The following is a 288,358-nucleotide window of genomic DNA, read 5'->3' as shown; positions in this document are numbered from 1 at the left end:
TGACCCTTGGCTCCTGACTAGATTTCAACCCGCAGCCGTGCCAAAATGACAATAGCCCTCGGATCCCTCATGATTCAACACCACTTTCATGGTAATCTTTCTCTAAAACTGCCTTTGAACCACCAATGAACAAAATAAGCACAGCTCCCAGTACTTAATGCAACAAGATGGTGGCATGCAACTTCAGAGGCTGTCATGTGACTTCCAAGGCTCTATCTGGGGCCTCATGGGACACTTGCCCTGAGGGAAGCCAGACACTGTGTAAGAAGTACAACTAGCTCAAGTCCACCATGCTGTCAGGAAGCTCAATCAGCCACAGGAAGAGTACATGTGGCAAGAGAGTCGGCCAACCAGCCTTTGGCTGTTTTAGCCATCCCACTGTGGTGCCAGCCACATGGGCAAGGTGGCCATCTCATATGTCCAGCCCAGGGAGGTCTTCAGATAACTCCAGCACCAGTTGCCATCTGACTGTTTCCCAAGGAGAAGCCTCAAGCCAGAATCACCCCACTAAGTCTTGTCAATCCACAAAGCCAATCTCAAAATCATAACAGTTAATAATAAACCTTTGCTTTAAGTCACTAGATTTTAGAATGGTGTTTTATAAAGCAGTAGGTCACCAGGAAAATTCCCAAAACTTACTATGAGCTCATTCCATCAACTCTGTTTTCATCAATTCAATCAACACTTATGGAAACTAAGTACAAAGTTCAATATCAGTCCCCATGGGGAATTCACACCCAAACAACATTTGAGAATCTGTGGCTGTGGACCAGGCACTGCTCCAGACACTGCCACACAATTTTACACAATCATCTAAAAATAGCTGTGATGGTTTGGACTCTGGTCCAAGTTCAGACTTTAGCCCTCACTAGCTAGTAGCTTTGGACAATTTGCTTAACCTCTGTTTGCTTCAGTTCTTTTATCTATAAAATGTGAAGCATGACCACACCAACCTCACAGGGTTTTGTGAAGATTCAGAGATATCTGTATCCATTGTCATGAGCAGGTTACCAAGGAATCACTCAGCAAATGGAAGCTATGATTGTCAGCAGACTGCTTCTGCTGTTGAGGAACTTTGAGAAGAGAAGGGAAGGGGAGGGGAGGGGAGGGGAGGGGAGGGGAGAGGAAGGGGAAAAGGAAAGGGAAGGGGACGGGAGGGGAGGGGAGGGAAAGGAAGAGGCAGAGACCACTAAACTTGCCAGAAGGGAAGCAAGGCCCCATAAGGGACCTGAATGAATGCCGGACTCACTCATAAGGCAAAACATACCCCAGAACTGAGAAAGAGGGAGAGCACGTGTTGAGGGTGATGGAAAGTAGGGGGATGACTTCTAGCGGAGATGCCCAAGGAAGGGCCCTGGAGGATGTGGCTTTGGAGGGACGGAGATGACTTTGACCTCTGTGATGGGACTGCGCCCCCGCAGGTGGTGGTGGGCACAGAGCATTCAGTGCATATGGGAAGAGGGGAAGAAAGGCAGATGCAGCCGGGTCTTGATTTGGCGATTTCCAGTGGTTTGTACTCACTGGAGCCTCCTGGGAGAGCCAAGTGTGAAGACCGAGGCAGATCCAAGGGGGCTGCTCACGTAGGGAATGAGTGGCAGGAATCTGGACCTGGCCCCAGCCCGGCTCAGCCCTCCAAGGACCACTGAGTCCCCAGCCAGCCAGCGGCTGACTCCTTCCTTCTCCTGGCACTTGAGCCATGGAGAGGGTGTTGCAAAGTCACCTCTGGGTGTCCACTCAGTCCAGCTCCTGGGGACGGGCCCATTCCCAGCTCCTGCCACATATTCCTCAGCCTTCCTCAGTACCCCTACTTCTTTCTGGGAGTCCACGTTCAAAGCCTAGCCACTGCTCCTCCACCCCCAAGCCCTCCTTACACCCCCACATCAGCTAAAACAGGTATGTGACCCTGATTAAAAGGGACCCCAATCCCACCTTCTACCCCAGTTCTGACAGAAATGGAAGACATGGTGCTCTGTCCCTCAGTGAGTTTGTCCAACATCCTTAACTTAGCCCTGCAATTAGATCACAGCTCTGCTCTGTTGCTCTGGGTCTCAGTTTCCTGATCCAGAAAATGGGCGGAACAGTCTCCCTAGTTTTTCCACTAGGATTTTCCACTGGATTTGAGTGAGCACCGAGGACATAATAGCACAATAAACACCAGGGATTATGAACATCAATATGCTTCCCTCTCCCCTGATTTTCTGAGACCCCTGCCACCTCCTGCTTGTCCAGAAGCCCCAGGGTCCCCCCTGGTCTCCTGCCTGGCCACCCCATCACTTCTGGGCTGCCTGGCCAAGAGGCCCACTTCTTGCCTGGTTGCCAGAGAGGCCTTGAGTGTTGAAATCCTTCCATTCTACAAGGCCAGAAATTTGATTATGTTATTAATTAAAGCAAGATGCCGGGCCTGAGAGATTTATTTTCTTTTCCGTATCTGTGGCTGTAAATGCCACTCAGGGAGCTCAAGGGTCCATGTCAGCCTGAATCAGGCTCCTGAACAGTCGTTTTGTTCCCAATCTGGTCTGCTCAGCCCCTCCTTCTCTGTGCCAGGAAGGAAGTGGATGTTGTGACACACGCCCCTCACCCTAATTTCCTCGCTCCATCTGCAGGAGGCAGAAAGGGGGGAAATACCTGGGCAGTGTGGGACTCGGAAGGAATTTTCCAAGAAATTTATTTTAAGTTTCTGCCTCATCATTATAGAACTTTTCATGTTTCTATTTTTAGGTGCACAAACGAGCCAGGCCCTCATTCTCCTCATCTCCCCCTGCTTCAGCCTTTGTTTATACAAAGCACATGCTGAAATCATTATTTTAAAACCTCCAAGCCCATAATTGCTCAGGTAGGTGAAGAATGTGGTCTTTATGGATGTTGCTCAGAGGGAACTATGGCTTATTCATATTTGGATCCCCTTCTACCCAGTCCCTGAACCCCTGGGAGGCCCAGAAGAATCAAGTAACTTAGAGCAAGAAGAGGTGTGGGCGAAAATGTAGCTGAGCACTGTGTTTTAGAAGGGGAAACAGAGCTAGGTCCCAGATGAAATTGGCTCATGGCCTGTGGGATATCAGTATCCTTGCTGGGATTTGAACCCAGAGGTCCCACTTCCAGTGGGGCACTTTTCATTCTACCCTACTATGAAAACAATTCCAAAGCTGGCTGCCGGTTATTAGCTGTGAGATCTTAAGCAGGTTATTAAGCCCCTCTGAGCCTCAGTTTCCTCAACTGTAAAATGGGGATATCAAAAATACCTACCTCATGGCACTGGGTAAGATTTAGAAGAAAGGAAGCTCTATGTCTTAGTTCCGGTTTCCCCAGAAAACAGAGCCAAACCATTCACCCTGCCTCAGAGTGCACCTAACCCCACACCTCTCTGTGCAATGCGGGCCAGGGAGCACATCCCATTTCTGCCTATCCAGAAAGGTTTCCCTCCATCGTCATCTCTTAGGGTTACCCTTGAGTGGGCAGCAACAGCTCGTGCTTGGCCAGTACCAAACAACTGGCCCTTCGTGGTTCTGCACCCACAGATTCAACCAATCACAGATCAAAAATATTGCCCCCCCACAATCTGTGTCTGTGTTGAACAGAATGTGATCATTCTTGTCATGATTCCTAAACCATAGAGAAGAAGAGCTATCTACATGGCATTTATATTGTGTTAGGCATTATAAGAAATCTAGGAATGATTGAAAGTATGCAAGAAGGTTATGTGGGTTTTATGAAAATATTACACCAGTTATATAAGGGACTCGGAGCATCCTGACATTTTGATACCTGGTGGGGTCCCAGTACATATTCCCCATGGGCCCAGAGGAATGACCATGTACTGCGCCAACCTGTTGGTGAACCAGGCCCAGTTTTTTCCCTCAGGTGGACCTAAAGGAGCCCCGGAGGCCACACACTTGTGAGCTGAGCTAGAGGTGTCAGTTCGGAAAGGACAGTTCCATGGGGTTCTGCTCTGTTACATGTTTGTATAATTTACATTATGACTTTAATGGGCATTAGGCATTCTTGCCTTTGTGGTCTCCTTCTTTCATTAACAAACATTAAAAATTACATTTTATGACTGTTTTTAATGGATTCATTATTTTTCTATTTGGTTTTTCTTTTGATTTTAAAATAAGTTAAAAATCTTTTGTGGGTCCCTGAAGTTACTGTGGGCCCTCTGCACTATGCCTCGTAGATATGCAGGAGGCCCTGCTTCACCTCAGCCTGCACCATGGCAAAGCCCTCTCTTGTTCTCTACCACTTTTATCTAGTAAGTAAGTCAGCACAATATTGGTGAGTGGGCTACATGTTGCCTCCAAAATCCACAGAGATCCTTCAGGCATATGTTTATTTCATAGACGTGTAAGAGCCAATAACTTGTCCTTTACTTTAGAGGAGATGTACTAGCATTCCCACGATACAGTATCCCTACAAACTTCACCAGTGTGGCAGGGCCCCAAATCTTTGTGGGGTTTACCTCTCACTTTGTGATATAGGTCTATCTAGGGTACAGTGGCACCTCAGTTCACAAACTTAATTTGTTCTAAAATTTTTTTAAAAGCCATGTTTGCGTTTGTGTGGGGAAAATGGCCACAGTTGTGTTGGCCACCCAATGCAGAGTTTGCAAACAAAAACAAAATTTTGCCAAATGCTTCTGTTTGTGAAAAAGTGTTCATGAACTGAAGCACCACTGTATTTAGGGTACCCATCATTTCCTGTTCACTAGGACCATTGGTATAATATCATTAATATCATGGACAAATGAGATGGTCTGCAGAATGCCTAGATCATCAAGATCCCTATGGATTATATTACATCGGAAAGAAGGAGGGTTGATATGGCCCTGGCACAAGACAGTAAATGTACACTGCTATACCTGCTATGTGAAAGCAAATAGCTTTGACCTTCTCTACTAATGGAACCAGAAAAAATACATTTACCAGATTAAAATCACATACTAAGCTCCAGAGGCTGTTAATCTGCTCCAGCAGATAAATCACATCCAACAAAGCAGTGAGTTCCAGACTCCCCTTTGTAGGTTTATGGCATGTCCACATCCATCCAGGACAGATAACTGCACTGAGTGGGGACATGGTAGCAATACCACCCATGCATCCTTCAAGTCTTTTTTTGGTGGTACTGATCTTTGCAGTTCCTCCTGAAATACATTATTGCTTTTGATTTCTCATCTTGCCAAATGAGGATTCTGCTTGGCACCTCTTACCAAAATGGCTCTTATTTACAGCTCAGGAGGCCATTTGAACGTTCTCCCAGCTGCCAAGTCTGTCTTTCCTGATATACACCCAAGGACCCGGGAAATAACTTCAGAGCAGGTCTACAGACACATTACAACCCCAGTGAGATGTACTTGGGCCCAAACTCCAGTTATTCTCTGACTCCCTTATACCATACTCTAAGTGAAGGATCAATAATGGTATTCCAGGTCCCTGGTGCCAGTGTCAGCTTATCTAATATGACCCAAAGTCTAGATACTCCCCTTTCCTAAGTACAGAGTTACCATGGCAAATGACCACAAGTTTCCCTGGGGAAAAATCAGGGGACTCTCCTCACCATGCTGTGGAGCCCATTCCATGATAGCACCTTCCATAGTCCTCTCCAACCCATGGAGACAGCAACCATGAGCTCCTCATCAGTGCTGACACACCCATCAGCTTATAGCCTTACTCAGGTAGGGTCCTCTGGATCTTCTTGGGAAAGACAGGCAGCTGGTGGATTCTCAGATCTTATATACCAAATCCATTATAACAGTACTACTGCCCTGAGTCTTTGGACCCCTTGATTAATCCTCTACCAAAGAAGTGCTGGCACATACATTCCATTATTCTAGACCATCAATATGCAAATTTGTGTAAAATTTTTTTGGAGTGCTGGTTTGGTATTCATGAAGTTCCTAAGGTGCTCTTTGTCATGAAAGTATCTTATTTCTCCATCAATTTTGAAAGATAGTTTTGCAGGGTACATCAATCTGGGTTGGAGGCTGTTTTCTTTTAGGGCTTGGAATATGTCACTCCAAGCTCTTCTTGCCTTGATGGTTTGGGTTGAGAAGTCTGCTGTGATTCTGATTGGCTTTCCTTTGTATGTGATTTGTTTCTTTTCTCTAACTGCTTGTAGAACTTTGTTCTTCTGTTGAGTTTCTGGAATCTTAACAATTATATGCCCGTGTATAGATTTTTTTTTGATCAAGGCTATTTGGAGTCCTATATGCCTCACTTATCTGTATGTCAAGCTCTTTTCCCCTGCTTGGGAAGTTTTCTGCCATCACTTCTGTGAAGAGTTTTTTTTATGTCATCTGCACTCTCTCCTGTTTCTTCTTTGACTCCAATCAGTCTTATGTTATTCTTCTTTGCATCGTCTAGCAGCTGCTAGATTGATTTCTCATGGTCCCGTACAATTTTGAAGCAATTTTTCTTTTCCTGGTCATTAATTGCAATCTTTTCTTCTATATCTGAAGTTCTGTCCTCACATTGGTTCATTCTGCTGTGTAGACTTTCAATGGAGTTTTTCATCTCCTGGAAATCTATTTTCATCTGTTTTATGGATTCCATTTGTTTCCTATGTTGGGATTCCATCATGTTCCTCAGCTCCTCTCTAGATTTATTAATCATGTCTTGCACTAGGAGCACAATTTCTCCTGTTATCTGAGAAATTATTTCTGATTTCATTTTTTCCAGATCCCCTTTTGTTGCCGGTTCAGTGGGTCCAGGCAGTTGAGTATCAGAGTGTTCCATCTCATTTCCCTTTGGGGTTGCTGTAGGTGATCTGGAAGCCTGGTTTTGAGACTTATTTACATGTCTTCTCATTTTGATGGGGGAGGGGGTGGTGCTGTTGGTGCCCGCGTGGCTCACCTCCTCTGGGCTGGGAGAGGTGGGACAGGGGCCGGGAGCGGTGGGACATACGGTGGCCCACAAGCCCCTTCCTCTGGGCTGGGAGTGGTAGGATGCCAGCATGCAAATTTGAAAGAGACACTTCCTTCTTCTGTCTCCTCCTTTTCCACTGAGAAAGACAGTAGTCTATTTGCCCATACATCTGGCACCCCCAATAGGGCACTTGTGCTATAAAGAAATTACCTTATATACTCCCTCTCAAAGATAGTCTTGTCCCCTTTCTAGGGTTATCCACATGGAGCAGAAAGGAGGACATTTTCTGCCTCATCTGAACTGCATAATTGGACCTCACTCTCACCTCAGCCAATTGGTTTGGGAATGCACACTTAACCCAGGACAATCAGATTCTCTGACCTGGGTATCTCAAACTTAGAAGCAACCTAACAACTGAGTCCCCAGCATGGTCAATGAGAGAACACACACTCCTAACACATCTTGGCAACATTCTGGAATTTCAGTGAGAAAGAGAAAATCCTGAAGGCTTCCCAAGAGAGAAAAGAAATCACCTACAGAGAAACAAGAATCCAGCTGATGGTGGACTTCTCAATGAGCATGCTGGATGCTAGAAGTCAATGGGGTGATGCCATAAAAGCCCTGCAGGAGAATGGCTTCCAGCCTTGAATCTGGTATCCAGCCAAACTGATATTTGACTTTTAAGGAAAAATAAAGACTTTTTTTGATATTGAAGAATATAGAAAATTTATTTCTTGTGTACCCTACTTGAAAGAATTATTAGAGAATATACTTTAGCAACCTGGGGTGGCTGCAACAAGTGACACAATATGCTTTCCTCCCTCCAACATAATCTAAAAAGTCAACGAGTAAAACATCGTATCTCTACCCAGAAGGGTGGACCACCAACAGCTCATCTGGGGATGAGGAGTAGGAAGCATTATTACCTAGATATTGTTAAAATTAAAGGATATATTTTTTAAAAATGTAATGGTGACCACTAAAGCTTGTATAGAAGTTTTTATTTGTTTTGTCTTTTCTTGTTTTGTTTTTACAGAACTGTGAACCTAAGGCTTTCACACTGAGCTACATCTCCAGGCTTTTTATTTTTTATTATATTTTGAGATGGGTCTCACTAAGTTACCCAGGCTGGGCTTGAACTTGCAATCTTCCTGCCTCAGCCCCACAAAGTGCTGGGATTACAAACAGGTGGTAACCATGCCTCACTAGGTGTAAACTTTATACAACTGATTGTATAAATTCCTTTTGAGAGGGCAAAAGGAATCTGTCCACAGGTGGGAAAAGGGGAGAGAAAAGTAGCAGAAGTGGACAGGAAACATGGCAAGATAAGCCAGCATAGGAAAGAGGTAGGAGTTGAATGTGTCAGGCAAAGGACTCTCCTCCAGAGCTGGAGATTGAACCTAGGACCTATGATAATTCTAAGCTACATCCTCAGTCCTTATTTTTATTTTGAGCCAGGGTCTTGTTGAGTTGTCCAGGCTGGGCTTGAACTTATGATCCTCCTGTTTTAGCCTCCTGAGTAGATGGGATCCCAGGCATGCACCACTGTGCCTGGCTCAAGAGGAGAATGTGTTATCATTTGTCACATCGGGAATCTACATTAAAGCATTTTCACTAAAAAAAAAAGAAAGAAAGAAATTAAACTGAGAAAGTTTTAAAACATTTATTTTAAATAATGATAATAAATCCATTATATAGTAACATAACTTTTTTTTAAAACAAAAACATTGGTGAGAAGAGTGTGTTGCTTTATTTGGTAAATCTCTTTAATGTCTAGCTTAATAGAAGACAGGTAGATTTCTATATCTGCTCTGCATTCAATGTTTCAGGGTGTTGTTTTGGTTGAAGTATATGAAGAAAATCTGGCCTTTACAATATGTAGCTGTGAAGAGGAAGAGTGTTTTAATAGCCTGTGGGTAATTGTGCATCTTCTTTGTTACTATACCAAATGCAACAGTGGTGGTTTCTTCAAGGTCACTTACAGTGTGAAACTATATCCATGAACTTTTTGTATTCACTTACATTAAAATGCATTAGTTTGTCTGACCCTTTGAAAGGGCCTTTTAGCCACACAAGATTTGGTAATATCCCATGTTACAGATTGGATTTTGTCCTCCCAAGAATTCGTATGTTGAAGTCCTAAGCCCTAGCACTACAGAGGGTGACTTTTTTGGAAACAGGGTCACTGCAGATGTAATTAGTTTGGTTAAGATAACATTATACCAAAGCAGAGTGGGCCCTTAATCCAAAATGACTGGTGTCATTATAAGAAGGGAAAAGTTAGACACAGACATACACAGGGAGAATGCCATGTAAAGATGAGGGCAGATATCAGGCCATGCATCTACAAGCCAAGAAATGTCAAGCTCAGCAGCAAACTGCCGGCTGCTAGGGAGGAGCCAGAGAACAAATCCTCCCTCACATCCCTTGGGAGGACCAAATGCTGCCAAAACCCTGATCTTGAACTTCCAGCCTCTAGGACTGTGAGAGAATACATTTCCATTGTTTCAGCCTCCAGTTTGTCATACTTTTTCTGGCAGCCTTCTGAAATGAGTACACCGTGCATTAGTCATTTTGAACATAGTGATTCATTGCATTATGCAGATCTTCCAAATATTGATACAGCTCCTTCCATAATACCTGAAACCACATTTATTAATACCATTGCAGATCTTATCAGAAAAGTCTTCAAGTAATGGGAAGCTGTCAAGCTCACAGTGACAGATACAAGTCTTCCAAAATTCTGATTCCCACTTGAAGCTCAAATTTTATCATTGGCAGCAAATAGGATCTGTTATTTTTTTAGAAGCAGCAGCCTCACTTGGTTTATTTTCAAGAAAATAGCTCCCAGACACCTACATTTGAATAACCCATAGTTCATCGAGCATCCTTTCAAATACTAAATCTGGCAATTCATGAAAAAAGTAACTTGTTCAGTGCACTGGTCCCATGGCTGCATCAGCGTTTTTCCTCAAGGCCCCATCAGCTTTCAGTACACAGCAGGGGCTGTGTGTGCATCACCCATTTCCTCCCAGGATACTAAAGAGATGATACTCAAAGTGGAGACTGACTGCCATTATTTACTAGATGATCCTGGCACCTTTGGGAGCACAGTCTTGTTCCAGTTAAGGCACTGGAAGTTTTACACATTGTTGCTTCCACAGTGAAAATGGCAAATCACATCTTGTTGTTATTTTCTGGCACTAGGCATTGAACCCAGGGCCTTCACACTGAGCTACACTTCCAGCTCTTTTGTTATTTGGAAACCTCCTGCCTCAGCCTCCCGGACTGCTGAGAGTACAAGCTCGCACCACCACCCCACCCCTATGTTATTATTAAAAGATTTTCGACGTCACGGGTCTCCTGCAAGGGACTCAGAAACACACCTCACAGGGGTCATAGACCACACTGGGAGAACCACTAACCTCCTCACATAGAGGGGAGAGCTACACAAATTTTTCTTGCATGATCAAATAAATGAAAAAAAGAGTAGAGAAGGAGAAATGGAAGGCCTAGTTTGTTGTGTCCTGAGCTTTCTCTATTATCAGAAAGCCTGGGTCTGTATCAGCTGAACAGAGCTCCGAGAAAACGTGAGCCCTGCAGCCCACTGTGGAGTCTGGACATGCCCAGTGAGCCATGTCTTCAACGCACCCCCAAGAAACTCAGCCCATGGAGCTCTGGAGTCTTGTGCCATTATTCTAACAAAAAGAAGAAAGAAGGGAGGATTGTGTTAGTCACCAATATATGAAGGAGCCTGGCATGTTGATGAATGCCTGTAATCCCAGCACTCAGGAGGCTGAGACAGGAGGATCGCTATGAGTTCAATGCCAGCCTGGGCTACATAGTGAGACCCTGTCTCAAAAAAAAATGCATATATATATATACACATATGAAAAAATATATGTGTATGAAGGAAAATAATCATTATCATACACCCTCTAGGATCAATACGCCAGTTTTAAATATGTTAAGTCCTTTTTTGAAAAATTTATCAAAATAAGAATAAAGAGAGAGTGAAGACCAACTGTATTAAATATTCTAGTAAGAATGTAAGCACACCAAAGTTTTTGTTTCATATTATCCTGGTTTTGAAGGTATATGTATTTGAAATGGCCAACATTCTCTGAATACAACTAAATTCTCATCAACTGTCATAACTGAGCCACAAACATTTGTGTCTTGTAAATATTGGTTTCAGATTCAGAATGCATCTCTGCTGGAGTCTAGTTTCTCATCATTTCTGACTTCCTTCTAGCACTTGCAAATTCAGAATGCAATACTTAAAGATATTTTTGAAACCTTTAATAGCTCATAATTATGTTGAAGACAGGACAGACAGTCACCTCTACTCCATATTTGCAAAAGAACTGTACTTTTAGATTTATAAATGCTCAATAGAATGAACAATCCAGTAATGTTTTCTTCATTTCCAGCTCATATATTTCCTTCCAGTCACCTATAATTGACACCTGTCTTTGCACATATCCATTTATACACTAAATTAAGTAAGTTTTGGTGCACAAGCCTCATAGAAGATGAAAGAATACTGCTGCACATCCTTTGGTAAAACAAAATACCTAGGTTCTCATCCCTAAATATTGCATGATGAAGTCCTTCCTCATGAATGACTGATTAGATGAGAACATCACATTTCCTTTTGTTTCTTAAAAATACTTGTTTACTCATTGATTCTTGAGCTTGAGAAAATTCATCTTGGATATTGTCATCTGAAGACTCATAGTCTGAGATTTCACTTATGTGATCAATTTCCCCATTCTCACTAACTCAAGTCTAGAGTGATGCTATCTGTCTCTCCGCATTCATCTTTTGAATCATCTAATAATTATGAAACATCTTTCTTTGTTAATTGTCTTTTCTTGTCATTGTGGGAGGAAAAGGAAAAAATCTGATTTCTCTTGTGCTTGTCAAAAGCAAAAATCAGATTACAAGATGGTGTCTCCAGTATTTCTTTTTATAACTTCAGACAACACAGTATTTTGGGCAACTGGATTAGTTTCATATTGTTGCTGTAAAAAGTCACCACAAAGTTGGTGACTTTAAACAACACAAGAGTATTACTTCATCGTTCTGGAGGTCAGAAGTCTGAAGTGGGGTCTCAATGGGCCAAAATCAAGCTGTCAGTAGAATGGTGCTCCTGGAGGCTCTAGGACAGGGGCTCCCAATCCCTGGGCCATGGACCAGTATGGTCTGTGGCCTGGTAGGAGCCAAACCTCATAGCAAGAAGTGAGTGATGGGTGAGAAAATAAAGCTTCATCTGTATTTACAGCTGCTCCCCATGCCTCACATGACCACCTGAGCTCTGCCTCCTGTCAGACTAACAGTGAAATTAGATTCTCATAGGAGCTTGAATCCTACTATGAACTGCACATGTGAGGGATCTAAGTTTCACACTCCTTTGAAGCATCCCAAAAATATTACCTCCCAACTCCCTTCCCAACCATTCATCTATGCAAAAATTATCTTCCATGAAACTGGTTCTAGGTGCCAAAAACTTGGGGACCATTGCTGTAGAGGACAATTGTTTCAGTGTCTCTTCTTGCTCTGAGAGGCTACTAACATTGCTTGGCTTATGGTCTTATTTTTTTGTCTTCAAAGCCAGCTATGGTCAGGCAAGTCTTTCTCATGTCACGTCTCTCTGGTCTCTGCTTTCATAGTCACACCTCCTCTTGTGGATTTTTAAGGGCACTTATGATTACACCAAGGCACCCAGATCATCTAGAATAATCTCCCATCTCAAAGTCCTTAACTTAATCACATCTCCAAGGTCTCTTTTGCCACATACAGGAACATAGCCACAGGTTCTAAGGGTGAGGATATGGACATCTTTGAGAGTCCATTATTTTGCCCATCACAACAACATGATCAGAATGTAGGATGAGACAACAGTGGTGATTTATGTCATTATTATTTCTTTCTCCTAGGTGAATCCATTATTGCTTCATTTTCTTCTTACCTTAGGCCTTTAGCATCAACATTGAGAAGCAATGATGAAATAATTTCTAGGAGGAAAAAACAGCAAGGTTTTTCAAGGGAAAGGAAAAATAAAATCAATGAAATCCCATAATTTATCTTGGCTTTATGAAACTATCCAATGAGCCCATGTGACCACTGCAAGAGGAAGTCTTGTTTTTCTATTTTAAAATAACAAGTACAATTTCTCTTTGTTCTTTGGAAGACCTCTGAGGAAGAATAAAAGCTATGAAATATCAGTCCTTACAAACAGAACTGTTCAAACAAGAGACTGAACTAGAGTCAGGTCCAGGGAAGCCTGAGTCTATCCTGAAGCTCAGGCTATGTAAGCAAAATCTTGTCCACTCCCAAACAACGCCAGTGCAGGGGTAGAGGCTTAAAACCAGGACAGGGGTAGAAGGCACCCCTATAATCTACTCATCTTCTGAACACATGAGGCTTTGGGGACCATTTTAGATCTTAAACCATAGCAAATCTGATCCTTTGGTTACTGCTGATGAGGCCATTGCAGCTCCAGAAGGATGAAAAATCACAGAACTACAGTACACAGCAGTAATTCTTAGCAGGTCAGAATGGAGAATCAGAATTACCATGGAAGTTTTTCTAACTTAACCCTACTGAATCAGACACCCTGTGGGGGCTTCCAGGCAAACACTTTTTGAATAAAGTCCCCCGGCGATCACCTTTACTTAGTAGCTACTGGTAATAAAGTGTGAGCAGATAAGCCCAAGTCTAAGGAGTCTGGCTCTGTAGTAGGAGGCCTTTGTAGGGATCTCCCTGCTGTGGTCTGGGTCCCCATGGGCTTCCTGGGGCAGCATCATGCCCAGGTCTGGATCCCCAGGTCTGGCCTTCAACAGGCCCTGAGTCAGTGTTGCTGAATTTATTCTTTTTACTCTCCCTCCCATCAGAAAGGGTAGACTGGGGAGTCCTTTGAAATACCATTAAACCAACATATGAAAACTCCATGTGTCATGTGACTCCATCTGGCTCCAAAAGCAAGCACAAATAACCCACCTCAGAGGAAAAGACTTCTCCAAAGTGTCCCCGCCATGAAGTGAACTGATAGCCAAGACAACAACCAACATCTCAGAGCTGGGTGGTATGAAACCATCCTGCTACTCTTTGTGGACAGCAATGTCCCACCACCCACTCCCCACCAGGCAGGCCCTTGGGCACAGCTTCCAGGCTAAGCTGCAGGTTCTCCTCCACAATGTGTGTGGGCTGCCTGAGGTGCTGCATCCCCAACAAGCTCCCGGGCCTGCCCAGTGCCTCTGGTCCATGAACCAGGCTCTGAGGACTGAAGCTCCAGAGGCCAAAGGAGCAGGCAAAGGCAGAACCTCCTGGAGTAAATGCAGAGACCCCACCCTGGCAGCTGAATCCACAGTCAGCTTCCACTTGGATTCTCTTTGCTCCCTAGTCCCAGCCTCTTGCCCTTTTGGGAGGAGACAGATTCCCCCATTCCAAACTTGAGGGTCTAATGGCACCCAAAGCTGTGACCTGGGTAAAAGGTGAAACCTGGACCTTGGAGTCCCCTTCCCTGCACAGCATGATCTTCAAATATCCTTTAGATAGAGCAGAGACCCGATGAAGGCTTTTCTCCATCATCTGAGGCCCAGCATCTCAGAACAGGAAGGAGATTGCTCTCCTCAGTGTAAAAAAAAGGAACTAGAGCCAAGGGATGGATTTGCTGGGTCCTGTTCATGTGTGGCTTTTAACACACTTTGTCTGGACCATGCATATCCCCAAGTTCATGCTGGATTGCTCAGGTAGGAAGGGCCTTGATGTCCTTGTTCAAGAATCTGTTTTCCCAACTGAAGTAAACGGGCAAAAAATAACCTGCCCAAGGCCACAAAGTCAATACTGCTTCCATGTTTCTGGGCTTCCAGCCTGGGCCTAAAGGTCTCCCAAGAAGTCACACTACCTCCCAGACTTGTAGGACTGGAGGACAATCTGCAGACCCAGCCCAGCAGCCAGGCAAAAAGGACCGCTGGCCACAGGCCATCTTGGGTCACCTGACTTCCCCCCCACCCCAAGCTGCTTGCATTGCAGAATGCCTGTTTAATGTTTTATTCCTCCTACTGTTTCATTATTGATTCAGGCTCTCGCTGCTGGGTCTGACCAAGTAAGCCGTGAGCGTTTGTGTAATGTCAACTTCATCAAAAATGCAGGAGTTCATGTTTTACTCGTCTGCGCACTGCCTAGACAGTTTAAGTCGATGGTTGGTGGTTTCTGTGAGCCAAGGAGGGCACTGGCAGCCACGGGCTGGCTTCTGGCTTCTCTGAAGTGATCCTGTGGCTCTGAGGCTCTGGGGGACCCAGGACCCCTATGTCAGGGAGAAGACAAAGACTGGGAGGGACAGAGTGACCGAGGAGCACAACAGGTGGGGAGCAGCTTGTTAGAACAAGCACCAGCCGCAAAGTTAGGAAGAAACTCACAGTGCGTTATTATGCTGCCGTTGAATATTACAGATGAAAATCTACTGGAGATAAAGGAATGTTTGTTTATTCATCCATATGTTCAAACAACATTTACTAAGCACCTGTAATGTGCTAACAAAATCAACATTTTGGTGCCCATGGAGATGAAATTCTATTTGAGAAATAAAATAAGGCTATAAAATGGAAAAATAATAAATAATAATAGTAAAAGAATCTATTGAGTACTTACTGTGTACTAGGTACTTTTTTTTTCTTTTCTTTTTCTTTCTTTCTTGTTTGTTTGAGGCAGAATTTCACTATGTCACCCAGGCTGACCTCAAACTCCAGGGCTCAAGCGATCCTCCTGCTTCAGCCTCCTGAGTAGCTGGAATTACAAACATGCACCTTTACAGTCAGCTTGTATACTTGGTACTATTCTAAGCATGTCACATAGACAATGTTTCCATTTTGGGGAGTTTATTTTTTCAACCTATGTGTATCTCTGCTCGTAGGAAAAAAGACAGGAAAGAAAAATACATTAGCAGACATCATCCCCAGATTGTAAATTTAGGGAGAGCTTTTATTTTCTTCTTTTTGCTACCCTGGATTATCTATATTTTCTTTCTGTCTAGTGCAACAAGGAATGGAAAATGGCATGTGCTTATGTTCCACTCTCAAAGAAATCAGGCAGAGAGCTGCAAAATGCTTCTCACTTGCAGGCCTGCTCCAGCCACTGTGGCTTCTGTCCCGGCTGGGAGATTCACTGCCTCTTCCTCCCTGGAGAATCAAGTTGCCACAGAAGCCTGAGGCTGTGGCCCAGCACCATTTGGCTTGTGGTCAGGGCTGAGGGAGAGCAGACGAATCTGAAGACTGAAACTTTGGAAAGGAAACCTTGCACGCAGTGTCCCTGATGGCTGTCAGGAGCCACCCTCCTTCTGGCCAGGTGTGCGGACGCCACAGTCCAGCCTTCCCCTGCTATGAAACTCCAGTGTGATGCTGGCCCTGCCCCCAGGGAAATGGAGGGCCACAGCCCATCCATGGAGAGTCTTCATCCCCTGAGGGCCCTCCTGGGCTGTACACTGGCTCTGAGGACCCTCCTGGGGCATAGTAGATGGCCTAGCCAGGGTGCTGACAGTAAAACAACAAGAAATTTACACCTGGGGAGCTTAGATTCTGAGGCCTGACACTGAACACTTCACATTTCTTAATTCATTTAATCTTTACTGTCATCATTATTATTTTATTTGAAAGGAAACAGGCCCAGAAAGGTCAAGTCACTTGCCCAAAGCCACATAGCCAGGGAGTGTCAGGCTGGCAGGCTGATCCCAGATCCCACACCCTAAATACTGCTACACTGTCTCCCACTCTGTAGCTGGGATCTCTGGCAGCACTGCCTTAGAAGATTCACCCAGCTGCCAGGACTAGACTCAGAAGGGTACAGCAGCTCCGGGCACTGGAGAAGCAGCAGCACACTGAACAAAGGGACCAGGCGGGGTCTCAGCCAGTTCTAGCTTTGAGGTCTGGTGGCCACCTACTCACTGTGTGGCTGTGGACCAGTCTTTTGATCTCTCTGGACTCGGTTCTCTCATCTCTGTGGTGGAGATACAATGCCTGACTTCATGGATCACAGAAGTCATTTTTTAAACAATTGGCAGTGTTAATGGAACACTTGCTAAGTGTGCCAGATGGGGCCAAGCATATCACACGCATTGTTCAATCCTTTAACACCCTAGGACAGTGATGGTGAACCTTTTAGAGCTTCCAGTGACACAAACAGCCTGCTTCGGCACGCATACCATAGATTCACCATCAGCTCCCTAGGACATCATGGCCATCACCTTACAGATGGAGAAACGAGGCTTAAATAGTTAAAATGACTTTCTAAAGCTACAAGAAAACAGCAAAGCCAAAATTTGAACCCATGTCCTATAAGTGTCTACCTGCCATATGTGCCACATCTGTATCAAACAATGACGCCTATCAGAGGCTGGCACCGTGCCCTCCTCACACAAGCCCTCAGGTCCCCAGGGCCATCATCACTGTCGCTATGGTGAAGAGAGAAAGAATGTCTGCACCCAGCATGGCCTGGCACACTGGGAGCCTCTGACAGCCACGTGTGTCACTGACTATTACTGTCTCGGGTCACTTGCAGCAGCCAATACCTCCTTCCCGCTCTGCTCAGCCTAGAGAGGCCCCAAGGAAAGTAAGGTCTCTCTTCCCCAGGACTCCACAGCATGCTTGGGAAGTGACTAAGACAGCCAGGCAGTGAGGACAGGCGGAGGCCCGCAGGCTCCCACCGGCCCTCACACACCTCCTGTCCTGCTCGTGACCAGCACAGGGGACCACTTCGCCATTCGGCTCACGTGCAGCTTCACCAGTCTTTCCAGGGCCCAGGCTACCCACAGCAAAGTCACTCTCATACCAGCATTGCCAGCCACTACATCCACCACCCGGGACAGAAGCAGAGCCTTAGCCATCTCTAGATCCAGGGCACCAACTTTGTTAGAAGTGTGAGTCTCTGCTTTCCATCCATCCTAAATTGACCCTAGGTTTGAAGGCCAGTTGCTCCTCTGTGTGCCCCAAGGGCCTCAGTAGCTCCTGTGTGATTCTGGATGGACTAGAGCCACTGTCAAGTTCTCCCAGCCCCCAGGCCTGTGTGAAATACAGACTTGTTACAATTGGAAGGGACCCTACCAAGCTCCCATTGTGATCCACCTACTTTACAGATGAGCAGGGCTCTCAGAGAGGTGACTTGCCCAAGGTCACATAGCCAGTAAAGTACATCAAGGGATGAGAACTCTTATCTCTCGGCACGCTACTCAGTGCTTCTTCTGCTGCCCACCTGCTTCCTAGGCACCCAAGAAATGTCACCTGATAAGTGATGACTCCAGACTCAGGAGTCCAGGTGGTCTTGGCCTTGACCCTGAATCCTGAATCCCTGAATCCTGTCCTACACAGAGGGACTCCTGGGAGATACTATTGCACAAAGCAGATGGGCAGCTTCCCACATCTCTCACCCCCACTGCAGGATAGAGTGAGATGCAATGCATTCAAACATGGCTCAAGTTGTGACCCTGTCATCTTGTGGTGGTCCCATCCCTGCTGTGAGCCCCAGTGCATCTGAACGATGGGGATGATCCCTTCTGTGTAGACTTTGGGGGAAGAACATAGAAGGGAAATAATATGTAAAGTGTCAAGCACAGGGCCAGGCTCAGGAGATGGAAAACAGACGCCATCAAATCTAAGGCAACGTCAATCATTAAACTCACCATGAACTGATATACCACCAAGAATGGAAAATGCCACAGGACACACTATGACTTGAAGTTTCCTGATCACTTAGAATTGTGATTTCATGTTTCGAGAAAGCTTATTCATCTTCAGATTTAATCATCCATCACTCATGTGTGCATAAAAAGTTAAAATAAAGAACAGAAATTGGTTAAAGTCTCCCTAAATCATCTTCACATTCATTCCCTTTAACTTGGAGCCATTGAAATTCACATCTTACCATGACACTGTCATCTTCCCTTCAAGAGTGCTGCGATGGACTACTTCAGCCTAATGGATTGGTTGAGAAGCTTGGAAAGAGGAGGGGAAATGTGGGCTGAGCTGAGCTGCAACCATTCCTTCAGAATTGACACCACAAAGCTCCAGCATAGGTACCAGCAACTACAGCGTCTTGTCCATCCAGATTTCTTCAGCCAGAGGTCTCAGATCGAAAAGGAATTATCAGAGAAGCATTCAACCTTGGTGAATGATGCCTATAAGACTGTTCTGGCCCCCCTGAGCAGGGGACTATACCTACTAAGGCTCCATGGAATAGAGATTCCTGAAGGGACAGATTATGAAATGGACAATCAGTTCCTCATGGAAATAATGGAAATTAATGAAAAACTTGCAGAAGCTCAAAATGAAGCTGCCATAGAAGAGATTGAATCCACTGTCAGAGCTAAGCAGAATGAATTTACTGAACATGTGAGCAAACCTTTTGAACAAGACGACTTTGAAAAAGCCAAGGAAATTTTAACAAAGATGAGATACTTTTCAAATGTAGAAGAAAAGATCAAGTTAAAGAAGACCCCCCTCTAATTAACTGCTAAAGTATTAAAAGTAAAGTGTCCCCCGCAAATACAACAAAAACAAAACAAAAAATAAAAAAGTTCCAAAAAAAAAAAAAAGAGTGCTGTGATGGGGCGTTTTCAAGAGAACACATGGCAGAAGTAAAAGCCAGGGGTGCTGGGAGCTCACCCTGCCTTGTCATCCTGTGGCACCAGCTCACCTGTGGCTCCCGTGTGGGTGATGACACTAAACATATCGGTTTCACCATTCAGATACTAAAGCTCAGAGAGGTAAAAAAAAAATCTGCTCAAGGTCACAGAGCTAGCCAGTGACAAATCCAGGGTCTGAACTAAATCTCTTTGATCTTATCACTGCAGAAAAGATGGACCCTTTCCTGGATACTTCTGGTGAACTGACTTCTGAATCCAACAACAACAACAATAATAGTAGTACTCCATGCAGGGTACTGTTCTAGCCACTACCTATGTCTTAGCACTTACAATATTCCCAACTGTAGGTTCTATCATTTGCCCATTTCACAGATGAGGAAACTGAGCACAGAAAGGTAATGCCACCTTCTCAGGATCACACAGCCAGGAAGAGAGGGCTAGGACTCAAAGGCAGGCAATTTGGCTCCAAACCTCCTTCTTTTTTCTCTAACCCACTCCACCCATCTCAACAAGTGGGCACAGGCAGCCTCAGGCCATTCCAAGTTTCTTATTGACTTTAGAGGTGGCCCAGCTTCTCTCCTGCTGGGAGTGGGATCCAGGCTCTCAGGCTCAGTCAGATGGATGACCTTCCCCTGGCAAGCCTAGCTTCCAGCTTTCTTCAAGCTGGACCCAAACACAACACAATCTAGAGGGCCTGGCTGCTCTTCAGAAAAAAAACAACAACGGAAAAAAAACCAGTAAGGCGGGTGTGGAATGAAATCTAATTAGAATCCCTCTGAGCCCCAGCTCTTCCTCTTATTAAATAGCCCCCTTTGATGTGAAACTCGACTCATTAGAATAATTTGAATGCCAACAAATTGTCTTGGTCCTGATCTCAGAGAAATGGCTTTCACAATTGCATTTACCCCTGTCCTAGTCTCTTCCCACTGGGACAAAGGACATGGCCATGCCAAATTGGGGAAGGTCTCAGGAGCCACTTCCCTGGGGCTGGTGCTGCCGAGATGAAGTAATGGGGAGCCACAGCAGTGTGGGGAGGGGGATGCTCAGGTTTCCTACCATGGCACCCCATGGGCCCAAATCAGAGGCCATACCAGGATGAAGATGTGGTGGAGAAACTCAGCAAGGCCAGGCCAAATGCTACAAATGAATCAAATCGCCCAGAAAAGGGACCCCCAAACACAGACCCTGTGAGCCACTTCAGAGTTACCCGGGTGCGGCTGCGGAGCCCAGGGTCTCACCAGAGTCGGGATTTTCCAGTCTGCCAAGGGTCCTAGAATCTATAGTCTTCAAAGCTCCCGGAGTGATTTTGAGGCATAGTCAAGTTTGAGCCCCTCAGGCCTGGAGAGACTGGGGGCCTTGCTTGGGACCATGATCTCATGTCCACCCCACACCCCCTGAATCTCTGAAGTGGGGCACCAGGCAAAATAATATTGAATTCTGTTGCCAAAGGGGATTCAAGCCCCACAAGGAGAGCAGGATGCTGCAGGGTCAGCTCTGGTGACTGCAGCCCTTTGGTTCCCTGGAGTGGAAGAGATCAGTCTCCTGCCTGCCACTGAGCTGCTTCCACACACCTCTGATCTGGGGTCTGGGGGCAACTTCATGCCCTAGGTACTGAGGACATAAAGGTAACGTTGCCCTGAGAATCTGAAGAGGAAAGTGGTTTGGGGATCATGGCATCTGCCCACCCTTCCTGACCTCATCCCTGAAAAGCCTTTGCCAAGCCTCACAGGTCCCTCAGCCTCCAGGCCCCATTCAAACAGGCTCCTGATCCCCGCTGTCTCTCTCTCCCCAGGTTACTGGTGTGGTGAGGACTCCCGACAGCGATTTAATTCTCTTTTGTACACCAGGTACAGTGAATGGCTTTTGGTTCCCCAGGCCAGGCCAGGCTCATGATCAGAGTCTGACTGTCATCCTCAAAGCCCAGGGCTCAGGGAGATGAAGAGCCCTGAGGCCCAGCCAGGATCATGAAGCCCGAAGTCTCCCCTCCTGACCTCAACATACCCAGAAGGTCAGGCCCTTGACCCACTGACATGTGAGATAACCTTGGGCACCCTTTCTCCGGAACACTGTCTTGCCCCACCCCGACCCTTCCAGAGCCTCCGCTGGCCCTGCTTCTGCAGAGGAAGGAGTTATGGAGCCCAGACAGACCCCGAGAGGGGGCCGGCTGCATCTCTGTGAACTGGTAGGTCTTAAGAGATCTGTGGTCAGAAAACTGCCCTGGTCTCAGTGGTCCTCTTTACTCAGCAGGGCTTCTCTAAGGTGTCTCCAGGTCACATTCCCTGGCCTTCCTGACCAAGGACAAGGCTCATAGCCGGGGGTGGGCTGAGCCACCAGCAGCAATCTTTTTCCAGTGGCTTTTTAATCCCTTACCTCCCCCTTTCCAAGATCCTAAAAAGAAGAACATATCCAAGTACCTGATTCCCAGAACATGTTTCTTACCAATGCCATTAACCTAACTGAAATGGAGTAAGTCTAAGCCTTGCATTAGCTTGCAAAGAAGGCTCCTGCTGCGACATTCCAGATGATTTCAAAGCCTGGCAAACCCAACGGCTTGCAGCACAACAACCACAGGGCGCAACCTCTCAGACTGCTCTGCTTACCTCTTCCAGCTACTCATTCGTACTCAGTCAATATCTATCCATACTGTGCTGTTCTGTGGGACACAGCACTTCAACGCCAGAGATTCAAGATCTGGAACTGCATTTCCAGTCTTCTGTATCCCTTCCATTGGGCTTTTTCTGTAGGGTCCCCAAAACATGCACGTTATTTGTGACCCCCTCATCCTTGCCACAATCCTACAGGCGATATCCTAGGAGATCACCTAGACCTGGGGCCAAGTGCCAGCTCTCCCACTTTGTGACTTTGGCTAAATCCTATCATCCCTAAGCCTCAGTTTCAGAGTCTATAAAATGGGAATGATGATGCCAGCAGATCTTGTCAGCATTCACTGGGATCTGGATATGGGAGGCTTCTGCACTCTGGGCCCTTTTTGTCCAACATCGCTGCAGAGTTCAGCCTGTAGGGTGAGTTTGGAAACAAAGGCTTAGGCTGGGGGCTCAGAGAAGATCACAGCCACTTATCATGGCAAGAAGATGCACAAGGAGCCAGGTGACAGGGAGAATCTGCTGGCTCCTGCCAACCTCCTTATTGACACAAAAACATAAAGGAGCATTAGAAAAGAAAACCCAGGAGTAGAGAGAGAGGAGCCTCCAAATCTGAGGAAGGGGCTGGCATACCATACCCATGGGCCACCTCCCTGTCCCCTAAGTTGGGGAGCACCCAGAGCTGGCCCCATTCAGGACAGAGAAGGCTGGTGACATGGAGCACTTGGCTCTGCTGCCAGTGACAACCAGCCCCAGGGACAGCAGAGGGTTCCAAATTCCTGGCCTCCAATTTTGCTTCGGAACATTCTCTGGCCAAAACAAACGTGGGGACCCCATGGCGGAGTCTTGGCACAGGAAAGAAGTCTGAGATGTCATCCAGTGTGACCTAGGCCTTCCAGGCAAAGCCACTCCAAAGCCATTCCCGACAGATGCTAATTAGATGAGCAGTTTTAAATTAAATAATGGGGATGGGCAGGGCAAAGGATGCCAAGGATAATTGGAACAGAAATGCTGTCCAGAGAAAATAGTGCTAAAGACCAGAATTACTGAAGTGCACACCAAGGAAGCCAGGACACAGATCGAGACTTGTTTCTACCCCAGGATCTGAGAGTGGGAAATAGCTCTGGATCCCCACACAGCTAGGTGAGGTCTGCGGCCTGGTCCCCTCCATCTCCCAGCTGGTGGCTGGTCCCTCTTGCTGTGCAGCCAACTGTAGGCCTGACCCTAGGGGCTACCTCTCCAGCTCCACCTCCCTCCTTACCTACCCTTCCCTCTAATGCATGAAGAGCGGCTCTCCAGTCTTGGGATTCACCGTTTTCCTCTCCCTCCCTTTATAGCTGCTGTTCCCTGCATCCAGAACACTGTTCCCTCATGATTCCCACCCCATCCTGTTACTAATTCCTGCACTTCCAGGAGGTCTGGACTTCAGACACTTACCACTTCAGCCACTTACCACCCCAAAAGGGCCTGGGGGGTTCCCTGTATCCCACTCCAGCTCAGAGCTTGTCAAAGCTGCATGCCGCTTGGCCATCCTGTCTCAGCTGCATCTCCCAGACTGCCCACTGAGCAGTGGACACTTTATACAAACTTGGCAGATAAAAGAGGAGGTGAGCAGTAAACTGTCACAGCATGGCTCCCTGTTTCCATTTTTGAGGCTGAAAATAATGAGAAGTGGGTATCTAATGAGCCCTTAAGGACTTTAAATAGTAATCAAATAGACATTAATGAAGTGAGTCTGAAGTGCTGCCCACTGCACTAAGGGCAGGAGGTTCTGGCGTTAGCCTTTCTCAGGTATAAGGAAACACAGGTCAGAGAGGTTGAGTAACTTGCCTGAGATCACGGAGCCTTAGTTTGAGTGTGGGCCTGGCTGCTCCCCAGTGTCCCAGCAGCAGCCAGTGCCAGTCTGTCTCTAGAAACCCCCTCATGTCTAACTCTAACCCATACCTGTGCCAAGTCAGCTCATTTCTTCTTCTCATATCTCAAACCCACATGGGTCTTAGGGATACTTGTATCAACCCCTGTCACTGAGCTGGAGGTCAGCAGAGCCCTGGGGACACAGAACTCTCCATGGACAGAAGGCAGGAAGAATGGCTGCTGGCCCAAAGGGGGCTTGGGTCCCTGGGTCCGAAGATGCCATCAGGCCTTTGCTGCCACAGGCCTCACATCAGCAAAGCAGAAGTCACAGGGCCAGGGCCAGAGCCAGCAGCAAGCAGACCGTCACCCTAGGTGAGTGTCCTCCTGTCCTTCCTCCTGACTCCACACTGGTGACCTCACATTGCTGGCACCTGTGCAGCAGTCCTTGCGATGCCTCAGGGGCCTCCGGTGTAAAATGTTCACTTTTTCTTTTTTTTTTTTTGTGCCAGGGATCGAACTCAGGACCTTGAGCTTGCGAGGCAGGCGCCAGAACCACTGAGCTAAATCCCCGGGCCTCTCCGGTGTAAAATGAAGATGTGAACAGCAGTCACTGATAGGGCATGGGAGGGACTGTGTGTAACACATTCATGTTCAGAGGAATATGGAGTCTGTGTACGTGTGTGCATGTGTGCCTTTAGAACAGTTTCCAACAAGTAGTAAGTGCTTCACAAATATTGCCTGCTCTGATTACACTCAGTGTGATCATAACAATCTGCAAGGGAGGGGTAGCGAAATGATGAGATAATCAGTACCTTCTACAAAACTAAGTTGAGGTTCCCCCAAACTGCTCCATAAAACAGCCTCCAGGGAAGCTTCCGGGGGTGTTTGTTAGGGTCCCTAGGTCCTACCCAGACCTACAGATTTGGGGCTCTGAGATGGAACTCAATTAATCTTTCAACCTGGCTGCAGGTTGGGCCCCGTGGGCCAGTCCAGAGGTTTCCCCAGCAAATGAGGGTTTGGAATTTGCTGTGATTCCCAAGGGGGAAGCAAATTCAGGGGCTGCTTGGGAAGGACATGCTTCTGGCCTTTTCTGCCTTCCCTTCTTCCTTCCTTCCTTCCCTCTTTCCCTCCTCCTTCCTTCTTCTCTTCCTCCCTTCCTTTTTTCAGCAGCATCTTGAGCTTCCTCTTGCAGCTCCTTCTCCAGGAAGCACCCCCTCCTGCCCCTAAGCACCCTGAATATACTGTCTTATTCTTCACCCATGAAATGTCCTTGACCAGGTAGGTGTCTTATACAAATAAAGGTTTCCTACAGATGTGACTTGCACACATGTGATTGCAGGAGCCATCTCTGATCTACCAGAAATATGCCTTAGAGACCGTGTTTTCCAAGCTATCTCCTTACAGCTGAAGAAACTCTGGCTCAGAAAGGGTAAGGGATTTGTCCAAGATCACACAGCAAATAACCAGAGTGGAGGCTGCAGCTCGAGTCTCTGACTTCTTAGCTGCTGACCTTTCCATTATAGCAGGATCCTGTTCCAAATGCCCTGGAACCACTCATTTATACATCACTTGTATGAGTTACAAAATTATTTATTGGCTACTCTACATGCCAGGCTCAGGGCTAACTGCGTCACATGTGTTCTCCCATTTAAGCTCCTTGAACAGTGCTCCACTGAGGGCATGATTATCCTCATTTCATCTCTGGAAACTTCAGAGAGGCAAAGTGACCTGCTCAAAACCACACAGCTGGAAAGAGCCAGAATTGCATCCAGGCCTCCGAGATTCCAGAGCCTAGAGACTTAGTTGCTGTGTCACCACCGCTGCGCTCTTGTCCCTCATCCCTCCCTTCCCTTCTGTACCTGCCTCTGCCTTGCTCACCACCCTGGACTGGGCCCTGTCTCTTGGGGAGATTTGCAAGTTGCAAGCTCCTTCCTGCTTTCCCCCTGTGTGATGGTTAATCTTGGCTGTCAACTTGACTGGCTTGAGAGATGTCTAGGAGATTAGTGAAGCACGGTTTGGGGTGGGCCTGGATGGCTCATGGCAGTGTGACCCTGGGGACTATATCTGCTCCCCAGCCCCTTCCTCTCTGGCGCTTCCCCTGTGCTGCTCTTCTTCCTGTCTGCAGTGAGGTGAGCAGCTTTCCCCCATCAGGCCCCACACAGAGCCCAGCATGGGCTCCATTACACCTTTCCCCTGAAGGCGTGGGGCCTGCGCCCACAGGGCCTCTCTCTGAGCCCCCAAACACCAACCCCCACAGGGTCTGTGTTCTGGCTCCTCAGGAAAGCCTCGAAATTTCTAAGTCTCAACCATTCCCACCTCTTCCTCTCTGTCCCCCATCTCTGTGACTCCTCAGCCTTCTATTTTTTACCCTTTCAGTGACTCAATGAACAACTTGACACTGAGTTCACAGTTCCTTCTATTAAATTCTGTCTTCTTCACACTGGCAGCAGCAGGGTCTTCTTGGACCAACAAGTGAGTCCAGTTTGCAGATTGTCCAACCATCACAGTACAGACCCATCCCCCCACCTGGCACCCAGCCAGCCAGCACTTCCTCCTCAGAGGTCTGGGTCCCAGTCTCCAGGGGCGCCAGCATCAGCCATGTGCAACTGAGGGACACAACCATTATGTGCATAGCATAGCTTAGGTCACGAGAGAGGTTGCCAATACCAGAAAGAGCTGTGTTAATGGGCAGAGGGTTTGATCCCAAGGCATCAGTCTGACTTAAGCAGGCCGAGAAGAAAGCTCGGCCCTCAGTGTGAGAAGGGAACTAAGTCCAATGGGGTGACCAAGCCTGGGGTAAGACCAGCACCACCCACCAACACCGCCTGGGACTTCACCCAAGGGGACACACAAATACAAATCACACCTGAAAAGCAATGCCTAATACCACTTCAACCATAAGGAAATGTTACCATGTGCCTTTCAGAATGGCTAGCATCAAAAATAGTGACAAGAAATGTGAATACAGAGGATACAGAGAAACAGAATCATTCAGATATTGCTGGTGGGAAGGTAAAATGGTGCATCTGCTGAGGTTTTGTTAAGAATTAAACATGGTCCAGCACTTTGGGAGGATGAGGCAAGAGGATCACCACAAGTTCAAAGCCAGCCTGGGCCACATAGTAAGATCAAGGCCAGCCTGTGATATATAGAGAGACCCTGTCTTAAAAAACAAAAACAAAAACAAAAAAAAAGAACTAAACATAAGACTATCATATGACCCAGTAATTGTATTCCTGGGCATTTATCCCACAGAAGTGAAAATGTATGTTCACACACAAAAAAGATTGTAAAGGATAATTACAGCTATTTTATTTGTAATAGACAAAAAACTGGAAACCATACAGATGTCTATCCATGGGCAAATGGCTTAAAAACCTGTGGTGTATCCATACAATGGAATACAACTTAGCAACTAAAAAAAAGCAAACTATTGAAACACAGAATAGCCTGATTTAATCTCCAAAGAATTACTTATATGGTCAATGAAACAAGTCAATCTCAAAAGTTCAAATACTGCATGATGCAGGACCAGGGACATAGCTCAAGGACAGAGCAGTTGAGTAGCATACAAGAGGCCCACCTTGGGTTCAGTTCCCAGCACTACAAAATAATTACAATGTTGTGTAATATTCTTGCAGTGACAAAACTAGAAATAGAAATGGAGACAGACCCCAGGTTGCCAGGGGTTAAAGAGGGAATGGGGGGCAGGAGAAAATTGGGGTGACTTGAGACCAAGGGACCTTTGTGCACTTGAGATTGCTCTGCATCTTGACTGTGTTGTTGTCAGTTATCCTAGTTGTGATGCTGCACTGTAGTTGTGGAAGAGTTACCATAGGAGAAAATCAGGTTAAAGGGGACATAAGATCTCTGCATTACTTCTTACAACTGCACATGAATCTATAATTATCCCAAAATTAAAATTTTGATTTATAAAAAACAAAAGCCACTGAGAGCCATTTTCAAAACGCTCACCCAGGTAGGGAGACCAAGTCAGTAGGTCTGGGGTGGGATTTGGATATAGTATCTTTTGGAAGTCTCCCCAAGAGTTGAAAACCACACAATTAAATTATTTCTCAAGTTCTTTTGCCTAAACATTAGACTTTTTATGTGAAAATATGTCAAAATCCAGACATCTCATGGATTCAAGCTGGAACTACTCCCCCCACCCCGCACCCCCAAAGGGAGAAGAAACTCTCAAAGATGGAATCAGGACACCAGAGAGGTGGCAGGGAGGTGGCAGCTCTCAGTTGTAGTCCAGGGCCATCAGCCAAGAGACGCAGTGAAGCAGAGCTGAAGGCCAAATTGGCCCCAGGCGGGTCACAATTGGCTCTCTGCTGGCTCTGCCTTCCACAGCAAGTCCCAACTGGGCAGCCCCCTGTGAGATCTGGGCAGCAAGGGTTCCAATTAGGACCAGGAAGCTTTCTAGCATGTGGGTGGAAAGGAACACAATCCATGAATCGGAATTGGCTGCCACAATCACCCCCATCAAGCGTTCTCAGCCTGCTTTTGAGGGTGATAAATGGAGCACACAGCATACAGATAGGACCCCTGATTACATGGGTCGGAAGTCTCTGGAGCACAAACAAGGGTGGCAAATGTATTGGGAAGGCAAGTGGCCAGTGTATCCCTGGGTTCTCTAAGGAACTGCATGTATGTAACTGGATAGTGTGAGGTTCTTTCCCCTTCTCTCCTCTTAATTAGCCCACTAATTAACGTCTTCTCCATGCTAATGAATCACTGCTCCCTCCTCCTGCACCCTCCCTGGGCTCGGGCCTCCAGACAGGCTCCTTTGCCATCTGGAGCAGAGAGCTGTGAACTTGTGATCCAGAGCCAGTTAACTTCACACCTAATGTGCCGTGCAGTGTTCTAGGCAACTTCTGGAGCCAGAGCAGGGAGGTAGGTGGGCCCCAGGAGTTCAAGGTCTGGAAAGCCAAGTGCCAAACTGAGGGAAGGTCCAGTTTCTCCTCCCGGGAGGGATGGCTGCATCACAGCAGCAGCCCGACCACAGGCACTGCCTCAGCTGTGCCTATTTCCTTCATTCTGCCTGTTCAGCAGCAAGCGCCACTGCAGGCCACCATGTAAACACAATCTTCAGGAGGCCTGGGCATAGGCCTCTTCGCATGCCATGGGCTGGCTGTGCCTCTGAGGCTGCCCGAGGTCCTGTCCCTGCAGAACCTCCTCACAGAGCCATGGGAGCCATAGGTGAGGCACCGCATTGGACCTGGGAACACAGCGGGTGCTCCGTGAGTGACAGCCGCAGGGGAGAAGGAGAAGTCCATGCCCAAACCCCAAGAATCCCACAGCCTCTGAATAGGAGCTTGGATTCTTGTGTAGCTCAGTTCTTCTCTGCTCAGACCTCCATCGTTTTGTTTTTTGTTTTTTGTTTTGGTACCGGGGATTGAACTCAGGCCCTTGCTCTTGCGAGGCAGGCGGTGGAACCACTGAGCTAAATCCCTGGCCCTCCATCATTTTGAAACACACCGTGATACCATGTTCTCCCAGAATTATTTAAAGGTATGGGAAGAGCCTCCCCCAAACTCCTGAATGATTAGCACAGAGAAGCCATCTCTGCAGCCATTACTATCACATGCAGAAAAAAGTTTGGGATAAAACCCCTAAAACAACATCAAATCTGCTCCTGGGGTGATCAGGCTGTGGGGGAGAGGGAGGAGTTCTGGTTATCATTACATTTTCCTAACATTTAGGAAACTTCTACCATGAATGTTGTTTTTTTTGGAGGGGGATTGAGGCAGGGTCTTGCTATGTAGTTCAGGCTGGCCTTGAACTGACTATAAAGCCCAGGCTGGCCTCAAACTCATGGCAATCTTCCTGCCTCATCCTCCCAAGTGCTGGGATTGCAGGTGTGTGCTACCAGGTCCAGTTTACCATGAATGTTAAAACCCATAGAAATGCTACTCTATGTGTATATGCTATATAGTATAAAATGTTTTTATATTATACATAGTGTTGTAAAGCTGCTTATTTTTAAATCTTGGCCTTTCAATACTAGTGTTAGTACAAAAGAGCTGGATTTTCTTTTATGGGTGCACTCAACTGGCATTGCTCTGGCAGCTGTGAGAAACATGGGAATGCCAGAGACCCTGACTTGATCCTCAGGAAATTATGGGAAAAGTACAGGCAAAGTATTCTGGGAATGCCGAGGTCAGAGGGCACTGCAAGTCACTACACTGTAGCCTGAAGAGGGCAGGGTGGGGAACAGTCTACCTTGTTCAACCTGAATCCCAGGACCTACAAAAAAGCTCAGCCTTTACCAAAAGCTCAATAAAAGAGAACGGTTGAATGACTGAAGTCCAAAATGAAGATTCAGTGCTATGATTACACCTTACAGTGTCCCCTGTTTGCATATGCAAAAACAAGCTAAGAAGAGAAAAACACACCTAAAAACTGATTTCACAGATTTTTACTAAAGAATTGCTAGCATTGGGGAAGGGGTGACTATGTTTTCAGTAGGATGCTGCACTAAACACTCTTTAGACCCTTCAACCAAAAATAACCAAATATATCAGCTTAAAACCTAAAAATTCCATCAGTTTACTCCCAGGAACGGGAGGCACATTGAGAAGCAAACACTACGTGAAGACCAGAACTCAGAGATGCCCCTGGTTCTCTGGAGCTGCATAGAATGGAGGCTGGAGACCGCCCAAGGCCCACCCAGGGTAAGGACCCTAACAGGAAACTCCTCTGCACAAAACCAAGACCCCCAAAGTCACACACTGGTGGCAAGGTGAGCTAGAACAAAACCACTCTCCTCTCTGCTCCCTGAAGACTACAAGACTACAAATTGCTTAGACCGAGCCTTGGCAAGGAACAGCATGGGGAAAACCCTCCCTTAGAACGTGTGGCTAGAGCCAACCCTAATAAGAGGGTTTGCAGCCTGAATTCATTCCATTTGGGTGGTCGCAAATTACCAAGCCAAGAATTTAGTCTTAAGTGGTCCCCAGTCAGCAACGACCACAAGCTCCTGGCAGAAGTCAGTGCAAATCCCCTCTGTAGGAATCCACCTTCAACCAGTCTCAAAGATTGCCCCAAGGTAAAGCTTTGATACATGACCTCAGTCATGATTACAAAACACAAGGTAGGCAGGCCTCCTGAGCGAGTCAGCAGAAGCTACAGATAATAGATTCAGACCCAGGAAGACCTCAAACACTAGACTCATCAAACAAAGAATTCAAAATACCTCTAACACAGTCAATGATATTTTAAATGCTAGAGTAAGCATCTGTAAAATGACTTCATGGATTAAAAAAAAAGAAAAACTAGCAATGAAACATAATAACTAAAATTTAAAACTTAGTAGATGTAAGGCTGGAGCATGTAGCTCAGTGGTACAGCACTGCCTACCATGCATAAAGCCCTGGATTCAATCCATAGCACTGAAAATAAAAAATGTAAACTCAGTAGTTGAGTTAAATAGTGAATGAAACACAGAAATCATAGAGGTAGAAAATGAAAAAGACATTAAGATACATGAAGAACTGTATAAAAATTATATTATATACCTAATAAGGAGAGAAAGAAGGAGTAAGACAGAGGCAAGGTATGAAGACATAATGGGCACTGAATCAGCCAATATCTCTGAGCAATGTTCATAAATTTCATAAATACTACATAAACAATAAAAATAATCACCATTTGTTTTTGTTTTGGGTGTTTTGTTATTGGTTGGCTCATTTTGTGGTGTTTTGATTTTTTGTTTGTTTGTTTATTTGTTTTGTGATACTGGGGATTGAACACAGAGCCTCATATATACATGTCAGGCAAGTGCTCTACCACTGGGCTATATCCTCACCCTAGTCACAGATTTAAGAAATAAATGAAGCCCAAGCCCCATGCAATATTTGGAGCATACTGATATGAAAATGTATTTGTCATTGATCTGAAATTCAAATTTAACTGCGTATCTGTACTTTTCCCTGGCAATACTAACAACTAGACACATTTAAGTGAAACTATGAAACACTAGAGAGAAGAAAGACATTCACAAAAGCAGTGCTGGAGATAAGACAGATGGCCTCTAAGTCAGTGACATTTAGACTGACAGGTGACTTCTCAAGACAAGAGATGCCAGAGCTCAATGGAATAATGGCTTCAATGTGTTAGAAATAAGCATAACTAGTACTGTGTATCTAGAGAAGTTATCTTTTAAAATAAGAGTAAAACAAAAACATGCTCAAACAAATAAAAATTGAATACATTTACCACAAACTGATCCTCCTTTAAAAAGAAATTGCTAAAAGACTTCTTTAGCAGGAAAAGAGCGATGCCAGATGGAAGTTCGAGAGGAAGGAGTGGGAAATCAAGGAAGAGCATGCTATCATAAAGCACTTGCCTAGCAAGTGTGAGGCTCTAGGTTCCATCCCCAAAACTGGGGTGGGGTGGGGGATACAAGGAAGAATTAAATTCATAACAATAAAATGGAAGCAAAATGATGGAATTTTAGAAGTTTCTTGTATTTGAGAGAAAAGGACAATGGTTAATTTTAGAATTTGAATAAGCATGTGGGCATAGTTACAGTTCTAGAGTACTAACTAAAAGAACAGCAATAACAAAATGGTTAAAAAAGAGAAAAAACAGAAAAAGCACAATAAAAAGCAATAAACAAGGGCCGGTGATTTAGCTCAGTTGTGCCACCGGCTGCCTCACAAGCACAAGGTCCCACGTTTGATCCTCAGTATCAAAAAGAAAAGCAATAAATAAATAAGGAATGCCTAAAATCCCATTTATCAGGGTGGATATTTTTAAACAAGGTGAGTATTATTTATAAGAGTCACAACACAAGCATAAGTACCCAGAAGGGTTAAAAGTAAAAGAATAGAAAATTGTATTCTAGACAAACACTAATAAAACGAAAAAGATAGAGTAATTGTATTAACATCAGAAAAAGAGACTTTAGTATAAATGGTATTAGGATAAAAAGGGTCACTAAATAGTGATAAAGGGTCTATTTCAAGAAAAATATGATAATTTAAATCTATGTGCAAGTAATAACATAACCTAAAAACATTTTCTAAAAAACTGACAGAAATACAAGGAGAAATTGACAAATCCACCATCATCACCAGACATAAGAAAATCAGTTGAAGTGTACAGAAAATTTGACGCAATAAGTTTAATTTGACGGACATTTATAGAATATTGCACTAAACATCTGCTCGAGCACACATGAAATGATTTTCATGAACTTTCAAAGATTTGGTGTCATGTAAATCACATTCTAAAAACACAATGCAAATAAGAAAATCTGTAACAAAAATTTAACTGGAGAAACCCCATACACAATAAAAATTAGAAAATATTTAAAATCAAATATTAATAAAATATTTCATATCAAAACGTGAGATGCAGCTATAGCAGCACCAAGAAAGGAATTCATAGTTTTAAATAGTTATAATGTCAACAATGAAGGACAAAAATTAATGCATTAAATATCTACTTAAGTAACTTCAAAGAAAGTAGGATGCAGGAAACAACATATAGTAGAAATTAATAAAATAAAGAATATATATTAAAGAGAATCAAAATAAAAGCTGATTATTTGAAACAATCAATAAACCTGAATTTAATCATGAAGAAGTAACCAAATCCAAATTTAAAGATATATTAATTTTCTTTTGCTGCTGTAACAAACGACCAACATATTTAGTGACTTAAAACATCACACATTTACAGCTCTGCAGTTCTGTAGTCTCATACAGGTCTGAAAGCAGGGTGTAGGCAGGGCTGTCTTCCTCTCTGTAAACCCTAAGCGCCGCTTTGTCGGGTTGCTGGCAGAACTCAGCTCATTGTGGTTCCCCATTTCCCTGTTGGCTGTCAACTTAGGGCTATTTCTAACCTCAAGAGGTCATTCATAGTCCTTGGCTTATATTCTCTCCCTTCATCTTCAAAGCCAATAACAGCAGGTTGAATCCCTCTCAAACTTTGAATCTCTCCTTCTCCTTCTTCCATCTCATCTCTCTCTGACTCAACCCACAAAGGTTGTCCACTCTTAAGAACTTGTGTGACTAGACGGAGCCCTCCATGGTTAATCAAGAATGCTCTCACCTTCTCAACGTCCCTCAACTGTATCCCTTTTGCCATAGGAAGAAATATATTCACAGGTTCCACAGATTAGGGCATGGGCATCTTTGGAAGCCATTATTTTGCCTACAGAGGCACATTCTGTAACTGTTTTAGACAATTCCAAAATGTCAATGTCATAACAGATTTTTTAAAAGATTAGTGAGCTATTACAAATTAAAGGAAAGTAGAAACATGACAAATAAATGCAATGAAAATTGCTTCATTGAATCCTGGATTAAAAGAGATAAAACAGCTGTACTGTTTCTCATTGTGACAATGGAAACATTTGAATATAGGCTAAGCATTAGATAATGGTATTTTATTGATGTTAAATTTCCAAAGTGTGATCATTGTACTGTGCTTATATAGAAGAACATCATTTCTTTTTATCCTAAAATTGTTCAAATAAAAAAAGAGGGAGAGTATGCACCACAAAAGTGCTTAGATATAGCAAAATATTAAGATTTAGTGAATCTAAATAAATGATGAAGTTTTTGTTGCACTATTTTGCAACTTTTAGTACATTTGAAAGTTTTAAAAATAGGAAGTTGTTGCAAAATTAATGCTGAGAGAGATAAAACTTAAAATTGACATATTCTGGCAAAACATATAAAAAAGAATGTGCAAATAACAAGAAGAATAAAAAGGGGCATTAGTATCGAAGTTGTGGAGATTAAAAACATAATAAGCAAATATCATAAATAATTATATGCCAGGAAACTTGAAAGCTCAGGTGAATTGGACAAATTTCAAGAAAAAAAAGTATAAATTACAAAACCTGATTCAAGAAAGAAGAGAAACTCTGATTAATCCTAAAACTATTAAAGAATTTTTCTTCATAAAAACCTTCCCATGAAGAAAAGATTAACATGGATAATTTTTATCAACAAACTATGGACTATGGGGAATAAATATTTCCAACCTTACACAAACTATTCCAGAGTAACAAACTCTCCAACTGATTTTGACATAACATTAATCTATTAAGGACAATATGAAAAAGAAAAACCACATGCAAATCTCACTCATGATCATAGAGGCAGAAGTCCTAAATAAAATACTACAAAATTAATCTGGCAATCAGTAGTAAAAAGAGTAATAAATCCATCACAACCAAGTTGTATTTGTTTTAGGAATCCAAAGCTGGTTTAATATTAGAAAATCATTTAATGTATTTCACCAAATCTATAGATCTAAGATGAAAAAATAATAGGATCATTTTAGTAAGAAAAATCACTTGGTATAATTCAACACCTATTCATGATAACAAGGGCCAGAGATTTAGCTCAGTGGCCCCCCCACCTGCCTGGCAAGCAAGGTCCTGAGTTTTATCCCTGGTACTAGAAAAAAAAAGTGCTAACAACAAAAAAAACCAAACTAGAAGTACAAAGGGAAGTTCTCAATTTGCTAAAAGGAGGAAGAGGAAATAAATTCATCTTACATCAAACATCATATTCAATTACACAAACATTTTCTTTAAGATCATGAGCTGGGACTGGGGATGTGCTTCAGTGATAGAGCACTTGCTTAGCATTTGTGACACCTGGTTTTGATTCTTAGCATTGCAATAAATAAATACGTAAAATCATGAGATGGATAAGTTCTCATTACTGTCCCTTTATTCATCACACTCTTGGACTCCCAGCCAGTGAATTTACACAATACATGGGAACAAAAGATATCTAAACCAGAAAAGAAGAAAAAGGATGCTAATATTAAATATAGAAACAAATTTGCATATAAATTATTAAATTAACAAAAATATTAAGTATGATTACTGGATCAGAAACATCTACAGTAGTTTACAGCAATCAGTTGCATTCTAAACACCCACAATAAATGTAAGTTTAAAAATACATAATATAATTTGTAATACATCAACAAATAAAATACCAAGATTAAATCAAACAGAAACTGTGCAAGTTTTTTTAGAGAGAAAATAAAAAAGACTTAAGTAAGTGGAGAGAAACTATGGATAGAAAGACATAATAAAATAAGTGTATCAGTTTTCTCTCAATTGATGTACAAATTCAACTTAATTCAATTCAATTCCATCCAAACTAGGACTGGGTCTTTTTTAGCAGGATTCTTTTTGTGAAACATATGCAGAAGTGCAAAATGTGAAAATACTTTAAAAGAAGAACAAAATGGGGATTTGTCTTTAAATATATCAAAGATTATTTAAAAGCCATTCATTAAAACAACAAAGTGCTGGCATGAGCATAGAAAAACTAATCAGAATACAGAGCCCAGAAGTAGACCAAAATAGATGTATATTGACATAAGAGTTATGACAACCTTGGCATCATGGATCAGTAAGAAAAAATGGACTCTTCCCCAGTTGCTACTGGATTACTTGGTTATGCTTATGGGGCAGTCAGTGATGACAGTGGATCCTTACCTCACACCATACACAGAAATCAGTCCCAGATAGATTAAAGGCTTTGGAAGCTCTTCAGCAAAAAAAGGAGAATAATTTTTTATGACCTTGGGACCATGGAAGGACTTCTTAAACAAGACATAAAAGAATTTACCACAAAGGAAAAGAATGATACATTTAATTAAATTAAAATAATAACTTCTTTTGTCAATACACATCATACATAAACAGAGTAGACAAACCATGAACTAGAAAAGAACTTTGCTATCCACGGTCAAAAATAACATGAAAAACTGCTATAAACCAAGAAGTAACAGATAAAAATAATCCAATTTTTAAAAAAGACTTAAAGCAAGCACCTCACAAAAGAAGAAATACAAATGATTGATAAATAAGTAAAGATATCTAACTCCAGTAAAATTCAAGAAACACAAATTAAAGCTGTAATGTATTACATTTGCAAAATTAAAAAGTCTAATCATATCAAGTGTAGCTAAGGATGGTGGAACAGGGCAAAGCTGAACAAAAGGACCAGAGTAGAAACTTTTGCTTGGTTCCTAATCTTAAAGGGAATACCTATACCACTGGCTGAAGTACAAATTGGCACAAGTCTTTTGAAAAGCAAGTTTGCATTGTATGGCTAAACAGTCACTGTGCATTCTCTTTGAAGCAGCAAGTCCCACTACCTACTCTAGAAAAAAAAATCTATACTCACACATCAAAAGACATGGACAAAATGATCATAGCAGCACTTTTGTAACAGCAAAAACTGGAAACAATTAGGAAGTTGACCAACTGTAGAATGCATAAAATAAATGGGGTGTATAAATAAATGCATGTAGAATGTGGGGTATCCATATGGCAGAGAGAATAAATGAATTAGAACTACGTGCAGCACCACAGATGTATCTCAGGAATCTAATGCTGAATACTAAAAGTAAGTCAGAGAAGAATAAATGATTCTATTTTTATAAACTTCAAAATTACAAAACATACAATATTCATTAGAAACACATTCATCTGGTTAAACTACTTCTAGGGGAAAAGTTAGAATGTAGAATTCAAAGAGGACATACAAAGGACTTCAAAGGTAATGATAAAGATGTATTTCTTTAAAAGGGTGGAAGGTAGGGGAGGGGGAAGGGAAGTCAATGCCAACTTATTGAGGGGGGTTTTCCAAGCCAGTCTTCACTGGGAGGAAGAAAGATGGGTCAGGGGTACATTTTACGAGTGTGTCGGGAAGCAGAGATGAGGACATTTGGGAGAGACTAGCAAGCAAAAGAGACAAGAGAGTCCAGGAACAATGGAAAGTCAGGTGACAAGTTTTGGGGGCAGGGGATAGAAAGGTCAACATTATATGAACTGCTTGTCGTAATTTATTTTTTGCTGCCTTAGAGCTTATCACAGACTGTGTAATTTATAATGAACATAAATGCATTAGCTCACAGCTTTGGAGACTCAGAAGTCCATGATCAAGGTGTTGGCGTATGACCAGGACCTTCTTGCTATGTCATCAACATGGAGGAAAGTAAGAGGGTGAGAAAGAGAACAGGGGACAGAATTTTCCTTTTATAATGGCACCCATCCCCCCACAAGAGAGTGGTCCTCATAGAAGAATCACCTCGTTAAGGAACCACCTCTTAATACTGTTACAGTGGCATTGAATCTCAACATGAATTTTGGAGGGGACAAACATTCCAACCATAGCACCTCCCACTAGTGTTTAACATATATCCACTCCTTAATCCTTATGAGCCAATAAGAAAGGTATTACACCTACTTCACAGCTGAGGTATCTGACATCTTCAGGATACTTTGCTGACTCCTCTTTCAACTCTCCAATGTCCCAAGGCTTATCTCTTAGACCTCACCTCTACCTACGCTAACATCTGGGGGATCTCATTCAATTCACAGCTTTAAATGTCATCTGTCCACCAGTGACCCTCAAACTAACATCTCCAACTGGCCCTCTCCCAGGAACTATTGTGCAGTAGCTCCTCAGCCTCCATACTCAGATGCAGAATCAGCAACTCATAACAACCCTGTACACAGAAGGATGCTTGATCATCTCAGGAAGAGGAAGGATTTCTCCGAGTCTCCCCATCCTTCTTTCTTCAGATCTCAGTTCTAAATTTTGGAGCCCTCTTTGATCCTGTCTTCCTTTGTGCTCCACACCCAACCCAGGAACAAATCCTTTAAGCTCTCCTTTTGCTTTACCTCCTTTCTGTCCTTTTCCCACACAGCAGCCAATGATTCCTTAGTTTGTAAACCATCCATATGGATCCATGTGGTGGTTACAAGCATGTATAAAAATTCACTGATCTGCTGCTGAATCATCTGGCCACTGTTCTGTATGAATTTTATGTCACAATGAAAAGTCCACTTCCATTTCACCTTTCTCTTCCTCTACTTCAATAGTCACTAGGTGACATGGGGCCAGGCAAAGGCAGAAGTGGAGAGCCACAATAGCGGTGGCCTGCAGGGAGTGTCAGTGCTGGAGTGGAATGAGCAGGCATCTCTGAGCAAAGTTTTGAAGCCTGTTTAGAGAATCTTTCATACAGAAGAGCAGAGATGTCAAAACATGAATGGGTGAGGAAGGCATTTCTGCAGGGATGTGGCCAGGAGCAGAGCATCAGAATCCAAGCATAGTGAAGAGGACATCAGCCTTGAGTAGGGTGAAATAAATAGGGATGTAATGAGGTACCTGGGAGCAGCCACCACCACCACTACCTGCCCTAGTGCCCAGATCCTGATTTTTAAATGCATTCTCCACTAAAAAGATTCAGAGATCTTTTGAGAAATAAAAAGTGGGTTCCAGGGCTGACACATAGAAAGAACATGATGAGCCTGGAACATCTCATTGTAAGGAAGTGCTGGTGTTTCAAGAGAACCAAAACAGCTGGTGGAGGGCTCTGGTTAAGTCAGGAACAATTTGAATATCAAAATAAACAATGATATTAATGTAATCCATCACATCAATGGCTAAAGAAAAGTCATATAACATCAATAGATGCAAGCAAAACATTTGACAAAATCCAACACCCGTTTGTGATTAAAAACTATCAACAATAAAGAAAGAATGAAGAAGAATTTCCTCAACTTGAAGAGCATCTATTTTTTAACAAAACATAGCTAACATTATACTTAATGGTAAAAAACTGGGAACTTTCCTACTAAGATTAGAAACAAGGCAAGGATGTCCCCTCTCACCACTCCATTCAGTATCAAATATCATACTAGAAGTCCTAGATAATGCAATAAGGTAAGAAAAGGAAATAAAACACAAACAGATTGAGAATGAAGAAATAAAATTGTCTTTATTTATAGATGAAATTATTTTCTATGTAGAAAATCTAAAAGAATCAATTTCTACTCCTAGGATTAATAAGTATTCCTGGAACAATTATAGCAAGGTTGCTGGATACAAGATTAATACACAAAAGTCTAACACTTTAGTATGAACAAGTAGAACTTGGATTAAAAACACAGTACTGTCAGGTGTGGTGGTACACACCTGTAATCCCAGCACTCAGGAGACTGATTCAGGAGGACCAGAGTTTGAGGCCAGCCTGGGCTACATAGTGAATTCAGTGTTAGCTTGAACTACATAGTGAGTCTCTGCCTCAAAAAAATTAATTAATTAACTAAAAACTCAGTACTACTTACATTAGCACACCCCAAAATGAAATAGAGGCTTTGCGTACTATCAGTTTTTAGAGTAAAGTACATTTTCTGAGATAGTCTGTGCATGTGCAAACACATATACATTCTACATGAACGTGTGTGTGTGTGTGTGTGTGTGTGTGTGTGTGTGTTTAAGCAAATGGTAGCAGTCCCAGTCACGATTCTCTTCCTTGTTTTTTTAAATAATTTTTTTCTGCTTTGGAATTCCTGGTCTAGATTTACAGAAGAGGTGCAAAAATAGTATAGAAGGTCCATTCACCCTATTTCCCCATTGTTAACATTTCACAGCAGATTGGTTTATTTTTCACTAATAAGGGACCAACATTGGTACATTACTATGAACTAAACTTCATGACTTATTCTAATTTCACTGGTTTTCCCTAATGTTTATTTTCTGTTCTAGCATCATCAGAACACCGTATCATGTTTGTCATGTTTTCTTATCCTCCTATGGTCTGTGACAGTTTATCTGTGTTTGAAGGACAGAGAAGGAAAAATATTATGTATCCTTTACTACCATTTGAATTTTGACTACCAATGGTATAAAAAGCAGTCTTCAGAAGCAAAGGTAACAAAATGTTAACATCTATTCTGATATAGAAACAGATAATTGTTCTTCAGTTGTCTGTATGTTTAAAAATTTTAAATCTCAGACAAAGGATTATGCATGTGCAAAGGCCCTGGGGGAGGAAAAAGCATTGCCAGGGTGAGCTGGCCAGCAAGGAGTAATGGACAAGGTGGCACAGGATGACAGAAGTGGATGGGACTCAACCCCAAAGCCACAGAATACAACACCCAACCCACACATTCCAGAAGTTCTCATCCTTGCCAGCCTAAAAGCCATTCCTTTCTCAAGAAACTAACAGGACTCTCAAGTCTGTCTCCTAAATCCCCAATGCCAGACCCAGGCTGGGCCCTGTTTCCTCCTAAGTATGACAAGCTCTTTGTTCCCCTTGTCCTGAAGGCTACTTTTTTCCTACAAGGCAGTTTTGAGCCAACAAGTTTCTGTGGGCAGATGCCCCAAGGTGGCTCACAAAGACACAATTGTCTGGCATGTCCTCCTGGGCCAGCAGAGCAGGATCCTCGCCTGATCCTCCAGCCCCCACATCAAAGAGGGGAATCAAAGCTCCTGCCAGCCACCCACTGCACACAGCCAAGCCTGGTGCAAAGGTGGCTCTCATGTGGCACATTTCATCCCTCAGAGATGAGGACAGAGGTAGAGGCAGTGATTAGCTGAAGCTGGTAGGTGCTCCCTGGAAACCCACAGTGGGAAGGCTGCATATGCTCCAGACAGGTAGGGAAACGGAATTCGAGTGTGCCGACCTCACCCAGATCCTCAAGTTCCCTGCACTGTATCCTTCCCAGGAGCATAGGACCCTTCCATGCCCCAACTGCTGTCTGACTAATACAGACCAGGGTTGAGGCCCTACTTAGCAGCTGGATCTTTGAACAATGACCTCCCTGACCATGACCTTCAGCCCAAGGGTGCTGAGTCCAGTGTCTGATATGTGGCAAAACTCAATAAATTCTAGCTCTTCCGACCATGATGACCAAGAAACAACCCACTGAAGAGTTGCTACCAAAGTGCAAACTCACCTGCACCAGGGAGCATGGGCTGAAACACAAGGAGGTGGGGGGTGCAGAGGGCAGAGCACCGCTGGGGAGCCCTGAGAGAGCCAGGCTGCCGGAGCTTCAGAGAAGACCCCCTTGGACAGACACGAAGCTGTCCCTGGGGTCCCCAGCTCTGCTGGGATTGATGCAATTGGAGCCTCAGAACAGGTGGTGGGAGGCAGGAGGTGGATCCAGCCTGTTCTGTCCTTGTGTGAGCCATGTGACCCTGGGTGAATCATTCTGCTTGCTGAGCTTCAGTTCTGTTTCATCAGTAAAATGAAGAGTCTGGACTCTGAAATCAAAAAGCCCTCCAAAACCAAAGCCTGTGAATGTATTTCACATCCAAATTCCTTACAAAAAGAAGATAAATGGGTGGAAAGAATTAGATGGACAGGTAGATGAGTGAGATAGATGATAATAGATAGGTAGATAGGTAGGTATATAGACAGGATATTCTCTTCTTGGAAGGAAGAGAGAAAGGAAGGGAGGAAGGGGAGGGAAGAGAAAGAAGATAAAAAGAAAGAAGGGGGGAAACGCCGAATCAGCCCGCTGCAGACAGGCAGGTCTGTGTACGCCCTACAGAGGTCCTGAGTCACGCAGAAGACACTGAATCACCCCGGTGCAGACAGGCAGCCACCTGATTCCACATTACCAAGGCGCAGAGGACACCAGACCACCAGACCAAGGCACTGAGTCCCACTGTTCCCAGCCCAGAGGTAGGGGCTTCTGAGCCGTTGTCCCACTGCTCCTGGTCCAGAGGAAGGGGCTTCCCGGTCACCATCCCTCCCGCTCCTCCCAGCCCAGAGGAAAGGGCTTTTGGGCCACCTTCTGTCCCTCTGCTCCTGGCCCAGAGGAAGGGGCTTCCGGGCCACCATCCCTCCCACCGCTCCCAGCCCAGAGGGAGGGGTTCTGAGCCACCATCCCACTGCTCCTGGTCCAGAGGAAGGGGTTTCCCGGCCACCATACCCCCGGCTGCTCCCAGCCCACAGGAAAGGGCTTTTGGGTCACCATCCCTACTGCTGCTCCCGGCCCCTGTCCCACCTCTCCCAGCTCAGAGGAGGTAATCCGTGCAGACGCTAACAGCTTCCACCCCAGTCAAAATGAGAAAACACATAAATAAGTCTCAAAACCAGACTTCCAGATCACCTACAGCAACCCCAAAGGGAAATGAGATGGAACACTCTGATACTCAACCACCTGGACCCACTGAACTGGCAACAAAAGGGGATCTGGAAAAAATGAAATCAGAAATAATTTCTCAGATAACAGGAGAAATTGTGCTCTTAGTGCAAGACATGATTAATAAATCTAGAGAGGAGCTGAGGAACATGATGGAAGCCCAACATAAGAAACAAATGGAATCCATAAAACATGCAAATAGATTTCCAGGACATGAAAAACTCCATTGAAAGTCTACACAGCAGAATGAGCCAATGTGAGGACAGAATTTCAGATATAGAAGATAAGATTGCAAGTAGTGACCAGGAAAAGAAAAATTGCTTCAAAATTATAAGGGAACATGAGAAATCAATCCAGCAGCTGCTACATGATGCAAAAAAGAATAACATAAGACTGATTGGGCTCAATGAAGAAACAGGAGAGAGTGCAGATGACATAAGAAAACTCTTCACAGAAGTAATGGCAGAAAACTTCCCAAGCAGGGGAACAGAGCTTGACATACAGATAAGTGAGGCATATAGGACTCCAAATAGCCTTGATCAAAAAAAATCTACACATAGGCAAATAATTGTTAAGATTCCAGAAATACAACAGAAGAACAAAGTTCTACAAGCAGTCAGAGAAAAGAAACAAATCACATACAAAGGAAAGCCCATCAGAATCACAGCAGACTTCTCAACACAAACCATCAAGGCAAGAAGAGCTTGGAGTGACATATTCCAAGCCCTAAAAGAAAACAGCCTCCAACCCAGATTGATGTACCCTGAAAAACTATCTTTCAAAATTGATGGAGAAATAAGATACTTTCATGACAAAGAGCACCTTAGGAACTTTGTGAATACCAAACCAGCACTCCAAAGAATTTTACACAATAGCCTAGGAACAGACATTGAGGATCACAACCCCAGGAAGCAAAGCAGAATGAACCCATCTGGCATGACAAGAAATTAAATGTAAAGGGGGAGAACCCAACAAAAAGAAAAAGTCATGACAATGACAAGTCAATAGGTTTCAGTTATAACCATCAACGTTAATGGTCTCAATTCACCAATCAAAAGAAATAGACTGGCAGAATGGGTCAAGAAGCAAAATCCAACAATATGCTGCATACAAGAAACACACTTAATTCAAAATGAAACTCATAGACTGAAAGTTAAAGGGTGGAAAACAATACTGCATGCGACAGGAACCCGAAAAAAAGCAGGAGTAGCTATCCTCTTGGCAGATCAAGTAGATTTCAAACCAACACTAATTAAGAGAGATGAAGAAGGACACTACATCCTTGTAAAGGGAAGAATCCAAGAGGAAGAGATGACAATCATAAATATCTATGCACCAAACACTAGTGCACCCAACTATATAAAACAAATACTAACAGACATGAAAAGCCATATATGCACTAATACAATTGTAGTGGGGGACCTCAACACCCCACTGTCACAAATAGATAGATCAACTAGACTAAAAATAAGTAATGAAATACTAGAACTCAATCGAACTCTTGAATAAATGAATTTAACAGATGTTTACAGAGTCTTCCACCCCACAAAATCAGAATACACATTCTTCTCAGCTGCACATGGGCCATTCTCTAAAATAGACCACATACTCACACATAGAACATGTTTAAGTAAGTGCAAAGGAATTGAAGTTATCCCCTGTATATTATCAGACCATAGTGTGATGAAATTGGAGATCCATAGCAAAAGAAACTCAAAAAATTTCATAAACACATGGAAATTGAACAACACACTTCTGAATAACCAATGGGTCACAGAGGAAATTAAAGAAGAAATCAGACAGTTCCTTCAATTAAATGACAATGACAATATAACATATCGGAATCTATGGGACACAATGAAAGCAGTCTTACAAGGGAAAGTCATAGCAGTGAATATGCATATTAGGAAAACAGAATGAGCCCAATTAAACAACCTGATGCTGAACCTCAAGCTTCTAGAAAAAGAAGAGCAGGACAACCCCAAAGCTCATACAAGGGAAGAAATTATAAAGATCAGAGGAGAAATCAATGCAGTGGAGACTAAGAGAACAATACAAAAAAATCAATGAAGCCAAGAGTTGGTTCTTTGAAAGAATCAACAAAAGTGATAAACCTTTAGTCAACCTTGTCAGAAAAAGGAAAGAAAAGGCCCAAATCCATGCAATTAGGAATGAAAAGGGTGAAATTACAACAGACCCAGCAGAAATCCAGAGGATCATCAATACCTACTTCCAGAACCTATATGCCAATAAGATGGACAACACAGAAGAAATGGACAGATTCCTAGATACATATGAATTACCAAAGTTGAATGAAGAAGACCTAAAAATTCTGAACAACCCAATATCAACCAATGAAATTGAAAATGTAATTAAAAACTTATCACCTAAGAAAAGCCCGGGCCCTGATGGCTTCACTGCTGAATTCTACAAGACATTTAGAGAGGAACTGCTGCCACTACTGTTTAAACTCTTCAATGAAATTGAAAGGGAAGCAATACTCCCAAATTCATTCCTGGAAGCAAGCATCACCTTGATACCCAAAGCAGAGAAAGACCCAACTGAAAAAGAGAGCTATAGGCCAATCTCACTAATGAACATAGATGCAAAAATCCTTAATAAGATACTGGCAAACAGAATGCAGAAGATCATCAAGAAGATCATACACCCTGATCAAGTGGGATTCATCCCAGGGATGCAGGGATGGTTCAATATATGAAAATCAATTAATGTAATACACTATATCAATAGAGCCAAGGACAAAAACCATATGATTATCTCCATAGACACAGAAAAAGCATTTGACAAAATCAAACACGCATTTATGATAAAAACCCTACAAAAAATTGGAATAGATGGTCTCTACCTCAAACTGATAGAAGCCATCTATGAAAAACCAACAGCCAATATCATACTAAATGGTCAAAAACTGAAATCCTTCACACTAAAATCAGGATCAAGACAAGGATGTCCACTCTCATCACTCTTGTTCAATATAGTTCTGGAAACATTAGCCACAGCAATTAGACAAGAGAAAGAAATAAAAGGAATAAAGATAGGAAATGAAGAAGTCAAATTGTCATTATTTGCAGATGACATGATACTCTATATAGAAGACCCCAAGAACTCTACCAAAAGTCTTCTAGACTTAATAACCAAATTCAGTCAAGTAGCTGGTTACAAGGTCAACACACAAAAATCAATAGCTTTCCTCTACACCAATGACAGACTCACTGAGACAGAAATAGGGCAAATAATTCCTTTCACAATAGCATCCAAAAAACTGAAATACCTAGGAATCATCCTAACAAAAGAAATCAAAGACCTCTTCTCTGAAAACTATGGCACTCTGAAAAGAGAGATTGAAGATGATATGAGAAAATGGACAGACATCCCCTGCTCCTGGGTAGGAAGGATTAATATAGTGAAAATGGCCATACTTCCAAAACTGCTATATAGATTTAATGCAATTCCAATTGAGATCCCAGCAGCACACTTCATAGACCTCGAGAAAAAAATCCAAAAATTCATTTGGAGCAAGAAGAGACCCAGAATAGCAAAAGCAATTCTAGGTAACAGAGACATGGCAGGGGGTATCACAATCCCCAACCTGCAACTATACTACAAAGCTACTGTGATAAAAACAGCATGGTACTGGCAAAGAAACAGTGGAACAGATTAGAAGATGCAGAAACAAGGCCAGACACACTCAGCCATCTCATCTTCAACAAAGGAGCCAAACACCCTCACTGGAGGAAAGATAGCCTCTTTAATAAATGGTGCTGGAAAAATTGGGCTTCAACTTGACAAAGATTAAAACTAGACCTATATCTCTCACCATGCACTAAACTAAAATCAAAATGGATTAAAGATCTAAATATTAAAATAGAAACTCTGAACCAGTTGGAACAGAGGTTAGGTAGAACCCTTGAAGACACTGGTGTAGGAAAAGATTTTATGAACAAAACCTCAGTTGCCCGTGAACTAGCACAAACAATCAACAAATGGGATCTCTTCTTATTAAAAAGCTTCTTCAGGGCAAGAGAAACCACCAGCAGTGTGAAGAGACAATCCACAATGTGGGAAAAAATCTTCACCTGCTCTTCCTCCGACAAAGGTCTACTATCTCGAATCTATAAAGAACTTAAAAAGACCAGACCTCCCAAATTTAAAGACCCAATCCAAAAATGGGCATCTGAAATGAACAGACATTTCTCAGATAAAGAAGTAGAAATAGCAAATAAATACATGAAAAAATGTTCAACGTCACTGGTCATTCGAGAGATGTGAATGAAAACAACGCTGAGATTCCACTTCACTCCAGAAAGAATGGCTGCTATCATGAAATCAACCACTAACAAATGCTGGTGGGGCTGTGGAGAAAGAGGAACCCTGCTCCACTGCTGGTGGGAGTGTAGACTGGTGCAACCACTGTGGAAATCAGTATGGAGATACCTCAAAGAACTAGGACTGGAAATCCCTTTTGACCCCGCTATTCCACTGCTGGGGATCTTCCCCAAAGAATTAAAAGAATCATACCACAGTGATATATGTGCACCCATATTCATAGCAGCACAGTTTGTAATAGCTAAAACTTGGAAACAGCCCAAATGCTCATCACCTGGAGACTGGATAAAGAAAATGTGTTTTTTTTATAAAATGGAGTACTACTCAGCCATAAAAAATGAAAAATTAGAGACATTTATAGATAAGTGGATGCACATTGAGGCAATACTCTTAAGTGAAATAAATAGGACACAGATGTGTAAATACTGAATAGTTTCTCTGGTGTGAGAAACTGAAAGTGTAAATAAGGACTAAATGTATAATAGGTCATGTGAAATAGGAAGAAAAGGGGCAAAGGGGAAGGAAGTGGGAGGGGTAGGGGAAAGGAAAGGAGGGTATGGAATTAATATGAGAAAATGGAAAAATAGGAACAAAATTTTTGTAAATAGGAAGGGCTGGAGGGGTTGAAGGGAGGGCTGGGCAAGGGTGAAAAACAAGAACCAAGAGAGATTATGTAAAGGTGCAAATTTCCAATGATGAATGTCATTATATTGTATACGTAAAATGTACCAATGATTAGAATGAATATTTGATAATGTAAAATAGGAAGAAAAGGTCCAAAGGGGTAGGGGTAGTGGGAGGGGCAGGGGAAAGGAAAGGGAAAGGAAAAAATGCTGAGAAATGGAAAAAATGGAAATAAAGTCTTTGTAAATAGGGGAGGGTGGAGAGGGTGAAGGGAGGGCTAGGAATGGGGAAAAAATAAGAACCAAGATGCATCATGTAAAGGTACAATTCCCAATGAGAAATGTAATTGTGTTATATACCTACAATGTACCAATAAAAGAATTTAATACAAAAAGAAAAGAAAGAAAGAAGGGGGAAGAAGAAAGGAAAACGAAGGAAGGAAGAGAAGGAAAGGAAGAAAGAAAGAGAGACTGTCATCTAGGCCATCCAGGGAGCCACTGCTGAAAAGACATGGAGCTGGTGCTGCAAGAATCAGGATAATCTCAGAGACTCAGCCCTCAGAAAGGCCTGGAAGAGAGGCCCAGAAGGAAACTATATCGCACCCTCCAACAAGGACCAGCCCTCCCTGAGCCTGTGAGAGGGTACCTCTCCTGCTCTTCTACAGGCAGCCAGCCCAGCATCTCTTAGGACATCTTGGCCTGGTCCCGTGTCTGACTAGGCTCTTTTTACCACCAGGCCTAAGGGAGAAAGTGACACAGAGGAAGTAGGTGTTGCCTCACTAAGAGAGGACATAATTTAGAAGGTGAAATGCAAGGCTTGAGATACAACACAGCTCTGGGGACCTCGAGAGCTCACACTTTCAGAGGAGCAAAGTCATGCCTGTCCCCATGTTGCTATTTAACCTCTACTGAGACTCACCAACTGGTCAACCTGCCACCTCTTGGCACCTCCACCTCCACCTAGGTAACAACAGCCATGTCCAACTTGCCTGGAAGTCTCCTCCATGGTGCCACCCTGTGCTTCCAGGTATTAGAGCTAAAACCTCCCTCAGCACCATCCCTGACTCTTTTCCTAGCCCACTTACCATCAGCAAAGGCTGTGGCACAAAGGTCCCCTCCAAAATTCATGCTGAACTTTAAATGCCATTGTAGCAGAATTAAAAAGGACTCTTTTTTTTTTTTTTTTTCAGTACTGGGGATTGAACGCAGGGCCTTCACACTGAGCTACATCCCTGGCCCTTTAAAATTTTTTTATTTGAAAAGAGAGTCATACTAAGTCACTAAGTTGCCTAGGATGGGCACAAATTTGTGACCTTCCTGCCTCAGCCTCCAAGAGTTTTTTTTACTATGGGAGTCAGCTCCTGATTAACAGGATGAGTTCAGCCCAGTTTTCAGCATCTCTTGCCTACACCCGGATAAGTGATGACTTTCACCATGTTTCAAGGCAGCAAGAAGGCCCTCAGCAGATTCGCCCCCTTGATCTTGGACTTCCAGCCTCCAAAGCCATGAGCCAAATAAATGTTCATTCTTTACACATTGCCTGGTGTCAAGTGCACTATTATAGTAGCAGAAAATGGACTGAGACAGCAAAACTTGCAGCTCCACCTCTGCCTAGCAAACCCACATAAGATGCACTGTGCACCAGGCGCTGTGCTAAGCACCTTCCAGGTTGAGTCACCCGATCTTCGAAATGGCTCTGTGAAGTGGGCACTCTTCCGGCATTGCACAGATAAGGAAATTAAGGCACAAAGAGGCTAAGTAGCTATGCCATGATGGGGCAGATCCGAAGACAGTCAAGGACTCCTCGAGGCTCCATCATCTTGGCTGTGGCACCTCCTCCCACCAGTCTCCCTCGCTGCATTCCTTCCAGTTCCTTCTCAGTGGGGCAGCAGAGAGCTGCCTTCAGAGAAAGCCGGGTACACCTGTGCACAAAGCCTCCAGTGGTCCCCACTTTCCCCAGAGCCTGAGCCAAACACTCACCCTAACCTTCCAGGCCACATGTGCTCCATGCTGGCCTCACTGCTCAGCACACCCAGCGGCCTCTGGATCTGCTAGTCCATCACCTCCACCAAAATATCTACCCATGTCTTGGTACATTTTCTGGGCTCAGGTGATACACAAAGAAGAGAAGGTTATTCAGCTCATGGTTCTGGAGCCTGGGAGTCCAAGAGCCTGATGCCAGCAGCTGCTCAACATGGTAGTGAGGGCCTGGTGCTGCTCCCTGGTATGCGAGGGCATCATGCGGTGAACAGAGTGTCTAGATCAGCTCTCCCTTCTTTCTCTTATAAACCACTAATGCTATCGTGGGGGCCCCACTCACATGGCTTCTTGTACTCTTAGTCACCTCCCAGAAGGCCCTACCTCTGACACCATCAACAGAAGAATGTGGCGATTAAGTTTCCAACACACAAAATTTGGGGGGACACATTCAAACCAAAGCACCGCAGTTGTCCTCTGGGCTCACACTATCACTTCTCAGTGAGGGCTTTCCTGGTGGCTTTCTTTAAAATACCAACTGCCCCGGCACCCCACTCTCCCTGGCCCCTTCAGGCTTCTCTTGGCACCATGCTTGCCGTCTGAGTTGTGACATATCTGCTCTCTTTCCCTCCACCAGGAAAAACCTTCCATGCATGCAGCCCAGGTTTGTTCTATTCACTGCTTTGTCCCCTGTGTTTAGGGTTAGTCCTGAACAGGTGCTGAACAAGAAACAAATGAACCCATGATTAAGGATGCTCCTCCATGTACAACCACAGCCCTGGGGAGCTCAGAGGGGCAGATTAGCCCCAGGAGGGGTGGGACGTGCTGTTGCTGGAAGGGACGTCTTGAAGGCTTCCTGGAGAAGTCAGCTTCTGAACTGGGCAGCTGGCTTTGTTGAGAAGGATGAGCAGAGCCTCACAGCACGTCTGCACCCCAAAGAAGGGAGCAAATCTGGGGGGTCAGCAAAGGCTGTGGGTGGTGGGCACTGTCCCTAGCTGACTGACTCTGCAGGTCAGCTCTGCAGAACTGGCTTCGGGTTGTCCTTCAGCCAGATTGCAAATGGTCAAAAGCGTGAGATGAGTATTCTCGGATACCCAGGAAGGGTCCAAACCATGAGGTTGAATCACAAAGCCTCAGCTCTGCTGCCCTGAGCCACGTGAGCAGATTCAGTGATGCTCTAGAAGAGGGGAAAGTGAGGCAGAGATGGTGTAAATGAGACAGCAGGGTGGTGTAAATGAAGACATGATTAACAAGGGCAGCACACAGGCTGCAGGAGGTCAAAGCGGAGGAGTGGCCCAGCTAGCCTGGAGCACTTACGGAAGGCTCCGAGGAAAAGGTGTCACATGACCTAGGTCTGGAAGAACATTATGAATTCTGTATTACAAGGATTTTGGCTTCAAGCTATAGAAAAGCTGACTAAAAGTGGCTTAAGCCACGAGAAGGTTTCTCTTAACAAGCAAAGTAAAAAAAAAAAAAAGAAGAAGAAGAAGAAGAAGCAGTCCCAAGGTTGGTTTAATGGCTCCAAGAAAATTATGCCCCTTTTCCTTTCTTCTCTGCCTTCCTGGGTTGGTCAGTTACGAGCTTTGATGTGTATATTTATTGCTTCAAAGTAACAACGTGGTTGCCACAGCTCCAGGCATTATATCCACCCACAATAGTGTCCAAAGCAGAAAAGAATACCCACATGACCATCAAAAGTAATATGAATAGGGCCGGGGATTTAGCTCAGTGGTGCTGCCACCTGCCTTGCAAGTGCAAGGTCCTGAGTTCAATACCTGGTACCAAAACAAATGAATTCTAAAAAGCAACATGAATAAATACATTGTGGTATATGTATAAAATGGAAAGCCCACCATGATTAAAAAGAAAAGCATGAAGCATTGCTACAAGTAACAACATGGATGAATCCCATAGTCATAATGTTCAACAAAAGAAGTGAGGCATAAAAGATATACTGGGTGATTCCATTCACATGAAGTTCAAAAGCAAGCAAAACAAAACTGTGACAATAAAAGTCAAAAGAATGATGACCTCTGATAGGGGCTGTTGACAAGGAGGGGACATTCAATCTGGGTAACATACGTGCATGGGTACAATGGTTACATGGGTACACATACATGCACTAGGGTCTCAGGTGGTGGAAACGCCATGACTGGTCAAGACCAATGGTGATGCAGTCCCTGGGGCTGGGCAAAAACAGGTTCAACTAGATATGAAGAAGGCAGAGGGCCACAGATGCAGAGAGCTCCAAGGAGAAGCAAGAGTGATTCCAGGCAGGCAGTGTAGACATGGAACTGGCTAATGCTCCCGGGCACTTGCCACATGCTGGGCTTTGAGCAAAGCACTGAGATGGAATTCTGCTGCCTCTTCAAGATGGCAGCAAGTAAAGAAGGTGCTAAGACATGATGAGCGGGGAGGTCGAATAGTTATTGCCAGAAACCAGCTGTTTCAGTCAGGATTCTCCAGAACAAGAGGACCAATAGGAAAAATGGATGGATGGATGGATGGATGGATGGGTGGATGGATAGATGTAAATGATAGATAGATAGATAGATAGATAGATAGATAGATAGATAGATAGATTTTAAGGAATTCACTCTCATGATTATGGGGACTAATACATCTAAAGTCTGCAGGACAGGCCAGCAGCCTAGAAACTCAGGCAGGAGTTGAAGCTACAGTCTTGAGGAAGAATTTCTTCCTCGCTAGAGAACCTCGGTTTTGGCTCTTAAGCTCTTCAATTGATTGAATGAGGCCTACCTGCCTTCTGGAGGGTAAACTCCTTTTCTTACAGTCAACTGCAGATGTGAACCTTGCACAAGACTGTGTTTGCTACAGGCTGTGTCCTATAGCCTAGCTAACCAAGCATCCACACACAGACTGGTCTTCCACATTCTTCCAGCGTGAGCTCTCCCATTGCCCTGACTAACCCACACAAACCCCCTTCCTCAGCTAGGATGACCTCTAAATGGAGACATTTATACCTCCAAGATGTCCTGAGGCTCCACACGTTGGAATGGGAGCTGATGGAGCCAGAAAGTGTTTCTATTAGGAACCTGGGACAAGAGACCTGAACTTGGCCAGATGAGCCACAAAAACCCCAAAAAGCAAAACCTGCTCCCCAGATCACCTGATCTTTCTCTAGGTTCTTGGCTTTTTCTGCTCTGTGAATTCCGTGGTACTCGCTGTCTCTCATAAACATATTTCTGTGATGTATACTGTAAATCTGCTTCATTTGAAATTCATCGTTAATGACCTATTCCCTCGTATTCAGGAAACAGAGTAAGGTTCCGGCTTTTAAAGGCCAGGAGTTTACTAGCCAGAATATGACAAGTATTACAAAGTATAGGCTTGCTCTAAAAGCACTTAAGAAACAGTCTCCATCAGAAATTTCAAGAATACCTTCAAATAACATCATTTATCTGCCAAGTGGCCAAGGGGATGGGGAGAGGTGGTGGGCAGAGAGTAAATGAGTATTTGATCAAATCCATACTTTCAGCTCCTGGGGGAGGGAGATATTTACTAACCCTTCTCATTCTGGAAAGGTTTGTTTGCATGGTTGTTTGGGGCGGGGGGGTGGGACCTGCATTGGCGCAAGTGTGCACAAGCCTATCTCTGTCTACCAGCCCCCGTGGCTAACACATAAACTCTACCAGAATCTGAACTCTGTGATCCAAGGGGTAATTGAATAAACCAGTGTCCCTGATTTCGGGCGGGCCCACTTAACTGAAATCCAAAGCCAGCCCTGGAGTAATTGGGCTGCAAATGAATCGATTAGGCCCATCCGCACTTTCTCGTTTTCAATAGAGTCAGAGCTTAACCAGGTTAAATTTTGTTAAGCACATTCCCCAGGTACACTCTCCTCACCAGCCCAATGATTTTGTGTCGGGCCTGAAGGATTGTAATTGCAATCCAGCAAGACGCCAGCTGAACTGGGTGATTTACTGAGGGCCCCGGAGCCCAGGCCGGCCTCCTACCTGCTGGCTGCAGGATGGGAATTTCTCCCTTGAACCTGTCATGATTAACAGTCAAGGGTCCTGAGCAAGACATCACCTGAGAGGCTGGCTCTGGGGCGAACAGGGTGCTCCTTCTTTTGGGCACCCACTCTGGTTCTTTCCAAGCCCAGGGGAGTGAGGGCCTCTTTCCAAGTTCCGAGGAGCAGAACTCAGGAGGGGCTGGACTTCCAGGCCCCAGGATGGGAGTTCCTGCTCCTTCCCCGGGGCCCTCCTACGTATTGTACAAAGAACATCCCAGCCTTCCTTTCCCAGTCTCCTCCTCACCCCAGCCTCAGGCTCCCCTGGGCTGCCCCAGAGCCCCATCCTCAGACCCACCTCCTGCTCCGCTCTGCTGCCACACTCTGGTTTCCATCCTGCTCAGCAGTCGCCTGGCATCACCTTATCCCAGTCCCCTCATGGGCTGGGTGGGTATGACAAGGTGGTCTACTTGCCAGGATCTGGAAGACAGTAAGAGCTATGGTTTGGGTGTGTCCCTGGGAATTGTGTCAGAAATTTAACCCCAAAGTCATCTGTTAAAGGTATTTGAGAAATGATTAATCCCTTCATGGATTAGTGGGTTGATGGGTTACCAGGGAGTGGCTTTGTCACAAGAGCAGAGCTCTTTGGTGCACTTGCTCAATCTCACCACACAGTCTCCTCTGCCATGTTTCCATGCAGCCAGAAGACCCTCACCAGATGCTAAGCAGATGCCGCCACCATGTTCCTGGACTTTGTAGCCTCCAGAGGCCTGGAAAGACATAAACTTCCATTCTTTATAAATTACTCAGTCTGGAGTATTTTATACAGCAAGAGAAAACAGATGAAGACAGTAAAGGTCAACTATAGCCACAGATCTTCAAAAGAGAATCTGGCAAGGACATAAAATAACCAGTGTTAGTGAGGACAGGGAGAAATTGCAACTCTGATACACTGCTGGTGGGAATGTAAAATGGTGCAGACTCTTTGAAAACAGTTTGGCAGTTTCTGAAAAAGTTAAATATGCATCTACTAAAAACTCAGCAACTTCATTTCTAGATATTTATCCAAGAGAAATGAAGGCATATGTCCACACAAAGACTTGTACACAAATGTTCATAACAGTTTTATTCATAAAACCCCAAAACTGGAAACAACTCAGATGCCTGTCAACAGGTGAGTGGATAAATAAAGTATGGTATGGCCCATAGAATGGAATAGTATGTAGTCATAAAAAGGAATGATCTACTGATTCCGGCTACAACATGACTGAACCTCGAAACGATTACACTAAGTAAAAAAAGCAAGACACAAAAGGCCACATTCATTTGATTCCATGTTTACGAAGTGTTCAGAAAAGACAAATCAATAGACAGAAAGTAAATTGGTGGTTGCCTGGGGCTGAGATTAACCAAGATTAACTATAAATAGGCACAAGGGATCTCATTGATGTGATGAAAATGTCCCCAAACTAGATTGTGGTGATGGTCACATGGCTCACTAAAAAGTGTTGAACTGTACACTTACAGTGGGTAAATCTGATTGAATGCAAATAGTATTTCAATAAAGTTGTTTTGAGAAAACAAGAGAGGATGGACCCAGCCTCCGAGTGTTGGCTGCCTTGGTTGGATCTAAGTCTATTTGTGAGTTTATTTTCTAAAGTAAGGTCACAAGTTTTCAGTGGGACTGAAAAAGTTCACATCTGTGTTATTAAATGAGTCACTAGTGTAAGTAGCACGGGGCCCAGCAAGATGCTGGGGTTTCAGGCAGTGGACACAGCTCATAACCCCTTGGCCCTTCTTCTCTGGGAAAGGTGCCCTGGAGGAGGAAAGATTGAAGGGGGCCTGATGAGCCTTCTGCAATCCCTACCTGCCCCTACCTGTTTGGTGTTCGCATGTGAACCACCAAACAGAAAAATTCGGTATCCTGGGAACCGGTTAAGTGCAGGTTGTTTCTGAACATCTTTCTCGTGTGTGACATTTGCCAGCTGATGAGGGAGATGGAAAGACCTAGAAGACATTGGCTCTGCCCTCAAGGAGCTTTCTGCCTCCAACCCAGGAAGAGACCCAGGCCTCCTGGGAATTCTCCAGTGTGCTCCATCTCTGCCTGTGACAGCCACCCTCTCCTCCTGCCATGATAACTATACTTCTTAGTTTCCCAGATCAGTCTCTGTCTTCTCTGTCACCCAGACACCTTCACTCCCTGGACAGGAACTGGGGCCAGCACTCAGGCTCTCTGTGTTTGCTTCTGAGCTCTGCTATTTGCCAACCATGTGAGCTTGAACGAGTTGCTGAATTTGGGCCTTGGTTTCCTCATCCATAAAATGGGAGTGACATAATCAGTGACCTCATAGGCTGCGTGTAGGGGTAACACAAGTTCATGTATGGAAACTGCTCGGAGCAAGTGTCGGCCTCCATCATTGTGCTGTAAACCAGGGCCTCCTCCCCAGCTAAGCTTCAGAGCAGCCTGGCCGCTGCTGCCCACTTCCAAGCCATGTGCCTTGCAGCTGCAGGAAGTGGAGAGCAGAAGGCCACTCTCACAGGCCCCACTCCTGTCCTGTGCAGCTGCGATGTCACTGTCACTGTGTGATGATCAGAGCCGCAGCCCTCTCCCCCAGGATACAGCCACACTGGGGCAGGGCAGGCCAGCTTCTGCTGACCACTGTGCCCCGGGGCCCAACACAGGGCCTCCCAAAGCTCTTGGTAAATGTTAATGGAAGAAGAGCAGGAGGTAGAAGGGGACAGCCCCGCCCCACTCGCCCAAGATAAACGTCACTGTCACCGAACAAACCTCCAATCCTACTACCAGGCTTCACATCAGTAAGCACTGAGGGAAATGGGAATTTTAGTTATAATGGGGCAAAGGACCCACCTACTGGTACCATACTGGTCTGTATTTCAGCTTTCTCAGAAAGTAGATAAGCTGACATGCGTCACTCTTAAATACTGCCAGACCCTACTCTGAGCACGTCAAACATCTTATTTCATCTCCAGAGGCAGGAACTTTTATTATCCCCACTTCACAGATGGGAAGATGAGGCCCAGTGGGCTTCTTTAACTCCACCAGCCAATAAATGGCAGAGAAGGGTCTGGGCTCACCTAGTTTGAGCCTGTACCCTTCACTCCCATGTGATGTGTCTAGAAGACAGGAAAACGCTTAAGGAATCATAAGCAGCAGATCTTTTCTGACAGTAGGGAGCTGGGGAACTGGCCCTCAGAAAAGAACCACCCCAAACCACTGGCACTGGTATCATAAGGCTGGCAGGTCCCTAGAAGACTATCATTCATCCAACAAATATTATTGATCCCCTAACCTCTGTGCCTCAGTTTCCACATCTGTACTGTGGGAATAATAACAACAGAACATGCCTTGTAGGCTAAGGTGTTTGGGACACAATCTGGCCCACAGCAGAGGCTTAGTAAGTGTTATTGTCAATTGTGGCAGGCCCTGCCTAATTTAAGGAAACAGAAGACACCACTTCCCAGGAAGTTGTTGGCTCACTAGTAGGGGAAATGGACAAATAAACCAACATAACCCAGGAATTCTTAAGAAATTGAAGTAGCAAATAAGGAAAAATTGAGTCATTTGTAGGAAAATGGATGCACCTTGAGACAGTAATATTAAGTGAAATAAATCAGACTCATAAGCTTAAACATTGCATAGTTTCTCTTATATGAAAAACCCAAAGTATGAATCAGTCTAAGAACAAAATAAAAGATGGTAGGAAACAGTGACTTATCTTTTGCAAATGGGAAGAGGAAGCAAGCAATGGAGGGAAGGGAGAAGGAAGGGAGGGCAAGGGGATGTAAAAAGAATTACGCTGTGATATGTCCCTGTACCAACTTCCCACCATGAGCTAATCACTATGTGCCACAAAAACGTACTAATAAACATTAAAGAAAAAGGAAACCACAGCGCAGAGCATGGAGGGGGAGGCCACATGATGGTGGGACAGTGTGCCACTTTCCGGTCACTCCAGCCTATCAAAAGGCTTCGAGAAGGAGCAGAGGAAGAAACAAGCCAAGCGCTGGGTGACGAGAAAGCTGATCTGGGAACATCAGGATGACACTGCCACCTGGAAAGACAGAGAGGACAAAACTTTCCACTAGGGAGAAATGAAAGGCTGTTCATGAAGTGATCAAACCCTTGAAGACACCACAGCTTGTCATTCGGCTCGATGGCTAAATGTCCCAAAGGGCAGTGATCTTCTGTGGCCCGGTGCATAACCTTTCCCTCCGCCTGCTTGAGAACGAAGTCACTTGCTCCATAAAAACTTGTTACTTGCTCTGTAAAAGCAACTTCCAGGGTAAACCATGAGTGTAACCAACAGGCAGACCACAACTGTCTTCCACATGCATCCCATCCGAACTAGGACTAAACAACACTTACAGGTCACCAAGGAGGGAGTTGGTGCTGTTCAGTCCAAGAATTTTAGAAATATCTAGAAACAGTAGAAATAAATTTTAGAAACTATACTCATGTAAGCCAGGAGCAATGCCTGTAATCACACCTGTGATCCTAGAACTCTGAGAGGCTGAGGCAGGAGGATCACAAATTAGAGCCCCGCCTGGGCAGTTCAGTGACTTAGCCCGAACTTGTCTCCAAACAAACAAATAAATAAATGGCTGGGGATGTAGCTCAGTGTGAAGGCCCTGGATTCAATCCCCAGTGCCACCAGAAAGGAAGACAGAGAGGAAGGAAGAAAGAAAGGAAAGAAGGGAAGGAGGAAAGAAAGGGAGAGAAAGAAACTATAATTTTCTAAATTATACTCAGTACATAATACCAAATGTGTCCGTATTACATTCTTGACCCAAAAATCATTTTGGAAGAGAAAGACCCCTCTGTGTCACTCCTGTCCTTTAGCGGCTGTGTGGGACAAAGGCCAGCGACTGTCGCATTAGTGGCATAGGGCCCAGCAGCTCCCAGAAGTGACCTATGACCTTGGTACAAGGAGAGAGGGAGCCCTGGCCCAGAGCCCATAAGGGCCATTGTCAGGGACCAGGTCCTGGTGCTGGACCCAGCCCACCACAACATTCTAGCCTCTCTCCGGGGCTGTTCCTCAGTGGTCTCTGAAATTCTACTGAGATTTTCATCTCCTTCTGTGGCACAAAAGCAGCATTGGGATGAATCATCTTCATGAACCTCGGCACTGTGTCTATTGAAGGAATGTGTGGTTCGTGGAGAGGGCTGGTTAGGAACATTATGAATTTTTAAGTACCGCTGAGATCAGCCCAGGGCCGTTTGGCGTAAGATGCATTCGGCTGCCCACCCTTCCCTCTGCAAGCCGAGCTCACTGGCAGGAGGAAACAGGCCCTCAGGCCCTCACCGCATTTCCGGAAGGCAGTAGAATATGCCATCTAATGAGAAGGTGACAGGAGCAAGATATATGGGCACCTACTCAAGCCAAAGAGCCAATTCCAGCTGATTCTCTATCTCATGCCTTCCTAAAGACAAGAGCCCCTGACAATGGAGGCGAAGAAGCTGGGTGACTGAGCACAGTGGGCAGCCGTGCAGGCCCTGGCCTAGATGGCACTGAGAAAGTTGTCAGTGCCTCAGTTTCCCTGTATGCAAAACATGGATGATGCTAGTTCTACCATTGTCCCTGGGCTGGTGTGATTGATTCCCCAGGCTTGGGGTTCTTCACAGGGCACACAGCAAAGACTCCAGGCACAGGAGGGAAGTAAAAGCCCACCGGCTGCTTCTAGAACCCCAGTCAGACTTGCCAGCACTGTTTCCCTGAGCCCCACCACACCCTGTGAGGTAGGTATTTTATCTTCTTGTTTCAGAGAGGAGAAAACTGAGGTCCAGCAAGGGGCAGCAGCTCTGACCATGGCTACATGGCCTCGAGGCCTTGTGGACCCCTGAGAGCCACCCCCAAGGTGTGCACAGGGCCCTCCTCCCTCTTTCACTTCCCCGCCCAGCACAGCCCTTCTTGACCTGCCTGGCCCCCCAAGACAGGTCTCCATGGAGCTCAACAGGAGATCTGCTCTACTGGAGGTGGCTTCCAGGCAGGGCCCTCCCTAGGGCTCTCTGCATGCAGGGGCTCCCCAGCCCAGCCCCAGGCCTCTGCCCCAACCTCCTCCCAGCTGCAGATAGGCAAGCTCTGTCCTTGACCCTATGTGTGGGGCTCACTTAGGGAGACAGGCCCAGGAATGGGACTCCTCTCCCTAAGCTGCCAAGCAGGCACCAATGTTTCCTGCGGACCAGGAGGGGGCAGGCAGTATGAGTTTGTGTGTGAGTATAGCACATGTGTGTTGTGTGAGTGTGTGCATGTGCATGCATGCACGTGTGTTTGTGCATTTCCTACGGCCTCCTGGGGCTGCACCCAGAGAAGTCTGAGCAGAAGGATGAAGCAGGGTAGCCAGGGCTGCTGCCACACTGCTCTAGGAAGGATCCAGGGCTACATGGGAGGCTGGCAACAGCTCCCTCTCACCCAGCACGCCACAGTGTTTGCTGGAAAAGGGCAGAACGGAGCAGCATCCTCACTTGGTACATGGAGCCCCTGGGAATGGTGTGTGGGTTACCATCCGCCTCTCTCTCTGTACCCACCACTGTTAGGCAACATGCACCAGGCCAGGGCACCTGCCCTCACTGCCTGGACCTGGCCAGGTGCTGCTGTGTTGTGTGGCCTGGAGAGAGGCCTCCCCCTCTCTGCCTCTTACTCTCGGTACCAGGCAACCGCTGATAGTGCCAGGCACTGTCGTCTTCCTGACAACTCTTGGCAGAGGCAGATGGAGAAACAAGCACTCCCACTTTATAGACAAGGAGGCTGAGGCTCGGAGAATTTAAGACAAGGCTTCTTTAGGATAAATTCATGGATTGGGAATGGCTGAGGCAAAGGGCAGCTGAAATGAAGGCTCTGGCACATCTTAGCAGCAGCCATTCAGAACTAGGGGCCACCTTGTGCTCCCAGCAGAAATTTCCCAGTGTGTTTGAAAACTCTCATTCCCACATCCTGAGGCCCTGACTTTCAGCCCAATGTCAGTCCCTTCCCCAATCTGTCCAAGGTCTCAAGGGTTCCTAGAGACCATCTAGTGTCTCTCCAGGTGGCAGCAGGCCACGCCCACCCTATACTACACACACACACACACACACACACACACACACACACACACACACACACAGCAGGTGTGTGAACAGGAGGCCTGCAGGCAAACCCAGCAGGCGTGTGAAAAGGAGGCCTGTTGAGACTGCCCGGCAGGTGAGGGCTGAGGGGAGGGCCAAGGGGGCGTGAAGTAAGTTCAGTAACTTCCGTTCAGGAGGGGAGGGAGGGAGGGAGAGGGGCACCTCTGAAGGATGAGACAGGTGGGGTTTTCCAAGAGAGGGGGGCTAAGGATTCCTTCCCTGTCTCTAAAGCGACTTATCCAAGGGGACAGCTCCCAGGCCCCTCTCCCACGCTTCCAACAGCAGCTCAGCTCCTCCCAGAGAACCCCTGGGCTGGTGGGAAAAGGACTGCAGAACATTTCTCAAACTCACTGGCCCTGCCAAACTCCTGCTTTGCTTTCGAACTTTCCCCTGAGCCTACCAGCGCTCCCTGAAATTGCTCCCCCTTCCATCCCATCCACCCCCCAGGTCCCACCAAGCGTTTACTGCCTACAGCAAGATCTGGAGCTGGAGTTTGGAGCCAGTGTGAGACGGGAAGGAGGAACCAGGCAGAGTTAGCAAAAGCCTAGTCCTGCATCCAGCCTGACTTCGCCGGCTTAGCCAGCTTCTGTTTCCTTTCAGGTCTTGTACCTGGGACAGTGTCCCCATCTACAGCCCAGTGCCAGGACATGCCTGCCTGGCTCTGAGTCTCTCCTAAGTTCCTGGCTCCCAGAGCAGACACTAAGCCAGCAGCAGCCCAGAGCAGCGCCTTGATTTACAGTCAAGTGTAAGAGCTGCAAATTCTATTTGATTACCCCAGAAACACATGAAAAACTTGGCTCTTTCGTTTTGCTGACACGAATCTTTTTCTTTTCTTTTTTCCGTTATTCCTCCCTCCATGGTGACTTCCTTCACCACCCCCTTCCTCCCCAATCACCAGCACATACATGAAACACGGCAGTGGAGGCAGAGAGATGGGACAGACTGACTCATCTAGAAAATAATGTTCCCTCTGAAGCTGCCTCAGCCCAGAACTCACATCTGCCCTCCAGCGCCATGGGCTGGGCGAGGCCTCCTGCTCCCTCCCTCGAGGTCTCTGCTGTGCACCCAGCAAGGCCACCAGCGCTGAGAGGCCTGCAGAGCCGGACAGAAGCCGCAGCCCCTGCCCTCTCCCTACTCCATCTCTGGCCTGTGTCCCCGTTTGGTTCACAATGAGAAAGAAAGTGCCCCTCCTCCTCCCCACAGACTCCCTGAGGCCCCAACCATCAATCTCAGCAGAGAAACCTGGAAAGCAGGAGACCTGCAGGGTCCCCAGAGCAGGAAAGTCCCCACCTTTTGTCCCAACCCCCTGCTGACGAGCTACGTGGTGAAGCCAGTAGTTTAAATATAGGAGTTGATGTGTTGGAGAGATGGATGCCATTTCAGGTCACCTGTGGCCTTTAGGTCTGGGAACAAGGGTCACCAGCTGGCTTTGGGGTACAGAAGCTAGTTAGGCTGCTCTGCACCTCAAAGGACAACTGTCACCTTAACCAGGCTATGTCTACTGGCAGGTGCCCCCAGGGACCCTAAAGGCTGTGGCAGGTATGACAGCAGCAGCACTGTGCAGATGCTGGGGATGGCTGGGAGGTGTAACATCAGGCAAAGCTTTGAAGGCCCCCACCCGACCCCAGCAGCCTCCTCATGCTACCAAATGGAAGAGTTTCAACAGTGTGTTAAGCATGGCTCTTTGGGTCCCTTTCCTCCTGACATCCCGGTACATTTTTATTTTTTTGGTACCGGGGATCAAACTCGGGACCTTGTGCTTTCAAGGCAGGCGGCGGAACCACTGAGCTAAATCCCCAGCCCAGCCCAGTACATTTTTGCAAAGACTGTCTTCTTTGTCCTACAGTTCATGAGGGTTGAATGCGTTTCTTGAGTTCTGTACCAAAATTGAAGTCCAGAGATGTTAAGTCGTTTGTCCAAGGCCACACAGCATAGTTAATATAAAGAAATAAATAAGCTGTCTTCCTGTATCATGGTGCCAAAGTGTACATGATGAGTGGATTTCCCAGAGTCCCCAGCTAACTAGAAAAACTTTTTCTGTATTTTCTACTGGCTGTGAGCCACATTCAAAGAAATAAGTAAGTTGAAATTGGCAGTTTTTCAAAAAGTTAAACATACATCTGACGTGTAACCCAGCCATTTCATTCCTATATGTTTACCCAAGAAAAAAATGAATGCATACATCCAATAAAGACTTGTACCCAAATATTTGTAGCAGTTTTTATTTATAATAGTCCCAATCTGGAAATTAGCCTAGTATCTGTCAATAAATGAATAGCTAAACAAATTGCAGTCTCTCCCCACAAAGGAATATTACCCAGCAATAAAAATAAACAATTTATATATGAGGAATGTCAAAACATTGCAAAGTGAAAGAAGCCAGATTCAAAAAGATTTTTTTAAAGTATCCTACAGATTCTGTTTATACAAAATTCTAGAAAACACAAACTGATTGATAGAAATCAAAAGCAAATCACGGCAGCCTGGGAGTAGGAGGGATGGATTACACAGAGCATGAGAAATTTGGCTGTGGTGATGAATTAACACGTACATATGAGGTGGGATCAAAACTACAGTGAATGTTGAAGGTTTTTGAAATGTATTACAGTAAAAGACACATCACTGGTAAATCCTCCTCAAAGTACTCCCCTCCATTTCAAATGCATTTGTCCCATTGTTTTTGCCACGTTCTGAAGCAGTTCTGGAAGTCTTCTTTCCTGAGTGTCTTTAGTTGCACTCTTATGGCTTCCTTGATGTCCTGAATCGATTCAAAACGTTGACCTTTTATGGTCATTTTCACTTTGAGGAAGAGCCAGACATCACACAGTGCTGGGCCCAGTGAATAAGGTGGATGAAGACGCACTGTCATGTTTTTACATGCCTGCCTCTCTGTTGGATGGCACTCGGTAGCTGTGTTCACCATATTTTTTTTTAACCACACTTCATAGACACTCACAAAAGAGAACTTCCAGAACTGTTTCAGAAAGTGGCAAGGATTATGTGTTCAAAGTAAAAGGAAGAACTTATAGGGAGATTCATAGCAATGTGTCCTTTCCTGTAATACACTTTTGTGATTTCAACATTCACCATATATTTTGATCAGACCCCATACATCTATCAAAACTCATCTAATTATACACTTACACATGTGCAGTTTATTATGTGTTAAATTAGACCTTAGTACATAAAGCTGTACAATTTTTTAAATGTAAAAAGGAAGGAGCAACAAGGCCAAGCCAAAGTCCTAGTAGGAAAAGAAGTGGGAAGTTTTAAATATTCCTTCTCTATTTACATCTAATTATAAGATTAATTTGATTTTTAATGATCTTGGCTCATAGAAATGAATCAGTGTGCAGAGTGTCAGCTCTGCTACTTGCAAGAGACAAACTAATTTCTGAACTTTTCTAGCAGTGAAGGCAAAGAAGATAAAATGATGTTAACACAATTCATAGTATCCAGGAGCTAGAAATGAAATCAGTAGTTTAAGAAAGCCAGAGAGTTCCAGTGCTGAGCACACAAGGGTGCTGGTTTCTTGACTTCTCTGGAATAAAGTTAGGCACATGCAGTGTCAGTATGAACCCTACAAGTGAGGGTGGCAGAAGCTCCAGTGTGCTGGGAAATGTTTAACCATGAGCTCCTGAGTGGGGAGAGTTCTGACTTGAGGAGCCTGCCAATTTCTGTGGTGTAAATACTTTCTGCCACAGCCAATTCCAAGCTACTCGTGTGAAGTCACCAAACACAGAGTTGCCACCACACAGACACAATAAATATAAATACCCCTGAGAGCATAAATAATACAAAATCCAGAGAAATTATTAGGAAGTGGTGAGTTTTGAATACTTATTGTCTTTTTAAATCTAATCTAATTGTAAGCTTATTTGAGTTTTAATGATGCTGGCTCACAAGACTCTAGAAGGTTTAGTAATTGGATCCAGTGACCCACACTAACTGGCCACAGCAGACTGGGCAGAAGCAAGAGATTGTGACTGAAGCCATGTGTGCCAACGTCCTGTGGTTGGATGTGGTGAGCATGGCTGGATGACAGAGGAGAGTGACAGAAGCCACCTGCAGACACAGATGTAGATGGGGCTCTGGGTAGTAGTGAGGTTGGGTCCCTGGCTTTCCGGGAACAAGGAGCTGATAAGCTGTGCCCTGAAGAACTTGGAGAGGGACAGTAGAGCAACCTCTGAGTACCAAGTCAGAGGCTCCTCACTGGATATCACCAGAAATGCCTCGGTCAGGGACTGAGAGAACCCAGGATGACAAGGGACTCCATGAGATAGGCCCAATGGGTCCCTGATACATGAATGCTGTCTTTTTTTTTTCTTTCCAGTACTGAGGATGGAACCCAGGGGCGCTTTACCACTGAGCTACAGACCCAGCCCTTTTTATTTTTTCCATTTTGAGACAGGGTCTCGCTAAGTTACCAAGTTGCCCAGGTTGAGCTCAAACTTGTGATCGCCCTGCCTCAGCTTCCTGAGCACTTTGGATTACGAGTGTGTGGCACCACCTCCAGCCATGTGTGGTATCTTTGAGAGCCCTTCACTGGAAAACTTCCAGCAGCAGGGGGCTCACTACTTCCCCTCACCCTCAGGAGAAGATATTATCATGATGCAAATGAAAAACGAAGCCCCAGAAAGGTTGAGTAACTTCTCAAAGGGACACAACTAGTCTCTAAATGGCAGCCCCCGGACCTATGCAGGGGAAGCACATGCCAGCCCGAGAGCCTCCTCCTGAGATGGTCTCAGGGGCCACAGACTGGTGTCCCTCCACTTCCCACAGCTCCCCAAACAGAAGTCATTGCTTCCAGTGAGGTCCTGACACCCAAGGTGAGAGAACCGGGTTTACTGTCCCTCCCTGAGGCTAGGCTCACCCTGCTGTGGCTCCGACCCTCCACCCCCAGAACCCTTTCCCTGGTCCACCCCAAAAAGAAGTGTTCTAGGGAAGTCACCAACTGTTCTTTCTTAGAAATACTGTTCTCTAACCTGAGATATGTCACTTCCTTTTTTATTAATATCCTTTTAAGGACATACAAGTGCTAGTCATTCTTTGTTCATAAGATTTTAATATCCTCAACTGATAAATCAGCTTATTATACAAAGCAGCCCCAAGATTAAAGATTTTACTAATCCACAAAAGCCCAAAGGCAGTAGGAGAGGGGGTCTCAGCTGCCCCCTTGGCCTGGGACACTTCCTACAAAGCCCTGGGGTTCTGGTGCCACCTGGGTGGAGCACTCTTACAGGGGACACAGCCTCTTCTACTGTGAGGTGCCTCAGACTCACCCCCCGGCTGGAGCCTCAGAGAGAACCCCCGACCCCAGCACCACCCACCCACTTACAGACAAGTTCTGATGGCCTCACCCGCTACCCAGAGATGAGCCCCGTCTCCTCAGGGATGCTTTGAGGGCCCGAGTCTCAGGCTGTGCCTGGCGGGGCAGGAGCACTGTAGTTTCACCAGGGAGTGGTGCGGCAGAGCCCGAGCAGCGGCCAGGGTTCTGGTCCGAGGACCCGCAGGAGTCAGGGATAAGTCCAGAGGGGACAACTCCTGCCCCTGAGAGTCCAACCAGACTCCTCTCTTCTCCTGCCAAGCCCCTCACACCCTCATGTGTGTGCACACAGCACACTCACTCTCCACACCCCTCACCCCCACTCGCACACTCTGATACTTGTTTACACTCATACCCACATACACACGCTCACACTCTACCCACAGGTAATCACTGGGGTCAGTCCCCAGCCAAGCTGTCCCCATATGCCTGACTCCCTCAGCTAAAATGCCCCAGTTCCTCCCTGCCCAAGCCTCGCTTGGAGTAGGGAATTGGCCTCCCTGCACACACCCAGACACAGGGTAATACAGAGATCCTGTACAATTTGGCGTTTCTAATAATTTACCTCACATCAGCTCTGGTAGAGATGAAGGGAAATCAGCACGAGTCAGTCACGACCTCTGCTGTCCCTGTATCACCACATACTGGCCTCTTCATGGGGTACACCACCCTCTTTTTAAAATATAATTTGCTTTATTTATCTTTTTAATTGACAGATATAAGTTCAGTATATTTATGGGGTCCTATGGTAATGTTTTAGTCTATGTATATATTGCAGAAAGATTCAATCAAGATAGTTACCGTTCTGTCACCTTGTGAATTTATCATTTTCTTATTGTGAGGATGTTAAAAATCTGTATGTTTAGCCAGGCCTGTTGGCACGTGCCTATAATCGCAGCTACTTGGGAGACTGAGGCAGGAAGATTGAAAGTTTGAGCCCACCCTGGGCAACTTAGTGAGTGAGGCCCTGTCTCAAAACAAAAAAAAATAAAGTAAAACAGGGCTGAAGATAAAGTTCAGTGCTCCCTGGGTTTAATCTTCAGTACCTCAAAAATAAGAATGAAAAACTATACTTTGAGCCATTTTGAAATATGTAATACATTCTTATTAACTGTGGTCACCAGGTAGTACAACAAATGACTACAACTTGTCCCTCCAGTTTAACTTTGTACCTTTGGCTCAGCAGCTATCCTTTCTCCATCCCCTCTTCTCCCCCCCAGCCTCTGGTCGCCTCCCTTCTGCTGTCTCCATGAATCAGCTCTTTCAGATTTCACTTACAAGGGAGATCATGCAACAGGCACCTTCCTGAACCTGGCTTACTTCATTCAGCATAGCATCCCGGTTGTTGGGCACTGACAGCACCTTCTTGGGCCAGGCTGTGTCATGCCCCTGTGTGCACACACCTCCTCTCCTTGGCCCACTCCTCCACTCAGCACTCAGGAGGTTCTGTATCCTGGCTTGTGTGAATCGTGCTGCCATGAATATGGGAGGGCAGATTCTCTGACCAATTTCATTTCCTCTGGATCCTTTTCAACATCTCCTGCAAGACTCATGTGGAAATTTAATTGCCATCGTGATGGTATTAAGAGGTGGGATCATTAAGAGTCAATAACGAGGGCTCTGGATGGATTAATTAATCTACTGGCTCATTAATCTGAATAAATTAACACCTTATTGTGGATGAGCTGTCACGGAAGCAGGTTCCCGATGGAAAAGGTGCACTCAGAGGCCCCGCTCCTGTCCTCCGCCTGCCGCCTGGGATAACACAGCAAGAAGGCCCTTGCCAGGTGCTGGGCCTTGACCTTGGACTGCCCAGCCTCCAGAACTTGAAAAATAAGTTTCCTTTCTTTATGAACTACCCAGTCTGCAGAATTCTGCTATCGCAGCACAAAATGGACCTAGACAGATATAGACCCAGAAATGGATGGCTAGATCATATGATAATCTTATTTTTAGTTTTTAGGGCACCTGCACACTGCTTTCCAAAGTGGTGGTAGTTGTTTACATGCCCACAGCCATGCACAGGAAGGAGAGGGAGATGCTGAGATCAGTGGGCAAATACCTATGGCCACAGGCCAACTCCTTCTGCGAACAGGGGAAATGCCAAGGCCGGGGTTTCCTTAGGTCTTGGTGCATCAGCAACGCTGAGCAAATGCTGGATTCCACAAGGTGAAAGAGTTAAGCTCTGCAGAAACATGACTTCCATTCTTCAGAATGAGAAACTGAGGTAGGAGCTGTGGCCTCAGCACCTATCTGCTGCTCATCCCTGCCATTGCCCAGAGTCCCGGGCATCTGTCCTCACTCTGCTGTGGCCCCCGCAACAACCTGAGGAAGCGAGTGAACTGAGTCACAGACATGACCCCATCTCCCACTGGACCCTGGCAGCAGCCCCAGGAGTGGGGCTGTGATCACACACATCTTGCACATGAGAAAACTGAGGCTTGGGAAGATCAGGTCACTTGTCCAGTGACCAGAGCCTCAGCGCGGGGGAGCCAAGAGCTGAGCCCACACCAGGCTGCCCTCAACCCCTAGCTGCTGAACAACATGCCTAGAAACAAAATGGTAGCCACTCATTTAAGATTTTTAGGATGAGCCAGGTATGGAAGCACACACCTGTAATCCCAGCACTCTGGGAGCCTGAGGCAGGCGGATCACAAGTACAAACCCAACTTGGGCAATTTAGCCATTTAGTGAGACCTATCTCAAAATAATTTATTTTAAAATAGGGCTGGGGATGTAGCTCAGTGGGAAGGACCTGTGTTCCCTCTCCAGTACCAGCACCATCAAATAGAAATATATATAATATTTATATAAACATATATAATATTTAAATATATATATGGTGTGTATACATATAAAATCTGTGGGATAATTTTATTTTTAGGTTCCCTGGGTGATTCTGAAGAACACTCATGTTTGGAAATCTTCATCCCAGAAAGCAAATACTTCTCCTCAAATTCCCAATAGACACTGGACTTTTGTACCCAAACTCTGACTGGTTCCTGCTCAAACAGCAAACTGGGTCTGCACTGATCTGGGTGCAGGACATGAGAGGACTCACTGGATCCTTCTGACAGCCTGTGGTATAGTAATTGTTATTATCCCCTCATTTGACAGGTGAAGAAACCGAGGCATCACGCACTTAAGTAGCACATCCAGAAAGAGGCACTTCCGGACTTCACGCCAGGCAGAGCTCGCTTCACCCTGGCGACACCATTGGCACCATCCCCTGGCACATCTTTGAAGCTGGCAGTGGCCAGGGCACCAGCACTGTCGAGCAGTGTGATTTTTATCTTGACAAGTGGCCCTTTCACAACTGATATTTTCCCTCCACAGCCCAAAGCGGAAATGAGACGGGGAGAAAAAGGAAGAGAGGGGCCACAGAGCCTGATGGATGTGCTGGGCTGGATCACACCTTGAAACCAAAACCTCATTCTCTTTTGTCTACACAAACAATGTTCGAGAGGGGGCCGGAAACAAAGTCACACCCAAGCCCACCCTGGTTAAGGGGAGTGTGGCAAACCCCCAGGCGCCCGTGAGGCACCTCCTCCCCCAGGGACAGGGAAGGAGAGCCGGAGGGAGGCCCTCCTGACGACCAGACCCACACCCTCCCACCTGTAAACCACCCTGCAAGAGTTTCAGGAAAAATATTTCCTGTGTGGGCTCAAATCTCGAGAAACCCAGAACACAACCCAACACCCAGGCTGTGAGACTTGGGGCTGACACCCTGTCAGTGTGACTCAGGGCCTTATCTGTGCTCCCATGCCCAATGCCTGTCTAGGGAACATGGGGCAGGGGGACAGCCAGACACACATGCCTCCAAACAAGGACAGGCAGGCAGGGTGGGACAACTTGGCACAGTGATGAAGATAATATTCACAGAGGCTCACACTCATCAACCGTTTACTATGGCCAGCCACACGAACAGCATATCCCAAAGCCCTCCCACCTCCCTGTGAATCCCCATTTTTCAGAGGAAATGCTAAGACCCAGGGTAATCAAGCAGTGTGTCCAAGATCACACAGCAGATAAGCCACAGAGCAAGGGTTCATAGGCAGCAGTCTGGCTCCACAAGCTGAATGGATCCTGGCATGGATGGGGATTGGGAAGGCCAGGGATGAGGATCAGCCGGGGAGCCCTGGGAGGCTGTGCAGAGCAGATTGGATCTGTGTGGAGAGGTGGTGCCCCCGGACCTGCCCTTTAGGTGCCCTAGGGACCTAGCTCTCTGGTGATATTAGCAGCCAGAGGTGGTCCTAAGTGACAAAGCCACCCAGGGGGAAATGGAAGCCACCGTGGGAGTGAAGGAGCTGGGGACAGAGGCTGTGGGAGCCTGAAGATTCTCTCCACCCTGCTGGGGAGACGTGGCCAGATTCAGCTGAGACTGTGTCCTGACTTGGGCCACCAACATGGTGCACAGAGACCCCATCGCCCAGCACCCCAATAAATGTGAGCCACCACCGCTTCATAATGGATCATCCGCCCCCTGTCCTGCTGACAAAGCATCACTGCTTGAGCTACCATTTGGCAATTTAACATCCTTTAGAGCCTCCACCAGTAGCCTGTGGCTGCCCCAAAACCCTAGCTCGGACCCTAAATCCTCTCTGGTACCTCTAAGGTGTTGGCCAGCCTGGGAAACCTGCCGGATTTCTGAGCTCCAAAGTCCAGATTCACTCTGAACGCGAAAGAGAGGGACCGTGTGGCCCATCCGGGCCCTGGTGCTCAGAAGCCATAAACCTCGCTGGTGACAGCACCACGGCAGGTCGAGGGTCCTTGGCGGGTCATTTGTGCTCTGGTTAATGGCCATGATGATGAGGCAGCAGCTGCTTGAGAGCCCCTTGTGGGCCACTCCTGAAGCTTTAAATCTGTCACAGCAATGAGGAGGGAGGTGCCTGCTTTCATCTCCTTTTGGGTGCCTAATCCAAGCCTTTTTTCTTTTTCTGTCTGATCTTTTTTGTTTATTTTGCCTTAGCAGGAAAGCTCTGACCGAGGCCTTCTGAACACACATCGAATTCTAACTTGAGATGCAAGGAGTGACAGCCACTGTGTTCCAGGCACACAGCTCCTCCGGGAGGGGACAAGGCAGGAGGAATGGGGAAGGGGAGCAGCAAGGCAGCAGCAGGGAGAAGGCTGTCCAAGTGGTCATCCATCTCAAGATGGCTATAAAAAGTCAGGAGTTTTCATGTCCCTCCAGCCCTGCCAGCCACCACATGGTCTGAGCCACTAGCCCCTGACTCTTTTCTCCCTAGAGCCCAGCCTCAAGCCCATCGAGTGCCCCTCCAAGGGACGAACCTGGACCAATCCTCTGTCTTGTGCTGATGCTGGAACTCTCCGTGTCCTAACCAATGAGTAATCTCCAATTATCCACAGTTAGTGCTCTTATGTGATCCAAGCTTGCAGATGCGTGTGTCTGAGAAATGGACAGAGACAGAGAGGAGAAAGGGCAAAGGGGGCACTTTATGAACCATCCATTGGCACAGAGAAGGAAGACCTAGCAATTCCTGGCAGGTGTGAGTGCCCTTTGACTGAGTGATACATTCGGACCGGGGAAATGGGCCTCAGCAGAGACATGCTCGTCTAATCGGCCATTCATGCACTTGGCTCTGCCAGGCGTGCTGTGCACTCTGCCAAAACACAGCAGCACCAGCACGCGTACCCTTGGGGCCAAGGCCACCCGGCACACATACCCCGCTGCTTCCAGCTCTTTCTGTGTTAAGAGACACGGAGGCAGGGAGCCCGCGACAGCTCGGAGCAACAGCCGTAATTCCATCAAAGGGATCTGGTGACTGTATACCACCAGATGCGGCCAGAGTGGTTTGTCACCAGAGCCCCGGTGGAATTCTCTCAGAGGCATTGTTGCAGATTTTTCCAGTGTAAGGCCAAAATAAAGAGGCTGAGCTGGTTGGAACTGCGGTTCCCCGCTGTCTGGAGCCCAACATTAGGGCTAGGAACACAACCCAGCAAGACTGACCTCGAGTTCCAATGTGAGCCAGGCAGGCTATCTGCCCTTCCAGCAGGGATTCAGAGTCCTGCCAGAAGTAGAACGGGTCCCTGGTTGGAGCAGGCTGGAGATCCAGAGCCAAAGCCCAGAGCATCAGGGTTCTGTTTCTACATTAGCAGCCCAGCTGAAAGACCTGGGCTCTGGGCTTAATTACAGAGCTGGGGCTCCTGGGTCAGCATGGCAGACCAGACCCTTCCAAGGTCAGGAGTGAGGAGGTGAAGAACTCAGGAAGAGCTGAGAGCAAGGACAGACCCTGGTCACCGAATCACAAGCCTCAGGCAGTCAGTGGCTTTGAGCCCTGGAGCATTTCTAGGATTCAAGAAAAAACACAAACCAAAGAGGCTTGGGGGACAAAGGATCTGAAACTAGAAAGGGTCCTCTGTGACACCGAAGAGTCCCAGAGTATCCCCTCACCATGGGGATCCCCAGCCCCTGACACATGTTTCCCAGGCTTCCTGCCTCCTGCACCTGTAAGTAGTCCTCGCTCACCAGTCAACCCAGGGATGTATCGAGAGCTAATGAATCTCAAGCAACAAAGGTCACCTTCAAAATATGCTTGACTTTAAAATAAAGGCAAAGTGGGCGGGGGATTTAGCTCAGTGGTTCCGGCGCCTGCCTCACAAGCACAAGGTCACGAGTTTGATCCCCGGTACCCAAAAAATATATAAATAAATAAATATATATATATATAAAGGCAAAGAAAGCCTTTGGCAAAGGACTTTTCCAGTTTGGCCAAATCCAGGGCTTTGGAAAAATAGCTTTTGACATTTCACCAAATCCAGAGTGAAGTCGGCAGCATGCGGCTCTGGTTATTAGGAGTTATTTGCAGCTTGTTTCTTTCAGAAGCAATTTCCTTCTACCTGCAAACTGAGCCCTTCTGACCCAGCCTGAGTTCTGCAGCTGTTAGGTGCAGCTCCCAGCCTTGCCTTTCCACCTGGCAGGTGTTCAGAGCCAGCTCCGCAGGCAGCAGGAATGTGAGGCCTGGGCTCTAGACCAAGCCCCAAGGACCCTGGCTGGCTCTCAGCATGCTTCTGTGGCATCCAGAGCAGCGCCAAGGGGCAGCATTCAGGACAGAGCGAGGCAACAGTCACCGCAGCAGCCTCTAGTGGAGAAGCCTCTGAGAAGGCCTCAGTGCGGAGGCAAAGCAGATTTGGAAGTGTGACTCAGTGAACCAGCGGCATCCAAATCCCAGCCCCGCTGCTCTCAGCAGTGTGACCTGGGCCAGGAGCACCCCACACCGAGATTCCAGGGAGCTCCGGGTGCACAGCTCTCTCCACATCAGCGAGGGGAGTCGTTAAGCCCCTACTCCCAGGCCATTGCTCTTTAAGTTTCTGATCTGCCCGCCCCACCTCAGCCATCTGCTGTCAGCTCTACCTCTGGATTTGCTGCTACTGTGCATCACCAGGTGTCCCACAGACCTGCCCGCCCACGGACACACTGCCCCTCCCCACCCCACACCAGCTTCCGGTCACTCTTCACCCAGACTGCTGGAAGTCACCTGTTGGGGACAGGCTCTCTGTGGCCTTGCAAAAGATCGATTCAACAGGCAAATAAATCCCTGGGGACTGTGTCCTGTGAACACATGGCCTCCCCCTAGGTAACAACCCCAGAGGACTTGTGACACATTGCTTGTTCTCCAAAGTTGTGGCCGGCCAACTGGAAAGGAGAGAGGAGGAGTTTAGGCAGTCGAAAGGTCTTATCCCACCACTTCACACTATCTAAGCAATGTCCCCTCACCAACAGTGCCTGCTTTCTCTGCAAAGGAAGGTGGGGGACATTGAGACCCTGGGGGAGCCTTTTTCCAGGAGCACCCAGATGCTCTTTCCTCAGTATTTCTGCTTTGGTCGACCCTGCCAACACTTCCCAAGACCACAAACCTGAAACTCCAAGGAATCAGAGAGCAGGTGCCGGGCCCCAGCACCTCTATTTCCAGGTGCCCTGGTATGACTCTCTGATCCGGGAAGGGACCTCTCCCAGCTGCTGAAGCCAGGCAAGGGTGGGATGCACAAGCTCACTCCTGGGCCAGGGGAACCTGCTCCACCACAGGCCAAGCCTAAGCCTGAGATCTAGCACAGGGTCTCCAAGCCCTTGGAGCTTGCTTTTGCCAGTGGCAGCAAGCTGCAGGTACCTCGGTTCCAACTCATGACCTTTGCCTTTGATCCTTCTGTCCCGTGTCTCGAAAACGTTTGGTCAGAGCCCACAGCCTAGAACTGCCATGCCTTGTTCACACCTACCAGCTCCTCTCACTGAACACCTCAGTTAAACTTAATGGACTAACCAGGGAACCATTTCTATATGATTAATTAATTAGGATCTTAGTAGGAAGGATAATAATATAATAACTTAAGTAAGACTGCAAGGCCTAGCTGCCAGGCTATAAAAAGAGTACCAAGAATAGCACAAATAGGAAGAGATTCAAGATGAGGGAACTTGGAGGAGTAGGCGCAGCTCTGACTAGCACCAGGCTTATTTCAGAGGGCTTCAGGTCCAACGTCCAACTGTCAACCTAGAAGAGTTACCTGACTTCTCGGAATTGCTTTCTCCTTCATGTAGGTGGAAGGATTGATGTCTATTTGTCAGACCTTTGTGGAAAGTAACAGGTACAATACATATGAATTGTGCAGGCTTTAGAATAGATGGAAAATACTGCTCAAAAAGTTCCAGTCCAAATGCTGGTATTGAGGAGAGAACCAATGGAAAATGCTTTGTTGAATGGGGCCCATTCTGGTTTTGTTGTTGTTTGTGATACCAGGAATTAAACCCAGGGCCTTCCTACTAGGCTACATCTCCAGCTCTTCTTCAATTTTTTCAATTTAGAGAGAAGGTCATACCAAGTTTCTAAGCTGCCCAGGATGGGCTCAAACTTGCAATCCTCCTGCCTCAGCTACCCAGAGTGCTGGGATTACAGGTGTGCAGCACCAAGCCTGGCTCCCACTCTGTTTCACTGGCAAATGTCTTTTCTCTGCACTTTTAATCTGCACCCTCATCTCAAGTCCTTCAAAAGAAAGTGAATGGGCCGGGGATTTAGCTCAGTGGTTTCACCACCTGCTGAGCAAGCGCAAGGACTTGAGTTGGATCCCCGGTACCAAAAAAAAAAAAAAAAAGTGGATGAAGATTTTAAATAAATGTAGTTGAAGCTCTAGCAAGCATCATCTTAATTGATTATACATAAATGAATAATTATTTGCAGGTGCGTAGAGGTGCTTGTCGATGTGCTGGCTGCTGGTTATGTCTGTAGGCGTGAGCATGTTAATCCATGGGTGTGAACACCTCCATGCCTCTCCCTCTCTCGCCCAGGCCTCTCATCTCCTCCACACTGCTCTTTCTCTCTTCCCTCTCCCGAAAGACTCCAGGCAGCAATGACGGACCTTTTAGAGCTTTCAGTGAGCCTGCTATGGCACCCATGCTGTAGGTTTGCCACCATTACTCTAGGTCATTTCACTGCTCTAGGTCTCCCAACCTGAGTCCTTCAACTGTCCCAAGCCAAGTGATTCAATCCCTCAAGTCCTGGCTAATCATCTCTCCATCTATAGCTACATGTTTTTCTATAAAGGGCCAGGAAATAGCTATACAGCCCCACTTTCTCTGTCAAACTACTCAACTTGCTGGTAATGAGTAATATGAAAATGAGTGTGACTGTGTACCAATAAAACTTTATTTATAATAACATGAGATGATCTAGATTTGGCCCAAGAGCCTGTTCGCTCTCAGTGTTGATGGCTCATAAAGTGAATCTATTTATTGGGTCTAGAGCTCACTTCCTGTTCTGACTATGCCTTCTAGCCCTGATTTGTGATTCATTTTAGATCTGCTGTCTCTTAGTGTCTCTCAATCACAACACATGCCCCTAAAGTCTGCCACACCTTGCTGCCCATAGTGCTGGCATTTTCAGATGGCAGCAAGTCCTTAAGTATTGACTAGCTCAGTATCTCTCAAGCTTGGGATTGCAGCAGAATCACTCACGGGGCTTATAAAAATGAGATGCTAAGCCCCACTCCCAGAGTTTGATTCAGGCCATCTGAAGTGAAGCCAGAAGATTCACATTTCTAACAAATCCCCAGGTGGTACTAAAACTGTGGCTTCAGGACCACACTTTGAGAATCACTGGGCTGCGTGTTAAAAACCTAAAGGTATGTCGCCACCTAGTGGATAGGTTCTGGCAGTACCCCATGCCAAGGATTCCTTTGATTATGTAGTTTTTTCTGGGTTTTTTGTTTGTTTGTTTTGGGTGGGGTTTTTTTAATTACACATCTTTTGTCATGGAGAAGCATCAAATTCACAAAGAAAATTTGTCATCTGTATACTTAGGCTTCCATACCCATATTCTAAGCTTTAAAGCAATGAGGTGTCACATTATTTACAATAACATGGCAGTGATTTTAAGCCAACTTAAACCAGAAACAGATTATTTTCCACCAGGGGGAAAAAACACTTTAAATATCTAAATAGGATAAAACTGCTGCTGGGTGTTCTCTGGCCACTCTCACTGCCAGATGCACATACCTCTTCTGAAAGGCCAGCCACACCCTACCCCTCCAGCCGCCACTGGCCCAGCACCCTGACCAATGCAGTCGATGAGATGCGGCAGGAGACAGGCCAAAATGAGCTCATGTCAGATCCTTCAGTTTGTGATCTTTGCACACATAGCACTGTAGCAGTGGCAAATGACCCTGTTAATAGGCAACTGTGTAAATATTTGCCACTCGTGGTAGGGAAAAAGAAAAGGCTCTTATTAACCTTAAGATCTGGCCACCTCTAGTTTTCATTTCTGTGGCATATTTACATTTACCCAAATTTGTCTCTGGTTTCCACTGTCCATACAAAGTTTCTGCATAAGCATTTCTACTTTCCCCCATGAAAACTGCATTCTGACATGCAGAGAGCCACTGCGCATTCAACCTGCCTAGCCCTAACTCCAATCAGCAGAAAATGAAAGAACAGATAGTCACCAACCGCAGGTGATGGGCTCCATGCGTGGTGAGCTGCTGGATTTTCACCAGCATAGAGAAACACATTAGGACCATGATACAAAGGATGGTGAGGCACCAGGAGAACGGAAATGACAGGGACCAGAACGGCTTTTAATGCCGACAGTTTATATTTGATCTTCAGATGCGATGCAGCTGACAGCTAATTAGTCTGACTTAGATCTGCACAGAACCCTCCTGTCTCCTACACATGCTGTGGGCATGGGAGTGTGAAAATGCATCTCCCTCGGGTTGCGCTTTGATTGAGAATTCTCTGGAATGAACACGCTTGGAGCTCCTGAGAACTTCGGAGCCTGGGCACGTGGGACATCTGGTGAGGCGGTCTCTTCCTTCCTGCTTGACCTCAGAGCAGGTAATGAAGTGGCATTCTGGATTCAAGTGGCTGATTCTCTCCTCCCAAAGCCAGAGTAAATTGTTCGGCCTTGGGTTTCAGCATATGGTGCCACCATTAACTGAAACCTCAGTGGTCAAGAGCTACTGGATGTGAATTCTGTGGCTACTAATGAAAAAGCAATTGTGGTACATTAGCTGGTGGGCTGTTTGTGAGCAACAAGAAAGATGCACAGGGTCGGGTGGGAGTCATCAGGGCACAAGAGGTAAGAGACCCACTGAGGCTGAAGCTTCTGTTTGCTTTCAGAGACAGCAGGAACACCAAGCCCCTTCCCCTGAGGACCCACGAGAATAGTGGCCCTCCTGTGTGCTAGGCAAAGTTAGAAGCACATGCAATACTCATAACATCCCTATGAGGTAGCACTATGGTGACTGGTTTTACACATGAAGAATATTAGGCTTGGGGACATAACATGGTACTAGAAAACCCTTTCCAGATTCCTTGCTCTGAACCACTACACCATGAAAGTCATGAGCCACATCCTACCAACTGAACTAGGGATTGTGCCAGTAACCTTTAGCATGACTTCACAGTGGACTCAGTTGCATTTCCTGCCCTTTGATTTTGGGCTTGGACACTGACTTGCTTTAGCCAATGGGACATTTCACAGGGACTCACACAGGGGTCTGAAATGTGCTTATGTCATTAGTGTACCCTCTTGTGCTACTGGGCTCCAAAATGAGATACATGGATGGGCTCAACCTGGACCTGAAGCCTAGAGCCATGACCAGCTGAGCCCCACCGTCATCAGCTTCCTTACTATGCCTGAGTGCTCCCCATTCAGCACTTGTGCCTTCGAGCCTGTGACCTTGGCTAGCCAAGGAGACACCAGGAAAGAGTTCCAGAATAAATGGAGCTCCGGAGGAGGTACCTGCCTCTCTCCCTCCCTAGGCACCGGTGTGAGGACACTGTGCCTCATGCTGGGCACCATCTGGGTCCTAAGGCTACAGGCGAAAAAGCAAAAGTCAGTACTCTGAGGCTGCCCCAAACAAAAGAGGGACTGTCCTAGATCCTTGATAATCTTGCCTTGCCAAGCCACTGGGCAATCACTTGACCACCTCCACATTTTTGTAAAACAAAAATGATCAATCAATCTCTCTCTCTCTCTCTCCCTCCGTTAGTCGCACTCAAAGCCTTTCCTAATGTTTGTTGACTTTCTTAAGAATGGCAAATACTTTTATAAATACTATACATGCCTCTCTCTTTTTCTTTAAATTGGCTTCTCCCCCAAAATAGCAGGAGGAAAGTTACAGATCCTTGCTAATATCAATCAACACATGTTGCCCCTCACCCTGGACAAAGCAGTTTAGACTTGCTCAGGTGAGAAGCAGCTTCTTCAGTGGACTCTTGAGCTGGGTGTGGTGGTGCACACCTGCAATCCCAGCACTTGGGAGGCTGAGGAAGGAGGATCATTTCTAGTTCAAGGCTAACCTGGGTTACAAAGTGAGTTCAAGGGCACCCTGAACCTGTCTTAAAAAAGAAACCAAGGACAAGGGATTTAGCTCAGTGGTGCCAGCAACTGCCTAGCAAGCACAAGGTCCTGAGTTCAATCCCTGGTACCAAAAAAAAAAAAGAAAGAAAGAAAGAAACCAAAACAAAAAATAAGTAAAATCGACTCTTGAATTCAGTGCCTGTGCATTTCTGCTTGCAGCTCAAGTTCAAAACTCCTTTGTTTTCTCTGCTCATCTGGCTTCACTCCAGCCACACCAGCCTCCTGGCTGCTTCTCACACATGAAATGCACATTCCACCTTTGCGTGCATGTGGACATGCACACACACACCACCATCTTCCCCTTGTCCAATGCTCAGGAAGTAGGACCTGGGGGTGGCCCGAGATCATTAAAGACCCGCCCTCAAAAGGGACTGCTGGACCACAGCCTGTCTGTCTGTCTGTCTCTCTTCCTAGCTGGAGATGTGAGGATTTGCTCTCCCACAAGCTCCGCTCATAATGTGCTGTTCTCACCAAAGGCCCAAACCAACAGAGCCACTTGATCTTAGACTGAAGCCTCCAGAATTGCGAGCCAAAAGAAACCCTTCTTATTTCATAAGTAGCCTGTGCTAGGTATTTTGTTCCAGTTCTGGAAAGGTGACTAGTACAACAACTCCCTGATCGCCAAGATTTTGCTCAGATGTCTCCTTCCCAGGGAAGCCAAGCAGACTTTATTTAAAAATAAAGCTTCCCCAGAACCTTCTAAACCCTTATCTTGTTCTACTTTTTTGACTTGCCATAGCATTTAGAACCTTCTGATGTAGTATATAATTTGCATATTTATAATGTTTATCTTTTGTTTGTCTCCCTCTTATACAAAGTAAGCAAAAGACAGGAGTCTTCATTTTACTGATGTGGCCAGGCCTCTAACACTTCCTACCACAGAACGAGTATTCAATATAACTAGTTAAATGAATAGCTTCACTGATGCTCTTTCTCCAGAGGGACAATTATGTGCATCTCTCAGGGATCTGTTTTGGCTGCTTTGTCCTCTCAAGAGGTCCCCTGGGAAATCACACCAAGTCAATTTTGTAAAGGCCACACAGCCTACATAGCAAACAGACCTTCCAAACTCAAAGGAAGCCTTCCTTTTCTATGGTTACAAACAGAAACCATAGAAGCTTTATTGAGATACCATTCAATGACCATCAAATTACAACCATTAAAGCATATAGTTCAGTGTTTTTTTGGTATTCACAGGGTTGGGCAACCACATCACAATACAACTCTAGAACCTTTTCATCCCCCCAAAAGGAAAAAGTCACTCCCCATCACTCCCTCACCCACATCCCCCAGCCCTTGAAAACATCAAATCTACCTTCTGTCTCTATGAATTCACCTACTCTGGGAATTTCATATAAGTGGGATCAAACAGTATGTGTGGGAGTTGGTGCCTGACTTCTTTCACTTAACAAAATATTTATAGCATGTTTCAGTCTTTTCTTCCTTTTCATGGCTGAATAATATTCCATGGTATGGATATGTCACTTTATTATCCATTCATCAATTGATGGATACATGGACTGTTTACATATTTTGGTGTTATGAATAATGTTGCATATGAACATTCATTTACAAATCTTTGTGAGACCATATTTCTTCAGTTATCTGAGGTGGCTATATAGGAGCTGAATTGCTGAGTCATATGGTAAATATATGTAACCTCCTTTTCAGTCTGAGGAACTGCCAGACTCTTTTCCCAAAACAGCTGTGCCGTGTCACGTTCCCGCCCGTACAGTATGAGTTTCCTGTTTCTCCACATCTTCCCAACACTTATCATCTATCCTTTTTATGACAACCATCCTAATGGGTGTGAAGTGGTGTCTCATTTTAGTATACTTTGCTTTTCCTTAAGAGCAAATGATGTTGAGCATCTTTTCATATGTTCATCGGCCCCTTGTATATCTTTAGAAAAATGTAAATTTAATCTTGATTGCAAGTTAATTTAGCTGAAAAATTTTTATGAGGATTCATTATATCAAAAAAAGCTTGATTAACTTACGTGACACTGATCTAGAAGGATTATATCCATTAACACAGAAAAAATGGTTCTGTTTTCCCAGCCACTAAAGTCGGATTACTGGGTATATCTGGCAGGAAAAAAAAAAACAAAACCCTGTGTCTGATTTATTTCTCTAACATTCTGGTCTCAAAGGGCATCCATTTACCTACAAATGACCCAATTTTATCTTTCTTCATGGCAGAGTAGTACTCCATTATGTGTAAATACCGTATTTTCTTTATCCATTCATCTGTTAATGGACATGCAGGCTGCTTCCAAGATTTAACTATTGTGAGTTGCGCTGCTATAAACATGGGTATGAGTATATTTAAATGACTTTTAAATTTTCTTTTTCTTTTAATAACATGTAGTAACTGATACTACTCTACTCTGTACAGTCACATGCTACACAATGACAATCTGGTCAAAGATAAACCACATATATATAAGACAGGATTCCAATATAATAAGATCGTATCACCTGGAGACTGTGTGGCATCTCACTTTGCATGGGTAGACTCTGATGTTTGCCTACAATGAAACTAACGACGAATTTGTCAGAATGTGTGCCCCACAGCCAGGCGTGGTGGTGCACGTCTATAGTCTCAGCACTTAGTAGGCTGAGGCAGGAGGATTGCTGTGAGTTCAAGGCCAGCCTGGGCTACATAGTAAGTTCAAGGCCAGCCTGAACTGCACAGGGAGACCCTATCTCAAAAAAAAAAGTAGAGCTCCCCACTTTGTTAGTTGGTTTGTTTGTTTAAGCAGGGTTTCATTAAGTGGCTCAATCTGGCTTTGAACTGAGATCCTTCTGCCACAGTCTTCCAAGAGCTAGGATTATAGGTGTGCATCACCACACCCAGCAATTTCCCACTTTACTAATCTTCTTGATGAAAACACTGTTTTTCTTCTCACACCACAAGCACTCAACACAGAAGACTTCACCTCTCTGATCACCAAAATGTGTGGGGATTTCCCCACCAACAACCAATGCGTTCTTCCTGGGAGAACCAGGTGGCTGCCATTGAGCTCCATCCTGACACTCCCCACTTGGAGAGAGTGTCAGATTCCACAGACTGAGGCCCCACAGGTAGTAAGTTGTCACCAACAGTTCTGTCTGACACCCTATAAAACAGGGTGCCCATTACCCTTTCCTTGGGTTCAGTTAATCTGCTAGAGTAGCTCTCAGAGCGGAGGGATGGCTTGTTTACATTCACCACAGCCAGGGGTTGGTGCGCCACGGCTCTCAGGCAGGAAGAGGATTCCGGGCGAGCATGCTGCGGCTCCCGGCACAGAGGAGGTCTCTGGGTCGGCGTGCTGCAGCTACTAGCCCAGAGACTTCCAGGTCAGCGTGCCACCGCTCAAGCCAGGAGGACAATTCCAGGTAGGCATGCCACGCCTCCCAGTTTAGAAGACGCTTCCGGGTGGGCATGCTCCGGCTCCCAGCACAGAGGAGGTGAGCTGCGCGGGCGCCAGGAACACACCCCACTCCCACCCCCAACCCACCCCACCCCACCCCCCATCAAAATGAGAAGACAGGTAAACAAGCCTCAGAACCAGATTTCCAGATCACCTACAGCAACCCCAAAGGGAAACACTCTGATATTCAACCACCTGGACTCCCTGAACTAGCAATGAAAGAGGATCTGGAAAAAATGAAATCAGAAATAATTTCTCACATAACAGCAAAGATTTTGCCCATAGTGCAAGACATGATTAATAAATCTAGAGAGGATACAGATAAAAAAAAAATAGAGAAGCTGAGGAACATGATGGAATCCCAACATAGGAAACAAATTGAATCCATAACAGATGCAAACAGATTTCCAGGAGATTAAAAACTCCATTGAAAGTCTACGCAGCAGAATGAGCCAAAATGAAGACAGAATTTCAGATATAGAAGATAAGATTGCAATTAGTGACCAGGAAAAGAAAAAATTCTTTAAAATTGTAAGGGACCACGAGAAATCAATCCAGGAGCTGCCAGATGATGCAAAGAAAAATAACATAAGACTGGAGTCAATGAAGAAACAGCAGAGAGTGCAGATGACATACATTCACCACAGCCAAACAGAAGAGACTCTCACAGTGAGGTATGGAAGAAGGTTGGCCTTGTTAAAACAGGATACCACAGTCATTCAGGAAGTTACAGAGATATCCTGACTCTTGTGTCAGGAGCCAGGATCAAAGACCAAATATTAGAGCAGAAGATGCCCCTAGAACCCAGCTACAAAAGTATTGGGAGCTCTGTCTCAGAAACTGGGGGCAGAGGACCAAATATACATTTCATAGTATCACTCTACTCGTAAGTAAGTTTGTTCTCTTGAGTTTCTATGTGCTAAGCATTATTCTAACTATAGGCTCCTTAAACTTTGCAAGAACCCTTTTATGTTTGGAACTTGAATACACCCCTAAGGCTCATGTTTTGAAGACTTTGTCCTTGGCCTGTGGCATTATTGAACTGTGGCGACTTTCAGGAGGTGGCACCTAATGGAAAGAAGTTTGGTCATTAGGAGTGTGCCCTTGAAGGGGAGATTATAACCCAGGTTCCCTTTCTCTTTTCCTCTTTGCTTCCCAGCCCCCACAAGGTGAGCAGCTTTGTTCCACCACATGCCTCTCACCATAATGTTCTGCCTCACCATGGGTTCAAAGGTCAAGAACCATGGACTGAAACTTCTGAGACCATAAACCAAAATAAACCTTTCCTCCCTTGAAGTTGTTTTTCTGAAGTATTTTGTCACAGCAACAGAAAGCTCACTAATGCAAACCCTATGAAGTGGGTAATATGTATTAGTTATCTAATGCTGTGTAACAAATGATCCCCAAAACTTAGTGGTTTAAAACAACAACCATATTTTATTATCTCTCATGGTTCCTGTGGGTATGGAATTGGGACAAGACATGAGGGGCAGGTTTGATTGTGGTACACAACCTCTGGTGCCTCAAGAGAAAGACACCAAGGCTGGAGATTAAAATTATTTTGAAAGCTGTTCACTCAGGTATCCATCCATTGATGCCGGCTATCAATTAAGATCTACAGATGGCCATCCCATATGGTCTGGCTTCTTCACAACTTGGTGGCTGAATTCCAAAGCCAAGGGCACCCTGAGAGAGTAAAATGGGAGCCACATTGCCTCTGACGAGCTAGCTGCAGAAGCCACGGCTTCCTGTTAATCACAGTTGTAAGGGCAGGCCCACCCAAGTTCAAGGAGGGAAAGCACAGACCTTACTTGCTGTGAATTATATACCCCAAAATTCATATGCTAAAATCTTCAGAATGTGACCTTTTTAAGAGAGGTTCTTGACAAAGGCAATCAAGTTAAAGTTAAGTCATTCAGGTGGGCCCTAAGCCAGTCTGAGTGGTCTGCTTATTGAAAGGGGAATCTGGGGCCAGGGATTTAACTCAGTGGTTTCGTTGCCTGCTATGCAAGCGCAAGGACCCAAGTTCGATCCCCGGTACCAAAAAAAAAGGGGAACCTGTGGACAGATGTGCACACAAAGAGAATGCATGAGAAGATGAAGGCAGAGAGCAGGAGGACATGGCCACATGCCAAGAAATGCCAAGCACGTCCAGCAAACTACCTGAAGACTGGAGAGAGACATGGAATAGATTTCCCCTTCACAGCTCTCAGAAGGAACCAACCCTATCCACACCTTGATTGGCAGCCTCCCTAACCATGAAACAATAAAATTCAGTTTTCTAATCCACCCCCATTGTGGTACTAGGTTACAGTAGCCCTAGCAAACTAGTATACCACTTCCTGATGGAGGACCATCAACATCATATTGTGATAAGAGAAAACAGAATGGGACATGTAGGGGTGGAGCCATCTTTGAAAATACTAATCTATCATTTCCTATCCTTTAGCCACAAATATTTACAGCCCTCCCACTAGCAAAATATACTCATTCCTTTTCTTCCAAACCTCTCAGCCTCATCCCATTACAGCATGAACTGAGTCCAGAATCTCATCATCTAATCCAGTCCACATGAATTTGGAGCTTTTCAGATACAGCTAAAAAAAAAAAAATATATATATATATATATATATATATATATATATATATATCTCCTCGAAATCTGGAGAGTGGTCAATTAAAAAGACAGGCTGTTGGGTCAGGAATGTAGTTCAGTAGCACAGCACCCACCTGACAAGCATGAGGCCCTGAGTTCGATTCCTGGTACAAAAAGAAAAAAAGAAGAAGACAAGCTGTCAGCCCCCCACAAGCCACACAGTGGTAGAACAAGTCATTGAAGACTTCTCCTTCCAAGGTATTGCAATCATCATGCTCCTAAAGAGCCCTGAACTGTCACTACAACTGCATCAAAGGGCTGGGGATGTAGCTCAGTGGCTCTGTGCCTGTCTGGCAAGTGCAAAGTCCTGAGTTCAGTCCCGGTACTGGAAAAAACAAAACAAAACAAAAAAACCCTGCATCAAAAAGCCAGGTATGGTGGCGCACGCCTGTAATCCCAGGACTGGGGAGACTGAGGCAGGAGGATTACTGCAAGTTCAAGGCCAGCCTGGGCAACATAGCGAGTTCAAGTCCAGCCTGGAGAAATTAGCCAGACTCTGTCTCAAAATAAAAAATAAAAAGCCTGGGAATGTAGCTCATATTTGAAAGTGTGCTTCTCAATTCCCATAAGAGGGCGCTCAAAAGTTTCCCTGATAAGGACGCCATTGACTCATCCCTGGTTTCCTTCCCCAGCTCCCTTTCTGCTTTCAGGTTTTGTCCCCTGAGCATTATGTATATCTTCCACACACCCTGAGCTATGTTTCTAAGATGAGGGCTCTTCATACATCGCTCCTCAGTGGGCTGCTGCCAGCTGAAGAAACACACCACTCTGTCCCACTACAGCCACATACACATCACACCTTCAGCCAGATGAGGTGCCGAGATCTTTACCAGCGAACATTTTTAAAGATAGAGTTGGGGTGGGGATGCTTGTCTGTTTCTAATGATACAGCCTTAAGCACTGGTTCTAACCTAGCCCAAAAGTCAGACAGGACCTCTTGCCCTCAGATCCCTCGCTGCACTAGTAGTTGTCATTTCTCCGAAACTGGATTTTGACTCTAACAGCTTTAGATAGGAGAAGCAGCCCAGGGAGAGTGCAAAGTGAATCCTGCATAAATGATGAGCTTTTAAAGCTACCCCCAGAGGAACATGGCGAGCAGGCTGTGAAGCTTCGATCGGTTACAGCAACCTGGCTGAGGATAGGGCATAAGGGAAGCAGGGGAAGGAAAGTTTAAATGCTCCCAACATTCTTGCCTCTCCAACCTGGTGGGCAAAAAGAGGAAGTCTCTGCCAGCTCTTTAAAAATGACCAAGACTTTCAGGAAGTCCTACCTCCTTGGAAGATTTCTGAAAGTTCAATGTGGCATTATCTTGATTTGGACGTGAGGAAAGGAGAGCAGAGCTAGTGCAGGAAATGGGCATGAAGACGTTATAGTTGTGGATTTTATTAGTGCTATCATCCCTCACATAGAACCCACTATGAGCAAGACTGGCCTACACACTTCACACTCATCTAGTCCTCACAATAGTGCCCTGAGGTATTACGAAAACTTTTTAGAACTGGGGAAACTGAGACACAAAGTGGTTGAGGATGTTCTAGACTGAATTGTGCTTTCTCCTTCAAATTTCTATATGGAGGCCCTAATGCCCAATGTGACTGTATTGGGAAATAGGGACTATAAGGAAGTAATCATTAGCTAAATGAGGTCATAGGGACAGGACCCTAATCCAACAGGACTGCTGTCCTTAAAAGGAGAGGAAGAGACACCAGGAGTGTGACAGTGCAAAGGACAGGCCATGTGAGGACACAGTGAAAAGGCAGCCACTTGCAAGATAGGAAGCCTGCTGATCCCTGACCTTGGCCTTGCAGCCTTAAGAACTGAGGAGATGATGTCTCTTGTTGAAGCTACTCAGTCTGCAGTATTCTGTGATGGCAGCCCTCACAGACCAATGTAGGTGACTGGCCTGAGATCTTTTCCCTGGCAAATGGAGGAGTCAGGGTTTGAATCCAGGCCATTTGGCATTTGGGTTGGTGCTTTTAAGAGTTATTACACAGTGCTTATTGCCTGAGAAAGGAGAAAGTAGGACAGACCTACAGAGAAATGGTGATGGTAGTAGGAACTGCCAGCATTCCTGGCTTTCACTCGCACCAGCCCCTTGCGCCGAGCACTTGGCATGGATTAGCCATGCAGTGCCAACAGCAATCCTGCCAGGCTGGGGTTGTTACCACCCCACCCCACCAAGGCTTTAGTAGAATCCCAGTGGGGCAGTCACTCAGAGCCACCCAGAACCTGGGCTCCCCTCCAAGGCAGTGTAACTGCGATACGTTTTATTATGGCCAGACCCAGCCCTTGCCAACACTGCAACTGGGCGCCTGAGTAAGAGAGCCCTAATTAAGCCCTCACTTCGCTAAGGAGAACTGCATCTTGCAGCCACACCTGAGCCAGTTAGGACCTTTCAGATCCTTCTGTCCTGCTATGTCCAGGAGAAACCTCAGCACAGCACATGGCTTCCATATGCTTCTCATACCTGCTCATACTTCAACAGAAACAGACCTCAGATAGAAATTTCACCTTCTTTGGGCAACAGTGTCAGCCCTCTTGTCTTTGGGGAGCTCCAAATTGCATGTACTGGGTATCACGAGACGGGTGATTTTGTTCAAAGATTTTCATTATTTTTACCTTCTGTTTCATGTTGGTTTCTGTTGCTACATTTCCACATTCCCAAATCTCTTCTTCTGTGCTGTATAATCTGCTATTAGTCTATCCAGTTTATTTTTTATCTCAGACATTGTAGTTTTCATGTCTAGAAGTTCAATGTTGATCATTTTTTCATGATTCTTAGAATTTTGACCATGTGGGGTACAGTTAAAATAGCTTTTAATTTCCTTGTCTCTTAATTCTAATGTATCAGTTCTTGCCTTGATTCACTGGCTTTTCTTCTACTTATGGTTCCTCTTTTCCTGCTTCTATGATTAGATACTGGACATTGTGAATTTGATATTGTTAGCTACTAGATATTTTGGTTTTTTAAAAATAATTCTCTTAATCTTTGTTCTGGAATGCTGCTAAATTATTTGGAAAAGGGCCAGGGGTGTAGCTCAGCAGTGTCACATCTGCCTGGCAAGCATAAGGTCCTGAGTTCAATTCCCGGCACTGGAAAAAAAGATTATTTGGAAATAGTTTGATTCTTTCAGGTCTTGTTAGGTGAGATCCAAGCAATTAGTTATTCTTTACTACTGAGGCAAGAACTTTCTCACTGTTCCACTTAATACCCCATTGCTAGGGTTTGGATAAGTGTCCCCAAAAGGCCTGCAGTGATACTGCAGGTGGTGGAACATTTAAGAGGTGGGGCCAAGTGGCAGGTTGTAGGTCACTGGGGGCATGTCTTCGAAGAGGTTTGTGGTCATAGGAATGGGACCCTAATCCAGCAGGACTGCTGTCGTTATAAGGAGAGGAAGAGATACTCTCTTCCTCTACCTCTCTTTTGCCACTATGAAATAAGCAACTTGCCCTACCACATGCTTCCTGTCATACTGTACTACATCACTACAGGCCTAAAAGCGGTGGATTCATCTAACCATGGACTGGAATCTCCAAAACAACAAAATTAACCTCTTCTGTGATTGTCTCAGGTGTTTTGTTACAGTAACAAGAAGTTGCCTAATAAAGAATTATGAAATTCTCCATTCTGGCTGATGAGAAAAACACTGCTTCTGACCATCTGTGAATGCCAAGTACTAGTCCTTCCAATCCTTTCAGGTGGTTCTCTCTCTACCCTCAAGGCATTTGCTCTCACAGATTTGCTGATCAGTCCACGACCTTACCTAGGGGAACCCCCTGCAGCTCTCCTCACCATCACCCTGTCCCGTGAGCTCTTGCTACTTGGTCTTCCTGGACTTCAGATCTCTCAACTAAGGGGGTCCACTGGGTTCCCATAGGGTTCTCTGTCCAGGCACTACAGCCTTTAGGTTTTCAAGGGCAGCAAGCCGAGGCCATCACAGGACTAACCTTGTTTTCTCTCAAGGATTGCTATCCTTCCTTGTCTGATTTCTGGTATTTTGAAATGTTGTTTCATATATGCCATCTTTTGTTTTAGGCAGTAAAGAAAATCTGTCCCTTGTTACTCAACTTGTTAGAAGTCTCCTATTCACTGTTAGATTTTATAATTTCCTTCATATAAATCCTGTGCTTTCTCATTAAATTTGTGCTTAATGGGCATGGTAGCTCACATCTATAATCCCAGCACTAGAAAGGCTGAGGCAGGATCACCTCAAGTCTAAGGCCAGCCTGAGCTACATCGTGAGTTCAAGCCAGCCTGAACTACATAGTAAGACCCTATCTCAAAATCAAAGGAAAACAACAAAATAATTGTGCTTAAATAGCTTACCATTTCTGTTGCTATTTTAAGTGGACTACATCCTCCCATTTCCAAACTGATTTGGTACGTGTAACATTTAACTTGCTGATATTTGTCCTACAATTGAACCATGCATCAGTCATAAATTTATTCAGTAAAAGGAAGGTGAAAGGCAAGCATTTATGACTTGTGCAGATGCTGAGCAATGTAAACAGGAGCCCAAGCTCTGCTCTGTTCTCCTCTGTATGTTGACTTCTGTCCTCAGGCTTAACAGCTGTTACAACTCCAGGCTCCTGGATGATTCAAACAGGAAGAAAGAAGGGGGAAACATGGAGTAGCAACTCCCATATCAGGAAAGCAGACTTCTCAGAATTTTGCTTGCATCATCTTAGCTAATATTGTAATTTGATCACCAGTATCAGGGTTCTGGTTAGTAATGAAGAATTAATATTGGGCAGGCAACTAACATGGTCTACGAGCTACTTGTACATTTCAGAATCAACCCTACTAACTCTCAGTGAACTATTCTTTTAAATACATTGCCAGATTCTACTTGACAATATTTTGAAGGTTTTTCTTAAATCTACTGCAGTATTCAGGCATGAACTATGGTAGCGGAGATGGAAAGACAGGAACATATCGGTGTATTTTCAGGAGCATCAAGGCTTGTGACAGACTTGAGACCAACCACGTAGAAACACTAGGACAGGAAACAAAGTGTGAACAGAAATAAAAAGAAAGTGCTACTGTACAATAATTCTAAAAGGGGCAATGACCAGTGACACTAAATGTTAAATTGTTTTCAAACACTAAATCTGAAGTCTTTGTGAAATTGAGTTTCAGCTTTACTTGGAATGTCATTAGATATTTAGTACTTTAATCAACACACAAGTCTTTCTCTGTAGACTTGTATGAAAATAAAACTATTGCTAAGTTTAATAGTTTTAATAGTTTATTGGTTTTAATAGGTCCAGGGATTTAGCTCAGTGGTATCGCGCCTGCCTCGCAAACGCAGTCCTGAGTTCAATCCCCAGTACCAAAACCAACCCCCAAAAATAGCGTTTTAATAGGTTTTTTCAGAGTTACATAGTGAAGTAACACCTCAGTGGTGCCACCACCTGCCTTGCAAGTGCAAGGTCCTGAGTTGGATCCCCAGTATGAAAAAAAAAAAAGTAACAGGAGTTATGGATAGCAATAAAGATGAAACAAGATTGACTATGAATTATATAGAACATGGCTATTGGGTATATAGGATTCACTAATTTTTATATATACATATTTATGTATATATATATCTGTACAGGTATATATTCATAATATATATGTATATAAATATATATATATATATATAAATATTTCCCAGTGGTAGGGACTGAACCCAAGGAAAAGCACTCTATCACTGAGTCTTTGTCTTAAATTATAAATAATTAGTACAGATTCTATTCCAAAGCATTTATTGCTCTTTTAAAAAGGAACTATACACGGTAGACAGATACTCAATGATGGCCCTCCAACTGGCCCCACTCGGTCATGCGCAGCACTGACTGTACCAACAACTCCAAGGGCCACTGCCACCTTCAGTCCTCAACCCCAGGGATCCATAGCCCAGCTCTAGATTTTGTCAAATTCACAATATTCAAAGCAATAGCGACTGCATTTGCATGCACTGCCAGCAATTTTAAGCCCAAAAGCTCAAAGACTAAACAGTATACACTTAAAATACATAGAAAAATAATATAATCAGGACTTATACAAAGTAGGTTTTTACAAAACAACTTCACTACAAGAAATACATCTTTTATCCTAGCACAAAACTGTGGAAATATACAAGAAGTATACATTTAAGAAAAAAAATTTATTATTTCAAAATGCTGAGTGGGAAGGCATAGACTATGTTCTGATTTACTGATAAAATATTAAAGAGAACTTCAATTTGCTAGCAGAAATTTTCACTCCATTCTTAAGCTTCTAAAAACAGTTCTGGAAGGGATTAAACAGCTGTTCCTCTTTCCAAATTCTGTTTAATTTCAGCCGTATACTTCCCATAGAACCTTTCAGCTTTCTTATTGAATTTGGCATTCCTTTCATTAATGTAGTCGATGTCTGCATCATCATTGTAAGGACGTCTTCGGCTATATTTGTCTCGTTTTTCAATTCTGAGAGGAAGGAAATAATTTATAAAGTTCAAAACTGCCTTCTTTTTTGATCTTAATAAACCACATACAGATAATTATGATTAGAATCAGTATTTAGAATAGCATATTTTTGGGGAAAAAAGCAAGCTCAGCCTTCATCAATTTCAGGTTGAAACTATTAATTTACTATTACTACTAACTATTAAGCAGCACAATCTCAGGTAAGTACCAAGAAATTAGGTGGGTGTGGTGGCACACAACTGTAATCCCAGCACTCAGGAGGCTGAGGCAGGAGGACTGCCTCAAATTCAGGGCCAGCCTTGGCTACATAATGAATTCAAGGCCATCCTGAACTACATAGCAAGACCCTGACTCAAAAAAAAAAAAAAAGGAAATTAAACACAAACTCATCTTTAGAATGTTTCTGAAAGGGCAATGACACATTGTTAGGAACTGGACAAAAAGAGTATTATTTAAGAGATATTATAAGTAAGATTAATAATAGTAACCATAGTCAATACAATGCACAGTATGTGCCAAACACGTTTTGTTTCATCTTTGTGTGTGGTACTGAAGACTGAACCAACGGAGTGCTAAGCTACACCCCCAGACCTTTTCAATACTTTTGTTTCAAGACAGGGTCTTGCTAAGTTACCCAGGCTAGCCTTGAATTTCCAATTCTGCTGCCTCAGCCTCCTGAGTAGCTGGGATTATCAACATGCACAGCCACACTCAGTTCACTCTTTTTAACATTTTATACACATTAACTCTAAAATATAAAGTCATTCTGGTCTATTCATTCAATCAGTGTTAAGAAACACAAATATAACCAGTGTACATTTATTAGAACACTCTTTCCTCTTCAAATCATATAGGGGAGTGGTCCAAAGTAAAGTCCCTTAAAGAAGAACATTTCTCTTTAGATCTTTCTTCTTCAATCCTAATTACTATAGTCTCAGACTCCCCCTAAAGGGGCAGGTGTTGATATCTCGATTCCCAACCCATGGTGCTACTGGGAGATGGTGGAACCTTTAAGTGGGGGCCAGCAGGAGGAAGTTGGGGGTCACAGGGAGTAAGTCCCTGAAAAATGCCAGGACACCAAACCCTGCTTGCTCTCTTTCCTTTCTGGCCACCATGATGTGAACAGGTCTCCTCAGCCCTATGTTGCCACTCTGACATACTGTGCCACCACAGCCCAAAGCAACAGGCCAAGAGACCATGGACTGAAAGCTTTGAAACCCTGGGCCAAAATGAACTTTTCCTCTTTGTAAGTTGCTTATCTCAGGTATTTTGTCAGTGATGCAAAACTAATTTACTCAATAATAATTCAATTTCCTGGTATATTCCATATCCATTCCAAATCATATAGACTCAAACTATATTTGGTATCTCTAAAACCACTATCCATGCTAGGTCAAAAACTACAAGTATCATTTCCATCTGTTCAATTCATTCAAAGCATATTAGACTTGGATCCATATGGCAAGTCTGTTCTGCTGTTAAATATTTCATTTAACATTTCCACCTGCTGTACTGAGTACTTACTGTTTTTCCAGGTCTATGACCATTCTATCAATTTCCTCTGTGGAAGGCACATGTGTCCCATGAAGAAGACTGTTGGATGTTGGGAAAAACTCTTCTCCACTGAAAAGATAGCAAAATGGATTTATAGTAACACTACAAGTGTTCCATTTTCAAACTACTACTTATGATGAGAGACAAAATACACACATATATAATATATATAAATATATATAATATATGATACATATAAATATATAATATATAAATATATATTTTGTATATATGTGTGTGTATATATATATATGTATATGTGTGTGTGTGTATATATATATATATATATATTTACTGTGGGATCCCACCTTACTTTAAAAAAGAAAAGACAGGATTAGAACAAACCTAAGAAACTATGTATTCCAATATCATCTTCATTCTTCATTCTACTGGGCCAATGCCACAATTTAAAGGAATTATGAAAGGTAACAAAGAATTGAGATTGGGATTCTAAGCTTAATTTATTTCTCTTTCCACTAAAGCAGGAATCTGTATAATACTGCCCACTGCCTACTTTTGAAAATAGTTTTATTGGGACATAGCCACAAGTGATCATTTAGGTACCATATACGACTACTTTCACAATGCAGGAGTACACGTGAGCAGCTATGACTAAGACCTATGGCTCATACAGCCCAAAATATTTACTGTTTGGGCTTTAAAAAAAAAAAAGCTCAGGAGGGCTGGGAGTGTAGCTTAGAGGTAGAGCACTATCCTTGGATGCCCAAGGCCCTGGGTTCAGTCCCCAGCACTGAAAGAAAAAAAAGGAAAAGAAAAAGCTCATCTACCCTAGTACTAAAGTATTCTGCCTATTTACTTATATGATAAACTGCGGGTTAACCATTCAACACTCAGAATGCCAAGCTCAAAAGAAAACCAGGCAGTTTAACTGCTATGAAGTGGTCAATAAACAATGTCAAAACTGAGTCCATTCTTAAGACAGCTGTACCCCAAAATATGTTTGAGATAGGCACAAGGGAGCATGTCTGTAATCCCAGCACTCTGGGAGGCTGAGACAGGAGGGTCACAAGTTCAACCCCAGCCTAAGCAACTTAACAAGACCCTGTCTTAAAATAAAAAATAAAAAGAGTTGGGGCTATAGCTCAGTGTAAAAGCTTTGGGTCCAAACCACAGAGAGTACTGGAGGGAAAAAGTGCATTTGTATTTATGTATGTGTATATGTAGGTATACATCCATACACACACAAATATATCCATATCAGCTCAGTATGACAGAGGATTTGAATTAAACCTGTGGACTTACTATTTTTCTCTCAGGCTCTCATACGTTTCCATGTCAGGTTTGATCTGCTTGGTTAGCCGGTGATACTGGCGTAACTGCGCAGCAGCATAATCTAAAAATAAAATAAGAATTAGAGATGACATATATTCTTGTCTGCCCATTATTATCCAGAGAAAAATCAAAGTAAGTGATATATGCACAGGACAGTAACCTAAGCAGTCACTAACCTGAATATTATGGTTAAAAGAATGATTCATTTTATCAGAAAGAATAAAAGAACCCAGATGACCAAAGTGCAGCCTTTTTAGGTTCTGCCCTCTGAGATGTGTTTGTACAAGGTGCATATACTTGCACTGAACCAGACACACTGAAGGCAATGCTTGCCTAATAAGCCTGTTCAATAAAGAAAAGGTCAATTTTACCTGAAAATCCAAGATCAGGATTTTTTCGCTTCTTTTTCCTCTCCCATCTTTCTGCATCTTCTGCACTGATCTCTAGCAACTTCACCTTCTCATAGTCTTCCCCTCTTGCTGCACATTCCTAAAAGGAAAAACAAAGGTGGTACCATAACCATAATACAAACAATTCTTTTATCTACTTTAAATCAAAAATATCCAATAAAGATATCAAATAATATTTTGTTTGCTTTTGGGTTCTTTGGATTCTGGGCATTGCTACGTAGCAGGCAGACCTTGAACTCATGATGCTCCTGCCTCAGGCTCCCAAATGCTGGGGTTATAGGCATGTACCACTCTGCTCAGCTTCAAGTAATAATTTTTAAAAACTGATGAATATATAAAGGACATTTTGGGAATCTGCTATGGTATATAAGGGAGATGTCAGAACCATTTTAAATGTTTACATGCATTAACTCGTTTAATTTATAATTAAATCTATGAGAAAACAGGGGTGTAAAGGGGCTGAGTAACTCATCAAAAGTGCGGCAGCAGGTAAAGAGCAGAACCAGGATTTCAATTCTAGCCGTTTGGCTCCAGATCTGGGCTATTCAACTACCATGTTCTCCGGTTCAGTACAAGAGAAGGATGGGAGAAATTACTTATGAAGACAGTGGAGTAACTGCTAACCTTTTTCTTTTCTTCTTCTTGTAGTTCCCATTCCAAACGAGCTTTTTTGGCTTCCCAATTTGCAGGTAACTTAAGTCTTTTATCTTCTTCCACAACTTCCTGGTGATTTAATTTACGAGCTTCATTCTAAAATCATAAAACAAAAAATAAATAATTAAAAAAAAAAAAAACCATAAAACAGAAAGTTTTCAGATGAAATATGAAAGGAAATCCAAATACAACTTCCCTTTCTTCAAGGAAGGTCAAGTGAGACACATTAACAAGATGACCCCATTTTATCCTAAAAGCCAAACAGAGCTATCAAATTAATTTAAACAAGGGAGCAGCCTGGTAAGGTCCACACTGGTATACAGTTAAGAAAAAGTCATTGCACTGGTTCGCTGTTCCAGAGCCCTAGGAGTTATTATCAATTTTTGCCTCTGTTTGTGTTGTCCCTTGAGTTGGAACAGAACAAGGTTTTGCAAAGTAGGGGAGCCATACCAAAGTGGCACTGAAAGATAGTCTACTTTTAAAAACTGATTAATTCAAAGAAAAAGCTTCGATTTGGGGTTGAAAGGCTTTAATGCCTATCTTAATATCTCTAACACTTTTCTAGGCTCCCCTCCTTTTTAAATATTTTAAGTTGACCTTGTGACAAATAAAAGGAACTTTCCCATGTGAAGTATTAATGAAGAGTCTATTTTCAAACAAACTTAACTGCATAAAACAAACTGAGTAAATTATCTTAAGAAAAAATTAGGTCAGATATTTCTTAGGTCACAGACTGGTGGCAGCCCAGGAAGCCAACTTCCTAATTTCCAGACATGTTCTTTACACAATCCTTGCTAAGTAAGTATCTAAGTGATAGGTCTCCCACCACCTCAGCAGCTATTAAGTATAGTAGCTGCCCTCTTCCTATGGTGCCTTGCCCCCTCCCCTGTGTGACATCATGCCAAGATGGTTGCTCCCACCAAAGAACAAACCCTTCTTCCCAGCATGCCCCTGTTTCCACCTAGAGAGTAACCTAATACTCACTCACCTCCTACCACCTAGTGACATCACCGGCTCCTCCATTCCCTAGTCACTACCTCACTCAACCCCACCTCAGCCCCTACAAACTCCACCCCAGTCTCTATAAAAGACTCTCCCTGCCCCAGCCATATTGCTTTTGTCTCTCCTTTGTTCAAAGACAGCCCGGCAGATCTATTCCCCTAATAAAGGCTTGCTGTGGCCTGGTCTGGTCTTGGTCTTCGGCCCTTTTACCTGACACTAAGCATGTCTGTTTAATTGTTCATTAACTTTTTCCAGACAAAGAGAAATATCTTCTCAACTACCACCCCTTATATATGCTTGGTTCTGGCAATGCAATACCCTTCAGTCTATAGCCAAAGTTGGATTCATTGAAGGTGAGGCAAATACAGGGAACATTTCAATGACAGTGTTAAACAGAGCTAATTACAGAATTTGGGTTTGCATCAGGTGACTGGTGGTAAGATACAAGGCTCTGAATTGGGCATTCCATAATTAGATAGCTTAAATTCCTACATAGAAAGTAAGACTAAAGGCTGGAATTGGTAGGTTAGTGGTGTCCAGAAGAAAAAAAGGATGTGCGGTCATTTCTGTGATTTGAACAGTCTTGGTTTTGTCTCACTGCAATGGCTGGAGTGATGGGGGTTTGTGGTACCATGTCTGAGCAGTCAGTTAAAAACATTCCAAGCCAAAATAGAGGCTGCTTTTTCCTTAGTTCCAAATGTATCCAATTGCTTGTTGGATTCTTACCTCTATTACAAATTCCCTTCCTTTGTGTTTGTTCCCTCTGCTTCGCTATCTCCTCCTCCCACTCCTTTATTTGATAATTATTCATCTTTCAAAGAATAGCTTAGGTGTCACATCTTGAATGAGACACTCCTTCAAGCCCCCAAAACTGTATTACTCTCTCCATGTCTGCACTCCCTAGGCACTCTATTCCTACCTCTAGCATTGCATTCACCACAGTATAATTTCTGGCTATATGATTTGTCTTTTAGTTCAGAACGGAGGCCTTAATTTTAAACATCTGACCTCCCACCCACCAGTGGGACCACCAACCACACCTTAGACTTTCAGAAGTGTGCTGAGTGTTTTTCTTGTTTTGTTTCGTTTTGTTTGAGGGGGACAGAGTCTTGCTATGTAGTTCTGGCTTTGAACTCATTATGTAGCTCAGTCTGGCCTAGAACTTGCAGCAATCCTCCTGCCTCAGCCTCCTGAGTGCTGGTATCAACGGGGTGCATCACTACGGCCAGGTTTGTGCTTTGTATTTTTAAACTGACACTACACAAGTTTTCTTTCAACTTCTAGCTCTACACATTTCCCTATATAAAATGAGCTTATTAGAATCATAGAGCAGGAAGGCTGCTAATAATGGATTCTTTAATCTAGCCCTATAAATTAAACCAGACTAAGAGGTGGTGAAGACAGCAAATGTATTTTCAAAACTTCTCAAAGTCATCTCGATGTGCTGCCAGGGTTAGAACCACGGAACAGTTTGCATTTTAGGGGATGATCCAGCTCTGTGACCGGTCGGGCTTTCTGATGCGCCTTCCTTGTCTCTGTACAAAGAAAGACGCACGAGCCTGGGCAGGTGACAGAGCTGAACTGGCCTCTGGGTCTACTCACCCGCTTCAGATGCAGCTCCCGGAATTTTCGCAGTCTCTGTTCGCGCTTCTGTGCGGCCAGATTCTCTGCCACCGTGCGAGACCCCTCCTCCGCGATGTCCACCGGAGCCTGTGGCAAAAAGAACCCGCTTCAGGCGGGGCTTGGCTTCCGCCCCGAGTTCCGGTGGGTTCCAACAGGCCAGGCCCGGGCCCACCACCGCCACGGCCGCCCACCGTCTGCGCCGCCGTCTTGGCCGGAGACCCAGGCTCTCGCCACTATCTATCGCCCCTGCTTCTCCCCAGAACTCTCACCATTAAAAACTCAGAGGTAGGCCGATGGGCACTCACCTTCTCCACTTCAGCCGCAGCCGCCATTATACGCGCCCTCTTTCTACTTCCGGCAACAACACCGAACACTTCCGTCGGCCTTCAGGAGGCGTTGCCAAATATACAAATAAGCGGCTACAAGCCCCGCCCCGTCCGGTCAGCCTCAGAAACTTGGGACCAATTTCTGCACCTTCGGCGGTGAGACGTTTTCTTTCGGGCAGGGTTGTGCGCAGCCGCAGAAGGTTGCAGAGGCAAGACCAGGAAGGAGTGAGGTGGGATGAATCGGGTTGGGAGGAGCCCAGAAGAGGACAGCATAGAAAAGATGCTGTTAGGAAGTCACCTATTCGCTTTGAAAGACAGGTCTTCCCGGACTGTCCAGTGTCATGTAGTCCCTTAGTACTACTGACACTGTTTTGATTCCCTTTCGTAGCAGAAGATACTTGTGCTGTCTCTTGATGACTGGAGAGAGTAGTCCAATCTTGTTCCTTCCTACGTGGCCAAGGAGGAAACAGTGCTAAAGTTATTAAGATAAAGCAGTAAAATGCTGGATATAAGAGGACATATGGAAACTAGTGTTTTCTGAGCAACTAATTAGATGTAGAAATGAAAATTAATCTCCCAAATAAAAAGGCTTTCAGATATAAAATTTAAGCAGTAACATGGGCCAGTGAAGGTGTACACTTGTAATCCCATCACTCTTGGAAGCTGAGGCAGGAGGATTGCAAGTTTGGGCCCAGCCTGGGCAATTTAGCCACTTAATGAGACTGTCTCGAAAAACAAAAAGGACTAGGGATGTAGTTCAGTGCAAAGGCTCGGGGTTCAATCCCTAATACCAAAGTAAATAAATGGATACCTAAAAGTACATAAAAATTATATCTTCTGGTTAGAAGACATCATTAAAACATAATATCACCAAATTATTTTCTGAATCACTAACAGTCACTTTTTTTTTTCTCAGTACCAAGGATCAAACTCAGGACCTTGCGCTTGCGAGGCAGGTGCAGTGCCACTGAGTTAAATCCCCGGCCTCACCAAAGTATCTCAAAAGAGTTTATGAATATAATATTGTTCCCATCAGAATCTCAAGGAGTTATTTTTGTTTTTTTGAAAATGGAAAATAATGTGCCAAAAATCCAAAAGTTTGAGGGCCAACAGTATAGTTGAGGTGAAGAGCCCCTGCCTAGTATATGCAAAGCTCTGGATTCAATACCCAGGTCAGCAAAAAAGAAAAAAAAATTAAAAGTCCAATAACACATCGTATTAGTTAAGACTGTAAAGAAAATTGCTGGTAGGACTGAAGATTAGTCCACTAAAATTCCAAAATTATGCTTTGATCCTGTATCACACTTCTGGGAATTCATTCTAAAGATTCAATTGTCCAGATATTAAATGACTCATGTATGAGAGTCTTCATTTCAGCGTTTTTTCCTTTTGGAAATAGCAAAAAAGTTGAAGCAATTCAAATGCAACTTGTGGAAGTGTACCCATACTGTGCTATATTTAGAGAGGTAGTAGGTAGGGTTAGGATACTAGAAATATATTTTTGTTTTGCATAAGGAACTCGGGATAGACACAAAGTGAATAGAAGTGATAATTTATCTGCTGAGGGGAGTGTTTCAGAACTCATAAATTCCCCTATACTAGGGAAGATTTTGAAAGATGTCCTGGGAAGTGACTTCCTATCTTTGGTATAATTGACAGTGCCCAGGGTAAAGCTGGAGAAGGAAATGAAGAGAAGAGAAAAGGAAAATTAAATAGGCTCACAGATATTCAGAGGTGGCACTGATGTTTTTCCTATTCATTTTTATTTTGTTGGTGGTGGTGGTGGACATCAAACCCAGGGCATTTAGCTACTGACCTACATCCCCCTAACCCCGCTCTCATATTTGAATGTGAATCTAGTGTATTTCTCAAACGTCAGATCATCTGACAATACTGTTAAACTATAAATTTAAATTAAATTCAAGAAAGTTCAGTGGACATTTCTCTGTAGAATGCTTTTCTCAAGATACTGCTTTCCATCTTCACTATTAAGACCAAAAAAGAAAGCAAAGAAATTCTGTTTGTGTGTGTGTCCATTACAAAATTGAAAAACAAGATAAAGATAGCTGGTAAAAGCTTTAGAATGATAATGCATAAATTGGCTACATTCATGAGGGAAAAAGCTAAATTTTGAAAAAGACAAAGATTCTGTGGGGCATATACAGCTGAAATTAAAACTTGGAAAGAAGGGCACCTATCTAATCTCCTTTAGGAACTGTTTGGACTGCCAAACTGTACCAGTAAACCAAGGTCTTTCATTGTTTGTGAGGAATGAAGGGTCCTATGAATTTCTGTGTATTTTCATGTTTATATGTTATATTTCTTATTATTCATGTGTCTTAAAGTCTTTTTTTTTTTTTTTTTTGGTACCGGGGATCGAATTCGGGTCCTTGTGCTTGATCAACAGGTGGCAAAACCACTGAGCTAAATCCCGGGCCCAGTCTGTCTTCTATTTATGTATTTAAATTGTGCTTTTAATGCATGATACCTACTGGGCTTAAAAATGCTTAGTTACAAACATGTGAGTCTTTGTTTTCCTGAAGTTTGTCACACATCTGGACTTGACTCAGAGTTGGGAGCTTTAGAGATAGAAGGCTACAATGATACTAATTTTTTTTCAAACTATGGTAAGTGATGAAAAGGTGACAGAGGCTTCTGGGAATTCATCCCAATCTGTCCTCCCCTCTAGAAGCAGGCACGATTACAAGTGCATATCTGTCCCACACTCTACACTACAACCTCAGAAATTTATGGGAGAAAGGAGGTGGATCTTATAATGACATGACATAAAATGCCATCTTTCAAAATGTAAATATCCTTGGAACAAAGTTAAACTATGTAGTCAAATATTATTTTTAAATATATAATGCAATTTGGTAAGAAAAAAGAATTGGAATTTAAATCTTATTTCATCCATAACTAAAAATATTAGAACACATGACTTGAGTAGTAATTGTGGGAAATAGAGGATAAAAAAATCTGAAATTGGGACATTCTATAAAAGTGAAAATAATTATTTGTGCCATTTATATAAATTAAAACATGACTAGGGTTGGAATAAGTCAGACATACCAGTAGGAAGTTCTGATTAGGCAAATGATGAGTTGATAACTGAAGATGGTAATGGAAGTGTTAATAAAGTATGTTCAATGTACTGTGCATAGAGAAATTACATTATGATACAATTATAGAATGAGGCAGATCTATACTAACATGAAAAGATTTTCATCATATGTGTATATTGACAGGCTTGTATAGGCACAGAAAAAAATCTAAGATGTACATAACATAATTTATATTTATTGCCTCCAAGAATTAGAAATAGAGGGGGCAATTTTACTTTAATTTTTAAAAAATGATTTGAGACAATTCCACATCCATATTGCCTAATCCTACCAAAAATAAAATAGTCACTTGCCATACTTAGTTTTGTTCCCTCTAGTATTTTAAAAGAAGCATTTAATGTCCTTGTACTAAAGCAAAAGAGAATGGAGGGAAGGAAAGGTTAATAAGGGTAGACTTCAGAGAGGTCATATTGAGCTGGGAATGATGGGTAAATAGTGTATAATCAGAGCAAAGTCGTCCCACAGCCATGGCAGCTTCAACCAAAAGAAGCAGATGTCATTTTTATTTGGGAACTACTCTGAAAATGAATGGGTGAGTGGTAAAGCCACTAATTCAAACAGGAAACACTGTGACAACTTCCATGTAGCACAGGTTCATTTTGAAGAGCTGGATTCTGCAGCTCAGAAAATGATGAAAATCTCCAATTAGATGGTAAGTAAAAGGAGAGTGGAGAAAACTGACAGAGCTTGGAAAGTAAAGGAAGCCATGGATAGCATCCTCTTGGTGGGCAAAGGACAAAGACCCAGTGTAGAAAATCAAAGACATGAAAGAAAAAAGTCAAATTCATGTAAATCCCTGAATTAAAGAAAATTTCGAGTCAAGACCCCACAAGAGAAAAGTTCGGGCCTTTGCAAAAGTGCACATTCACAGGACAAGTTTTACTTGTTTTATTTTACTGAGTAAGCGTAATGCTGTAGTTGTCACAGAGAAAACCAGAGGATATCACAGTGTGGTGACTTTGGTGAACGTGACTTCTCTAGTTTGAGAAACAGAGCAAAGCATGTCACCTGAACCTATCATCAGTAGCACTGTTTTCCAAAATGGTAGCCAACCTCTGTATGATGATGATCACTTGAAATGTGGGTACTCCAAACTGAGATGCATTCTATGCATAAAACACTGGATTACAAACAGTATAGAGAATGTAAAATATTAGTGTTTCTTCTATTAAATGTTGACATATTTTAGATATACTGATGTAGCCCATCTTTTTACTTTTATTGTGCCTCTTGTTTCTGTTGCACAGCACTGAATCTACTCTCTTGGCAAACTATCTCAGTAACTATCAGCACCACCTTCCTATATGACCAGAGGTTATACAGTAACCGCACATCACACCTATGCAACTGCACCTCAATTATATGCAATGATGGCCAGTTTCGGGGGGCGGTACGTATACATGATCTGTTATCTTCAGTGTTAAAAAACCTAGGAGGATCAACCAAGGTCAGTTTAGACTAGAACTGGCCAGGCATTATGGTGGTACATACCTGTAATCCCAGCACTGGGGAGGCTGAGGTGGGAAGACCTCAAGTTCAAGGCCAGCCTGGGCTACATAGTGAGACTCTGTTTTAGAAAAAGAGGAAGACTAGAATTGATAGGATTTCATAGTATAATTATGGGGGGGAGATCAAGAAAGAATATAAGCTATTTGTTTCAAGATATTCAGTAGTTAAAAAGAAAAGTCAATAGACTAAGAAATGAAAGAGGAAATTGAGAAGTCTCAAACATGTTAATGAGCTAAGGAAAAAGCTAATGGTAAAGAAGTCTGAAGAAAAGTATTAGCTATAAAAGTGAATCTGAGCTGTGCATGGTGGCACTTGCCTATATCCCAGTACTGGGGAGGCTGAAGCAAGAGGACTGCTGTGAGTTCAAGGTCAGCCTGAGCCACATAGTGGGCTCAGGCAGCAGTGGCACATATCCATAGCAACTAGCCAAACACCTCTCTTGCACATGAGGAAAGGGGTTTGACTGAGATAGTTACGTGGCTTGTGTGCTCCTCAGGGCTATTTAAACACAGGTCAGGATCAGAACAGGTGTTCCCATAACCAGCCAAGAGGTGAAAAAGACCCTAGGATTAGGTCATCACTTCAGAGTCTCCCTTAAATAGGAAATTCTTAAACACCAGAACTTTGCAAATGAAAGTATCAACCAATCAGCCTTTAATCACCATCAAATACTGTAATTTTCTGATAATTTTCTGAGCTCCACACCAACCACGTTTTCAGTTATAAATCTTCAACCAATCCTGATATTTTCCTGGATTTGTTCTAGCGCTCTAACAATGGTGGTTTACCATCTTTTCAAGTCTCATTAAAATAAAAATGAACCTACAATGTAAACTTCTTTATTCCTTCAGATGCATATATTACCCTTCCAGTAAAGTCATTCTTAATCTAAACTTGAAACATTACCCGTAGCAGCAATGGAAATTCCCCTTGTTCAAACCATGTGCTGCTACCTTTAGAAAGAATGTGACTAAAGGCTTTAAGAACAAGTTAACAAGCATGTCTAGGAATACATGTCCAAGACATTGCACATTTACATTTTTCAAATGGTCAAATTTCTCTTCACAGCTGCTCTGCCTAATAGAAAGTTTTACGTATAATCAAAATTCTCTTACCTGTACTTTTCAATGATATAGCCATTAGTCACATATGGCCATTGAACTATTGAGAATTGACTAACGTGACCAAGGAAATGAACTTTTTCTTTTTTTTTACTTTCTGGTATTGGGGATTAAACCCAAGGTCTTCACATTGAGCTGTATCTCCAAACCTTTTTTGAGACAGGGTCTCACTAAGTTACTAAGTTACTCAGGCTGTGTTCTTTCAATCCTCCTGTCTCAGCTTCCTAGAGTGTGTTACTACACCTGGCTGAAATTTAACTTTTAAAAAAACACTTGGCTAAATTCTTGGAAAGTGCAAATAACAGAATACTAGAAAGCACATCTTTAGTTAACAGCAATTCACTAAGTTCCACTAGAGGACTGATGATGTATTTGGGACAGGGCCTCACACTGTAGTCCAAGGTGGCCTCAAACCCACTACAATTCTCCTGCCTCAACCTCCCAAGCACTGGGATTACAGGCATGTACCACCATGCCTGGCTAGTCCTAAATTGACCTTGATTGGCTCTGACCAGAACTACCATGTTTAGATCTTCTTAGGTTTTGTAACACTGAAGTAACATACATATACATACCTGCCACAGACTGGCCATCATTACATAATTGGAATGCAACTGGCACCACACCTGGCTATGGGGGATCTGGCCAGAAGTGAATGATTAAACTGTGGTACAAAAGGGCATAGTCTTTATGGACAGTGAATGGTTGAAATATGGGACAAAAGCACAAATAATTAAAACTGCGGGTGAAAAGCACACAGGCTCTGTGAGAGAATGGTTAAACTACAGGGCAAAAGCATACAAGGTGAGAATCAAATGGTTGAATAAGTTTAGATTAAGTAAAGCATGTCCTTCCCTTTCCCCAGGAAAATTGCCCCCGGTCTAGGCTTCCTTTTCTTTAGAAAAGTCCTTTCTTGCAAAAATCCTTTGTTGCAAACTCAACAGCATCTGAAAACAGAAGAAAAGAAAAAAAAAAATCACAGCCCGGAAGTGGGTGACGGCCGGCCAGCCGGCCACCGCAGGACCCGGAGCAAGGCGCAGGCTGAGTCAGGCGACCGCGCCTTAAGGGCCCCACTCCCCGTCAAGGCAGCGGATACCAGGGCAAGCTCGGCCTTCTGGCCCCGCTTCCGGCGCCACCGGCTTTTCCAGGAGCCACTCACAACGGAGAAAATTACGGATCTGTCCTCTCACCAGAACACTCACCGCAGGCTGCTGACACCTCCCTCAGGATGGAGAGAAAGGCCCAACAGACGCTTCCCCCTCGAAACTTATGACGGATGGAAGCTTTGTGTAAGCGCTCGCTAACAAAAAAGTGACACCCTCTCCTTCTGACACCCGGACGCTAACTGAGCGAGTAGTCCTCTGACGCGTCGCGGAAGTACTAGCAGCTGCAGCTTGGTGCATGCGCAGAGGATGGTGCGGTGGGCGTGGCTCCCCTCCCGCCCAATCATCGCCTTGCTCTTTTCACACCCCGCCCTTCTCTGCTTGCGAATACCCGCAGGATGCGCATGCGCAATCCGAATGGATGGTGTGGTTACATCCGGGATTTTCGTGTCTGTTTTATTTTGCCTTCTGAGGGAACGCACGGGGCTTGCTCCTAGCCAGAAAATTTACGCAAGTGCCGGACGCCAGGCTGTGCAACTGGCGGCTGGGGCGGTTTGGCTGTGCCTTGATACTGTGCCCTTCTTGGGCACTTTCTTTTGTTCAGTGTGCGGCAGACAGACTCTGCCAGGCTCAGGACTGGTGAGATCAAGAGGGGACCACGGCCCTCTCCCAGGATATAATAGGGTCCCGGAAAATGCAGGGTTTTTTTCTTTCATGTTTTGACCAGTAAAGGTAATTGAGAGACAGAAAATACAGACGACCATAGTTGGCCCTTAAGGAGTAAGAATGATGCCTCCGGTGTCTATTCTTCGGACTGTACGCTTGGTGTAGGAACTGTTTCCAGGGTCTTAGAGTGCATTGAAAACTTTACTGTAATGTGTTGAAATTGTGGATTTTTAATTGAATGAACTACAATTGAGAGTTAATCATTGTATACACTCCTTTGTAAGTGCATTTTTACAAACAGCACTTATTTTTAGTCTGATAAAAACACTCATCTCTTGTTCATCTCCACCCCATACCCTCAAGCATGAACAGAAACCACGTGAGAGACGTGTGCATCCACCGATGTAATCTGCCTTACTTTCGCACAATCTAGTGTCATCCACGTCTCTTGAGGATGCGTCATGATGAAAAATAGTTAAGTGATGAGGTTTTCTTTCCTCAACTTTCCCCCACCACCTTGCCCTGCACTAGGGATTGAACCCAGAGAGCACTGAGCTACCTCTCCAACATTTATTTTTCTTTTTAAATTTTGAGATGGGGGAAATCTTACTAAGTTGCTCTGGCTGGCCTTGAACTTGCGATCCTCAGTGCCACCCTACCCTACTGAAAAGTTTCTTTTGTAAATCCTGTCTCAGGCTAAAATACAGTGTTCATTCTCCAGGACTTTTTGCTAAAAGTTCTCATGAAGCTGTGTGACTGGAGAGAACAATTAACATGAGTTTCACCTGAGCACTTGAAAAATAATATGTTAGGGGAAGTAAAATGAAACTACATGTTATGGTTTGGCTCCAAAATGTCCCCCAAAAGGCACAGGTGTTCAGAGGTGGGGCTTTTGGAAGGTGACTCAATCATGATGGCTCTAAATCAGTGGAATTAATCCATTGATGGAGTCATAATTTGATGGCATTATTGGGGGCTGATGGACATTTAGGAGGTGTGGCCTAGTGGAAGGGAATCATGAGGGTGACCTTCATGACTATACTGTGTCCCCCAGCTCCTTTGGGCTCTCTCTTTTTCCTGGCTGCTATGAGCTGAGGAGCTTTCCTCTGCCATACTCTCCTGCCATGTTTCTCAGCCATACCACAGGCACAAAAGCAATATGCAGCCAGCTGACGATGGTCTGAAACCACTAAAATGTGAGACAAAATAAATCTTTAAGTTGATTTTCTTAGGTATTTAATCAGAGTGACGGAAAGTTTTGAGATCTTGGTTATGAGTAAGAAAAGGATAGAAGTCTCTCTAGACAATTCATATTTCTTTTGGGGGGGCGGGGTCTCACTATATAGCGAGGCTGGCCTCAAACTGGCAGCGATCCTCCTTCCTCAGCCTCCTAAGTGCTGGGATCACAGGTGTGTGCCACCATGGTTGGCTTAGTTCAGAGTATCAGTCAAATGTGTACCTGAAAAGTGATGACCAGAAAAGTCTAGGATATTAATAGGACATTGGAAACAATAGGAATATTACTTTGTCCTTGTGGAGCATGCTGGTGTGTCACACATTTCTAGAATATATGAAGTCTACCTGAGTTGAAGTTGGCAAGAAATGTTAGGATCCTTTATTTCCGTAAACAGCATAATCTTTTCTGAGCATCTATCTAACTTAGCAGAAGGAAAAATCCAACCAGTTATTGTTAGTACATCTAGGACTGAATTTGTAATTTAGGCAGAAATGACATCTTTACAGTAGGGAATCTTCCTATCTAAAAATGTGATGTTCTTTTCTTAATGTCCTTCAGTGTGGTAGAGACTAATGCCCTGCCCCCCAAAATAATCAGGCCCTAATTCCCCAGAACCACCGAACATGTCACCTTAACATGGCAAAAGGAATTTTGCATAAGTAATTAAGGTTAAGGACTTGGAGATGACATTATCCTAAAGTGCATGGACCAGCCAAACTAATTACCAGTGATATTCAAAGCATAAGAATTCCATGTCCTCTTGCTGCTTCTGAAAGGTACTGAGCTATGTGGAAGAACCAGAGAGAGGCCTTTAAGAGATAAAGGTGACACCTAGCTATCAATCCTCAAGGAAACACAGAACTAACCTCAGAGAACTTAATTCTGCCAATACCTGAGGGCAAGTGTTGGGGCTTCTCTCTTAAAGCCTTTAAAAAGAATGCAGCCCTGCTGGCACTTTGACTTTAGCCCAGTGACACATTTAATCTACAGAACTGTAAGACAGTAAATTTAAATTAAGCCACTAAGATTGTGGTTGTTACCACAGCAATAGGAAAATAATATGTTCAGTAAAATTGTGTAGCTTTTTCATACAGGTTTTATTTTTCTTAAATTCTTTTATTGGTACATTTTAGGTATACAATTCGTTTACATTTATCATTGGGTGTTTGTACCTGTACATGATGAATCTTGGTTCTTATTTTTTCCCCATTACCTGTGCACCCTTCACCCCCTCCACCCTTCCCTATTTACATGGACAACATTTCCATTTTTTTTTAATTTTCTCATACTTTTTCCTTTCCCTCCTTTCCTTTCCCCTTCCCCTCCCTTCACCCCTTCGTCTTTGGACCTTTTTTCCTATTTCAAATTATCAATTATTCATTTTAATCATTTTAACCCTTGTTTACACTATCAGTTTCTCACACTAGTGGAACTATTCGGTATTTACACGTGTGTCCTATTTATTTCACATAAGAGTATGGCCTCGATATGCATCCATTCAGCTATAAATGACTCTAATTTTTCATTCTTAATGGCTGAGTATTACTCCATTTTATTAAAAAAAACCACATCTTCTTGCTCCAGTTTCCAGTTGATGGGCACTTGGGCTGTTTCCAAGCTTTAGCTATTACAAACTGTGCTGCTATGAACATGGGTGCATATATATCGCTGTGATATTCTTTTCATTCTTTTGGGAAGATACCCAGCAGGGGGATAGCTGGGTCAAATGGGACCTCTAGTCCTAGTTCTTTGAGATATCTCCATACTGATTTCCACAGTGGTTGCACCAGTCTACATTCCCACCAGCAATGGAGAAGGGTTCCTTTCTCACAACACCCCTGCCAGCATTTGTTATTGGTTGATTTCTTGATAGCAGCCATGCTTTCTAGGTTGAGGTGGAATCTCAGTGTTGTTTTCATCTGCATCTCTCAAATGACCAGTGATGTTGAACATTTTTTCATATATTTGCTGCTTTTACTTCTTTGTCTGAGAAATGTCTGTTCATTTCAGATGCCCATTTTTGAATTGGATCTTTGAATTTGGGGGGTCTGATTTTTTTCAATTCTTTATATATTCTAGATAGTAGACCTTTGTCTGAGGTACAGCTGCTAAAATTTTTTTCCCATATTGTAGTTTGTCTGTTAGCTCTGTTGGTGGTTTCTTTTGCAGTGCTAAAGCTTTTTAATAAGATGAGATCCCAGTTGTTGATTCTTTCTGCTGGTTCCCATGCTACTGAGGTTTTGTTCATGAAGTCTTTTCCTATGCCAATGTCTTCAAGAGTTCTACCTAACTTATCTTCCAGCAAGTTTAGTGTTTCTGTCTTAATATTTAGATCTTTAATCCACTTTGATCTGAGTTTAGTGCATGGTGATAGGTATGGGTCTAGTTTTAATCTTTGCCAGGTTGAAATCCAGTTTTTCCAACACCATTTATTAAATAGGCTATCTTTCCTCCAATGAGGCTGGTTGGCTCCTTTGTCAAAGATGAGGTGGCTGAGTATGTCTGAAGTTGTTTCTGCATCTTCTAACCTATTCCACTGATCCTCAGGTCTGTTCTTTTGCCAGTACCGTGCTGTTTTTATCACAGTAGCTTTGTAGTATAGTTTCATGTTGGGGATTGTGATACCCCCAGCCATGTCTCTGTTGCTTAGAATTGCTTTTGCTATTCTAGGTCTCTTCTGGTTCCAAATGAATTTTTGGATTGTTTTCTCTAGTTCTGTGAAGTATATTGTTGGAATTTCAATCGGCATTGCATTAAATTTATATAGTAGTTTTGGAAGTATGGCCATTTTCATTATATTGGTTCTTCCTACCCAGGAATAAAGGATGTCTTTCCATTTTCTTATATCCTCCTCGATCTCCTTTTTCAGAGTGCTGTAGTTTTCAGTATAGAGGTCTTGCTTCCTTTGTGAGATTGATTCATAGATATTTCATTTTTATGGATGCTATTGTAAAAGGAATTGTTTCCTGAATTTCTCTCTCAGTGAGTCTGCTATTTGTGCATAAGAAGGCTATTGTTTTTTGACTGTTGACCTTATATCCAGCTACTCTACTGAATCTGTCAATTAAGTCTAGAAGTCTTTTGGCTGAGTTTGGGGGGTCTTCTATGTAAAGTATATCATCAGCAAATAATGACAGTTTAATTTCTTCCTTTCCTATCTTTATTCCTTTATTTCTTTCTCTTTTCTAATGGCTGTGGATAATATTTCCAGAACTATATTGAACAGGAGTGGTGATAGTGGGCATCCTTGTCTTGTTCCTGATTTTAGCATGAAAGTTTTCAGTTTTTGACCATTTAGTATGATGTTGGCTGTTGGTTTTTCATCGATAGCCTTAATCAAATTGAGATGAAGACCTTCTATTCCAATTTTCTGTAGAGTTTTTATCATGAATGGGTGTTGGATTTTGTCAAATGCCTTTTCTGCATCTATTGAGATGATCATATGGTTTTTGTCCTTGACTGTTAATATAGTGTATTACATTTATTGATTTACAAATGTTGAACCATCCTTGCATCCCTGGGATAAATCCAACTTGGTCAGGGTGTATGATCTTGATGACTCTCTGTATTCTGTTTGCCAGAATCTTGTTGAGGATTTTTGCATCTATGTTCATTAGGGAGATTGGCCTGTAGTTCTCTTTTTGGGTTGGGTCTTTCCCTGGTTTTGGAATCAAAGTAATACTTCCTTCCAGGAATGAATGTGGAAGTATTGCTTCCCTTTCAATTTCCTTGATTAGTTTAAAGAGTACTAGCAATAGTTCTTCTTTAAATGTCTTGTAGAATTCAGCAGTGAAGCCATCAGGACCTGGGGTTTTCCTTGTTGGTAAATTTTTCATTACATTTTCAATTTCACTCATTGTAATTGGGGTGTTTAGAATTTCTATACCTTCTTCATTTAACTTTGGCAATTCGTATGTATCTAGGAATCTGCCCATTTCTGTGTTTTCCATTTTATTGGACTACAGGTTCACAAAGTAGGTATTGATAATCCTCTGGATTTCTGTTGGATCTGTTGTGACTTCACCTTTTTCATTCTTAATTCCATGTATTTGAGCCTTTTCTTTCCTTTTTTTGATAAGGTTGGCTAAAGGTTTATTGATTTTATTTATTCTCTCAAAAAACCAACTCTTTGATTCATTGATTTTTTTTTTGTATTGTTCTGTTAGTCTGCATTGCATTGATTTCTGCTCTGATCTTTATAATTTCCTGTCTTGTACGAGCTTTGGATTTGTTATGCTCTTCTTTTTCTAGTAGCTTGAGGTTCTGCATTATGTTATTTATCTGAGTTTTCTCTGTTTTCCTAATATGGGCATTCACTGCTATGAATTGCCCACATAGAACTACTTTCATTGTGTCCCATAGATTCCTGTATGTTGTACTGGCATTGTCATTTACTTGTAGAAACTGTTTAATTTCTTCTTTAATTTCTTCTGTGACCCATTGGTTGTTCAAGAGGGTGTTACTCAGTTTCCATGTGTTTGGGGGGTTTTGTGGTTTCTTACGTTATTGAGCTCCAATTTTATTGCACTATGGTCTGATAATATACAGGGGGTAATTTCAATTCTTTTACATTTATTTAGACATGTCCTATGAGCTAGCATGTGGTCTATTTTGGAGAATGACCCATGTGCAGCTGAAAAGAATGTGTATTCCGATTTTGTGGGGTGGAACACTATAAACATCTATTAAGTCCATTTGTTCAATAACTTGGTTCAGTTCTAGAATTTCCTTGTTAACTTTTTGTCTAGATGATCTATTTGTGATAGTGGGGTATTGAGGTCCTCCACTGCAATTGTGTTAGTGTTTATTTGGTTTTTCATGTCCATTAATATGTTTTGTATAGTTGGGAACATTCATATTTGGTGCATATATATTTAGGACTGTCATCTCTTCCTCTTGGATTGTTCCTTTCACAAGGATATAGTGACCATCTTTGTCTCTCTTAATTTGTTTTGGTTTGAAATCTACTTTGTCTACAAATAAGATTGCTACCCCTGCTTTTTTCTGGGTTCCTGTGGCATGGAGAACTGTTTTCCGTCCTTTTACTTTCAGTCTATGAGTTTCTTTTTGAGTTAAGTGTGTTTCTTGTATACAGCATATTGTTGGATTTTGCTTCTTAATCCATTCTGCCAGTGTATTTCTTTTGATTGGTGAATTGAGGCCATTAACATTGATGGTTATCATTGACAGATATTGATTCTTCCTTGTCATGATGTTTTACATTTGTTGGCTCTTTTATTTCTTATTGTTCCCCTTTTCCCTTTAGTTTCTTACCTTGCCTGGTGGCTTCCCTCTGTTGGACCTCATGGAGTTGTGATCTTCATTGTTTTTTTCTAGGATATTGTTTAGAATTGCTTGGAGTGCTGGTTTGGTGTTCATGAAATTTCTCAGGTGTTCTTTGTCGTGGAAGTATCTAATTTCCCCATCAATTTTGAAAGATAATTTTTCAGGATACAACAGTCTAGGTTGGAAGTTATTTTCTTTTAGGGGTTGAAATACTTCACTCCAGGCTCTCCTTGACTTGAGGGTTTGTGTTGAGAAGTCTGCCATGATTCTGATGGGCTTTCCTTTGTAGGTGATTTGTTTTTCTCTAACTGCTTGTAGGATTTTGTTCTTCTGTTGGGTTTCTGGGATCCTGACTATTATATGTCTAGATGTAGATTTTTTTGATCATGGCTAGTTGGAGTTCTATATGCTTCACTTATCTGTATGTCCGATTCTCTACCTCTGTCTGGGAAGTTTTCTAGTATTACTTCTGTGAACGGTTTTTTTTTTTTTTTAATGTCAATTGTACTTTCTCCTGTTTTTGTGTGGACTCCTAGCAGTTTTATGTTATTCTTCTTTGCATCATCTAGCAGCTGTTGGATTGATTTCTCATGGTCCCTTACTATTGTTAAGAAATCTCTGTTTTCATGGTCTTTAACCTCGATCCTGTCTTCTATATCTGATATTCTATCTTCAGATTCCCTTAATCTGCTCTGGATACTTTCAAGGGAGTTTTTAATCTCCTGAATATCTGTTTGAATCTGTTTCATGGATTCCATTTCTTTCTTATGTTGGGCTATCATGGTTTCCATTTCTTTCTTATGCTGGGTATTCATGGCTTCCAGCATGTTTCTGAGCTCATCTGTTTTTTTATCTGTTTCTGTTCTAGCTCCTGTAATCATGTCTTTCACTCTGCTCACCATCTCTGTAGATATCTGGGAGATTATTTCTGCTTTGAATTTTTCTAGAGCCTCATTCATCTGTTTTGTTACTTCCTGTGCTATCAGTTCAGAATATCCAGATGTTTGGTTATTGGACTTTTCCACCTCATTTCCCCCGGGATTTACCCTTGGTGGGGTGGAAGTCTGAGTTTGTGCCTTGCTTAAATGTCTTCTCATTTTTGTTTTTGATACTGTTCTTGGTTGAACTCCTGGGTTGATACTTTGAAATTGTTTTTGTAAGTATCTTTGTTACTTGTAATTAGAACCCTTATGGAATGATTGCTTCTCACAGGTGTCTTCTAGATATAGCTTGTCTTTCAGTTTTGAGTCTCTAATGACTCTGAGGCTATCTCATTTTCATTATACCAAGAAGGATCACTGACTAGATCAATAACAACACCTTAGCCCAAGTGAAAACAGTCAGCAACACCACTGCATCAAGTACATCTTAGAAAGTGACATTTCGTGTTCGTTATTAATCTATCACCTTTAACTGTGTGAATTAAATCAAGATCTAGGACCAACCCAACATATGTTTATAGTGAATAAACTCTTCAATGTAAGAACTTTACCCTTCGGGATGGGGAGTTAGAAGGAGTTGGGGAGGGAGGGATAGATAGGTAGAAAGATAGGGGAAGGTTAGAGTGAGGCCAGAGGACACAGGCGAGAAGGAAAAAGAGAATAATAGAAAAATAAAGAACTCCAAATGAGGGCCAGAACAGGGACAAAAAGGGAGATGAACAATGTGGGACAGTAAGAGAGTGAGTGTAAGAGAGAGAGAAAGGAAAGAGAAAAGAAAGAATAAAAAACAAAAACAAATATTTGCAAAGAGTAGGGAAAAAAGAGTAGAGGAGAAAAAGAAAAGAAAACAAACAAGCCAATAATACCAATTTTGGAAATAAAAAATAAAAATGAAAATGAAGGGCCTCCTTCCTGGTATGTTTCTGCTGTCACAATAGACAACGTGGGTAACAGTGTGCAGATATAAGTCAATGAGTCTCAGCAAGCCAGTCGCTGACCCATGAGATTCAGGCAGATGTCTATCTGCAAGTGGCAAGTTGAGCTCCCTGTCCTCTTGTAGGATTGAACTCTGAAGGGTTGTACTGCAGATTCCACCTGTCCTTCCCCTAAAGATAGTCCCGGTTTCGATGGGAGGTGATGATCGCTCCAACCTACCCAGTACAGTGGTCTGGTGGTCCGGTGTCTTCTGTGTCTTTGTAGTGTGGAACCAGGTGGCAGTACAGCCAAGAGGCCGGGGGGGGGGGCGGGGGGGGCGTTCCAGTGGATTGCTGCTGGGGCGGGGGCTGGATTAACGTGTTCCCTGGCGGCTGGGGACCCTGCTATGGTATCCACAGAAGTGCCTGTCTGAAATGGGCTGATTTGGCGTGTTACCTGTGGCTGGGGACCCTGTTACGGCATCTGCACACACGCCTGTCTGAAACAGGCGGGATTAGTGTGTTCCCTATGGCTGGGGTGCTGTCACGGCATCCGCAGATGTGCCTGTCTGAAATGGGCTGGATCGGCATGTTCCCCGTGGCTGGGGTGCTGTTACAGCATCCGCAGACGTGCCCGTCTCAAACGGACTGTGTTGGCGTGTTCCCCACGGCTGGGGACGCTGCTACAGCATCCGCAGATGTGCCTGTCTGAAATGGGCTGGATCGGTGTGGTCCCTGTGGCTGGGCACCCTGTCACAGCACCCACAGACGTGCCTGCCTGAAACGGGCTGGATCGATGTGTTCCCCGCGGCTGCAGAGCCTGCTACAGCATCCGCAGACGTGCCTGTCTGAAACAGGCTGCATCAGCGCGTTCCCCGCTGCTGGGGACCCTCTCATATAGGCTTTAATGTTACTGTATAGTGTGACTAGGATCCTTTCTGTTGTTACATGTTAAAATTATTAATGTGTTTCAACAGTTGAACTGTACCTCACTGGGTTAGATCAATAACACCTGGTTTTTACTCTTTGTGTGAAAGGTGTTTTTCTTTTAACAGGTAAATTCAATGCTTTTACACTTATGAAACTGCAAAGTGGCCTTCTCTCTTCCACTGGTGTCAGTTTTTAAAATTGTACTTAGCTTTTTTCACTTTTTCCCATTTTATTTTTCCACCCTGAACAAGTATCTCTTTCTCTCTCCCATTATTCATTTAGAAGTTCTACAGTGCTACATCATGCCATTAAAGTTATCTTTTTTATCTCTACCAAACATAATAAAACCTGTTCCTCATCCCCTCCTGTTCCTACCTTTCTAAAATATTTTTACAATATATATTGTATTGAATGAGTACTATTAGATAGGGTAAAAAAAATTTAGTCATCCTTTACTCAACCAAAATTTATTTATTTATTTTTGGTACTGGGGATTGAACTCAGGACCTCATGCTTGCCAGGCAGGTGCTGTGTTGCTGAGCTACATCCCAGGCCCCAAAGTTAAATTTTAAAATATTGTAATGACAAGTAAAAAAATTTAACAAGTAAAGGAACATGAATACGAATGTTTTTTTCACCAACAATGATGCCTCAGAAACATCCAAAGATATCAAAGCAGTAGCCTGGAGTTTATCTGCAGTTCCTAATCCCATGCTCAACAGAGCTCTATAAAGAACTCAACCTGGAGCTGCTGATTGCAATAAAGACCCAGCACCACTGCAGGAGTTACCTCCAATGGTGGTGGAGTAAGCACACCTCTCTTAGACAGAAAGGATTAGAGGATCTTCCAACTGAGGGGCTTATCACAAGGGTGAGGGTGCAAAGAGGAAAAGAACCATATTACTTTCCAGAAAGGCTGTTACATAGATATATGAGAATACTCTCATGACCCCCAGATAGGACATTTCCCATTTTAGGTTATCTTACTTTCCTGTACCTCGTATTTTGGCACTTATCACAACTGTCATTAAGTCTTAGTTCATTTTGTAACATGTTTTTCCTGCCAAAATATAAGTTATGTAAGGTCAGAAACTCGTCCTTACTTTATCCCAGCATTCTGGACAGAGTATTGCATATAGCAGACACTCATCTGGTGTTTACTGATTGAAGAAATGAAACAGAATCTCAAATAGGTCTTGAGGGACAAGCATAGGGCAGAGAAGAGAATGTTTTAGCAAACAAATAGAAATACCCATTTTAGAATTTGGAGACAGAAAATAAAGAAAGGGTTATGGTGGGAGATTTTGTAAGGTAAATCTAGAGGTGTAGATTTGGAGAAGATTGTGGTTAGCCAGGAATGTGAACATCTGTTTATCAAGCCCACAGGGCCCTTGCCTTTTCAAAAATACTAAATCTACCTATCAAAAATTGACCAATACTCTGAGATAAAACACACTTTACCTAACTGGATGGGAGAAAACACTTGCAGGATCTGAGAGAAGAGGGGGAGGGAATAGAGGAGGAGATGCAAAAAGAATTAAGATGCATTATATATATGTATCAATTCCCCATGATGAGTGTAATCACTACGTAAACATGTACTAATACAAATAAAAATTTAAAAAGATTTGGGAGAAGAGTGATTAAAAGGCTTCAAACCTTAAACTGGGCATGGTGGTGCACATGTATAATTCCAGCACTTAGAAGGCTGACGCAGAAGGCTCTAAGTTCAAGGCTAGCCTAGGCTACATAGTGAGACCTTGTTTCAAAAAAGTAAAACGAAGTTTTTACCTTAACTATACCCAGCTTAAACACCTAACACAACTATACTACAAAATGGGTACTCTCATACTCCATAATCTACTATAAATATGATAAAATACTCCCCATAATACAGTCTGGTGGTTTTTAGTATATTCACAAGATTGTGCAACCATCACCACTAATTGCAGAACATTTTTATCAACCAAAAAGAAACTCCCAGCCCATGAGTAATCATACCTCATTCACCTCACCCTCAGGCCCTTGCAACCACTTATCTACTTTGTGTCTCTATGGATTTGCCTGTCCTGGACATTTCATATAAATGGAATCACATAATAGGTGGGTTTTTTGTGTCTGGCTTCTTTCACTTAGCCAGTGTTCAATCTTCATCTATGTTGCAGCATGTATGAGTACCTCGTTCCTTTGTATAGCAGAATAATCCATCATACAGATACATGTGTATACCATATTACAAATATTTCTGCTGTGAACACCCATACACAAGGGTTTTTGGGGTCTTTGTCTGCAGTAGTAGAGATTGAACCCTGGGCTGAGGATTTAGCTCAGTGGTTCTGCCGCCTGCCTTGCAAGTGCAAGGTCCCGAGTTCAATCCCTGGTACAAAAAAAAAAAGACTGAACCCAGAGTGTTTGTACTGAGCTACATCCTTGTCTCTTTTTATTTGAGACAGGGTCACCCTAAGTCATTAAGTTCCCCAGGCAGGGCTAAAACTCACAATTCTCCTCCTGGCTAACCATTTTAATTTAGTGCCTTTATTTCTCTTAAGGATGATGTTGCTGAACATGCAAATCAGTTTGTTTTTTCTGGTACTGGGGATCGAACTCAGGCCTTGTGCTTGGGAGGCAGGCCAGGTGCCACTGAGCTAAATACATGAAAATCAATTTTTAAAACTCTCCACTGAGGTTTTTTATTTTGTTTTGTTTCAGAGAGGGTGCTATGTAGTTCAGGCTGGCCTTGAACTCACAGCAATCCTCCTCCCAAGTGCTGGAATTCCAGGGCTGCACCACTACATCAGATTTAAATACAAAATCTTTCTGGTAGGGCCTCTGCCTTTTTAACAGGTTAAGAATGTTCATAGAGACTGTCTTGTCACAACGACAATCACATGCTTCATGGAATCTTAATTAGGACATACTGTTAGAGTCTTCAGATGTTTAAGCTTCCCTCTTGGAAGGCTAATCTGGTGCTTTGAAGAATTAACAGCTTTGGAAACCTGGCAGTGCTTGTGATTCAGACTTCTTTTGAGAACACTGTCACCACCCAATTGCAGGATGTACAGATTGTCAGTGTGTTGTGAAAATGCTCTTCTGAAAGCTGATAGTGCAGCACTGAGCATGGATTACAAATGCGCCCCAGGATTACATTTTTCTTTTCTATCGCTGTGTGTCACGCTTTGCCAAACAGGATGTGGAAAATGAATAAGCAGTTTTCTTATGCAATTCTTAATAGACAATTTGTCTCTATTGTGTAAGAAAAGCATAAAGACAGTTCCACTGATAACAATGTAGCTGCATATGTACAATTTGACTGAATTTATTTTTCCAGGACTTTTAAATTATCAGCACTACTTGAATGAAAGAGATCCAATACATAAATTTTAGAGAATTCTATAGATATTTTTCAATACATCACCTAAAACAAGGAATTTGAAGGCACCTCTCCAATACAGGGGAGGGATGTGAGTATATTCTTATTTTCCTTTACATTCTAAGGTGATACCCCTTAGAGTGATTGAAATCCTTAATTCCTGTGTTAGTCTGTGAGGGCTCCCGTAGCAACAACTCAGACTGAGTGGCTTCAATAACAGAAACGTATTTCCTTACAGTTCTGGAGACTGCAAAGTGTCAGCCAGCTTAGTGCCTGGTGAGGCCTCTCTTGTCTATGGTGGCTTTCTTCTAGCTGTTCTTTCATATAACCTTTCCTCTGTGCTTTCTTCCTCTTCTTATAAGGATATCAGTCCTGTTAGATTAGGACCCTACCTTTATGCCTCTTAAATTATTACTTCCTTGATGAGCTCTTTCCCAGTACAATCACATTCAGAGTTAGGGCTTCAAAATACAAATTTGGAGAGACACACTTCAGTCCCTAACAGTAATCATTAACAAAAAAGACACATAATTTGTGATTATTGTTCTTTTTTTTTTTTTTGGTACGGGGGATCGAACTTGGGATGTGATTATTGTTCCTATGTATAAACCTTCTCAGTGTTTCACTGCCTTTTATTCAGATTTACTATCATAAAGACTTCAAGAAAATATGAGTCCTTATTTCCCCCACTGCCAATTCCTTAACAATTAATGATGATACAACCTTTGAGCATTAAGGTATAATGTGGAAATTGTTTCAGATTCTGGGGATATACACATGAATGAACTGAAGCTCCTCTTAAATATTTATACCCTAAATAGAGTATTAGAAATTTTGAGGGCCGGAGATTTAGCTCAGTGGTTCCGGCGCCTACCCCGCAAATCCAAGGTCCCGAGTTTGATCCCCAGTACCAAAAAGAAAAAAAGAAAAAGAAATTCTGAAAACTACAACAAACACAAATAAGGGTTCAAAAATTCCAGATTGTAAACCATATTACATGTCTTTTTTAGAGGTGGTTGGATATAGAGTGTGTGATGCTGGGATTGATTCATGGTGCAATGCTAGATCAAGGGCACTAGGATTAAGGGTGTGAGTGATACCCATCCTACGTAGCCTGGATAAGATATAAGGGATAGAAAAAGCTGTGGTCATCCCTTGTTGCTTTGCTACCTTCTGCCCACCATGAACTATTTCTCCTCTGCATTGTCACCCTGCCTTGGAGCCAGCCAATTATGGACTGAAACCTCTGCAAACCGTAAGCTAAGTAAACCTTTTCTCCTTTAACTTTGGGTGTCAGGTATTTTGTCTCAGCAACAAGAAAAGTAACTAAGACACAGGGCATGGTGGCTTGGTACTGGGAAGCTAGGGTAAGAGGATCACAAGTTCAAGCCCAGCCTGGGCAATTTAGTGACTTAGCAATACCCTGTCTCAAAATGAAAAAGGCTTGGGAATATAGTTCAATGTGAAGGCCTTTATATTGAATATTTAACTTTTTTCTTTTTTGGTGGTACTGGGGATTGAATCCAGGGCCTTTATACTGAACTTCATTTCCAGCCCTTTTTAATTTTTATTTTGAGACAGTGCCTTGCTAAATTGTTTAGGTTGGGCTCAAAGTTGCTATCAGCCTCCCGGAGTGCTGGGACTACAGATATATTAACTTTTTATTTGATTTATTGTTTTTGTTTTTGAGACAGAGTCTGATATGTAGACTGGCCTTGGACTCCCCAGGCCCAGGCTGGCCTAGAACTCACAATTCTACCACAACCTCCAAGTGCTAGGATTGCAGGTGTGTGCCACCATTTCTAGCTTGTGTGTTAATTTTTAGCTCTGGATTCTTATGATGCACAGAGTAAAACATTAAACCATTTAGCAGGTGAGAACTTTTCATTTTCTTTGGTAAAAAGTTTATACACTGGAATTTGCTAAAATGTACATCTGTACTCTCTGAATGTACATCTGAATATGCACGTAGTGAGCAAAGTCTAGTTTGTATTTGGACAAGATAACAATCTTTTGTTTTATGCTTTCTGAGGTTTCATCAAAAAATCTTCATATAAATCAGAAGACAATTTGAAACTCCATTTTTCAAGTCAAAGCACTTAAGAGTTAAGAAGAACACTTTATTGCTGTGATTCAACACATCACTTGATATGCTGTAGAAAACAAGACTGTCGGTTAAGATCTGAGAGAATCAACTCTACAGTGTAAGGCACCAACACATCTGTTATCAAAATTTCTCTTATTCACCCACACAATATATTTTTTTCATTATCATGAGCCACCAGTCATGGACACCAATTCAGGATTCAGCAGAGGCAGACAACTGTCATATTTATTTACACTATGAACAGTATTGTCTTTAGTCTCTTTATTTGGACCACTATATGGTTTTATATTTTCCTCTTCTATACTCAGTGCTGGAAACCAGGACTTTTTTGTACCAAGGAGGGGTTTTCTGGACTATGGAGCTTTCTGGGATGCCCCAGAATAAAAAATAAAGTGCTTTACTCTTCCATTTTCATAGTTGAGAGGCTGTCTAGTATTTTCAGATCTGCTTTTTGACTAAAACAAATTATATTTAGCTAATCTTTCTTAGAAGTGTAGTCTGAGGTAAAGCAAATAAAAATGGCTAATCATATCTTTTTGGCAGTAGTCCTAAATGGTTTGTTTCTCTAGATATACCTGGAATACTTACCTCAAACTTTGCACCATTGCTTGGAATGGCCATTCCATGCCTTGTTTCTTTAGCTATAGGAACAGTTCTGAGACTAACAGACAAGTCAAGGTTGGTTGTTCCTAAAGCATTTGCTGCATTGTCTTTTGCTATTTCTAATAGCTTCACTGTATCTACAAAAAAGATAAGCACATTCATTAATTTTATAGCATATTCCCAAAGACTAAGAATGACAAATCAAGCATGTACTTTATTACAATAGCAATATAAAGATTCCCACTCATGTATATAAAATACTTGACAATCATGTTAAGGCCAGCAAAGGTTAAAAAAAAAAAAGGGTCAGAGGAGATACAAAGAGAAAAAGTTAATACCTTTCTCCAACAGTCATTAGCTTATTAGAAGTTTTAGTCAAGGCTTGATTTAATGCTGCTAAGAGATGGTAAACTAATGTTAGTCATCAGTAGACATTTAAAAAGTTTCACTAAGAACTGCCTAAGGACTGGGGATGTTGGTCAGTGGTAGAGCAATGCTTGCCTAGCATTCACAAGGTCCAAGCACCACATGCACAACAAAACAAACAAGAAAAATTGCCTGCTGGGACTAGGTGTATACCTTAATGCCTAGTGCCTGCTTAACATGTAGGGGGGCTCTGAATTCCATCCCCAGCATACAAAAAAGAAAAGAAAAGAAAAAACTGCCTAGATTCCTCTGCCCTTACACATTAAACAGTCACCATTAACCTTTAATCCTGAGGGGTAAGAATACTATTTAAAAATAGGCTTTGGAGCTGGGGATGTAGTTCAGTGGTAGAGGACCTGCCTGCCACACTTGAGATCCTGAGTTCAATCCTCAGCACCACAAAAAAATAAAGGCTAGGGATTGTATTATATGGTTTTTACCAACTAATCAGCTAGTGCCCCCCCACCCCAAAGATACATAGATTTCATGTATTGAAGGAAACAACATAACCACCCTAGCCAACTCATAGACTTGTCTGAATATACATGTAAGTAACACGATCATACCTGCCTCTCAACGACAAGTGACCCACCTTTTTCACTGAAGGGAATAGGAGTTCTGCTCCAGGACATCATCCCAAATCCCTCCACCTGCAGTGTTCTAGGCACATATATTACAGTGTCAAAGCTATAGTAGCATCTCCCTGGAGTGACCACGTAAGCTCCTTACCTTCTCCCAGAGAGGGACCTGCTCCGGGGTCCGTCTGGAAAAGGAGCCAGTTCATACGTCTCAGACAGCAGCAGGCGCCTCTCCATACCGGGGACGGGGTATCTCGAAGTGTTCTGCGAGTGAGATCCCGAGCAGCACCTGCACTTCCTCGGTGGTGCCTTCAAGCTGCGCCTTCTGAGCCGGCTCCGCCTCCTAGACACCAATTATTTAGAAACGCGGGACCAAAAAGATAGTTTCTGTAAAAAGGGCGTCGTGGCCAGTAGTCCCTCAAGGAGCTAAGACATCACTGCTGATCCTCTCGTTTCCAAAGGGTCACTTCCCGAAAACCCAGGATATCCTCTAAACAGTGGCCTCTTCAACTGGGCGATTTTCCCCGGGAGGGCATAATTTGACAAAACCTGGAAACATTTTTGGTTGTCAAAACTCGGGGAGCTGCTTTGTATCGAGTGGGTAGAAGACAGGTGCAGATAAACATCCTGCCCATATATAGGACAGCTCTCATAAACAGAACCAACCAGCCCCCAAAGTCAGTAGTGCAGAGCATGAGAAACCCCTCTCATACAACAGCGAAGAAAAGTCAAGGCCTGGAAGAAAGTCACCGCGCGGGTTCTGGGCCCCCTGTACCCTCACACAGAACCAGGAAGCCCCGGCTCCGGGCCTGAGCGACCCCTGTCTGGGAGGCGCAGCTGCAATGCTCCTAGAAAAAAGATTACTTAAAAACCCTGAATACGCGGTGCCGCGAGGCTGCACGCTCGGAGCCAATTTTTGCACCACGCAGGACCAGGCTCTACCTGCCACTCACAGCTGAGGATAGCTACGAGATCAAATCCAGCACTAGAAAACTCGCCACTTCACCCAAAACAGATTCTGAGAGCCGACGGACCTCTGTTTCGAGAGCTTAGGAAAAACCTACTCCTCTTATCTACCCTTACAAAGCGTGCGCACTAGCACTTCCCACCTCCAGAGTCTCAGGTGGGAAATAGCTACGCCCTCCAGGGCATGCGCAGACTCCTCCACGCAGTGGGCGTAGCTGGCCTCCGCCCCAACCCGTTTCTTTTCCCACGCCCCGCCCTCCGCCCAGTCTCCGCATGCGCAACTGGCCCAGGGGCGGAGCTGCTACATCCGGGGTCTGGCAGCTTGCGGTTGTTTTGTTTTCTAGGCTGAGTTCAGCGGCTAGTGAGGCGACCCCGCGCGGCGCAGCACCGGCTACCGGAGCTACTGCACCGTCAGGGCTGGACGTAAGTACTGGGTGAATAAGGGTGAGGGGGGGTGGCTGCAGGTTGAACCGGGCGCGGACCCCGGCTGATGCCTACTGGTCTTTGCCTCCACCCTGTGGGAAGCTGCGCCTCGCTGGACCATCCCGGCCACTTCCTGCTGTCTTGTGACCGGCGGCAGGCAGAGCGCGACCGCGGCCAGACCCATCAGGCTCGGGTGGGAGGGAGGGAGATCGGGAGGGGACTGCAGCCCTGCCTGGGACATTACAGTGTCCCTGAAAGTCATCTTGTCCCTCTGCTTTGGAGCTGGGCACAGACCCCAAGAGCGACTGTAACTGGCTGGTTCCGCCTCGAGAGAGGTGGCGGAACTAGAACTAGTTTCCAGATCTTCAAGTCCCCAGCCCACTCTCTGGACCTGCCATTCTCAGAGTCTGGAGGGCGGAGTTTGGGTTCAAGTGTGTCAGTAGACATGCAAAGAAAAATGGATTCAAGGTGAGGTCATTGTTGTAAACCGAAAATAAAAACATAATAGGTTGCTGTTCTTAGGGAAGAACGAAATGAGTGAATTTTCAGAATTGAACTCATCCCAAAGGCATATTAGCACTGGTTATAATCATAGCTTTTAATATTTAATTTTCGAAACGGAAGGTAAAAAATTGAAGTCGTTGCACTTTTAGGGTATTATGGTTCTGGATAGTCGTCGCTGCTGGCTACAAGAGTAGCTGTGGGAGTTTGGGTGTTTCTTGACTATTATTAGCAAGTTATACGTAATTCAGGTTTTTTTCATACTCTGAAATAGAGATAATATGGATGTGTCTCAGGCCAGATCTGCACAACGAGCTTGTAGGAGTGTTTTATGTAATTTGTTAAGACAATTTAGGCCAGTTATGGTAATTTAAGTAGCAATGAGTTATTTATTTATTTTTGGTCTACGCTTTTGCGGAGATAAAATAAAATGGATGTTTACATAGAAATGATACCAAAGACAGACTTGAAGAAGGAACAACTAACGAGGTGAAAGGAAATGATGTTGGTAGAGGTAAAACCTGCAATGCAGTGTTCTTAATCTGGATGGGAAAAAACACAGGTTCTGTGAAAAAAATACATAAGTTCCCAAGAAAAATATTTTTCATTTGTGCTTTAACTCAGCCCAAGTGTGTCACCTCCTGACTGTATTAGTGCTCCGAGACTATAATATGAAAATTAAATGATTATACTTGGTTATTTAAGGGATCACTTAATTTGGTAATGTATTTGGAAATTATAGGATCTGACAGTTTTCAGGAGGAGGTCAATCAATAGTTAAAAGTTTTTCAGTATTTGGATACCCACCTTTGTTCATATTACTTAAATATACCTTTATCCATACTGCTTAAATATACAAAACTATCTTTTAAATTAAAAAAAAACAAGCTAAAACAATGCCAGGCATGGTGCATGCCTATAATCCCAGCACTCAGGAGGCTGAGGCAGGAGAATGGATGTGAATTTGAGACCAGCCTGGGCTACATAGTGAGTTCAAGGCCAGCTTGAACTAAATAGTGAGACCCCGTCTCAAAAAAAAAGGCTAGGACAGGGGGCCGGGGATTTAGCTCAGTGGTTCTGTCGCCTGCCTCACAAGCACAAGGTCCCGAGTTTGATCCCTGGTACCAAAAAAAAAAAAAGTATATATATATACATATATACACATATATATGTATATATATGTATATATATATATAAAATTTTAAAAAGCTAGGAAAAACTCACACCTAGCTACATATCCAAATTTTGTTCTCCAAAATTATAATGTGACAACTCATCAAAAGCTAAATCAAATAGTCAAGAAGTATGTGGCTAAAATAAAGCATTTGTAACTTCTATTAAATTATTCCTGAACTGTTAACTGTTTTCCAGGGACATAAGTCAGGTGAGAAACAAGTAAATGAAAGTACTTCATTTAGGTATTTATTTTGTTTTGCTTTGTTTTGTTTTGAAGTGACTTAACATGTCTGGATTTCTGGAAGGTATGAGATGCTCAGAATGCATTGACTGGGGGGAAAAGCGCAATACTATTGCTTCTATCGCTGCTGGTGTCCTGGTAAGCTTTTGGGCCTTGATTGTTTTAGTGTATTTCTGTTACATGTTTTGAATTCTGGTGATGTTTTAAAATTGTACTTTTATTTTAATCTTTGACCACTGAGTTTAGTTTAATAAATGATGTTTTGTTTTATATATATATGCTAATAGTTTGACATTTGATTAGCAGATTGGGCTATTTTAACTGCATTGTAAAAATGACATAATAAAACATTGTATATTATATGTTTATTCATTGTATGGATTATGCTTTCTCTTAATAAATACAATAAGATACAAGGAAGTATCAGAGAAGCAATCAGGTGAAAACCAGTCAAGAGATTCGATTGTTTCTCCCTAACCCAGAGTTAACTTTCTTTTCAATCTCATAAGAAAAATAACAGGAAACTCATTAAAATTGTATATATATTTTTTGGGGGGGATGGGGGGAGACAGGATTTTTCTATGTAGTTCAGGCTGGCCTTGAACTCATGGTGATTCTCCTGCTTCAACCTCCCAAATGCTGAAATTACAGGTGTGCGCCCCACACCCAGGTCCAGAATAAAATTCTTATTTACCTTGCAGAGTCCTCAAGGGATCTGATATTTGTGTTTTATTGCTTTATATTGTTTTTCTTGTGGTTTTTGTTTCTGTTTTTTGTTTTTTGTTTTTTGGTACTGGTAATCGAACCCAGGACCTCGTGCTTGGGAGGCAGGCACAATGCCACTGAGCTAAATCCCTGGCCCTATTTTTGTTTTTTGTTTGTTTGTTTTACAGTACTGGAGATTGAACCTTTCCACTGAGCTATCCTTGCCCTTTTTTTATTTTTAATTTTGAGAGAATCTCACTGAGTTGCCTATGATCGTCTTGAACTTGTGATCCTCCTGCCTCAGCTTCCCAGTGCTGGGTTTACAAGCATGCAACAGCACAGCCAGCTTGACATTTGTCTCTTATGATCTTAGAGTGCCATATGCTCTAAAGAATAAATTAACTAACTAACTTGGTACTTTTGGTATCAAGAATTGAACCCAGGGGGGCTGGGGATTTAGCTCGGTGGTTCCAGTGCCTGCCTCACAAGCGCAAGGTCCTGAGTTGGATGTCCGGTACCAAAAAAAAAGCAGAAAAAAAAAGAATTGAACCCAGGGCCTCATACACACTGTACCACTCACCTTCATTCCCATCCCCGAAAAAGTAAATTTTAAGTAAACAAATTAATACAAATCTAAGTTTAAATATCTCTTCTTTGCCTTTTATTTTCTGTGAAAGTGATTATAGTTTTCCAAAGTAATAGCAACATTTAATGCCACTGTACAAATTCTGCTCTTATATTTTTTAAGACTGTAACTTTTTGCCTATGAAGAAAATATCTTGACTACATTGAACTGAGAGTAAAAAATAAAATGAGCCATTACTCATATAAGCCAGTTAAATGTCAGTAGTATATGGCCCTGTCTATAACCCAATGAAACTAATTTGATTAGCCTAAAATAGCTATTGTAAAATAATTGCCAGAAAATGGCAGTTTCCAGAGCTAACTTGGTCAGGGCTGGGAGTAGGATTGGGAAAGAGGGTTGCTCACCTTCTAAACTAACGTGTCAGATTTTGATAGTATCATTTCATTGTAAGTTTTTGCTCGGATGATAAATATTTGTGTGGTTTTGTTTTTTTCATTATAGATTCACTCTTGATAATCCAGAACCAAATTCAATTAAATAAATTACAATCTCGTGTTCAAATTGAATTTAAAATCACACCTAATGCAATCTAAAGACTACAGTGTGCCAGCTGTGGTGGCACATGCCTGTAATCATAGCACTGAGGATTGCCACAAGTTCAAGGCCAACCTGGACTACATACTTAGTTCTGAACTACATAGCGAGACCCTGTCTCAAAAATATAACAACCCCCCCCCCAAAAAACAAAAAGACTGCACTGTAATTCATCAAAAGTAAAAAGCAGAAATGTAGAGCTGTTATTTCACAACATCAAGAGAATTGTTCCGCTTTTTGGTACCAGGGATCGAATTTAGGACCTTGGGCTTTCAAGGCAGGAGGCGGAACCACTGAGCTAAATCTCTGGCCCCTGGCATTTTAATTTAAATACTTTTTCTTCATTTTTAGTAATGTCTTTCTAGAGGCTGCTACTATATCAGCAATAGGGTATTTCTTCTGTAGGTTGCAATTTGAGTCATCTTTTCCTGACTCCATATTTCTAGTTCACAAAATTAGATTGCAGAATTTATTATGGCAATATGAAATAAGAGTTGAAGTAGGCTTATGGTATCTAATATTTAATCAGCTTTTTAGGCATGTGTAAATTATATGCAATTGTGTTACATTTAAGGAAATTTTGACATTCATTAGAAGGAGAGTCTTAGACACCTTGCCTTTTTTTTCAGCTAATGAGACATGATATTGCTATAATTTCACATTGGTATTGCCTCTTTTTGTTTTAGTTTTTCACAGGCTGGTGGATTATTATAGATGCAGCTGTTAATTACCCCTCTATGGAAGAGTTCAACCACTCATACCATGCCTGTGGTGTTATAGCAACCATAGCCTTCCTAATGTAAGTGTCATTGTTACTGACACCATCTACACAGACGGTCACAAACTGACATTATTTTATCTATAGTTGCAAGATTTAAAATGTTTAAATGTTATCAAATTGGATATGATTTAAAAATTGAATAGTAGGGAAGAACGTACAGAAAAGTAACAGTCCTCTCCTGGTCTTCCTTTCGCCTCTCCTCTCCCACATCTGTCTCCAGTCCAGGAGATCTCCTCAATTTCATCTTCTAGCCTGTTGAATGTTTTCATTTCTAGCCTCATGTTTTAATTTCCAAGGGCAGGTTCTCGTTTCAAGTGTCATTATGTTTCCTTAATTATGAATGCTTCCTTTAGGGGCCTTTGTGGTATGTTCAACTAGGCCTTTCTTTGACGTGCTGCAAGCCTTTCTTCAGATACATGGTGACTCTTGGTTACCCATTATTATTTAGAAAAAAGTCAAAGAGAAGTTGAGTCAAAGCTGTGATCCTGGGTCAGAGCTTCTACATAGGATAAGTAGCAGGGAGTTAAAGAGGACTTTTCCTTGGCATCATTCTCACTAGTTGCTGCAATTCTTTCCAGATAGTTCTTTCAATTACTTAAGAGAAAACTCCTTTTTTCCCCTTGCTTAAAGGGGGCCAATAGTCACCCAGGGTGCTCTAGGCCATATGAGGTTACCAAGCTATAGCCAGGCCTGTTTTACAAATCAGGTGTCGGAACAGTCACGCCCATGCCACTACTTAGGCTCTGTGGCTGCTTACTTGTGATGGTTTGATGGAGACAGTGTGGCCCACAGATCTGAGATACTTATTGTCTGATCTTTAAGGAAAGTTTGCAGACTTCCAAGAGGTTGGAGAAATGAGGTGGGAATTCCTTCTTCCATCTCCGGACCTTGGGTTAATCCTTGTGTTCTCAGCTCCATTCCTCACTCCACACCCAGCACACCTTCATTCCTGTCTGTCATGTGTCCTGTCCCCACTTCTGTTAGAAGGATGCCTCCGTGCTGTGCTGTACCCCTCTCCATGCTGTATTATAAGTACAGGCCCCTTTTTGTTTGAAATTTCATCTGCTGAGGAAATCAACCTTTCTGATGTTATATTTTTTTCCTTTTATTCTCATTTTGAATGGGCTTTTTTTCTCTTTTTTTGCAGTACCAGGGACCAAACTCAGGACCTTGTTCTTGTGAGCCACGTGCGGCACCACTGAGCTAAATCCCCGGCCCTGAATGGGCTTTTGGGCAGGAGAGGAAGGGAAGTCATTTTTCTGACATTGTTAAACAGAACCTCTGAATAATTTATTTCCCTCTGTCATTTTCAAATTCAGTATCAATATATTCAGGAAGGTACTCATAGTGCACAAATCATATGTATGTGTGTATCTCAATCAATTCTTATTTATGTACACACCTATATAAATACTGCCCAGATCAAGATTTAAGACATTCCCATCACCACAAAGTGCTCTTTCTTGCTCCTTCTCAGTTAGTCCTCTCTGCCTGAACATAACGGCTATTAGTCAGCTTTCTGCAGATGTTTGACGGTAACATTTTGGAGTCATTTCTTCCAGGCTTTCACCAAACCAGGTCAAAAATTTTTACATTTTTAAACTTTGCTACACTTGTGAAATAAGTATGAACAAAATAGCTCAGTGGTTCTGCTGCCTGCCTCACAAGTGCAAGATCCCGAGTTTGAAAAAAAAAACAACTTATTTTTCTAAGCACGTGGCCTGTGACTGACTGGAGCAAACTCCGTGACAGAGTGCTCATTCCTGCTTGAAGTAGAGGTCTGACTTCAGAAGCCACCTGCTGGTAAAGGGCTATAGTCTTTTTCTTTGACGTTCAGATAGAAAGCAGGCATTTCTCATTCTTGCCATTTTGAGGCAATTTACTTTATTGAAATAATTACGCTGGTAGAATCTTTTTCAAAAGACGACACACACATTTCAGCATTGGTTCTGATTTAGAAGATTTACTTTTGTGGTATTATTTATTTGTCCTACTTTTGTTCTTAGTTTATTTTTTTGCTTTGTTTTAGTACTTAAAATTTTTAAATTAACATAATAATTGCACATATTTATGAGGTACATTGTCATCTTTCAGTACATATATACAATGACCACATTTGGGATATTCATCATTTGAAGCAGTTATCATTTCTTTGTGATCATTCAAATTTCTTTCTACTAGCCATTTTGAAATATGCAATTAGTTGTTGTCACTCATAATTACCCTGTTCTGTAGAACATCAGAAGTAATTCTTGCCAGGGATTTAGCTCAGTGGTACCGCCACCTGCCTTGCAAGCACAAGGACCCGAGTTCGATCCCTGGTACCAAAAAAAAAAAAGGAGAAGTAATTCTTCCTAGTTGCGAGGCTGAAGCAGGAGGATCACTGCAAGTGTGAGACCTGTATTCCCAGAACTCTGGGAGGCTGAGGCAAGAGAATCTCAAGTTCCAGCTCAGCCTGGATAACTTAATGACTTATTAAGACTTTGTCTCAAAGTTAATAAATAAAAAAGGCCTGAGGGTGCAGCTCAGTGTGAAGACCCTGGGTTCAATCCTTGTTACCACAATAAAAAAGAAAGCAAGGCCATTTAGAGTGATACTCTGTGAAAGTCTGTGAAATGTTTCCTATATTTAGAACATGTATCAAGGATTGAAAAAGCAAAATTTTACCACCTGAAACTCTTTGATCTTCCCTGGTTAAAAGTTACTGTTATTTTGGAATATGATTATTGTTTCAAACATTAGACATTAATACAAAGTTATTATAAAGAATCATTGCATAGCCATGTTAAGTAATTTTGGTTTGACTGAGGCCCATTGCCTCTCTGCCATTGCCATCCATGGCTCTGACTTGAGAATGTCTAATGTGTGCAAATGGAAAACTTTAGCAAGATAAAGTTTTGAGAATTTCATGCTTAAATTTTAACAAGCAACGGAATCACCTGAAAGACTTTAGAATGTGGATTTCTGGCCTCCAAGACCAAATGTTCCACTTGGCTAGGTTTGGGGTGAGATCAGAGCATTTTCAAACAAATTGTCAAGTTACACTGAGGCTGCCAGGCCCACAGCCACAGCTTGAGAAAGTGCTAGTTGAAGGATTTCCTTAAGGTCATGTGAGCCCATTACCCAAGAGTCATGAGGCCTAGCCTTGGGTTTGGGAACTCTAGCTTGTTATATCTGATGCTCTGATGTCACAGATGATTTCTTCTTGGAGTTAGAGACCCTAATTCTTGATTTTATTCACACAGGATTAATGCAGTATCAAATGGACAAGTCCGGGGTGATAGTTACAGTGAAGGTTGTCTGGGTCAAACAGGTAAATAAATGCAAATAACATCTTACTCTCAGTGTTTTTGTCCTTAAAAGGAGAATTTCGTATGAAAAGGCACTTGTCTTAGCTTCTTCAGATCAGACATGGGATGGAGTGGTATCGAGCAGAGATTATAGGTTCCAAGGCAGAAAGTCAGAGTCATATATTGTCACCGGGCGTGGGGGCGCATGCCTGTAATCCTAGCACTTGGGTGGTTGAGGCAGGAGGATTGCCGAGTGAGTGTTGGAGGCCAGCCTGGGCTACATAGTAAGTTCAAGGCCAGCCTGAACTACATAGCAAGACCCTATCTCAACCCGCCCCCCACCCCCCCGCCGCCGTTAAAAGATCCTTAACACATTTTCTTCTACTGTTCTTATTTTATTTTTTTTGGTTTTTTTGGTACCAGGGATCGAACTTGGGTCCTTGCGCTTGCGCAGCAGGCGGCGAAACCACTGAGCTTAATCCCCAGCCCTACTCTTCTTATTTTAGACCTCAGTTTTTTCTGTTTGAAAAGTTAATTGAACTGAGTGCTGCCACATGAGAAGTAATTCTGGTACAATGTTATTTCTTTTAAGGTGCTCGCATTTGGCTGTTTATCGGTTTCATGCTGGCCTTTGGATCTCTGATCGCATCCATGTGGATTCTCTTTGGAGGTTATGTTGCTAAGGGTAAGAGAAAATAAACCAGTTATGGTTTATTGCCATGGAATACTTACATTTCGCATTAAAGTTGATTTTTTTTTTTCTGGTACCAGTAATCGAACTTGGGACCTTTTGCTTGCCAGGCAGGCACGACACCACTGAGCTACATCCCCGGCCCAAAGTTGGTTATTTTAGAATAAAGCTTTTCTCATATAGATGGGCCTACTACTACTAACAATACATTTGTCTATGGGGACTCCCTCCCCCTATCTGTGTTTGGTTTGGTTTTGTATGTTTTTAGGATTCCTTTCTTCTGTATTTTTTCTTTTAATCTAGAATATTGAAGGAATGGAACACAGCTCCAAACTTTCCTTCTCTTTGGCCTCTAAAAATCTTCAAAGCTTACCCTGCTTTAACTTTCAGAATAGTATCCATGGGACATTCTAACATCCTAGAATTGAAATACATTCAGTTGAGCCTCCTTGGCAATATGCTGTCATCACATTTTAGGTAGAAAAATACTTGCTCTTTATTCCCCCCTTTAATATTACAGTTACATTTAGTTAAATTATATCAGTAGTAGTGCACCTATGGCACGAGTGCCACAGCGGGCACACAGAGCCTTCTCTGTCAGCGTGGGAACCAAGTGTATGAGTTGTTTTTTCTAAACTAAAACCTCAGTATTCAGGTATAAGTGCAGTGTCAGCACTTTGTGATAAATAAGTGGGTTTTGGGTTGCAGTTTGGACACTCAGTCCCTAAAAGGTTCACCACCACTGGGTTATATTACCTGTAAATTTCACTTCAAGATAGTAAAGAGAGGAGTTACAATATTTGCCAAAAAGAGCACTGGATCACACAAAGAATAGACCATGTGAGAGCTGAACTCAGAAAGAAGCCTTGATCCAATCTTATATCAACCCAAACCAGAGAGCTGTGCACCTACCTATAAGAGCTCTGTGCCTTGGACTAGCGGTCACTGTGTTGGCTTCTGTAGCCCAGCCTACGGCATTGTGTGTCAGTGTCAGAATTGGGGTGAGATCATTTACATAGTTGCATTGATATAGTATTATGGCCATTCTAGTTGCAATGTTTATTTAATGTGGAATAGTAGTGGAGGCCTAGATAAACCAGCTGTTATGTTACTCGGATAAATTTATAACTATTTTAAGATGAGAAAAAGTTGACAGTCCATCTGTTATTGGGCCTTGGTTTGTCATCTCGTGAGTACTCACTAGAGTGAGTAGAAGCTGATGAGAATTTCATCTTCAGTCTTAGCCTTTCCCATCTGAGTCGAAGTCTGTGCTGTCCTTCCAGGTGTGTAGGCCACAAACCCCGGGCAGTTGAGGCCTGTCAAAGACAGTGACCCTCCTACTTCCACCCCATATCCAGTTCATTAGCAAACCCTGCTGACTCCACTGTACAAGGAATCCTAGCTCTAACCACTTTTTACCATCTCCATTGCTGCTACCTTGGTGGATTCTATCACAGTTGTTTACCTGATTTCCTGAGAGAACCTTGCAGTGGGTTTCCATCTTCCCCCTTAACCAACACTTTACTCTCAGCACCACAACTAGAGAGATCTGTTAAAATATGCCAGCTCAAGTCACTTTTCTGTTCAGAACTTTTCAGTGTCTTCTCATCTCACTAGAGTAAAGTCAGGGTCCTTGTTATACTTCTCTATTCCATCACCTCCTTTTCCTCCTTTCCTCCATGGGACCAGCCCTCTACTATATTCCCACAGTCCCACCTCAGAGCCTTTGCACCTGGTGTCCCGCTGCTTCTGCATGGTCCTTGTCCTCATGTCCTCTGTGCCCTACTCCAGGGTTGGCTTCTCATGAGGTCTTCTCGGCCCCCTGTGTCAAACATCATCATTTGCTACACATCCTATGCCATCCTGCTTTATTTTCTCTCCTTGTTGATTTTTCATATCGTCTAGCTCCATGAAAGCAAAACAGTTTGTTTTGTTTACCTCTGTATTCACAGCACATTACACAGCATTAGCACACAGTGTGCCTTTAACAAATACTTGCTCAGTGAGGAAAGGGACCTGGCACTAAACCAGTGCTGGATTCTGTAATACATAATTTCATTTAGTACTCACTCCAGCCATAGTTCCCAGAGACATCAGTTATGCTAAATAGGAAAAATGATATTTGCCAGTATGTATGAAATAAAATGTTTTGATATCATAAACATTAAATATTATCATTGTTTTTGTAGAAAAACTCATAGTATATCCTGGAATTGCTGTATTTTTCCAGAATGCCTTCATATTTTTTGGGTAAGTTTGTTTTGCATTCTTCATCTTATTTATTTTTAATAATAGTTTCTTTTATGTCATTTACTATATTTAGTTGCTTAATTTACCCCTCCCCCATGGCATTTTCATAGCATATGAAGACTAAGATTGAGTATATTTTTAATACATGGGCTAGTTTGTTGTCAACTTTGGGAACATACATTAATTTTTAAAATTGCCATTCCACCCTCTAATGAATAACTATGATGCATACAGATCTCATTTCATAACACTGACAATGTTCATTTTAAATGTATATCTCTAGCAGTTGCTTTTTTTTTTTGGTATCGGGCATCGAACTCAGGTCCTTGCACTTGCGAGGCAGGTGGCAGAACCACTGAGCTAAATGCCCGGCCCAGCAGTTGCTTTTAATGAAAAAAAAAAATCTTAAAATTGTTTTTCTTTAAATTTAATTCTTTTTTCCTTTGATGTCATTAAAATATATGAGAGTGATTTGAGTTGTGGAGGAAAGGCCCTATCAGATTTTATCCTTTTGATACAGTTGCAAATGAAAAGATTACTACAGCCCCTAAAAAGCCAAATACTTTTATCAATAATCTTGTTTGATGTTCATTCTTTCCGGAAATTGAGGGCCTGTCCTTTCCCCTATTCCTGCAACCCAGTCCCAGCCACTTCTCCTTGTCTTCAGCATCGGTTCTCATGGTGACACTGTAGGTGCTTCTGACAGTGAGAATCACCAGATGTTTCAAAGTACAAGGTGGTGTGCTTGTTTCTGAGAAGAGTCTCTGGCTAGTGTTAAAGAAGGCCCTGATCCAAAAACAACTAGGAAGTTGCTGTGTGTTATGGAAATTTTCCTTCCCTGTCTCTTCCTACCTCCAAAGAAAAAAGAAAAGCCCCAAATTTACTTGAACCACTCTTGAAAAACAAATAGTTGCTTATGGTAATAATAACAGTTAATACTCACTTAATTTAACTTCACCACCAGGCATTTTTACCATTTTATAAAATCAGTTTAGAAACAAGAAAAAAGTAAATTAAGAAGTGGCAAAATACACATCTCTGGATTATATCTTGTGTCCTGAAACTGGTGGAAAACCTGGAAAGCCATTCACTTTTATACATAAAATATTAGTAACCAGCCAGGCATGGTGGCACCAGCCTATAATCCCAGCACTCTGGGTGACAGGAGGATCTCAAATTCAAGCCCAACCTGAGGAGTTTAGCAATTTAGGAAGATGCTATCGCAAACCAAAGTTTATTGAGCAATTACTATGCACTAGGCACCATTCTTAGTGCTTTATTTACATGTACACTCTTAAGCCCCATAACCATGCTGAAGATAGTTCCGTTATTGCCCATTTTATGTGTGCAAGCAGGCCCAGAGAAGTTAGGTCAACTCCTTGAGACTATGAGGTTCACATTTAGATCCAGGTAGACTCCATAGTGCATGCTCTAGCTACTAGACTTGATCTCAGCCAAAAGGCCGAGAAGCAATGGGCTCTAGCTACTAGAATGTTGAAATTTGAGATTAATTCATTTGGCATTTTTCTCCATTCGTTGAGTCTTCAACCAGTTGCTTAGTGCTAGTCTTTTCCTCCCCATCCTTTTCCCTTAACTGTAACACGTAATTGAAAAACATAAAATCAATAAACCTCCCCCACTTTCCAAATTAAATTTGAGTAGAGTAATACGGCCTGGGTTATGAGAAGGTGCATGTTGATGTTTAGGGTTTTTCCTTTCAAGTTGCAATGCTGAGATTTGTGCTTTACAGAAGGACCAGTTTTCTTAGTTCAAATATCTCCACGGGGTCAGGGGTGTTCTGGGGGATTCACCACCCTCAGTGACAAACAGAGGAAGGTGATGTCACAGGTCAGAGAGAAGCTTCAGGATTCAAGAGGGGCAGGAACTTAACTGGGAGCTGGCCAGCAGGGGCAAACAGCTGCTTTCTATATCTTAATCCGTATCTACTCCAGCAAGGCTAAAGTAAATTCCACTTTAGGATGTTGCTTTTGGTAGAAAAGTTAATATGTCACCGCAGGAGAAGCAAAGGAATGAAAGACAAAATTTCAGTGGAGATTTACGTCTTCCAACAAGGGGAGAAACATGTAAGTTCATACATACATTAGTTATCACGTTTCAGAAAGCCTTGGAAACTGATCATTGACTTGTCATTGTCCCACAATAGTTAAAATAAATTGCTTTCATATGCAGCAAGTTTGGTTAACTTTTCATTTGTTATCATCATTCTACTTAAAAATAAATTAGATTAAATTCAGCAAATAGACACTGTTATCAGAACAGTTGTAGCAGATTGCCTAGCATTCTGACTTAGAACAGTACTTAGCAAAATTACAGATTATTTCAGAAATTGTTTCAGAAGAGGCAGATGTCAGTACTGAAGGTGACCAGGGGACAATGTAGGAGGGACTGGTTCTTGCCCCAAGAAACTGCAGGTTACAGTCCACATGTGGGTATTTTGAAGTTACCTGTGTCTTTTAAGCTTCCTGGAGAGTGTAGGTCCCTAATAACCAACTTCGGTTTCTCTCTTTATAGTACTAGGTCTGATACTAAGTAGAAGAGCAGAGATCAGATCCGCTTTTGGAGATTTATTACATTTCTTAAAGAAATTAATACACTTCAAAGAAAAAGGATAAATGGCTTTCTGATTCCATTTTTGCTTTCATTTGTAGAAAAACACTTGAGTGTTTACCTTGATAAAGGCCTTAGAAAACCTGGGCATGGTGGTGCATGTTTGTAATCCCAGCACTTTTTATAGGAAAATCACAAATTCAAAACCCAGCCTGGCCAGCTTAAGTAATACCCTGGCTCAAATTTTAAAATACAAAAAAAAAAAAAAAAAAGCCAGGACTGTAGCTCAGTGTGAAGGCTCTGGGTTCAATCCCCAGTACTAGGACAGGTGGGGTTGAAAGCCTTAGAAACTATTTTAAACCTGTCGTTATCACCATGGACTTGCCCTTGATTTTATGCTGGTAATTGGAAAACAGGTGAAAAGACAAAGTAAAAGCAGCATATACCATTGAAATGTCTGTCACGGTTTCTCACTCACACTTAGTCACGTCCAAGTTCTGTTGAATCTGCCTCTTAATTAATTGTCTTAGATCTGTCTCTTTTGTCCATTTCCATTGTTTGTTTGGTCATCATCCATCTGTTGCTTACCTACAGTAGTTCTCACCCCTCTTACCCTGTTTTATTCCTAAAACAAAGCTCTGATCCTATCATTTCCCATCTTCATTTTTCCAGAACTCCAAGCTGTCTGAAGAAGAGATTAAAACAAATGGGTGTCCAGCCAAATTCTCCCTATAGTTCTGTTTTTGTTTTTGGTTTTTTTCAGTACCAGGGATCAAACTCAGGACCTTGTGCTTTCGAGACAGGCACGGTGCCACTGAGCTAAATCCCTGGTCCACCTATAGTTCTGGTTTTTGTGTTTTGTTTTTTGTTTTGGTACCGGGGATCAAACTCAGGACCTTGCGCTTGTGAGGCGGGTGACAGAACCACTGAGCTAAATCACTGGCCCTATAGTTCTGTTTTATATAGACTAATTTTTTAAAAATTGAGCCAACACTTAAAAATCCTTAGAATTTTGGTTTTTCTTGAGAAACTAGATCTGCAACCATAGACCACAATGCTAGCAATCAACTAGAGTCATATAGTTGTTTCTTTTAAATAAGAGCTGTATCTCCACATAGCCCATTTCTTGCATTGCCTGGGATTAGCGACCAGTGGGGTGCTGAGAGAACCTGCAGGCTGGCCTCTGTACCCTTCACTGCCCTTATGCACCTGTGGGAATTGGCCTCCTTGGAGCCAGCTCTCGAAAGCCTGGCTACCTCAGTTCCCTGTCCTCCTTGTCACTTCAGCGCTGCTCCAGCCATGTGAGACTCTGCCCTGTTCTGCCACACCTCAGCTATCTTTTCTCTGCACACTACCGCCCTCCTCACTTCCTTAATTGAAAATTTGAGGACAGGTATACCACTCCCTCACCTAAACCCTAAATGTAAGCTGTGAGAGAGCATATTCCTGACTTACCAGTCAGCTGAGCTTTTCCTGGAGCCCTGAGGTGTTTTTTGTTTTTTGGGTTTTTTTCTTGTTTTGTTTTTTAAAGGAAGGGGGTGGATCTTGCTCTGGCCTCAAACTCCTAGGATCAAAGAATCCTACCTCAGTCTCTTGAGTAAGTAGTGGGAGCATAGGTCCCACAACCACAGCTAGCAAGACCCTTTTGGGGGGGCTGTACTGGGGACATGCTGGGCAGGTACTCTGTCACAGAGCTGCACCCCCAGCTCTGATCCTGTGGTTGTTTTATACCTCTTTGCCTTCTCAGATGTTGTTTCCTCTCCCTGAAACATTGTCTTTCATAAACCCACAAGCTCTTTTTCCTTCCAGTCTCCCAATCAGATTCCTGTTTATCCATCAAATCTCATCTCAGATATTACCCCCTCTGAAAATTCTTTTCTAACTTTTCAGACAGAACGAATTCTCTCTGCTCCCTTAGCATTTTGTATGTATGCCCCCCCCATGACACCATATTTTCCACATTGTGTTGTCAAATCTGAACAGCCTGAGGGCAAAGACTATGTGTCTTAGTTATCTTTATAGCCCTGACACCTGACATGAAAACAACTAGGGTTTGTGGATGGAGTTGGAGATGTGGGGGTGTACTTCAGTAATACAGCACTTACCTAGCAGCCATGTGACCGTGGGTTCTGTCCCCAGCACGTCCCCCAGAAAGGCTTGTTGAATGAATTTGACAAAGTCAGATGATTCATGGTCACACACTAAACATCGGTTAACTTGTCTAAAGTTGTGTGTCTCTTGTACTCAAGAGTTAAACTTTGGGGAAAATGGTGGTGAACAGCACAAGTGAAACCGTGGAAGAATGCACCTAGCTAGAATGGTCAGTTTCCATTTTGATACATTCCATATGTGTTGTATGCAGCTCATCAGTTACTCTTTGTTTCTTATTTCCTTCATCCTCAAAATCTCTTGTACTCTTCTCAAAGCCAGGCATTCATGTGATGTTTCTTGTTTTACCCACAGAGGACTGGTGTTTAAGTTTGGCCGCACTGAAGATTTGTGGCAATGAAAATAGACTTCGGCAGCCTGGCAGCCCTGCATGGGGCTTTTTACCGCTCACTCCCAGTCTTTTGTAATGCCATTTTCTAAACTTATTTCTGAGTGCAGTCTTAGCTTCAAGTTGTATAATGCTAAAATCATGAGAACTCCCTGTGTAAACAGCAACAAAATCTCTCGTGGTATGCACCTAATTAACTTATACACTGTTAAAGGAAACTTTCACATGAGTAACTTCTGTCAAGTTTTATCATGGTATAATTTGTAAAAATAAAAATAAATTACAGAAGAAATTATGAATTCATCAGTGTGTTTGGTCTGAGGTCCAAAACTGCAGTGAAAGTGATCTGAAGATTTAATGTGTTTATTTAAATGTGGCCTCTTCTTTGTCATATATTAAATGAAATTAAGTATTTTCTTGTTTTTATAAACTAGTCATTGGTCAGAATTGTTTCTCATTACATATTTATATTTGGTTTATATGTTTTTACCAAAAATTCTGTAAAAGTTTCAGCATATTAGCATGAGCATTTGAGGGTCTCCCAAAATGTGAGTGAACATGTCAGAAAAAAATCTGTGATTCAGCCACCAGGCTCCTGTGTCTCTTCTATGGGATATCTTCCATGTGCCACTGATTCAGGGGAGGGTGCTGTAACTCAGCCACCATACAGGTCCTGGTGGGACACTGCACTCAGATATGTTTGCCTGCACCTCGAAAACAAACCACAGGAGGCCATTTTTGGTGAAAAGGAGAAAGGATTTATCAAAACTACCTCTGAGGAGTTGGAGGGACCTCATGTTGCCACAAATCACCATCTCCCCATGTCCTGGTGTGCAAGGGGCTACTTTATAGTAAGAAAGGAAGGGGGAGGGAATACAGTGAGACAATGGGTAACTCAAGAATTGTGTAGTCCTTGGGCCAGGGATTTGGCTCAGTGGTTCCGCCACCTGCCTCACAAGTGCAAGGTCCCGAATTCGATCCCTGGTACCAAAAGAAAAAATTGCGTAGTCCTTCCTGGCCCTTTTCCTCTCTCTCCCATTCCTGTAGAAAGGAAATTAAACTTTGACTTCTTGGGACCAACATCTGTATCTTCTGTCCTTCATCTGGGGTTAGGACAGGAGGGGTTAGTTTCCGCTCTAGGCCTCAAGAAAGAATAACTTCTGATTTTTACAGTTCCATTTTGCCCTGTCAATTACCACTCGACATCCTAGTCTCTTATCCAGGTGACAAAATTTCTTTGTTGTTCTTATAATAAATTGGATTTTATGCTTTTCTAAAATCTGTGATCTGAACCACTAAGCTCTGTAGACCAGCAGGGTCTATTATAATTAACACACATTAGGTAGCAGGAACTCTCATAGTCTTTGCTCATTGGAACAATTCTCCCCCGAGGCTCCCAACCTCTGCAAAATAGGGTACACATTCTTCAGAATTCTGTTTTTCATAAAATGGGCTACAATTAGCCCCACGAACCACCAGCTGTATCTGATAGTTTCAGTGTGTGAGCTTTTCCACCAGAGCCACCGTTTGCTGTACTGTCGGTTTTGAATATTGCTGGCCATCAGGACAGTAAGCAAAGAAATGACTGTCCTGCTGTCATCACCCATGAAATTGCTCATGAATTTTTTTGCATAGATCTATAAAATGAAAATTGGAAGGAATCTTAGTAGTTGAGGTCCACCTTTTTATACATGAGATTATGTAAACCATGGAGACTTAAAATGATTTCTTCAAGGTCAGAACCAGTGTTGTAATCATTCTGAGGCCGTGGATCTCTGTCTCATAAGTGACCCCAAGCTCTTTCCCTGCAGTGGGACTCAGGGTATGCTCACGAAGTGCCAACTGTCTTAGAAAACTGCTAGAATAAAAGAATGTCTGCAAAAACTAGAAGTGAATTTTTGACTTTTTAAAATTTTGAATTAACTGCTGTGGCTGTAGGTAGGAGTTACCTCGATAATATACTTTATTAAGCATGAGAAAAAATCTGGCAGTTGGCACTAGAATTGAATCAAATCTGCAACCTAAAATATGGATAGCATTGTCTTTAATAAAACCAAACATTATTTAACATTATTAAATTGCCACTTAAATTGGTAATCTTTTTAAAATATCAAGTCCATCTGACTCTGTTTCTTTGTACATAGAGACTGCTATAATGAGTGTCATACAAACAGGCGGGCAGCGGGGAAAGGAAGTTGTGTTTCCAAGATCAGTAGCTTTGTTATTTTTGGATGCTTTTGCTTAAAATCCAACAGCCAAGTGAGGAAACTGTAAAAGCAAAGCAAACATGTTTAGTGCTGATACTGTTAAATTTTATATTTATACTCTTAAATTTTATACTCTTAAATTTTATATGCATACTGATTCTAGATCTCTTCAAACTTAATCATAACTATTATGGGAATGTGAAATGTTACTCAAAGAAAGGCTCATGTGTTGGAGGCTTGGTTCCCAATGCAGTAAGGTTCAGAGGTGGGACTTTTGGATGGTGATTGGATTTGAGGGTTCTAATGTCAGTGGATTAATCCATAATTTGATGGCATCATTAAAATGTGATAGAAATTTAGGAGATGGGACCTAGTTGAACAGACTGTGTCTTGCTCCTGGTCTTGTCTTTCTTTGTCTCTGCTCCCCTCCCTCATTCCTGGCTGCCATGAGGTGAGCAGCTTTCTTCTGCCAAAACTTTCTGCTGTGTTTTTGCCTCCCTATAACCCTAAAAACAATGGACCAGGGTGACCATGGACTGAAACCTCTGAAACTATGAGCCAAAATAAATTCTTTTTTTGAGTTGTTTTCTTGGGTATTTTGTCTCAGTGTTGGAAAGCTAGCTGATTAACACCTGAGAGTTTCTTTCATAAAATCAGAGTAAGATGAGATCTTAGATAGACCTTCATTTACCTCTTTACTTGAATCATTAATAATCATCTGACTTTTTAAATAACTCCAGTGATAGGGGACTTGCTACTATCAGATGAAGTAGCTCATTCTACTTTGCAAACAGTGCAAACTTTTAGAAATGTGTGGTGTGTTTCCCACCTGGCCTGCTGAAATTCTTTGGAGGAGCATAGGGAAACAAATGCTTTTCCTCTTCTATATTCCAATCTTTCAAATGTTTGGGGAGAGTTTTTAGGTCTCCTTTGGGTCTTCTCTTCTGTAGGCTGACTGTATCCTGAGTCCTTTTTGTGCCATACTACAGCCTGCCACTCAATATCGTTTCATGTTGAGTAACTTTGTGTAAGAGGTAGTTTAGCTATTTAGCTTATAAATAGGCAGCTTGCAAGGGACAGGGCCTAAGATGACATTGGGCTGGTCAGTCTTATAAAGAAAACAGCACATACACAGGGTTAAATGTTAACTCAAGCTATATAGATCACTTAGCTCAGGAATGTAAAAGCAAACACTGGAAAAGTGACTATTGTAACCCATCTCCACCTCCCTTATACTTTCTTCTACCTAATTACACAGCAAGATTCCTGACTGGCCAAAGAGTGCTTAATCAGTGAGTATATGGCTCTTGCATGCTCTGTTTCTCTGTAGGTCATATTACAGTATGGACAGTCCATACCCAAATTCTATAGGTTAAGCTCACCTTAACGTGTTATGGCCAGGGACCTGGCCACCTAAACATAAATGACATTAGACAAAGATCCCACTCTGACAACCCTTTTTGGGACCCCTCCCAACTACTGGGAGTTTTCTGTCTTATACTTCCAATAAACACTCCTTTTAACTACCTCCTTTGCTTGTGATTTAATTCTTTGACTTTGGAAGACATCATCCCAGTTTGGGCAGTAACACTTGGATTACAGAATCCTAGAGCTAGAAGTCATGGTAGCTAACACCTAGGGATGTCTTCTGTGGATCAGTCACTGCACCAGCACCTCACATATACTATCTCCTTTAAAAGCCCATGACCATCCAGTGAGAGAGTTGGCAGTATCTGCATTGTAGAAATGGGAAGGCTGGGACTCCACTATACAAGGTTACAGGTGGAAGTGGGAGACTGCAGATCTGACTAACTCCAGAGCACATGCTCGTAGAACTTAAGAGATCTCATTTTATAAATGAGGAAACCAAGCCTCAGAGATGTAAAGTACCCTGCCCAGGGTCTCCAGCCTACCACTGGGGGAGCTAGGACCAGAGTTCATGTTTCTTCCCAGAAGGCCCTTTCACTGAGCCTCTGAGACTTTAAGAGATCATTGGCAGTCTCTTAATATATTTTCCTACTTCAAAAAGCTGGCTTTACTCATTCTCGTTGAACAAGCATTTGCTAGAATTATCTTGTATGTTCAGAACATTTATTTAAAATCAGAAGCAGGGGTGATAACTGATGGGATGGCTAGGTTTTTAAAACTGCATAAAACAGCAAGAGGAATTCAACCCATTTTGTTGTATTTTTTGCCAAAATATTGGTAATACTTATATATATATATATTTTTTTTAAATTTTATTTATTTATTTACTTTTTTGTACCAGGGATTGAACTCAAGTCCTTGCACTTGCGAGGCAGGCAGCGGAACCACTGAGCTAAATCCTCTGCCCGGTGATGCTTCTATTTCTTGGCAATAAAATCATTTAAAAATAAACTGCAGGGGCTCAGGGTGTAGTTCAGTAGTAGAACACATGCTTAGCATGCATAAGGCCCTTGGGTTCAATCCCTATCACAGGGGTGGGGTGATGTTGAAGGATAACTGCAAATACTTATTCAGAAGCTAGTGGGTGATTTTCAACATAATGCAGTCATCTCAGAATCCTTCCTAATCTTCCTACCATTCAACCTAATGTGAAAACTTTCATTTTATTGCCTCATTTTCCCACTCAGAGCCCCCTATTTTGAGAAATTCTAGTTGCCTGTAGAATGAATGAATGTCAAGTGCCTCTAGCCACCTTTCAGCCTTCCCTGACATTCCTGATCCATGATCTCTCCCTCTTCTCTCTTCCAGCAGTTACTGCTGGATGATGTGGTCCTTCATAGTTAGAGTAGTGCACATATAAAGACCCAGCTCTCTCAACCAAGTCCTTAACCTCTTCACAGACCTCAAAACAGGGGCTTGTCCACAGTAAACTCATCTAAAAGATTCCTTGCTTGACTTCAGAAAGGCAAATGGGAAAAAATTTTAAAAAGGAGATGTCAGTGAATCTTTGTGCTTTGCAAAGCATGCAGTAAGGTATATGGTTTATTAAAGAACCAAAGGAAGCAGTTTATTCTCTTAGGAAAGGCACATGATACATGAAAAATTGTATTATAAAACTAAATTTCTATAAATTAGTGCCTGGGCAAGGATCATTTCAACTACAGGGAAACTGAAGATAGGTATATCTGGCTCCTTAACACTCAGAACTATGTTTTCTTTAGATTTGTCTCACGGTCCCTCACATAACTTTTGCAAGATTAGATCATTTGTGCAGTGAAATGAATTACTGCATTTTCATGAACCAGCCAAGAATGAGATGGGTGTCCTTGGAGAGGGCTGAGTGACCCTTCGCAGCAGTACCAGACACAGTCTGGGCCCCCAGAGAAGGAATGGATGAGTTGGTTTTGTTTTTATTTACATTATTGTTGTTGTTTTGGTCTGGGGATTGACCCTAGGGCCTCATGCAAGTGAAGCCCACGGTCTACAACTGAGCTACACCCCCAGCCCCTGAGCTAGCTTGAATGTCCCTTCCACCTCTTGTAGTCTAGTAGTGTTTAAAATGCCTTGTTGAATAGTTTTTTAAAAATTATCCCTGGAGGAAAAAAAAAATTATCCCTGGGTTTATCACCTTTGCAAATTTAAATCCTGGCCTCAGTAATGGATACTTGGCTTCCAAATGCAAGTTGAAAATGGTAGAATGCTGAATAAATGGTTCTACCCAACTGCCAGAAAATAAATCAGAAGATTGCCCAAGTGGTGGTGGTGGGGATAAAATTCTGTTCTCCAGTAGCTGCCCACAACACATTGATATGTGGTGTGTCTTTGGAGCCAGACAAACATCTGTTCAAATTCCTCCTGTTCCATCTACTGGCTCTGTCACTGGGGGCAAATTACTTCATCCCCATAGGCCTCAATCTCTTTATCTTTAAGATGGAGATACTTGTTCTCATACAAGATTATTGTGAGGATAAAATCAGATAATGTTGCAAAATCAGAAATAGTAAGCTTGCAAAAAAATAGTAGACTTGCAATATGATAGCTATTATGCTTACATATTCCTTCATGATTGGCTAAACCCCTAGTAATTAACTTTCACATTCACATGATGATTTGCATTTTTCTGAATATTGTTACAGACATTATTGCTTCATTTGATCTTCAAAAAACCCAGTAAGGGTTAAAGATTTTTTTTCTGGTACTGAGAATTGAATTCAGGATCTTTGTATTAAGCTACAATCTCAGTCCATTTTTTAATTTTTTGAGACAGGGTTTCACTAAGTAGCTAAGTTGCCAGGCTGGGCTCAAACTTGGGATCTTTCCACATCAGATTTCTATTATTTCACCAGTGGGAGTCAAAGCACTTGCTTACATGATACATTGTGGAATTGTGATTGGAATCAGGTCTTCTTCTATGTACAAACTTGTTCTATTTCACCTGCTGCTGAACTAGTGTTAGAGTGTCTCAGATTTCCTTTATTTATTCAGCAAATGTTTATTGCAACTTGAATACTTGAACTGGATATTTGTCCTGTTTGTGGTGTCCCTTGTTGGTTAGCATAGAGCTCAATAAATACACATGGAATGAATGAGTGGACTAAATCAACTCTGATTCCTCTCACTAGATTACCCCTGTGCTGCTAAAGGGAAGAGAAGCTGGTGCAAGTTGAGGCAGGCTACACATGACAACATGACTCTCAGAATAATTATGCTAAGTAGAAGCCAGACCCCCCTGCCAAAAACCCCAGATGTACTATATGGTTCCATTTATAAAGAATTATAAAAAAATGCAAGCCAATCTACAGTGACAGAAAGTAGTTCAGTGGTTGCCTGGGAATGGAACTAAAAAAGGGTATGGGAGAACAATTTCTGAAGGACAAAGGAATGTTTGGGGAGTGATTGATATGTTCCTTGTCTAGTATGTGGTGATGATCTCAGGGGTGTATGAATATGTTAATATATATCCAGTTGTATAATTTTAAGTATGTGTGACTCATTCATGTCAATTGTACCTCATAAAGCTGTTTGGAGAGGTAAAGGAAAAAGAAAAGAGAAGGAAATGGAGAAGAGACAGGTCATCTCTCCAGCATCCCTGATTGTTTCCTGCTGTCACATGTGCCCAGGCCCATAATAAGAGTCCCCCTCTGTTCCTTTTGTGTGTCTTGGATGCTGGGTGGGGAAAGGACTGGCCTGGGACACAGAAGGCCCAGCACCTGGTCTTGTCTCTTCCATTCACAAAGGTATGATGCTAAACCTTAGTCTGACCTCTGCTGGCCTACTTCCTTTGGCCATATTGGTCTCTATTCCTAGCCTACCCAAGGCATGGGTCAGATGATTATCTGAGAAGACACCTATCAGAGTGCTTTGTGAGCAGGGAGTGTAAGTCAAAGGGAGGAAGCCAGGGAGGTGACAGGGCTGAGTCACGACTACATGCTACAATGTAACACAAAGATCCTCCGAAGCAGCTGAGTGCTATGTCCCTATGCTAGATAACCCCAAACTCCTATATTACAAGTTTCCTTGTTTATAGTTTAATTTATCAAGACTTGGATTAAAAATGGGTGGTTGGTGTATGCCTGTAGTCCCAGCACTCTGGGAGGCTGAGGCAGGAGGATCACAAGTTTGACACCAGCCTAGGCAACTTGACAACTTACCAACTTAGGAAGAACATGTCTCAAAAAATAAAAGGGTTGGGAATGCAATCCCGTTTGAAAGTCAGTGCAAAGGCCCTGGGTTCAAAGACCAGTAGCAAAGAAAAAAAAAAGTCATGTTCTAGATTCAGCTTTACCACTCATTCCCTGAGATCTTGGACAAGTCAGGTCTCCTCTCTGAGTATCTGCCAAATAGAGGGTTAGATTCAATGACCCCAAGGTTTCCTTTACTCTTGTATTGTGTGATTCTATCCTCTTCCTGTCAAATGATTTGCTGACATTGATGACTCCAGACAAGGAGAGTAGGTGTGACCAATGGCCTTTCTCTCCTCACAGACCTTCGATGATCTTGAGTTATCAGGAAAGCAGTAACTTTTTTCTTTTGGTACTGGGGATCAACTCAGAACCTTGTGCTTTCGAGGCAGGCATGGTGCCACTGAGCTAAATCCCTGGCCCAGGAAAGTGGTAACTTTTACCAACTGCCCACTGCCCACCAACACACATTATGAACTTGCTCTTCCCTAATGCTCTTTACCTCATTTTTGTTTTTGTTTTACTCTTATAAATACCACATTAACATATATATCCCAAAATCTTTTTAAGTTCATACATTCAAAATCTATCATATGAATAGGCTAAAATTCTTACCTCCCAGAAAGCTTGATCATCAAAATATTTAGCCGCACGAGGTGCTTTCCATATTTTGAGCTTTAGGAGAAAACCTTAAAACAAATGATAACAAAGTGTTGAAACATTTGTGGCATGGCATTGTTATGTCGAGATTAATCAACACATTGTATGTGGGCTACAGTATCTCGACAGAAATCACTTCTCTCCCACCACGGAGAGACAGACAAATGGGAGACCCATTCCTGGGTCGGGTTCATTAATTCTGTAGCTATCTTCTAATAGGAACTGGAAAGTGCAATGTTCTCCAGTATTCTCCAAAAGGTTGAAATGACACTGAGCAGCCCTGATTAGCTGTGGATCAGATGCTCTTCTCAAGACAGAATAGAAGGGCTGTGGCAGATGGCGTTCCTCTCCAAAGCTGACCCATTTAAAACTCAACAGCTACCATGGAGAGCGACTCCCAGGAGGCATCCCATAGGTCCGTCTTCAAAAGCTCCAAAGCCCGGCCAGCAGCCTCAGCTCAAGCTTCTGCTAGTGCAGTGAGGAACACCATTTGTGACCAATTGCTCTCGTTTTCTGTTCTTCCTATTTTTTGTTCATCCTCTGCAGCTTGACTCTACACATCCCTTCAGCTTTGCAAAGTCAGCTGAATTTCCCAGGACACATTGCGTGCTTGTCTCTCTCTGTCTCTCTCTCTCCCTCTCCTTCTCCCTCTCCCTCTCCCTCTCTGTATGTGTTAAGAGACAAGGTCTTGTGTTGCCAGGCTGGCCTCAAACTTCTGGGCTCAAACAAATGATTGAGCCTTCCTGAGTAGCTGGGATAACAGGCATGCATCACCACACCCAGCTATTTGTACACTTTTAATGATGATGGCTTCAGTGTATTGAATAATACGATTAACAAGAGTAGGTGTGTGTTTAGTAAAATACAAATTTTCCTTTCAGAGTGTAGCCTTTAACTGATACTGATATGCAAAGTGAAGCCACAGTATTTCTTGTAGCTAAAATCACTCAGAAATAATCTGTCACCTGCTCAAATTATCCAGATAGCAGAAGCTTACTCATCACTGATGAAAACTCATCTCAAATATATATTCTTGTCTTATGAGACAACACTGAACATATTTGCAAACTTTTAAAAAATCAGAACCAAGGAGACCGAACCGGTGAGGACCCCTGGGCATGCCCACTAGCCTCCAGCTTAGCCTCGTGGGCGCCTGCAGCAACAGGGCCCCCCTCCCCTGCCTCTTGGCTGTACAGCTACTTGGATCCACACTACAGAGGCACAGCAGGGGCATAAAGGCCATTGTCCTGAGCTGCAGAAGTGAACAACAGAGAGAGGGCCTCTTTCAGGCTCCCTAATGAAAACTGAAGCCCACTGGAAAAGTGAAGAGAATCTCTGCAATAAAGGCACACCAGACCACCATGCTTGGTAAGTTGGAGGGATCATCACCTCCCATTGGAACCTGGACTATCTTCAGGGGAAAGGCAGCTGGAACCTGCAGTAGAACCTGGCAGAGTTCAACCCTGCAGGAGGTCAGGGAGCTCAACTTGGGACTTGCAGCAAGAAATCTGCCTGAATCACACAAGTCTGTGACTGGCTTACTGAGACTCATTGACTTATAACTGCACACTGCTGCCCACGTTGTCTATTGTGACAGCAGAAACATACCCTGAAGGAGGCCCTTCATTTTTACCTTTTATTTGTTATTTTCAAAATTGCTACTATTTTTTTTGCTCTTATTTTTAATTTTTTTCTTATTTGCTACTCTTTTAAATTTTTTATTTTCCCTTTTTTCTTTCTTTTCTCTTTTCTTTCTCTCTCTCTGCCTCGCTCCCTTGCTGTCCCACATTGTTCTTCGTTTCCCTTTGTGTTCCTGTTCTGCCTCTAATTCGTATTTCTTCTTTATCTTTCTTTTTGTCTCTTTCCTTCTCTTGCCTGTGCCCTCTGGCCTCACTGATAACCTTCCGCTATCCTTCTACTTACCTATTCCTCCCTCCCCAATCCCTTCTAACTCCCCATCCCAAAGGGTAAAGTTGCTATATTGAAGAATTTATTCACTATAAACATATGTTGGTTTGGTCCTAGATCTCGATTTAATTCACACAGTTAAAGGTGATAGATTAATAACTACCACAAATTGTCGTTTTCTAAGAGGTACTTGATGCTATTGTGTTGCAGATTGTATCACTTGGGCTAAGGTGTTGTGATTGATCTAATCAGTTGTCCTTCCTGGTATAATGAAAATGAGACAGCCTCAGAGCCATTAGAGACTCAAAACCTAAAGACCAGCTATATCTGGAAGACACCTCTGAGAAGCAACCATTCCATAAGTGTTCTAAATACATCAACAAAGATACAATAAACAACTTCAAAGTATCATCCCAGGAACTAAACCAAGGACAGTACCAAAAACAAAAATGAGAAGACATTTAAGTAAGGCACAAACTCAGACTTCCACCCCACAAAAGGCAAATTCTGGGGGAAACAAGGTGGAAAAGTCTGATAATCAACCACCTGGACACCCTGAACTGATAGCACAGGAAGTAACAAAACAGATGAATGAGGCTCTAGAAAAATTCAAAACAGAAATAATTTCCCAGATAACTACAGAGATGGTGAGCAGAGTGAAAGACATGATTAGAGGCTCTAGAACAGAAACAGATAAAAAAAATAGGTGAGCTCAGAAACATGCTGGAAGCCATGAATGCCCAGCATAAGAAAGAAATGGAAACCATGATTGCCCAACATAAGAAAGAAATGGAATCCATGAAACAGATTCAAACAGATATTCAGGAGATTAAAAACTCTATTGAGGTTGGGCCAGGGATTTAGCTCAGTGGTTTCGCCACCTGCTGCGCAAGCACAAGGACCCGAGTTCGATCCCCAGTACCAAAAAACACACACACAAAAAACAAAAACAACTCCACTGAAAACATGCAGAGCAGATTAAGGGAATCTGAAGATAGAATATCAGATGTAGAAGACAGGATTGCAGTTAAGCACCATGAAAACAGAGATCTCTTCAAAATAGTAAGGGACCATGAGAAATCAATCCAGCAGCTGCTAGATGATGCAAAGAAGAATAGCATAAGACTGATAGGAGTCCACACAAAAAACAGGAGAAAGTACAATTGACATTAAAAAAACTGTTCACAGAATAGTAGAAAACTTCCCAGACAGAAGTGGATAATTGGACATACAGATAAGTGAGGCATATAGAACTCCAACTAGCCATAATCAAAACAAATCTACACATAGACATATAATAGTTAAGATCCCAGAAACCCAACAGAAGAACAAAATCCTACAGGCAGTTAGAGAAAAGAAACAAATCACCTACAAAGGAAAGCCCATCAGAATCATGGCAGACTTCTCAACACAAACCCTCATATCAAGGAGAGTCTGGAGTGAAGTATTTCAAGCACTAAAAGAAAATAATTTCCAACCTAGACTGTTGTATCCTGCAAAATTATCTTTCAAAATCGATGGGGAAATTAGATACTTCCACAACAAAGAACACCTGAGAAATTTCATGAACACCAAACCAGCACTCCAAAGAATTCTAAGCAGTATCCTAGAAAAAGACAATGAAGGTCACAACTCCATGAGGCCCAACAGAGGGAAGCCACCAGGCAAGGTAAGAAACTAAAAGGAAAGGGGGGAAAAAATAAGAATTAAAAGAGGCAACAACAGCAAAACATCATGACAAGGATGAGTCAATATCTATCAATTATAACTCTCAATGTTAATGACCTCAATTCACCAATCAAAAGAAATAGACTGACAGAATGGATTAAGAAGCAAAATCCAGCAATATGCTGTATACAAGAAACATACCTAACTCAAAAAGAAACTCATAGACTGAAAGTAAAAGGATGGAAAACAGTTCTCCATGCCACAGGAACCCAGAAAAAAGCAGGGGTAGCAATCTTATTTGCAAGCAAAGTAGATTTCAAACCAAAACGAATTAAGAGAGACAAAGATGGTCACTACATCCATGTGAAGGGAACAATCCAAGAGGAAGAGATGGCAATCCTAAATATATATGCACCAAATACGAATGCCGCCAACTATACAAAACAAATATTAATGGACATGAAAAATCAAATAAGCACTAATACAATTGTAGTGGGGGACCTCAATACCCCTCTATCGCAAATAGACAGATCATCTAGACAAAAAGTTAACAATGAAATTCTAGAACTGAACCAAGTTATTGAACAAATGGACTTAATAGATGTTTACAGAGTGTTCCACCCCACAAAATCAGAATACACATTCTTTTCAGCTGCACATGGGTCATTCTCTAAAATAGACCACATGCTAGCTCATAGGACATGTCTAAGCAAATGTAAAAGAATTGAAGTTACCCTCTGTATATTATCAGACCATAGTGCAATAAAATTGGAGGTCAATAACATAAGAAACCACAAAACCCCCACAAACCCATGGAAATTGAATAACACCCTCCTGAACAACCAATGGGTCACAGAGGAAATTAAAGAAGAAATTAGACAGTTTCTACAAGTAAATGACAATGTCAGTACAACATACAGGAATCTATGGAACACAATGCAGAAAATTTTTTCTATCCAGAAAATTCATAGCAGTGAATGCCTATATTAGGAAAACAGAGAGAACTCAATTAAATAACCTAATGAAGAACCTCAAGCTCCTAGAAAAAGAAAAGCATAACAAACCCAAAGCTCATACAAGAGAGGAAATGATAAAGATCAGAGCAGAAATCAATGCAATGGAGACTAAGAGAATGATACAAAAAATTAATGAGTCAAAGCATTGGTTTTTCAAAAGAATAAATAAAATCAATAAACCTTTAGCCAAACTTATCAAAAAAAAGGAAAGAAAGGGCTCAAATCCATGCAATTAAGGACGATAAAGGTGAAAAAAAAAACGATAAAGGTGAAGTCACAACAGACTCAGCAGAAATCCAGAGGATTATCAATACCTACTTCGAGAACCTGTACTCTAATAAAATGGAAAACACAGAAGAAATGGACAGATTCCTAGATACATACGAATTGCCAAAGTTAAATGAAGAAGATAGAGAAATTCTAAACACCCCAATTACAATGAGTGAAATTGAAAATGTAATGAAAAATTTACCAACAAAGAAAACCCCAGGTGCTGATGGATTCACTCCTTAATTCTACAAGACATTTAAAGAAGAACTCTTGCTAGTACTCTTTAAACTCATCAAGGAAATTGCAAGGGAAGCAAGGCTTCCAAATTCATTCCTGGAAGCAAGTGTTACTTTGATTCTAAAACCAGGGAAAGACCCAACCCAAAAAGAGAGCTACAGGCCAATCTCCCTAATGAAGATAGATGCAAAAATCCTCAATAAGATACTGGCAAACAGAATACAGAGTGTCATCAAGAAGGTCATACACCCTGACCAAGTTGGATTTATCCCAGGGATGCAAGGATGGTTCAACATTTGTAAATCAATAAACATAATACTCTATATTAACAGTCAAGGACAAAAACCATATGATCATATCAATAGATGCAGAAAAGGCATTTGACAAAATCCAACAGCATTCATGATAAAAACCCTACAGAAAATTGGAATACAAGGTCTTTATCTCAACCTGATTGAGGCTTTCTATGAAAAGCCAATAGCCAACATCATATTAAATGGTCACAAACTGAAAACTTTCATGCTAAAATCAGGAACAAGACAAGGACGCCCACTATCACCACTCCTGTTTAACATAGTTCTGGAAATATTAGCCACAGCCATTAGAAAAGAGAAAGAAATAAAAAGAATAAAGATAGGAAAGGAAGAAGTTAAACTGTCATTATTTGCTGATGATATGATACTTTACACAGAAGTCACAAAAAACTCAGCCAAAAGACTTCTAGACCTAATTGACAGATTCAGTAGAGTAGCTGGATAGAAGGTCAACACTCAAAAAACAACAGCCTTATACACAAATAGACTCACTGAGAGAGAAAGTCAGGAAACAATTCCTTTTACAATAGCATCCAAAAAATGAAATATCTATGAATCAACCTAACAAAGGAAGCAAAAGACCTCTACACTGAAAACTACAGCACTCTGAAAAAGGAGATCGAGAAGGATAGAAGAAAATGGAAAGATATCCCTTGTTCCTGGGTAGGAAGAACCAATATAGTGAAAATGGCCATACTTCCAAAACTACTATATAGATTTAATGCAATGCCAATTGAAATTCCAACAATATACTTCACAGAACTAGAGAAAACAATCCAAAAATTCATTTGGAACCAGAAGAGACCTAGAATAGAGAAAGCAATTCTAAGCAATAGAGACATGGCTGGGGGTATCACAATCCCCAACTTGAAACTATACTACAAAGATACTGTGATAAAAACAGCATGGTACTGGCAAAAAAAACAGACCCGAGGATCAGTGGAATAGATTAGAAGATGCAGAAACAACTTCAGACATACTCAGCCACCTCATCTTTGACAAAGGAGCCAACCAGCCTCATTGGAGGAAAGATAGCCTATTTAATAAATGGTTTTGGAAAAACTGGATTTCAACCTGGCAAAGATTAAAACTAGACCCATACCTATCACCATGCACTAAACTCAGATCAAAGTGGATTAAATATTAAGACAGAAACACTAAACTTGCTGGAAGGTAAGTTAGGTAGAACTCCTGAAGACATTGACATAGGAAAAGACTTCATGAACAAAACCTCAGTAGCATGGGAACTAGCAGAAAGAATCAACAACTGGGATCTCATCTTATTAAAAAGCTTCTGCACTGCAAGAGAAACCACTAACAGAGCTAAGAGACAACCTACAATGTGGGAAAAAAATTTTAGCAGCTGTACCTCAGACAAAGGTCTACTATCTAGAATATATAAAGAATCGAAAAAAATCAGGCCCCCCAAATTCAAAGATCCAATTCAAAAATGGGCATCTGAAATGAACAGACATTTCTCAGATAAAGAAGTAAAAGCAGCCAATAACAATATGAAAAAATGTTCAACATCACTGGTCATTCGAGAGATGCAGATGAGAACAACACTGAGATTCTACCTCACCCCAGAAAGAATGGCTGCTATCAAGAAATCAACCAATAACAAATGCTGGTGGGGTTGTGGGGAGAAAGGAAGCCTTCTCCATTGTTGGTGGGAGTGCAGACTGGTGCAACCACTGTGGAAATCAGTATGGAGATACTGTAAAAAACTAGGCTTAGAGGTCCCACTCAACCCAACTATCCCCCTGCTGGGGATCTTCCCCAAAGAAAAGAATCATACCACAGTGATACATGTGCACCCATGTTTATAGCAGCACAGTTTGTAATAGCTAAAGCTTGGAAACAGCCCAAGTGCCCATCAACTGGAAACTGAATAAAGAAGATGTGGTTTTTTTATAAAATGGAGTACTGCTCAGCCATAAAGAGAAACTAGAGACATTTATAGCTAAATGGATGCATACTGAGGCCATACTCTTAAGTGAAATAAATAGGACACACATGTGTAAATACTGAATAGTTTCTCTAGTGTGAGAAACTGAAAGTGTGAATAAGGATTAAAATGATTGAAATGAATAATTGATAATTTGAAATAGGAAAAGGTCCAAAGGTGTTGGGGTGGTGGGAGGGGAAGGGGAAAGGAAAGAAGGGAAAGGAAAAATTATGAGAAAAGAAAAAAAATGGAAACGAAATCTATGTAAATAGGGAAGGGTGGAGGGGGTGAAGGGCACACGGGTAATGGGGCAAAAAATAAGAACCAAGATTCATCATGTACAGGTACAAGCATCCAATGATAAATGTAAATGTATTGTATACCTAAAATGTACTAATAAAAAAATTTAAAAGAAAAAAAATCAGAACCATCACTAGGAATATCCATTATTGAAACATGCCTTGTATCATAGAGAAGTTACATCTCAGCTCAGAGTTCTGGCCTGTTCACTAAACAGTCTGAGCTTCTTGTGTTCTTGGGTCCGGTTTTAAGATTTTTTTCACCTCTGTTAAGCTCTCTGCCTACCCTTTTAAATTCTACCAGTGTGTGTTACCTATGGAAACTTAAGCCACCTCTGATCTGCTATTTCTAATCTATTTGAACTGGAAAACCTAATAACTACACTCAGTAGGACTGTTTCTTAAATAAGTGTGGTCGTCTACTAATAAATTAAATGCTTGGCTTTTGGGGGTCAGTTTGGTGTTATTTTGTTGCTTCTAAGATTATTGCCCCCATCTGTTGTCCAGATTTGTTCGTTTTTTTGTTTATTTTGTTGTGGTGGTGGTGTTTGTTTTTGAAGTGCTAAGGATCGAATCCAGGGCCTCACACATGCTAGGCCAGTACTCTGCTGTTGAGCCACATCCTCACCCCTACCTAGTTGTTTTTTGTTTTGGGTTTTTTGTTGTTGTTGTTGGTACCAGGGATCAAACTCGGGTCCTTGAGCTTGGGGGAGCAGGCGGAAGCACTGTGCTAAATCCCCAGCCCTTGTTTTTTGTTTTCATTTTTATGGGACTGGAGGTTGAACTCAGGACTTTTACACTGAACTGCATTCCCAACCTTGTTTTATTTTTTGAGACAAGGTCTCACTAAGTTATTAACTTGCCCAGGCTGGGCTAGAAATTTGATCTTCCTGTGTCAGCCTCCCAAAGTTCTGGGATTACAGGTGTGCACCACCATGCCCAGCCCACGTTGTTTTTAACCACCCTAATGTCCCCAATGGCAGAAGTATCATGTAAAGAGGAAAGCTCATTAAGGAAAGGCTGCAGGTGGCCCCTAAAGGCCTTTTCAATTCTGAAATGATGTGATTCTATGTTTTTTTTAAAAGCAAGGTGTGAGCCCTTTGTGACATTGAGGTGGAGCTGATAGCATTGGTAAACAGGGAAGGGGACAGCACCTGCAAGGTCAGCCCACAACGTCCTCTGGGCCTAGCCCCGGGTCCAAGGCAGTGGCAGAAGAAGGGTGGTGTCACACTGACCTGTTAGGAGACCAGAGACCAGACCCATCGCCAAAGCAAAGCTGAGAGCCCCAGTGTCCATGAGCATCATGAAGCCAGTCCTAGAAACAACAAAGCACCAGGCTGTAGAGGTCATCAGGGATGAAAAGGACTGAGAGTATCAGTAGTACCACTGCAGGAGGGACTACAAGGAGACCAAGGGTCCTCTCCCCGGGGGTATGTCCCATGCAGACAGGCAGTGGGGGAGGCAGGAAGGGTCCCAAGATCCTGTTTGGCATATTTTAATCTTCAGACCCCAGGGATAATAAGATAGACCAGGAGGCAGAAGACCCAAGTTCAAGACTCAGCCTTGTTGTTGACTGGCTGCGTGATCCTGGCCAGTCGCTTAACCCCTCGGAGCCCAGTTTCCTCAGTAGCCAATTAAAGATGAAGGTATGGGCAAGACAAGGTATGGTTTGGCTATCAGAGCCATCTGCCCTGCCCTGCCCACTCCTACCTCTGGAAAGTACTTCCCGGTGCCCTTTCTCTCAGGGCCATCCAGAGCATCATTTGCAAAATTAAGCTATGTATTAAAGGGACCCTCGGTGCTGAGTGCGATTTTCCCAAGATTTAGCCTGTGCCTAGGCACTGCTACCCCTTCATTACAGCGCTATGGGTAATTGTACAAAATGAGTCCGTTTTTAAGCCTTTCCTCTTTCTTATTGCAACAGCACCACAGGCAGCTAGGCAGTTGGTATCCCCATTTTGAAGATAAAGCACAGCTCAGAGCCTGCAGAAGGACACTACCTTTTTCTCCTTCTTTCCTCCTCCTCCTCCTTCTTCCTTCCTCTTCCTCTTCCTTCTTTTGCAGTACTGGGGCTTGAACCCAGGGCCTTTGCACTGAGCTACATCCTCAGACTTTCTTACGATTTTTTTTTTTTTTTTTGAGAAAGGGTCTCACTATGTCATGAAGTTGTCCAGGTTGGGCTTTAACTTGTGATCCTCCTGCCCTCCTGCCTCACCTTCCCGAGTGTTGAGATTTCAGGCATGTACCACCACACCCAGCTCAAAAAAGATTCTTAAGGGCTGGGGATTTAGCTCAGTGGCACTGTACCTGCCCTGCAAGTACAAGGTCCTGAGTTCAATCCCTGCTACCTCTCCCCAAAAAAGACTCTTAAACTGGACATAAAACAGCTAAAATAAAGAGAACAGTGATGAATTGGACTACATTAAAATTAAGAACTTGTGTTATCAAAAGATATAAGAAAGTAAAAAGTAACTTACAAAAATAGGAGAACATAATATATATATAACAAAGGGCCTACATTTAGAATATATAAAGAATTCTTAGTTGGGCATGGTGGTGCATGCCTGTAATCCCAGCACTTGGGAGGCTGAGGCAGGAGGATCACTGCAAGTTTGAGGCCAGCCTGGCCTACATAGTGAGTTCAAGGCCAGCATGAACTGCACAGGAAGACCTTGTCTCAAAAAAAAAAAAATCTATAAGGAAAAGAACAACACAATAGAAAAATGCCCCAAAGAACTTGAACAGGCATTTCACAAGATATTCTTTCTTTTCTTTTTTTTTTTTTTGTAGCATTGCGGATGGAACACAGGACCTCATGCATGTTAGGCAAGTGCTGTACCACTGAGCTATATCTTCAGCCCATTTTTTAACCTTATTTTGATGAGATCAGGCATTCTCAGGGTGGTATGGCCATAGACTTTTACTTTAATTTGACACAGGGTCTTGCTGTGTTGCCTAGGCTATCCCCCTGCCTCAGCCTCCAGAACAGCTGGGATTACAGGTGCGTGCCACCACCAGCTACTATAGTGTTCCTTTTAATTAGTCATTAGGAGAATTAAAATTGAAGCAATAGGTTGATGGCTACATGAAGGCTTTTCCTATATTAATTTATTAAATTCTCTTAACCATATAGGACAGGCATCAAGCAGCCTTCCAACAACCCCAGGGACAGAGGCACCATCACTCTCTTCATTCACATTGGGGAAGCCAGGGCTGTGGCAGGTCAGTGGTGTCCCACCAGGCAGTGATGAGAACTGTTTCAAGACCAGCCTGACTCCACAGTACAAGCTCTCCACTTTGACCTCAACCACCATCGTGTACAAAACTGACCCAGTGAGCTTGAGGCTGATCTACCTGGCCTGTCTTCGTTTGTGCAGCTCAGGACTTTGTGCCTCTGCCCAGTAGATTAAGCAGCCGCTTTGGGGAAGAAATGGCCTGGAGGAGTGATAATGCCATACAAGGTGAGAATTTCTGAGTGAATCAGCCAACAAAAATTTGCTGAGGCCCTTACCAAGTGTCTGTCCCTAAACGCATTTCCCCTCCACAGGGATCTGGGGTCATTTGCTACCAAGCTACACAGGTGTGAAGGGCAGGGCCTAGCAACTCACCCAGGGTTTCCGGAGGCTTCAAGCACTATCAGCACAATGTAACTGAACCCTCCCAGCAGACCTGGCAAGCCAAAAGTGTAGTGCACGCCACTGGGGTCCTGAATCTCCAGCACGTGGTTAAAACACACCTGGGGACAAATGTCATTATGTGTAGATCTGCAAGTGAGACCCAAATTCCCTCTCCACCCTTTTCACAGATCTTTGGCATCCAAAACCACCAAAGGGGAGTAACATGAAGGTTTGCCCAAGAAGTCCTCCTCAGACTTGAACACGCACCACCGGGAAGCCATGTTACGGTCCAGAAAAGGAATCCATGGGGTGAGGCGGGGCCTCAGGTACTGCACTTCTAACAAGCTCCTAAGTGAGCCCATGCTATTGATCCACACTCTTAAGCAGCAGGGGTCTGGTCTAGGCACAATTCACATTCAAAGCTGATACTTCTGTGTTTGGGATGGAGACAGGGGCTATCCTGTGACAGAAGGATGTGTAGGACGTTTAACAGCATCCCTGGCTTCTACTTTCTAGATTCCAGTAGCACCCCACCTAATTGCAACAACCAAAAAGTCTCCAGATAGTATCAACTGTCCCTTGGGGTGGGGTGGAGTAAACACTGGTCTAGCCACATTTAAGTGCCATCATTAATAAAACATGGCTGATGAGATGAAAAGTCAGAAGAAAAATACCTGACTGCACCCAAGATGCTTTTTCAATGCTCCTTCTACCTGTTCCCTCAGTCAAATGCAAATTTCATTGTTCCCTCCTTAGAATCCTCATTGTCTTCAGAAAACAAACCCAGATTTCTCACTAGTCCAGAAGATAGGCCTGAGCACCGCCTATCTTTCCAGGCTGTGGTCCCACCAGGCTGGAGGGTGACCCCAAAGCTTTGGCCAGAATATCTCTCTGTTTCTTGGTTGGAACACATGCTTTCCTCATCAGTCTTTGTACACCCTGCTCCTTCTGCTTGGAATATATTTCCCACTTCCCTGCCTGGCTAATATAGCTTATCTGTCACTGCATGGCTTGGATGTCCTATGCTCTGGGAAGTATTTCCTGACTTGTCCTGGTCTAGCTTAGATGTGCTCCTGCAGCTGTTACCATACTGCCTTGTATTTATTTGTCCATTGCCTTCACTAAACTGTAGCTTGAGAAACAGGGTAAGTGTTAACATATTTGGTGAATAAATGAATGAATGAATGATCTTTGAGTAAAATCCCCTCCCTCTTCCCATGACAGAGTCAAAGAGAACTGAGGCACCAAGAAAGCAATGGACACTGAGTCAGATGGTAACTTGCCAGCATTCTTTGCTCTGTATGTCCTCCTTCATCTCAGGGGTTCAAAGCCAGAAGAGATAAAAGACATTTGTTCTCATTGTACAGATGAAAAGCAGACTGCCTTATCTTTGAGCAAATCAAACTGTTGGTAAATTCTTCTTTGAGTCTATACTGACTTCCTGAATATCCACCATTTATCCAAATTCAGCCTTCAAAAGTCTACTTGTTTTTCCTTCCAGTGCTATAAGATTTCTTGTCCCTAAATGTTTCTCTTAGAAGCACATTATAACCAGTTGGCTGTAATGGATGTTCTGGTATAATCAGTTGTGTATTAAAGGAAAACCCACTTGAAGAAGTAAGCCAATCAGAAATGGACATGACCTGGATCATCAGCCTGGCACTGTCTCCTCTTGGTGCTTATCCTTCCCTACCCCTCTACATGGCTCACTGGCAACAGACCTGAATGTGTGGCCTGCCCCTACACCCCAGTCCAAAATGACACATTTCCCAAATTAAGCCAAGGAGCCCCTTCTCCAGAGGATTTGGAATTGGCTACTTTCTTGAAGCAAAAGACCAATTCTCCTACTTGGTGCAGGAGAAGAGGCAACAGGTCTACAGAACCAGAGTAAATCAGATGTTCAGAAAGAGCAGAGACTTCTTAGCATTGCTCCACAAATTAGTCCCTGGCACCAGCCACTCCTAGGTTCCTAGCAGCACCTCTACCTTGGGTTCTATGATACCCTAGTTGCCTTACAACAAATTCCCTGTCATGCCCAAGCAAACTTGAATGGATCATCTTACTTGTTCCTCAGCACCGTAACAAATGCACCATCCATCTATAGTGGGTCCCTCATCAGACTTTGAAGCTGATCAGAGAAAGTGCCAACACCTACCTACCTAATGCAGCCCATGGCACCCATGATGGCCCACCATAAACCCAGGGTCCTATTGGTCTAAGCCAGAGGAGTGGGTATTAGTTGCCCAATTTCTCACCGACAGGCATCTGGCTCCCCCGATGGAGATCAGCCCAGCCAAAAGGCCCAGCACCATAGCAATCCAAGGAGAGGAAATCAGATGACATGAGGCACCCACAGCCACACCTCCTGCCAGTACCGCATTGTGGATATCAGTCTGCAAAGAAATAGCTTATGGATGAATGGAGTGAGGCGCAGAAAGGACATCATCCTGCCCAGAATTTCTCAACAAGCTGGTAGAGAAGCAACCCTGTAAAACCTTCCTACTTTACTGACCCTGAAACCATCACCCTCTCCTTGGTTGGGACCACATGACCTTCATCCTTGGGCTCAACTCACCCCCACCTCTCAGGTACAGGCAGCAGTCACCTGATTGGGAAACAGAACTGGCACTGGGGGCAGAAGGAGACATGAGTATGTGTATTAGGCCTGGCACACCCAAGTGCTGCCCAAGGGGTGGTCCCTTCTTACCACGTTGATCTTCCCTTGGTGGTGATTCAAGGCTGACACCGAGGTGGCTGTCACTGTGCTGACCGCAAGGGCGTAGTAGGTGTTGAACACAGCATTCTTTTTTTCATTTGGAAGGTCCAGCAGAGCAGAGTTGAAACTTGGCCAGAACATCCACAAGAACAGGGTCCCTGTGGGCCAGAGAGCACCGCTGGCCAGAGCCAAACTCTTGCTCCAAAGCCCTGAGCCTCCAGGGGCTTCAGAGGAGGAGAATCCTACAGCTGGCTGGTCTCAGCATGGTCACTATGTAGCTGCATAGCTTGGGGCAAGTCATGTCTCCTCTCTGAATTTTCATGTTGGTGGGAACCAGCTTACATATTTTACAAGCAAGAACAATAAGGCCTAAGGATCTCAGGTCTCCTGACTCCAGTCTGTAATGGCCAAATGCTTATTTTTTTAAATCAATATACTGCTTTAACTGGGCCCTATGGGCTGATATTTATGCACCTACTGTTGGCTGTCTGATTCTCCTCCCAGCCTCTCCCAGTCATCTATACTCATCATTTTCGCCGCAGCTCTGCAAAATGCATTATTACTATTCTCTTTCTACCCCTGTGCTTACTCATAGACCCTGCTTTCTTCATTTTTCTACTTTCCTGTTTTCAGCTGAGGACCAAAGGATTGGATATATGTATTCAGACTCAAACAAAAGAAGTCTCTCCTGCCGATGGCATATTAATGAAGAGGGGTCCCTAGAAGGAAATGTTTAATCCAAAGATATGAATTCAACAGACATTCCTGCAGATAAAGGGCCCTATGGAAAGATTCCAGGCACTTGGGGAAGAGGGTAATGGACAGACTTTTCAGTGGGACATTTTCTGGACCTCTTGGCTCTGCCCTAGCAGGAGACCACCCCCCCACCTTGTCCTTACCCAGCATGGCAAACAGACTGGGGCTCGTGGCCATCTGAACTTTCTCTGCCTGCACTTCCTTCTTTGCTTCCTTGGGAAGAGAGCTTGAGAGGCACCAAGCCGAAGTCAGTCCAAAATAGGCTGCAAACACATGGATGTGCGTCATGCTTCTGTGGTCATCCATCTGCATTGAAAGGTAGTAGGAGCCATGAGTGTCCACTCTGCCCCCGTCAGCCCTGACGTTCCTGTGAGAAAGCTCTGTGCTTCATGTAGGAGGCTTGACTTGAAGGCATGAGACCGATCCAGAGCTGATCCAGCCCAGCAGCCAGCGTTCCCCTTCAGAGGAGCCCAAGAGCAACTGGGGGTGACCTCATGGTCTTTATCAGTAGCTCCTACTTGCTGTTGACTGAGGTTCACTTAAATTGGGCAAAAAGCCACATAGACACACACCTACTTTTCAGCAGAATTTCAACTCTGCATGGAGTGATGAACAATATAAACTCTGTGATGTGAAGCAGCCAGACTTCTTATAATACCAAACTCAAGACTTTAGTAAATTCTAGACACATGCTAATTTTGCTCCATGAATAGCAAGTTTAGCAATCCTTAAGAACTCACTTAGTGGGCTACTGGTAAAGGCTGTCATCTGTGCCTTCCAAAAATATTCAGAACTGGCAGAATTTGTACCACCACCCCACATTGGTTGAAGCCCCCATCACTGCTACCACAAATTCCTGCAATAAGTCTTGTTCTTGCTACAAGCCACAGGAAGGCCCTGCACAATCTGCTCTCACAGAGACCTCTCTGACCTCACCTCCTCCCTCACAGCACCCTTCTTTCCATGTTCTCCTCTCTCTTCCTCACTTGAAGTCTGACCAGCCAGGTCATCCAGCCTCTTAGAATGCTCTTCCTGCAACAGAGGCAGAACAAGGCCAGGGTGCAGGGAGTGTCTGCCCTGAGTGCAAGCAGCAAGGAGATGCATTGTCTGTGGAGGATTCCAAACTGTACTAAAGCCAATCAACAGTCCATCCATTTTAATTTTTCTGATGCAGGAGATTCAACCCAGGGCATTCACATTGAATTACATTCTCAGCCCTTTTTTTTTTTTTTTTTTTTTTTTTTTTTGCCTTGAGACAGGGTCTTGCTAAGTCACTAAGTTGTCCAGAATGGGCTCAAACTTTCCATCCTCCTGTCTCAGCCTCCCAGAGTGCTCGGATTACAGGCATGCACCGCCATACCCAGCTCCCTTCACTTTTTATTATTGTGATGTGTCAATACTTTTAAACACCACTGGCAATAAAGTACTCTGGGCAGATGCAATCTACTCACCTGCCCGGCTGCGGGATGTCCCTGTTCTCAGACACCCTGTAGGGTGTGCACTTGTCCTTCAGGTCTGTCCTCAAAAGTTATTTACTCATTGAAGCCTTCCTTGCCCGCTCTATCTAAAATTTTGTCACCTACTCCAACTCTTCCTATGTTCTTTCTCTGTTGCAGTTTTTCTCTGTAGTATTTGTCACTATCTAACATGCCAAATCCCTTACCTATTTTACTGTTTACTGGCAACTTTCCTTCTGGAATGGAAGTTCCATGAGAGTTGTAAATTGGCACTGCCACACGAGTTCCTGGTACATAATAGGTTCTAAATAAATCTTTGTGAAATGGCTGAATGATGCTTGTAAGGAGCCTTTGGTCATACGGAAAGATGCAGTCTATGTGTGAGAACTGAAAAATGGATTTTTAAAAGCTCCACGAGGGCCAGGGATTTAGCTCAGTGGTGCCACACCTGCCTGACAAGTGCAAGGTCCTGAGTTTGATCTGGGTGTTGGAGGGTGGGAAAGGATGCTCCATGAATACTGTTTTCTCCACTGACATGACTCTCATGCTGGCTCTAGTTCTCCCTGAGCCCTTCCAATGAGCAAACCCAGGCTAAAGCTTTAAGGACAGTGAACTCTCCAAATCAGTGGTAAACTTTTCCCAAACCAGTTAAACCAAGTTTAAGTTGAAGAGAGAAGAGATGGCATTAGAACAATGCAGCCTTTTAAACTGTTGGTTATAAAGACCATATCAAAATTTGAAAGGTTCTGCAGGGCATGGTGGTGCATGCCTGTAATCCCAGCACTTGGGAGGCTGAGGCAGAAGGGTCTCTGTGAGTTCAAGGCTACCCTGAGCTACACAGTGAGTTCAAGGCCAGCCTGAAATACATAGCAAGACCTTGTCTCAAAAAAAAAAAAAACAATTGAAAAGGTTTGTAGTGCACAGCTCACAGTGACTGTTTCCTCTCTCAGATGCACTCTGCTCCATTTCAGTACTGGGGATTGAACCCAGGACCTTCACACTAAGATACATCCCCAGTTCTTTTTTTATATTTTATTTTGAGACAGGGACTTACTACATTGCTAAATTGCCCAGCTGGTCTCGAACCCTCTTCTTGAAGGCCATCCATGTCTAACTGTGTGGACATCTTCCATGCCAGTCTCAGCTCTGGGACCCAAGTAGATGAACTACCCAATGGACTAATCAGATTCCCTCTCCCTGGACTCTAGAAAGGAAACCAAGAGAGAAGACGGCTCTTTCTGCAAGATGTGAGACCTAGAAATGAGGGAAAAAATGGAAAGGTTGGGGTGGAGAAGATATATTTTTCACTAAAGAGAAAGTTCATATGCAGAGAGGAATGGAGCCAGAAGGCGGAATTTTTTTTTTTTTTTTTTTTGGTACCAGGGATCAAACTCGGATCCTTGAGCTTGGAAGGCAGGTGGCAGAACCACTGAGATAAATCCCCGGCCCCCACCTGGGATCTTAAAGATTCTCATGCCATTCCAGCCCCTTCCTGAGTCTAGCCGCACATTTGGCCCTTGGAGGTCCTTATACTAAATTCCTCTCATTCTGCCTAAGAAATCCCTAGTGACATTTTCTTCCCTGGATCCAAGGAGTTGTGTTCAATCTTTACATTAAGCAGAGAGAAAAAGCAGAAAAGGGGAGTGTGCTACATGAATCTATGAGTCTATAGTGATATAAAGAAACAAATAGATGAGTGAAGGAATGGAGAAGAGAAAGCTCTTCCTTACAGAAGAATGCCAGCTAATGGTTATAAAAGGGAAGATGGAGTTAGAAAATCAATATTGGCCATAGTTGTAGTACTGATTGATTCAGGCTAGAATCAATGGATGCTAAACCAGGGAGTGAAAGTTTGATGAGAAATAAGATACTTCAGGAGATTATCTTCCCACAAGATGTTTATTAATTACAAAATGGAAGATAGAAACTTCTCAATGGAAAGAGCCTGGTAGAGTCACCTTAACCAAGTGATCAATGTGAACATGCCCGGTAATGGGACAAAGTGACAGCATGTCTCCTGATATGATGTATTGTATTAAAAGGACATGCATCACTTTTGTGGAATTCCTGCCCCTAATGCACACCCTTGATCTAACTATGAGGAAATGGTAGACAAGCCCAGATTCTGCAAGCTATCTAGCTTATAATTTCAAAATATGTCAAGGCCGTGAAAGATAAGAGAGCTAACAAACTGGCCCAGATGGATGGTTTTAAAAAGAGTTGAGAACTAAATGCAAAGGGTTGTTCAGGATCAGAATCCTGCTAGACAGGATATTATTAGAATGGCAAGTAGAATTTGAATGCGGTAATAATATTGTTTCAATGTTAATTTCTTCATTTTGTTAACTGAACAATGCTTATATAAGAGAATGCCTGCTTTAAGGAAATATCCTGAAGTATTTTGAAGTTAAAGGAAAGTCAAAGATACAGATCTCTTGTTTCCTCTCCAAGCATCTCCAGCCACTTTGAAGAACGGACCATCACAGCTGACCTGGCTATACTGATCCGGCTGCTTCCTGGTTTCAAAGATATCAGTACCTGCCCTTTGGTATCTCTCCATCACTTTTTTTTTCTTTTTTCTTTTTTGCGGTACAGGGGATCAAACTCAGGACTTGTGCTTACAAGGCAGGCATGGTGCCACTGAGCTAAATCCCCGGCCCTCCATCACTTTTCTGAAGCATCATGTTGGTCTGTCCAGCTCCTCCCCTCTCTGTTCCTTGACCCTCTCTCCTGTGTTACAGTTCTGCCACCCACATCTGCCATCAAACCTTAGACCTGTCATACCAGTAAATGGGCCTCCTCCAAAATGCCACCAGTAGCAACCACCAGGTCCTGTCTGTCCAGCTCACTTCCCTATATCCTCACTTCAACACCAGTCAACTGAGACTGATGATGATGCAGAGGATGGAAAATGTGGCACTGCCATGGCATGCACCCAGTACTAGGGACTGTCCCCAGTTCTTGATCCACTTGTTGAATCCTCATAACAGATCTAGGTATGGGCATTGTTAGTATCTCCATTCTACACATAGGGAAATCAGAGAACAGAGTAACTAAGGCACCTGAGATTAACAGCTGAGGTTAACTCAGCTGTTGCAGGTTGAACTGAGATTTGAATCCAGGCCAACTGGATACAGAATCAGAAGAAGGTTCCCCATTCCTACTATCCATTGTCACATTCTCACTCCTTCTGATTCCATGGCTCTCTGTGATATTTCTTCCCTTGCAGACAGCCCCTTAGTCTCTCTTGTTCTCTGGGTTCTCTCTGAGCACTACCCCAGGCTGGTCACATTCGGCCCTCTGCTTCTTCCATGCCTGCACAGGAGCAGCTGTACATAGGCTTGGGCACTGGTGCACATTCTGTATCTACATGACCTCAACCCCCAGAAGGCCCTGATGCCAGCCTGCAGCCTGTGGCACCTCTCTGGTCTGCTCACTCTCCTCTACTCCTATAGCTTGCCATTTCTCATCTTCCCTCCCCTCGCTAAGGCTCCTGACTTAGCATTGTGTTTCTCCAAGAAAATACAAACCATAAGTAAAGAATTTTCTCCCTGCAAGAGAATGGCGAGTGTCATCCAGTAGAAAGGCAGGCTCATAAAAACATTAATGTGTTCTCATCCATGTTATTAACTGGATCCAGTATCATACAACTTCTGGCTCTTTCCCAAACTCAAAATGACAATGAAAGGTAAATGTTTTGAATTGATTCATGTTATGGCTTGTGTCTAGATGTCCCCCCAAAGCCTCATGTGGTCATAGGTGGGGCTTTTTCAGAGGTGGCTGGATCTAGAGTGTGTGATGCTGGAGTTGATTCATGGTACAATGGTAGGATTAAGGGCACTAGGATTGAAGGTGTGAGTGCTACCTGCCCTAAGTATCCTGGATAAGATATAAGGAATAGAAAGAGCTGTGGTCGTTCCTTGTTTGCTTTGCTACCTTCTGCCTGCCATGAACTGTTTCTCCTGTCGATGCCCGTCTGCCGTGCCACCCTGCCTTGGAGCCAGCCGACTATGGACTGGACCCTCTACACACTGTGAGCCAACTAAACCTTTCCCCTTTAGCTTTGGGCGTTGAGTATTTTGTCTCAGCAATGAGAAAAGTAACTAACACAATTCAGGACATCGAGACAGCCATGACAGTGCAACTAAAGACACAATGAAGGATTTCCAGAACTACTTCAGAAAGTGCCAAGAAAAATGGGATAAGTGCGTTTGAAGTAAGCGAGAGTATTTTGAGAAAGATTAATGGCATTCGATTTTTAAAAATTGAAACATTCATTATCTTTTCCTTGCACACTTTGTAGTCTACCCCCAAATACTCCATTTCACCAAGCAGCACTCCCATCCACCCAGTTAGCCCACATCAAAACCCTGGAGTCAGTTTTGACCTTTGTCTTTCTCTCACACCCCATGTAAAATCTATTGGCAAACCTGTTGATTTTTCCCTTCAAAATGCAGCCAAAACCCAGTCCCCCCACATCCACAGCTGACAACCCAGTCAAGTTCTGGCTCCTTCCAATGGACCCCTCTCGGGTTTCCAATACATAACTCTTTCTTGCCCCTCCGATCTTTTCTGAACCCAGTGGTCTGCATGTTCCTTTTAAAATTGCAGATCACGTGGCATTACATCTCTCCTCTGCTCAAAACCCCAATACTTGCATTTTTCAAAGTAATACCCAAAGTCCTTACTGGGGGACACCAAACCACAGTAGAGGCCTCATGCCTTGTTCTTTTTTTTTTTTTTTTTTTTTTTTTTGGTACCAGGGATCAAACTCAGGACTTTGCGCTTGTGAGGCAGGTGGCAGAACCACTGAGCTAAATCCCCAGCCCTCATGCCTTGTTCTTTTTGAATTCATACATTATTTTATTGAATTAATCAATTACTCCTCCAAATCCTGGGAAGTCCGAATGTTACCTCAAATGGAAAGGCTGAAGCTCCAAGAAGTCACATTGCCCCCGTGGGGACTCTGGTAGGGACAGAGCTAGGATACAAACCTCAGTCTTGGAAACCAAGCCTAGTAATCTTTCTCCTAAAGCAGGTCGGGATACTGAGATCTCACATGGGCTGTGCTGCTATCCTGCTGGGTGATTTGGAGGCAGGATTTTGTTAAATTTCCCAGACTAGGCTCAAACTTGGAATCCTCCTGCCTTATCCTGAAATCACAGGCATGTGTCACCAAGCCGGTCCAAACCTAGTCTTGACAGTGTCTCCCATTGAAGATCACAGAGGTCACTACTGACACACTGTGACTGGTTTAAAAGAAGATACCCCAAGCAACTTGCTGGAATCACTGCCAGCAGGGCTCTGGGAACTCATTCTGTTTTCACACTTTATATACATACCATAATTACCTTGTAACTGACACAGTCCCACAGGCTCATAGTTTGGAAGTTAAAGTACTGATTAAAATTCAGCATAGACCACTTTTTCTCAACCCAATTTGGGCCTGTCTTTGTTTTGTTTTGTTTTGTTTTGAGTTTAAGTGGTTTTTCTTTTGTTTTGTTTTGTTTTGGTACCTGGGATCGAACTCGGGTCCTTGTGCTTGCACAGCAGGCAGCGAAACCACTCAGCTAAATCCCCAGCCCTAAATGACTTTCATTCTTTTTTTTTTGGTACCGGGGATTGAAATCAGGACCTTGCACTTGCAAGGCAGGCAGCGGCACCACTGAGCTAAATCCCCGGCCCTGTTTTGTTTTATTTTGAGATGGAGTCTCACTGTGCAGTTCAGGCTGGCCTTGAACTCACTATGTAGCCCAGGCTGGCCTTGAACTCATGACGATCCTTCTGCCTCAGCCTCCCAATCCTGCTGGAACTACAGGTGTGCACCACCACACCTGGCTCTGTCTTTGTTTTTAAAACCCCAAATCTTTACCCCAAGGAAGCAGTGGGCACCCTCCCTCCCTGTTTCTCACCCCTCTTCTCCCAATTCCCCCCTCACAGTCCCCCATGACTCACTTTGAAGACTTGCTTGTAGGTCAACCTCACGGCACCAAAGGCTGTCACCTCCACCAGCGCCATTACTGCCAGTTGCACCAAGTTGGCCCTCCCCAGGACAGCACCTGCTGAGATCAGCACTGACATGGCACTCATGGTGGCCAATCGGATACTGGTGGAGAGAGGGAGAGCCAAGTGACCAGGAAAAAAGACGCTTCTCATTCATTCACTTGCTCCTCCCACCAACACCTTCTGCCTGCCCCTGCTGAAGGCATGAAGGACAAGAAGACCAGGTTTCTACCACTAGAAAGGCTGCTCTACAGTCCCAAGAGTCCTTCATCCTGTCCCATACCAGGGTAGCATCTGTGCTCTGAGGTACAGCTTTGCACACACTCATCCTACTGAAGCCACTTCAAGGCTTTCACATATATGTCACTGAGTTAAGGTCTCGTTCTGGGATCTGACACCTGGGATTCTGCCCAGTGCCCTTCTTATCTGTCCTCACTGCTCACAGATGCTCACTAGAGGGCGCTTTGCACCTGCTGGCCTGCCTGCTACTCGGTCACCTGGCGACTTCATCTTCCCGCCTTTTCCTGGTGGTGGAAAGAGACAAGTTTGGAAAAGTATAAGCCTGCCTTCCTCTCCCGGCTTTGCCACCTGAGCAGCTATTTCATCTCACTCTGCCTGTTTCCCCTTCTGCAAAATAAGAATGATAAGCCTACTTATCTCATAGTGGTGGGTGGGGATTTGAAGGAACAGTCTCTGAATATGTGTATTTAGCACCTAAACAGGCACGAAGAACTCATCATGAATAGAAGCTGGCATCATGAACACTGTCATGTCAGTAGTCCCTTTCTTCCTTTGACAAATGAGCTTGGAGCATTCTCAGTGTGGGGATTCAGGAAGAGAAAATCTTTTCTTTTTCATTTGAGACAGGGTCTTGCTGTGTAGTCTACACTGTCCTTGAGCTTGCTGCGTAGCTCAGCCTGGCTCTGAACTAGTGACCCTGCTACTGCAGCCTCCCAAGTGCTGGGACTGCAGGTGTGTACCACCACACTGGCTGAGAAAGCCATTTTTTGACATCTGGGGAGCTAGGACTTTTCCGACATATGCCTGTTAAGAACGTCTGTGCTGTGTCACAAAGTAGAAGGGTTCCCTGGAATGAGACATCAGTGCCAACTGGACTCCTCAGACTTTCCTGAGGAGGTGGCAATGAACTGGATAGTCCACTTTCCCTTGAGCATCTGGGACTTCACAATGCTGCTATGACAACCACAGTACCTATGATAAAAACAATGTGCAACAGGCTTGTAATTACATCACCACATTTAAATGTTGATGCTCTGAGAAACCCTCTATGAAATGGCACAGGGTTACTATGCAATTCCCCTTTTGCAGAAGAATACACTAAGTCTAGAAGAATTGACAGTTTGGGTAATGACCACCCTGCCATCTGATGACAAATGTGAGGTTCAAACCCAGTGGGCCTGGATCCCACATCTGTGCTCTGAAGTCTGGACACAGATTCCCTGGTGTTTGTTGCCAGTACAATTCCTGCTTAAGACTCAAGGACTTCTGAGGGAAGGTCAGAAAAGGAAGAGGGTATGGGGGGGTCTTACAGGGACCAGGAATTATTCAGAATAAGGTTTCATTCCACATTTCATCATGTCACACAGGCTGCGTCTCTTAAATGAGTGCTCATTTCACTGACAAAAGCTGTGTGATATTGGGCAAGTTACTTAACCACTCTGCCTCTGTGCCTCAGTTCCTAGAACATGGAACAATGCCTCTGGAGCTGTTGTCAGGGCAAAACAAGTTAATACATGTAAAGTGCAGTAGAGGGGTTGGTTATTGCTATCTTCAACTAGACAGAGTCCTCTGAAACTTTTAAAAATAAAATTTAAAATATCACTCAGGGCTGAGGCTATAGCTCAGTAGTACAGTGCTGGTCTAAGTGTGTGTAAGGCCTGAGTTGATCCCCAGCCCGCAAATAAAATAAAATTCATTTAGAGTTCTTCTTACTTTCATTTCATTTCTTGTTTCAATAATCATTTACTAAATTCTTCCTTTATGAAGAAACAAAGAAGGGCAAAGCTCTATAAGAGAAGTGCCTGGCCTGCAGGTTCTCACGGAAGAGCCAATTCAGTGCCAGGTCAGGTGGCACAGTTTTGAGTGAGCAAGGGACAGATGGAGGCCTGGGCACCGCCCATTACCCCAGCCTGTCAGTCAGGAGGGAGCCCACTGTTCAAACCTGGAAAGCTGCTGGGGGTGGCTGTCACAGCTGTGAGGACCCAGGTGGTCTGGGTGGGCCAGGGGCACTTGCTTAGGCTGCCAATGGCTCCTTTTTGTTTTCCTGGACTGAGTCAGAAGAGATCAGCCCTGCTGTGCCTCCTGCTTGGGCCTGCTAAGGTTCAGAAGGCTGCTAGTTTGTGTGACCTTAGGCCACCAGACCAGGGCCACTACTGTCAGAATCCCTCCAGAGTTCCCCTTGGCACTTTCTAGGTAGATACCAGGGGTTAGTCAATCCCTGTAAGGCTTAGCTCTAAAAGTTTTAAAAAGAAAACATGTGGAAAGTTCCCCCAACCCCCTGCCACTGAGAAGCTGATTAGACTGTGTTTCATTTCATGAGCACTCTGGAGTCCGTGGGAAAGGTTACAGTCATTAAAAGCTATCTCTACCACTTAACTGTGTGAGTTTGGCCAAGTCCCTTACCCTCTCTGAGCCTTCATTTCCTTACCTATATTTGAGGTTGAACCCCTACCTGAAAGGGTTAAACAAAATATCTGTAAAATATCTAGCACAGTGCCTGGCTCACAGAAAGTTGTTCAATGGCAGTGCCTCAGAGGCTTTGGGGGTTACCATTGTCTGGGCAGGATAGAAATTCAAATTTGGATAAAAGCTCTTAAGAGGAAATGTTACTTAGTTCCTCTTATCAAATGCCTTTTTAAAGTATGTAGAATAATCACTCAGATTAACCCAGGGAACATTTACTGACCACATAGGCTACTTTGTAGCTCTTCCTCCTCAATACCCACTCGTTACCCAGGTAACCACTATGCTGACTCCTAGTATCATGGTTTGGTTTAGTTTTTCAAGTTTGTAGCATCTCCAGGCATGGCTGGATGGCTGGTTCTCATCCACCATCATCTGAGGACTGACAGTCCTTTCTTTTTTTGAGGAGATGGTCTCTCCTGGTGTGGCATTTCTGTTTCTTTTGATCTATTCTCTCTCCCTCTCTTTTTCTGTGTGTGTGTGTGTGTGTGTGTGTGTGTGTGTGTGTGTGTGTGTGTGTGTGTATGTTATGCTGGGAATTGAATCCAGGCCCTTGTACATGTTAGGCAAACATTCTGCCACTAAGTTACACCTCAACCTTTTATATTTTATTTTGAAACAGGGCCATGCCAGGCTGCCCAGGCTGGCCTCAAACTTGGGATCCTCTGTCTCAGCCTCCGGGGTAGTTGGGATTATAAGCATAAACCACTGCATCCAGCTCTTTCTTAATGTTATACAAACCTATGTTGATTGTGTAGCTTTATAAAAGTAATAATCGATAGTAAAAAACTGTGAAAGAAGCAGAGAGGGCTGTAGATCTGGAGGTGTTGTGATACCACCCAGCTGAGGTGTCAGAAAAAATCTGAGATGCCCAGTTAAATTTGAATATTAGATAAACAATGAATAATCTTTTAGAAGTATGTCCTAAATATTGTATGGCATTTTTGCTAGCGAGAGAGGAAAATAATCCCAACTCTTTTAGAACTCCATGGACCCCGTGTCTTCAATGACCCAAAGCAACCCAGCTACCATTGGTCACCTGGACAGTTTGATGGTCACCTTCCCGTGAAAGGGTTGGCTCAGGAAGCCATCCAGCAGGACTGCCCACTGCACACCAAGGGCCAGCGTGAAGAGGTTGAAGGCCACACTGCTCCAGCCATGTCTCCGCAAGTATGAAGTGAGGAAGCCCAAGCCAAGGGCCGCCATGATGGTAAAATCCTGGAGGGCTGCTCAAGGAGGAAAAAGGCCAAGGAAAAGAGGAAGCAGATAAGAGAGAGGGAATATGAAATGAGAATTCATAGAATGGCAGCTAGAAGGGACATTTGAGGTCATCTAAAGTACTTGGTCAAGTTACTTTGTTTCTTTGGGCTTCATTTTTTTCTTCTGAACAATGAGGATAGCACACCCATACCAGAGGGTTGAGGTGAGAATTAGGTGAGCTAATGCTGGCTAAGCACTTCAGAAAAGGTCCATTGTGAGTGCTCAGGAAATGCAGCAATTATTGTTATTAATAAGCACAATGGCATGAGCAAGCGTAGGGCATCAGGATCTATGCTGAACACATAGTTGACACTCAGGAGAGGTAATTGCTGGCTCTGATTGGGGATCGGGTTCAAATCCCTGGCCATGCTCTTGAGAAAATAAAGCCACAGCAGCTGAGTGACTTGGCCCGGATCACAGAGAAAAGAGGAAGCAGAAGCAGGCCCAGAGCTCCTGTTGGCAGAAAACAGCTCTCTCCCTTAGCCACCTGCTTCTAGGGACCTGGTGGGCCAGCAGAACACACCAGGGCCACCTGAATTGCCCTCACTTTTCCTGGCCTCAGAGCCTGAGGAGGGACCGCTGAGGCAGGTGACTGGAAAAGTCATATCTGATGGCAGGGAAAGCCCAGCAGAAGGGAAAGGGGAGCACTACTTTGGTTTTACTCCAGTTTTTTTGTTTCTTTGGTATCAGGAATCGAACTTGGGACCTTGTGCTTGTGAGGCAGGCGCTGGAACCACTGAGCTAAATCCCTAGCCCTGACCCCAATTTTGAGAAATAGTTAGCAGCTTGCACTCAACAATGAACAAACATGAATGCAGATGAGGGCACTAGTGGTATGGTCTTGATCTAATATTCAACCTTTCTGAGCTTTAATAACAGCCTAGATTTATTAAGTGTTTACCATGTGCTAACCGTGTTTTAATTACTTTACACAGACCAGACCATCTTCTTTTGTCTTTGCAACCAACCTTTGAGGCAGGTGCAGTGACTATCACCATCTTACAGATGTGCAAACCAAGGCCTAGTGGAATGAGTAATTTGGCCTCGTTGGTAGAGCCAGTATTTTTGTGTGTGTGTGGTGGGGGGTTACTGAGGACTGAATGCAGGCCCTTCACACTGAACTACACCTCCAGCCCCATTTTTTCATTTTTATTTTGAGATAGGGTTGTGCTAAGTTGTTAACTTGCCCAGGCTGGGTTAGAACTTGCGATCCTCCTGTCTCAGTCTCCCAGAGTGCTGAGGTTGCAGACATGCACCACCATACATGGCTAGAGCCAGGATTTTAACCTACACAGTCTCGTGGAGCTGTGCCTTTGATCTCCACACTCCCCGTCTCTGCCCTGTTCCTGTTTGCCTCTTGAATGGGAAAATAATCACACTCCCTCATCAGGGGGCCAGAATCAAATGGTACAATGCACATAATGGCTCAGAAGAGTAAAGGTCATTTTATCAAGAATCACCAATTAGGGCCGGGGATTTAGCTCAGTGGTTGCGCCACCTGCTGTGCAAGCATAAGGACCCGAGTTCGATTGAGTTCGATCCCCGGTACCAAAAAAAAAAAGAATCACCAATTATTTTTACACATGTATGAATGTCTGGAGAGATGTCGTGGAGGATTTTTTTTCTTCTCATAGATATTATCTCTGGATTTGGGGGATTTTTTACTTTCTTTTCAGTGTGTAAATTTTCTGAAATTAGTATATAGATAGTAAATTTTTTTTAAAGCATTGATCTTAAGTTCAGACAGTTCTATTTGATCCCAGTTCTGTAATTTCCTATTGGTTTAACTTTGTTAAATTGCTGACAGTTGGCCATTTTTGACCTTTAAAGTCATCTATTTATATGTTTCAACCTTGTAGCCTTGTATGTTTCTTACTTTCCTCATCAGCTGAATAGGGGCAATTAACTCACCTTGGAGAGTGCTGGGAGATCTGACAGAAATACTGTTTCATTCAAGTGTTTAGTGCAGGACCCAGCTTGTGAAGAACATTCAGTAAAACACTATTCATCATCATCATAACGATAATCACCTCAATAAGAACTCACCTGCCTCTGTTCTCCAGGCCCAGCTCTGCTAACAGCAGGAAAGCTCTTATTTCTGAAACTCTCCAGAGTCCCAGAAAGCTCCTTGATTAACATGGATCCTCAAAGTCACGTCCATTGAAGAATACACACACCCAGGCCTGGCACATAGCACTTGGGTGAGTCTTGCTATTTCCAAATCCCCAGGACAGCACAGGGATGTAGGAGGCCCCTGAGGAACAATCAGGCACACCTCCCTCCCATGAGATCTGATGACTTGGGGAGTGGGTGAGAAGTGGGTATTAGGGAGGATTTGCTCTTTGCACCTTCTCCCTGGCATGGGGGTGGTGGTGGTGAGGTCAGGGAATGTTCCATCTCCTGCTTGCATCCTCTTGGCAGTGAGGCGGGTAGGGAACATTTTGCAGAAGGGTTCTTCTTAGGATTGTTCAAATGCCCTCAGGAGCCAAGCAGGAAATGTGGGTATGAAGGTGCAGTGTACATTTGGGAGTGGTGAGGTTTGTGGCCAACTGGAAACTACACAACCCAGTTGAGATATTTATATTCGACCTTTTGTGAGACACTCCTGTTAAACAAAACTCATCTGCCATTTTGTAGCAATGCTACACGCAGAGAGTCCAGACATATTGAAGAGTCCATGGGTAGGGAGAGTCCTCCATTTTCTTCCCATTTTACCAAAGAGGACCAGAGAGAGCCCATGCCTTCCCAAGCCCATAGAGCACACCTGCAGTGCACCTCAGCTTTAAACTCCTGGTCCAGTGTCCTTCTACCAGGCCAGGCTATCTCTAGATTTTTTTTTTTTTTTGAGTTTTTGTTGTTGTCGTTGTTTGTTTGAGAAAGGTCTTGTTATGTAGCCCAGGCTGGTCTCAAACTTGTGGCAATTCTCCTGCTTCAGCTTCCTGGATGCTGGCATTACAAGCATGCACTACCAGCCTACCTCATTGTGGTAAAGGACCTTAGCAAAGTCTCTTGCTCTCTCTGGGCCTCAGTTTCCTTCTCTGGAACCCATAAGAGTTGAGCTTGATATTCTCTGGACCCTTAGAGCTCTGGAATATTTTGAGGAAGGGGAAGGGGAGGGTGAGAAGAGAAGAGAAGAGTGATGAGGGCAGAGGTGGCTCTGAAGGTTAAAAAGTCAGAGGGTGGTGGTGAGGGTAGGGGGGATTTCTGTCAGCCCCGCTGCTGCCCTGATATTGGGCTCATGGTCTTCATCCAATGCCCCACGTCATCTCTGAGGCAGGAACCATACCCCAGCCATGAAGATGAAATTAGGGCAGCAGTTTCCAGGAGTGGTCGACTGAACCCATGGACCCCAACCGTTCAGTAAGTAACATTTGGTTTCAGGGCCCCTCTTTCCATGCCCCCAGCAACCTCTCACTTCCTGTCCCAGCCTCCTGGGGCTCCAGATGCCCTCTTCTCACACCTAGTTCCCCAGAAGTCAGCCTCCCCCACTGCTCTGTAGCCACAGCAGTGGCCGGTCACCCCTGATAAGCAAGTGGACTGGAAGGTGTTCAGGGGTGATAAGGGGTGCATGTGCTTCAGGGGCCCCTGGGGGCTGGGCCAGTCAGGAACGTTACAGTCTAAGTCAGGCCTTTGGGAGAAGTATGTGAAAACCCCATGATTTGGAGACAGAAGGTCTAACCTGGGAGCACAGCAGTAAGAGGAGGCTATCATTAGCATCATGGGAACAGCAGGTGCACAGAGGGCACCTCTACTCACAGCCTTTATCCACAGCAGCCTATTCGCTGGGTACATCTACTGTCCCCATTGTATACCTGGAGAGAGGGAGGCAGAGAGGGCCGCCATACTCACCCAGGTCACACAGCTGGTAGACTGTGGCAAGAGGATTTGAGCTCTGATTATCTGGGCTAAACCACTATGCCATGCAGAATATATAGTGCAATAGGGGAGCATGGGCCACTGAGTCAGGGTGTCAAGCTTCAGAGCTTCCCTGTACCTCTCTGTTTTAGCTTTCTGATCTGTAAAGTGGGTATGAAACATGGCACCTGCTCAGATTGCTGTGGGCATTGCTGGCTTGTGCAAGTCACTCTGCCCATCCGTGGGTGCATAGTGTCAATAACTACTGCCTCCCTATGCCTGCCACTTATTAGCTGTGACTTTAGGCAAGACAGTTTCCTGGCCTGGCCTGATGTTCACTTGCAAAGAGTTCATTTGGATAACTGCTGTTCAGCCCTGCATGTCCATCCACATGAACAGTTATCTGCTCTGGCCTGCTGCCCACAGGCATTCCGGATCTGCCCCACCCACTATGGCAGCTCCCCTGGCCTGCAGAAACTTGAGCACTGACAGCTCTGAAGTGCCAGGCTTTGGGCTGGGCTCCACCCTGTGCTCCCCCCAGCAAACTGATAGGACCTCTGCAGCTTGGGGACCATCCATGGAGCCATATGCTGCCTCCCTCCCCCATTATTCCCACTCACTCTCATCCAGCAGCAGCCTGGGAAGAGAAAAAGATTTCGTTTCCCAAAGGGGCAGCCCAAGGTTGAGATGTGGGAAGTGCCAGGGTTTGGGTATTTTCACGTCCCTTGGAAATCCTTTGTCTTTTTGTATCCCAGGTGGTGTCTATAGCACAGGACCCTGATTTGCAGTAAGTCAGTCTGGCTTCAGTAGTTCTCAAACTTTCATGTGCATTAGAATCATTCAGAGGGCTTGCTAAAGCACATATTGCGGGACCCCATCTTCAGAATTTCTGATCAGTAGGTCATAAATTTCCAATAGGTTCCTACAAACCCTAACCCTAACCCTAACTTACATTTCTAAGAAGTTCTAATAAGTTTCCAGGGGATGCAGAAGCAACTGGTCTGGGGACCACATTGGAAACTACAGATGCAGGCTATTCTAAAGGTGCTTGTAAAGTTTGCAAGTCTGAAATTATTTAATATTCAGATCTTCTCAGAAGCCTCTCTGCACTTGTTCAGAATGCCAATCTCAAGTCTCTTAGTTTTGGAAGGTGTCCGGGACATGGGGGATATTAGATCACGGTTTCTTCATATTTATAATATAGCAACGAATGTGAAGTTTTTAAAAAATTTGCCTACTATGGAAAATTTTAAACCTAGAGAAAATACCATAGTAATTCTACGTACTGGTTTCTACCATGGAACCAATCTTATTATTATCTTTCTCTACTTTTTATTTTCCTCTGGAAAAAGGCAAACCTTCAACATAGAGCAATTTTAATATGCTTCTGTAACTGATAGAGCCTTTACAAAGCCACTATGCTTTTATCATGCCTAACAAAATTAGCAACCATTCCTGTATACCATACAATATTAGTGCTACATTCAAATTTCCTGATTGTCTCAAAAATATCCTCTTAGAATTGGCATGCTTGAATAATTTATTATCATTTACATGGTCTTGATTAGATTAAATGGATTGACAGATTAAGTTACCTCAGTTTGACTTAACTCACCTTCACAAAGTAGACAAAAGGCTTAAACAACTCCTTCAAAGAAATACAGATTAGAGGCAGAAGAATAATGACAGCCAAGTGAAAACAGGAACAGAGGAGAGCCATACTTCCCCTGTGCCAACCCTTTGCCAGCCGCATTCCAGGTTTAAAAATGTTAGTCTAGGGGCCGGGGATTTAGCTCAGTGGTTCTGCTGCCTGCCTCACAAGTGCAAGGTCCCGAGTTTGATCCCCGGTACCAAAAAAAAACAAGACAAAATAAAACAAAATGTCAGTCCAATCAGACCTGACAGGAAGTCAACCAAGGCGATTTGAAATGATTAAGAAAATGCTGAGGAATGGATGTGCATCCACTATCGTCAGTGGTAACAATGGAGCCCACCTGGAGATTGACTGACACCCTCATGATTAGTAGTTTGAAAATAAATATTTCATTTTAATTTCCTCTAAATTTTTAAATGTATATGTATTAAAATGTACTTCTCTTTCTTTTTCTTTTTTTGAGGTAGGGTCTCACTGTGTTGCCCTAGCTGGCCCTGAATTTCTGGGTTCAAGGGAGCTTCTGCCTCAGCCTCCCAAGTTGCTCAAACTACAGGCATGCCTCAGTGGTGAGGCCCAGCTTAATGTACAAAAGATATTAATGCAGCAGTATCTGAGGATAACATATAAACACAGAACATGCTCAAAATATAGTGTGCACAATCAGCAGTTTAAAGTCTTCTGGTTGATACTATAAGACAACCTCCACACTGGTCTCAGGGCCCTTGTCATGACCTGTCCCGTGCCCACCACTAGCCTGGAATGGCTTTTTCTATAGCCCAAACTCAAGCTTATCATATTCCTGCTTCTTGCCAGGTCAGGAGAACAAAGGTCAAACTCCTTACTCAACCTCATGGGTCCACCACCACCTGCTTCCCTCTTTAGGTTCCAACCACACTGCATGGTTGAACCGTGCCCCAGTCCACCCTGTGTGTGTGCACACATAGGGCTCCCATAGGGCTCTCACATAGGGCTCTCGGTCCTTTCTCAACTCCTACTGAGCCTTCTAGACTTGGCTGGACAGTCACCTCCCTCCAGAAGCCCTCCCTGACAGCATGGTCATCCTTGCCTGGGTTGTAAGTCCTCCTCTGTGCTTCCCTACAAAGTGAGCATCTGAGGAGACTATGAACCTATTTTAGCAGCATGGTATAGGGGTAAAGAACACAGGCTCTGGTGCCAATCTTTAGGTTTGGATGAGTGGTTCCTATACCTACTGGTTATGTGACAAGTATCTCAATCCTGCTGTAAAAAGAGGTCATGAAACACAATGGTTAAATGTATGGAAATGAAAATCAGGATGCCTAAGTTCAAATTGCTGGCTGAGTGACCATGGGCAAATCACTAGTTTCCTGATGTGAAAAGTGGAGGTGCTAATAAACCCTACCTCATAGTGTTGCTGTGAGAGGTCAATGTGAAGCATTTGGAATGGGATCTGCTATGGAGTAAGTGCTCAATAAATGTCAGCTCTAGTCTTCATGTGCCTGGACCCTACACTGGATGTAAGACATGACTGAGAGGAGAAACAAATGAATGCATTGAATTGGAATGAATATTGTATTGGATTAAAAAGAACTAAAGTAAATTGAAATGCATTAAAATTACATCCAGGTCTTGCTTGTCTGGCACTGACAGCCAGCTCAGAAAGCGGTGTAGATTCCCTCCCTATATCATTTCTCTCCTAAATGTCTCTGCAGGGGTTCCTGGATATCTTCCTTCCCTTTGTGTCCAGTTAACTAGTCAGTTCACAGCACATAGGAACAAGCCAGCACTCCACCAGGCTAAGGCTCCATCTTCACTTTATGGACAGACTAAGGAGGCCCATCCACTATCACAAGCAACTGATCAGCCCACTGGGATGCTTGAGATGCATCTCAGTTTTTTAAAAAAGCAAAGCCACACCACTGTGGGCATCTGTCTTGTTATAGTTGTTCTCATCACTGTCTAGGGATATTTTTAGCTGCACATAAAATAACCACCATCCTGTACTCCCCTTTAGCCATTCCTCCTGGCTCAGATTTGCAGAAAGAATACAGACTTCCCAGCTCCTAAATGAGAAGAAGGCAGAGGAGAATGGGCAATGGAGTGCAGAAAAGAGCAAGAGACACCTCCCAAAGGAGAATGATTTGCAGCTAAAGAGAAACGTGGGAGGGGAAGCAGAGAAGCAGAAGATTATTAAGATCAACTTGGAACAGGGGATTTGGGGAACACAGGAGAGAAGGACCCTCACTCCGCATGGACAAATTCAGGCAGGCTTCACAGAAGAGGTGGTGCCCAGGTGAAGAAGAAAGAAGAAGAAAGAAGAAGAAAGAAGAAGAAGAAGGAGAAGAAGAAGGAGACCGAGAAGGAGAAGGAGGAGGAGGAGGAGGAGGAGGAGGAGGAGGAGGAGGAGGAGGAGGAGGAGGAGGAGGAGGAGGAGGAGGAGGAGGAGGAGGAGGAGGAGGAGGAGGAGGAAATCCTTTCCTCGGGAACTCTGTAGAAAGGAACAGCTGTGCCCTTGAGAACCACAGACCTCTCCTGCCCCTGCGCCCACTCCTTGTTGGCTCTATGACCTCGTCCTCAGTGAACTCTCACCTTGATAGGTCCCCAAGAGCTTCTTATCCTTTGGCGAAGTGTCATAGGAGGTGAAAAAGGCGAAGATGAGAATGAAAGCTGCCTCCAACGTCAAGACGCACAGGGGCAGGCAGCAGCGCACAGACCGCGGGTAGTTGGAGCCCATCCTGCGTCTCTCTCCGCACGGGATCCGCCAGCGCCAGCTTCATCCGCGTCCCCGCACCCGCTTGAGGCACCAATAGAGGAGACACGCGCCAAAACCTTATCTCAGGCCACAAGGCTGGCTCCTCTGGCCTGTCTGTGGAGTTAACATGAAGCAGAAGGACCAATAGGAGACCGGAGAAGTGATGCATTTCTTCTGGCGTCATAAATTCATCCAACATGTAGTTTCTGTGTTCCTACTCTAAGTTCTTCCTGTGCTCAGTTTAAAGGAGGGAATTCTATTTACTCCACACCCAAACATTATAACCCTCCTTTCCTCATTATTTCAGTTCATCTTCACCAATTCTTGTCTTAAAGGTAGGGAATGGGTGGGCTGTGAATACAGCTCAGTGCAAGAGTACCTGCCTCACATAGGTGAGACCCTGACTTCCATCCCTAGTAACACAGAACAAACAAACAAACAAACAAATGCAAGGAATAGATCAACACTCCTGTTTTGCAAAAGGGGAAATAGGCTCCAAGGGAACTTTAAATTGGCAAAATTTTGCTTTAAAATTGTACCCTCAGCTAGACGTGACACATATCTGTAGTCCCAGCCCTCTGGGAGGCTAAGGCAGGAGGATTGCAAATTCAAGCCCAGCCTGGGCAGTTTATCGACTTAGTGAGAACCTGTCTCAAAATAAAAAATAAAAAGGGGCAAGGATGTAGCTCAATGTGAAGACCGTGGGTTCATTCCTCCATACCATAAAATATTAAAAATTATTTTTAAAAGTCTTACTCTATAACAGAGAGGGCACCCAGTGAGTCCTTGTCAAGAACATTTTGAATGAAAGGAATAAATGAATGAGAGGAAAGCACCATACTAAGTGGTGGGGAAGACCTGATTGCTCAGGTAACCAGTTAAAATGACTTATATATTTGAATGTATATTTCAGTCTATTCATTTTAATGGGAAACAGAGGTTTAAGTTTGGCTCTAGTAAAAACCTGGAGGGGTACTGATCCGGCCCTGTGCTGGAAGTTGGCTCCACCTCCTCTTACCTCCTCACAGAGCAGCCAAGGACCCTGCCGGGGGCATAAAATACCACAGTGCGTTTGAGGAAGGCCACCTGCCTCAGCACCCCTTCCCACAGCAGGGATTTAAGGGGGGCCTGGGATTTGTCCTGACCCCGCAACTAACTTTTCCTGTGGCCCTATCCATGTGCTTAGCACAAGGTCTGTTCTTAATAAGCACCAAGGAAGGAAAGGAGGAAGGAAAAGGCTGGCTACTGAGTGTACACTGAATGTGTGGAGTCAGAGAATAAAGCCAGGCTAGGAGTATAGGGAGGCAAATTTGCACTCAGCATGTGTGGATTGACCATTATTACACCTGTCCAGGAAAACAGACTGCTCATGTGGTAGTGAGAAGTCTGTAACGAGATGATTGCTAGCAGAAGCTGTTGGTTACTTATTAGAGATGTCTTGTAACACCCAGGAGGATCTTGTCATTTGGTTTATAAATGAAGAAATTAAGACCCAGAAAGGCCATATCCAAGGTCATACAGTCAGTTAATATCAGTCACTTCTTGCTCAGTACAGCTTTATTCATAGAAATAAAAATTGAGAATAACTTAAATGTCCAATATCAGGGGATTGGTTAGGTAAACAATAGAACATACAACTTGTCATCAATATGATGGTTCTGAACATATGCAAGAAAAGCCAGAGGAAAATGCACTTTATCAAAAGTGGCACATGGTGGTACACACCCATAATTCCAGCTACTTGGGAGGCTGAGGCAGGAGCATCACACATTCAAGGCTGGCCTGGGTAATTCATTGAGACTTGGTCTCAAAAAAATATATATATATATTTAAAGGCTGGGGATGTCGCTTAGAGATGGAGCACTTGCTTAACATGCTTTAAGCCCTGGGCTCAATCCACACTACTGAAAAAAAAATGAAAAAGGCACAAGATATACTATTTAGTAAAAAAGTAAGTTACAGAGCAATATGCACAGTACAGTGGTACTTGGTTCACGAACTTAATTCTTTCCACATTTCTGGTCACAAGCTAAATTGGATGAGAATCAAATCAAATTTCCCCATAAGGTCAACATTGAACCTAAACACTGAATTTGATTCAGTTCTTGTGCAATGCAGTTTGCAATCAGAATTGTGGAGCGAATTAAGTTCATGAACCGAGCGAGGTACCACTGTATATTCTCATTTTTATAAAATAATAACAATATTAGTACATGCATAGTTGAAAGTTGGCTTCAAACCAGTAAAACACTGCTTACTTTTGCCTTATACATTTTCAGAGCTAACATAAGCACTTACCATTGCCAGGCACTGTTCTAAGCACTTTGAATGTCTGAACTCAGTTAAATGACTCTCTGAGGTGAATACTATTAGCCTTAAGTTACAAAGAAGAAAACAGAGGCAGAGAAAAGTTAAGTGACTTGCCCAAGGCCACAAGGCTGTAAGTAGTAGGGCTGAAAATTAGACCTAGGCAGTCCAACACACCTGTGAGTGTTTATCCACTTAACTCTAACCCAGATTACTTCTTTTTCCAATTCTAAAAGTCTAAGAACACAGGATTCCAAGCCCTGTACTACCCCAACAGCAAATAAATACAGGAGAAGCCCCCAGAGCTCAGACATCTTCATTGTCTCCATGGTCACCCCTGGTTTTGATTTCCAGTCTCCTTCTGGCATCCAGAACTGCTTATAAACTGAGTTTCTATAGGAAGAAACTCCTCTGGGCAGGGGACAAATGAATGTGACCTGTATTAGTCTGGGCCTGGGACTAGGTAGCCAAGCACTTACCTGCCAGGGGCACCAGATGTCTGCTAAAGCAACACTGAAAACTTTCAGGCTCTCCCAGCCCCGATGGTGTGCTTACCAGCTGGCAAACTAAGCAGGGAGCAGCTGGCTCCACTGGAACCCCAGCCCTGTGCATCCCGATCCTGCCCTAGCAAGGAAGGTGCAGGGACCCACTGCTTGGCAGGGGGCTCACAGAACACAAGGTTTCCACCAATAAAGGGACAGGCCCCAGATGTTGCCTCAATAGCAAATCTGTCAGAAGTGAAGCTTTTGCTCTTGCCTCTCCCGTTTCCTGATGCCAGCTCGACATGTTTTGTCTCTAGATCTGCAAGGCAGGTCACCTGCTGCCAAAAGTACAGGAAAGCTGAGACAGATGAATCCAAAACCAAACACCACAAAATGTTAATTGATGAATCTAGCTGAGAAGCATTTGGCTTTTCAGTTCTTTCAAACTTTTTTTTGGGGGGGGGGCTGTGTTTGAAACATTTTCATAGTAAAATGTTGTCATAAAGCACTCTGTGCACCTGCTCTTCCCTCTGCCTGAAACAATTATCCAATCAGGTACCTGGTTGCTCCTGCCTTCACCTCAGATCTTTGCTCCACTGCAAATCAAGTCAGGAAGTTTCTCTGACTGCCCAGTTTAAAAAGAGCAGCACTAATGCCCTTCCTCAGATAAGGGTTCCTGGTGCTCCCCCAATTTCAGCTTCTTCATAGCCCTTACTACCATCTGTAACAGTGCATACTTTCACATTTGTAGATTGCCTATAGATCATCTGTAGATCACCCTTCTTCCCCTTCAAGAGACTGAGCAACATGAGAACAGGGATGTGGTGTTTTGTTTTTGTTTTTTTTTTTGGTGCTGGGGATAAAACCCAGGACTCGGCACACGTGTGACAAGCACTCTGCTACTGAAGTATATTCCCAGCCCTGAGAACAGGGACTTTTGACTGCTGTATCCTCAGCATTAAATGCTCAATAAATATTTGTTGAATGAATAACAGCTAGCATTTTTGGAATGCCAAGCACTGGACCAAGCATTTTGCACACATGATTTCATTTAATCTTCCCTGTAAACCTGCATCATTATCCCTGTTTTACAGATGAGGAAACTGATGCCCAGAGAGGTGATGCCAGTACCTAAAGTCACACAACTAATCAATGGCAGAGCCAGGGCCCAACCCAGATCCAGCCAACTCTTGACTACTTTGCAACTCTGCCTCCCAAGTGACTAAAGCACCTATAATCTCAGTTTCCTTATGAGTCAAATAAGATGACCTGCTCTGCTTTTCTCTCGGGTTATCACAAACGTGAAAATGTGTACACATGCCTAGAAGCTGTGTTTTACAAATGAAGGTGGGTAGGTGGTGGCCTGATGGTGGCATTCTGGCTTGAGGGGCCAGCCCCTCGCCCCCAGAAGCAGAAACTCAAGTCAGCCCACAGCTTTCTCATGAAATCATGCATTTTCTGTAAAACTGCAAACACGTGCCATGCTCTCCTCACCTGAGTCAGTCATAGTAAGGCAGTGTCCAGTGGCATAGGCAGGTTCTCCTTCCCTCCCTGGAAGTCTGTCCACACTAGGGTGTGACCTTCTTCTGAATGTGCCTGGCTAAAGGGTAACTAAGTCAACCACTCATTCATTTAACATCCATGAGCTGTGGACTTAGGCAACCTGGGTTCAACCTGGTTCTGCAATTCATGAGCTGTGTGATCTTGGGCAAGACAGTCAATCTCTCCAAACCTGCTTCCTCATCTGTAAAGTGGAAGAGATCAGTGTCAGTCTCATAAAATTGTTGTGAAGATTAAATGAGGTAGCACATAGTCGAATGTGTAGAACATACTCCAGAAGTTTAGCAACTATTATTAGCACAAAAATATGGCATGTTTACTCTACAGTAACTTTGGAAATATAGAGATACATGTAGCTTACATAAAATGTCTCTGACTTCAATAGCCCTAAAAGTAGCACATTTTGTGTGTGTATTCTTTTAGGCAATTTTCTATTCATGTGGAATTATGTCTCTTTTTTTCCCCTGCAAAGATGGGATGATACAGTACACAAGTTTCCATGCCAGGAAAATCTTTCTATGACACTATTAGCATGGTGGCTAAGAGCTTAGGCTCTGGCAGGAGACTTCTGGGGTTTGAATTCTAACTCTGTCACATACTGCCTGATCTTAGGCAAGTGACTTAACTCCTCTGTGCCACAATTTTCTTATATGTAATATGGTGTCAGTAATAATCTCTACCTCATAGGATTATTGTGAGAATTAAAACAGAATGTGTATGGTACTTGGAGTATTGACTACAATAGTAAGCACTGTGTATAGTCATTCTCCATGTTACTCTGACTTCCATGGCGGTGAGGATGTTTGATAATCTCTTTGCCCAGCCCTTTTTGTGGGATATCTGGGGTGTTTCCAAACTGTCCCTGTTCTAAACACTACAGCAAACATCCTCTACTGATAGAGTTCTGCGGGGGATACAGGTACATGTGTAAGAGTTAGCTGTCCTGGTATCTGGACTTGGCTGGGACTCCTGTAGGGACAAAGCTCCAGGCAGCTGCACCAGCTCTGGATCATGGGCTTTAGGTAACAGAAGCTGGTAAAGGATGTGGGGAGGCTATTTCCTTATTTGTGGAACATGATCTCTCTCCAAGGCCTTTCTGAGATCAGCTGAAGCCCAAATGTAAATCCCACTGCAGATCTCCTCCACTTCCTGATGAGTGAAGTAAGGCAGCTGGAACCACTCTGGTAGGAGGCCTGCTTCAGATCAGCCTGCTTCTATGCCCTTAGAATTCTAAAGGGTCATCTCTGGGATCAGAGGGAAAGGCTGGCATCTGGCTAGAGCCAGAAGGGCCTCAATGAGGGTGGGCCAGGAAAAAAGAGCTGGTCTGGTGGAGTGAGAGAAAATGAAGAAGATAGTCCTACTCTGCCCTGTCCATTTTCTCACCCCCACCAACCACCAGATCACCAATTCTAAACATCAACAGCCATATGCAGCTCTACAGCATGTGTCTGGAGCCTCAAGGATTGCTCTTGCTCATCTTGTGCTTGAATTAAATTGCTCTACCATGAACCTCATTTTTGGAATGCTATTTTTAGAACCTCATTTTTCTCTTCTGTAAAATGGAGCTAACATGATCTCCTAAACACAGGGCAGGATGTAGCTCCAAAGGGGATCCTGACACAAGGTAGATGGTGACTCAAACAAGAATGCCAGTGATTTGTCATCTGAATTGAGATTGGAACCCAGACCTCCAGATCTTTGGATTGCTTCTTCTCAGGTCATCACTCTGAGATTCTCTCTGACCTTTCTCTGTTTCCATGTACTTCAGAGCTCAATAGTAACTCTCAGCCACACCTTCACATCCCTCTGAGCCACTGCACACTTCTGCCATAGCACAGGATGCCCTCAACAGACTATTTGATGGCAGGCTAAATCATGAGTACCAGAAAACCACAATGTGTCCCGGTGTCTGTGTCATCTTCCTTCTGGATTACTAATCTGTCTATTCCATAGTGTGTCATGGTGCTGTCCTAACAGAGACAAAGTACAAAGTAGGATCACAATTATGACCTCTCACTCCATGGAGCTGACTGTCTTAGTCTCTGGCCCAGGTAATCTGCAAATTTGCAGTCATGGGGAGAATGGATAGTCAGGTATGGGTCCCCACGGAGTCTGAAGCCAAGAACCTAACCACATACCTATCCATGCTAATGCATTCAAGCCTCTAACCATATTGATTAGGCCCTGCCTGTATCTTCCTTCTTGGCAGCTCAAGCCTGTTTTTGCTGCTCGGAGAGCATTCTGTTCATGTCCTTTCTCAGTGACAGACAGGCCCTGGTAAAACTGTGAGCTCTCAGAGTTTCCTATGCTTGGCCACCCAGTGCCACCTTTATCAACATGTTGGAGTAGAGGTGAAGGATGAAAGACAAGTATACTATTAAGAGCAGTTACCTGCTTTATCTACCACATGTCTGGCTCTGAATGCTCATTATCCTCCAAGCCTTAAAACAGACTTGAGTGTAATCAGAGGCTCTGGGAGATTCATGACTTGCCCAAGCTAGTAGGTGCCCAAGCTGGAATTTCAACCCTGGACTGAAAAAGCAGGTACCCTTGCTATTTTCCTAAACTGCATTTCCACAGGGTATGGATCTGATCCCTAGCAAGCTTTTTTTTTTTCCATTAAGTTTATTGGTACATTTTAGGTATAAAACACAGTTACAGTCATCATTGGGATCTTGTACCTTTACATGAGTATCTTCGTTCTTATTTTTTTCCCCTTCCTCTGCCCTCCCTTCACCCCCTCCACCCTTCCCTATTTGCAAAGACTTTGTTTCCATTTTTGTCCTTTTCTCATATTTTTTCTTTTCCCTTCTTTCCTTTCCCCTACACCTCCAACTTCCCCTACTCCTTTAGATCTTTTCTTCCTATTACACAATATAAATTATACATTTTTAGAATTACAATATCAAGATCTAGGAGACATTACCACAGATTTACAGAATTTAAAAGGATATAGAAAGCATATTACAAAAATCTTTTTTGAAATAAATTGGACAACTTCTAAGAAGTACCTTGGAGGACAAATTAATGAAACTGACTCTGGAGGAAATATAAAATTTGAATAGCACCTATTAAAGAAAGTATATTCCTAGCTTGAAAACCTACCTATATGACAACAACAGGCTCATATACATTTTAACTGATAAATTATATCAAACATTTAAAGCAGAAAGAAAAAGCCATATGATCCTGTCAGTAGTTGGAGAAAAAGTATTGGGCTAAATTCTACAGCTGTTCATGATAAAAGCTATCAGGAGACTAGAAGTAGAACAGAACCTTCTCAACAGATAAAAGATATGTACTCCATACTTCCAAGAAAAATGCCTTATGTGAAAGGAGAAGAAACAATGCTTTCTTCCTAAGGTGGGGAACAAGGGCAGATATGCCTATTCTCCATCTATCCATTAAACTTTGAAACATAGGCCCAAACCAAAATAGTCTGGCAATAAAATGGATAGGATTGGCAAGGTAGAAATAAAATCTTTATATGTCGATGAAATGATCATCTACAGAGAAAATACTAAGAAATCTCAAGGAGGCCCTAGAACTTGTATTTGAATTTAGCAGGATTAGAAATCACAAGGTATATGTAAAAATTCAGGTCTATGTATACTTGCTAAAAATAAAGAATTGAATATTGAAATTTAAAAGTTATGTAGGAGTACAAAGGATCTAGAAAAGTAAAAAGAAAAAGAAAACAGTTTTGGAAGACATTTAGTACCTAATTTTAAGACCTCCTCTAAAGCTACAATAATCAAGGCAGTGTTGGTGTAAGGAAAGACATATAGATCGCTGGAATAAAACAGAGAATCTAGAAATAGAACCACACATATATGGTCCACTGAGTTTTGAAAGATTATTTAACACTAACATTTTATAGAACATAAATTCAGTTCAAGAGCAGAGGAAAAGATAGTGTTTTCAGCAAATGGCACTAGAACCCCTGGTATCCGTATATAAAAAATTAACCTCAACTCTTTATTTCCATATATAAAAATAACTTGAAAGATCTATGAACCTAAATATGAAAGACTAAAACTATAAAACTTTAAGAAGAAATTATAAGGGAAAATGTTTATGAATTTAGGGTAGGCAAGAATTTTCTAGGATATAAAAAACATGATGTATAAAAGAAAAAAATTGATAAATGAGATTCCATCAAAATTTAGAACTTTAAATGACATCATTAAGAAAATGAAAAGTAGTCCTTAAACAGACCATATTTATTTATTTATTTTAAAAAATTCTTTTATTGGTACATTTTAGGTATACAATATGTTTACATTTATCGTTGGGTGCTTGTACCTGTACATGATGTATCTTGGTTCTTATGTTTTTCCCCATTACTTGTGCACCCTTCACCCCCTCCACCCTTCCCTATTCACATAGATTTTGTTTCCATTTTTTTTCTTTTCTCATAATTTTTCCTTTCCCTTCTTTCCTTTCCCCTTCCCCTCCCACCACCCCAACACCTTTGGACCTTTTCCTCTTCCAAATTATCAATTATTCGTTTTAATCATTTTAATCCTTATTCACACTTTCAGTTTCTCACACTAGAGAAACTATTCAGTATTTACACATGTGTGTCCTATTTATTTCACTTAAGAGTATGGCCTCAGTATGCATCCATTTAGCTATAAATGTCTCTAGTTTCTCTTTATGGCTGAGCAGTACTCCATTTTATAAAAAAACCACATCTTCTTTATTCAGTTTCCAGTTGATGGGCACTTGGGCTGTTTCCAAGCTTTAGCTATTACAAACTGTGCTGCTATAAACATGGGTGCACATGTATCACTGTGGTATGATTCTTTTCTTTGGGGAAGATCCCCAGCAGGGGGATAGTTGGGTTGAATGGGACCTCTAAGCCTAGTTTTTTACGGTATCTCCATACTGATTTCCACAGTGGTTGCACCAGTCTGCACTCCCACCAACAATGGAGAAGGCTTCCTTTCTCCCCACAACCCCACCAGCATTTGTTATTGGTTGATTTCTTGATAGCAGCCATTCTTTCTGGGGTGAGGTAGAATCTCAGTGTTGTTCTCATCTGCATCTCTCGAATGACCAGTGATGTTGAACATTTTTTCATATTTTTATTGGCTGCTTTTACTTCTTTATCTGAGAAATGTCTGTTCATTTCAGATGCCCATTTTTGAATTGGGTCTTTGAATTGGGGGGCCTGATTTTTTTCGATTCTTTATATATTCTAGATAGTAGACCTTTGTCTGAGGTACAGCTGCTAAAATTTTTTTCCCACATTGTAGGTTGTAGCTCAAACAGACTGTATTTATAATGCATATAACCTATGATCAGAATATATAAAGAACTCTTACAGCTCATTAATAGACAGCCCAATTAAAAAGTAGACACAAGAAGATGATAAATAGCCAGTACAGCACAAGGAAACGTGTGCAACACTAGAATCAGGAAAATACTAATCAGTACAATAACAAGAATGAACTATACACTTATTAGGGAGAATAAGTTCATGACTTTTTCTTTTTGTTGGATTCTCCCCCTTTACATTTAATTTTTTGTCACACCCAGTGGATTCATTCTGCTCTACTTCCTGAGGTTGTGATCCTCATTGTCTGTTCCTAGGATATTATCTAAAATTTTTTGGAGTGCTGGTTTGGTATTCATGAAGTTCCTAAGGAGCTCTTTGTCGTGAAAGTATCTTATTTCTCCATCAATTTTGAAAGATAGTTTTGCAGGATACATCAATCTGGGTTGGAGGCTATTTTCCTTTAGGGGTTGGAATACATCACTCTAAGCTCTTCTTGCCTTGAGGGTTTGTGTTGAGAAGTCTGCTGTGATTCTGTTTGGCTTTCCTTTTTATGTGATTTGTTTCTTCTCTCTAACTGCTTGTAGAACTTTGTTCTTCTGTTGCGTTTCTGGAATCTTAACAATTATATGCCTATGTGTAGATTTTTTTTTTGATCAAGGCTGTTTAGAGTTCTATATTCCTCACTTATCTGTATGTCAAGTTCTTTTCCCCTGCTTGGGAAGTTTTCTGCCATTACTTCTGTGAACAGTTTTTTTTAATGTCATCTGCACTCTGTCCTGTTTCTTTGTTGACTCCAATCAGTCTTGTTATTCTTCTTTGCATCGTCTAGCAGCTGCTGGATTGATTCCTCGTGGTCCCTTACAATTTTGAAGCAATTTTTCTTTTCTTGGTCACTAATTGCAATCTTATCTTCTATAACTGAAATTCTGTCCTCACATTGGCTCATTCTGCTGTGTAGACTTTCGATGGAGCTTTTAATCTCCTGGAAATCTGTTTGTATCTGTTTTATGGATTACATTTGTTTCCTATGTTGGGATTCCACTGTGTTCCTCAGCTCCTCTATTTTTTTTATCTGTGTCCTCTCCAGCTTTATTAATCATGTCTTGTACTATGGGCACAATCTCTGGTGCTACCAGAGAAATTATTTCTGATTTCATTTTTTCCAGATCCTTTTTTGTTGCCAGTTCAGAGAGTCCAGGTGGTTGAGTATCAGAGTGTTCCCTCATTTCCTGTTGGGGGTGCTGTAGGTGATCTGGAAGTCTGGTTTTGAGACTTGTTTATGTGTCTTCTCATTTCGACGGGGGTGGGGTGCTGTTGGTGCCCATGCAGCTCACCTCCTCTGGCCTGGAAGCAGTGGAACAGCAGCCCCCACCAAGCTTTTTGTCTAGTTGGATGGGTAAGTCTCATCTAAGAAACCACATGCTAGTAGGAGCTTGGACAGAGATGCTGTGGGTGGGAGGAAGGCAAGAAGAAAAGTGGGCCTAAGAAGAAAGACTTGCTTGCCTGGGAGGCCTGGATAGGGAGGGTAAGTCCCCATGGCATGTTATGGATGCCATAAGACAATGGGTTTTCTCTTCTCTGGACACCGGGGGAATCTTTAAAAGTTTGTGAGCAGTAGAAAGCAACAGAGAATAATATTGAGAACATAACATTGGTATAAATTTTAAGCTCCTCCTTGGCATGGGTGTTGATTAAAGGGGTGATCACAGCACTGGAAAAAGTCAACTGTGTCCCAGGACAAAACAAGATGGCATCGACTTGCTGGAGGTTTTCAAAATGTGCTGAAGACTAACTGCTTCATCGTTGTTGAAAGGTTTAGCTGGTAAAGTCACTTGATATGATATTCTGTAACCACCAGAAATGTTTATGAAGGGTGCATAGTAACATGTAAAATGTTTATGCTAAATAAAGAACAGGATACAAAATTAAATTTCTAGGATGGTCACTACTCTACTTTGAAAGTAATGACATCAGCCATGGAAGAAAATACGGGATGGGGTGGGGGGAGAAGAAAACACAATATAACGTTAACAATGGTTATGTTAAGTGAAGAGATCCATGGGTGCCCACCCCCTCATCCAAAGCTATTTTCCTACACTTTTTCCTCGGTTATTTTCTAATGGCATAAAATACTTTTTCTTCTCTTTAAAAAAATTTATTTGTTGTCTTTTCTAATTGTCGTTTTGCCATACCTACAAGGCGGGGGAGTTAAGAGTAAGTGAGCAAACAGAAGCGAATCACCCAGCACTTTTCCTGGCGCAACGTGGGTGCTCAAGGAGAAGTAGGTGAGAAGGGTCGCTGGTCCGGCGTCCCAGCCTCGCAGGAACCTTGGCCAAGCACGGACCCGCCAAGCAGCCCCTGCCCGGGGAAAGCACGCCCAGCTCCAACCATCCTCCCCCCGCGCGCCGCCACACAAACCCCGGACAGCTTCGCAAGACGTCCAGCTCACCCCCGCCCCCGCCCCGTGACGCAACCCAGGAGGCGGGACTGCGGGGGCCCCGCCCCGCCCCACGCCGCCTCTGATTGGTCGTAGCGCTGTCACCACGTCGCGGGAAGCTGGCCGGCTGTGTGTTTGTGTGGGTTTGCTTTGTCATTGGTACCCTCGTCGCGCTCTGACGCGGCGGGCCTGGACGAGCCACCAGCGCCTGCAGAAAGGACCCGGGCGCTGCTCCCGGTGCGCTCCCTTACATAATGACGTGACTGACTGAAGCACATGTCCGCGCAGAAACCCCGCATGTCTCAAACCCGGGCCTCCAGATTCATACATTGTAAACGAGAGGCTACAGTGCCACACAGCACGGATTATCACAGAACGAAACGCAGTCCAATATCATGAGGCGTACCTTCGCTACTAGGCATAATATAAGATTATATTTATAGGGCCTATTTATAAGCTTCTATTTAAATCTTCTCTGATAGGCCCAGCCACGGGTCCAGACACAATTATGACTGGCGCCTTCTTCTGTCCTTCAAAGAGGCGGGTTCAAGAGTCCGTTTTGCTTCAGTGGGTACTGCGATTGGGTGTCAGCGGCGGAGAGGCTTTTTTGATTGGCCCTTGGGGCCGTCCGTCGGAGACGAGGAGGCGGGGCAGGTGGGTGGCTGGTGCTGGGCGGGTGGGCCCCCGGAATTGTCATTTCTTTGTTTCCGAAGGCGGAGGAGGCTCTGACACCCCCCCACACCGTGGCACCCCCCCCCTCCCCCCGGGTGCTGGCTCCATGTCTGTGTGACGGGCCCCAGGGGTAGAGTCCAGGCCCGACGCGGGGCGGGCCGGCAGCTGCGACGGCTAAGGTGAAAGACGGCAGCGGCGGCGGCGGCGCGGACGCGGGCCCCCAAGCGGGAGGATGAAGCGGCGGAACGCCGACTGCAGTAAGCTCCGCCGCCCCCTAAAGCGGAACCGGATCACCGAGGGCATCTACGGCAGGTGAGCGCCGGCGCCCCTCCACCGGTGCGGGGCACGAGGCCCTCAGCCAGCTCCCGAGGGGCCCGGCCCCGTTATGTAATCCCGACTAGGCCTTACGCCCCCGCCGGGGGTCCGCCCGGGGCCCGGGGCGTGGCGAGGCCGGACTGGCCTGGCTGGAGGGCGCAGGCCGGGGGAGCTGCCAAGCCGCCGTTGGCTGCGCCGGTCCGCCGGGGGGAGGGGCGGCGAACCCCCTTCTTCCGGGGCCCGGGACCCCCAGCCCGCGTGGAAGGGTCTCTGACGGACCACCGCTGGCCCTGGGCTCCGCGTCGGCCTGCGAGTTTGCGGATCTGAGCTGGAGACGTGGGGACCCCGTGCACGGAGAGGGGGAGGCTGATAAAGTTGGGAGCTGACAGTGGCCCCTCCGGCCCCTGGGCCTCCCAGGAGACTGGTCGGGGCCATGCTGCTGCCTGTTTCACCTTCTACTTCGCTTATGGGATCTCAAACTTGGCATCTAGAGCAGAAGCCTATACCCCCAAATCATGCCCCGTGGCTCATCTCCAGACAGGCTGATACCAGTTTCTCAGCAGACATTATTTTGACAATTCCAAATAGATAGTTTTCTTCGTATCTTATAAAAGGAATTTTCCTCCAAACTCAGGTTTTTGGGGTTTTTCGTTTTCTTTTTTTCCTCCTAAAGGAAAGCAGTGTCCCTTTAAATAGAAACTGAATAGTCCCCCTTGAGAAGGACAACAGGTTCATGAGACAACTCAGTGACTATCATAGCTTTCCCAATTTGTGTATGACTGTTATTTTCTGGTTCTTAGAGTGTTAATTTTAAATGGTACTTGCCTTGATAAAGAAACAGTTTTAGTGGAGAAGTAATTAGTTTACCAAGGATAATTCTCAGCATGTGGCTATAAGGCTTAATTGAGTCCTCAGGATGCTTTACAGTTTAGCTCTGCTGGCTGTGAGACTTAGAGAAATAATGGCGGGTAGCTGATGACCCCCAAGTTGTCTAACATAACTGTACACCTTGCACATGCTATTGTTTACACATGTGGAATGATTGCTTTCTACAGACTGATATAAACACCAGGGGTTTTCTTTACTTCAAGGTTAGAGGCATTAAGACGTTAATTGAAAGAAAAAGGTCTTGAGTAAACCCTTATGTAATGAGCTATAGATCATAGGAATAATTCATTCATTCAACAAAATAAATACTATGTGCCAAGCACAGTTCTAGCCAGTCAGAATGCAGCAGTGAGTAAAACAGACCAAATGCATTCTGAAATGTATTGATCAAATTTAACCATTTTAACTAAATTGTAAAAGCAAAAAACAATTTTTCATACAGATTTAATGGGTAGGGAAAAGGTCTCTTCAAGTTACACATACTCTTAAATTCTTGAATAAAGGAAGGCTTTTTTCTTTGGCTATTGAAAAAGATTTGAGCAACTTTACATTAAAAATACAAATAGTAATTAGAATAGAATTTTTAAAAATGTATATTAAACAACGTTGGTAGACTTGGGACAACTGTGGCATTTGAATGGCTGCTATTTACAGTAAAGTAAGATAATTTACCTCCATTTATAGCAAGATTGAGAGCCCCATATTGTTTACATGTTTTCTGCTGTATTTCAACTTGTTTGTATTTAAATATACTCAGTTTACTACCTGTAACATAGAAGCCACTCAATGTGAATTAATATGAAGAAGTAATTCATTGTTGAATGAAGATCTGTTTTACTTTTTATTTTATTTATTTATTTATTTTGGTACTGGGGATCGAACTCAGGACCTTGAGCTTGCAAGGCAGGCAGCGGGACCACTGAGCTAAATCCCCACCCCTGAAGATCTGTTTTACTGCCAGCTTTTGCAATTTGAATTCTCTTATTTAGAAGGTTAATAATAAATACTCTATGCAAGTTATTCAAAGTTTCACCTGTAAAATTTTTTTTAAATGATGCTTCAGTTCTCCAATCTGTTTGCTCTCCTTTGGCATTCCTTAAATTAAATGTTAATAAAAGAACTTAAGTGTATTTCTGTCTTTCCTGATTGGACCACCATATGTCAATGAGTATTTCAGTTTACTTAGCTGTTTCTTAGTTTATACCATGGATTGAAGAACAAGATTGTATATTTTTTACAATTCTGTTTTTAAAGAGAGATTTGGAAAATTTCCAGTTATTACACAAACAATGAATGAGTTAGTTATAAATTAGGGCATTTGAGGATTTGTGAATATCAAATTTCTGTTGATCATCAAACTGAAGTCTATGCTAAGTTGTTTTTCACACCATCTATTGCCTATTTTTTTTTTCAACATCAGGCCAATTTTTGTCTCATTACAGAGAACTTTTTAATTTTTTCCCTGAGCTGTGTTGTCAATTTTGGTAACCACTTTCTCCCAGTTCATAGCCTAACCTTTCATAGACTTACTATTTTCATGGTCAGAGTCTGTATAGCTTTCTGTGCCTTTGCATTGGAAGGAAGGAACCAGCTGTAATGAAGAGAGCACTGGACTGCAGGCTTCAGGAGACCCAGTTCAGACTCAGAATCCTAGCTCTGCCTCTTTGGATAGCAGGATGTCCCTTGCTTTTAGTCCCAGTTCTCCCATCTGTTAAGTGAGTTTTGAGGACTAAAAAAGATATGTTCAGTTTGTTAGCCTATAAATTCTTTTTTTTTTTAGTTCTTTTATTGGTACATTTTAGGTATACAGTTTGTTTACATTTATCATTGGGTGTTTGTACCTGTACATGATATACCTTGGTTCTTTTTTTTTTTTTCCCCATTGCCTGTGCACCCTTCACCCACTCCGCCCTTCCCTATTTACATAGATTTCATTTCCATTTTTTTTTCTTTTCTCGTAGTTTTTCCTTTCCCTCTTTTCCTTTCCCCTTCCCCTCCCTTTGCTCCTTCGTCTTTGGACCTTTTTTCCTATTTCAAATTATCAATTATTCATTTTAATCATTTTAACCCTTGTTTACACTATCAGTTTCTCACACTAGTGAAACTATACGGTATTTACACATGTGTGTCCTATTTATTTCACTTAAGAGTATGGCCTCAATATGCATCCATTTAACTGTAAACAGAGCCTATAAATTCTTGTGTGGTATGCAAATATTATAAGTTGCTATCACATTTAATGTGTGTGGTTTTTTTCTTTAAGGATGCATGAAAGACTACAAGATTTGGTGCAAATTAAAACAAAAGTTGAGTAGTCAAAACAAGGGGCCAGTTGCTTCTTGATCTTGCTTGAAAAATCCTGTTGCTGAGACACTTTTCGTCATGGGCATCAGTCCAGTAACTGTTACTGGGATGATTGTCAAATGTCATTTACTGCCACTGTCATGACTGTGTTGAAATTCTGTTTGGGGGCAAGATACAAGGAAAATTAATTTTAGACATTATATTAATGTTATCTGCATATATATATGCCCATCATTTGAAAATTCAAACTTCATACAGAAATGTTATTCCAGTCAAATTAGTAATCAAGAGTAAGAAAGGAAACAGGAATGGTGAGTTGTTTGTTTTTGGTTTTTTTTTTAACTAAGAGCTAAAATTCAGAAAAAATCTGAGCCCACACAGAGCCTGACACAGAATTGACAATCAATGTTCAATAAATGTTGAGTGAACATATTAATAAATAAATGGATATAAGCTAATTCTATTCATTAAAAAGCTACATTGTTGAGGGAATTGTGGAGGGTGCAGAGTAAGACATGGTTCCTTGTCTTCAAGGAGTTTACAGTCTCGTAGGCCTAATAGTACCCTCATAAATTTGTACAGTGGCTTAGAGAGTCCAAAGAACTTTTAATTCTTTTCAAATAAAAATATTTCGGTTGGACCAACTTTTAGCTTACTGTTTTAGTGGTTTACCTGATGCAATAATAGCTACATTTACGTTCTTTTATGAAGTAGACATTTGCCACTAAATGAGGGAGTGTGTTCTAACTCAAATAAGACAAATATGAAGATACTTTGAAAATCATGAATATAAGTTATTAATAATGAAAACTGTCTTTAACTATACTACTTCTGAGATTCTTCTTGAGTCTGCCTTCACACACTTGCACCAGCCACTCCCCCCAGTAACATCTCCTTACAGGAAGTCATTCTCCAGGTGAGGTGGGGCTGGCTAGCTGCTCTGTAGTGTTTGAAAGCCTTAAAGAATTCTCTGTAGCTCTCCCCACCTGGACCTGCTATACTCCCCACTCCCTTCTGAGAATTACTTACTTTATAAGAGGAAGATGAAGTTAAAAATGTGATGAGTGGAAGATGGAGGCAGAAACATTTATACTAAAAGTATATTCCAAATCTGTAAAATTAAAATTGCTACTTACAGGAGTAAGTATAATAAAGCTTTTTAATAAGTCATATGTTTTAAATTTCAAGAAATGATTTTGTATCTTTATTACTGGTGCTTGAAGGAAGCACCCCTTAATTGTGAATTTATGACTACTTCTCTTCCTGTGCTAGATTCTGCTTGTAGTGTTGCCTGAAACTCTTAAGACAGTGTAGTGCTGTACTTGTCAGTCATACTTTTACAAATTAATGTCTTAAAGCTAGGTGTAAGAACTCAGGACTTCCCTAGTGTATGTGATACCTTTCCCCCATTTTTATTTCAAGAAGAGTTCTTTGATCTTTGGGACTCCTTGGAAATGACTTTTAAAATTATTGAATTTTTCCTCTTCCTCAGCTTCCCAATTTCATTTTTCAGACTCTTGTCTAAATAATCTGGTCTCTAGAAATTTTATTTGACTGCTTTTCCTGCCTTTTAATGATGTTGTCTAAGCTGGTTTTAGACTCCTTGGGGCTATGCTTATGACAGTCCCTGGAGGCTGGCTGCCTTGATTGTATTTGTTCTACAACTGGAAGCCAGATCCCAGTATGTAACATCATAGCCTAAAACCATTTTGGTAATCTTGGTAAACTCTAACTTCAACAATGCTGGCCCTGATATAAAAGATAGAGAGTCTGTATTGTTTCAGAGGACTATTAGGGAAGGGGATGAATATAATGAAGAAATTAAAAGTGTTTAGCTAAATAAACCCTTATGTTTTATGGTTTCCACAAAATACACTTAAACAATCTGTCACATTGGAATGTTGGCACTTATTTTTTGCTAGTAATATATTCCTTTTAAAAATATTTTCTTCCAGCTTTCACTGTGATTCTTCTGGTCTGTACAGCCTTGGCAAGTTAGTTTTATTAGGTGTTTTGAAAATCCCTTTAAATTGCTGCTCCTGGGTTGAGAGAGAAAGGAAGGAGTGTGCTACTTCAGATTACTTGCTTAAAAGCTTCCTGTTTTATTAGTAATAATCTCTTTGTCTTCACATTGATCCCTCATGGCCTTTCTTGAACTTTGGTAGACTTACTTTTTTTTTTTTTTTTTTTTTTTGTACTGGGGATTGAAATCGGGGCCTTGTGCTTGCAAGGCAGGCAGCGGAACCACTGAGCTAAATCCCCAGCCCGACTTACAGATTTTTATTGGTAGGCTTACTAACTTACTATTTTCACTTTCTTACTAGTTATGTGCCTGAATATCATGGGCCAATCCATGGTTTGTAATAAGCACCTTTATTTCCACCAGCTTTTTCTTTGGCCGTTTCTCCCAGGTCTGCCTACTGATGTTAATTAACCCTTTTGGGTTTTATGTTTGTTTTGTTTGATCATTTTCTAGACTGCTACCATCTTGTGGAGTCTAAAGGGTCAGATAGTAATTTCACAAGTGAAATACTATAATTGAGTTACTCTTCCTGAAATTAGTGTGCTCTTCAAATATACTGATTACTTTATTCTCTAGGCTTCCTTGATTTGGACATAATTATTTCACTTGGTCTTTTTCAAGATGTGGGTCCAGAAGAAAAAATTGGCTGCCCAAAAAGTTGCATAAGTGAAAAGGTACATACCAACAGTAGAGACATCTTTTGCTAGACTTTTTTCCCTTGTGGGTTTCTTTTGGTTACTTAAAGAGTACTGTTTCCTTGTGCTCTCTGAACTTTAGGCACATATATCGGGTCAAGGTAAATTTAAAAAACAATAATCAATTGTTACAGAATATTTTTTAAGGTTTTCTATCCTTAATTTGACATTTAACTGACATCAAATTAATATCTACTCATCAGGCTTCCAAAGTATCTATCACCCTTAGCCTTTGAAACCCTTTCACAGTTATGGCCTTTATTCCTTTATAGTTTTCTCTCCTGCTATTTAGAATGATGTGCTTACTTTGAGTCATGGGATTGTGACATCAGAAGTAATTTATCCTTCATCATCCCCTCTGCTGCCTTTTCTTTTTTTTTTAGAGGCTTTGCATTTAGTGGATTGAAACAATACAACTAGTCCACTTTAGATATATCCATCTGTATCAGGAAGCATTTGTGCTGTTTGTGATCCATTTGCTGCTCAGCTCACAGATATGGCTGGAAATAAACTTGCTCGGTTTTTAGATTTTATTATTCCTTTGCTCATCTTTAAGACACTTTTGAAAACCAAATAAGTGGCTCAATACTAAAGGCTGTCTTGCAAGAGGACACTTGAATACCAGAGAGAATAAATGCTGTGTTCATGGTCAAAAAAGAGTTCCTGTTTCAGATGAGAGAAACACTGAGGGTTGAGTCTTTTTTCTCAGATGTAATGAAGTATTTTCTCATCTTTTTTTCTAAGCTTGGGGAGGTATTCCTCATAGATCATTGTGATTCTAACTTTATTTAAAAATGAGTTCCTTTTATTTTTAGATTACATGTTTCTCTGTTATAGTGACGCTTCCAAAAGTGTGAATATTGTTGGAATTCAGACTTGAGTTGTCCTATCTTTTTGTGCCATCGTTATTCCTACATAGAATGTTTGATTTCATCTTTTTTCTGCAGTTTCATAGTATTGTTCATAAATTAAGTTTGTAAATTGGAAATTTATGAGTTAAGATACCAAAGGTTTATTCCCATTTATTTAAAAACTTGGTAATAACTTAAATATGTACTATATAGGAAGAGATATAAAGAAGAAAATAATAATAAGTATCTAACAAGGTGAGAAAGTCAGTTGTGGGCAATAAGCCAATGAGCTTTGAAGTCATATGGACATGGGTTCAAGTAATGTCTCTGACATTAGTTGTATGATCTTGAGCAAGTCATTTAACCTACTTTAGCCCTCAGTCTTCTCATCTGTAAAGTGAGGATAATAATATCTGTATTATAGGGTGGTTATAAAGATACGATAGTCCCCCTTTTTCATGATTTTGCTTTCTGCAGTTTCAGTTACCCATGGATGACCACAGCTGGAAAATATTTAATGGAAAAATTCCAGAAATAATTCATAAAATAACTTACTATATTATAGTTGTTCTATTTTATTAGTTATGGTTGTTAATCTCTTACTGTGCCTAACTTATGAATTAACCTTTATTATCATAAGTGTATATGTATGGGAAAAAACAGCATACCTAGAATTAGGTACTATCTAGGGTTGTAGGGATCACTGGAGGTCTTAGAAAGTATCCCTTACAGATATGAGGAGAGTACTGTAATTGAGATAAGTCATATAAAATACCCAGGGTACTGACTACTAAGCACTAATTGCTCAAAAAGTTATTCGCTGTTACTAGTATTGCTATTATATTTTATCTAAATAATTTTATTTAGTTTTTATAAATGTATTGCTTCAGTTTTTCAGTTGAAGAAACTGAGGTTGGCAGAGGTTTATTTACTTGATGGAGACCCGTATCTGCCTAAAAGTCCATCTTCTTTTTGCTTCATTATGTTGGGTCACTTTATCCTTTCTAAATTATGTTTATGGGTGGTATTTTATATTATTCTCTAAAACTCCCCACTACATGTAGGGCAAGTGTCAAAATTACCATTTTCCAAGTGAAGCAGTAGGTATCAGAAGTGTCTTACCTACGTAACCACTAATCTTTTTTGCTCCCCAAATGGGACTCTGTCTTCTATTAAATTTTTAAAAATCAAAATAGAGCCGGGGATTTAGCTCAGTGGTTTCGCTGCCTGCTGCACGAGCACAAGGACCCAAGTTCGATCCCCGGTACCAAAAAAAAAAAAACAAAAAACCCAAAATAGATGTGACCATTTAATGCAAAATGTGATCCTAGATCAGGATTACTCACAATAAAGGATGCTAGTCGGATGCAAAGGATTGACCAGGTAAGGTCTATATGTCAAAAAATAATGTCATTAACATTATATTTGGAGAAATTTAGGGAGGAAGGAGTATTATGTCTACAACTTATTTCAAGTGGTTTAAGAAAAATATGTATTTATATATAGGGAGAGAACATTAACAGAAAGGGAATTTGAGTGAAAAGCATAAGGGAATTCTTCATAGTATTTTTGCAACTTTTCTGTAAGTCTAAAATTATGTCACAATGAAAGTTAAAAAGAAATAACATGTTTGTTTTTAAAAAATTAAATCAACTGAGAGTGTGTGAGAAATATAAAAGCACTTAGCACTTTTGTCCCAGGAAGATTGCTGCATGTAATTTTAAAACTCCAGGTTTTCTTTTTTTTATATAAACAAATGTGTGTATTTATTTCTTAACAAAAATAGGCTTCTATTTTACATGTTCACTTCTTTACATAAAGATTTGTTATATTCATTTCAGCAGCAACACAGGGTTCTATGTAGAATGAACACTGTTCCCTGTAGTCAATTAACTGCCTTACCTACATCATGGATGTGAGGATAAAATTAGATAATATGAAAGTGTTGGGAAAAATTACAAATTTGATATAAATGTGTGATTAAGCAGTTTATCACTATCAATGATAGAAATACTTGATTCATTTATGAAGCAAATATCTAATGTTTACAATATCAACGCAGTTTTGTTAGCATCTGTGGAATGTTTACTCTCTCCTATTTTGCTTCTTTACCTTCTCCCATCCCAGAATCCATAGACTTTACACTGTTAAAAGTGTTTTTGAAGCAGAAATTTTAAAATTCCAAACTCTGTACTTGGATTAGATTAGATTATAACACCTATCCTGATATCTCTGTGCTCTATATAGTCCCTTGTAAAAATACTATGCCATCAAATTCTTAAAGGCTTTTGTAGCAATTTCAATTCTAGATAGTTTTTTTTTAAATTAGGTATATTTCACACTTTTAGATTTGTCATTGCAGTGGCTGTGTATGTATATATGAGAGTCTGTGTGCAGAGGGTGTGTGTGTGTGTGTGTGTGATGGACTCTATAAAGGCTCCCTTTGCAGTATGTAGGAAGCCTAGAATAGAAAAAGGAAATATGGAACAGCTTGGGTCTTTTCAGCCTACTCCCCTTTGCTGGATTTTACATAAGAATGTACTACCTGGAGAACACAGTAGTGGTTCTAGTTTATTTTATCTTGGGTTCACAGAGAGCTTTCCATAGTCCAGTGTTTCTCAATAGTTTGGTGGGTTTTTTGGTATTTATATGAGGATGTACAACTTGGAGAATGCAGTAGTGGTTCTAGTTTATTTTATCTTAGGGTTTACACAAAGCTTTCCATAGTCCAGTGTTCTCAAATTTGTTTTGTTTTGTTTTGGTTTCAGGACCTTTTTACAATCTTAAAATTGGAAACTTCAGAGAACTTTTGTTTATATGGGTTATATCTAGCAATATTTACCATATTAGAAGTTGAAACTGAGAAAGATTTAAAATATTTATTAGTTCATTTACAAAAAGTAATGAACCCATGAGAAGAGAGTTGTGGTTTTACAGTTTTGCAGATCTCTTCAGAGTCTGGCTTACTGCACTCAGAACTATTGCTGTAGTCAGAGCCAGTTGCAGGTGGTCCAAATGGAATGACAGTCTGGCACCCTAAGCAAGGCTGATTAGATTTGTTTCTTCCTAGTGAAGAACAGTCAGAACAGATTGGGAGTCAGGTGCATGGTAATCCTTCAGTCAGAAACTGTATTTGGGATCTTTGTGACTGTATTTGGTGCTTTATTCAGAAACCTTTCTCAGTCACCTGTGCATCATCATTGTATGTGTGCATGTCGATAAAAAGCCCACAATCCTAAACACTCTTCTACACTATTGGTCATTCATTCAACAAATAGTTGTTGAGGCAAAAAGAGTTCAAGTTCTAGTGTAGTGTGCCAGGTGCTGGGCTGGGCAATGAGGGGATAAAGGGGGACTACACGAGCAGCTCGTTTGTTCATGTGGACTTTACATCTAAACAGATAATATACAAAGTATTGTTTAATTGTAATTGTGACTACATTTTTTTTTTTTTAGAAGCAATGTCTTGCTCTGTAATTTAGGCTGGCATTGAATTCAGTAGTCCAGGCTGGCCTCCAACTTGGAACAATCTTCTTGCCTCAGCCTCCTGAGTTCTGGGATTACAGGCGTGTGCCACCACACCTGGAATGTGACTAAATGTTTTTGTAGTACAAAATGCTATATGAACACAAAGCAAGGTCTTGGTTTTTACTTTAGGTTAAAGGATGCTTTTTTGAAGAAGTTATATGATGTTCTTGCTGTGTGCTAAAAGATGAAAAGCAATGGAAATACTTTAGTTTTAATTGTACTTGTGTGGAGATCATCTCTGTTCTTGAGAAAGAATTGTAGAAAAAGTAGGAGAACTGACCATGAACAGTTTGAATGACCCTAGTTGAGGGGAGGATAGCCAGTAGTTTGGAGATAAGGTACTGATTATCTGTACTGATTGTCTTTCTGAGACATCATGGAATTCAGTGGATGTTCCATGGCGATGTGAAGTTGTCTTAGTCCATTTTCTTTTGCTATAATTTAATACTTGTGACTGCATAATGTATAAAGAAATTTATATTTTATAGTTCCAAAGGCTAGAAAGTCCAAAAGCATGGTACCAGCATCTTCTTGCTGTATTGTAACTGTTGGAGAGGAAAACAAAGCAAGTGTGTGTCAGCTTATGTCTTCTCCTCTTCCTCTTCCTCTACCCCCCACCCCTCAGGGATGTCGCTACATCCCTGCCCTTGAACTTGCTATTCCTGCCTTAATCTCCCAAGTAGCCCAGTTTATAGGTGTGTACCACCACACCCAGCTCTTCTAAAGCCACCGACTTGCCCTGTCATGGGGGCCCCACCCTTGGTGACTTTATCCAATTCCAATTACCTCCCAAAGGCCCCACCTCCAAATACCATCAATATATGAAATTAAGGATTAAGTTTCAACATGAATTTCAGAGGAGACATTCAAACCATGTCATGATACCAGTGCTTCTCAAATTTTAATGTATATAAATGGCATGGAGATCTGGTTAAAATGCATGCTCAGATTAACAGTTCTGGAGTAGGCCCTGAAATTCTGCTTTTCTAATAAGTTTATACATGATGCTCTGATGCTGCAGGGCCATGGACCATGCTTTGAGTAGCAAGACTGTAATCTGAGACTTAAAACTAAAAGGAATTTTCCTTGGGTCCAGAATTGTTTCTAGGTATTAAAGACGGAATGACAGTCTCTTGGCGATGTTTTTATAGCATTTAGAAAATGGCATGGGATTGGGGTTGTATAGCTCAGTAGCAGAATGTTTTCTTAGCATACAAAAGGCACTGGGTTCCATTCCCAGCACTGTAGGCGGAGGAGAAAGAGAAAGGAAAAAAAAGAGGGAGGTAGAGGGCAGAGAAAGGTGGAGAAAAGCATGTAAATATACATATTCTCCTGATTCTTTTTCTCATGGAGTTGGCTTTGGAATGTTGTTCAGTGATACGTGACGGAAGTGACGTACATCACATATTCATTACTATTCCCCAGGTGGGAAAGGAACAGTACTATCAATTCTTCTCTTCCCAAAATGCCCCCAAGATATAGCAGGATCCCTACTAGCTGGCAATGCTCCATTTCACTATTTAGATAGTATTATCCAAAGAATGGCAGCCTGGTGAATATTTTTAATACCTCAGTCATTCAAACCTATAGCAGTAAAAAATGATCATCTTCATTGTTCTTTTTTCAATTCTGTATCTTCAAGGTAGGGGGTTTCCTTCCTATACATTTCCTTTTTTCAAGCAACTGCTTTCATACCTTTGATGTTCCTTAACACTCAGGTCTTATTGAGTCTCAGTTTAGTAGTAAAGATATCTAAGGAAACTTGATCTTTTGTAAGCATATGATACACCCTCAGCTTTTCTCAGGTTGCCCTTTCAGGTGGGCCTGATTCTAAAATCAAGAGACAGCCTATCTAACAAAACTGATTTTCTCTAGAATTAATCTTAAATTCCATTTAGTCATTTCAGTCTTAAAGAGTTTTAGAAAATTTAAGAAAGCTACTTGACTCATTGTTTACTTAGCCCTCTCTAACAGTAAACCATGCCTTTTACCCTTCAATAGATGTAGTACAAAAGTTGAAAGATAAGTAATCAAATTATTGCTCACCAGTGTGGAAATCTAACTAATCCCTCTCCTGTATTGTGAAGGTTCTAAGATTTTTGCCAAGTCTAAAGATATTCCAAAGGGAAATTTAAACTATTCCAGCATTTCAAAATATTTATTGTAGGGCTGAGGATTTAGCTCAGTGGTTCCACCACCTGCCTCGAAAGTAGAAGGTCCTGAGTTCGATCCCTAGTACCAAAAAAAAAATTTATTATAGATCATGAAGAAAATCTGATTAAATAGACATGGTTCATACATATAAAATACTTTTATATGTGTGTGTATATATATATATATATATGGTTAATTACATGACTTACGGCTAACATGTTACTTTGATTCTCAGATCCAACTAAATTTGCTAATCCTTAAAAAACTTCTTAAATTTTAAAGCATAATTGCAGAAAAGTTCTTTTCTAAAATTATATATTGAAATAAGGGCAGAACAATAACAACTTTCAGTGGTCTTATAAACTTCTATTGTAACTACTAATGAAACAAAGAAAAGGCATATGTAATTATTATGCTTAATGGTGGTGTATTTCAAAGTAGATAGTGACTATAAGGTATTTTTTTTTCATTCTATTCCTACCGATGCCATATATAGCCTTTTTTTTTTTACCTGCACCAATTTAGTAATACTGTCTATGGATTAATCATCTGCCATTAATGACAAATAGTACTGAACATTCTTCCTTTTCCAACTAAAGTGCACTTTCTCTCCAGTATCCCTAACTGCTAGTCACCCAGGTCATTTTTTGGAGCCCTAATAGTTACCATGTGATGGCCATCAATCCTTAGGACCTGACCTTTTCCCTACTCAGACTAAGGGCCAGTTTGTTCAGTTGGTCCTTAATACAGAAATGAATCTGTGGGGGGAAAAAAAAAAAGAAATGAATCTGTGGAATATTTCACTGGCTGTGCTAGTAACCACCTATCTCAATCCTGGCTTTCCTATCCTCTTGATAATGGCAACTGTGCATCACCTTTAGTGTTCAGTATGTGGCATGATACTTCCTACACCAAAATTCTTTGTCTTCTTAGTTATCTGACACTTGTCCCTATTAGACATAAACTCTAGAATATTCATCTAATGGCCCCTTACTTGGCTCGTATTCCTGCTTAAAATCAAGCAGCTTGAAAATCTAGTTTCAAAATAGATGTGTGATCCTGAATACCTCTATGACTCAGTTGTTTCTTCTAACAAAATGTGCATTGCTCTCTGTTCAGTCAGTTTTGGACTCATTGAGAGAATGGGAATGAAGGTTATGTCCTCTAGTGAAATGAAACTAAAGATAGGACTTCAATTTAAAAGTGCTCTTTTATTTGCTTTCGGTTCCTTGATTTTATAGCAAACCTTTAAAAAACTTATCAGATCCACAGATGTTCTAAGAATTAATATGAGGAATTAACTCTAGATGGTAAATTATATATGTCATGAATACTACATGACTAAAGGGCAATTGTGTCTGTTCTTGATATCTTTTACCTGTGTGGCCTTAAAGGGTAGAGAAGAAATCCTCAATGCTAGATCTTGATTTTGTGTACCCTCCACCTCAAGAATGTCAGTCTTAGGGCCGGGGATTTAACTCAGTGGTTTCGCCGCCTGCTGCGCAAGCGCAAGGACCCAAGTTCGATCCCCAGTACCAAAAAAGAATGTCTGTCTTTTTGCATCTTATTGAAATAGATTACAGAATTTTAAAAAATTGCCAAGTGTGGTGGTACATGCCTGTAATCCCAGCACTTGGGAGGCTGAGGCAGGAGAATCGCTGTGAGCTTGAGGTCAGGTTGAACTACATAGTTCAAGGGCAGCCTGAACTATTTAGTGAGATCTTGTCTCAAAAAAAAAAAAAAAAGAGAAATTACTAAAAATCTTGATGTGGGCTAAAGGAATAGCTCAGTGCCCAGGTATGTTGTTTAGCGTGACAGGCTTCTATTCAATACCCAGCACCGCCCCTGAAATCTTAATTTTGTTGGTATTTTTTCAGATAGCTAATTTAGAATGTTGGTATTGAAAAATATTATGCAAGACTCTGGACAAATCAAAATAAGTTCTAGGTATTTCCAATCTGTATATTTTAGAAAACTATTTTATTACCTAAGTTAGACCTCCTCAGAATTAGTGGGATTGGGAATATAGTGATACAGATTATTAGTAGTTAAAATAAAGGTTTCTATTATTATTATTATTGTTGAAAATGAACTTTCAGATTACATGAAAAATAATTTTTATCCATGTCTTTACCTCATTTTGAGCATAGTGCAGTGGTTAGATATGTGTTCTAACTGACTTTTCAAAGTGTATTTCTGTTTAACTTAAATCCAGCGGGAATTGCGAACATACATTTATAGCTCAGCCAGAGCAAGGCCTGAATGCTTAAAGAATTTTTCTTCAATATATGTTTTTGTGCCCTCACTGTCCTTGGTAGTGATCAGCATGTGCTCCCTAAGTTAGTTTCTATTTTTGACATTCATTTGGTTAATGTGGTTGAATACTATATAGAGAACCAAGAGAAGAAGGGAAAAAGGATGGAATTCTTCAAACATATAGGGGTGTGCATCAAGAATTTCAAAGAGCTGGGGATTTAGCTTAGTAGGTCCCAAGTTTGGTCCCCAGTACCACCCCCCCCCCAAAAAAAAGAATTCAAAGATTCTAAAACAGATGTAGAGGGGTGGGAAAGCACACATTTGAAGCCTTTCAACTGTGACATTTTCTTCTAATGAAAAACAGCTTGAAAGCTGTAATTTTGAGAGTGTTGCAGGATTTTAAAGTCAGACACTTAGCACATTTTTTAAGAGTGCTGAAATTTAAATGTTTTTTTCCATCTTAAATGAAATTAAGCATTTTGGTCATCATAATATCTTGATATTTATGAGTCACGGAGTGAACACTAGAGCTTTTAAAATTTGGATAGACCATGGCAGCAAATCTTGTGCTCTATCTCCATTGTGTTCATGGCAAATGATGTTGTGTTCTGTTTCTTTTAGATAGTACATTTCCTATTTCTGCTTCTTCACAAATGACCTTGAACTCTTTATTTTTATATTTTGCAGTACATTTTTATACCTGAAATTCCTGGTAGTGTGGGCACTTGTCCTCCTTGCAGATTTTGTTCTGGAGTTCAGATTTGAATACCTGTGGCCATTCTGGCTTTTCATCAGAAGCGTCTATGATTCCTTCAGATACCAGGGACTGGTATGTTTACTAATACATGCTCTCCAACTATATGAGGAATTTAATTACCCTTCTAAGAAAATCTCCAATAGTTGATGGTAACCTATGGAAAGTAATTTTATTAACAATACTTAGGTAACTGTATTGGGATGAACTAATAGGGTCTGTGGACTCAAACTGGCCTCTTGTGCTATTTTGTCTACCCACTGATAAGATTATTTTTTTCCTGCTGTCCCATTCCAGAAGAAAGAAGGAGTTGGATCGCAGACTAGTAGGGAGAGAGTTGAAATAATAGTAGAGAAGCATTGATTGCCCAGTCCTACTCTGAAGTGTTTCTGGAATCCCTGTCACAATGTTAGTGATTGAATTAGAGTTGGAACAGTGATTCTTAAACTTTAATCTCATGACCCTGCGGTATTCCCCTCACCCCCACCCCCAGTTCAGAGGATTGAACCCAAGGCCTTCTCACTGAGCTATGTCCCTAGCATTTTCTGTATTTTTAAAATTTTGATAGAGTCTTACTAAATTGGTAAATTGCCCGGACTGGACTCTAACATTTAATCCTCCTGCCCCAGGCGCCCAGAGTACTTGGATTATAGGTATGTGCCACCACACCTGACTAGGCACTCTTAAAAATTATTGAGGGCTGAAAAGAGCTTTTGTTCATGTCGATTACACTTATCTGTATTTTCTATATTAGAAATTTAAACTGGGAAAATTTAAAAAATGTATTTATTAATCCACTGAATAATAGTAACAAATCCTTTACATAGTAATGCAAATTATATTTTTATTCTTTTTTTTTTCCAATGGAAATGAGGATTGAACCCAGCACCTTTGTGCTCAGCTACCTCCTCAATCCTTTTTATTTTGAGACAGTCTCATTAAGTTACATGCTGGGTTCGAACTTGCGGTCTGTCTCAGCCTCCCAGAGGGCTGGGATTATAGGTATGCACCACCATGCCAAATCAAATTACATTTTAAAATGAAAAACAACTTTTTTTTTCAAAAAAATAAAATAGTGGCTCCATTTTTAAATATCTTTAATACCTGGCTTAGTGGAAGACATTTTAATACCTGCTGCTGAACTGAGTCTGTTGCAACTCACATGTAACTTCTAGAAACTTCTACCATACTCAAGAGTAAATTAGTGTGAGAAAGTTAGATAACCTGTTAGTATTTTTGTGAAAGTAATTTTGGCCTCAAAGAACCTCTGAAGGGATCTCAGAAACCTTCCAGAAATCTCTAGACTACATCTTTAGAATTACTGGGTTAGAGCAAGGGAATAGGCCTGGGCTTGTTCATTTCCTTTATGTGTTACTTCTCTTGTGTCCGTAGCCACACCTTAAACTACAACTCTTTAATGCAGGCCTGGTGCTTTGGTTAGAGCAAATCCATGCGTTAAAAAGATGGTTTTAAGCTCATATCCAGTTGGTAATAGATAGTGGTATTCAGAGGAGGACTGCTACAGTTATTAACATCAGCATATTTCTTACTAATATTATGGATCATCTGTGTTCCAGCAAGCCTATCCTTTAATAATGAGGCTCTTTAGGAGTGTTTGTGAGGAGAAAGAAGGCTTTTCTGTTAAAATTCTTGTTCTCTCGGGTAATCCACCTGTAGAATCTAAATAAGCTCACTGTGGTTCAACTTCAGTTTGTTCTGGTCCAGTTCTTCATGATTTAAGGACTATAAATAGTACTACTCATTACAGTCTTGAGTTAACCACTTCTTTTTATATGGTAGATTTTAAATGTTTACAGTTTCTTCTTGTTAACTTGCTCTGTGTTCAGTAATTTTGTTCAATAAGCTTTTAATAACTCGTGTTTGAAAATAATGAGTTCTAAAATGTGTTTTTTTATTTTGTTTTTCCCATAGGCCTTCTCAGTATTTTTTGTTTGTGTAGCATTCACATCAAATATAATATGTCTGCTCTTCATTCCCATACAATGGCTTTTTTTTGCTGCTAGCACATATGTATGGGTTCAGTATGTATGGCACACAGGTAAGTCTTATTAATTTCTTAGATGGATAAAAATCTTAGTTTCAAGTTTTTTAAATGTGATTTCTTTGAATAAATTATTTATAATTGAGTTTATGTAGATATTTTTTAATTGCCTTTTCCTAATAGATTGTAATATATTTTTACAAATATATATGTTTTTCATTATTTGAATCAAAAGTTTAAGCCTTTATTATTTCTTATCTCGATTGTAGGGATTTCAATTACCACCACTTGTGAAAAGATAAATTTTTTTTAAAAGTTGAAATGATTTTTGTTTAGGAATAGTTGAAGACAGCCATGTGCCAAATTAGAAAAATGTTCATAATTTTCATTATTGAAAAGAATGTCAGAGGTCATGTAGGTAAACCCAAGTTGGACACAAGAATCCCCACAGCATCCCTGGCATATGAAAGTTTTACCTCTGAAACCCTGAAGTGACAGAGCAACTTACCCATCATTCCTGGCACCATGTTCCATTTAGGGGCTGCTGTAATGGAAAGTTCTTCCTCATACTGAGCCAAAAGTGTCCTCCTCATATTTTTTTCTCTGCACAAGATTTATTCCTTTTTTTTGGTACCAGGGATTGAACTCGGGTCCTTGCACTTGTGCAGCAGGTAGTGACAAGATTTATTTCTTAACCACGGTGTTTTAGAATGATCTTATACACTCTAACACAGAAGGAATGATTCAAAATCCACCAAAAGTTAAAGGTCAGAGCCAAAGTCAGTGGCTGTGTATATCCCATGAAAATTATTGTTTCATCCTCATATTTTTAACCCAGTATATCATAACTATTTTGGGGCCCACTGATTCTTAGAGGTCCTAAAAAGGCTTCCCCCAGAAAAATGTTTGGAAATACACAAAACTTCACCTTAAAACTAGGAACCTTCACACCAGAGCCACTCTGAATGAGTATAATCTTCCTATCAGTTAACATTTCTTTAGAGATCTGAAGACCTTGTCATATTCTCTTCATTCTTTTCCATAGGCAGAAGTATCTCTGATTTCATCAGCTTTTCTTTGTATGCCATTTTAAGTATTCTCACCATCCTGGTCTCCTAGTTCTTAGTGGTTTTGTGTACTATATTTCAGGTATGTTCTAACTAGAATAGAGCTACACAGCTACCTCCTTTCTTCTTAAAGCTACACTGTTTCTTCAAACCAAGATCAGATGAGATATTTTAACAGCAACAGCCCACTGGGAAAACCTGAAAGTGGCATGCATGGGGATTTGAGGATTGGCTTTCAGGGTCATACTTGTCTGCAAAGCTACATGAAATTTGATTCTTAGGCCCAGTTGCAACGTGTAGTATGTTGACCACTGAGAGTGCACCAAATGATAGGAGCTCTCTGAAGCAATATTCATCCTCTTCTCAAAGCTGCTAAGAGGATGATATTGGCCCATGAAGAAGGCATAATTGAGTCCTGTTATCCAAAGTATCCATTGTGAGCATGATTTTTTCCATATTTAGCACTCTTTTGTAACTGAGTTGATTTATAAGCTACCATGGACATTCTTTAGTCTGCTTTCCTCTAATTTTTCTTTGCATTAGTTTGTACTTATATTTCTTGTTGTGGGTATCAGTTTTGAGTGCCTTACCTCCTGAATACTTGTCCCTCTTTCTAGGTCTCATATTGTGTGAAAGTGGAGTACCCTAGATAATGTCTAAAGGTGCCTTTCAGCTCAGATATTCTGGGACTCTTGATGAACTGCGGCAGTTCCCTAAATTTCTTCAATATTTAGTAGTAGGGAGTAAACTAACCATGTAACTCTTCATAGAACTTATTGGGAATTAGTTCAGTGGGTGACCCATTGGGCAGCAGTATAGTGGTGTCCTAAAGTGATTGTGCCCTCTCTTTATCCTTAGGGTAGAAATGCACATTAGCGCGGCTGAGATGTGAAATATGTTTTAATTTGGAACAACTAGGGCTGAAACAAAATAAAATAAAAATTTGTGTTCTTATTGAGCCTGACAAATATGAGTGCAACTTATATAATTTGGGGCTAATTTTTTTCCAGTTAAACTTCTTTCTTAAGAATATTAGGAATGATTGATGAAATTATATATGACCACAAAAAGTGATATTATAAAGTTTTTCCTTGTGTTAAGAGAGAAGAAAAGACACGCAGATAAAAAACCAAATTTGTAACATGATTATTTGTTAAAAAATGCTCTCAATGTACTTTTATTTTTTTAATAGTTATAGAAATATAGGTATTTTGTCTAATTTTTCTATAATGTGCTTATTATTATAGTAATTTAAATTAATATGGGAGGTAGGAAATATACTTTTTTTTTTTTGGTACCAGGGATCGAACTCAGGTCCTTGCGCTTGCAGGGCAGGCAGCGGAACCACTGAGCTAAATCCCCAGCCCAAGGAAATACACATTTTTGAAGTGACTTTGATAATACATTATACTATAGGTTGCTATTTTTCTTTCTATATTGTGAAAATATCTAGTTTTACTCTGTTAAAACCCATAAAAATGATTGAGGTCATGAGCTGCCTTCACAGAGCTTCTGTGTTGACTTTATTTGGGGGCTAAGCTTGAGGGGACTTGGGTTTTCTTTAGCAGCAGACTCAGTACTATCTCTGAATTTAGACCCAATTTGCTTAAACTCTGGGCTTTACTGAAGTTAGGCTAAATGGTCTTTCTAATTTTTAAGATCCTATGAGTTTTCTTTAGTTTCATCCCAAAGATTCCATGTAAGTTCACTGGGTTCCTCTCCCCCAAACCTGTACAGTCCATATCATAAATATTTCATTATTAATCATGTCATAACACAGGTAGAGCTAGTCTCTAAATTTTGATTCTAAAAGCCAATGAAAATTTTTCTGTATTATCTGTACTTTCTCTGTTGCAGGCTGCTTTTTACTCCATTGAAAATTGTGTTTAATTACAAAAGGAGTTAGAGCTTGTGGTTATGAAAAAAATTTTCAGGGCCAGGGATTTAGCTCAGTGGTTCTGGCACCTGCCTCGCAAGCGCAAGGTCCCGAGTTTGATCCCCGGTACCAAAAACAAAAACAAAAAAATTTCAAATATTGCTTAAATGTCAGAAAAACATTTCTTTTTCAGGATTTTTTTTGTTTTTGTTTTTGGTACTGGAGATCAGACTTAGGACCTTGAGCTTGCGAGGTAGGTGGTGGTACTACTGAGCTAAATCCCTGGGCCAGAACATTTCTTTGTTCTACAACTTATTCTTAAGAATTTTATTTATTTTATTTTATTGGTACCAGGAATTGAACTCAGGACCTTGCACTTGTGAGGCAGGCACAGTGCCACTGAGCTAAATCCTGGCCCTAAGAATTTTATTTTTAATACATCTTTTCATGACAGTAGAGATCTTCATTCTTTAGAAAATCTGCAACATATTTCATTATGTAGATTTATCATAATTAGCTCCCTTTGAATGGGCATTTAAATTATAAATTTTTCTTATTGTAAATAATACTACAGTGAATAGTTTTATACACATATCTCGAAATTCTTTTGCATTTCTTGTGGGATAAAGTCCAAAAGTGAAATTTCTGGGTTAAAAGTGCAAGTATTTTAAATTTAATTATACTGTTAAATTTTTATATTATTGTTAAATATGAGAATGAACATTTCCCAATACCTTTTTTTCACAATTATCTTTAAAATTTTCCCCTAATAAGTTAAAAAAAGGAATCCAGTTTATATTTCCCTTATCAGTAGTAAAACTGAGCATTTTTCATTTTTTTTTAGCCATCTGTATTTCTCCTTTTATGACTTGCAAATTTTCTTAACTTACTTTGGTTTGGTTTGGTTTAGTGCTGGGAATCAAACCCAGGACCTTGCACATGCTAAGTGTGTGCTCTACCACGAAGCTACACTTCCAGCTCCCCACCTGCGTCTCCCCCTGCATCTCCTATTTTGAGACAGGAATCCTGGTACCCCATACGTGGCTGTAGCTCTTGGTCTCAAGCAGTCCTCCTCCTCCTCCCCTGTGCTGGGCTTGTAGGCAGTGCCGCTGCACTCAGCTTCATTTGCCTTTTTATTGATTTATGGGACCTCTTTGTATGTCAGAACTACAAATCTTTTATTTTATGTATATTCTGAATATTTTGTGCCAGAATGTTTGCTTTTTATTTTTGTCAGTGATTCTGTGGAATTGTTTGTCATATAAAAGCTTTCAGTTTGGATTAAATTACTTTTTAGTTTAGTTGAAAGTCTTACAGTGAAGGTTACTATAGTTGAATCAGTCTCGCAAACAACCCATCTCTTGTGTTAGTTAATGTATCATTGATGCTTGTCTCTCTATTGCTTTTCCACAGAAAGGGGAGTGTGTTTGCCTACAGTATCCCTCTGGATACTCTTTGTTTATATTGAAGCAGCAATTAGATTTAAAGATCTCAAAAATTTTCATGTAGACCTTTGTCGTCCGTTTGCTGCTCACTGGTAAGTATTTGTAATCTTAATTTATAATTCATTCCAGTGTAGAATGGGAAGTTCAACTGTTTAGTTTTTCTCAGAGATTGTACATGGGCCCTAGAAGAAATACAGCATGGTAATAAAGAGCATGAGCCCTCTTTTCAGGCAGATGAATGGTAGAACCCCAGCTCTTTCCCCTGACAGCTGTGTTACTGAGTGTGTCATTGTTTCTAACCCTCCACTTTCTTACCTGTCTCCTAGGGTCATGGGAAAGAGGAAATGGGGCAATATACATAAAATGTTTAACTTAATGCCAAGCACTTAGGTGTCTGATGAATATTACTTATTTTTATTATAATCTGATAATGATTCCAAACCTCTTGATGAAATGTATGGCTGTTTCATGAAGCTTGAAAGAACTTAGAATTTTCTTAGCCTATTTATTTATTTATTTGAAGATAATATTTATAGGAGCCTATTTATTTATAGGCGATAATACTAATTTTAAAAGAATATTATTTCTCCTCATGAAATATAAATATTGAATATTTTTCATTAAACTTTAAAAACATTTTTGAAAACGAGCTTTATTTTTATTTATAAATATTGTGAAAGTCATTTAATGTATGTTTCTCCTAAACACACCAATTTTTGCTAATATTTAATGGCAAAACCCCAGATAAACTAGAACCAACTAAAAAAAAAACTGTTTCTGGTATTTTTAGTTTTTTCACAAGTGAATTAAATAAACCTGGTCAGTAAGACTTGTCACTTTAAATTTGTAATTATAAATTGATAAGTTTCAATGTTAATGTAACTTAATACAGGTTTGACAATGTTTGCAGAAGTTTTACAACAACAGTATTAGGCTAATAGGATGAGATGAATGAAACTATTTCAACTTTTATCCCAGAGATTAAAGTTGTAAGTATTCCTGGTTTAATTTGGTGGCACAACCCAAATGTTAGCACTGATATCAGATACTTATTTAAGTGATTCCTTATGTATGACAGACTGTTTAATTTATGTATGACAGAGTGTTTATAAACTAATTTTCCAGGAATAACTGGTGACGTTATCCCTCAGGCAGCAAGAAGATGAAAGTAGTCACCTGAAATTGGCCCTGCCTTCTAGTATTAAAACCAAATAATGTCCTTTTGATTTTTTTGACACACAGAATGTTTACTTTTGGCCACCCATAAAGTCTCTACCTTTTTAGTTTTTAAAATCATACAAATGTCTAAGTTCTAATGCATAAGGCAGTTCAGTGTTTCTTCCAAGATGTTGCCTACTATGTCTGACTGTCAGTGTGGTGACTCCTTCAATTAAAGAACACTGAAGTCTAATAAAAAGTGCCTTCATATGGTCTATTCTTCCTCAGGGATTTGTTCTGCTTTCTACAGCAGACCAGAGATTGTTTATTGAATGCTATCTTTAGCTGCCATCATCAACTAGAATTTATTTTAATTCTAAGAAATTATTCTCTAATTTTAAGTCATAGGTATCCTCTATTGCTTGTTGCACTTGTTGTTTGTTTTAAGCTTGCAATTACTGGCTGGATTGTCTTCTTTCTAGTATTGGGTACCCTGTGGTGACTTTGGGCTTTGGCTTCAAAAGTTATGTGAGCTACAAAATGCGATTAAGGAAGCAAAAGGAAGTGCAAAAGGAGAACGAATTTTATATGCAGCTTCTTCAACAGGCTCTCCCTCCAGAGCAAAAGATGCTACAGAAGCAAGAAAAAGAGGCCGAGGAAGGTAGGTCTTTACCCTAAAGCTTATGGCCTAATAGCCTGGTCATCATTTTGTCTCTCAGAATTTTCGTTTTAGGAAAAATAGCTAGCATTTTGGATTTTCCTGTTTTTTGGTGTTCTACATCAGGGCTATTTTTGTTTTGTTTTGTATTTGGTCATGAAGTACAGTGTGCAGTTTTTTACCCACTCTCTGAAGGCCATTTGCTTTTAAATATGTATGTTTAATTATGTTTTTAATTTCTTATATTTTAATATTTTGTTTAAAATTTTTAAAAATATTTATTCTCAGCAACAAAATAATTTGTGACTTAACTTGTAATTGAAGCAAACCAACCAGGAACCAAAGTATAAGCAAGATAGAGATGTGAACATGTAGAATTAAATTTTATAAATCAAAAGTCTTCTAAATAGAGCAAAGACAGGTAGTTCCTATTCTGATGTTTTGTATAATGTAATATGGATTTTAAATTTACCAATTTCTAATGAGACCTCTTGTGAGCATTTAACTAAGAAATGGATGTATTGACAGCAATATTAGTTTTCTTGGTTTGGGAGTTGGAAGTTTGAGGTCATGTTTTTACTTAATATATGTCAAAATCTTTTTCTTTTGTGCGATACAAAAATATCTCTCAAGTGCCAGGCATGGTGGCACTTACCTATAATCCGAGCACTCAGGAGGCTGAGGCAGGAGGATCACCATGAGTTTGAGGCCAGCCTGGGCTACATAGTAAGTGCAGGGCAAGTGAGACCCTGTCTCAAAAAAAATCCTCAAGTAAACCTTAAATTGGAATGTGTAATCCCGATACAGAAAATTCTTTACCAAGTGGCTTGGTAAATGATACAGACTTTTTGTTACCTCAACATTATAGTTAAGAAAGAGGATAGATGTCCTTATATCCTAAAATTACACCTTTTTTTTTGTTTCATTTAACTTATTTTCAGTAAAGTGAGTAGCAGTTTGCTTAATCTTGGCACTTTTTGAAATATAACCTCTTAGAATAATCTGCATTGGTCCTTTCACCCTTGTGACAGGGAAGTTTGATTCAATGTAAATGAAGTTGACTTGAATATAAAATTCTAATCTTGTTTTATTTATTTATTTACTTCTAATCTTGTTTTAAGGCCAAACTTTTATTTTTTTGGTACTGGGGATCGAACTTGGGACCTTGCGCTTGCGAGGCAGGCCGCGGAACCACTGAGCTAAATCCCCAGCCCCAAGGTCAAACTTTTAATGGCTTGATTTTTATAAATAAATGGTGACTTTCCAAATGTGCAGGTTCTCATATGTATTTGGATTTGTTTCTTGAAGTTAGCATAATTCATGGTAGCTATGCTTCTAAGTAATTTGCAAATTAATGTAGTAAATTTCTAAGCATAGTTAATACAGTTTGTTGAATCAGTCTAGTCTGTATTAAAAAGCTAAATATTCTGGTATGGGGTTTTTTTGTTTGTTGGTTTGTTTTTGGTATTGTAGCAGCAAGAGGATTACCTGATATGGATTCCTCGATTCTTATACACCACAACGGAGGCATCCCAGCCAATAAAAAACTGTCCACAACTTTACCAGAGATAGAGTATCGAGACAAAGGGAAAGAAAAGGACAAGGATGCCAAGAAACACAACCTTGGAATAAATAACAACAATATTCTACAACCTGTAGACTCTAAAATACAAGAAATTGAGTATATGGAAAACCATATCAATAGTAAAAGATTAAATAACGATCTTGTGGGAAGTACAGAAAATCTCTTGAAAGAGGACTCATGTACTGCTTCCTCAAAAAATTATAAAAATGCCAGTGGAGTTGTGAACTCCTCACCTCGAAGTCACAGCACCACAAACGGGAGCATTCCTTCCTCATCTAGTAAAAATGAGAAGAAGCAGAAGTGCACTAGCAAGAGCCCAAGTACACACAAGGACTTAATGGAAAACTGTATTCCTAATAACCAGCTAAGCAAACCAGATGCACTGGTAAGGTAAGTATGTGTGCTGGATCCTTACCAACACTTTCCAAAAAACTTGACATGCTCTTGAAAAACAAACACTCCCCAGTGGGCCTGTAGGGATTGTTTATGATTGGATACTGTGACTAGTGACATTTTGGTGTTTGTTTTACATGGATTTGTTGGTCACCTTGTGTCATTGTCTTAAGTATTGACTAAGCGTTCTGTGGGGTTCTGAATCAAAGGTGATGTGATGATTTTCCACATTTGACAGATTTGTGTGTGACCTGATTTTTCAGATGGTGTTGGAAGGCTCTTTAGTCCTTGTCCTTTTATGTTTGCATAGTCAAAGTTCTTCTGGCAAAACCCCAGGAAAGAAGAGTTTGGGCCCTGTTCAGGCAAATCTCTGTCAAATAGATAAGAGTTGGGGGAGGCAGAGGCTTGAGAAAGTTGTCTTTACCACTTTGCCTGTTTTGTTTACTTTGTTTATTTGCTTTTCCTGCACTTAGAAAGTGAATTATCCCTAAATAACTCGGGTAGTTAGGTTCGAAAAGTAGTCTCTTTCAAAAAACCTGATAGACCAATACAATGTTAGGTGTGGATTTTCATCTGAAATGTTCCTTTTATCTTCGGTTAAAAGAATAACGTTGTATTACGCTAACTGGCTCAGACTTAATTTTGCTGTATTTGTATAATTTTCTTGGCCAAGCATGAATATGTTGCTTTTACCTCAGATCTTTGACCTGGAAACTGAGATCTGAACCAGAGCTTTTCTCCTCACATGTTACCCAAGAGGGCATTTGTAACTCACCCAGTCCAGTGAGTTATCTTCTATTCTACTTCCTTTTGCTTAAAGACCAGGGACAACTTATTTGAAGGTGTGTGTGTGTTGGGGCGTAAGGAGTGGGGGAGGTAATCCAACATTATAAATTACATGAACCAAATTGTTCATTTGCTTTAACTTTCTGATTGGCAGCTGGATTAAGGGAGATATACTGATGTTCTACTGCTACAGGCTCTAGAGGTCTTGTAGCTTCCCATACTATGAAACATGCTGTTGCTATTGCTGACGCTAGGTAGGCACCCACATCTGTTGGTGATAACCTGACCACTCATGCTGGGCACAGAAAACACTCAGAAGACAGCCCTGCTCCAGATGCCCGTGGGAGAAAGACCAATTAGTGAATCTTCTGTTTCAAAAGGAATTTCCCACAAATCCTCTAGATGCTATAGATGAAATATCTGTCACAAGCTATTTAATGTCCTTTCTCCTATGGGATTTTTTTTTTTTTTTGGAATAGCTCTCAAGCCAAAGCAATCTTCCTATGTTGGTTCCTATGTTGGTTGTTGCAGAGAGAGCAATCAAGGCTTAGTCTGTGGGACTCTCCCTTGCACCCCAGTGTGATGTTGATTGACTCCATCACCTGATCTGCTTTTGAGACAGATTGAGAACCCAGACAACCAGTTGTCCAGTAAACTGCAGGATTGCTGTGACTTGTGCCTCTTGCTCACTCCTGGGGAGTATGCCTCTTTTGTGGTCAGCGCGCATACTCTGCCTTGACCTATAGGGCCCCAGGGCATTACTCTGTTTTAGAGAACTATGTTCTATCAAATAAAGATAGAAAAAAATTATATTTTTGTAGTTTTGTAAACTTCTATAGTATTATTTTCAACTTTTAATGTAACATAAAAATAAAGGGATGAGCCAGTTGTGGTGGTACATGACTGTAATCCCAACATTCTGGATACTAGGGCAGGAGGATCACAAGTTCAAGTCCAGTTTAGCAACTTAAGCAAGATACTGTCTTAAAATTTAAAAAGTTTTTAAATGGGCTGGGAATGTAGCTCAGTGCAAAGGCTCTGGATTTAATCCCCAGTTTTGCAAATAAATAAATGAATGAATGAATGGATGGATGACCTAAATATCCAACAACAGGAGAAATCTAAATATAGTCCATTCATTTAATAAACTTTGAGTGTAGACATTACAAAATCGTACTTTTGAGCCATATTAAAGAATATGGAAGAGTATTGTTTTTTTTTTCTGGTACCAGGGATCAAACCCAGGTCCTCAGCATTGCCAGGCAGGCATAGCGCCACTGAGAAACATCTCCAGCCCTGAGTATTCATGATGTAATGTTAGAAAGCAATTAAAAACAATTTTTCTAATATACACAGAATAAGAGATCTGAAGAGAAAAGAACCAAAATATTGACAAAAGTTTTGATACAAGGTTAGTACTGGGCATTTAGTTTTTCTTTTTGTTTTCATACATTTTCATATTTTTCCATGATGAGCAAAATAAAGAATTTAAAAGGAAAGATAGTTATCTAAGCAAATTATCCAGCTTGGTTGGCAGAGGCCCTGTCTCATTTCCTCTCACCCTTGCCATTCCCCTCAGTTTCCTCTTGTTTGACTTCATATATGTTTTCAAGAATGTTAAGACTGACTGATCCACAGCTGACATGTTTGAATTGTTAGCTAAGGAGTGAGTTTGTTATCTTCAGATGGAGAAGACTGGAATAAGTGGTGTCTGCGTCTCTTTTTAATGCAAACATATACAGCTGCTTATTTCCACAGGCACAACAGGATTGTACACAGTTCTAGGCTGGCTGTAATTTCCACAGGGGTGCCTTCAATCCTTTTTCAAATATCTAAGAAAAAAATTGAAAACAATTATTACATTAATTTATTAATAATTTTACTGCAGTAATGAATTAGTTGTAATACATGTACAGCTGTCTATCTCAACACCATGGTTAAAACTTTTTGAGGAACAAGGTCAACGACTTTTGGAGAGAAAGTTAGTTACTAGTCCACCACTTTTAAGGAAAGTTCTTGTAGATGCATGTGGCTGACCAAATAAAATGTGACACATTCCCCATGAAGAGGCCAGCAGTCCTGCAAGCCTTTTTCTCAAGCTCTCTAAGCTCCATGGATGTTTCCTAGAATGCTGTATACCATGGGAATGCAAAAACAGCAGCACACAAGCCAAATCTGTCCTACTGGCAGTTTTTGTAAATATAAATTTTGTTGGAACACAGGCTCTCATTCACTTACATAATGTCAGTGGCTGCTTTTGAGCTACAGTAGCAGAGTTGATAGCTTTGACAAACTATATGGCCTGGAAAGCCAAAAATATTTCTTCTCCAGCCCTTTACAGAAAACATTAAGCTGACGCCTGTTGTACGGTAGTTGCTTCTTGTAAGGATCTTTCCCTCATAGTAGATTATGAGCTCCAAAAGACAAAATCAAAAATCTCTTCATTTATATATCTTATGTAAAAGTAAAGTTTGTAGTGAGTGATTGTTAGATATATGAATAACATGGAGGTGAGGAAATGAGTGAATGGAGAAGACTCTGGTCTACCAGGAAATGTAGAGCAGAAGATGCTGGATAGATTTCTAGGATAAAAGAACATGGGGGAAGGTGGAGAACTTGGAATAAGTGTTGCGTGCAGGGTTCATCCCTGGAAAAGTTTAGGAACTTGTCAAAGCCAGGACAAAGTCCTCTTTTGGTTTGAGAAATACATATCTTACAAAATGATCCTTTCTTCCAACTTGATTTATGAATTCTTTACCTAAGATATTTTAAAACAGACTTATAATGTCTATAGCCAAAAATGCTTTTATTTCTAACATGGGAAAAAATCCTAGCCAAAACCAGAAAAAGCAATGAAGATCAATTATTTTAGCTAAGTACTATATTAGAAAATAGTTATGTAAATTAGAATAAGGCTTAAGTTTTTTCCAGTGATCAGTTTAAAAACAAAGTCTCCCAGCACTGCCAAAAAAATTATGAAAATTTTTTAATAAAAAAGGGGAAATGCCCATCAACTGGACACTGGATAAAGAAAATGTGGTTTTTTATAAAATGGAGTACTACTCAGCCATAAAAAATGAGAAATTAGAGACATTTATAGCTAAGTGCGTGTACATTGAGGCGATACTATTAAGTGAAATAAATAGGACACACATGTATAAATACCGAATAGTTTCTCCAATGTGAGAAACTGAAAATGTAAATATGGACTAAATGTATAATAGGTAATGTGAAATAGGAGGAAAAGGGGCAAAGGGGAAGGAAGTGGGAGGGCTAGGGGAAAGGATAGAAGGGAATGGGATTAATATGAGAAAATGGAAAAATAGGAACAAAATCTTTGTAAATAGGAATGGAGGGGTTGAAGGGAGGGCTGGGCAAGGGTGAAAAATAAGAACGAAGAGAGACTATGTAAAGGTGCAAATTTCCAATGGTGAATGTCATTATATTATATACCTAAAATGTACCAATGATTAGAATGAATAATTGATAATGCAAAATAGGAAGAAAAGGTCCAAAGGGGTAGGGGTAGTGGGAAGGGCAAGGGAAAGGAAAGGGAAAGGAAAAATGCTGAGAAATGGAAAAAATGGAAATAAAGTCTTTGTAAATAAGGAAGGGTGGAGAGGGTGAAGGGAGGGCTAGGAATGGGGAAAAAGTAAGAACCAAGATGCATTATGTAAAGGTACAATTCCCAATGAGAAATGTAATTGTGTTGTATACCTACAATGTACCAATAAAAGAATTTAATTTTTTAAAAAAAGGGGGAAAACAGTCCCACCACGACAAATTATTATTAAAAATTTGTTGTATATTCTTCTCATCAGCTAATTCTAAATGTTATAACCATAGTGTTTATGCAACTTTTTAAAAAAATAGATTGTATTTTTCCGAGTGCAGTTAAGTTCGTAGAAAAACTGAGGGGAAGGTAGAGATTTCCTGTCTGCCATCTCCTACATATGCCCACCTTCCTCTCCCATTATCAACATTACCCACCAAAATCAACATGTGTTACAATTCCTAAGCCTACAGTGACACATCATTATCATCCAAAGTAGATGGCTTACATTAGGATTCACTCTTGGTGGTATACATTGTTGGGGCTTAGACAAGTTTATAATGACCATTACCATTATAGCATACAGAGTGGTTTGCCCTAAAAATCCTGGGTTATCTCTATTTGTTACTGTATTTCCACCTAACCCATATCAGGCAATGATATTTCTATAGTCTCTATAGTGCTGCCTTTTCCAGAATGTCATATAGTTGAAATCCTATAGTAGGTAGCCCTGTCAGACCATCTTTTACTCAGTAATATGCATTTAAGATTCCTCTATGTCTTTTCATGGCTTGATAGCTCATTTCTTTGGGGGCTGAATGATACTCCATTGTCTGGATGTACCACAGTTTGTCCTTTCACCTGCTGAGGACGTCTTGGTTGCTCCTAAGTTTGGGCAGTTATGTATGAATAAAACTGCTGTAAATAGGTGACATATGATGTGGAACATCTTTTTTGTTGTTGTTTTGTTTTGGACAGGATCTCCCTGGGTAGTTCAGGCTGGCCTCAAACTCATGACCATCCTCTTGCCTCAGCTTCCCAAGTGCTCGGATTACAGGTGTGCAATACCATACCTGGCTTTGTATGTTTATTTGCCATCTATATATTTTATATGATGAGGTCTGTGTTAATAATGTCTGGTCTGTTTTTAAGTTAAGCTATTTTTTTTCTTGCTGTTGGGTTTTAAGAGTTCTTTTTATTTTGGGGGGTAACAGTCTTATCAGATGTCATTTGGAAATATTTCCTCTCAGTCTGAGGCTTATCTTTTTATTGACAGTTTCTTTTGCAGAGCACTTTTAATTTTTTTTTTTTTTTTTTTGGTACCGGGGATTGAACTCAGGTCCTTCTGCTTGCAAGGCAGGTGGCAGAACCACTGAGCTAAATCCCTGGCCCCAGTTTTAAATTTTAATACAGTTCAGTTTCCTAATTCTTTCTTGCTTCCTTTTCAAGTCTTTAGAGTTTTATGTGTAGTTTTTGTATTCTCCTTCACTCAAATTATATCAAAATCACCATTCTGCCTTAGCTGACACTCTTTTTCTTGTGGTGTGGAATATTCCATGGCAGGCTGCATGGTCCATCTGAAGTCACTGTCTAAGATGGAACAGATCAGGGTGCAACATGTGAACAGCTGCTGTCCTGGAGTTTCAAGGCTTGTAGGCAGAGGGTCACCAGTTTTGTTTGCATGTGGCACAAAGGTCCCTCTCAAGTACAACCCAAGACTGTAAGGGTTCTTGTTGGTGATTGTTGTTTTAGTTTCCTGATTAAGGGAGAGAATTCAAAACTGAGTTAACAACATGTAAAATGATCCATATCCTGTAGATACATTGAAGCAGAATCTCTTCTCAGTTTATTTGCATTCCACTGCCTATTTTGTATTCAAAACAGAAAATTTGTTGTTTTTTATTTTTAGTGTTTATTCTTAATATAATATTAACTCATTGAAATACAGTGGGACCTCAGCTTATGAATTTAATTCTTTCCATGATCATGGTTGCGGCATTCATTTGTTGCAACTGAATCAGAATCATGGAAAGAATTAGGTTCATGAACCGAGGTACCACTGTAGTTGAATTGTATCTGGTGTAAAGAGTTATATTTTTAGCCGGGGATTTAGCTCTGGTTCCGCTGCCTGCCTCACAAGTGCAAGGTCCCAAGTTCAATCCCCGCTACCAAAAAAAAAAGGAATGACAACTTTATTGCCAGGGATTTAGCTCAGTGGTTCTGCTGTCTGCCTCGCAAGCACAAGGTCCCAAGTTCAATCCCTGTACCCAAAAAAAAAAAAGTTATATTTTTAAAAAGTATCCACAGTTTACTTGACAGAATAGCATTTAACAAAATTGAGTAGAATTTAAAACATTTATTGTTGTTGCATTTGAGGTTTTTATTTGTTTTTTGAAACTGCAACAGATCTAAGAGGCATCTAGATCAGTCTCCCCTGACCCTATCTTTTTTATCAGTGAAGAAAATGAGTCTTAGAAGATTAAGTGGCTGGTGCACATGCCCCAGTTACAGTGGCTATGCCAGGACCAGACTGAAGTTTCTTAACTTCTGCTCTGTTATATCATGCTGCTTAAAAGTTTATCAACCAGCTTTATCTTTCTGCTCTATGTTTTTTGTTTTAAATGCAGATACAACTAATACTGGCTCAAGAATTGGCACCAGTGTTAGATTTTGTGATCCCAGTGCTAAAATCTATAGAAGGAATATTTGGAACGTCAGAATTTACATTCTTTTCTGTTTAATGATATCGTAAACGTTTAAAAAAAATTCTTGATCTTGCCAGAGACACAAAGATGTAGTTATCTATAATAAGTTAGTAGAAGGGGAGCCAGTTACTTGTGTTCTTGAAAGCTTACAGGTTCTCTGAAAATTTATCTCTGATTAGAGCTAGTTTAGGGATTAGTGTGCTCTAGAGAGCCCGGGGCCTCCCAGCCTGGGATTTGCCTTTTATTTCTTGAGTACACAGCCTCAGGCAGGCTGGCAGCAGCAGGCCCAAAGTCAAGGATGTAACTGTCAATCTACAGAGAAGTCACCATTGTGTTCCTTTTTCTGCTTGGGAGTCCTGGAGTACTGGTGTGTGGGCATTGCCTTGATGGTAAGTTCCTAGAAATTTTGAGGCTATGGAAGGGGGAAGAGTCTTTTCTTAAGGGAAAATGGAAATCTGGGTAAAGTTGTATTATACTGAATATAGTAGTAGCACAGTTTGGCAAAATTGTGTTTTTTGTTTGCAAACAGTGCATCGAGTGACAAACATGATCACAACCATTTTCCCACATAAACAAATGTGGCCATCTTTTCCAAAATCTTAGAACTGCAGCACCACTGTATTCACTCTTTTATTACTTTCTAAATTCATGTGGTTAATTTAGGCACACTAAAATGTTACTATTTAAAACTTGATTTGTTCATAGTTCTGTTTATTTTTTCCTTGAAAACTCAGTGAATGAAGGGAGTGGAGAAAACATTTTAAAAGAGTTTCCCCAGAATCTTTATAAAAAGCTGATACCTTGCCTCAGAGGGAGAGACTAGAGGAACACTTTTAGAAATTTCAGCTCATTTATTTACACTGGGAAGTGTTTAATTTATACTCATATCCAGGAATTTTCATTACTAGATCTGGGTCTTAGAGAAGTATTTTTTAAGGGTATAGATTAAAAATAACATAATTTCTAATTAAGATATATAATGTTTAGTTCATCAATGAGTATATTACTGTTTATTTGTTTTAATAGTCTGTGATAGTAGTCTGTTCCATGAGTATTCCTAGTTTAAGCTGATTAAGCAAATGTCATTGTCTTTCATTCTACTTTCTAGCTCACATAAACCATTGTAAATTTAAAAAAATTATTAATACATTTGCAGAACATAATGATTACATTCGTCATGGGAAGTGTATGTATGTGTATATATATATATATATATATATATATATATATATATATATATAACAATTTTAATTCTTTTTACTTCCCCTCCCCTCTCTCTCCCCCCTCCTTCTATCCCTTGGTCCCCTTTCCATTTGCAAAAAAATCTATCTCCTTGTTTCATATTATCTATCTTTTTATTTTGTTCTTTAGTTTATTTACACTTTGGGTTTCTCATGTAAGAGAAATCATGCAATATTGAAGTTTTTTGTATGTTTTATTTCACTTACTGTATTGTCACTTGGTGCATCTGTTTTCCTACAAATGACTCAAATTTATCCTTCTTTATAGCAGAGTACTCCATTGTGTATAAATATCACATTTTTCTTTATCTGTTCATCTGTTTCTGGACATATAGGCTATTTCCAGATTTAGCTATTATAAATTGTGCTGTTATAAAACATGAGTATACATCACTGTAATATGATGTCCTTAACTCTTTTGGGAAGATATCTAGAAAGGGAATAGCTGGAAATTTCTATTTTCAGTTTTCATGAAATCTCCATACTGATTATAGTTGTACTAGTTCACATTCTCACCAACAGCCTGTCCAGAATTTGTTACTATTTGATTTCTTGATGATAGCCATTCTTTCTGGAGTAAGATGTAGCCCAAATAAACCATTTACTTATTTCTTTTGTTTTTGTTTTGGGGGTTTTTTTTTTTTTTTTGGTTGTTTTGTTTTGTTTTGTTTTGACAGGGTCTTGCTGTATATTCCAGGCTGGCCCTGAACTCACTATGTAGCCCAGTCTGGTCTCGTGGCAGTCCTCCTACCTCAGCCTCCCAAGTGCTGAGATTATGGGCATGTGGCACTATGCCCAGCTAACTTTATATTTTATGATTTTAAGTTTCTCTTAAAAAGAGGGACAATGGTAGCAGAAGCTAAAAAATAGCCAGCTTTCCCCTCTAATTAGAATTTCCTGATGCCACAGATTGGTCAAATGTGGTTTGACTGCAGTTCACAGACTTCTATATTATATTTAGTCCCTTGTCTTCTAGATTCTGGGATTTAAGATTGCTGTGTAACCTCTGACTTTTAGACGGCTCTTACTGTGTGTAGTCTTGCTATTTGGGTTGGTTTAAGTATTTTCTGTTTTTCATTATCCTATATTATAAGATGTTTATACACAATTTAAAATAATGTAGTTATTGAAAAGAAAAGGTGATAGTTTTAGATACTAGTTTTTAATTATTGGTGGGTTTGGTATAACTTGGTGTGAATAGCACTGAAACAGTAAAGAGAGAAGCCAAGAAGCTCCTATTTTGTGATCTTAGAGAAGTATTTCAAAGCAACTAGGAAGCTTGGGGCTAATGTTCTTTCCTAGAAGAACAAAAAGATCCTAATTCTTCTTACTGCTGCTTGTCTTTTCATCTTCCCTCGTCCTGTAGGGAACAGGACCTGGATCAGGGTTAGAAGTAGGGGGCTGCTGGCTCCTAGCCCTAGGGGTAAGGAAGAAAGATACTGGTCCAGGATGCATCAAAAGTGGAAGAACATTCCTATCCAGGCTGTAGGAACAAGCCAAGAGTAGAATCCAAAGGCACCACCTAACTGGTGGGAGGAGGCAAGATGGAGCAGTCAGTCAGAGGTGAGAGCCTCTGAGCCTTCCTCAGCCTGGAAATCAGGTGGAGGGCTTTTATGGACCTTTCCACTCTTCCTGAAGGCCCTAATGAGACTTAAATGGGGAATCAGTCATAAAGGGGGAAAGATAACCAAAAATGTTTTTCAAAGGCAAGAAGTCTGTCTTTTAAAAGGTAATGAAAGGAAGATTGATAGTTAAAGGGGTAGAGGGAGTAGCAAAACTGATGATAAAGAGTGTAAACTCCCTAAAAAATATATAGGTAGATGTATTTCTCAAGTACACAGAAAATTACTTAAGTACCAGGGCCAGGGATTTAGCTCAGTTGCGCCACACCAGCCTGGCAAATGCAAGGTCCTGATTCCCGGTACCAGAAAAAAAAGAAAAAGAAAATTACTTAAATACCAAATGGCCAATTGTAGTTTGTAGGGAACGTTAATTTCCTGTACTGTGACTTTTTACGTAGTTTGAGTTTTTACAACAGGCTTATTATTCCCATTAACAGAATGTAAGCTCAGTGAGGGAAGAGACTTCCTTTTCTCTTGTCCATCATTGTACATGGTAATGGGCGCAGAGTGAGCACTTGATAAATACCTGTTAAATAAATTGTATTACTTTGTGCAGGGAAAATATTGGAGAGGGAGCCGTGGGACCTAGTAATTTCATAACAGTGAAATTCAAAGGTTTTTAATGCTAGAAAACTAAATATTACATATACCAAGAACCAGATATCCACTGTCAAAACTACTTGTTTTTTGGTTTTGTTGATGTTGTTGTTGTTGTTTGGGGTCTTTTGTTTGGTTGGTTGTTTTTTGTTGTTGTTGCTGTTGTTTTTGAGACAGGGTCTCACTCTGTAATTCAGGCTGGGCTTGGGCTCATTGTGTAACCCAGGCTGGCCTCAAACTCACGGCAATCCTCCTGCCTCAGCCACCTGAGTGCTGAGACTACAGGCATGCTCCACCACACCTGGCACTACTAGTTGTTTTGAGGTTGTTGCTGATTTTATTTATTTTTTTGGTACCAGGGATCAAACTCGGGACCTTGGGCTTGTGACGCAAACGTTGGAACTACTGAGCTAAATCCCTGGCCCCCTAATTTTATTTTTTTAAAAATAGAAAGACTTTCCACTCCAGATCCTTTTTCTTTGCTTTCCCAGGAAGTTTTACAGTTAAGCACTCCATCAGTACTTTTTCCCAAAACTTTCTAGGAAATGAGAAGAATTCAGGAAGTTACACAAGAGAATAGACATCTTCTGAGAGACTCCTGTTGAACAAGCCATTTGCTCTGACAGTGATTTGAATGTGCCCCAGAACCAAAAAATCTAGGCACAAGCCACCTCTCTACCAAGGACATGAGAAAGAGGGAGAGAGTGAGGGGGCATGGGGAAGAACATGGAAGAAACCTAAGTTTCCTTTGTCTCATTCATCTCTCCTGATGGGTCTGCCCCTCTTGTCTACCTGCCCAGGATCCTCCTCTGTCTTTGTGGCAGCTGCAGTGAGCTCAGATCCTAAATTTCTGTTCCATCCTTCCTTCCCTCTAGGGAAATCCCCAAGTAAGGAAATGTATTTGGCTGGTTTTATAGTAGCTCCAGTGCTGGAAAGAGAAAAATATATTTGTTTATCCTCTTTTTCATTTGAATACATTTTGCCTGTGCGTCAGGAATAGTTTGGGGAAGCAAATCTGATCTTGGGAGGCAGTGATTTGGGCTTTGGGAGCTTTATACTGGCTGCTTTTCCTAAATGTACCATTTATACTAGCTAACTACTACAAAATAACTTGCTGACGGCCATGAGTGATGGCTGCTAAAACAGGCCTTTCTGCTTCAACAGGGCATATAATAAATTATTTGTAATGCCATCATTTCTAGTTAAGAAAAATATATGAAATTTTGGAATGAAGACTATGAAAACTTAGAAATTCTGACCAGAGTAGATTAAGTATGTTGGAGATAGCTGCTACTAAATTATTTGGAAATTATTAAATAGTAAATAAGTAGTAAAGCCATATGCCTATTTGGAAAAGTTTGTTTGGTATCTGGAGAAACATGTTTGATTTTTGTGTGTCTGGCACTATGTCTGAGCAGGTGTATACATTGGCAGACTTGATTTTATCTACATTTTCTGCTACTCCATATCTTAGGTTTCTATAGTTTTACTACTTAGTTAACCCTGCTTATATTAATTCACAACGTTTGAGTTTGTTTTAACCATTTCAGGAGTTTAGAACTATAGCATCCTGGGTATAAACATGGTAATAGAAACATGATGATTTTATACTTAAATAGGGCAGTTTTGTGACTTGAAAACCATATGGCATCTTAGAAACTAGGCATAAGTGAATTTAAGCAGTTTACCTAGTATCTCTATATCTTTGTGGTCAAACAGGAAGGTGTTTGTGTTGTATAGAATATAAAATAACCGGTTATATATTGGAAGGGTAGTGTACAAAAGATACATTGTTGAGTTCTGAGAGTTTATTCCATCAAAACAATTTCTAAGTAGACCAAAAGTTTCCTCACTAGAATTGAGAAGGAACTAATGTAAAACTTAGAAAGTTTTTTATGTTAAATTCTGAGTCAGTGCCTTTGCTAGCACATAATAGATTGATTAAGGGTGGATTCCCCAGAGGGGAATAACCTCAAAGAAGAGGAACCATATTCTTTAAATATTACTCATGATATTATTTAGGAACTGGCCCCTTGGGTATTTACCGGCCAGTATGGGCATATTTCAGTCTTTGCAAAACTCTTGGGGACCTCTGAGACCTTTTCTTCTAGTCAATGAGTGCTCTCAAAATTAAAAAAAAAAAATTTGGTTTGTTTTTTAAGGAAGAATGACAATTCTCCATCATAATGTACATTTAATCTTTTATGTTAGTATTTCAATTGATTCAAAACAGAAGCAGAAGATCATGTTCTAGAAAGGATGTTGTCCCTACACACACACACATGCGCGCGCAGGTTCTAGAGAAAGCATTGCAGACTCAAGACTCCTATAGGAGCTGGACCGTCCCAAGAATGCAAGTGAGTGCTCTGGGGTCTGCACTGTCTTCATTCACATTCAGTACTGCACCTGACGCTCAGAAGTTTGGGAGCATAAATTCTTCCAAAGGGGACAACCAACCGTTGCCATGGGAGATTATAGGCCCAGAATTAACAAATCTTATGATATCTTGAAGAGATGCCCAAAATAGATATCTATATGTGAAATCTCCCAATTTAAAAACATTTTATTTTACATCATGTTGGATGGTCAAACAAAACCCGTTTACGAACCAAACTAACTCATCAGTTTGAAACCTTGACTCCTGACCTTTCTTATTGTCTGCCCCCACCAATCAAAACTTTCGTATAGCCAAGGGCTTTGGGCTTTGTTATTAGGCTTTGTTATTATTGTTATTAAATCCTGTCAACTAATTTGTTGTGTCTTAATGGGACTTTTTTGCTTTCTCTTCTTCAGTTTCTTGTGTTCCTGGAAAACAAGTACATGCTCACTCTTCAAGGACCAAGTCCACTCTCTTTACCTTGAAATCCCCACACTCACGTGTGACCTTTCAGGCCACTTAGAAGGAGAGAAAATAATCCTAAAATAAGGAGGGTGGATTGGGCCTTCTGGAGTTCCTCAGTCTATCCGGTGCACAGAACTGTTTAGGTCATCTGTACAAAGGATTTGTAACTTCTTTCTTATCAAGATGTGTTTCTGTTGTGTTTTTGGAGCATAAAATACACCAAAACTCAGATGTGGGCCTGGTTTTCCCAGACCTCACGGGCACACTGGTTTAGAATCTGGATCGCTCAGCAGGACACTTGTAATGTGTGAGGCAGATTGAGCCTGGTGTTAGAGCAGTGCTGCACACCTGGGCCAGTGTTGTATGCAGCCAAGAAAGCTGCAGCAGGATGAGAGGCCACAGCTCTAGATCTAGATTTAGAGAAACTGTTGTTGTGGTAGAAACTGGTGAATAGCGCATAATTGGTGTAGATTTAGGAACCAAGGCATTTTCTACTTCAAAAAGGGAAGTTCCTTCTCTAGACTGGCCTAATAAGGTTGTAAAGTAAGAGTTGGGTTTTCCCTAAGGCTTTCAGGTTTTCTGAAACTAGTTTAGGACATGGGGAAATACAAGAGCAATAGGGAACACTGATCAGTCGTGGAGAGCAGGCTAACAGTCCTCTTTTTTGAAATAACTTTTTTTCTAATTATAAAATAATAGTTAAAATATGTTATACATATTTATTATGTCTGATTTGGAAGATGAGCGAGTAACCACTATTCATATATTCTCTCAGCATTTTTATCTTGCATTATACATATTATTTTTACAAAACTAAGCTCATACTGTACATGAACACAAAATGTTTTTGTTTTGTGGTATTGAGCACTGAACCCAAGGCATTTGGACTCATCTACGTTCCCAACCCTTTCTTAAAATTTTGAGACTGGGTCTCAAAGTTGTCCAAATTGAACTCAAACCTGCACTCAGTGCTGGGATTATAGGCATGCACAGCCACACCCACCATAAAGTATTTTTAAATTTTTTTTCCCACCAACTGTTTTATGAAGACTCTCCCATGTCATTGAAATTCTTCTTCAATGATTTTTTATTTTTTGTTTTTCGTAGAACTATAGGTTGAACCCAGGGCCTTGCACATGCTAGGTAAGCGCTCTACCACTGAGCTACATCCCCAAACCTTTTTATTTTGAGACAGGGTCTTGCTAAATTACCTAGGTGGCATCTGTTTTCTGCCTCACCCTTCCTAGTAGCTGGGATTATAGGCATGTGTCACCACACCCAGCATCTTCAGTGATTTTTTTAAATGATTTCATTTTTAATGACAATCAGATAGGGCCGGGATTTAGCTCAGTGGTTCCACCGCCTGCCTCCCAAGCACAAGGTCCTGAGTTCAGAACCAAAAAAACCAAAAAACAAAAAAGACAATCAGGTATGTGAATATAGAATAATTTATTTAGCTAATCTTTTGTTGAATATTTGAGTGCTTCTGGTTTTTTTCTTATTACACCCTTTTTTGTAATTCTGTGCATCTCTAGTTGCCTCATCAACAGCTGTGAAGATTTTAAAGACTTCTGATGCAAACTGTCAAATCTTACCTCATCCCTTTAAGGACCTTATTAAAAATTCTAGTTCTCAGTACTCCAAGCCTTATCCTTGAAGAGTTTCAAGAAGTCAGTACCATATTCCCTGAATGGCCGGTTTTGTGAAAGCCTCTAGAATTCTTTTTCTGTCTCTCTGCATTTCTTAAGGAAAATTAATGTGTTTGCCTTTTGTATTTGACAAGAGTATGGAGCAGAGACATAGGTACTTTGTTATATGGTTTCATCTGGTAATCAGGTCATCAGCTTATATGTGCCTAGTAAGCAACTATAGCCACCACAGTGAGACTGGAGGCAGCTTCATTTTGGTATTTCAAAGATGTTTATAGAATATCCTGGAACAGCTTCAAGTCAGTGTAGGCTTCACTTATGATGGGTTACACTGACCATATATTTAGCATACACTTCTCTGTGAATGACCCAGAAGAGGTAGGGGAGTTGGTACAGGGATAATCAGTGTTTCTCTGGGAACAAAGCCTTGATTTATGAGTTCAGCTTTCAGCTGTGTGGTCCCTAAACAAGTCTTGTCTTGTATGATTAATATATACCAGGGACTCCTAGTGGAATTAGGTATTATCAAGATGGAGCAATTGCTCTTCATTTGTTCTTTTTTTGTTGTTTTTTGTTTTTGTCTTTGTTTTTATTTTTGAGGCAGGGTCTTGCTATGTAGTCCTGCCTCAGCCTTCGAAGTGCTGAGATCACAGGCGTATGCCACCACAACCAGCTACATTTGTTCTTTTCATGTGCACCTGCCTTCTTCATAAGCAGACACCCATTTACCTTGTCTCCTTCAGCCACTATTTAAATTAAAAAGCAGATGGCTTGCTGGACATTGATTTTTTTTTTTTTCCAAAGTCTCCCATGTCATAACACCAGCCCTGTTCTATTCTGAGCACTGAGATAGACACAGCACAAGGATTAGTGACATGATCTGTGAGGGTTAGAAGAAACTTTAGAAATAGGCTTTGCTTCTAATTTTATAGCACAAGTCAGCCCCTGGCTTCAAAAAATGTATAGTCTTCTTAGAAATAAGATACATCCGCAGAGAAAGATAACAACAGAAACCCGGAACAGGACAGTGGTTCAGTCCTAGACGTGAAGCACTAACAGTGAGGACTGTGGGATTCCACAGAGAGGCAACTTTGGATGCTTCACACAGGAGAGTTTGCTTAATTTCTATTGTTGTTTTTATAACTGGGCCTTGAAGAACAGGTGAGAGTGAAAAATGAAGGTCTTCCTCCCAAATAGGTAATACAATTAAAGGCAGCAGATGCCTAGAAACAAGGATTGGGTCATTTTGGCCAGTATGGGGGTGCATTAAGATACCTCCCTCAGGCACCTGGCTATATAACTTGAAGATGGTTTTGTGAAGCCTTTTACCCTTCAGTGATAGCAGCAGGGTGAGTTCTGGTGTGTCTCTGTTGCCAGCTCTTAAGGGTGCAGAGGTAACCAACAAAGCCCAGGCTCTGGCTCTTTCCCTGGATCTCAAGGGTTGCGGCCAGCAGTCCACAGCGATATATGCACAGGTGGTTTTCTGGAATGCATGTGGGCTTGACTCCTAGAGTGTTTGGCCAACCAAGATATCCTAGGGAAGTCCTGTCTGGAAATGGTCTGCTTCTTTTTCACAGAACTTGCTTCCTGGGAAAGCTTACTGCCCCTATGTCTTCAGCCTCCCCTGTACAGTCTGGTTTTATGAAGGCAGGAAGTGGCAGGGCCCACTGGAGACTTTTAAACTTCAGTGAAGTCATAGTGCTTGCTGTGGGCTGTAATTCAAAGTCATTCACCAAAGGTAAGAGTTACAAACATTAGACACAGTGTCTCCCTACCTTTTCAGCTACTTAAATACCCTTTTCAAGTAAAAGCTGACAGTTGAATACTGTGTTTTGTTTTACTACCTAATGTCCTTCCACATGCCCAAAGATGCTTTTCTACTTTGCCTGCCTAAGGCTAACATTTGAACTTCATTCCTTAGGTCAGTTAGAAGGCTACCCCTTATTAATTCTCCTCCTACAATTAAATAATTCTAGTCAATTACATAATAACTTGCTTACTTGAGTAGGATTCAGGAGAAGGTGAGATATAGTTAAGGTTTGGGTAGGTAAGAGGGATCCTCCACTGGACAAATCTACTCTGAAGCCATCCAGGCCGTCTGACTTGAGGACCTGAGGCAGTGCTGCTGTAGATGGTCCTGACTCCTGGCCGTGAGTTAGACAATGTGCTAGAATTCAGAAGTAGCTTTAGAGTTTTCTCAGAAGTTGGGGTACTATCTTTGAAATTATCAGAAAAGTGGCTAGGGAGGTTGCCTGGACCTAATAATGGGTAATAATGTAGAATCTAGGCTTGTACAGTTGGTCAAAAGTGTACACATTGTTATACCCATGGACTCCAGCTTTGCTGCGGGCCTTCTGTGTCCACAGTGGTGCTTCCCTTGGGCAAGCCTTTGTGAGGGGTCAGCTGATTCTGCCAAAGCTGAGCAAGCTGGAAGTGTTTGTTTCCTGGCTAAGCCTTATTAAAGTTTGGTTAAGAAGTGCCAGGGAGAGGGGAGAGTAGGTAGGGTGATGAGATTGTACCTCTTTTGGGGAAAGTTTCTTTTTATCCCTTCAGATTCCATAGGGTAGGGAAAAGAGTGGGACGTAACTCTGACAAAAGGGGTCAGAGCTTGTGGATGAATTTTTTTCCTCCATTCTTTTGATCCCTTATAACTGAAATGAGTTTCAAGGGTTATAATACTACTTCTGCCTGCTGGATGTGGTGGTGCACGCCTGTAATCTCAGCATTCCAGAAGCTGAGGCAGGAGGATTGCCTCGAGTTTGAAGCCAGCCTGGGCTACATAAAAAGTTCAAGACCAGCCTGAACTACATAATGAGACCCTGTCTCAAAAAAAGCAAAAACAAAATATATATACATACACAGAGTCCACCAAAAATATGTACATATACTTCAGCAGTTCACCATACTAATAAATGTCTAGAAGCTAATGGCCACCACTTTGAGCACCTCTTGTAGTTGTAGAGACCAAAGTTAACTTGTATTAATCTCATGATGTTTCAATAAATTTAATATTAAAATATTTATGCAAGTTTTTCTTTTGCTGATATATATATACATACATGTATACATACACATATATATATATATACACACACACACATACACATATACATACATACATACAGTTGGCTCTCTGGTTCTCTCTTGTGCACACTCCCCCCGCCCCCATATTCTGCCTCATTTTCTTTCTGATCATTTGTGCTTTAGGTTGCAGCTATTGACAGTTTAATAAAATCTGAACACATTTGATTTTACATTAACCTCTTAACACTGTTTAATCAGAACTTCTTAGTACTTCACAGTAATAAATTACATATCTGCATTTTAGGAAGTATTGATCTTTAGTAAAGGTTAAGTATAACATTATGACAAGTAGTAGTTATCTATTTAATAAATACCCCTAGCTTGAACTGATTTGATTCAGTTCAATTTACTAAGTCATATAGTTCTTTCAAAACTTGTGACATACATTTTTACATTGAGCAAATGTAAAAATTGAGCTATATCCTAATAGGATTATATAGTACATCCATACAGTGGAATATTGTGCAGCCATTGTTTATGAGCCCCCCCCACACTGGGGATCTAACTCAGGACCTTGCACTTGCCAGGCAAGTGCATCGCTGCTGAGCTATATCCCCAACCCCTGAAAGTTTTTTAATAGTGTGAGAAGGTGTTTATCTGTATGTGTGATACTGTCACCAATATGAAATATTTACAGATATGAGAAAATAGAAAAAAAGGATATATAGAAAAGAAGTGTACCAAATACAAATAGTAAGTGGTTCTATTGGATAAGAGGATTATGAGTTATTCACACTTTTATCCTTTATATTCTTTTGTGTTCCATTTTTGATACTAACTGGGTTATTTTGTGTGTGTGTGTGTGTGTGTGTGTGTGTGTCTGTTTGTGTGTGTTTTGGTTTTTTTGAAGCAGGGTCTCACTGTGTAGTTCAGACTGACCTTGAATTCACTATGTAGCCCAGGTTGGCTTGAACTCGCAAATCCTCCTGCCTCAGCTTCCCAAGTGCTGGGATTACAGGCCTGCACCACCACACCCATCTCTGGATATCATTCTTGCAATAAAACAAATCCAATATGAGGTTATAAATCATTTTATGCCCACCTCAGTAAAGATTTAAAATGTATAGTAGACCTTCAAGTTTATATTAATGCTTTCTGTAGAGAGGCAATGGAAAATTACCCATCATAAAATTTAAAAGATAGTGAGGATTTTTTCATTTAGCACTTTGAAGTTATCTTATATGAGAGTAGGCATTGTTCCTATAGACCAATGTTTCTTAAACTGGAAGTGCTGGTGTTAACTCACAGGTTTGGTGCAGTGGTTTGGAAAACAGTAACTCAGAGCTTTATGAAGTTAATGATACCAGGTAAGAAAATCCTGAGGCATTTTAGTTCTGTGACTTATGAGAGTAAACCTGCAAAAACAAACAAACAAAAAAAACCCTTTTCTTGCAAGATAACACACATGCACAGCAGTGCACAAAACTTGTGTATAATTTATGCATATTCATAAAGTGAAGATATTCTTGTAACCTTTTTATTTTTGCCATATAGTGCTGGTGTTTGCTTTTGATAAAACTGTCATAGAGTTCCACTGTAAGAAACATATTGTTTAGTGTTCTGTGGTCTCCAGAAGTTATGTTTTGCATATTTTGGTCTCATAACTGTACTAGCTCTTTAGACTTTTGCTATTTTCAATGAACTCTAAAGTTTCACTCAGAACATTGTTTTCCTTAGCTTGTAGTAAAGAAAAATAGGTTTTTAAAGATTTAAAAATGAAAGAAAGCAGTAACTGCAAAATTATTGACATATAGCCTCAGCAGACTTAATTTTACTTTCATTCTCAACTGCAGCACATGTTTTGCCTCAGGCTGGTTGTGTGGCACTTGACTCCTATGCATTTGCATAAGATATAGCTTAGTTTGCTAATCTGAAGCAAATCAGCAGCCTTTGTCTGTTAAGTGTGTCAGGCCTAGAAATCCTAGATGGACCTGGGAGGAGCTATAGAGATCATCAGCCACAGAGGAGGAAACTGAGGCCTAGGTTACATGCCTTGGCTGGGGTCACAGAATCAGTATCAGAACCCTACCCCCTTATCCCATTACTAAACTAATGTAAAACCCCATTCTCATCTAAAAACTCACCTTTTCTACCAAAAAATGGAACCCTCCAATTGTGAAATTGACATCTCAAGAAAGATAAATTTCTTAACATGTTTTCGGACAAACTTAATGGAGATAACCTGACAGCATCTACCTGTTGTGGAATATATCCCTTGGGGTTACTTCAGGTGAATGAGGGACAGTGTGTGGCAGTGGTATAAATGCCAGTCTGTAATTGTTCAGAGCATTTCCAAGAGTACACTGACCTGGAATAACCCTGGCAAATAGAACAGTGTGGTATGGTGTCGACTTGTGACCCTTCCCAAGGGATTGAGCTGTGTCCGGAGAGGCCACAGTGCTGGAATACAAGGTTTCTAGGCCATGTTTTCAGGCCATAGACAGGGGGACTGGTGGCTTCCACCTGTAAATGGCCATCAGTATTTCATGATTTCTGGTTCTTGAGATTTTTTTTAAAGTTCCTTAATGGTAGATGGGGAAATAAAGCTGCTCTTTCATTTTCTAAGGGAGGTCAGGCAACATTTTTTTTTTTTTTTTTTTTGGTTACGGGGATTGATCTCACGTCCTTGTGCTTGCACAGCAGGCGGCAAAACCACTGAGCGAAATCCCTAGTCCTGACAACATTATTAAGCACTGATCGTTGTGGTAGGCCCTGGGGATTTATGCTATTTAATAAACATCTGTAAGGACTTAGTCTGTGGAGCTGATAGTTCTAAAGAAAGAGCGCAAGTGCCCTCCAAAAATCTTGATTCTTTTGGTATGTTGGATTAGTGACATGCATAAGAGTTTTGTCAGAGGCTAGAGTATGTCTTAGCAGATCCTGTGCTTAGTGTAGGTGAGGCCCTAGGTTCAGTACCCCAGCACCAAAACAAAGTTTCATCAGAGCAAACTGACTTTAACCTACTTGTAAGTTTGTATCCTGATTGAAAAAGTGTCTTCTCAATGTGACATAGTACATCCTTGGAATGACCTTCAGAACTACTGTCCAGTTCCCATCTACTAGACTCTTCCCCACTTTTTCCAGTACAGTCCTTTCTTAGAGGTCAGACTGAGCATTTGCCTCCAAATATGTGACACTTCCTGATGTTGAGTTTTTGCCCCTTCACCCTCCTTTAGAATGTTCCAGATCTTGTCCAGCCTTCAGAGCCCAACTCAATTTCCATCCTCTCTGCAAAGCCTTTGCTAGTCTTCTCCACAGAGTGCTGGTAACAGTTTTGCCTGTCCGGTGCTATGGATGATGCACATGCAGGGTGGCCTAGTGTGGAGAGAATGGACTCTGGGCCTGTTGCCTGGGAGATCTTGGGCTGTAAGATTTTCCCAGCCTGGATTTCTTCATCTGGAAAAATGAGAATAATAATTGCAATTTTGCTCATAGTTATACAGATTAAAGTGAGCTCATACCATTAAAACATGTAGAGTAGTGCCTGGCACCATTCTCATTAAATAGTAGTTATTTCTTGTAACACATATTAAATTATAGCCTTCCTTGTGTCATCATTGAATCATTTTAATTATCTATTTTGGAGGCCTCAATGAAATTGTTAAATCCTCCCATGAAAACTGGCACTTGAGTTTGCATTTTTTATTGATCCTTTACCTTTAGGCATATAGGTCCCCGATACATACCTTATAATGAAACTATTATTGTAGTAAAGAAAATAGATTGGACTTGGGATGTAGCTCAGTGGTTTATCACTTGCTGGTGTGCGTGAGGTCCTGGGTTCAATCTGAAGAAGAAGGAGAAGGAGAAAGAGAAGAACGAAGAAGAGGAGGAGGGGGAGGGAGGGGGGAGAGGGAAGGAGGAAATAAGGAATTAAAAAGATAGGCTTTAGTTCGCAGATTGTCTTAGTTACATTTCTCATTACTGAGACAAAATACCCAATGCCCAAAATTAAGGGAGGAAAGGTTTATTTGGCTTACAGTTAATAGAGGTTTAGTCCATAGTCAGCTGGCTCCAAGGCAGGGTGGCATAGCAGATAGACATCAAAGAGGAGAAACAGGGGCCAGGGATTTAGCTCAGTGGTTCCACTGACTGCCCTGCAAATGAAAGGACTCAAGTTTTATCCCTGGTACAAAAAAAAAAAAAAAAAAGAGGAGAAACAGTTCATGGCAGACAGAAGGTAGCAAAGCAAGCAAGGGATGACCACAGCTCTTTCTGTCTCATATATATCTTATCCAGACTATTTAGGTTGGGTAGCACTTACACTCTTAATCCAAGTACCCTTGATCTTAGCATTGCACCATGAATCAATCCCAGCATCACACACTCTAGATCCAGCCACCTCTGAAAAAGCCCCACCTGTGACTGCATGAGGCTTTGGGGGGACATCTAGACACAAGCCATAACACAGATGGAGTCTTCTTACAATTCTTAGAGCATGTAATTCATTCCATTTTTCATTATTGTTAAGTCTAATGAGCCCTTCTGCCATAATCACCAAAAGTGTAACCATTATTTAGCAAGGAGGCTTGCAATTTCAAACACTATTTTCTTTTTTTTTTTTTAAGAATAGGAAGAATTTATTGGGAGGAAGAAAGCTTCTGTTTAAGAAAGACAGAAGGGGGACTGGAAAGTGGGTTGCCCACCCACCCCACGTTTCAAAGATGTTTTATACAGCAAAGCCATGTGGTGAGGCAGGTACAAAGTGGGCCAAAACTATAAGACCCAATGGAAATTTACAAGGTGGGCATGAGGTGGGACAAAACCATGACCAACCAATAAGATTACAAGTACAGTCACCCAGGTAATATTGATTAAATGGGGGTCAAATGGGGGAGCAAGTCACATAGCAAGCATACAAGGATTTTCAGTAAGGGTGGTGGGTCAGGGATATTTCCTGGAGAGGGTGGGTTAAGACTTCAACCCCCCCATCCAGGTGATTGATACCTATTTAGAATATCAATCACTGCTATTTATTCCCCAGGGGAAGTACAAGGGTGTGTAGTTTCTCTCCTTTTACAGTTCTGCCCTTCAGTGAACGTGTCTCGATTGTCCTCCATGTTGGCTCCTCCTGGCCTGGCCCTGTCTAACTGCCTACAAGATATCTAATTAAGTTACCTATCTGCAGTATTCCCCCCTCTGAAGAAGTACCCCTAACTGCTGTGAGGGGGCAAAGGGTGAAGACCTTTCTGGCTACTTCCAGCTAAAGAGGGTTAGAGTTACTCTGCAGAGAGTCTATCTAAAGGCCGTTGATAGGTGCCAGACATTGTTATCTTCATAGCCGTATAGCCGTATAGCTTCTGGAGGAGACAAAGCCAAAGAAATAGTTAATACATGGACCAAATTATAAGGTCAGCAGGACTGCTATGAATATAGCCAACAAGGGTCTCCACCAGGAGGAACTAGTAATAGCCTCCCACATAGAGGATAAGGAGAAGGTGCAGGGGACTTTAGAATCCAGCATAGAAGACCTATTGTATAGTTTAGCAGTTATGAGCTATTTACAGAGTCAATCTGGTGAATCCCAGTAAAAGAAGTCTAGCACATTTGTCATTGGTTCCATTTGTATGACTGCTTGGAGTTTGGCAGCCTCTAGGCAAGAATAAACAAAATTTAAGAAATTAGAGCATAATCTAAGCATGAACACACTAGAATGAAAGGGCAGGTTGGGGAGAAATTCACACTTAGAAATTGAAATAGTGATTATAACCTGCTGACTCTTAGATTCTTTTATTGATAAGAGAGATATAAGTCTGATACTTTGTCATAAGTCTCTAGTTTCAGCTGTAAGAAGATAAGAGACAGTTTGAAGAACAAATTTCACTAAGAAATATAAAACTCTAGCTGAGCTCTTATAGATTTTACCATAGTTTTTTTACTGGTAGAGCTTGTAACTGCCAGAAGGGGTCAGTGACTGGAACCCCTTTTTATGTCTACCTTTATTACTATGGCATTATTTTATACCTCTTGTGGTTATTCTTTTCTGCGGGGTGTTTAAGACCAAGTTAAAGTGAGACCTGTGTCAATCAGCCTGAACCTCCTGCTATCTATCAAGGTCAATTAAGTCTTCTCAGGCCATTACTTTGGAACCATGCATAGAGGCTCTCAGCTCCTCTATCAGTGTCAGCCGTTAGGATGGGTCATGGCCTTGCTTGACCATGTTGCTTTCAGTGAAAGCATGGGAGATTTTTCCTTCTTGCTGATCCCCCTTTGGCACACGGTACATTTACAAACACTCTTTTCTTCTAGGCCCATGATAGAAAGGAATCTCAGACAGTAGAGTCTGATCTACCAGAGTATCTCGAAATAGTAAGTGGTGGGTCATAAGCTAGTTGTTTTAACATATTTCCCTTCCTGGGAGGCATGGAAAAGTCACCACTGGGGAGAAGACCTTAGTTAGCAGCCATCTCTCTGCCTTCCCTTCCTCCTTTTTTTGCAGCTCAGATATTCACAAGCATTTCCTTCACTTGTCAGTGTCACAGACATTTGTGGGAAATCAAAAGTTAACCCTAGTGGGAAGAGGTGGGAACTCAGATGAAATCAGAATAAAACTAAGGAATTTGCAGACAAGAGTCCAATGGGGCCTCTACTATCCACCCAGCAATGTGGGACCTCAGCCAGGTTCCTCACTGAGCCCTGGGGGAGCCCTCTCTGATACGAAAATGCTCCATTTCTTCTTCTCCTAGGCTGGAACAAGACATTAAAAAGTTAAAGGCTGACCTGCAAGCCAGCAGGCAAGTGGAACAGGAGCTCCGCAGTCAGATAAGCTCCCTCTCAAGCACTGAACGAGGGATCCGCTCAGAAATGGGCCAGCTCCGGCAGGAGAATGAGCTGCTGCAGAACAAGTGCGTGCACCTTGCGAACCTCATAGCCTCACTATTTCTCATGTTTCCAGGGATTGGAGCACAAGATACATGGTGCAAAGGGACTTTACTTAGCAGAGAAGTTTTTAAATAAAATATTTAAAACAATGTAGTACCAGATTTTTAAATCTAACAAAATTTACTTCATTGCAACCGTTTATTAGTATTACTGTTTTTTCTCATCTCATTTAATAGTTATTGAGCTTCTATGGTAAGTAAAATTGTTAAGAAGCAGTTTTGCTGCAATTTGAAAATCTTGTTCCTTTGTGTGACAGTTTACAGATGATCAAGCTATATTTACTTTGCTTGTGGAGCTAAAATATGACATTGCACTTTGAAGAACAAGGCAGTAAGCCAGCTCTTCTGGGTCAATTCTTTTAAGCTTTTCATTAATTCATACTAGAATACTGTTGACCCAATGTGGCGCTGTTTGGTGTTTTTTTTTTTTTTAATCCCAGCAATGTGTGTTGGTTGTAGTGATCATTGTTATAGGCTCCAGACTTTCTCCGTTAAAGGAGCAGTTCTACATTTGTAACCAGTGTAACCCCAAAGCTACAGTATTACAGGCAAAAAAGCCTCTCCATTGCTTCTGAACAACATTGTTCTAGCAGTGATGAATACTGTAAAGAACATTTTAATGATAAGCTCACCTCGCATTGATATGTAAAGCTGTGAGTGACTCTAAGAGATTGATTGGGGATGCTGAGAAACCATCTCATAACTGGAAAGGAAAGGCTGTAGCATGATTGTATTCAGGAAAACAAAGACCCCCTCCTTCTGCCCCTGTTTCATTTTTGGTGGAACTGATCTCATCGGTGGTTCTTTGACCTCACTGAAGTTCTTTCAAGGTGCTCTGAGACACTGGAGCTAGTCCTGTAATTATCTTGCCCTCTGTTAGAACTGCTTATATCCTATATTCTGGACTGCCTATTATAGATCACTTACCTTAAGAGGAGAGGATAGAGCAGAGGGTACGTCTGAATCTGGGTCTTACTGGTTTTTAGAAATTATTAAATAATACATTATTTTCTCTGAGCACACTGGGAGTTGATATTTATGATTTGCTGCTCAAACTTCCTGTTTACTTGACTTTAAAATGGTTTTTTTAAAAAACATGTTTTTCAAGGGTTTTGTAGTATTTCTAATTGTAAGGCTTTGCATGACAACTCTTTCCATATAGGTTACATAATGCTGTTCAAATGAAACAAAAAGACAAGCAGAATATCAGCCAGCTGGAGAAAAAGCTAAAAGCTGAGCAAGAAGCCCGAAGTTTTGTAGAAAAGCAGTTAATGGAGGAGAAAAAAAGGAAGAAGTTAGAAGAAGCCACTGCTGCCCGAGCTGTTGCATTTGCTGCTGCATCTAGGTATGTCCATGTCATCTTGAGTGTTTACTCAGGATTGGCATTCCTTGTCCCAAGACAGACATGGGAATTTGATGCGTTGGGTAGGATTGGACAGACAACCATCATGTGTGGATGGATTGCTTTAAGTAATGTTTTCTTAGCTGGTTTCAACTCCATATATACCAGCTTGTCTTATAATGATTTTATCCCTCAAAGAAAGTGAGGTGAGGGAGTCACCATACTAAGCGTTGCTTAGAGAAGGTTTCAGTCATTTTCAATAAGATTGATGATCACTAAATGCTATAAGAGATCCCATCTGGAATTTTGTTCTCTTTATAGGGCTGTCATTGTTCTTCACTCTTAAGTGTAGGTGTTTCTGAGTTTTTAATCTTAAAAGGAAAGAAAGGTAACACTTTGGTTACCCAAGTACAGTATTATGTACTGACTAGTTCAAGACTTTTCTGGATATCAGCATACTGTCAAGTGAGATGAAAAAAGGTGAAAAATTAATCTCTAATAGATGCAGTTAAACTTGTGGAATGATGAAAATTGTGGACTATATCTTATATCATTAAAAAGTACACCTAGATTAGGTATTCCAAAAACTGATCTGTAACTGCCACCTGAATTCCAGTAAGGAGAGAAAATAGTGAAGAGCTTTATTTTTTATTTTCTTCACCATCTCCCTCCTCCTCCTCTTCCTCCTCCCTCTCTTCCTCCTCTTCCCTCTCTTCCTCTTCCTCTCCTCTCCTCTTCTTCCTCCTCCTCCTCCTCTTCCTCTTCCTCCTTTTTCTTTTTCTTTTTTTTTTTTGGTACCAGGGATCTAACTCGGGTCCTTGCACTTTCCTAAAACTTTTTCTTCTTCGACTAGTGAAGTCTGTCTGCATGGTTGGGGTCAGTTATGGGTTTGCAGATGCAAAGTGAAGCTAGATTATCTCATGTTAATTTTTTTCCTAATTTGTATCTGTGTGGTGGAACTCAACTGTAGCTTTTCCTAGAGTTTTGCTTTATTGTATTAAACAGATAATTTAGTTGCCAACCTTTGGCATGTTCATAGACTTCTTTGGGGTTCTGGCATTTGCAGAATAACTGGTGAATCATCATTTCACCTTTTAGGAATTAACAACACGTAGTGAGAACTCTTTCTGTGGTGTGATCATGCCTCCTCCTACCCCTCAGACTCTAGACTACAGGTGGCTCAGCCTTGTGGCCTATCTGCATCTAGACAGACTCACAGGAACTTGGGTCACCAGATAGGATCTGAGGAGGTCCTCCAAAGAGAGATGGGGACCTCAGCTCCCCCGACCCATGGGTAGGTTATAAGTTTGCTGTCTTACATCACAGAAAAGAATTGCAGGATACATCAGTGAGAGGCATTAGAAAGGTTTTTGAGGCAGAATTTAAGAGTACACATTCAGAAGAGAGTGCAGATTCTCAAGAAAGACATGCATTATAGTCTGGAGTTTGGGGTTAAGTGAGCTTGATCTTGGGGTTGTCCTCAGGATGGTGGGCTAGGTTAGAATGTAACCCATTTGCATTGCTTCCTTGAAGATGGAGGTCTGTGGGAGGAAGCATACTTTGCAGGCAAAAAGCAGTGGGCCTAGAAACCAATTTATAGGATTATGGTATCTTTAAAGCCTTACGAATTTTTTTAGAGTGAGTTTGCTAGAAAGGAAAAAGGATTTGTAACCTGAGTAACTTTTGTGTCCTGAAGCTATAGTTTTTCTTAAAAGTACAGTTTTTAAATTGTGATTCCCTTATCCCCTTCCTACCTATTTTTATTTCTTCTATTATAGTTTTTCCCAAACAGTCATCCAATGTGGCCTGTGCTCTCTGGAATTCATTCCTTGTTAATTCCTTAACTCTTTGTTAAAACTTTCCACCAAGTAGGATATAGCAGTTCCTTGACCAAATGGTTTAGTGTCTTTCATGCCTGAGATTCAGCCACTCAGTTTCTTATCGCTCCTGAATCCCTCTTGCTTCCAGTTAAGCTTATTTGTTTTGGTCTTATCCTTGAATAGTCCTTGTTTGTTGTTACTTATGTGGAACTGTCTCTGCTTATAAGCCATCTCTCCCTTGGATCCTTGGTAGGCAGAGGGCACTTACTTTCTTCATCAAATTGTTTCTGGAACCTCAACACTGAACAATTCAGCAGCTCTGGGCTGGCCACAACTCCCTGTCCTTTAGCTCATCCTTATCTTAGCCCTGAGAAGCAGCCTAATGCTGCTCCCTTCTTTTGTTTACTCCAAGCTCACAGAAGCTTTGTGACTAAAAAGATGACATTCCTAATACATAACCCCTCAAAAGTAGGAAAACAAAGGATTTTTAAGTTTATTGCCCTCTGGTGGAGATGGTACATGTTAGTTCTACCTTGCTCTGCTCTGTGCATTCTCAGGTCACCATGGGCCTGGTGGGAAGCTTACCAGATTGGGAAGTGAGAAAACTGCAGTTCTTATCCCAGTTCTGTGACCTATAAGCTAGGAGGTCTTGAACTCCTGTTAATCTAGGTAGCCTGTTTTCTTATCTAGAAAATAGAGGGCAGTTAAAAGGATTGAAGATAGTGTGGATAAAGAACCTACTTTAGGGCTTGCCACATGTAGACACACAATAATAATTATTTTAGGTCATTGTTCAAATTATCAAATAAGCCAAAAGCCAATCCTTTACAGACCCTGGAGTATAAGGAAATATCGATTTTGCACTGTAAGTGCAGTCATCTCTTCATATCTGTTGGATTCTACACCTACAGATTCAACCAAATGCAGATAGAAACTATTTGAAAAATCATGCTTGTACTGAGCATGTACAGACTTTCTTCTTGTCTTTTACTCTAAACAATACAGTATAACAACTATTTAGATTGTATTAGGTTTTTAAGCAATCTTGTGATGGCTTTAAACATATAGGAAGATGTATCTAGTAGGTTATATGTAAATATTACACTATTTTGAACATCTGTGGATTTTGGTGTCGGCAGGGGCTCCTGGAACCAGTTCCCTTTGGATACAAAGGGAAAACTATAAACCTATAGTCTTTTAAATTTCTTTCTTTTCTTTTTCAAAAGGGGAGAGTGCACCGAAACCTTACGGAATCGAATCAGAGAACTAGAAGCAGAGGGCAAGAAGCTCACAATGGACATGAAGGTGAAGGAAGACCAGATCAGAGAGCTAGAGCTGAAAGTTCAGGTAATAGTGAAACATTAGATTCTTTCATCCTTGAATTTCTTTTAGCCTAGATTTGTGCTTTGTGCTACCATGTAGAGATATAGTGCCTTTTGATATAGAATAAATCCCATTGCATCAAAAAATCTGTATATGACAACAAGATTTGAGGCTCTAATCTTGTCCAGCTCATTTCAAATCCAATTTACTATAGCCAGATTCTGATACAAGTCAGAAATGTTGACAGTCTCTTGACATGTTTTACATCAGGATTTGGCTCACTGTAGATTTATATAACTTTTTCAGGTTTTGGGCCAGATTAGTGTCCTTTGAAACTCACACATCTCTCCTTAGCCCTAACACTTAGTCTAATGCCAAGAACTGACTCCTCTGGTTGGCTCTTGGGCCCTGCAGACTGTAGTTCTGAGCTGTCTATGATGAGGAAATGTGCCAGGGATATGGACATAGCCAACTTTTTAGCCTTTGTATTTTAGCCACAGATTTGGCATCAGCTCTTCAAAGTGACATTTGAAATTAATGTCATACAAGGCCAGAGATCTAGCTCAGTGGTGCTGCCGCCTGCCTTGCAAGCATAAAGTCCCTAGTTCGATCCCTGATACAAAAAAAAAAATTAATGTCATATGGGGCTGGGGATTTAGCTCAGTGACACCATGCCTGCCTCACAAGTGCAAGGTCCTGAGTTCAATCCCCGGTACCGGAAGAAAAAAAGAAAAAAATGAATGTTATGTATTATAAAGTTACAGTAATTTGAATTGTGTGGTTCTGTTTAAAAAATTTCTGGCAAGTTAGTGGAGTAGAATGTGTGACATGGAGACATAGCCTAAAGTGTGTATTAAAGCTATCCTCAGACAGGAAAGGTGAGAATGAGTCAGGAAAAGGCTCTGGAATAGTGGCTAACTGGGAAAAAATAAAACCAGAAGCTTATCAGCTAACACACAAAAAGAAATTCCAGATAAAGGATTCAATACAGAAAAAAAAAGAAATGGTTTGGTTTTTTTTTGGTACTGGGGATCAAACTTGGGTCCTTGCACTTGTGAGGCAGGCAGCAGAACCACTGAGCTAAATCCCTGGCCAAGAAATAGTTTTTTTAAAAGCCAGATGAAAACATAAAATTTATTTGATCTTGAAACAGAAGCATGTTTCTGAATATGAAAAACAATGGAAGCCATCACAAGGTGAAACAAAAAATCAGCTGGGGAAGATGCAGATACTTTAACAAATACAATTACTACTCACAGTATATAAATCGCTAATAAAATTAGTAGGAAAAGCTCATATATACAGAGAAATGGACAGTGGACACAAACAGGTAATTTACAGAATAAATACAAGTGACTGATAAGAATATAGTGTATATCTTCATTAATCATCAAAGACATGCAGATTAAATTTAGAAATCATTTTCACCTGCAAAATTGGGAAAGAATTTTTAAATGATAATATCAGTTTTGGTGAAGATGCTACATAATAGGCCTCATGCATTGTTGATGGAAGTAGAACATTCTAGAAAATATGTACTTTTGGGGCCAGGGATTTAGCTCAGTGGTTCTGCCGCCTGCCTTGGAAGCACACGGACCCGAGTTCGATCCCCAGTACCAAAATAAAAGGAAAATATGTATTTTTTAAGATTTCACTTTTTATGAATCTAACACTAAGGTAAATAAAGATCTCATCGTTTCTTGGCCTTTTGGCTAAGATCAAGTGATATAAAGATCTCACCAATGATATACAGAGATGTTCAATGTAGTAGTATATAGTATAAATGTAAAAACAATGGAAGCAATCTTACCTATGGGAGATTTTTATTTAAATTATACTATATATACATGCAGGAATATCATATGGCAATTAAATTTTTTATTTCCAGCCCAATGTGCTGGCACATACTTGTAACCCACCATTCTGGGAGGCTGAGGCAGGAGGATCACAAGTTCAGCCTGGGCAACTTAGTAATTTAGTGAGACCTTGTCTTAAAATTTTTCTTTAAAAAGGTCCAAATGGGTAGGGGTAGTGGGAGGGGCAGGGGAAAGGAAGGAAGGGAAAGGACAAATGATGAGAAATGGAAATAAAGTCTTTGTAAATAGGGAAGGGTGGAGGGCATGAAGGGAGGGCTAGGAATGGGAAAAAAATAAGAACCAAGATGCATTATGTAAAGGTACAGTTCTCAGTGAGAAATGTAATTGTGTTGTATACCTACAATGTACCAATAAAAGAATTTAATAAAAAAAAAAAAACCAAAATGAAACAAATAATAATAAAAAAAAAAATTTTTTTTCTTTAAATGGGGTAGGGAGTGGAACTGGGTATATAGTTTAGTGTGAAGGCCCTTGTTCAATCCCCAGTACAACCAAAAAAGAAAAAAAGAACTCAAATATATACTTACTGGCTACATTACCAACTGTTATAAGTTATATTCTACAATTTACCTTATCAAAATAATGAACTTCGTAGCGGGGGGTAGAATTAAAACCAGGGCCTCCTGCATGCTAGGCAAGCACTCTACCACTGAGGTGTATTCCTAGCCCCATTTTTACTTTTTTGTGTGTGTGCCAGGGATCCAATTCAGGACCTTGCACTTGCAAGTCAGGCACTGCACCACTGAGCTCTATCCCCAGCCCCCCACTTTTAGTTTTTACTGTTGGTTAAGAGGGAGATTTATAGCAAATTTGACTACAGAATTACAGCTATATTGCAAGTGGCCAGCAAGGAAAAAGTTCTCTGTTTCTGAGTTAGGCTTTCAAAACAGTGTTTGATTTGGAGGCAGACTCCGCATTGTTATCAGACACATGCCCCACACAGTCAAGTGATTGTACACTAAATGTTTCTGTGAGTATATCACCATACAAATACATTGGACACTTGCTCTAAGTAGTGAGTTCTAAACCCATGAAACACCACAAGTCTATGGTCTATTGACTACATCATGAATAGTGGGATTTAACTTGTAATTTCAGGCTAATTTATAGGCATCAATGCCAAAACTACCTTGTAGCATTGCTGTCTTGATGATATTGATAGGAGCTTCGGAAGTATAAGGAAAATGAAAAGGACACTGAAGTGTTAATGTCAGCCCTCTCCGCCATGCAAGACAAGACACAGCACCTGGAGAACAGCCTGAGCGCAGAGACGAGAATCAAGCTGGACCTGTTCTCTGCACTGGGTGACGCAAAGCGACAGCTCGAGATTGCCCAGGGTAGGGGAACAGCGGGAATGGGGGAGGGGAGGTGACGGGTAGCAGGGACTAAGAATGCACGGGGTTGAAGAGAGCCCACCTCCCCTTACACCTCCGAACCAGAGTGCATTTCCATTTTCTTCTTCAAGTGGCTTAGTAAGTCCCCACCATTGAAATGAAGGAGTCAGCACATTGATTCATGCTGCAGACGTATTTTGAGACAAAAGTATGTCAAGTGCAAGGCATATAGAGAAGAGTGCATTTCTACCTTCAAGGAGCACAGTGTTGTTGAGGAAGTAGAAAACTGCAGTCATCAAATGGTGCGGGTGTAGCAATGTACATGAAGCCTGTGAGAACACAGAGAAGCAGGGATCAAACCAGTCTGGAGAGTTGAAGAGGGCTGTGTCCCAGAAGAGCTGGGACCTGACCAGTGAGAAGTAGTTGCCCCAGTGAAGAAGCAGCGTGGGAAGGGGATGAGGGCCAAGAAGCCTGGCTTTGCCCAGCTGGAGCAGTTGAGGGTGAGTCTGGAGAGCAGGCCAGCCACTCGGCCGATGTTTATCAAGACCTACTGTATGCTGGGTGCTATGAAAGTCCCTGAGGATTCAGGGATTCAGCCCTGGCGAGGACAAAGGATGAATAAGGCAGTAGGGAATATGTCAGATGGCCATTAAGTGTGATGATGAAAATAAAGCAGTGGTGAGGAGGGGTGTGCGTGTCTGTCTGCTCTTTTCACATGGCAGGCACAGAAGATCCCTTAATAGGGAACATGAGCAGAAACCGAGAGGGAGAGAGTGAGTGAGCCATGTAAGTAAGCTGGAGGAAAGCACTTCCGTGGCAGGGAACAGCAAATGTAAAGCCCTATGGTAGAAGTGGGGAGCGTTACAGGTTCTGAAGGATTGTGGCCTATGGAAAGAACTTGGGACTTTGAATGACATAAGGGGCTGTGGAAAGCTTCTAAATAGAGGCATGGTATGATAATGAAAACAGATCTGAATTTTGTTCCAGAAAGTGATTAACTGTGTAATTGACTGCTATAGAAACTCAGTTGGCCTAGTGCAGTGGTGGCAAACCTATGGCACACATGCCACAGCGAGCTGTTTGTATCATTGAAAGCTCTATTATGTTTTTCTTCTAATGTAGGAGTTGTTTTTTCTAAACTAAAACCTCAATGTTCAGGTTTAATTGCAGTGTTAGCACTTTGCAATAAATAAGTGGGTTTTGGGTTGCAGTTTAGGCACTTGGTCTCTAAAAATTCGCTATTACTGACCTAATGGATAGAAAAGAATATTTCAACAGGGACTTACAGAACAGTCATATACTAGGCTCATGTAGATTTTATCTATCAATATCTACCTACTAGAAACAAATTTAAAGATTTATTTATTAATCCATTTAAAATATATTACATGTTAACATAAATAATATTTTTATGAAAAACAACTATATTTCCAGAGCAAAAATAATCAGAAAAGTGGCATTGTTTTACATTGAGAAAAGATCTCTAATTTCTGTTTTAATGGAAGATATTCTTGGTTCTGTTCTGTTTCTACATTCATTCTGTTGAGATTTCACACTCCACTTAGTTTCTAGATGACCCTACTTAATGCTCATTACAGAATGAGCATGAAAAAGACAGTGGCTTAATATTATTGTGAAAGTAGTTTAGATCCTGTGGAAGCCTGACTGTACTTTGAGAATTGCTGCACAAAGATGAGTTGGGCAAAAAGATCTGCCATTAGGTAAAGGCTAGGGCCTAGAAAGGACAAAGGAGAGGTCAGGGAGAGCTTTGTGAAGGAAGGGACATTAAGTAGGCTTTGAAGGATGAATTCTGAGACCAGAGAATGGCAGGGAAGAAGGCTGTTACATGAGGGAGTAATGTTAGCAAAGGAAATAAGGTACTAAGGTACTGGGAATATCCAGGTGAGCAGTCAAATAACAGCCTCAAGCTTGAGGGTTGGAAGAAAAGAGTGGGAGGTTAGGAGAATGATGAATGAAGCCACACTAGAGAACATATTCTCTACATTTTTCGGAGAAAGGGGATGATATGTTCTGGCCTCATTCTGGAAATCATCAATAGCAGTGTGAAACATGAATTGGAGAAATAAGATTGAAGGCAGAGAGGCCAGTTGGGAAGCCGTTACTGTCTTCTGTCTAAGGGGATAAAGATAGCAAGGGCATGTTCCAGACAGCTGAGTTATGGAGAGTGGAGGTACCTGAGAGAGCAGGAAGAATCAAGTTTCTGGAACCAAGGAAGGAGAACAGAACAGCTTTAGGGTATGAAAAGTAAAAATGAGGGCCGGGGATTTAACTTAGTGGCACCACACCTGCCTCACAAGCACAAGGTCCTGAGTTTGATCCCCGGTACCAAAATAAAAAGAAAAGAAAAGTGAAGATGAGTTTGGTGTTGGATGTTTTGGTTTGTGGTAATCCCCAGATACCCGCCTAAGAGGTTCATCAGTCGGTGGGAACTCAGAGAGACCAAACCCCCTTGGGGTAAAGGGTGAGGTTTAGAAGTTGTAAGAAGTTAGTAAATCCACAGGACTGGCTGGATGACCTAGATGACTGAGCTAGAGGTGTTGAGCATCAGGTACACTTTCTGTGGACTCTGGGAAAGGCATTTAACAAGAAGTTCCTGAGAATCCTGCTTTAAAGCTCAGCTTCAGCCCAATAGTGGGCTTTTTGCCTGCCTGGCTCAGCTCCCTGGGGAGTAGTGATCCCTGTGCTTCATCCCAGCTTACTTGGGTTTGCACGCTTGGAAAATACTCCCCCTGGAGTGAAGCAGCACCTGGTCTCAGGAGCCAAAGGGATTTTGGCTCCCAGCACAAGCCCAGGAGTCCTAGGTGAAAGAAAGGTCTTTTCCAGAGCTCCTGGGACGTTTGGATGTTCCTGATTAAGGAAATCAAACTTAAGTGTGCATGGGAAAAGGTACAGTGGCTCTTATATCAGATGCCCTTAGGTATTTTATTCATCTGAAACTTATTTTGTTCAAAGAGAAGGAGGATGTTTGATGCTTACTTGAGGCTTAGGGGACCTGAAGGGAGAGGGAGCAGTTCCTTTCCCCTGCTCTTCGCTGCTGCTTCCCCATGGCCTCCCTTCTCTTTCCTGCCAGAATATTCTAATAAGAACCGAACTTTGTAATTCAAATCAAACCCCTTGGTGCTTTCCCCCTTCCTTTCTGTATCATTTGATTCATTCTAGTCACAAAATGACTTTCACCTCTGCTACATCCTTTTAAAATATATGCCACCCAGCCCTCACATTCCAGATAGACTGTCATCTTCATAGGACCCATGAGCAGTCTCAAAATAAGGGCCACTCACATGCAGCCTCTTTTTACTCCTAAATGTTCTTTCCTCTCAGACACAGGGAGCCACATAACATGATAAAAATTGCATGGGGTTTGGAACAAAATGGTCCTGGGCTTAAGACCTGCTCTTCCTCTTTAATGAAATGATTTTGAACAAGACACTTAACTTGTGGAGCCTCTTGTGGACTAGACACTAAAGGGATAACAGTGCGGGGGGGGGGGGGGGGCGGAGACACAGTCTGTGCCTTCATGGAGCTCATGGTCCAGCAAGGAGATGATGGACACAGATCATTACTGAAGGAATATTTGTAAGAGACACAAGAATGCTGTAGGTTAGAGTGCGGATTCTGCAGCCAGACTGCATGGACTCAAACCCTGGCTGTCTCTGCTGCTATATGCCTTGAGCAAACCACGCAACCTCTCAGTTTCTACATCTGTAAAATAGATGATGATAATAATTCCTACCTCTTAAGATTGTAGAGAGAAAAAACTTATTATCTGTAAGCACTTAGAACATTACCTGGCATGTGTGAAGCCTTATGTGTTAGCCATTGTCATTGTTACAAAAAATAAGGGACAGAAAGGAAAGTTCAAGGTGTGTTGAGAATCTATGAGTTGGAATTGCTTTAGATGGGAAGGTCAGGGAAAGCTTTGTTGAGGAAGTAGAAACAACCCTCAGGAGTTAGAAGGGGCTGGGCATGGTGGTGGAGGCCTGTAATCCCAGCACTCAGGAGGCTGAGGGAGGATTGCTGCTACTTGGAGGCCAGCTCGGGCTACATAATGAGTTTAAGACCAGCCTGAGCTACATAGCGAGACTTTGTCTCAAAAAACAAGAGAGAGACAGAGAGAGAGTCAGAGGGGAAAAGAGTACAGGAGAAGCCTGAAAAGGGAAGGGAAGGGACCTGGAGGCAGTGGAGCTGCTTGGGTCACGAAGCTCTTGCACAGTGAGGGAAGAGTGTCCTGGAAGGCCGAGTAGGCTAACGCTGCAGCCAGCCACTGCTAGCTGGGCAGTCAGCAGTGAGGCAGTGTGCCAAGAGGCAGGGTGAGCGATCTGGGTCACTTGAAAATCCTACCAGGGAAGCAATCCCACAGCATCTTCTGTTTTCTGTAAGAGATCCGGTATGACTGATTTTCAGGCTTCAGTTCTATATCTCTTGGTCTGATACTCAGGAATAGGCCATCCTCCCAGGAAGGAATTCCAGCTCAGGAGGTGGAGCACTAGTTCAAAACCAGCACCCTTCTTCAGGCTCCCATAGGTGATCACCACTTTCAAAATATGGCTCCTAGAAAGTGACTTCTTCACTCTAGTCACACCTACATAAGCAGAATCCCTCTTTACCTCTTAAGCCAAGGGGAAACTGGGACTCACGGTGCAGTCTGGCCTGCCACCTATTCTTGTACTGCTGTAGGCTAAGTAAGAGTTGTCTTTATATTTTTTCATGGTGAGGGGGACGGGACTATGATACAGAATACGATCCACAATGCCTAAAATACTGTTTGGCCCTTTACAGGAAATTTGCCTGTCCTTATAAACCACTGACCTTAGAGTGGTTCCTGCTGAATTGAATGAATCTCTTCAGGGGTTGGCTCAAGAGGTCATTGTGTTCTGTGAGCCCTCCCTCTTCACTAATGGCAATCTTTGATCTTCCAGGACAAATCCTTCAAAAAGACCAGGAAATCAAGGACCTAAAACAGAAGATAGCCGAAGTCATGGCCGTCATGCCCAGCATAACGTACAGTGCTGCCACCAGCCCCCTGAGCCCTGTTTCCCCCCACTACTCTTCCAAATTTGTGGAGACCAGCCCCTCTGGACTTGATCCCAATGCCTCTGTCTACCAGCCCCTGAAGAAATGAAGGCCAGCTGTGTATTTGCCCAACCATTTGGTTTACCAAAAGGCCTCACAAAGCAGTGTCTCTGGCAGTCAAGATAAAAAAGTTTATATTGTATTTTGTGGGACTGTATATGTTGTCATTTTTAAAAAGGGGGGAGATAACATCCAAGTCTGATTAGAATTGCCCATCAATTGTTCTTGTAAATTTTTTAGAAGACCTCACAGAACTTTGCAGTTTATTTTTCTCGGCCAACCCATTAAAACCATTCTTGGATTTCAAGTAGCCAATTTTGCCTTTTATGCATTCTTACACAGTTTCCTCTTGAAGGAAAAAAAAAGCAGTTTTTGCTTTTCAGCCTCTTGTTTTCTTCTTAAATAAGCAAGCAAAAACTGTACATTGGATTCATGTGGGATGATAATGAAAACTTTTAGAGTAAAAGGGTAAAATAACAGCTTTGATTTTATAACTGCATTAAAGAAGATGAATATCGATATTACAGAAAGCAAAAATTTATTACTCCTCCAAGGACCAAACAATTCAAGGAACATCATTTAAGCTAAGGAGAGACTTAAGTGACAAGACTAGCTGTAAGAATGTAACAGGGATTGTGTGAAATATTTATATTCCCATCCTTGTGTTTAGTCCTAGAAAATTGCTACCAGCAGTCTTCTTCACAGTGCCTTGGGAAAAGACATTTCAAGAGGAAACTTATACTTTAAACTGTTTTCTCCTTTTCAGTCACCTATCTTTTCTCTTGTTTCGAGCTCAGTGTGGATCCTGCTGTAAAACTGGCGGGTAGATGGGCTGTTCTTAGCACCGTGCCTCTCTTCCATTTCCTTTGATAGAAAACACCTGATGTCCTACGCTTGCCCCCAGGCAGGCAACTTGGGGAGGGAGCTGGGTGGTGTTCATGTCCAAGAGACTGTAACAATGGCTAATAAAAGGTGTGGTCTAGGTTTTCCCCCCTCATTTCATTTAACTATGCTTTCTCCACCTTTCATCATCTTCTGTTTGACAACTTGAAAGGAGTTTGACTCTTCCTCAGCTCTTGTGCCAAGTAGGGTTTTTTTTAAAGACTTTTAAACTCAAAACTGCACAAAGATACTGGTTTCAACTGTGTATTATATGTTAGTAGAAAAGTGTTTGTACAAGCAACTTTTGGAAGTATTTAAAAATCAGGGTAGGGTGGGGGGAGGGCTTGGGAGAGGGGGCAAAGCAAGATTGTGTTTGGAAACTAGGAAAAATTAAATAGATTGCTTTTGCTTCCTTGCCATGGGTTCTGGAAGGACATGGTCCTAAAATTTCCCGTTAATTGGCATGTATGTCTTCATTTAAAGCAAATTAAGTAGGACAAGCAAGTCAGTAAAATAGCAGTATTAAAAAGAATCATCCTTTTAATCACAGGTCTTATTTTGGAATTTTAAAAAAAACTAGCTTTAGCCAGGTGTGCATGTTGCTGCCATTTGCATTTTTGAATCATCCTGTGTAATTGTCACCATGAAAGTGTTACTCAGAATTGTCAGATTTTTTTCATCTTTGTGCAAAAAGATAAAAAATTGTCACTGACTTTGTGTTGAGGTTTCCCCCATTTCGCTGCCTTTGGGACACTATTTTCGTTAAATACTTGGTCTTGGCTGCATTCTTTTTTTTTCCCCTGTGGGGTTCAAAAGAATAAACATTTTCTTACTGATAAAACTAGTTTTCTGCCTTTTTAACTTCAGGAGGGCACAGCAAGGTAGATGGTCCTGAGTGGGGCTGAGATGATCACTGCTTTGTTGTCTCCCCATCAGATAGCAGTGCCCTACACAGCGGGCCCACTGGGCAGGGAGCAGACACAGGGTCTGGGAGATGCCTATCCAGGAACTGCAGTTGGTTTGCTAGCTACTCTTAACTTAAGACATATCTGTTTTCATTCATGTTCTCCCCACTTCCCCCTTCTCTGGCATCTGGTTACAGCCAAAGCTGTCTTATTTTCTGGTATAGCCCTCCTTTCCTAAAACAGCGTTAGGGATGGGACTAGGGGGTCATTGGTAAGATGTTGAGAGCAAGTTTACTTTGCCATGTCATATCCTCTCCCATTTTCCAGAATTTTCTTTGGCTATTTAGTGACCAGTACCCAGTTGGGTTTCCTATCTGCTACAGATCCTGAACTGACCTTCAAGGTAACCCTTCCATCGTAATCCTTTATTTTTAGAAGCTTTGACTGTTTTCATCTTCTGAGAAGCCAGCTGCCTCGCTTGGCCTGTGCTTTCCTCTCTTGGCCATTGTTACAATTGATCTTGGCATGAGTTTTGGAAAATTCTGCCCCTGGCACCTCACCCTCTATCCTTGTTGCTGTATAGCCTTTCTGAGTCTTGGCCATGAAGGCCTTTGCAGACACCCATACTCAGTACCATGAGCAGAATTCCTCAGAGAAATGCCTGGGCTTGGCTTGGCTTGCCTTGCCTTCTGCCTTCGCCTTCCCTGAAGGGCTGTGTCTGTCTGGAGTGTTCTCATTGTCACATTCTTTTCCACCAAGGAAATCTCCAGTTGTCATCTTTGTTATTTTAAGCCCATCATAAAATGGCTCTACATCTTAGCACATTATAATTTATTACATGCCATAAAGCAATGTTTGCCATTCTAGATGATTAAATATTTACAGGAAGAATGGGCTGTGTTTTGACTGGTCAGATAAAACCTCTTTTTATTGACATCTCCCACTTTCCAGAAGGAAATAGCTGTCATATGTTCATCCTCCCTGTGATGATCTGAGCGATCCTATAAAATGAGAACAGTTTGTTGTGGCTCCCAGCCTGAAGGAAAGGAATCGTTCTCTCTCCTACCATCCCATTTCCACATGTTCACCCATCTATAATATTCCAGGCTCTGGAATGCTACTTGGGAGAGCTGAACACTTCTAACTGCTACCATCATATTATTGCTTGAGAAATTCACCAGAGGCTGCTGAAGAAGTAAACCAGAAATCTAACTTGAAGCCATTTCTGTGAAGCCAAACTAGAAAACTGTTTTCAGATGGGCCATAGTAGACAGGCTAGGTTAAAGGGCCTCTGAGACTAAACGCCTGGGTGTATGTGACTGTCAGTGCAGTTTACCCCTGACCCTGTTTCTTCACAGGCCTGGCAGCCCTTGCCAAAGGCACCACTGTCTAAGAGACCTACTCTGCTCTTGTTTATGCAGAGTCTTGTGCCACAGCCAGGCCCTGCTTGTAGACAAGGCAGGGAAACTGCCTCCAGCTTTGCCCTTGCTGTCTCTGACTTCTCAACGTATCGGACCTGTTTCCTGGAGGAGTCTTGTTCCTTATCCTCCCGCTTAGGAGAGATGCCGTGGAGATGGGTGACATGATGCAAAGAGCACTCTGGAAACAACCCAGGGCCAACTCCCAGGTGGAAGTTTAGAACAGCATCAGGGAGTCATGATGAGGACAGGGCTCTGGCTAAGAAGTCCTGCTCCTGGAGCTTAGCTCTGTCCCTCACAGCCCAACTCCTAATCCCATCTCCTCAGAAGCATGGTCGGCAACTTCAGACCAGCACCACTATCCCATTAGAACCAGAATCTCAGTCTTCCCCAGAATCCCCTCACCCTCATCTGAATCTGCAATTTAACATCTCCAGGTGATTTGGTTGCATATAGTTTTAGAAGCCCCATCTGAGCTGACATCCCTCACCTGAAGACTATGGTGTCACCTTCTTCTAGTCAAGAAAAAGTCAGTACTTGGGCTTTAACCTTTTAAGAGCTTGATGAAGGGGAGGCATGCAGATGAAAATCTCTGACATCTTATACTTAATATTTCCTCACCATTAGAATATAAGCTCTATGAGAGTCAAGATTTTTGTTTATTTGCTGCTATAACTCTAAAATATTTACTGCTACACCGTAGGTGCTCAATAAATAATTATTTGTATCTTTTTTTTTTTTTTGGTACCAGGCATCGAACTCTGGACCTTGTGCTTGCAAGGCAGGTGAACCACTGAGCTAAATCCCCAGCCCCCTCAATAACTAATTATTGAATGAATAAGGTCAATTAATAGATGAGGCATCTTAACTGCATTGGAGCATTTCTGTAATAGTACTGCTAGAGAGACAAGTCTAAACAATAGTTTCTGGAAAGAGGAAGGATTTGAAGTAGCATATTTACTACGACATCTCCCACCTGCCAGACTTTCTCTACAAACTCCTGGTTGATTTAGCTAGGTGTGAAGATCTCCTAAGCAGCTGGATGCCCTGTGAATAGCCCATCTTCTGTCTGGGAGCTCTTGCCGCAGGGGACCTGCTGGGGGCCTGTCCATTCTTCAGCCCACTAGAGCCTTAGACCTGACTTCCCCAGAGCTGGCCCCACACATCGAGAGTGAGTGCGGGGATCTTACCTGGACAGTAATCAGATTGTCAGACCTCTCCTTCAGGAAGGTATCTGGCTGGATGGCTGTCTCAGGATCTCCTTTTGTCTGACCGAGGGGCCCACACTTCCTTTCTCTCTGCTCTCCTTCCTTGGGCTCAATTTGAGGGTTTCTGCTTTCCAATTTCAACATTTGCCTTACTTCCTCTGCCTTTCCCTGAGGTTCAGGTCTTAACATCCCTTTGGGGTGGATTTTCCGGGTGCTGGATCACCCTGCTGTGATGGACACCTCTGATTCCTCTCCTTATTCCCAGGCTTAGCTACACATGACAGCACCTTTTAAACCCTGACCAAGAAATCTGGGCCAGTTTAGTTGGGAAGCTGCTCTCTTCTGTTCTACTCTTTTCCAGGGCCACAACCTCTAGACACTTCAAAGTGACAGGGAGGTGGAGCTAAGTGTGGCAGTGACCCTTACCAGGCCTTCCTTGGCCTGGTACCAGCAACCCCTGCATCCCCATTCTTTGAGTTCCCTCTCCTGATTGTGGCTGTGGGTCTTGATCAAGAACGTGGTTTTGCTCTCAGAGGCCTATGCTTTTGATACTATGCTTTTGGTTCCAGTGTGCTACCAGGCCCATGCTGATTTAGAACCATGGTTCTCAAATCTTAGGTTTCATCAGAACAGCCAGAAATAGCCTGTTACAACACAAAGCACTGAGCCCAGCCCTGAGTGTCCGGTGCACAAAGTGTGGGGAAGGCTGCGATTGTAACAAGTTCCCAAGTGAGGCTGGATCCTGGGCCCCAATTTGGAGAACCACTTGAAGCCATCCCACCAGCTGCCACCAGAGGGCACATGCGACCTCCTCCAGAGGGCCTGTTTCACTTCCAGCCACCAGCTACCTGTTCTCTGGACTACAGAGGCTCTTCCCTAAAGACTTCTAATTGGAGTGTGATTATTATTAGGAAGAAGAAACACAGCCCTCACAAATGAGGGGGTTCTGCAAGTCTGCCTGATATGCGAAGAGGTCAGCCTCGTGGAGGTGTTAAATCTCCTGGCTCTGGAGAAAAGCAAACAATTGTTCCCCCTGGAGGTTTCTTGGGCCTCCCTCGAGCTGAAGCAGAGACCTCTTTCAGAACATCCCAGAATCATTCTAGTTAAGTGATAGGTGAATTTCATTTTCTACTTTATACTTTATTATATATTCCCAAACTTTCTACAATAAACAATATTTTATAATACAAAACAATAATGATTGCCAGGGATTTAGCTCAGTGTGCCGCCACCTGCCTTGCAAGAGCAAGGTCCCGAGTTCGATCCCCAGTACCAAAAAATAATAATAATGATGATTTTCTTTTGAGGTTTAAAATAAGTTTATTAAAGAGTGTTCTCGGGAGGGTGACAACTTTGATTTGTCATTAAGAAAAAAATTATGTTTCTTCATGCTTTGTAATAAAGGTAATGTAAGAGGATAGAGTTATAAGCATTTTTCTGCCAGAATTCTCTGATAGTATAACACAGTGTAGTCATTTCGGCAATGCTAGAATAAATTTTTAAAAAGTCTCTTCTATGCTTCTCTTCAAAAAGCGATGAATAACAGGAGATGGCATCAAAAAGCTATTTTTTTTCTATTCATTCTGTAGTATTGGAGCCAGTATTTTTACCATCGCACACTACAATTTTCAGTTTATCCATTTTAATAAGTTTTGTTACCTCTCTGAATTCAACATCGTTCAATACAAAAGTCCACACATTATCGCAGAACCTGTATGTATTTAGAGAGCCCCTGAAACTGACTCTGTTCCTGACCCTCTGAGCCAATGCTGAATTTATAGCCTTATTAAACTGAAGTAGAACTTGGAGGGCAAGTTCGGGGGTGATCTGAGACTGGTTGAGCTCATCTAGGCTTTCCTGAAGACTTTTCCAAGGTGGTATTTCTGTATAACTGATATGCCATGACTCAGGAGGAAGAAATTACTTTATTTTCAGGCTTGCATTGATATCTTATTTTACATTTAACTTCTGGCTCCTCCAACAGAATATAAGCTTCGTGGATTTTTGTCTGTTTTGTTCACTGAAGTAAACTGGGCATCTAGAACAGTAGCAGTCCCTGCGGGAGGCGCTTCCCAGCTGTGGAACGCAGCACAGGAGCGGCCAGGGGGCCACAGGAGGAGCAGCCTAGCCGACCACCTCCTCAGCTGCCGTGGAAACCGCAGAGCGGGGATCGTGACCTGGAAGTGCTCAATAATAATGATTTTAAGACACATTTTAAATGTAAGTAAAAGCCAAAACAGTTGGTGCGGTGACAGGTGTCTCTAATTCCAGCCACCCAGCAGGCTGAAGGAAGAGGATTGCAAGTTCAAGGCCACCTTGGGCAATTTAGTGAGACTCTGTCTCAAAAAGGCCTGGGGGTATAGCTCAATGGTGGAATGCTTGCCTAGCATGCACCAAGCACTGGGTTCCATCCCCAGTACTGGAAAAGGGGTGGGGGTGGGGGGCAAGAGAGGATTTGGTGAGCAGCTTAAGAGTATGAAAAAGCCCAGCTGTATGTGCACCCCTGTTGTTGGCCATGCTAGGGTACCTACCTGGGGTGGAGCCCAGTGGGTCACAGCTGAATGCTCAAGAAAACAAAGTTAGGGGCCAGGGATTTAGCTCAGTGGTTCCGCCACCTGCCTCACAAGCACAAGGACCCAAGTTCGGTCCCCGGTACAAAAAAAAAAAAAAGAAAAAGTTAGGATCAAGGAAGAGAGCGTTCCCTGTGACTCAGTTTGTCATCTTAGTGCACCTGTCACTGGGGCCCATGGCCCAGTGTGTTTGTAGTCAACTTCAGTTATTTCCAAAGGCCAGGTGGACGAGAGCACCCAAAGTATTAAGGCTTAAGAGACTATAGCATGGGTTCCTATTTAGTCGCTTGCAGACATATGTTGTTTGATAAGCATAGAATTTCATATATTTGAACAAACATTTAAAAATTGGAAGATTTCATGTTATCTGGAATTTGGGGTTTTCTGTTGAAAAATCTGAAGGGCTGGCATTCCCCCGCCAACACACACACACACTGCACCATGTGGGGGAGGTGGGGCAGTGAGTCTGTGCCCTGGCCACACACCAGGTCACCTGAGGAGTTCTGAGGAATGCCACACCTGGGCCACTCCCAGAGAGCCAGGCTGACCTGGGCTGGGAGGAAGTCGAGCATTGCTTGTTTTAATTCTCCAGGGGTTCTAACATGCTGCAGACTTGAGAAAGTGGCACCTAGGGGGGAATAAGAGAAACCTTCACCTTGGCTGGGGCCTGGGACCTCAGAGGATGTGCATGTGTGTTTGCTGGACCTGGGGCCAGGACTTCAGGTGTGCAAACTGGCCAAGTTGAGATGTGACCAGAACAGGGGTCTGCTGTCTCCCCACTTTTCTGTGGAGACTCTTCCTGGTTCTTCTGGTCTCTGGGCCTTGTCCCAGATTCCCTTTGTTACCCACATCTGACATGCTGATGTTTGCCCATGTCAACTGCTAATCCTCTGGTTTTCATAAAGAAGTTTTGTGAGCATACCTCTGTGGCTTGTATGTGTTCTCTCCTTATCTGAGACTTTTTTGGGGGGCGTTGAGGGCTCTGGGCATTGAACCCAAGACCTTTGTGCTGAGCTACATCCCCAGCCCATTTTTATATTTCGAGACAGGGTCTTGCTCAGTTGGCCTCCAACTTCTGGACTCAGACCATCCCCCTGCCTCAGCTTCCTGAGTAGCTAGGACTGTAGACACATGCCACAGGACCCTGCTTTATCTGTGGTTTTTATATGGCAAGCCATAGAAACTGACTGTAGCCTGTAAGCTCAAAGGGGCACTAAATAGAAAGGGGTAGAGTGAGCAGAAGGCCGAGGAAGCCAGCTGGGGGACAAGGCAGCTAAGCACGGGGACTGTCTCCAAACCAGGCACTGCCCAGCAGGCTGGCACTGCCCCTGGAGAGTCCATCCCCAGCCTCTTAGGAGTCAGAGTCCTCCTGGGAGGCTGCAGTAGATATGTGAAATTGTTCCCCACATGATCTCCATCCAGGGAGAGGACAATACCTGCATCCCTGGCGTGGGCACTGGCCTGTGACCTGCAGAGAGGACACCACATTGCCAGGACTGAGCAAGAGTGTCACATATTGTCTGATAAGCATAGGATTTCATATATTTGAACAAACATTTAAAAATTGGAAGATTTCATATTACCTGGAATTTTGGGTTTTCTGTTGAAAAAATCTAAAGGGCTGGCATCTTAGGGCTGGCATCCCTCCTCTCCCTACACTGCAGCATGTGTGCTTAACTTCCCTCACTGCCTTCTGCTTGGCCCGGGGATGTTACCTTCTCAGGGAGGCCCTTACCTGCTACCAAAGAGCCTCCCTCCCACTCCTCTGCTTTATACTTCTCAGCATTTAGCACTACCTATCCTATTTTTTTGTCTCTGTACAGGGAATCAAACTCAGGACCTTGCACTTGCCAGGCAGGTGTGGCACCACTGAACTACATCCCTGGCCTCCTGGTGGTGCAGCAGAACAGTCATGACTCCCTTGAAGAGAGAGGAAAAGACAGTGGCCAACAATATCATTATCACTGGCCAGTCCCTGCCACTGCTTATCCTATTTTTATTTTATTTATATTCTCTAGTACAACCATCTGTGCTATTTTTAATTTTTATTTTGTGGCTTGTCTGTCTTTCTTGACAAAAATGTCAGCTCCATGAGCCATAGGGGTTTTGTCTCTTTTGATCACTGCTCTATGCCTGGCATGCTATATCCTTGGCAACTAGGAACATGCCTGGCACATAGTAGGTGCTGAGTGTTTGCCAAATAAGAGGAAGCCCTAGACTAGAGTCTGACTGGAGCCTCCTGAGCCTCTTTCTTTTCCTTCCTTCCTTCCTTCATTCATTCATTTTTGCAGTACTGAGGATTGAACCTGGGGCTTCCTGCATGCCCGGCAAGCACTCCTATTACTGCACTACACCCTTATCTCTTTTTGGATCTTTTTAATTTTTTATTTTGAGACATGGTCTCTAAGTTGTCTATGCTGGCCTCAAACTTGTGATCCTCCTGCATCAGGTTCCTGGGCTACACCACCATACCCAGCTTCCTGATCCTCTTCCTATGCATATTCTGCACTCCTGCCTCCCCTCCTCAGAGCTACCCACCCCTGAAGCCACCATTTAGCTGGAGAGGATGAATGAGGGGGGCATCCTCAAAGAACAGAATTTAAAACTCTAAAGCTAGGGCTTTGAGGCTGTAGCAGGGTGTCTGAGGAAGGAAATGCCCCCGGGTGGCACCCCTCCCTGTGGCCTACTCCTGTGGGCAGGATGCACCAGGCTCCAGGGAGGTAGGAGCTGAAAAGGCTATGAGAAAGAGAGGTGAGGGGCTCTAATGTTACCACTGAATGGCTTCTGCCTCCAACCAAACCCCAATCTTTGCTCCTAACATTGACCAAAGAGCTGTCCCATTCAATTAGAATGCTGTCTCTACAGCTCATCACACCTGCTTTTCCAGCTTTCAGGAAGACGTGTGAGCATGGTGAGCACCTGCAGCCGCTGTGGCCAATACCTGCCGCCCCCACTGAGTTGGCCCCATCCACCAGGGCCTTGGGGGACTTCCGCGGCTGACAGACACTCTCACTGGCCGTATGGAAGGGCCGTATGGCCCCACTTTGCCCCACACCCTGCAAGCTCTCCGGATGAATCTCAACCTTCCTTAGCTACCCGCCTCCTCCTCTCCACCTTGAGCTCAGGACATTCACTGAGGCTATTTTAGTTGCAAGTGACAGAAACCAGCCCAAACAGGTTTAGGTGAGAAGGAAATTAACTGGCTGGTACCTGAAAACTTTAGAGGTGCAGTCAGCTTCAGGAACAGCTAGATAATGGCTGTTGCACACAGGAAGAAGGTGAGAAGCAGGGCTTGGTGGCAGAAAGGAGATGGGGCCCAGGAGGTGGCCTTATTGTCTTCTCAGTCCTTCCTTTTGCCCAAAGCTGAGAACTCACAGGTAAATCCCCATCTTCTCTAAGGGAGCTGCTGGCCTGGGACAAGCAGAGACACAGCTCTTCCTCTTATCACCTGTGAGAGCCAGGACAGGGCCTCCATCTCCTGCCTGCGTGGAGCTGTGGCGAGGTCCATGTGAAGCGAGGCCCAGGAGGCAACCTGCTCACTGTCACGCTCTTCCACTGCAAGATGCCCTGATGGCAGAACTGCCCACCCACTGCCAACCTGGGTGCACAGAGCCCTTCTCTCTGGGCTGCACTTTTCCCTACAGTGAAATGGTGAGAGGAGTCCCTGGCTGGACTGGGATGTGGCCTCAGGGAGATGCACAGGCTGAGGAAGGACAAGCTGGCCCTCGGGGTTACCCTGCAACAATGGCAGGGGCACATCTCTGAGCAGGTGCACCCAGCATCTGTTGTTTTCCCTGTCCAGCACCCACCTACCTTCCTGGTAATTGTACCTGGTTTTCTCTTGGGCATAAGTGGGCTCCACACCTGCCATAGCAGATGAGTGTATCACCTTCCTGGGGAACTGGCTCAGGGACAAGGCCAGAAAGAGGCAGAGTGCAGGAGGAAGGCGAGAGGCAAGTCTCCTCAAGGAAGGGGATGGGTGCCAGGAGGTGGCCATGTCGTCTTCCCAGTCCTGCATTTGAAACTAGGGGCTGCTGCCATACACAACAGTGAAGACTGACAATGAAGCCAACACACAAAAGAGAACAGTGCTGAGGCAAGAGAGGTAGAAACCAGGTGTGATTGCATCATTTGACAGCTTTATTCATTCACTCACTCATTCAGCAAACCACTGGACAGCATCTGTGTGCCAGGTGTTGTGGATAGGCCCTTGGGCTTAGAGATGAAGGAGCCACAGACTCTGGCTCAAGCATCTAGCTTTGTGTGTGATGGAGCCCACTGGGAGGAGAACCACAGTATACATACAGTCTGCTGTTCATTAGTCGGATTACCTGGGGTGGTGGCTGCAGCCTCCAGAGCTGGGGTCCTCAAGGTCAGGGATGGAACCTGACTCTGTGTCCCCTGCTCTTTCCAGTATTTCAAATTGGCATGAAGACTTTTTTTTTTTGACCGATACATTACTGTTTTTTAATATAATGATAATTACATTACATCAAAATTTCGTACATAGTAAAATATGGACCTTATAATGATCAAAAGCTTCCAAATTTCTGTACTTGCTACATGTTAAGGTCAAAATATAAGTTAAGGATTTGGTTTTTTTGGGGGGGGGGTTGTTTTGAATTTATATTAAATGTTTTATTTAAAGGCTGTAACATGAAAAAAGAACACAACACAGATTATATTATGATGACCAAGTCAGTGTTCTACATGACAAAAATCAAAACAAAAAAAATGTATACAGTGAATATACCAGTGCTGAACACAGTACTTGAAATTTAACCCAAGCTACATATGCATAAAATGATCTGACTATAGGATTATGCAAAATAATTTTTTTAGAACATCAGAATGTCAACCATTCTGACTATAAACTGACTTATTCCCCTAAAGAGTATTTTGAGACAATTTCTATATGACATGAAAAGAACTGACAAAACACTTAAATACTACAAAAATAGTTGAAAACATATTTGTAAGGCAGTTCTCTATAAAATATACAGTTAATCTTATTACTTAAAAAATTGAAAAGTAAAAGACCACCCTGAATAATGGTGAAAACCTCAGCAAAGAAAAATGCTCATCATTTGGATATCATTGGCAGAAAACTGATAAGATTTTGTTGAGGGGAACAAGGAAGGTATCTAATGAAGTCATTCATGTAAAATTTGTTCAAAAATGTTCATAAAGTTGTAAATTTCTGCTTGTAACATCTTAAAATATCACACCTTGAATACACTTTCTACTATTTAACTGGAGGACAAAAGATTATCTTGAAGAAAGTGTTTCTCAAAATGAGGTTCAAAAGCCCAAAAGAATTCTAATGTAGGCTCAGTAATAAACATGGTAAACAAACACCCTGGGTGATTATTCTACATTCTGAAATGCCCTACGGAAAAGAGCAACACTTAAAAGCAAGATCCTAAACATATTTCTGACATGTTAGAATTCTCTATAAGTTTATGTTGTGAATACTGCTTTTTGTTTTAAAACCAGTTCCAGGCATTAAGAGAAACATACATGCCTTGAAAATGAACACATGAATGTCTATGAATATTTTCCTTTGATGTTTTCATTAGTTTCAAACTAAATTATATGAAGAAAAGACAATACAAGCTTTGGAAAAGTAATATTTCTCATGAAATGGGGCCTCTGAAAAAGATCAAAAAATAATTTATTAAATGTTTACAAATTTTAAATCATTCTGAATTTAAAACTAAATCATTAACTGAAATTAGGATGCTATATATATCATCCTGTTTTAGTATCATTTTTATGCCAAGGATGTGAAAGGTAACCATCATTATCTAAATGTAAATAAGTTATAATGGTACAATCTTAGTTTAATTTAATTTTAGTTAATGGTCTAGTTTTAAATTTAGAACAATTTAAAATTTATAAACATTTAATAAACTATCCTTCAGTCCCCTTCAGATCCCCCATTTCATGAGAACTACCATCTTTCCAAAGCTTGTAGTCATATATTGTATTTTCTTCATATAAAAAAGATACAAGTATATATGTTTTTATTCACAATTGTTGGTATTTTTTGGATTTTCCTGAAGAGTATATAAACTGTCCCCAAAAGGTGGTCAGTTTCAAAAGTGTGGTTGGAGAGAAACTAGCATAGGTAAGATATTTTACTGAAAAGACAAATTGTTTTCTTGTATCATAAGTAAAAAGAAAAAATATTAGGCATTATGTCCCACTCAACAAATGGAATGTATATACAAGTGTGGTTAACAAGTGATTGCCTCCTTGTTATTTAAATCAGTTCATAAAAATCTAATCTATGAACAAAAAATTCCATATTATGTACTATAGACTGTAAGAATCAAGTATTACATCTAAATATAGCTTCAAAACAATAAATTAAAATTAGCTTCCAGACATCTCTGAAATGGTGACTTCTATCTAGGCTGGTAACAAGTTTTTCCAAGTATTAAATGGGAACATAAACAAAATGCATAGTTGAAAAATGGGGATCAGACCCCTTCTTCTTCATACATTGTAAGATGATTGATATACTCAAAACCTGCAAATTTATATCCATCAAGCTCCCTCACGATGTTATTATCATCTGGGGTGAGCCAGGCAGGTTCATTAGTAAATTCAGGATAAAAGTTGTCCAAACCGAATCGCTCAGAGATATTTGGTTTAAAGGGAGGCACCACCTGCTTTTGTTCCATCACGTCCCAGTCCACATTTTGACAGAATGGATGCTCCTGAATATCAGCAAAGCCCCTGTGAGGATGACAACCCAGTCATTCTTTTTTTTTTTTTAAGATTGCAACAGCACCTTTTATTCAGTACATGGGGAAACAAATGTAACAAGTGAAATGCAGAGTTCAGTACTTCACATTGGGATAAACAAGGTGTAGCAAAAGACTAACCCAGTCATTCTTTTGGGTCCTTGTTCAGAAAACCCTCTAGGACACTTGCAACTTGTACAGACAGAAAACAAGGTATGACAATGTCTCTTTCCAAAATTACTTGCAAGACATGCTTGATTGAGTTTTCATAAGGGTTACCAGAGCTCTCATCAAGATCGAATGGAGACTCTCCGATCATCATGATATACATCACGACTCCAAGATTCCACCAGTCCACACTGAAACTGTAATCTTCCCTTCTTATAAGTTCTGAAGCCCCGAAATTAGGAGTGCCACAGAAAGTGTGGGTTGTGTCTCCTGGCTGTAAGCCTTCCTTACACAAGCAAAAATCAATGAGTTTAATGTGCCCTTCTGAGTCAAGTAATACATTTTCTAATTTTAAAATTCTGTAAAGTATTCCTTGCCAATGAAGGTAGTTGACTGCTAAACTGATTTCTGCAGAGTAAAACCTGGCATGTTCTTCAGGAAGCGTTCTTTGTTGCTGCACATGAAACACTAGATCTCCCCCACTGATATAGTCTAGAACAAGGAACAGTCTGCTTTCTGTCTGGAAGCAAGCATGCAGTCCAACTAGAAAAGGATAATTGAATGCCTGCTCTAGAATGAGCTTCTTCTCTTTCTGTATCCGATCAATGTTGACATGCTCTTTTTTCACTGCTTTCATGGCATACATACAATTTGATTCTTTCTATTGGACTAACAGTATTTTCCCATAACTTCCTCTGCCAGTCACTCGGAGCAAGTCAAAGTCCTCAAGACCTAGACCAGATGAAGCTTTGCCACTTTCCCCGGTGTTCCCTGCCTCATTCTCTTCATCAACTTGTTCTAAAGCCCCATGAGTTGAAAGGTTATGTGGGATCGCTGTGTGTGCAGGGTCCAAAGCCATGGATGATGGATCGACTGGCATCGTGGGCTCTGATGGTAAAGAACACTGCCCTCATTCAATTGTGACAAGTTTGTGGCACTTCTTGTGAACCGAGAGTTTGCAGTTGGTGCGCTTATATACCTGGAGGCCAAGTCCCCCTACACGGTCTGTGCAGACAGCACAGTGAGCTCGCCTGCTGAAGTGTTTGGCCTGAAAAGTGTGGCCATTTGCATAATACAGCTTTCTCCAGTAGCCTGCAGCTCTGCGGTGGATGGATTTCTCTTCTCCTGGACAAGGCACTTTAGGATGTTCTGGTATACAAGGTGATGAATGAATTAAGAGCTCAGAATCTTTCTTTAGCTCAGAAAGCCTAAGGGCCTCTTCTAACTCCAACTGAGGTGACACAGTATATGGGGCTCCTTCCTTCTCTACCCAGTGTGTAGTGAAAAGCTGTTTATTTTCCAAACACAACACATCTTGATCTTTATCACACAGGCCCTCAAACGGGATGGAATTCTCAAGAGACCTTGTCATGATGTCTCTTCCCAAAATCAGGGCCGATCAGGTAGAGGTGTGGGTGGTGGAGGTGCCCAGGAAGAAGGGACCATAGACAGGTTAGCTGCCCAGGGAAACAGGCAGGCAGGGCTCAGAGAATGAGAGAGGGCTGCCTGCCTGCAGGGACCACACTGGCCAGAATTCTGAAAGGCTCTCTCTGAAGTTGTTTGCAATAGTAGCGGCCAGGCCTGGATGGATGTACACCAGGCTTCTCAGCTTTTCCCAGTTTCTGTGCCATTGATATTTGGGCTTAGGGAGACTTCACTGGGGTACCTTGATTTTGGTAAGTCACCGGTGGTCACTCCTGGGGAGACTGTCCCTGGGGTGCCTGTGACAGTCGTGCAGCTGCTACAGCGTGGCCTGTGGCATCTGGATAGAGTCAGCCATCTTCTTAATCTTTCACAGATACTTTCTCTACCTGGGGTCCTGAGGCTGCAGCCTCTCGAAGAGGAGAAGCAGCTCAGCATGTTTGCTGTTGACCGACTCTGGCCAAGTGAGCTTGGGAGATGGCTGTTACTAGATTGTGACACCCATTAACAAGGGTTCCAAGTTCTGTTTGGAGATGTTGCCAAGGAAGTGAGTTCATGTCTTGGGGTTCCATAACCTGAGTCTCCATGTAATAGAAAAGCCTACAGCCCTGTAGGGATAGAGACCCCTAGGCAGGGAGAGACGAGCCCTTCCCCAAAGGTGTTCAGATGGCTGGCAGAACAGGCTTAACCACCCATAAAAAGCTGACAGTCTGCTGAGGTTGCACCTCCTCTTCACACTGTACCCTGCAAAGCTTGGTTTGCTAAGATCAAAAGGAAAAAGAACCTTGGCCCTAAGATGTAAAGGGCCCCTGAAAAGACCCTTCCCTGTTGTCCCTAGTAACAAGCTAAGTTAATCATTAACCAGTGAAGTAGGGGCACCCTCAGCCCAGAGGCAGATTAGGCCCCAACTACTAGAAAACCAGCATCTTGAGCCCCCTTGCAATGGTGGCTCCATTTTGGACACGGCTGCCTGTCTCTCTGTGAGATGGCAGCTGTACTCTTGCATGCTTGCTGAATAAAAGTACAACTTTGATTCTATGCTTTCGGTCTCTATCTGATTCTTCCACAACCTTCTGCGTCCTTGGGAGAGTCAGGCCCGGGACTGTGGGGACTCTCCCCCCGTCTCTGCCCATGACAGCCATTTTTTCTTCATACTAAATAAATCAGTGGCCACTTATTTTGTTATTTTTATCTAAGTATCTATGAATATTTTTATCTGTTTATCATCTATCTGTTAGTTTTTCACTTTTGCATTACTGGGGCTTGTGCTCTGCATCTCCTCAGTGAACTGTATCCTCAGACATTTTACTCCAGATACCCACTAAGGGTCTCACTAACTCATCAAATTGGTCAGGCTGGACTCCACCATGTGACCTTCTTACCTCAGCTGTCCAGAGGGCTGGGACTGCAGTCACACACCATCCTGCCTGATTCAGTGTGCAACTACAGTGGTCTGGCATGCCTTTATTGCAGAGATTTTCTTCACTTTTCCAATGGGCTTCCATTTTCATCAAGGAGCCTGAGAGAGGCCCTCTTTCTGTTGCTCACTTCCGCTCTATCTTCTGGAGCTCAGAACAGTGTCCTTTATGACCCCCTGCACCTCTGTACTGTGGATCCAAATACTGTCTCAGCGAAGCCACTGGGGTGCGGGGAGAGTGGTGCTGCTGGCACCCCCTCAGCTCACCTCCTCAGCACTGGGGGGGCTCTGCTCCTCCAGTTTTTTGCTGTTGTGCACTGTGAAGTGCATCTGAGGATTTTATATGGCTATGGTGTCCTTAGGCCTACTCTAGAAAGTCATATAACAAATTTCTTCTATATGAGGGTCAACCTGATACCAGCAATGTTGAGCTATTGAAATCTTGATTTCAGGATCTGCAAAAAGGTGAACCTGAAGAAGATAGCTTGTATAGGACAGTCCCCTTCAGAGCACTGCTTGTTTACCCTTCATGACTGTGTGGCCAGCTGGGAGCAGCAGCATTTATCAGGAAGAGAGTATCAGGTCACATGTTGCCAGCAAATTGTTACCTGCTTCCAGATGTGGTGGAGGATGCTTGTAATCCCAGCACTGGGAGACTGAGGATATGCATTTGAAATCAGCCTCAGCTACACACTGTGTTCAAGGCCAGCCCAAACTACATAGCAAGATCCTGTGCATGGGGCTGGTTTGGCTTCCGCATCTCCATCACAGGGGCTCTCTGATGTCCAAGAGGAGGCAGCACAGCTTCTTGTCCTCCCCTCACTCCCAGATCCTGATGTCGTCACAGAAATCAGCATCTGGGTTCAATTATCACTGCATAAGGAACCATCTCAGAATATAAAGACTTCAAATATCTTCAATATTAGGGACCATGAGTCTGGTTGCATCGTGGCTTCTTCAGCTGACCCTGCCTGCATCATTCTTGGAGCAATATTCCATTAATGGACATTCTCAGTAGTATGCTTTGAAAGAACATCTACAAACACTGATGGATACCATCGCTGCTGTGCATGATGAGAGGAACAAATCTTTCTTGCTGAGATCAGAAATATGGCAAAGATTTCTCTTCTCACAAGTTTTCTTCAATATCACAGTAGAAATTGTAGCTGTGCCTCAGAGCCGAGCCCAGTGGCCGCTGGACACCAAGGCCTGAGCACCTGTGTGTGGTGGCAGGAGTGCCATGGACACCTGCTGCAGCAGGTGTGCTCGTCGGGGGGCCAGTACCTTCTGGTGCTTGGCTGGCATTTGTTGCCCCCTCTCAGCCATGACTCCAGTCCCTCCAAACCTGCAGACTCTGCAATCTTTGCTTCTGCAATCTTGTCCATAAAGCTGGAGCTCTAAAGGGACCGATGCTCATGAAGCTCTTGTGTACCATGACTAGCAACTCATGAAGTACAAGTCCTTTAGAAAAATCCAACAGTTTGTAGAGGTTTCAGTCCACAGTTGGGTGGCTCCAAGGCAGGGTGGCATGGCAGAGGGAAATCAAGGAGGAAAAGCAGTCCATGACAAAGCAGGGCAGGCAGAAGTCAGCAAGCAGCAGAAGATAGCAGAAGGGCATGAAGACATTTAGAGTGGGCTCCAGTTGTTGTTGTCAAGAACCAGACAGAAAGGGGAAGAGAGCTGAGATGGGGCACATACCTGTAATCCCAGCTACTGAAGTGGCTGAGGCAGAATTGCAAATTCAAGGCTAGCCTGGGCAATTTAGCAAGACCCTGTCTCAAAAACAAAAATAAAAAGGGATGGCGACATAGTTCAGTGGTATAATGCTTGTCCAGCACACCATGAGACCTTGGGTTTAATTTTCAGTACTAAAGAAAAGAAATTATTAAGGCTGATATTGCATTAATGGTCATAATATAATTAAACAGATACAAAAAAAGAAAGAAAAAAGGGAAGATAAATCAGATCATCAGAAAGAAGAAGGTTTAGTGTAGGGAGATAAAAATAAAATAAAAATCAAAGAAGCTGGGCCGGGTGTGGTGGCACATGCCTGTGATCCCAGCACTTGGGAGGATGGGGTCGGAGGATCGCTGCGAGTTCGAGGCCAGCCTGGGCTACATAGTGAGTTCGAGGCCAGCCCGAACTCTGTCTCAAAAGAAAAAATAAAATCCTGTGTCTTTTGAAAAATGAGTGAAACTTTCATGTCAGTGAGTCTAATCTCTGATACGAGTAGCCTTGTTACAGTGCCACCTGGTGGCAGTATCTTGTTTGACTTTGGGATGAAAAACGTTGCAAGCCCAACTTCTGGACGTGACTGAAGATATCAAAACCATTCCCTCCTTTTGCCCTCTCTCTATCCCTTTGATAAAATCTACTTTCTTGCTTGAAGCTGCCAAGTTTGTAGCTTTTCTACTTAAGCCATGCTCTATCCACTTTCCAGCAGATGAGCCAACCTGGTTCTTTCCACCCCACTCCTCCTGCCCTTCAGCAGCCCTGGAGCACCTGCAGCTCTACATCAGGCTAACACCTCCCCAAGCCCTCAGCCAGCCACTGAGAGGAACATGGGGATGGTAGGGGAGAGCCCTGCCCAAAGGCAATGGATGAAAGCACAGATCACTGCCCTCGACTCATGAGGTCATGAGCTCCAATCCAGGCTAACCACTTACTGGCTGTGCATTTCCGGACCTAAGGTCCCTCTGAGTCTGTTTCCCCATTCCCCAAAGTGGGATGGAGTCTGGATTCAAATGGAGTTTTTTTGTTTGTTTGTTTGTTTGTTTTGGTACCAGGGATTGAACTCAGGACCTTGCGCTTGGGAGGCAGGCAGTGGAACCACTGAATCCTCAGCCCAAATGGAGATTTCTTGTTCTTTTCACTACATGCCACCCTTACTGCAGCTCCCCTCTTGGGCACTCCTGGCCAGAGAGAATGAGGCCCGGCCCTGCCTGCAGCTCCTTCCTAGGCATCCTCCTCATCCCCACTCTCTGTCCCCCTTGCCACACTGCCTCAAAACCTGGTCCCCAACACTCCAGTCATCTTTGTAACCCACTTAGTACAAGAGGCCATAACTGAGCACAAGGTCCACCACACCCATGGGACATCTGCAGTGCACAGTCCCGCCTAGAGGGGGCGATGCTTAACCCCTTTGAGGGGCTCACAAAGGCAGAAAGAAGACTTGCCCCTGGGGATCCGCAACTTGGCACCCATCAGAATGTCCCTCAAGGTTAGGAAAGCAGCTTCTACATGGCTGCTGTCATTCTTTGGATCTTGTGTGACCTTGGACAAGTCACTCAGTCACCCTTGAGCCTTGACTTGCTGGTCTCAAAAAGGACGCTTAGGGGTAGTACAGCTCTGGCAATGTGGCTGCTGGGTCTGCAGTAGGGCCGGGCAGGGCTGGCAGGCCCTGACTCCTCCCTGCCTCCTGCAGAACCCCGGCCCTGCCCGGAAGCGAAAGCACTACTTCCCCAGGGGAAATGGATCCCCAGGGACTCCTTGATATCCCTCCTCACTTCCTGTGGGCAGTGAACAATGAATGCTGTATTAATTATTACTGTCTCCCCTGGGAAGCAAATTCAAAGTGAGGTCACCATGGTAACCCAGATGTTGCAATGTAACCAAATTTTTTAAGTGCTCAACATATTTCAGACAAATTACCTCTTGGTGGAAAAAATGAGGCCTCAATCCCACACCTCAGTGGCCTCAGGAAGAAAAGTCAGAAACTCTCATGGGGCTGGAAGCTTTCCAGGAAGAGGCGTGAGGAGATAGGAGCCCCTGCCTTGAGGAACCACAGCAGAGCTGGGAATGACATCCAAGGTCCTGAATAATTTCACATGAGCGGGCATGAGGCCTGGCCAGCAAGCCAGAGGCCCTGGGTTCTAGCAACACCATCTTTTTCTGCTGCCCCTGGCTGGTCCCTTGTCCTCTCTGGGCCTCCAGAAAAGCCTCACCCAGTGGTATTTCCTAAGATCCAGAGAGATGGGCTAGTGGGTTGTTAGCCTCACATGTGGAGTGGAAGATCTGGGATCTCTGCTCATCAGGCCTCTAAGGCCGGGAGACCTGGACTCAAATCCCTCTTCTGCCAACCAGCAGCTAGCTGTGTGGCCTTGAGCCAGTGACTTTACTTTTCTGAGCCCTGGCTTCCTTATTGTAAGAAAAGGAGAGTAGTATCCCCACCCTCAGCATGTTTGTGAAGTCTAAATAAAATCCATGGCAAATGCTCAGCACAGGGCTGTGCACACAGTAGGTTCTTGTGCCATTGTCATTGCTGGCCTCAGTCAGTATCCTACCTGGATCCCTCCTGTGAGCTGGGGGCTATTAAGCACCCCCGTGTACAGATATGGGAACCAAAGGCAGCAAAATGCTCAGCAAGGCTTACAGACCCCATGTGGCAGGGCCTGGATTCCAGCCCAGGCCTGTCTCCCTCCAGGTTTCAGCCCCTAACCAGTCACTGCACAAGCTAAGGGTGGAATGAGATGTATGCTGAGTGCCTGGCACAAATGTTGGCCAGAAAGCAGTGGTAGCTAAAGTTATTCATGGCACATCCGGGTTTCATGTCAGAGCCACTGAACCCTCTTGACCTCTTTCTTCTGGGCCTTGGAGTCTGGGCCTGTGACCTCACAACTTCTGTGGCTCAGATGTTGAAGGGGCATTAGAAGCAGAGACCCCAAGCAGCAGCCCCCTCTGCGGGCCACTGTCCCATGCACCCCACTGTCACGCCTCGCCTTCTCACAGCCTCTGGGCCCCTGGCTGCCCTCACACTGTGGGGACTCAGGCGTCCTGGAGCTGCCTCTGACCTCATCCAACCCTAGCTACTCTCTGGCCTTGCCTGGCCCCCACCTGCCCTTTCCTGCTGTGTCAGCAGCCCACCCTTGCTACCCTCAGCCAGCCCTGGGCAGGATTGGCTTTCCCAGGACAGAATGAGGTCACCCTGCCAAGTGATGGATGGCTTTAATAACCAGCCATTCCTGCCACCAGCCCATTTGCCCTTCGCTGTCCCAGGTCCATATACTGGCCAGAGTCGGCCTGAGCAGGCAGAAGAGCAGGCAGAGGAGTGGAGACTACCTTCCAGCCAACTCAGTCCTCTCCACAAGTGCAGAGTGGCTCAGAGCTGAAGACTAGGAACAGATACACCCCAGTTTTTATCTCCTACTTCATGATCAAGTGGCCTCAGCAAAACCTGAGGTTCAGAGCAGTAAGGTCCACATGATCTTCTCTGAGCCTCAGTTTCTCCATCTGTAAAAGGGAGTGTATGTTCCTTGCTGCTTGCCTTCTAAGGGTTGCTATAAGCGCTGGGCCAGTAACAGACATGACCTCACTTTGTGAACTCCAGGGCACATTTAAGAAGTGACTTTAGTTATCAATGTCTGGGCTGGGTCCCCCGGAAGCAGAGGCTGAGACCAGGTTCTCTGGGGTAGTGGTCCCAGAAAGTAGGGTGGGGAAGGGGGAAGTGAGGCAAGGGAGGACTAACCATTGCTGAGTGTGCTAATAAGCAGGTCCAGTTGGGACCCACTGGGGTTCAAAACTGCTAGAGACCTCTGGGAAATGGGTAGGATGTGCCTCAGATTTGTTCAAACCAAGGGACAAGAAAACCAGGGGATTTCTCCTACCATTCCTGATCTGGTTGAGGACTGCTCCCAAACAGGCCAGCTTCCTGCCCTTCCCCTCTACTCTGTGAGTGCTAGGCCTGCCCTATGGGCAGAAAAATCCTTAAAGGGGCACAGGCAAGCAGAGGAGGGAGCTGTTGCATCCACAGGAACTGGCAGGGCTTCACACACATGATCCCATTTGTGTGTCCATTAGTTATATTGGGGAGGGGCTACCATGAACTTATTTTGCAGAAGAGGACTCTGAGGTTCAGAGGGGTAAGGTTCACATGGCCAAGGCCACACAGCTCAGGGGGGCAGGACCAGGATTAGAACTAGCTGTAGGGTCTTTGATTTTTTTTTCCCCCTTCATGTGGATTGCAACCAGTAGTGTGCCAAAAACTGTTTAACAATGAGCAAGGAAAAACCAATGGTGTTTGCCAATTACCATGGTGTAAATATTCCCACCACTGAAAATACAAGTCACTGAACACAGTTGGGGGAAAATAGTAATAATTGGCTCTCATAAACCACTGTGATAAGATGCCTGAGATGAACAAATTTTTTAAAATATTTATTATTTATTAATTCATGGTGTTTTTTTGTATATCCTTTTATTAGTACATTTTAGGTGTACAATATAATGACATTCATCATTGGAAATTTGCACCTTTACATAATCTCTCTTGGTTCTTATTTTTCACCCTTCCCCTGCCCTCCCTTCAACCCCTCCATCCCTCCCTATTTACAAAGACTTTATTTCCTTTTTTTCATTTTCTCATATGAATTCCATTCCCTTCTTTCCTTTCCCCTACCCCTCCCACTTCCTCTTCCCCTTTGCCCCTTTTCTTCCTATTTCACATTATCTATTATACCTTTTAGTCCTTATTTACACTTTCAGTTTCTCACACTAGAGAAACTATTCGGTATTTACACATGTGTATCCTATTTATTTCACTTAAGAGTATTGCCTCAATGTGCATCCATTTAGCAATAAATGTCTCTAACTTCTTTTTTTTGATGGTTGACTAGTACTCCATTTCATTAAAAAAAAAAAACAAAAAAAAAACAAACACATTTTCTTGATCCAGTCTCCAGTTGATGGGCATTTGGGCTGTTTCCAAGTTTTAGCTATTAAAAACTGTGCTGCTATGAACATGGGTGCACATATATCACTGTGGTATGATTCTTTTAATTCTTTGGGGAAGATCCCCAGCAGGGGAATAGCTGGGTCAAATGGGACTTCCAGTCCTAGTTCTTTGAGGTATCTCCATACTGATTTCCACAGTGGTTGCACCAGTCTACACTCCCACCAGCAGTGGAGCAGGGTTCCTCTTTCCCCACAGCCCCGCCAGCATTTGTTAGTGGTTGATTTCATGATAGCAGCCATTCTTTCTGGAGTGAGGTGGAATCTCAGCGTTGTTTTCATTTGCATGAGATAAACAAATTTAAAGGAGAAAAGGTTCACTTTGGCTCACAGTTTCAAAAGTTTCAGTCCAAGGTTGCTTGGCCCCATCACTTTGGGCCTGTCATGGTTTATCCAGGTGAGGAGTATACTTTTGAACAAAGCAGCTCACTTTATGGTGGCCAGGAAGCAGAGAAGGAGAGAGAGGGAGAGGAAGAAGAGGGAGAGGGACAGAGGACGAGAGAGAGAGAGAGAGAGAGAGAGAACCCAATATCTCCTTCAAGAGGCACATCCCCCAGTGACCTAACTCTCTTCCACCCCTGAAGGTTCCACCTACTCCCAATAGCATCATATGCTGGCAACTGAGCCTTCAACCCCTTGAGCCTTTGGGAGACATTTTGGGGGACATTTAAGATCCAAACCATGATAGCGTCACTCCTGATCCAGTCCCCAGCCCTCTGCTCCTGGTGCTCCTCCTCTGCAAGTTTCCTTTGCTTTACCTGTGTGTCCAAGTCTAACTCACCCTTAGCGAGCCTGCTCTGGCCCCACTCTCTCAGACTGCACCCCTCAGGAGAAGTACTATTAGCTGCTATAACAAAAAATCTGTAGTCTCAGAGACCTAACACAGCTGAATCTATTGCTCACTTGTCCAGAAATCTGATCCATGCAGCAACAGGAACCCAGATTCCATCTATCCATGAATGAGGCTGTCATCACACTCCATTTCCAAGTTCACCACAGAAGGGAGAGATCTGGAAGCTCATTGCTTCTACCCAGTCTGGTAGTCAGAGCCCAATCCTGGGTCCCTCCCAACTGCAAAGGGGCCAGGAAGTATGGTTTAACTGGAAATGCCATTTTCTTCCAAGACGAAAATGAAACTATGAAAATAAACCAAAGCCACCTTCAGCGTCTGCTTCCCCAACTTCCACAGTCTAACCCAACTTCCTCCTCTTCAAGATTCTTCCAGAGCACACCGCTAAGAGACTATTTTCTTTGGCCTTGGACTCAGACTTCCTGGCATGGCTACTGGGCTCTCTTCTCTCCATGCACACAGAGGTCCAGCTATCTGAAGGCTCTAAGGACCAAGGATCCCGGTGCTGGCTTCAGTGGGAAGCATCTGTGAAGTCACGGCTCTCAGGCCTGATGTGCTGGGCCAGAGCCCAGGGATGAGCCCTTTTTTTTTTTTTTTGGTACCAGGGATCGAACTCAGGACCCCACGCTTGCCAGGCAGGCACTGTGCCACTGAGCTTCATCCCCGGCCCCGGGATGATCCTTTTTAACCCATTTGTTAGGCAGCTCAGATGCACAGCCAACACTGGGAGGCTCTGATGGAGTCCAAAGGTCCCATTCCATGGTTGTGTCCCCCACAGGGGGAGGAACTTGCCCTAAGCCATGGAGTAAATTAAAGCTAGATTTGAAACTTGAACCCAAGATGCTTGACTCTTAATCCTGGGCTGTCTATTGCCCTGTCGGGGATCTCACCTACGACACCTGGCTGCGTTCTCCAGTAGAAGACTTGCGTAGCTATGGAGTCAGTCCCGGTGACCAAGATGACCTTACAGACAAAAACACAGTGACTAGAGAGTGAGCCCGAGGCGGGGGCAACCCTGGGTTCAGACTCAGCCTCTTCCTGCCCCTTGTGGGGCCTTGGGAAACCCTTACCTTCTCTGGCCTCCGTGTCCTCATCTGGAAAGGAAGGATGATCAAAATGTCCTCCCCTTGGGGTGGACAGGAGAACATGAAAAGTGCCCAGAGTCTGGTAAATTCTTAATCAGTACTTACTGTAACGCTCAGGAGGCTGAGGCAGTTCAAGCCCAGGCTGAACTACATAGTAAGATCTTGTCTCAGAGAACAGACAAATATTGTCATGGGCTCTGATTGTCAGCCGGCCTGCTCAACCATCCTTAAGGCACATGCCAGCATCTGGAGGCAATGTCACGCATGGGGCTACCACAGGGTAGATCCCCATGAAGCCCTGCTGTACCCAGGCTTTCAAGGAGGTTTGAGTAGGAAAGGGGCAGATGAGCTTCACTGGGTACGAATCAGGAGTTTTGACGAGAGAGGGAAGCTTTAAAAGGTTCATGTCCGCACCTGCTTGAGGCCATCAGCAGTCCACTTGGGCACCCACACCAGATGAAATGACAGTGCCAGTGATATCTCCCTAAGGAGATAGATCTTTTTCAAATGGGAAGGGGATCAAGAAGATGGAGGGAGAGCGAGGGAGAGGGAGGGAGCCACAGGGGACATGGAGAGAGCTGGCAAGAGGCCTTGGCATCCCAGGCTCTGCAAGGTGGGGCTGCTCGATACTGAAGCAGAGTGGGTCCTCCCCTTGGGCACAGCCCTGCTGAGGGGGGACCAAAAGCTCCGCACATGGGAACAAGACCAGGGCTTGCATATGCGCATACATGGCTCAGGAGTATTTTTAAAACAATCACTTCTGTGCCAAGTTGAATAAAAATCCACATTAAGCTGTGCAATTTGAGTTTCCAAAGGATTGGCATGTACATTTTGGGAGCTGATTTTCATGAAAGAAAAAGAAAATCTGTCTACATGGAGGCTGAAAGTTTGCCTCCCTTCCCCTGTGGTAGCGATCTAGACATTTTAAATAATGGATTCAAACATTGCCACAGGACAAACAGTTCAGGACACAATAGATCTCACAGCTGACTCTGAAAAGCAGCTTGTTGTCGTTGTTGTTGTTGTCATTGTTGTTTTCAGTACTAGGGGTGGAACCCAGGGCCTCATGCATACTTTGCAAAACTCTGCCACTGAGCTACATCCCCAGCCCTATTTATTTTTCATTTAGAGACAAGGTCTCACTAAGCTGCCCAGAATGGACTCCAACCTGTGATCCTCCAGCCTCAGCCTTCTGAGTAGCTGGGACTATAGGTCTGCTCCACCATGCCCAGATTGATTCATTATTTTTTATCACTGATATTCCACTCTCTGGCTAGACTACGTTTTGTTGCTCCACCCATCAGGTGAAGAACACTGTGTGGTTTTCACTATGGGTCCAGGACCTACTGGTTATTCAGTCCTTTTCTATTCTTAGGTACTAAGAGTTCCTAGGCTGTCAACAGATGAATAGATAAAGAAATTGTGGTATTTATACACAGTGGAGTACTACACTGCCATAAAGAAGGATAAACTTGAGTCATTTATAGGAAAATGGATGCACTTTAAGACCATAATGTTAAGTAAAGTCAGACACACAAGCTTAAATATCACATGGTTTCTTTTATATAAGAAATATAAAATATAAATAAAGAGCAAGATAAAAGAAATGACAGTGCCAGTGATGTGAGCAAGCTGGGTCCAGGACTGCCAGGAACATCGCTGCACTCTTGCATAAGTATCACTCACCATGTGGCACGAATAAATGTATCTGGGAAGATGCAAAAAAAAAGAAGAGCTGCTCAGGCCCTGCTCCGAAGTGGACAAGCCTCGACGCTCAGCAGGGGAAAGAGCCAGACCCCACAGGCAGCATAGAATGTAATTGTGTTTGTATGAAATGTCCAGAACAGGTGAATCTATAGAGACAGAACGTAGGTTGGTTCTTGCCAGGAGCGGAGGGAGGGAGGGAATTGAGACTGCCTGCCAAAGATTTCAGGGTTTCCACTTGGAGTGACAGGAAAGTTCTAGAATTGTATCTTTTTTTTTTTTTTTTTTGGTACCGGGGATCAAACTCGCATCCTTGCGCTTGCGCAGCAGGCAGTGAAACCACTGAGCTAAATTCCCAGCTAAAGTTCTAGAATTAGAAAGGGAAGGACATTTCCATCACACTGTGACTATACTAAAAGTCACCTCAAAATAGTGATGTTTACGTTAGGTGAATTAAATCTCAGTGATTAAAAGAAACACTAAAAAAAGCCACCATGAGTAATGCTCCCCTCCTCCTAGAGAGTTGCCCACCCCACGCCAGTGCTGTGGTCTTCATGCTGCCACTTCTTTCTTCTGACTCCCCTGGCCTGGGGCCCATCAAGCGTGCAGTGAGCCCTGGCTGTTTGCATTCCTCGTGCAGCCCCAGCTCCAGGAGGCATCAAGTGTACAACTCCACATTCCCACTGTCACTCACAGAGCTGGGCCTTGGGTGTGGTGGGCCTGGAGTACACAGACGACTGTCCTCATATCCATTCCTGTGGCAGGCCCTGCTTCCCTGTCTGGACTTCCTAGGCCCATGTCCTACTGTCCCCAGGACCCCATGGGTCACCTTCAACCACCAGCCACCCAGGCTTTTCCAGTCAGCAATGAGGAAAGCCAGGTCTGGAGAGGGAGGGTTTGCTCAGTGTCCCACAGTGGGGTGGCAGCCAAGTTGCACCCCAAGAGCCTCACAATCAACCCAGTGGGGCATGGAGGAGGACAGCCCTGTGAGGTCAGGCAGCCTGAGAAGGCTTTGGGTCTTTTCGAGGCCCTTGCTCCAGGAAGGTCAGCAGCCTGGGGTGTGAGGATGTGGAGTGGGGACTGAAGTCAAGTGGGGAAGGCACAAGCTCTCCTGCTCCACTTCCTGTTTTTATCATTGCTTCAGTCATGGGAGACAGTTGTTACCACAGAGCCACAGCCCCAAACCCACTGTTTCCCTTGGTAAGTGCTCCTCCCTCCCAGGGTCCCTCTCTGGGTGCCTGTGGCCCACTTCCCCCTGCAGGCCACAGAACTGGGTCCCCCATGTCAGAGAAGGGTTGGTCCCTGACGTGAACCCACCCCTCTGGGCGCCACTGCTGTAGCCAGGCCCATAGCCTCACTAGACTGACCCCTCCCCTCTTCCCGGGGCTCTGAGCACCTGCTGTTTGCCAACTCCTATACCACATGTTGGTAGAGCGAGTGTGCAGTCTGAAGACAGGGGATAGCAGTGTCCAATTGTCCCTTTAATGTTTTGGGTTTAGACATCCCCTCAAAGCCTCATGTGGTGGCTGAATCTAGAGTGTGTGATTGATTTATGGTGGGGCTAAACCCGAGGGCACTAGGATTAAGGGCATGAGCACCACAAGCCCTAGGTAGTCTGAATAAGATAAAAGGGGCAGGAAGATGCTCTTAATGTCCCTTTGTTGCTTTTGCTACCATGTGGGTGCCATGAACTGTTTCTAGTCTGCATTGCCCTTCTGTCATGTGCCACTCTGCCTTGGAGCCAGCTGATTATGGACTGAATCTCTACAAACTGTGAGCTAAATAAACCCTTTCCCCTTTAATTTTGGGTATTGGGTATTTTGTCTCAGCAATGAGAGAAAAGTAACTAACATGGTCCCCTCTAAAGTTTCCATTACAGCCTTAATAAGGAAGGGGCTGAGCACACAGGGAGCCTTGTGCGATGGTCCTGACCTGGTCTGGGGCCTCAGAAAAGTTCCTCTGAGGAAGAAAGGCCTGCAGGCCAGGTGGCAGGTGGCCCCCTTCTTCTGTCTTTCTACAGCTTCTGAACGTGGGTAGAGGGAGGTGAGGAATGCTGTGGGCTTTTCGTATTTTATGTTGTTAGTCGTGTGTGCTGTGCGTACGTGTGTTATATGTATGTGTTGAGTGTTTTGTGTGCATGTGTGTGTGCTGCTGTCGCACGTGTGTGTTACACAGTCCAGTGCATAGGCAAAAGCAAACCCCTCTCTGTGGCCAGCAGGGGA

At 42.6% G+C, this 288,358-nt stretch overlaps 4 protein-coding genes and 2 pseudogenes across 7 annotated transcripts; 3 read left to right on the top strand and 3 right to left on the bottom strand.

Annotated features, from left to right (window-relative positions):
* The first annotated feature begins 18,973 nt into the window (after window positions 1-18,973).
* LOC101700419 (iron-sulfur cluster co-chaperone protein HscB pseudogene) lies at window positions 18,974-19,354 on the top strand (annotated as a pseudogene).
* A 71,577-nt stretch (window positions 19,355-90,931) lies between these two features.
* Window positions 90,932-105,674, bottom strand: Syf2 (SYF2 pre-mRNA splicing factor). Of its 3 annotated transcripts, XM_013074416.3 has the most exons (10): window positions 105,470-105,674; window positions 104,843-105,214; window positions 103,129-103,204; window positions 98,492-98,959; window positions 98,166-98,273; window positions 95,532-95,657; window positions 94,869-94,986; window positions 94,468-94,558; window positions 93,175-93,273; window positions 90,932-91,650 (listed from the first exon to the last, which is right to left on the bottom strand). In XM_013074416.3, the coding sequence occupies exons 4-10, from the start codon at window positions 98,516-98,518 to the stop codon at window positions 91,485-91,487; spliced, it is 735 nt and encodes a 244-aa protein (XP_012929870.1). In that variant the 5' UTR covers window positions 98,519-98,959; window positions 103,129-103,204; window positions 104,843-105,214; window positions 105,470-105,674; the 3' UTR covers window positions 90,932-91,484. The 3 variants fall into 3 exon arrangements, with proteins under 3 accessions (XP_012929870.1, XP_021118740.1, XP_087071677.1); XM_021263081.2 differs by lacking the exon at window positions 103,129-103,204; XM_087215551.1 differs by lacking the exons at window positions 104,843-105,214; window positions 105,470-105,674 and having other exon boundaries at window positions 103,129-103,211.
* A 17,996-nt stretch (window positions 105,675-123,670) lies between these two features.
* Tmem50a (transmembrane protein 50A) lies at window positions 123,671-140,000 on the top strand. Its single transcript, XM_004850606.4, has 7 exons — window positions 123,671-123,817; window positions 125,772-125,873; window positions 128,307-128,419; window positions 131,647-131,714; window positions 132,284-132,376; window positions 134,572-134,632; window positions 139,664-140,000. Exons 2-7 carry the CDS (start codon window positions 125,781-125,783, stop codon window positions 139,707-139,709), a joined length of 474 nt encoding a protein of 157 aa, XP_004850663.1. The 5' UTR covers window positions 123,671-123,817; window positions 125,772-125,780; the 3' UTR covers window positions 139,710-140,000.
* A 1,631-nt stretch (window positions 140,001-141,631) lies between these two features.
* Window positions 141,632-182,666, bottom strand: Rhce (Rh blood group CcEe antigens). The gene is made up of 10 exons (XM_004850608.4): window positions 182,423-182,666; window positions 174,125-174,311; window positions 170,335-170,485; window positions 163,066-163,228; window positions 162,158-162,324; window positions 161,706-161,843; window positions 159,442-159,569; window positions 157,069-157,148; window positions 148,129-148,202; window positions 141,632-141,965 (listed from the first exon to the last, which is right to left on the bottom strand). The coding sequence occupies exons 1-10, from the start codon at window positions 182,565-182,567 to the stop codon at window positions 141,939-141,941; spliced, it is 1,260 nt and encodes a 419-aa protein (XP_004850665.1). The 5' UTR covers window positions 182,568-182,666; the 3' UTR covers window positions 141,632-141,938.
* Window positions 182,667-195,281: 12,615 nt separating this feature from the next.
* Window positions 195,282-259,336, top strand: Maco1 (macoilin 1). Of its 2 annotated transcripts, XM_004850610.3 has the most exons (11): window positions 195,282-195,639; window positions 211,029-211,170; window positions 213,028-213,154; window positions 217,454-217,577; window positions 219,126-219,304; window positions 220,775-221,276; window positions 246,045-246,203; window positions 247,402-247,584; window positions 250,628-250,748; window positions 253,764-253,938; window positions 258,876-259,336. In XM_004850610.3, exons 1-11 carry the CDS (start codon window positions 195,560-195,562, stop codon window positions 259,076-259,078), a joined length of 1,995 nt encoding a protein of 664 aa, XP_004850667.1. In that variant the 5' UTR covers window positions 195,282-195,559; the 3' UTR covers window positions 259,079-259,336. The 2 variants fall into 2 exon arrangements, with proteins under 2 accessions (XP_004850667.1, XP_021118743.1); XM_021263084.2 differs by lacking the exon at window positions 253,764-253,938 and having other exon boundaries at window positions 258,876-259,171.
* Window positions 259,337-264,737: 5,401 nt separating this feature from the next.
* LOC101698363 (transcription initiation factor IIA subunit 2 pseudogene) lies at window positions 264,738-265,486 on the bottom strand (annotated as a pseudogene).
* Window positions 265,487-288,358: the final 22,872 nt, after the last annotated feature.

Source organism: Heterocephalus glaber, unplaced genomic scaffold (assembly GCF_053883595.1).
Source record: "Heterocephalus glaber isolate CG9 unplaced genomic scaffold, H.glaber_assembly_v1.0 deba00001452, whole genome shotgun sequence".
NCBI classification, from domain to species: domain Eukaryota; kingdom Metazoa; phylum Chordata; class Mammalia; order Rodentia; family Bathyergidae; genus Heterocephalus; species Heterocephalus glaber.
Note: the sequence above shows the minus strand (reverse complement) of the source record. Positions and strands in the feature narration are given on the sequence as shown.

Coding starts and splice junctions, on each gene's coding strand:
- Syf2 (XM_013074416.3), bottom strand. CDS start 98,518: ATGGCGGCTGCGGCTGAAGTGGAGAAG. Junction 95,658..98,165: donor GGGAGCTGCATCTGAAGCGG/GTGAGTAGACCC, acceptor TTATGATTTTAG/AATGAAGCTCGTAAATTAAA. Junction 94,987..95,531: donor AAGAAGAAGAAAAGAAAAAG/GTTAGCAGTTAC, acceptor TTTTCCTTTTAG/GAATGTGCAGCAAGAGGGGA.
- Tmem50a (XM_004850606.4), top strand. CDS start 125,781: ATGTCTGGATTTCTGGAAGGTATGAGATGCTCAGAATGCATTGACTGG. Junction 125,874..128,306: donor CTATCGCTGCTGGTGTCCTG/GTAAGCTTTTGG, acceptor TTTTTGTTTTAG/TTTTTCACAGGCTGGTGGAT. Junction 132,377..134,571: donor TGGAGGTTATGTTGCTAAGG/GTAAGAGAAAAT, acceptor TTGTTTTTGTAG/AAAAACTCATAGTATATCCT.
- Rhce (XM_004850608.4), bottom strand. CDS start 182,567: ATGGGCTCCAACTACCCGCGGTCTGTGCGCTGCTGCCTGCCCCTGTGC. Junction 159,570..161,705: donor GGGGAGCCAGATGCCTGTCG/GTGAGAAATTGG, acceptor ATTTGTCCCCAG/GTGTGTTTTAACCACGTGCT. Junction 148,203..157,068: donor GGTCTCTGGTCTCCTAACAG/GTCAGTGTGACA, acceptor ATTTGTTTTAAG/GTTTTCTCCTAAAGCTCAAA.
- Maco1 (XM_004850610.3), top strand. CDS start 195,560: ATGAAGCGGCGGAACGCCGACTGCAGTAAGCTCCGCCGCCCCCTAAAG. Junction 219,305..220,774: donor AGAAAAAGAGGCCGAGGAAG/GTAGGTCTTTAC, acceptor TTGGTATTGTAG/CAGCAAGAGGATTACCTGAT. Junction 250,749..253,763: donor AGCTAGAGCTGAAAGTTCAG/GTAATAGTGAAA, acceptor TGATATTGATAG/GAGCTTCGGAAGTATAAGGA.